Raw genomic sequence first — 288358 nt, 5'->3', positions numbered from 1 at the left:
AAAAGTAGTAAAATAAGTGTTTTAAAATAAATTATTAAAACATACTAATTTAGTATGTTTTAATAATTTATTTTAAAACACTTTTCTATTATTAAATTTCGTTAATGTATTGTACATATTTTTTATATATGATTCTTTAACTTTTGTGGATTTTTAAATCAATTCAAAGACTATCAATATTTAAAAAAATATATTTATTTATATGAAATCTTCCGTTGTAACTTGCCAGGCGTAAGCCCAGTGCGTTACAACGGACACATCTGTACCAACTGAGTAAGTCAATCAGACATAACGAATACCTACAAATAAGTTTTAACCACCAGACTGAAAGTCTGGGAATCGGTGACATCTATATTATTAATTATAATTATTATGTGCTATATAATTTATAATCAATTTTGATAACAACAACTAAATGAGTCTTTTCAGCGGCAAAAAAAATAAAATTAAACCATTAATTTATTTAAGTTTAAATGATCGTTTATTTTAAACTTTATTTTAGTCTAACTTGTGGGCACCTTACGTGCGAGTTAAGTGGAAGGTATGGAAGGCATGTAGTTCAAGCAGGATGGCACGACCTGCCACAGTGTATAAAACAATTTTCTTTATTCAAGTTTTTGAATAAAGAAAAGGGTAAGGCCTTGGTATAAAGTGTCACTGCAGCTGGGGCCGGTTTTTTTTTTTAATAGCGCATTTTTTTATATATAAAAAATCGAGTGCCGCTGCCGAGGCTCGAACCCGCAACCTCAGAGTTGCTAGTCTGAGACGTTACGGACTACGCTATTATGTCCCTATAAAATTAATATAAAATGTTCATTTATTTCAATCACTTTAATTTATTGCTATTATTTTCTATTAAAATTATTTACATTAAATAAAATTTAAATATATTATATAAATACAATGTTTCATTATATTATTTCTTTTGTTATATTATATTATAACTATCTGGGGTACCTCAAAACAATGAAAGAAACCACCGTATATATACTGTGATAATGCTCAAAGGGTTAATAAAATAAAAATAAACATTCAAATGTGAATTTTTATATTCATTAAAAAAACGATTTTTTTGTTCCAATATGTTTTGCGATCGAGTTTTTCTATGTTTATTATTGTTTATATTTGCATATACTTGAAATAGTTGCGGTACTCACGTATTAAAAATTTAATACAATAGAAAATTATACGTATTTATATATCAACATGTCTATTTATATCTCCATTCACAAATTGGCTCAAGCATAATCGTATCACTCTACGATATGAATATCGATTGAGCCGCGTGTAGAGTATCGCACGCCAAAAGGAGCAGCCAAGTTTTGTTTGGAGAGTCGTTTAATGGTTACGCTCTTTTAAGCCCACAAACGTTGGCTTGCTTGGAGTATTTGAAGTCGCACAATTGATCTCCATAAACAATGAAGGGTTCTCAAACCGCGCGCCGACTCAACGACAGTCGATCGCCGCGCGCGCTTGTTGGGAACCGTTGCGGATTCTCGAGTGCTTGACTTTTTTTCATAAGCGAAAATTTAACGTCCAGTAGCCGCGATGCACTTAGCCAAGATCAACAATGCTGCTGTTCAAACAGGCGTACTCAAATTGACTATTATTTTCATAATTAATAACCATAGTCGAGTAAACGGTGGCTGTACGCGGAAGCGCTGAGTGATGACAAACTACTCCATATTGTTTGTATTTTTTTTAATTATTAATTACCAGTTTTTTTCCTGGTTGAGGTATTTGATACTTATACGAACTCATGGACCGTTTTAAAGGTCGAGTCTTTCCTTTCGGCATCTCTCAGATCGAATTTCACTCTCATCTCGAGAGATGAACGCACTTACGTGTATTTAAAATTAGGCTTCTCGTATTTGTATCGCATTTTTACACATAAACTATAGGAGCTGAGACATTTGCTATGTGCTGATTTAAACCATTTTTAATATAACTGCTGAAGCTTTTTTTATGCAAAAGCAAAATTTTCGAACGCAAAATCGATATTCATTCCTTCCATTGGGAATGGAAAATTATCGAATCGGAGGGTCATCTCTGTCGGATGACATTCAACATTTTTCAAGATGGCCTCGTCGTGTTTACACTGCGGTCTTTGTCACTCCTCGCCGTTCCTGCTGTTTGTATTTTTAAGGCATTTTTCAACGTGGCCATGTTTGCGCAAGGCCGCCTCCGACGGGCCGGGCCGTTTACAAATTCTCAGTCGCTTTACGAAATTATTATCTACTGACCGGACGAAGTTTCGCATCGTAGAGGACAAAAAATCATTTAGGCAGTATTGAGAAATTAATATTTATTCATTACGTTTCGAAAGGCTGTCGAGCGACGCGAAAGGCGATGTCGTTTGACAGCGCGTCGAGTCGAGTGCGAACGAATTTGCATAATCAATATGTGATGGCTTTTTATTATATTTATCAAGCGACATTGTGTTTGTTTGTGTTTGACAAAAAAAACATAGATGGAACGTTAAAATAATCTTAGAGAAAACAAATCTCTTATTATATTGCAAATAACATAAAAAAGGAACGAAAAAAATTAACCATACTCATATTTATAACAATATTCTTTCGACCTTCTAATTTTAAAATATTTGCATCAGAGTCAAACATTTTCAATTCTACATTCCTTTTAAAATATTATAATCGATATAAAAATTAACAATGAATTAAACCTAAACTCACAATTAGTGTTCCGCTGAACCCTAAGGTTCCCCGATAAAAATATTGCTTAAACATTTGCAGTAGTTTCTCAAAATATTCATTTATCTTAGATGTAGTAGTAAAATTTAATCAAAATTTTTTAAACAAAAAGATATATTACTGTTGCAAAGTTTTTAGTTACAAATAAAACTACAGTATCAAAACTTACTAAAATATACTAAAACATAATACATGCATTTTTGCGAATTTTGCATGATTTTCTAATATAAAAAATTCGAGTTATTTTTGGATATAGCAAAATTTTAATCTTCTACATGTAATGACATTTTCATATTTTTTCGTTTGGAATGACCTAATTAATCATTAAATTAGATTGGTAATAGCGACTCTATCTATTCGAATAGCAACACAGTATGAAAAATAAGTTTGAATAATTAAAATAAATCATATTATAGATTGTAATTATAATAATACGTATTTAAAAAAATGTATTTTATTTTTTATAACGATTCGTATTTTAAACTAGTTATTAACTTTACTTTGATTGTTACCGCTATTGAAAACACCTGCTCAGTAGCGGTTGATATTGGCTTAATTGTTTGACGGGTATTAAACTTTATCTGAAACTATCCAAATATTACACAGTATTTTTGATCCTCAGATAAAATCATACTTTGCATTTCAAGTTGCAATTCGAAAGTTAATAATTTTTTGTAAAGGCAATAGGTGTTTTTACTTCCACTTAAATATTACAATATTTTATTTAAAAAACTATTGGAATATAAAAAATTAGAAAAATACCAAATATATTCAATATAAGCTCTGAGAGCTTTTTGGAAAGCTTTGATTTATGCAGAATACGTACTATATATGTATATACATACATCCATATATTAAAATTGTGTTAAATTTCACACTAAAATGCATAAGTGTGTTGAAAAATATGCTCAAAATACTATCTTTATCTATGAATAATTGCACTTGGATATTGATATTTTTTTTCAATACTTTCAACGTTGAAAAATCTCATCGAATTTCAATAATTCGATCAAAGAGTTTTTCTGTAATTTAGAACAATAAATTTCAATTTGCTTAAATACATACAAATGTTTTTATAATAAAATTAAATTAAAACCACAAGTCTAAGCAAACTATAGTATCATAATTTAAATAATTTATAGACTATATAAACTATATTCGCTTTATATAGTAATAATCCAGATCCACGCAAATCGATATATATATTACATATAAACCTAACAGTTGTTTATAAGTACCTATGCGAATATAATGAGAATAATTAAATCGTGTATTATTAGTAATAATAATAGAAGCATTAAGTATAATATATACATAATAACACACTGTCAATATTTTAAAACAGTTCGTAGTAATACTTTTAAAATATATTACATATTAATAATAAACAATTATATTTATCCAACTTCTATGTTATCTCTCTTCATTTTTTAAATGAATATGATACTAGTACTAATAATAAATATTCACACTAAAACACATACAAATGGATATTTATTTTTAGTGCTAGTATCATTCTCATTTAAAAAAACGAAGAAAGATAACACAAAAGTTGTAAAATATAATTTATTATTAATAATGCATAATTTAATTTTAAAAAGTATTATTATAATGTTAAAAGAAATAAATATATAATATACATATATAACCACATACATTTGGGAGAAGAAGCGAGAGTTTGTAAAAAATATAAGAGTAAAAGTAAATAAAGTACCTGAGCCTGAGTGAAGAGTACCCTGCGTTTTCGTCTTTGTGCCAAAGGGAACTGCATGGGTTTTGAGTCGGCCACAGAACAAGCGGCCAATCCGGACATGTTGTTCATGGCGTGGTTCATGCTGCTAGCTGTTGACCCCATCAGTCGCGATACTAGAAGGGGTGACACATTTTCAGTTTCATAAATCAACACAGTAGAAAGATAAATAAATTATATTACTTATTTATTTTAAATCTTCCGTTGCAACATGACAGTCGTTAGCACAATGCATTACAACGGGGTAAACAAAATCAGCGACTACTAAGTAAACAATAAAACACTATTACAGGATATAATCAATAGATTTAAATTATATTTTTATTATTTATGATATTAGAAAAATCGAAAAAAACATAATCTGTGATGATTGATCAGAATTATAATTATACAATAATCACTAATACTGACTTCATAACACAAAAGAAGTAGTTTCTAGGGTCATATGTGATTTTTAATCAAGTTTTTCAGATATTCGTCACTGACTTAACTAATAACTTAACGCTGGATATTATTAAATGTATATATAACGTGCTAAAATCTTGCTTTCAGATATGTTCATTGATATTTTGCTTTCTTAACTATGCATTTTAATATAGGAAAAAATGTATCTATGATTGTATCATGTGTTAAAATAAAACTGTATCATCTGTATATATATTCTAAAGTTAGATAAATTTTAAATATTATTTTACATTCTTCAATTCGAATATGTAACCGAATAAATTTATATTAAACTTAATACTACGGCTTTGTGAAAATAAGACTAATCCAATAAAGCAAGTTTAATTTTTAGAAATATACATATATAAATATTTGCTTAAAAAGGAAATCTCTGTAGTTATCATTAAAGTTAATACATAATAATTTTATGTATTATAATATGATAATAATAAACAAAATGATTTCTTTGTATTTTATTTTAATGTAATTATAACTTGCAATCAAGTTACAGATACAGTTCTGAAAATTTTGTAGTAATATAATATTATATATAAGAGCAATATGGTGCTGTAAAATTAAAATATATAAGTGTAAATAATTTTATTTATATTCTTATAATATTAAATATTTTCCTTATCCTTTAATAATATATACATTATTCTTCTGCTGCATAATCGACTGCCTATTTTTATTATATACGACAAACTTTCGAGGAAATAATTTGACTCTTTGATTCAGTTTTCATCAGTGATAAGAACAAAATAAAAATAACAATAATAATAAGCGATTTTTTGAATAATGAAAACAGAAGCGACATTAATATTATTAAAAATTATAGTTTGCTTCGATAAATATTCAAACATGATTTAATAATAAAAATTAACTACTGACAGTATAGAAATATTATAAATAAAATATAATATAATCTTTCATTTTAGGTAGATTTTTTAAGAAACGTTTTTGCGAGATAAAAGAAAGATGCTGTAATGAAAATAAGAAACCACACATTTAATTTTGCTCCTGAAAATGTTCGCCACATTGCAAATGAAAGCTTGTGTCTAAATTTATTTATTAAAACATCCTGTTTATATAATATAATGTAACGGTTTTTAAAAACACATTACATTTTCAAAAAATATACTTTCTCGGCTAAGATCGATAGTTAGTCTCATTCGCCATCTTAAATTAAAATGGCCGCCATTTAAAACAATTAAAAAATCATAACTACATTAAAAAAGTTTTAGAAAAAAAATAAAGATGTAAAAAAAACGTTGAAAAAATAGAAATACAAATTAAATTAAATTTTTAATAAAAAATCTTTTTTGTATTTTTTTAACACAACGAAATTTAAGGGCACGATAACTGCCGTAGTTTTAATCCTATCAACATGAAAGTTGTTTTAAAAATATCTGTAGTCAATTTCTCGGTTAAGTTTGAAAATAATCTGCTACCTTATTTCAAAGTGGCAGCTATTCAAAAAAATTAAGTCTTTGGTAAAAAAGTTTTAATTAACGAACTAATGGATGATCAACGAACTTAGCCATGATATCAAAGCTATTTTAGAACAAATTATATGTTGATATTATTGAAACAAAACACGAAAAATTGAATGAAATAATTAATTGCCAATATAAAATTAATTATAAATATATTTTTTAACTTGTTCTGAATTGTCATTGTTCTGTTTTGTCACAGTTCTGGTTCGACATGTTCTGTTATAAAATGTTCTGATTTTTCACGATATGTTTTATCATGTTCTGTTTATTCATGGAACCAATTGAAACTACGGCAGTTAACCTGTGCTCAAATTTAAATTTAATTTATATTTAAGAACATTTTTTACCATTTTTTTTTATAAAACTTTTTTAACAAATTTATGATTTTCCAAATTTTTAATAGCCGCTATTTTTAAATTTAAAAGCGATAATTTCATAACAAGTTTAATGTCGATATACTACTTAAAACTACAGCAGTTATATGATCCTCAAAGTTAGTTATAACCCACGCAAATGAAAAATGTAAAAAAATATAATTTTTATATAATATTTTTATATATTTTTCAAAAATGTTTAAAAACGTATTGATTTATTATTTTTCGTAAAAACACCATTAAAAAGTTAAGAGATAAAAAATAGTAAGGAGATTTTAAAAAAAATTGCAGTAGAAAATCGTTAGAAAATAGAAATTGAAACATATGTTGTATCATTCATGTGGGATATAACGAAATTCAAGGACACAATATTTACCATTGTTTTAATAATATCGACATATTTTTTTAAAAATAGAACCCAAAATATCTCGGTTAAATTCGCTAGTCAAATCCAATATTAAACATTGTAAAAAATCTTAGAGAAAAAAATAAAGACGTTACAAAATAGAATATTAATAAAAAAATTAAATTAAAAAATATATTTTTTTAGAAAACCTAGAGAAAAATGCTCTTAATTCAATATATTATATTAAAATAACATAGTATCACTTTTTATACACACTTTTATGTGTATAATTAAAAAGTGATTATCGCATTATACTATAAAAGTTTTTAAAATATGTAAATAGTTTTTATCTTGTTATGTAAATAGTTTTTATCTTGTTATGTAAAATTTTGTGTTCAATAAAAATTAAGATTATTTGACTTGTCTTGCAGTAAATGCTACTATTTTTTTATTATAAATTTATAAACCTTAGTAAACGGTTTCAGTATTATATAATGCTGCCGTTATTAAAATATCAAACAGAAAATACTATAAAAATTAAGATAAAAATGTATTTATTTTTATATTATACATAAAATATAAAAATGTTTAGAGCGAATAATATATTATTTTTTTATTATTTTAAGGAATAAAAAATATTTTTAGAATTTTAAATCGAAGTATTATTTATTTAATTTAAATTTTGACGTCCAACCTGTATATTATAGGTACGGGCGTATGATTTTTCCGGTAGTACATATTGGTTTTTCTAGTGCGTGTCCGACGGAACGAGCGCGACAATGTCAATATTTGTCCAACAAAATGCATTCGAAGATGTCCTACCATTATCCCAGCGATATGCTTGTGTAAACTCGAACGCATTCCTGAGCCGAGCGGAAATATTCCAAATGCACAAACAATACCGAAAAAATCGATCCAGTTCAAGGTCAAACGAGAGGGAAAGATTATTACGAGGACAATAATCTCATCCAGTGAAGCTTTCGAGAGCGAACGTGGAGATTTTTGTTCGGAATTGCAAATAATTTTGAAAGAAAGCGATCCTCTCCTGACGCCCATATTACGCGCACTTATGAAAAATAAATGCTGAAATAGCGAGAAGGGGATTCACTGTAAACAAAGACACCAATAATGGGGATACGGTTATGCCTCGGATATGCAGCTTCTGTTTACCTTGGGGGCGGTTGGTATAGGTACGATTTTATCTATTCACAATATATGTACATTGTTGAAAAAATCAAGGTTTTATATTTTTAATTACATCATATTCTCGCCTCGACCTTCGTGGAAAATCGACAGTTGATTATCCATGACCAATGTGGTCGGAATCCCCCTTTTATTGGTTTTTGAGGGAATAAATTTCCACACAATCGTTTCCCCAATACTGCGACCGTCCATAGACACAGACATGATATAATATTTTATTGAATTCTTTTCTTCGTTCAAGTGTTGTGTAAATAAAGGAAGGAGAAAGAAAAAAAAGCTGAATATCTTTGTCATGCAATATGGATATATAATATGTGTGCATTGAAGGGATGGCATTTTTGCCCGTCACTATCGAACGTCTGGCGCCGTTCAAGCTTATTATAGTTTGCTATAAAATTCATATAATTTAAATTTTATTACTTTTACCTTGGCGTTTCTAATTCTCAAGTATAAAATATTTATTTCTCGGTAAATTCGGACGTGTATTTGCTTTACTGTGGCGCATTATTCAGTTTTTATTTTTAATTAAAAATATATTCACCCCAACGCGGATCCCCCGCATTGTGGCAGCGAGAAAGAGCACGTCCATCCTCGTGTTTACATTGGTGAAATCCAATGAACAAGCAATGCGCCTATGAAAACACCAAGTCTGACTGTCAGACCCTCGTCCGAGCGGACAATGGAGTGCCTTGGCTCGGACACCATAATACTGCCATGGACAGACATGGAAATGGCATAGGAACGTCGCTGAGGGTCGCCAAGGACGAACGTCTTAGAAAAATAGAGTAGTATTTAAATTTTAAAAAACCCAATAAATATGGAGAAGTAAAATATAAAATCATCACATGTTCAAAATTAATGATATCCTTATTAGAATATCAGATCTAACTAATATATTTAATTAAGTATGTACATATATTATATTTATCAAATCGACTTGTTAGCATAATTTTGTTTCTATTTGAGAAAACTAGTTAGAAATATATTATATTTAAATCATCTATGTAGTAAAATATTTTTTTTTCGATTAAGATTAAAGCTTAACTGCGACTTGAAACAAAATATTTGTTGTTTTGATTAATGTGCAAAACTTGTTTATGTATTTAATTTTAACCTGCAGAAGCATATAATCACATTTTTATAATATTTGGCATAAGCTTCACTAGATCGTACCAAAAATACCATTTACACAAAACATTTTTATAAATTTGCCACTGTACTAATATTTTTGAATGGTTTACTAATTTATTTTTCAAATAATTATATTAAAGGTTCCAGCTTACAGGTATTTTTTTATTAAATGCAGCAAAATATACAATTTTGACTAGAATCTGATAAAAAAATGAAGCCAATTATAATTTCTTTAGGCAAAATTGGAAGCTTCGAGTTGTTGAAGAAATTTTATACTATATTTTAAAAACAATTTATCATATACATAATTATTTTATGTAGCACCAAATCGTAAATTTTGATTTAGATATAAACACTACAATAGAGCAAGTGCATAGGTTGGCAAAATATATCAATGAAGACTTTGAAAATAAAAGATACTGCTCAGCCGTATTCTTAGATATAACACAGGCTTTTGACAAAGTGTGGCACCCTGAACTACTCTGCAAAATTAAAAGACTGCTTCCACACAACATGTTTTTAATAATCCAATCTTACCTGAAAGATAGACACTTTCAAATTAAGATCGGAAAAGTAAACACAAAACTGTACCAAAAATTATTAGGTGTGCCACAGCGCAGTGTTCTTAGACCGATGCTGTATTTGCTACATACGATAGACAAACTCACCAAGAATTTCTATATTTGTGCCTACTACAATAATGGCGTCTGATGCTGACCCAAAAATAGTATTAAAGAGACAAGCTTGGCTCTCTAAATGGCGAATTAGACCTAATGTAACTAAATCAATCCACGTTACATTTACATTGAACAAAGATACTTGTCCTCCGGTATCCCTTAACGTGAAATGGATACCAGATATCGCCAAATAGCTTAGAAAGAAGATTGACCTGGAAAACTCATATTTGCAACAACTGGAAACTTCTGGGACTTTAACTTCGCGGCTGTATTGCCTCACAGAGCCAAATTCAGGCCAATCATTGGAAATAAATTTCTAGAATAAATTCCTCATGTTGATGACCGTTGCTCCTTGGTTTGTGCCTAACAATTATATAATAAGTGACTGCAATTGTGTCAATATAAAATTAACAAATTTGAACAGATTTAAAACTCATCCTATCATAATATCAAATAATCTGTTAAATGACAATGTTATAATTAAGTAGTCTTAATTATAACATTGTTACTTGCATAATTCTCTGGAAGTTTAAAACCACAAAATATTTAATTTATTTAAAATGCATAATTTACCTTAAAAGTTCTTAACCTAAATCTAAAAAATTATGTACTGCTTGCAATTATAATATTATAAATTGCATGATAATAATATTGTTGTATTTTATAAAATTGCCTGATTTTAACATAGCTTAAAATAATTTGTAAATAAATGAATTTAACTTTAAAACCACATAATATGTACTACTTAATGTGGACCTAATGGTTTCGTATAATATGATATTGAGTTACCTCATTGCTATAGGCTCCTTAATTACATTTACTTACTAGGGAATTTGAACTTGAAATAAAAGGAGCAATGTCAAACATAGCGAAGATTACGATAAACAAAAACATATCGGGAATAAGCAAAATACGTCTAATAAAATTCTTGGTTTTCTCGAGTGTTGAACTGTAAGAACAAGAAAGAAGATAATAAGCGCTTTGAAATGTGATACTAAGAATGAAGCTTAACGATTCTAAGAGAGAAAAGTCTTAATTATATAAAAGTAGGGTAACCAACAACGTAATGATTGTTTGCGTTATTTGGAAATATAATTATCCATTTCTTCGGACATAATGTCGTGTATATTGTCGAGAAAAAGCGTCAATGTGAAAATACTATGGTCAATTATATAAATAAAAATCTCATATTTAAAGCTAAAAAGTTTCAGGTTTTTGTTTTCAACATAAAATTAATAATAGAATAATGTTTATTCAAAACATTTGGAAAGCACAATTTATTACGACCCGAGGCGTGACAACATTGCTGCGAAATGAACCGACAAATTACCGCCAATTGATTATCGTTCTCTGGCCAAACGCCTCGGGGAGGGAATGGATACAGGAACCCTCCCTTTGTGTCACAATCACGCCAAGCAAGGGAGCGAAACCAAAAAAAAAATAACTGACACAAGGGAAAATTGTGTAAGCCACGAAGTTAATTTTCGCCGTAAGCCTATTGTGTACAGTGGGATAAATAGTAAAATATCCCCGATGATCCTATTATCTTAAAATATGTGCTTCTTAAAAGTCCATCATCGCTAAAATATACTTTCTTTTTTCGGAAATGTGCTAAAATTGGCAACATAAGCCGCCGTTCGGTGGCCATTCGAACCAGCTGTAATACTTTGGCACAACGTTTCCATGTCGCGGTCACACATGGGGTGTAGTAATGGCCATGTCACCTCCAGATCAACCCCATTTGTCATTGTGCTTGCACTTCATATCATGCTGAAGAGGAGTTTCCGAAACGAGGTGATTTTTTTTCTCTCACCTTGGTATAATAAAAAGGTTAGGTTTTTAAAATGAAAACAGTAATTCATGTTTAACTAAAATTCTTAAATTCGGCGCTTGATATCTAAAGTTTGTTTAATATATTATCATCATTACACTGAAGCGTTAATTGCTTTATTGATATAAATAATGATAAAATTAAAACAATGGTACATACTCTACTGCCTTTAAAAATATCATATTAATATTTTCATTTCTGTGAGATTCAAGCTATTTTTATTAATGTATTATTTAAATACGTTCTAGGCGAATGCGTATACCGAAACCATAAACTGGAAATAAAATGCCGGATCGAGAAAGACAGGACAGAATATTTGCGGGCACGACTTGAGCTTTGTTATGTGCGACTGAAAGCCTTTGAAATATGGATCTACGGACGCAGTAAAAATGTATTAGTGATGTCGCGGATAAAGAAAGACTTTAAACAGACAATAAAATAAGAAAGCTATCTTACTTCAGTCACGTGCTACCTTCGCTAAAACCACTACTGTGCTGTTTTAGAAAGAGCAATGCCTCCTAATTTAGGACAGTAGTGAACAAGAATAAATGTAGCCAGAATGATTGCCAGTGGCCAATAATTGACCAGTCATTGTTCTTATTACAAAAAATCAGATAAAAAATTTCAATAAAAAGAAAAGCACAAGATATAAAAATAAAATCGATAGTTGTGGAACGACAGATTAATAAATAAGTAATTTAAATATAAAACTTCTGATTTTCTACGTTGTATTGCTAAATCAACATCTTCAAAACTATGTTTCTTGTAAAGTAAAATAAGTTATATTTCTAAATTTTTGTAATATTGTCCGTCGTAGTAAAAGTTTGGGTAAATCTGAGATAAATAATGTGTTATCTAGAGCTCTTTAAATAAGTATACTCGAGCCTTATTTATTTTATATACGAATGATATTTTTATTTAAAAATATACCTCTCTATTACATAGCCATATTGACACTATTATTCCTAGACAGGGTGCAAATTGCCTCTAAAATATTTTTTTTTCAATCGTTTATTAAGTCAATCCTCATAAACATCTTAAGTAATATTAATTAAAAAACATTAATGCACAAATAATGCAGAGTACTCTTTATTATGCAAAAGCATTGCATGTTTTCAATACCAATAAAAATGAAATTGCAATTATCTACTGTATATTTAGAAAATAAACTTCTTGAGCACTCTGTACTTCTCGATTTGATACACAAGCCGGATATAGCGTCATAACATTCCTGATCTTTGGAAGGAAAGCGCGATTTTTCTCATTGCCAATACACTTTAAATTACCGAAAATGATGATCAACGTATTTATAAAAAGTTAGAAACATGATTAAGAACGATATTTGAACTAAAACAAAAATCTGAATGGGGTTAATTCGTACCCCGCTCAGCAGGTACAGCGTTTTTCACTGTCTTAAATCAATTGAAATTAAATTTTAAAAATCGCCTCAAATTTAAAAGATAAAATAAATTTAGCCAAGATAAAATGCATACTACTATAATATTTTTAACTTGTGAACATAATTTTTCTTATCTCTCATAAGTAAAAAAGAGTAATTTCATTTTTACTAAAAAGGCAAGCGTTAAACACCTTACTAAACTATAATACTAAGCATAAAGCTGAACTTTGATCTGAAGTGCTTGCCATCATTGCGGTCCTAAGACTGCACGCGTTACCAACAGTTCAAGTATTAAAAATATTTTTAAAACATTATTGAAAGTTGTTTTTAATTCACTGTTTTATACTAACCTGATTTTTTTAAATATCGAATACTCTTAGAGTTTCCAAATATTTTTTATTTTAAACTATTCGAATATCGAATAATAAACAACTAAATATTTAAATATTTTTAATAGGAAAAATAAATATTTAGCGAAAACATCTTAATTAATCAAAATAAAAGGCAAATTTAAATATAAATATAAAATGTCCAAGCACATGTTGCTTTTGGGCTCAAACTAAAAATATTATTGCCCTAGATTTGGTGGTCGTCAACCTGGTCCATATTTCCCACTAGTGGGAGATTCAAACTTTGACTGTGGGCGATGGGTGTTTTTGTCGTGTTACAAAGTTTGTTTTTCCTCCATAAATATATTGACTATATATGTATAAATAAAAATATAAATTTACGTAACTATATTTTACAAACAAAATAAAAATTGAGCTACTGTGATGTTGGTAAGCGGTAAGGAATTTTTTCCATAAGAAATATACAAAAGTAGGCGGTAGGTATAAAAATCTTGACGAAACCTGCCCTAGATTTTCAATTAAATGAGATTTTTCTCTTAAATTGTAATCATCAACGTTTTATTTTATATTTTTATTTTTTATTATAACGTAACTAATAACAAAATTGTAAACATGTAGATAATTATAAACCAGTAACTTGTATTGTATAAAGTTTGATATTAGCCCATCATTGGTGTTCCAAATACCATTTCAAAAAATAATATTTTTTAATTTTAAATTAGCTATATATGATAATTATATTGATAATCAATAAAAGGCACTGAAAATGAGCTTTCATTTAAGTATTTATTTTTTTGCTACTTCAAGGGTTTATGAAAAATCGCAAAAGTCCAACTTTTTTCAAACGTCTTACTTTCCAAGCTACTGGATTTTTTTCATCTCATGTAAATAAATAATACCTATTCTAGTACTGTGATTGCTTATAAGTTATTGTTAAAGTTTGAAACTGGCAAAAGAACAAAAACAAATTTTAAATTGTGTTTACAAATTAAAAAAAAAACTATCTAAAATTCAGGTAAATTACGCTCGCGCTACACTGCTTTTTATTTACTTTTTTTTATTTAATTTACAAAACGATCAAGCTATTTCGACTACCCTCGAGGAGGGATCGCATTTCGTTACGCCCGGTGGAACTAATACGACGGACTAAAATTGAACAAACATTTCGTCGACTTTGTTTGCAAAGTCTAAAGTAGAGAAGTATCGTTGCCATGGGGTCAATTTAAAATGCAAGCTCTTTAGATGATATTCGACCCCACTACTACTGGGGTACGTATCTGGATAATACTAAAATTAAATTCCACTATAAGCACAGCAAGTGCGACTTTTCAACAGTAAATGAGATTATATTTCATTTTGTTTTGGTTTAACTAGTATAATAACGATTTAACAGCATACATATATTCTTCAAATTGGTATTTATGACAGTCAAAACTACATAGTTGTCTAAAGTATAAAATTTTATATGAACATACAATGTATATATTTTCATTATTATAATATAAAACATGAAAATTAACACTACACTTGTCTTTATAACGACTCCGACTGATTTCTCATTTAAATGAACTGAAATCGACTTCCTCATAAATCAACTTAAAATATGATTGATAAACTATTAGAGATGGTGATTAATGTGAAATGCAATAACTTTTTTTACCGTGGCGTAACTTTTACGTTACATTTTTCACTCAAATACTTTTTAAGCACATTATTATAAATAGTATTAGAGCGAACTAAGCAGTCGATAGTAGGTATTTCAACGAAGTGTGTAAAATAATATGCCCAATTCTCAAAAACAATTTGTCAAGGACTAAAACTGATCTATAACCTTTGTAACCTATAAATAGACTAGAATAATGATAACGAATCGCGCAATTAGTAATTTCATAACATTTTATAAAAAGTACCTGAAAGTCTAAGCTCGAATCCCATGTGAACCCTGGTGTTTTTCAATTTCTATCGTCACTAGAAGATCGGAATTATTTATTATTATATAACTATAATATCGAGCAATCATCACAGATTAGGTTTTCTAGATTTTCTTAATCTCGCGAATGAATATCGTGATTAATAATTAAAAATAAAGTTGAGCTGGGCTGCGAATAGTGATATCTAGTAATTAGAACTGTAATAGTAATTTATAATTAATAAAATATATGTCACTGATTCATAGAATTTATCTTGTGTCTCACTACTTACTTAGTAGTTATTGATTGTGCCCACCTCGTTATAACGCATTGTTGCAACGGAATATTTACAACACATAAATAAATAATTAAAAGTAATTTATAAACAGAGGAAAGGATTTGATCCTGAAGCACTCCAGAGCATATTAAATATATTAAAAAATAAACTAAAGGTGAAACGTTAATACTTCGAAGGCTAGCCATTTAATAAAACGATATGTTTTAAATTGAATGAGAAAATAAATAATAACTATATCATTTGCAGCTTTAACATGAATAGGATAAGAGCAAGAACTGTTTGCTCAAAATGTAAAAATGTTTTAAAACACATTTTTGCTAGAAACTTTGATTCATAGTTTTGTCTAAATTAATAAGTAATGCAGTTTTTTGACAGGACAAGGTTTTGATTGATTAGTTCTGATATTTTATTTCGTACTTATTGTATTTTTTCATTGCAACATGATAAGTATTATCATGATTCTTTATAGCAGGGTAAAAACCCAAAACAACTACTACGTGAATTGTGAGACACCAGACTGAAATAATTTACATGTATTTTACTAATTATAAACTTTGTATTCAGCTCGCAACCATATCATATCAATAGCCACGATCTTGCTCGGTTATATTTTTAATTATTCAAACGTAAGACTTAGAAAATCTAAAAAAAACATAATTATTTAATAAATACCAATTCCCATTTACTAGATACGATTGAAATTAAAAAACACTGGGGCCCATGTGTGATTCGATCCCAGACCATTCAAACATTATTCACTGACTATTGTGCTGGTCAATATAAGGATATGGCTGGTAATGAAAAATTTTGAAAATTGAGTGGAGATTATAAAAACTTAAAAGTAAGGAAGCAATGATCTTAAATATATCAGAAAAGTAAAAGAAACTGTTCTATTTGCAGCTGTAAGATAAGATAAAAACAGTAATCAATTTTTGCTCGAAAGCAAAAATGTTTTAAAATTTAGTTTTCTTACAGCTTTGTTTTTAAATATATCCATTGTGTTTCATAGTTTAGTATAAATTATAGTTAAGACTATTTTGGACAGAAAAGCGTACGTGTGCGTGTACGAAATACGTTTTTATGGTTACTAAAAAAAAATAACAATAAATGTTTTATAGTGAATATGATTTGTTGATATTGAAATAAATTCTGAAATGTTGTTACACAGCTGAATCTCAAATTATGATACTTAACATAGATTCATCTAGTTTATGGAATGTAACTAGGTTGTTACCAAATGCAATTGAGGCAAAATCATCGTTCAGCGTGCCTTTTAACTTTAAAATATTATTAATTTTCCGGAAGACTTTCCGACACAATGACCCTAAATAAGTTTCTGTGGTAGTATTATTGAATTTAACGTATTTTTTTCGTATCATCAAAGCTAAAAATCACTATCTTTACTATTTTATGTATTTTTATAAGAAGATTTTCGCTTCCTTCAGCAGGTGTCGTTATAGCATACAAGTGCGATGCGCATGTCATGTCCGGTTTATGAAATGTCGACTCACTGGCAAACCTGGGGTCGTTGGCGGTGTGGGCGGTGTACCAGGGCGGGGCGGCCCTGACGTCGTAGTGAGGGGGCAGGTCGGGGGGAGGTGCGCCGCAGTAGGCGGCAGGGTGGGCCGGTCCCCCCGCGCCGTACAGGCCGCCCACGCCCACGCCCACCCCGACGCCCACGCCCATGCCTACGCCGTAGCCACCCGACATGCCGCCGCCTCCTCCGCCGCCGCCGACAGGAGAGTTGATGCTGCTGCCGGAAGACGTCGACCTGCAACCGAAAACGTTTTCTTATCACTACCGCACTCGATCGGTACGATCATTACTCAAGCATTGGCTTCACACGCTACGGTCGATTCGCCGTATTTTTATTATGAATGTGTTAGTCTGCGAAACTGCCATAATGTGTGCAGACATGCATTGTAAGATAGTTGCGTAGACTTACGAAAAACAGTACGGACGATTCAGCGGTAGCCACGAAGGCTCCACGGCCTCCGGACGTTCGTATAGTGTAAACATCCTTTTATGTTATACGGCGAATGTTGTTACCGTGTAAAGCCAGCTTTATTATTATCGACGAGAATAAACATACAATTGCAGAGTACACTGGTTTAAATCACGATATCATAGTTAAATGTTTATAAAAATACACATTTATAATTGTTTTTATTTTATTATGAGAGCACATGTACTGTCAAAATCCGCTGCAAAAAGAACAAGAAAAACAATTTAATACAGTTACTAAGATACTACTGTTACTTAAAGTACGTTCTTAATTTAAAACAGTGCTATATTATTATAAAAAAAACCTTTAAACTGAGTATAAATTAGATTTTCCTTAAATATTACATATTTTTTTATATATACACATATGTGTATTTTAATTTGACAGCACTGAACAATTACTATTAAATAAAATATATATCCATATCTAATATTTTTATTTATTATGTATTACTTTTTAGCTTAAGAAACTGGAAGCCTTTGCAATAACTGTTTTTATCTCTATCATAAAGACCGTTATTGTCAGGTTTTAATTTTGATATTTTCTTTATAAATGTTTTACTGTTTACTCTTCAAAACACTGTTGTGATCTAAAATCTTACGTTATAGTGTAATTTTTAACCCATTAAAAACTCAATGGAAAGGACTTAAAAAGAACTTTCATTTAGTGATTCTTACATATTTTGTAGTATAAGGAGTATATATGATATTTGTGATTTGTAGTAATCTTTCAAGACTAGAAACACATTTTAACTTAAAAATATTTGTAAAAGGAACGATGTCTAAAAATTAAAATATCCGATTTAAAACTATTGTTAAACTATTTATCTGAAATGTTGCAAACGTTGAGAATGAAACGGAAAAAAATACTAAAAATATTTTTTAATTTATATTAAATAGCTTTATGCAATCAAATATTTTTTTACACGCAAAACTATTTCCTTAAATTCAAAATAAACTTATTTAAAAATATCATTATTAAAAAATATTAAAATTGACTTGACTAGCTATTTTAGTACTATATTATATACATATTTTTCTTTGGCATAAAAACAACTATTATCAAGTAAGTCATGATATTTTTCATGTTTTTTTATAATGGAGCACTACACTATGCAGTGCAGTAAAATATTATTTTCTAAATAAAAACATTTAACGATAAGAAAACAATATTTACATATGTATATGTATATATTTACCCTTATTATAAACACAGCTATTTTCAAGTGTTTTTTTTAAATGTAAAATCATTATTAAGAATTAAATATTTTTTTTAAATAAAACTATTTGTCTACATTAAAAATTTACTCGACAATAACTATGCTAGAAGCTATACTATATTTGCATTTATTTCAAAGGCAGTTAATACTAATAATTTGTCATTATTACTATAAATAAATACTATTTTAAGTGTCAATATTTTTTATGATAAAAAAATTTGCCTACATTGAAAATAAGACTTAATAAATAATACTTTTATTAATAAAATAACAAAAAATATTTGACAATAGCTGCTTTAGAACCTATATTATATTCGCCTTTATCGTAAAGACGGATATTATCAAGTTATTTTTTTTATATTTTTATATAAATGTATTATTTTAATTCACCTATTTTTTCTTTTTAAATAAAAATAGTAGGATTATGAAGAAAATTTATGAAATTTATTGCTAGTTACATACACTTAATTTTTTCTATAACAAAAACAGCTATTGTCGAGGATTTTTATTTATTTTAAATATATAATCATTATTAAAATTATTTTTAAAAATTACCAATATTGAAAATTAGGCTTATTTAAAAAAAATCATTATTTTTTCTCGACATTATTGTTATGTATATTAGGTGATTTATACCTATACTATAACGACTAAGTTAATTCTGTTAAGTTATCAAGAATTTTAATATTTCTTTATGAATACTTATTATAAATAACTAAAATTCTCATTGAAAATTATTTTTAATAAAAATTTAACTTATTTAAGAAAATAAAAAAAATATTCAACAGCTATTTTTGCTATTTTAGATGGTATCTATATTTTATTTGCCCTTATTATGTCAATTAAACTAGGTTATTTTCAATGTCAAATTATTATTGAAATATCTAGATTCTTTCGGTGCAAAGAAACATTTTTCATAAATAAAAATATTTACCTACATTCAAAATTTAAGATATTAGTAGAATTTACTTGCGATAGCTGTGTTTTTCCATTTAAGAAGCTATACTATAAGTAGTAAAGTTTTAAGTAGTAAAAAAAAAATTCTATGTAAATTATTATTATAAATAACTAAAAACATTATTGAAAATTTTTTTTTTAAATATTTGCTTTCGCTTATAATTAAACTTATTTAAAAACATACAGAAATATTCAACAACAGCTATCTTTAAAAATACAGTTATTGTTAATTAAATTTGCTTATTTTCAATGGCAAATTATTATTAAAATGTCTAGATTTTTTTGTGCAAGCAAACTTTTTTCGTAAATAAAAATATTTACTTACATTAAAAATTTAGCTTATTTAAGGGATTACAGAATTTGCTCGCAATAGCTGTGTTTTTCCATTTTAGAAGCTATACTAAAACTTTTAATATAAAGACAGTTATTGTTGTTGAGTTGTCAAATAATTTTGATTTTTTTCTATGTAACGTTATTATTATAAATAAAATTTTCAGATCATAATATTTTACCTAAATAAAACTTTTTACCTACATTGAAAATTTAACTTAATAAAAAAATAGCAAAAAACAATAGCTATTTTTAATATTTCAGATGCTATACTATATTTTCGTCTATTATAAAGACAGCTTTTGTGAATTTTGATATTTTCTTTGTAAAGTCATTAATAAATAAATAGCTAAAATTTCTAGTGCAATCCAGTTTTTTGGACTTCTATTGAATTTCCTTAATAAAAATAGAATAATTTATAGTATTATTATTTTTAATTCCAACTGTTTAATAAAGAAAAATTGAGTCTTATCCTTTTTTATCAGAAAATGAGATCAATTTTTAAATAAAATCTAAATATTATACTCAATATTTTGAGAAAACATTTATAATAAAATATTTTATAACATTAAAATTTTTTTTAATTAAAAAAATGTCGTTAATGCGGATATATATGTTTAATATTATTTTTATTTTATGTTGCTTTAGTTTTTTTCAATGTCGTAAGAATCTCTTGTAAGAATCTTTTTTCGGTACGAGGCAAGTTGATTTTGCAAAAAAATTTAGCCGCTTAAACCAAAAATAATAGTTAACAAATACTTAATAAAATACCATTAACATTGCAAGAGAGAAGCCATGTCATATATGCCTTTATTATGAAAAAATCTATAGTCAAGTAGTTGATGTTTTCTATGTAAATATATCAATACATTTAAATTTTCTTTGTAAATATTATATATCCAACCTATTTTGAAAAATACAAAGAATTTTTTTGTTGTTGACATTTAAGACACTATCCTATCATATGTATCATAAAGTTATATTTTATATTTAAATGTATATAATTTTCAGTGCAGTCAAATAATATTTTTAATTTTAGCTTATTTAAAAACACTTGTTAAATGGTCTATAGCTTATAAATAATAAACTTTTTTGGTATAAAAAGACCACAGCTTGTTTCTAATTATTTATATTATTCGTTTGTCGGTTAGGCGGCACACAGAAGCACAAAACACTGTCGTATCACTCGCGGTATTTACCTATAAGGCGAAGGTGGATTAGCAGCCAGCTCCAACTTTCTGTAGCTCTCTTCGATGGGGCTAAGGATGTCCGTGACGCTGAAGGGCGTAGAGTGCGCGTGATGCAGATGCTGCAGATGGGGCAAGGCCAAGTGGTGATGATGCGAGCCCTTCGGAGACAGGCTCATGGCCAGCTCGGCGCCGTTCAGCTCGGGCAGCAGCTGGTCAGAGTAGGTTTGGCCCCCCTGGCCCCCTTGGGAGCCCTCGACGCCGACGCCCGCCGGCACCGACATGGGCCAGGACGATCTACATCACGAGTATCGCGACCGAGAGAGTGCGGATCGAACGCCACAAAAAACGGTTATCCGAGATGTTAGGAATCAATGGAGGCGGCGGCGGCGGCGGTTATCAGTTGTAAAATCAAACGAAATCAAAACCGGGCCACTCGCGCCGAGTGCCATCGGCGGAGAGCGCACTCGACGAGCTCACAAGAACACTTTACGGCTTTAAGACACCTGGCGGGGAGCGAGCGGCCTGAGGGGCGAGGACGGCGGAGAGGGGACCCAATCACCGAAGGGATACACCCCCTAATACCCCCGCCGCTTTAGCCGAGACGGAGCGCCAGCCCGTCAGTTTCGACCCTACGCGCGCGCAGTCCTTTCCGCGCTTGTTCCACACTTGTGCTTTATCACGACGCAACTTCACTTTTACTCCGGAAAACTGTGGCTAATTTTAACACTTTGCACATCATGCATCAAACATGTCTTGTCTACTTCTTTATTTCAAAGCTTTAGTTGTCAATATAATTTACAATTAGACGAGACTAACGACAACTCTATCGACAAAAACATGTAACTTTGTGAAAATCCAGAAACAAACATAGTGGAAGAAGTGATATTTAATCATTTACAACCAGTGGCGGACATAAGCGCATGAGACGCGCACTTAAGGGCCTCAAAAATAACTTACATATTACACACTATTTTCAATTATTTTTTTATGTTGAGACAAACTGAATAATATATTCTCATGGTACGGTTGTGAAAGAGACAAGTTGATAGTCTTATTAAATCCACTGCGGTCAGATTTATTTAATCACAAAAATGAAGTTTTTACCTATTATTTACTTAGGATATAACCTGTATCAGTGGCGTACCGTGACTTTTAAAACAAGGGGCTAGGTATGAAAAAAATATATAAATAGAAAAAATAAAATTCAGTCACCAAATAAGATATGATGAATTTCACATTCATTAATTTTTTTATATATTATATTTCTCTATTTCAACCATAAATTTATTTATTTAAAATTTTCCGTTACATCTGGATAAATCTGTATCAACTGGGAAAGTCAATCAGACATAATGAATACCTACAGGTAAGTATTAACTACCAGACAAAGTCTAAAAGCATAAAGAAAAATTGGGAAAAAATACTGAACTAGCATTTTTGATTCAAATAATAATAACAAATTTAATTAACCTATAACATTCCATAAAAAAATAGTACAATTGACGATGATACAATTGAATAAATTGAAACTAATTACGTGAATTTTTAAAATCATTTATTTGTATGTGAGAGCAATCTTTCTTACGCTTTTTTGAAGAAATTTCTTAATTACTGAATGGAATAAATTTGTTCGATTTGGTACAATGAAAACATTTTCTTTCGACATTAGTGAAAGTGTTAATAGCCTGGCTTCACCCTGAGTATTGCGAACTGATGTTTTTATGCGTTTCAAACATGAGAAGGTATACGTTCGACTCTTGAAGTATGAAAACTGGGGATCAACCCAGTTTACAAAATTGTTCAGAAAAGAAAACTAACAAAAAACAAATAGTTTTTTTAAATCAGTGATAGGAAGATGTATTCACAATTAACAAAAGAATTTAAATTAAAAAAGAACATAAATAAAAATTAACAGAAGTATTTAAATTTTCAATGAAAAGCGAAATATCTTTTTATATATTCTAATTTTTAAGTTTATTTTACGATTTTGTAAAAACAAAAATAATCTAAAATTATTTATTAAACGTTTTTCTCTAAATATTAGTAGGAAAAAAAGAATATAAAGTAAATTAATAAAAAAATGTTAAGCACTCGATATACACCCTGTGACTAACACAGACGCATTTCACCATCTTTTTTGTCCAGGACTATACTTACTGGAATAATGGAAATTACAGTTCTATTTTCTTTAAGAATTTCATAATCTTGTAACCGTTCTGGCAGAAAAATTCAATAGACTGTATTTGACCGTCAATTCACATTTCAATTTTGATTAATTAAATAGACCTCCGTACGTCGATTTCATGTGAAAAAATTCATTGGGAAATAAAGATATAAATCTGGAGATTTTTTTAAAATCAATTGTAGTTTCTTTAAATTTTACCTTATTCTACTACGGTCAAATATTTTTGTCGATATTAGCTATATCATCTACTCTACGTCTATTTTTGGATGGATCAATAGCTTATTTGTCTTTTATTAGAAGTCGAAGTCTTTCAACGATTATGCACAACATTTAACTACCATACACGTATTTGTATCATCGACAATATTATCAAATAACTTGATTAGTTTGAGTTAATATTTATATATAGTTGGAAATGCAATTAACGCGTTAATGCGTCTCGAATCTATCCCGAAAATATTTGTTAAAATATGTAATTTCAGTTAAATCGTATCGAAACACGTTTTTACCAATGAAAATATAATTTATTCGACAGGTGATAGTAAAATTATATGATTTCAACTTTTCCATACATAGTAATATATACATAACTTTACATACTGATCATTATTTATGTGTAATGTTACAGTGATTGTGTATTTTTCAGTGAAGATATATTTTTTAAAGTTACATTTTCACCAGTGGATATATATTTCTATTAGCGAAAAATAATTTAACTGATAGAGGCTAGTGAAATTATATGCTGATCTTAAATGTCTATGAAATTCAATTTGACAGTTGCGAAACGTCGATTTTTTATTCAAACCCAAACCTAACCTACATGAATCGAAAGATTCGGTTGCTGCAAACGGTCCAAACGAGGCCATTTAATTGATATTATTTTTCATAAAAATTGAAATATGTTTTTTTATATAAGGTTTTTTAAATTCGGAAACTGAAGTTGGATTACCCTTTATATAAGATATCCTTCAGCGTGAACAATGTATCACAAAAGTCTATCGTACAACTGAAGGACTACTCTTTGTTAAAATAAAACTTTCAGCGTAATTAATCCCCGCGACATTACCTTTAATAGGGCGCATAATAACAAATATATGACAATTGATTCGTCAACATCAATTTTACGATTCGGAGATAAATGCTCTCAAAATATATTGTCTATATAATGAGTTAAATTAAAAACAGTAATTTAATTTATTTAAAGAAAATATGTACGTAAATCTTTTAACAAAACATTTTAGATTGAGAACCATGGAAAACAATTTACACGTCTATGTTTTGAGAGGTTGGTACAGACTGGTCAAAAAATTGTTTCAAAAATGCATCGATGGATTAACAGATTTTAAGTTCTATGTGAAAATTTTGATTTTTATAACTATGGGACAATAAATACAACAATGATAATACCGAATTTTTTAATGCTGAAATATTTTTTCGATAGATTCACAAAAAAAAATATTATTATTTTACTAGTATTAAGGTTTTGGAAACTATAAGGAAACTATAAACAAAACAAGAAAATTACAATTTAGAGAAAAAACTCAAAATGAAATATGTTTTTCTGCTAAGAAAATTTCGTAATAAACATGAATGTGTTATTTGTTTTACACTTATATCCAAAATATCTAAGTAAAATGTCATATACAATGAAGTTCTAAAGAATTTTGAAGTAGTTTTTAATTTTAAAATCAGTGACGTGATTTTAACGAATATGTGGATAAACTAGCCACAAAATACAAAAAAGTCTTTGATATTATTTATTTCAAAGATAAAGTTGTTCATTATATTGCATTTGTAAAGGGTTTGCAGTCTACAATTTATAAATGTTTTTACATTTTATCTATATTTTTACCTTTTATCTACATATATTTTTACATTTTATCTATATGTTTACATTTAATCTATATTTTTACATTTTATGTATATTTATATAAAAATATCTAATAAATTTTGTGCCGCTTTTTCATCTTTCGAAAAAGAGGGTCTCCAAAATTATGTTGCGCCTAGGGCCTCCCAAGTGTTCAATCTGACACTGTTTACAACTACATTAACTACAATTACGTGTATAAAAAAAATTATGAATATTTGAATTCAAAACATAGTGAAATCACTAAAAATAAATACATTTTCCCGTTACATTTTAGAATGCTCAACTAAAACAGCAAAAAAACAATTAACTTAATGGATATATTAACTCAAATATTCAGAAAGAAATTGTGAAAAATCGATTCAAATGTACTGCATTTATTGTGGTCACAAAAATCGTCATATTCCATACAGTATATTAGTATATTTGTACATATGTAAAAGCTAATATGTACATACAGGGAGGGGCATTTGCCCCCTCTTGAATTTGGCTAGAAAAATCCAATGCAATATCCCTGATTTCAAGCCAGAAATTCTCGGGTGATCCCGCAAAGATAATTTTTGAATATCTATCCCTAAAATATTTTTTTCCGCCCCGAAACGTTAATCACGTCAATATTACCACTTTCAGATTTTAAGGGACATATACAATGAAAGAGAAAGATACAGACAGAATAAGATACTTCCGGAACCCAAACTTAGAGTTAGCATCCAACAATAATTCAAATCATACCTCTTCACAGCAATTCAATCTCAAAATCCTTGAAGCAACTTAGAAAAAATCAATACTATTTCTTCGACTATCACTAGGAACCTCAAGACCACTTATATATGGGTTATAACTATTTTTGAAAACACGAAAACTACAGTACTATTAGTACTTTATTTTTTATGTATTCCCAGCTTTTTCTAAACTAACGGATAAATATCATGTTGATTAATTAAAATCGTCCGAATATTTCAAAATATAAAAATCATAATTCAGTAAAAAAAAAAATTTAGGAAAACAGGCAAAAATATTTTATAATATAATACATAATACATGTACGAAGCACTATGCCCAACAATACTTTTTATCTGTTTCCTATCTTATCATGATCAGTATTTGTTAAATATTTATGATTTTAAGAGTGCCCAATAATAATTATAAAATTGTTTGATGAAATATGGGATGCTTTTTTTCAGATTTTTTATTTCAGGTCATTATATCATGAAGATTAAAATAAATTATTATTACCTAAGACTCTACTTAAAAAATATAGTGAAAAAAATGAAATAAAAATCGCTAAAACGTTCGAATTTCATAACATGTTAGAAATACAGCTAAATTCAAAAAAATATTGATTTATTCAATATTTAATTTAAATAATATAATATAATAAACATATACTTGTGTTATGTACATATAATTTTAATTTTTTACTTGTAATTTATTAAAATTTAAACTTTATTAATTAAATAAATAATATGTTAAATATGATAGTAAATACATGCACAGGAATTCTATTTACTTTAACAAAAATATAAATACATATAGTAATACAACTTAATGGAGGAACATTAAACTTTTACTTAATTTTTTTATTTTAATGGAAACAAAAATGAGTTTTAAGTAATCTAATAAAATAAATCTTTTTTAGCTTTTAACGACGGAAATATTATATAAGTGATGCGTGGCTTTGGCAAAATGAGATTTGCCGTTTTTTATTTTATTTTTTTATGATATAATCTAATAATATTATTCTAAAATGTACGAAATACAACGACCGACATTGATTCTCATTTGCTTCTTATATGTTTTTTGTCCGATAAATATTTCTGATTACATAAATAATGAATTTTGAGTTACACTAACAAAAAAGTAAGGTTTTGAGCACAAATGTAATATATTGTACACATAGTGGCGCCTTAACTACGAGTCTAATTCCTTACGTGAAGGAGCTCGTAACTCAAATCAATTTTCCCCATTAAAATTATTTGAAAAGCCATTAATCTAATTCATAGGGGAAAATTAAAGATTAATGGCAATTGAAATTGTAAACACATTCTACCTAAATTAACGATAAAGTTTATTTTTATGTTACGCAATACTTTTTTTGCTCGTATATCGAGACACTGCTAAAGTCAAATTAAAAAATTGCTTGTATCTCGAAAAACTCGAGGTTACACTATATATATACACATAGCCCTTGGTAGACTGGTATTGCAAAATCACGATATACCTTGTATTATTTTAATAGTAACTTAATTATTTTTGATGGATATTTATATTATTTAACAAATTTCATAATTGTTTTCGGAAAAACAGCAATAAACAATTTTATAAATTAATTTCGTTTCAATTTTGGCAAAAAATATTTTTACCCTCTATGCGCAAAAACATATTTTTTTTAAAAATGTGTGACGACTAAGAGGAAAGAAGTGAAACGACTATATACTAATATTACTATTTACAATGGATAGATGTCAATATACATGACCTGTCGATCTAGCTCAATTTTATTTTATCTGTTCATCAGTAAGATCAGTACCGTAGCTAGAGTAGTTTTACGAAAATTTCTTAAATGTTATTGACCTAAATTTTCACGGCATAAAAAATCGAATATATTGTTAAAAACTTTCAACAGTAAATACAATGTTTATATTATGGCAAATTATAGATCGAAAAAAACAAAAATAAACGAATGATTTTATATCAAATATAGTCACCAAATATTATCCATAACCACTGGGAAGTCTTTAAGCAGATGAAAGAAGTGTAGTACATAAATATTCACTTAAAAGCACAGAAGAATAAATAGCACAAAAATAACAAAACACCAGTAAGCAAATACGTTAAGACTAACACTAACTAATTTTAAAAAAATAACATATTTTAAAGAAAAAAAATGAATATATAATTTATTACAAATTAATTTTTCAATTCGAATGGAAATCAATTTTTTTAATGTTTATTTTTCAATGCTAAGAAGAGTTAAAAGCTCGCAAATATTACTTACGTAGTGAGGCCGAAATTATTCTTCTAGAATAATTTCTAGATGAATAATTTCAATAACTAGATGATCCATGTCTATATTATATTATATAATAAAAATCATAAATTTGAACGTTACAATCCTTTTCAAAATATATTTAATTTATGAAATGGGTACTACTTATATGGTTGTCATATAGTATCCATTTCTCGTCTCCGATCACCAGATGGTGTAAAAACTGTGTTTTTTCTTCTAGGGCAAGTGCTCAGCTCGTGCGAGATCCATATGCTTTGTATTTAATTCTTCTTGATTTTTTCATATGATTCCGAGCTTCTCTGCCAGCCGATGAATAGTTTGGGTCGAACTATTTTCAATTTCTGTGATAAATACGTCTTCATTTAATTATACAGGTCTTCCACGTACACTGTTTTTAATATAGTAATACAGGCAGAGCGCGAGTAATCATCCAAACGGACCGATATAAAAAATTACGTTAATTTTCAAATAACCATGCATGTCATTTAATGTAATATTTTTAACCGAGTGTAGAACGAGACCATGCTATGCCTTTTTGTCATTGTTTATGCACGGACACAAACGCATTTCCTACTCAGACCCGATGACGCCAAGCACGCGCGGTTTCTCAAACGTTTGCAATAAAACACAATATGTTTTTTTTACATTTTTTCTTTACAAATAATAATATTAAAAAATAAATTATACATCTATAAAGATATAACATACAAAAATATTAAATTAAAACAATTCTAAACGCCTAGCAATCCGGGCATTTTATTACTTTGTGCATTACAGCTCTGTGACAAACAAAACACGATAAACGCGTCATTTTATTACCAAAACAAAAGTTAAAAAGTTATACAATTACAGTTTTTTACTAAGTCTACCGATAGAACGCGTATGAAATACTTGATCGCTGATTCGCCACTCCATGGCTCGATATATTATAGTCATTGAAAGCCATAATATCAATGAGCTTCATAAATATTCGCCACCGCGTTGCCGAGTCATTTTATCTCCTAGATCAACTCCACGATAAATTGCTTAGAATTTATTCGTTGACATCGTAACTGAGAAAAATGGTTGAATAAAAAGGGGTTCCTTCAACCAAATCTCGTTAAAATTAAGTTTTCTGCATCACTTCCGACAATGCCAACAAATGCGTATTATTATGTATATATATAAAGTGTGGAAAGAAATCTCTTCTGCGATTTCATTTGTTAGGAAAAGGCGGAATGTATATTCGACTGCTGAGACATTCTCACTCCCATTTAATAAAAAAAGGTTCATGCACATAGCCAGAATCGTCTGAAGGGGAAGATAGAGATAAAACATTTCATTACAAATTGAGAGAAATTCTACACCTTACAATTCGAGATTCGATTAACAAAGTAAAAATATGAAATATATTTGGTAAGTCGAAAAAGAATTGCGAAGCAGAATAGTCTGCGCTTAGACGTAATATAAATAAATACTGACGCACGATTGAAACGCCGCCTGACGCTGATGACTCTCTCAAACAAGTGTATACGTATCTATAATAGTAAAAGGTAAAATTGTTAAAAAGTTAAAAAAACGACCACGGAAAAGGCTGAAATGCATAGCCGATTCACCCGATTGTTTGATATAATATTTTGAAATGGTTTAAAAAGTAAAAATAAATGGCCGCTGAAAAACGCGTTTATACCGAGATCGAGCTTGCGCAGAATGACAGCAGCGGTTCGAGTGGCAGCACTAGCAGCATTCGTAGCCAACTTCGTACGTATATAAATGTCATTTATTATTAAGTATTTTTTGTCAATCTCTCGAGTAAATGGCATAATTCGGTAATATTGGTATTCGGGATTCGGGATTCGCTTTGCTTTTTCCTATGATGGAATCGCACCGCTGACCGAAAATGTGATCGAACTTCCTAACCTGCAACCTGCAACAAAATGGTGGCGGGCGAAGGTGAAAAGACGAAAGACGAACGCTGACTGAAAATCTTCGTAAATGGTGAAACGCCACCCCGCCGACGAGATGGTGCTCACTACGGAATGGGCTCAAGTGGAAGTCATCGATCTGACCAACGACGGGAACGGGCTCGGGTTCAACATCGTCGGCGGAAAGAGCACCGGCGTCGTCATCAAATACATCATGCCGGGAAGCGCCGCGGACAAGGACGGCCGGCTCCAGGGCGGGGATCACGTGCTTCAGGTGGGCGCGGTCAACCTCAGAGGCTTCAGCTCCGAGCAAGTCGCGTCGGTGCTGAGACAGACCGGAGACCAAGTTAGGCTCTTAGTTGCCCGCCCCGTCGATCCCACTTCCGCCGACTTCAGAGACCTGGGGAACCACGCGCCGATCGTGCCCACCAAGATACTGTCCGATCCGGAGCAGCTGGACAGGCACTTGATCGAGAACGGATACAGCGAGACTTACAACGCGATACCTCAGTGCTACGAAGAGCAGCTGTTCGACGAGAATCAGCAGCTCGACGAGAACCAAACGCTGTTCCCGATCGCCGCGTTCGTGGACGTCGTCGGAAAAAATCCAATAGCCATCGGCAATCCTTCGGTGATACTGCAGCCGGTTTCGCCGATAATCACCGTTTCGATGCCCGTCGACTCGATCCCGAAACTGCCTTCGCCGCCCGAGATGGAGATCGTCACCGTCGTGTTGAATAAGAACGTCTACGGCCTGGGAGTGACCGTCGCCGGCTACGTGTGCGAGAAAGAAGAGCTATCCGGTATATTCGTCAAGAGCATAATCGACGGGAGCGCAGCCCAATTCAGCGGCAAGATAAAAATCAACGACCGTATCATAAACGTCGACGGAGAATCTTTAATAGGAAAGACCAATCATCAAGCGGTCGAACTATTACGTAACACCAACATATCAGTAACCTTAATTTTAGAAAGATACTTACGCGGCCCAAAATATGAGCATTTACAGTTAGCCTTATGGAAAGACGACTCCCCTCCGTCTCCCCCTTCTCCGTCGGTCACGACTCTCTCGTGGTTTCAAGTCCAAACCGACAACGCCGAAAGCATCACCATCGAAAACGAACCCGAGTCTAATACCACCGTAGACTCGACCATCTTAGAGCCTGAAGAATTAGACGATTTAGAACCGACCCCCGAAATTATTGAAAAAGAATTGGACGCACAATTGGATATAGTCACGTACAAAGAAAAATGGTGCGATTATCTCGGCGACGATAAAGATATAATCGTCGCCGACATTAATAAACTCTCGGGTTTAGGCATCAGTTTGGAAGGAACGGTGGACGTCGAAGGAGGACAAGAGTTACGGCCTCATCATTACATAAGATCCATTCTGCCGCAAGGACCTATCGGACTACACGGAGCGCTGAGAGCCGGAGACGAACTGCTGCAAGTGAACGATCACTCTCTGCACGGATTGAAACACACCCAAGTCGTATCCATCTTGAAAGATCTACCTTCTCAAGTTAGACTCGTATGCGCTCGCAGTTCCGTCGATATCGGTCCTCGGCCGTTGATTAACGTATCTCAAGACAGAGAAGGTTTCGAAACCAGAAAGATAATAGCCGGAAGTCTACAAAACATCGCCGCCCTCATCAAAGCGCACTCGGACGGTTCGATCAACACGTCCAGCACCGCCACTTTGACCGATCATTCGAAAACGTCGAGGAAATCGCACTCTTTAGAATGCGTATCGAATTTAGCGATGTGGAACAGCGAAGAAGTCATAATTGAAATGCAGAAGGGCGATCAAGGGTTGGGTTTCTCCATATTGGACTATCAAGATCCCGTGGATCCGGACGGAACGGTCATTGTGGTTAGAAGCTTAGTGCCGGGCGGCGTGGCTGAAAAGCAAGGCGGGATAACTCCGGGGGACAGGCTGATGTCCGTCAACGGCACGAGTATACAGAACGTGAATTTGGATCAAGCCGTTTACGCGTTGAAGAGTGCGCCGATGGGAAACGTCCGCGTCGGAATAGCGAGACCGTTTCAATCCAACGAGCCTTGCAGTAAATCCATTCAAAGCAGCATCAGCGGATCGCTGCCGACGAAAATATCGAGTTAATATCAATTTCACGGCTGAAGATCTACAGCGACGCTCTAACGTTCAATTTGCTAGAAAAATAATCCCATGTATTTGAAATTGTATTTTTCAAGCTCTAATTTACGGTAGCGTTAATTAGCAAAATTTGTACATATTTAAATATATATATATATATATATATTGGTTTTAATACAACTAGTCCAAAATTTATAGCAAAATTTCTATACTTATCGATCACAAATGTTTATGATAATATTTTAAAGTGTAATTGAAATGTTGCACGATAGCTTGGTACGTGATTGAAAAAGAATGAATAATCTTTAATGTGTTTTTGAACAATTTGAGTAAATATGATTTCAATTATATTTTTAACGAATGATCATAATGCTCCAAGGTACAGTAGCCTGCACCGCCCTATAGTTAAGTTTTCAGTTCATAAACATGTGTATTTAATTGTTTCATAGGGAGGTCCCAAATTTTCTGAAATTAAAAATGAATTATACAGTCTTCCTTTAGTATATTTGTATTAAGAGTAATTGGAGGATGCATAGAAATTGAAGTATCGTATTTCGATTTTAAAAGAATACAATTCGCGTCTAAAATCTGATGTAAAACGTTAAATAAATAAAGTCGGCTAATACCTGAAAGATCTGGCTTGAATCCCATTTGAACACTTGTGTTTTTCTATTCTTATCATCTCTAAGAGATCGGAATCAGTGATTTTTATATAATTATAATTCCGATTGCTTATCACAGAATAGGTTTTCCTAGATTTCAGTCTGGTGTCTCACTACTCACTAAGTGGTTATTGATTGTGTTTACCCTTTCGTAAAGCATTGGACTAACGCTTGTCATGTTGTAATGGAAATTTACGATAAATTAAAAAAATTAAAGAATTTAATTTATACACGGAGTCTCATGTCACTACAATGTAAAATTACACAATTTTCGCACTCTCCAACTTTTTGCCTATTTGCTGGATTTCCATTGTCAATCCGTTGCCTTTAGCATTTATTGGTGTTATTAATCATACACTTCTCATCCCTTTATCGTCAAATGCAATGAGGCATTCATATTCAATTCACCAGTATATTAACCTTTATCCGCCCGTGCACTGGAAGTAGTTCACTGCCCATGCACATTTTCGAAACATCGATGTCAGAAATTGGTCAGTCATAAAAATAACTATATCTCAAAAACCAATAAACATATTTGAGTAAAATGAAAAGCATTTTAAAATAAAAATGTATGAAATTTATAACAATTACTTAATTGCAAACAGGAATATTTATACATTTTTTTTTATTTGATATAAAAGTACAAAATTAAAATTGATATATTTACATATTTTTTCGAGCGTGCCGATTCTTGAAACATTTATCGATACATAAACCAACAATATATACATTGAACGTATAATTTAATTATTTTTTTAACATACACAACACCTAAGTTTGCTTTTGTTCCTTTCTAGCCAATGTTCAGAGTATTTTACCTCTAATCTCAATAGATTTTTCTGCAGACTTTAGTACGGTATTTGTTTTTTTAGTTCAGACAGTTCACAAACTAACAAAGAAACGGTGAGCTCTGATCTTCTTTATTGTCTAGCCACATTTAAGAAGTGTTCAGTACAACTTATTGATTCCAATATAGATTTTTTAGCAATATAACATCTATGTCCCTCTATAAGATGAGTGTGTTTTATTCTATCGAATGCTTTCTCAAAATCTATAAAGCAGACGTGGATTTGAAAACTTAATTTTTTTCATTAGTTATCTGAATATTTTCGACCTCCCTTCTTAAATTTTATTAAAAATGTTTTAATTGATCGCTTATGATTTAACATACAAATGAATTTTCTGTTAATTTCGAGTATGTAATATTTTAATTGTAAGAGAACAATTTGACAATAATTGATTAACTCTAGATTACTTCTTGTTTTGTATATAATTCTTAAGCTTAAAAATCTATCATGTCATCCGGCAATTTCTAAGCGTGGATGTTATTATGCTCTTATCCACAATGACTTAAAATCGATTTTAATCAAATGTAAAATTTTAAACGTTCGTATATTTATAAATAGAGATGGAAGATAAAATTGTTTAAATTTGGTTTTTGTTACTGTTTACTTGTTCTTAATGTCAATCGTCTAATAGCGTAGTAATCCAGGGTTAATCCATACATTAGAAAATTCTTCATTCGTTCCAATTTTGTTACGACGGATTACTGAAATTGTATCTACATATTTTCAATTGTAACTAAGTATATTTAAGTGCACATTATTTAGCTGTAGCTAAATCGATTAGAGAATTTTGGCAAGAACATTACAAATACGGGAACAAAGTTAGTTTTTGGGTAGACGTGTATTTAAAGATTAATTGTTACTGATCATATTCGAAGCTTTACTTATGTGTTAAAACGAGATTAGTTTTGATAACGGATATTTTGTAGGCAGCTTGTAGACGCTTATAATCTCGAAGAAGGTATTTTATAAAGAAAAATATAAACCGTACGTGCATTACATTATTAACTTACGATTTGCGTCGGTGATTACGGATTGAAGCAATTGGAGCGAATGTGATGTTGGAAAATTATCTTTAGATTCTTTTCTTTAAGTAAGAGTTGAATAATTACTATTATAACAAATACACATGCATACAGTTTTGATGTATGCACGTTTCTTCCGTATTTTTTAAGATCCTTAATCGATTTCGAGTTAGATTAATCTTATATAGTTTATATTATATAATACGACCAAATTGTTTCTCAAACATAGTTATAACGTGGATTTAAAAAAAATTGGTCTCTGCTTCTAGCGTTAAACTTTCGTCTAGCTAAAAGCACTAATAGTTTTATCTCACGCCGATTGATTTTGCCGATTAAGCGATGTAACAATACGAGTCCTAACTATTGTCTGAATTTTTATTATACTATAATAATTACGGGTTATGCAGTTCCTAAAGTAAAATGAAAATAATAAATCGAGCACTAGAGCAGAAATTGTAATTGCATTGGAAATTGCTAATTTTATATTATTAATATTTTTTAATACGCCAGTCATGCATTTGTGATATATTTATGTATTTTTATGAATTATGTTACTATTTAACCAATCCTATTATTTTTTAATATAAAGTTAATAATAAAGCTTTAGCTTTTGATATATAAGTATGAATTGCTTTCTTCCGATTTAGCCATAGTGTTTTGCACCTTTATTTAGCTAAACTTAGCTAGAAGTATTGGTAATTTTTTTAATTAAAAAACATACTTGTAGTATAAAATTGCCTTTTATGAATTAAGATCTATATAAATATGTATCTAATGAAACTGTATGATTTACCTGTTAAAATATGCCTATTTTAATGTTTTATGTTAGGTCATCCTAAACCGTGCAATTTTATTGTTTAATTAAAACAAAACTACACTTACAAGGTCTGATTAAAAACTTATGAGATTTAATTCTATGTAACGGGATGACTGTATATAAAACTACGTACTGTATTATTTTATATAAAATAAAATAAAATCACCTCACCAAATTTCACGTATGCACTAATCATATCCTGCCATTAAATAAATCAGTATGTGGATTAAGATGTTAATATTTATAAAGTATATTATAATTATAGAAATCAAATTGATTTGTGAGCGAATTGATCTTTTCTCTACTATGTATTGTTTAATGTACGACTTTTGTTTTTGTTGTGTTTCTTTTTGAGAATTGTCACACCTGTTCGGAAGATATCTGGAACACTCGAAGAAACATTTCGTAAGGGACCAGTTGCTAATATTTACTCGGTGTGAATCTTTTACACATTAGGACCACGTTTGTTAGACGAACATCCATTCGTCGAATCATTATATGTATAAAATAATTATCATTTTCTTTAGTCTTTCTAACTTTTGTCTAAACAAAAGTTTATGTACTGTCGATTGTGTAAAATGAAACTAGTCATTTTGTGATGCTATAAAATATTTTTTTGTCCTATTATATATTTATTGTTTCTGAATAGATTTGTAATATGGAATTTATTTTTGCCTGTTTTATTATTAATTGTATGCATTTTTTATTATATTACATGATTTTATTGAAATTTAATGTATCTTTTATATTAATGACAAGAGAAACCTAAACACACACACTAAAAAATATGTCACACTATAAAACGAAACACATGTAACACATTTTGTAAGCACCTTACCGATGTCGTTTATGAATAAAATAAAGTTTACAAAGAAACACTTTCAATTTATCAATAGAATCACACAATAACACTCATTGAATATAAATATATATAAAATTATTATATTAAAATATTATCTTTAAAAATCTAAAAGATATTTATTATTCTTCTACAATATAATAACCAAGTGAACTTAGAATAACTAGTTTCATAAAAATAAAAGTTATCTGAAGATTGAAAAAATTTCAAACCAATACTACTGTATGTTTAAATAATTTAATATATTTTAAATAAGCAATTGTTATAACTTATATGTTCATTAATAATTACAGGTAGTTGCTTAACGGAAAGCGAAAAATAAAATTGCAAAAGAATGTCGCCCATTTTCTATTTTAGTGCCATAGGAACAGCATTTGCCGGTGTCTGTTTTTTAAAGTAAGTATAATATTGTTAGTGTAATTTATTTGGAATATGCTAATATCAACTATGAATTTCAGACATGTAATGTCTGGGGAAATTTATTACGAACCGTTTGACGCAACTGGTAAAGTGTACGTCATCACCGGCGCCAACTCGGGATTGGGAGAATTATTGACACATCACCTGGCGCTGAAAAAGGCCACTGTAATATAAATTTAAATTATCTTTAATATTTTATATATATATTTAGCGATAATGATTTTTTTACGTAGGTTTACATGGCGTGCAGGGACCTGAGAAAATGTGAAGAGGCTCGCAAAGATATTGTCCTCCACACGCGAAACAGATACGTGTATTGTAGACAGTGCGATTTGTCGTCTTTCGAATCCATAAAGAACTTTGTGAATAAGTTCAAAACCGAACAAGACAGATTGGACGGTCTTATCAACAATGCTGGCGTGATGGAGTGTCCGAAGAGTTTCACCAAAGAAGGTATTGAAATGCACCTGGGCGTCAATCACATGGGTCACTTTTTATTGACGAACCTCTTGCTGGATGTTTTAAAGGTATGTCTCAAGTTAAAAATGCCATAAAAATATATAAATTTGAATGCCCCTACCTGCTCTTCCCCCCCCCCATCCCCCTCACACACACACACAATAACGGCCGTGCGAGTTTGTAGTCCAATTCATCATTATTTCGATAACTTCTATCAGTTTTTATTTGCTCATTGAGTTGTATGGTCGAATTATTTTCTCAATTATGGCCCAAAGATATTCTTTCAGTTTATTTATGGACTATTATTTTTACATTTTTCCTTTTAATATATTATGAAATATTTTAATATATTAATATTGATTAAGTATTACTTTTATTTAATTTTTTTTAATCCTATCTTGACTGAATTGATAAAAAAAAACACATTACTGACTTTTCGTCCGATGATGGAGTGAAGAAACATCCGTTAAGTTGCAATCCAATGTTTTCCATCAAAGGGATGAAAACAAAATCCACGACAATTTTATAATTCACCCCCTTTACTGTTCCGTTAATGAAGTGGATACCTTCCATTCCGGAATATAAGAAGTACCTCCAGAACATTTGGTTCTCTGAATTTCGCAATTGCCTGGATATATGTTTGCATCTTTCGCCACCTTGGTGATAAACATACTGCATCCCATCTGACCCTTTTAGATTTATTTTACTCTTCTTCTATCCAAAGCAGTTCAGCGTTTGTGTCGATTGACCCATTTCATGCGTTTTAAACGCATTTCTTTGGTCAATAACGATCTCACTAGTAATATCCATAGCAGTTTTACGCCTATCACATTAACCCAACGGCATTGTACTGACAATTGGTTGTAGCCGATAGACCTTAAAGTTTGTCTTGTCGATAACCTAATTATAAAAATTACATTTGCTATCATAAAAATTATAAATATCTACCACAAAACCTGACAATTAATTGGCTTGGTAACTACTCAAAAACAATAAACATGAAATTCTGGAAAATCCAACAAATTATTACTGATATATCTTAACTTAACACTAGATTTATGGCACCAGTTTTTTTACTTTTTATATTTGAACAATACAAATATATTAATACAATATACCTATTTTTAATGACACTCGTTAAATGGACATAACCTAATGTTAAATTCTTATGATTTCGAGAAGCGCGTAATATTAAGTAATCCACATACAAAACATATTACTTATTTATCACTCCATTTTTTCAGAAATCGACTCCTAGTCGCGTTGTGATAGTGACTGGTGACGCTCATCAACATGGAAAAATAAAATTAGATGATCTGAACATGGAACATGACTATAATCCTACAGCTGCATATAACCAAAGCAAATTAGCCAATTTACTATTCATGAACGAACTATCTTCACAACTAATCGGTTAGTTACCCGATATAACTAATACTTTAAATTTTTATTTTTAATTATTTAAAAACTTAAACATCCATTTTTTTATTGTAGAAACTGGCGTTACAGTAAACGCTGTAAATCCTGGCACTACAAGCACAAATTTGAGACGTCATATGAGTGTATCCAAAAGTATTGCAAGATTCGTCATTGATCCCTTATTCTGGCCTTTTGTAAAAGCACCAGAAAGAGGAGTGCAAACCATTTTATACACGGTACTAGAACCGCGCCTCGAGAAAGTCACCGGAAAATATTTCAAGTAAATTTTATATTAGTAAAATATTATTTCATTATTAAATATACTAATGCTTCATATTTATTATTTTCAGTAATATGAAAGACGATGTCATGTCGGAAGATAGTAAAAATGTTGAACTAGCGAAATGGCTGTGGGAAGTCAGCACACGTTGGACAAAAATAACAGAATGATTATTTTTAATAATAAAATTTATTAATTAGATCACGTCTAGTTTTCTGTATGCATTTAATAAATCGCAATAGATTTCTAAATATTAGGCATAAATAATGTTACTATAGTACAAAAATATAACATAATTAGATAAATATATTCTTTATTTATTTATTTAATCCCAAATCGATTGATGGTAACAAGGCTGATCGAACAACAATTTCCTCGGTTCAGTTTGTTGCGTGAGATTATGATTGTGAAGCAATTTGAAAATGCCAGTTCCGATTGAAGCCGGTATACCTAAGATAATTGATTCTGAAACTCCCTCGATCGAATCAGACTGGCCATAATAAGCAGCGTCGAAGAGATGATCTGCTGTTTTTTCAAACTGAAACAAATATACAACAATCAGAATTATAATGACAATGATATACATATTTAAATAATAATAATACCGATGCCAAATTCAACACAGATTCCTTCATCCTCGCTAAGCCGTATCTGGTGATGCCCAAAACTTCTCCACGAGCTGTCATTTGACCTGCTAATAACATAATATGTCGGTAATCCACAGACATTCCGTGACCTTCCATGACATTCTTGATTTCTGCCATGATTGTTGTTTTCGCTGCTTCTATACCCAACGTTTGATAAATCTGAAATGTTAATATATTATTAGTTAGGCTCAATTATAAAAATCCTGAATTTTAATAATAACCTCCCAGATGTTGTTTGAAACGGTTTGATTTCCGCTTACGCCATAAGTAGCCATTACATCTTTTAATCCATCACCCTCTACACAGAGTTTATAGCTAAAACAAAAATACAGGTTGGTATTATACATCATTTGCAATTTGTTACCAAATTATTATTATAACAGATGTGTATTGAAGGAATTACGGATTTAACACCTGCTTTTCTGTGACGTACATTGAGTACGCGTCATCGTAATATCTAAATATCTATAAATACATTGAATAAAAATATGAACGTTGCCAGTTAGGTCATTAGTTTTTCACGGGAGTGACGTTTGCGTTTTAATTAGATTTTCAACTTGATTTTTAAACATTATTTCTGGTAATAATTATTTAGTATGTTATTTTATTGTTTATTGCTATATATAACCAACCCTTCAAATTTTAGAATAAAAAAATAATGACGAATGAATGAAACCAATTTTCGTTGAAGAATTATACAGTATTTGAACATGCGATTACAAGAAAACAACGGCTATCTTGCTAGTTATTTTTTACTGCAGCTATGTCTCGGAGTATTCAGTAATATTCAGTTTGATAACAGATAAACAATACAGAAAAGGATTAAACCTTCTGGGGATAAATTAGAAGCTATAAATAATAACTAGATGAATGTTTGGTAAGTTTTGGGGAAGTGTCCATTTAATGTTATATTAAGACTGATACTCAAATTAAAAAAGAAATACAAAAAGGGAGTTTTTGACAGGCAAGTTAAGATCTATGTATGCGATCCCCGTGGTAGCCCTCCCTAGCAATTGTATTATTGTGTAACTATAATATGAAGAGAAACTGAAACCTCAGGGATGTCACCAAATCATTGTTATTTTTAAGTAGATTTCGATCAAAATTGCACAGGGACTCATATCGCAACATCCGAAAAAAAATCAATGTAGTTTCTTACACTACTTTTTTCCCAATAAATGATTTACGAATACTTTTGTACGAGTTCAATTAAGGTTCTAGAGAAGGTATTGTTAAACAGAGATCTGTTTAGTATTGATTCACGAAATTTCGTTCATCAGCCTTGACAATGAACGTTAAGATAAGAACATTGCAGCAAATAAATCATAATTAAATCAGCCACTTTATATGAAGCAAACTATACATTTTAGATATAATAGCAAAGCATACCTTGGCGGAGACTTTGTATCATCACACGTTATCACAGCACGAGAAACTTGACTTAAACCTTTGATAACAACATTAGGTAATTGTTGCGTCAACTTCTGCAACGCAAAATTCAAACAGCTCGAACTTTTAGACGTATCTGGTGAAATTTGCAGTAGATATTCATTGATGATATGCACATTGTTAGGTTTTAATTTTATTTTTGACGTACATAATCTAAAAAATCGAAATTTATACTAAAAGTCATATTTAAGTAATATTAGAATAATTAAAAAACCTTACGAATATCTAATAGTTTCCGAGTTAACTTCTAAGCTCAGCAATCTGATTCTATTAGCATCCAACCGAACTAATAAATAGCACCTATCTGGTAAATATACTTCTTCTATATAAGACGTTACTTCTCCCAAAGTAGTCTTTTCAATTCGCCCTTTCACTCTTCGAGCGAATTCTTGATTATAAGGCTCGACCAGTTCTGCCGTTATAATCGGGGTAGAAATATTTTTACTGGCGTTTATAATTTCTTTGATACGTGGCACGCCCTGCGTGATGTTCATTGAAGCGACGCCAGCAAAGTGAAACGTCTTTAACGTCATCTGAGTTCCAGGCTCACCGATACTCTAGCAAAATATATATTTATTAGTACATATTACGATTAACTTAATCTAAGACTGAGATTTAAATACTTGTGCCGCCAAAGCTCCGACTGCCGTTCCCGGTTCAATGATACTTCTCATATATTTACTTCTACAAGTAGTTAAAAACACTACAACTTGAGATACAGTAAGTCGTTCCAGTTCTAAAGCAATGGCACCGCATGCTCGATATTTAGATTGCAATAGAGCAACTCTAGCACCGATTGCTTTTAAAAAGTTTCTGTAAAATTCGTAAGAATAAATATCTTCAATACATTTCATTTTATAAGAATTTAAGTATCGTAATAAATTACGATATATAAACTTTTATTGTTCTACTTACAAAAGTTCTAATTTGAATTCGTTATGGCACACTTTAAAATCTTCCATATCCAGCGTCTCTTTAGCCGCCACGACGATTGCGTCTCCACTCAAAGCTTCTTCTTCTCTAAAAGGTTATATGAATGATTAACGTGACAATGGTTCTGTATTGTTGCTATCGAGTAATCTTACCTGGATGGACATTTTGATCTTACATCGTATAAAACTCTTTGTAAATCGACCGGTCTATCTTTCCCCTCCATGTAAGACGGATCGAGTCCATCAGCACCATACTTGAATTCGACAACTTCTCCGACAGCATTGCGAACTGTCATATCATAATGTAGAACTAGATCTTCCAAAGACTAGAATAATGTATATTTTAAATCATCAATGAATTGAAAGATTTTATTTGAAATACAAACAATTAAGATCCCTCTAATCATAATAATTTAAAAAATATGTATTTACCTTAACGAGGCGTCTCTGAAGATATCCAGTCTCGGCAGTTTTAACAGCAGTGTCAACCAAGCCCTCTCGTCCACCCATTGTGTGAAAGAAAAACTCCGTTGGCGTCAAACCGGAATAAAAGCTATTCTCTACAAAACCTCGGGCAGCCGGAATCTTCGCTGAAAGTATATATAAATGAGAACAATTTTAATGAGCAATATATAAAATAATCGTTCCATAAAATGAATTGTTTGTCTAGTACTGTTTGACAGATTAAGTGCGAGATCGCGAGAATTGGTAAGGACAATGGACACTTTATGAATAACTCTCTGTCTCTCTGCAACGAATCCTTTTTCGAAGAAAAAGTTTAAAGATTTACCTTACATAAATGCACTAACAATACAAAGTATTTATTTTAATGCACATATCTCTCAAAATAAACCCCTGTTAAATTACACCCAATATAAATTAATCAACTTCAAAACAATCAAGTAGCAATGATAATTTAACAACTTACAAAATCTCTCAAAATGCGGTAATGATCTATCTTCAAATCCATTTGGCACTCTTTTGCCATTCAAAGCCTGCTGACCGACACATGCAATCATTTGAGAAATGTTGATATTGGAGCCTTTAGAACCACTTTGAGCCATGACTAAAGGAGCGTTAGTCGGATGCAGTTCTTTAAAGCAAGCTTTCGCAGCCAGCTCACGAATACTTGATAATTCACGGAGCATCATAGCTTCTAAAGTCTGTTCTACAGTACAACCTGGTTGACACTGTAATGTACCATTCTCTAAATTGGCAATGTAATCGTCACATTTTGAATAACTGTAACAAAAAGGATTTATATAGAACGATTTTAAAATATAGAAATCATGTTTGTATCACTGAATCGTACCCAGCTTGGAGTAGTTTATTTTTAGCGTCAATCAATTGCTTTCCGGGAGTCACGTCAATGATTCCAAAACTGAAACCTCTGTTCATCATATAGTACGACGCCATTCTAGCTAACCTCCACATTCCTTTTACAGCATGGTCTTCGCCCCAATCTCTCAACAGAACGTAAAAAATACACGTCTTCGTTCCAGATCCTAAAGTGCTTTTATCCATAGATCCGCATAATAGTTGCGAATTTTTTACAATCACATCTAAAACGATTAAACAAACATAAATTAAATTTGAAATATTTTAATTGCAATTTAATTTAACTTACAAGAATCTTGAACGCACATGTCCAAGTTTGACGTGTAATTTTTTCCCTTTGTTTGCAAATTTGCTTTTACTTCGCATTTACGATTCGGCTTCAATATTAAACTGAACAAATAACGATATAAGTATTTTTAAATCGTTGTATATGTTATAAATAAAATAAAAATACCTAAAAACTTGTTTGCCAGTCCACATCACTCGAGGCTTTAACATAGCTGGTTTCGGCAGATCTATTCTCATGGTCGCATCTTCCCCGGCTAATAGACAAGCGGCCAATTGATACACTTGTTCTTTAGTCAAAAAGCAATCTCGTTGCGTCAATAGATATCCGCCGGTGATAAAATCTTGAGTTGCTGCAATCAACAGTTCACCGTTTCGGGGTGTGACTAAGTTAGATTTATTCTATAACATAAAATATAAATGTAAGTGGATGATTGTCATCGAGTAAAATACAATTGTCTTTCGATTTGAAAACCAATATTTACCCCCATTAGTATGAGAGCCTCTGCTCTAGCTTCTTCAGTTTGAGGCAAATGAAGATTCATCTCGTCACCGTCAAAATCAGCATTGTAAGGAGTGCAAACGCATTCGTTAAACCTGCAATTCGATAAATCATAAAATAACATACATAAACATTTTTTCAACAAAGATAGACAACTCAACTTACATATACATACGTATATAGAAGTAACCGTTTAACACAGCTAATTACTTTTTATTGATATGGTTGGTTTTCTTTTATTAATTTTTAATAAAAGAAAAAACAATATCTTTTAAGGTAAAAATACTGAAATCTTTATGTTTGATAATGTTACTACATATTTACTTAATTATATCTGCTTGAAAGCATCTGCCAAAAAGCTAAAACGCAGTAAATCCTTTTTTTATTGATTTTAGCATACTTATATTAAAAAAAAACATAAAATAAGTTATTGGAAAAAGTTTTCGTATAAGTAATCTAAAAACTGAGCAAATAATTTCAGTTTCATTATTAATTTAAGTAACTGATACCATTCGAAGAGCGTTTGGTCAAATTACTCAAAAATTACTTCTGTGGTAGTACTGAATTTAGGCTTAGTAGGGCAGTATAGTGGAAATTTCGATAATTATTTTCTATGTAAATAAGCACAATTTTTTTAAAGCTATAACTAAAATAATGTAAGCGACACTTCCACAGCTCATACTGACACATGTATATATGAAGATAACAACTTTACTTATAACTTGTAAACAAATTAAATAGTGGTCAATTAAAATTTTTTTAATCACAAATAAAATTATATGAATATGTTGTTTGTCCCAGTCCGCTTCAAGGGGCCATAATATCTAGTATATTTTTCAAGTCAGCACACAAAAACATTGTTCAAAGTGTTATCATCACATGCTGTAAAATTTCTGTCCTGTGATTGGTCAGTCGCCTTGAGGGGCAGTACTCGTATGTGTAAGCACACAGGGCAATGATGGGTACTCAAGGCATAAATGTTGAGATTATTATTTTATCGACCCATTACTATTTTTATAGTTGAATGTTTTATTCGTTATAATGTTTGCCTAACTTTTATTTTTTAAATTTATTTATTTCTAAAATTTATACTGTTTTATTTATTTTTTTAGAGCAGGTAAGTAAGGTGGTAAAAATACAATACATATTCTAATGTCGAATTCATTTTGTTCACCTGAAAGTCCTTTGCTGTTGAACTTTTGCTCTGTGACACATAATAGACAACTTATGAAGCGACGGCTGTCTGTTGAAAAGAACTATATCGTTGTCGACAAGATGTCGTTCAACTATATCTCCACACTAAAATAAGTATTCTTATCAAATAATGAAAATTAGTTTTATAGACACAAATAAATATATATTTTGTATACCTTCAACTCCTGAGCGACTTTTTCACGGTTGCCATATTTTAAAAACTTTTTAAACGTCGCTCCTTTCTGCTGAACGTAATTAGCTCCAGGATGTTTATCAGGACCGTTACAAACCAACGTTCTTAACCATTGCAGATTAGCAGGAAACACTCTTTCCGGATATGTTAAAATTTTAGCGACATGGACCGGTACACCAACCTATAATATATACAATAGAATAAATTAATACTATTCAACGATTATCGAATCGATCATAGAACGTACTTGTTGTATTTGAAGATTGGGGTCAGGCGATATAACAGTTCTGCTTGAGAAATCGACACGTTTTCCGGATAGATTGCCGCGAAATCTTCCTTGTTTTCCTTTTAACCTCTGTACCAATCCACGGCCTGGTTTTTTAGGCTATATAATTAAAATATTTATTTATTTATTTATTCGTCTAATATAGCTAATTTATATGAAGTATAGCGTCGAATAATTGAAACAAAGACATACTTGCATAGCCATGGGGATTCCAGACATTTCACTATTGATATATAAAGCACAATGCAGCTGGAGATAATCCCAATCTTCTTGAATTAACTCTATTTTACCACCGCTAGACATATGCTTTTGTATAACGTCGTTAATTAAAATAATTTCCGATTGCTTCATAGTAAGATCGTCTTCATTCCTTTAAAAATTAAGAACCGTATAAAAATGAACAAGAAATATAATCTATTACATTATTATGTACGTACGTTCCAGCTTTCAAATCGGATATAATACTCGGCCGAATGCAAACGGGAGGAACAGGTATTCGAGTCAATATTAAATCTTCGGGTCTGGAACGCACACTGTTCATTCCCAGCAATGGAACGTCTTCTTCGGGAATGCGTCTGAATAATTTAAGCACGGTCAGAGGATTCATATCGAACAATAAGGCGCTGTTGATCATCGTGCCTAACTCTCTATTGGACTCTTTGACTTGGTTAAATCTCGCCAATACTTTTTCGACAATCGGATCCGTCTTTTTCTTGCTTCTGTATTTATCGTGAATTATTTTGAGGATACCGGCCGAACTTTTTTTGACCATTCCGTTTATCGAACAACAACCGGGACACACCGAGAATTTTTTGGCTCTCTTCAACAATTGAGCTTTGACAGATTTCTTAGTCAAATAACTCATGTTCGGATTCAACAGACGCTTTTGGAAAGATTTCTTCTCGACTTCCGGTAGGAGAACGTGACCGCATTCCTGCAAAGTTGAAATACAATCGATTAAGTTCGACATCAACGTCAACATCATATAAATGAACATTTATCGATTCGCATACTTTACATATTGTTTGTAAAATATTTATAATGGCTCTGAAATATCCCACGTGGAAAACGGGCAGAGCTAACTCTAAATATCCGTAATGTCCGACGCATTCGCTCAAACCGTGTCCACATGTTTGACAATTGGCGTCTTTTTGGTTCGTTCCCTGAAAAAAAGTTCATGTCTAATCGTAAATAATATTATCAAAACATCAGCCGACTATAAAATAATAAAAAAAATCACCATTCTACGATCCAGAACGCCGTTCGTCGCTGGAACTCTCTGTCCATCCTGTGCATATAAATTCTTCGTTACGACATGAAGATGAGCCTGCCGTTGAATATCGGCGGCACTGTCCACTCCGAATGTGACATGAGAGCTGAAAATCAACAAAACATAACATAATACAAATAGAATACTCCAGTATCAAAATGAAAGTTGAATATAAACATTATAACTTAAAAAATAACCTCAAAATTAAACGAATTTTAAACTAATAATTGATTTATACGGTCCAATAATTGATGACTTACATTTTTCTCGCCACATCCGTCTCTCTGTATTGCTCTTTAGGCATTTCGACGCTACTAAGTTGACATACCAGAAGTCAAATTCGTAACCGGCCTCATGCGTTTGACAGACGGACAACTCGTACCGTAGACAACTTTTAAACGTCGTAATACTATTGTTAAATATTATAAAATAAAATTTACAGTTTAGTTTTTTTATTTAAATGCTGCGAATAATTAAATATTGCGGCATTTTATAAATAATTCGTAAATTAAATTTAAGTTTGGTCTTGTCATAGTTACCGATTCTGATAATAGCGGGTTAACAGCAGATATGCAAAAAAAATTAGGATTTTTCAAATAGCATGGAAAACTCCAGGAAGTTGGCAAAAAAACTATTTAATATCATTTTTATTTTTAACCTTTTCGAGTATATTGATAATTATACATTTCTACAACAAAATAATAAATTTACTTTAAGGGCACCAAAACTTGCCAATAAATAGTCCAATTGACTCAATCCGGCCCTGCCAGTACAGCTTCTTAATGTATTTAAGTGATATAATTTTAAATAATTTTGTAGGTGCTGAAAGCAACGCAACCTTAGAGCATTTCCAGAACTCTGAAAAACGGGAGGATTAAAAAATTAAATAAATATAAGCCGAAGAGGGTTAATAATACCAGACTTGCATCCCTTCAAAATATTGTCTGGGATAAAATCTGGTCCTGAATAAAAAATGGACTTCAGTTTGCTAAATACGTATTCCATATCGACCAAACTAAACGTTTTGATTGATAACAAATATGACTAATTATTAATTAAAAATAAAATCCGAATGTGACGCCAGCGTCAATATTTATTTATCGGCAATTTCTTCAGAACCTTTAATAAAATTGAAGATCGATGAAACAACTCATCGATGAGAGCAAAGAGTGGCTGTCCTGTTTTGACTCGACGAATTTCCATAATTTTCTCGGATCCAAAATCAACGATTTTTCACAATCCATAATATAGTTCCGACGCGCGCGATCTCAGAGTACGAAATTGTTCGTAGATGGGAGAGTTTCGCGTTCGTTTCCAGAGTTTATGTATGACACGTTTCCTTCTGAAAACTGCAATTACCTCTTTCGAGAACCATATTGGATAAATTGTGTTAGTCGTTTTTTTTTTAATTTCATTCATAAATGGACGTGAATTTATGTGTACAAGTGTTACGCTACAACGGGCAAACGTATATTATTTCTAATATATTATCAAATGGACAATAAGCATTTTTGAAGAGTTTCGGAGTTGGATATACGAATTTCCAACTTGAATACTAGGAGTTATTATCGAATCGATTCCGGGGGAAAACGGAGTATCCATGGAAATACCATAAACAAGCGCGAAAGCTAAACGGCCATAACGGTTCATGGCCGTCTATCGCGTCGTTACGGTCGGCGTGTGTTAGCGCGCCGTTTTTAGCTTGTCAAAGTGGCGCGGCGGCGCCCCCGGCCGTCGAAGGCGTCCGACGAGGCCTCCACCGCCCCTTATCGCCGCAGACATGCCGCTACTCAGGAAGAAACCGTTCGAGAAGTCGTCGAGCTGCGACACCCTCGACGACGCGGAGGAAGTCTTTCACTGCGAGATCACGGACGAGATTTTCAAGGACTACGAGTGAGTGCTCTGCCGCTTTACCGCTTTACCGTCTTACCGTCTTACCGCCTTACCGCCTTACCGCTATGCCGCTCCACTGCTTCGTCGCATGTCTTTTCGAACGACGACGAATCGGCTTTACGCTTCGACGACCCGATTCCCAAACGACAGCGTCGCATTTCCGCCTAATATTGGAGTTGCTGTGAACTTATTCATCAATTAATTCAACTTGACATTTTCGTCGTATGAACTAATTTTTCATTTTCTACAGCCTAAAACGATCCATTTTTAATTAAAATAATAACCTCGAAATTGTATCTTAAACATGAAAAATACAAACTTTACACTGCACTTAGCAGCTTTCTAGAATTGCATTAACAATTTGCCATTCTCTACGTCGATAGTTCAATAATAGATGTTGTATTCAGAGAAAGGAACGTTATTTTTATGTTTTCATTATAGTCACACGGCAGTTGACCATTAGTTGGCATTAGGAACTAACAATAAAATATTAGGCAATACTTTTGTACCTTTTGCATGAAACAATGACGAAACCACTCCTCAAAATATTCTCTAGTCATCCATACTCTTCTGTCAGTTTTTCATATACCTAGTTATATGTACAAATGATTTGGAAATATTCTTTAAAGTGCTTGACTTTTTGCTATGATAAATTAGAAATGCTCTATCTTGCTCAGGACTCGATGTAATATTTTATGTAAATATGAAAAATTAAAAAAAAAGTTTATTTTTGTATTCCGTAAGTACAAATTAACCCTTTGCGATCAGATCGTTTTTTCGTTGCGATACTTCAGTAGCATTTTTAATATTATTTTTTGTTTTACATCATTCAATTTATTTTGTATTAATCAATAACAAAAAGTTAATAACTACTTATTTTATCGACGCCAAATTTTTTCGGGTAATAAATTTCATTTATTACTGCTGTTCATTAATTTTCGGTTCTTTGCTTTGAATAAAAAACTATAATGTTATGAAATTACCAGGGCTGTGGAGTCGGAGTTGTAAAAGATCGACAAATAATCAAATTTGATTTAAGGGCTAATTCAGTTTAACACTAGATTTACGGGTATGTCTAATAATGGTGACCAGATTCTCTAAAATAAGAAGTTTCCGAAAATAAAAGTAGTGTATTGTTCAAATATAAAAATCTAGTGCTAGATTGCAGATGAAAAAAATTAAATTTAGTCAACTTGACAAAATAAAACCAATGAAACGAGCTTTTTCTCTTGAGAGTATAAATTATAAATTTGATATTAAAATTTATATATATATAATTTATATATATATAATTTATATATATATAATTTATATATATATAATTTATATATATATAATTTATATATATATATATTTATTTTAATGTATCGTTTAATTTAACCCATACGTCGCTCAGCAATCCCAAGCATTTCAAGTCAAGATATTGATGAATTCTTTATCAAATCTATTTAAAAACTCAAAGGTTAAAGTGGACCCGAAAACACCGAGGTTAGACATCTGAAGATTGGGCGAAAGTCATTTGGCCCAATGAAACCGACTTTAAGATAATTTTAAACTAAAATTGGTTAATATAAAAAATATTAAAAACCTAGTCTATTCAAAAATTTCTTAAATGATAAAGTGAAAAGCATATACATACATACAGAAGATGTTAAAATAAATAAATAATCAAACCTTTCGTCAATTGTTATGTGTGCCGAGAGTACAGTTCTGTGAATTTACAAATTTATCGAAAACAATTTTTATGGCTTCCATTTTATTTCGCTTGCTTTTTCTCTGACTTCTCTGGTCAAACTATCGACGAATCTGAGCTTTTTTATGCTTTTAACGTTTGGCTATTTGTACTTATTAGACATAATGAAAAACAATTTTCAATGTTATTTTATTGCCTAATGTCAACAGGGTTTAGTACTTGTAAATTATAACAGCGCAACGCTAAAAAACATCAGTTTTACTCTCCACGTCGTTGCGTTGATGAATCATAACCTTGTAACGAACCAACACTCCTGTTTGCCAGTGTATACTTAATAACAATAAAAATAATGACAAAGTTTATTTAACCACTTCATGCTATGCTTTTTTTTTACATGTAATTAAAAACATCGGGTTTTTATATTTTGTATTAATTTACCTAATAGTTCACTTGATTTAATAGTATACATAATAATAGCTTACGTAATTTAAAAATAGTTTAAAATAAAACACAGAAGCAACGAAAAATGTAAAAAAACCTAACCTAATACAAAAAACAATAAAAAAATTTTTTTTTAATGTTTCATAATTTTAGGTAATATAAAAAAAGCAAACTATAATACTAAAAATTAGAATTGACTATAATAATAAAAATAAATAGTAAGAAATTACACAAAAAGTATTAATAAGTTGATTTATTAGGTAGTATGGTATATTTCGAAACACGGCTCCAAACAGAGACCAACTTCACAAGTTGGACACCAATAACAATTCTCCATTCGAATACATTTTACTGTTATCTCGCTTAGAACAGTATACCACACATTTTTTTGTATGTCTAGTTTTATTCTCAGTTATTGGAATTAATGATCAATTGCAATTTTTTACGAGATTTTGAAATATGTATAATGCTCACATTTTTTAATGATTTACAATAATGTAAAGCAGAGAAAACATGTGCAAATCTGTACCTAGCGTCAATTAGCAACTTGCAAACGCGTTTTGTTTGTTTATCGTATACAAAATACTAAATAAAATTCAATATATAAAAATTTCGTGAAAATTGTAATTTTTTACGAATTATTAAAGTATAATGCTTACAAAATATTTTATAATATTTTTCAATACGATAAAATAGATGAAACGATAAGCGTAAATTTCTACAAAAATCCTATGGCAACTAACAACTGCATATGCGTAAATCTTTACGAGTATCAAGCGACGACTGGCTCACGCATCTCGTTCGTTTATCGTATTTAATGCAAACAAGTCGAAACAGGCGAGCAGCGCTCGGGTTGATGCGATACGATACGTGCGCCGCGCGCGAACACTGCTCGTTCAAAGGCATGAAGTGGTTAAAAGAAGTGATTTCTTGTGCGACTAACTTCATACATTACGTTGAACATAAAACTGGGTCTTCTTTTATATTATTTGTTGTAAATCTTTATTTTTTTTAATTAAAAAAATTTAAATAATTCAAGATACACTAGTTGAATTATTTTATTATTCTTATTTCCAGTGAATACTGCGAACGTATCATATTGGTCAATTCAATGGTTTGGTCATGCGAAATGACGGGAAAACCCAATCTGACATATGCCGAAGCGCTGGACAGCGAGAAAAAGGCTCGAAAGTCCTTGCGTGACTTTCCCATGGAACTGCGCGTGCCGATGTTGTATCTGGCTTCAAGGACGAAGAGATGCAACTTTGCCGAAATGACCGACGACGTCTTTAACTTTGTCAGAGATAGATATTTCGTCGGCGAAACGGTCGAAGCGTGCTTGAACAGCGACGTGTGGGCAGAATCACACATATTGTCGGTGATGGCGCCCAAACACAACAACGCCTTCAGTAGTGAATTAAGGTATAATAAAATAACACGCCAATATATGTAAGTATGTATATAATCAGTATTGATAAATTTTCAGTATTACGTTTACAACACCCGCTTCGTATTGCACGTACGAAATCGAACAGTTTGATGACCTGGAAGACGGTGCTATTCAAGGCGAGATCGCTATGGTGTCCCACGATAGAATTCGGAGGCCACGGGGAGTCTTCACGAGAGAGAAGAATAAACTGTATCTTAAACAGTTTGTCGAACAAGGTCCCGGCGGGGTTATACAAGTAAAACCGACCATTTTGCAAAAGTATAACATTGCTAAAGTGAGATTCGAGCAGATATTCACCGGTAATCCACCCGATTTTCCGTCATCGAAAAAATTCGATAAATTCGTCGTCAACGGTATGATGGGAAAAAATAAATCGAACCCGCCTCAGTTCAAGAAAATGGCTCCAGATAAAAAATCAAGACAAGAAACAATGTCGAAATATATAACAAAGAGCGACAAATTTGAAGGTAGATTGCTTATTTTATATTTATGTTAATGTATCTTCGATCGATTTTTAATTATTTTTATTTTTAGGTACTACTCAATCAAAAACAATGGAGACTTATAACGGTAAAACGAATCATGTGTGGAAATCGAATAATATAAGTGATAAACCGCTAAAAGATGAAATGTTGAGAGTCGGAAATGCAATGAAAGAAAAGAAGAAGGAAGAAAAGTTAAAAAAGAAGGAAAAGACTTTAATGTTGGCGGCTTACGTCAAAGAATGGAGTAAACAAAAGGATGATTTAGAATTAGAAGATCATAAAGTATGTTTTAATTATCATTATTAACACCATGTGTATATATTTTCTATGTAAATCTTTAATTAAATTTGCAGCCTTTACCTAAACTGATTCCGGTGGATATACCAGGCATACCGAATAAATACTTTGGTGACGTCATGGGAATGCTGGAATTTTTCCTAGAGTTTTCGAAGCCGATCAAAGCAAAAGACTATTTTTTACATGGGATAGATTTAGAAATGTTAAGACGAGCGTTAACGGTTAAGGAAGTGGCTGGTCCGCTTAGTGATATTGTTCAAATGTTACTCTGTGCTATATTTTCGTTACAAGAAGAGGAGCTTGAAGAACACAATGATTCGGGAAATTCAGTGAGAATCAACGGTAAATAAAATGTTATGTTTATAATAAATAATATGAAATGGCAATCATGTCATTAATTTATATGTACAATTTTATAGATAACCACGAAAATTTTTATAAAAGTGAAGGGATGACCATCGGACGAGGAGTTCAGCTTGCCACCGCCGCTTCAAAGTGGCCGCAAACACATCTATCTACTCCTCTTAGTCAATTACCTATGGATGCACTAAATTTCACGGAAATTTTGAGGTAGATAATTTGTATTATATTAAGAAGTAACGAAGAAAATAATGTTTCATATTATATATTTTAAGGCTACATTTATTATCATCTGGATGTATAACTGGCGATAATTGTGCGCGATGGCGATATCAACAACGTGGTGGTTATTGTTCTGAAGACGATCCAGGCCTACACCTCAAGTTGAAAGAACCATTTATAATTAAGGCTCTATCTGGCAAACACATAACGCAATTACCATTATGTATGGTTAATTTTTACTACATAGTTAATTTCAAATTTGTGTCATCGAGTTTTAAATTATATTTTACATTTCCAGCATATAAGATAAAAATATTAAACTGTTTGATTAATCAAGTTTTAACGTATGCGACGGTGCGAGATTTAATTGAAGAAACACAAGAGAAATCCAGAAACATCAAATTAGATATTAAATTGTTACAGGTGAAAATGCTTTTTAAATTGAGTGTATCTTTGAGTCACGTTAAATCAATATTATTCGTCGTATCGTTTTAGATTGCGGAACGTAAACGAGGAGCCGAATTTTTAATTTCCCGTCAAAAGATAAGGCGAGAGGCTATGGTTACGATGGAGCAGGAAAAGTTTTCCGGCGAAAAGTTGAAAGATTTCGAGACTTCTGTTTTCCACAAATTAGAAATTCTCACTAAAGATAATGACAACAAACGTAATGAATTCGAAAAGAAATTGAAAAATTTGCACTCTGATTATTTTTCATATCAGAGTAATTTAGGTAAATAAACAAAGGATCTGTTAATATCTGTTTTGTGGTTCTAATATATTTTTTTTAATAGGCTTGGATCGTGCGTATAGAAGATACTGGATATATGAATCTTTGGAAGGTGTATTTGTCGAACATTCTGAAGAACTGTCTGGTGCTTGTCTGCATAAGCCGGTTATACCTGTCCCTGCGTTAGCTACTGCTCCGCCTGAAGACACCTTAAATTACGTGCAAAAGATGTTCGAAAATGAATTAAACGGAGGTATGATGCTTAAAACTATTTATTTATGGGGCTAATTAGACATATATATTTTGGAAATGATTTAAGCAATCTCTGGTTCTTTGGTTTGTCTTCTTGGTAACTAGTATTCTCGGCGTCGCCATGTTACATAGTTTGATGTCAAACTGACTTGTGCCAGATTTCATCTAATCGTCGATGCCTTCAAAACCAGCACAACGTTATTGTATTAGTTCATTCTTAAATTTATCTAAAAATCTATTTTAGGTCACAGCGATAAAGAAAATGATTACCAAAAGAACGGAAGCGTTAAAAAGTTGAATGGATGGCCGATGGCTAATACTGCGGTCGATTCCAAAGTCTCGCTTATTCAAGATTTGCTCATGTGCACCGCCGATCAAGAAAACTGTCCTGTACATTCCTCGGCCTATCCGAAATTGCGATGGTCGTTTATTGCCTCTTCCGAAGACTTGCAAAACGTTATAGACGGACTGAACAAGCGCGGAATTCGAGAGAGTGAACTAAAACAACTCTTGGAGCAGGAGAAGGAGCGCATATCGAACTATATCTCGAAATGTCCAACTTCTTTGCTGAATCCTTCTCTGGTAAAAACGAACGCTCTTGAATAGCACATATATTAACATCTGAAGAATTTATAATTCATTATATTTGTTTCAGTATCCGCCGCAAGGGAGAATAGAAGTTCAAACGAGATTAACCAGAAAGTACGTCGACTCCAATTTGCGGTTCCCACCCAAAACGAATGTCTCGGAAGTTTTGGAAATGTCTCTGAGAGACAATGTTCTTGATTTTGAAGAAAAGCTGTACTTGGGTGGACTTGGACAACTTCAAATCAACGTGAGTGTATCCGGATCGTTACAAATAAATAATTTTATTTATATTTATTCACTTATATTATCCATAGGATCGTACGGTATGGCGTGATCAAATACTCAAACGAGGATATGACCAACAGTGCGCTTCGTTATCATGGGGACTCAAAAAGAAAGTCAATCCGAAAGATGAAAATAGTGAATTAGTTTCCGTCGCTTATCGCGATCCGGGGAGTTATTTAAACGGTTGTGATGATATCAATTCGGATTTAGAAGAAATGAACGAAGAAACAAACGGCACGCTAAATTCAGTCAGGTCTCTAGCGTCGGCCGTCTTGCAGCTGGAACAGGCCGTTGCTCATAAGCATCTCAAGCGGCCTCTGGGCTATGATGAAAAGGAGCGTAACAAAGAGGGCAAGAGTTACGAGTATGATGTTCTTAAAAAATGGGAATCGGCTTTGATGAACACCACTAGTTTTGCTCAGGTCTTGTTGCATTTAATCACATTGGAAAATAGCATAATATGGTCGAGGTCGATCTTGAACGCAAACTGTAGGATATGTCGTAAGAAATCAGACGATGAAAACATGTTGCTGTGCGATTCGTGTAATAAGGGTCATCACATATATTGTCTTAAACCAAAATTAACCGTGAGCAATTGTTTATTTGTGTATTCAATATTTTAACGATGTGTATAAAACGTTTATTTATTTTACGTAGAAAATACCGAAAGGTGATTGGTTCTGCAATCAATGCAAACCGAAGGAAAAAACACCTCAAAAGAAAAACCGTAAAGTCTTCAGAGAAGAGGAAGATTCTGGCGATGATCTTGACGATAGTAAAAGGTATTTATTTATTAGTAAGGAGTACTCTTTTCATCGCTCTCTTCTGCATTTTCTCGATTGTCACATGAGACTATTTAGATAGTATAAAGGTAATTGTTATGAAATTATCTTTTTCAGCGGTACTAGCAGTTCAACCACGGCGATTTGCTTCGCTTGTAAGTCATCGAAGGGAGGCTCGTTAGTTCGGTGCTCGGAATGCGAAAAACGCTGGCATTCGGACTGTTTGCCAAGACCTCAGCAACGTAAAGGCGGATTTGTCTGCGTCTCCTGTTCTAAGATATCGAAGCAAGATAGAGGTTAATATTTGCTTATTATATTTTATCTATTAGTGGCGATGTGTGAGTAAAATACCGAAAGATATTACACGCAAATTAATAAAAAACAATTATAGGTAAAATATGGGTGTAATGAACATGCACAATACAACACTTTGTGGAGATAACTGTAACTTAAATTAACAAAAACAAATAATCATCCTCTTTCTCTTGTTAGAAGAGGAGCACACTAAAAGTTTGTTACAACTTTTTTTTTTTTTTTTAGAAAATTCCAGTGTTCGACACTTTTTTTTACTTTTATAATGTAAGCGGTTTAAAAATCAAGTAATTTTATTATTTACCCTACTATATTAGCATATTGTGTATTTTAAATAGGTGAGCTAGAAATATGTGTTTTTTGATTTTAGAAACTTGATAGAAACATTTGTTTTTTTTTGTGTTTTTATTTAGAATTATTGCTAGGTCCTAGGTTTATAAAATATTAGCATATAACAAATAATTAAAAAATAAAATAGAAAAGAAACGTAATTTCTTTCAAAAAATTATAATTTTTAGACAAATAAGCTAAAATACGTAATTTACTCTAAAAATTACAACTAACATTAGCATCTGCTGCAAACGAGTTAAAATATGTGTAACCTAACATAATAAGTATAACATAGGGGTATGTTTCTTTTATACTTCTCGAGTCTTACACACACTACATAGTTAGTTTTCAGATGTCGCACTATAAGTCGTTATATGGTATTGATTGTTAAACTCTTTCAGTTTATATAGACTCATCGCCACTGTTATCCGTCGCCCTCGTAGATTAATTTTAATTTTAGAATAATGATCTAAATGCGATAAATGGTTATAACACGTTTGCTACTCTGTCTGTGATCAACAGAATGGGATCCCAGAGTCCGGCGATGCGCAGCTGACGCCATGAACAACATAGACCATTACAAAAAGATGCTCAAGCGCACGCCACAGCAATACAGTGGTTCGTCAAAAATAATGAATGATGAGCTATTTTGCTTTCGCTATTTTGGTGCACACAGTTTTTTTTAACGTTGCTTGCATTTTTATCACACTAATTAATTCTATGTCTACAGTAAAACTTTCCAAATTTCTCACATTTTGTATTTTTGATGGGTTGAACTCGTTTAAATTTTGTTTAGAGAAGTTTTACTCTTGTTTTTTAAATTGTGATAAAACACTTATAATTTTATTTTCAGAATCTGAGAGCAGCGACGAGCCGCTAATTGTGAAAGCTCGGAAAAAAAGAATATCTAAAGCTTCATCGCCGGAATCCGAAAGTCCGGTCAGCAGCAGGCCGAAACGAGCCCGTCGGTCCGTCGTTACTACAAATGGATACAGTGCGTATTGTTTAACTATACATATATCACACGATGACATCACTGACATTTGAAATATATACATATGCTATCGCGCGGTTGCATTTTGCTTTTCTACACCCCTTCCATAACAAAAATATTTATGCGCCGTTAGTGTCGGACCATATCGTGAGGAGATGCGCGGCAGACGCGATCATCAACATTCATCAGTATGTTAAGATGCTGAGTCAGAGCGTTCGATATAGCGGTTCGTTTCGCTTCCGTTGCAATAGTTTCGTTATAATCTATTGTATGCGTCTTTCTATAAAATTACTTCATTATATTATTTCTTCTGCATGATCGTTTTGTGATGGTTTTTCGGTTATCGTCGTTAGAATGTATGCTAATAAATATCTAGGATTAATTAGGCTCAACTAGATTAAGATTTAATTATACTTTGAAAAGTGATAAAAGAAATAGAAAGTATAGCCTTTTATATACATATATTTTTACATTATAATTCACATCTTTAACACTAGATTTACTGACATTAAATGTATGCATTTTTTACTGAAACCCGTCATTTTGACGTATATTTTAAATTACGTTTGCTGTAATGAAACTGGTTAATTTTATATTAAAACAATGTATTTTTATTCATTCTTTACAAAAACAATGTATTCTTATTAATTTCTTACATATAATATTCATTTTGAGTGTACATTTTCCACACACATACTTATCACACTTATCACAAATATTATTAGACCTATTTTTTTAACAAAATCCTATTTGGCAAGACTTCCGTATATTGGAATTTACGGACGGTGAACTTGAACTAGTAGCAGGTATATCTTTGTGGTCATTTGCTAATTCTTCAGCCAATTGAAAAATAAAATTTTTTCTAGATATATTTTCTCCAGTGACCTTTTTATACAAAATCCATGCATTGATGGCTGCTAAATCTAGAATTTCCGTAATACCAATGATGTAATACATATAGCACGTGCCTCGCTGCTCAAAATTAGGGCAAGCAGAGGAAGAACAATGGGTCCTTTCATAATCTGTCAATTTGACGGGTTTCCGTAAAAATAGGTATATACCTATTTTTACACCACATTTCCGCAAAATTAAAAGTCCGATAACAAAAAAGGATAGTGATATATTCAGTGGCGTAGCTAGGGTATGTGCCGCCCGGGGCAATCCTTAAAATTGCTGCCCCCCCTCCATATATTTTTTGCAAGGTCATAAAATCAGCATTTCTTAGAATAATAAATTAATTATTGTTAAGCTCTTGCTATTTCGTAGATATACGTAAATTTTAGTTTATTCAGAGTTAAGAACCACACTAGACGATTCCATCGCGAATATGCCGCCCCCAAGCAAGTGCCGCCCGGGGTGGCCCGCCCCCTCCGCCATAGCTACGCCACTGGATATATTTGTATATCATTGTATCAATAATAACCAACATACGTTAATGCAGATTTTTTTTATTTTTTTTTTGGATTTTTCAATTTAAAAAGTTAAATACGTCAAATTGACGGGTTTCGTAAATCTAGTGTTAAGAAAAGTTTTACAATTACATACAATCATTAAAAAACGCAATGTGTTCGTATTAAACAATATTACTGGTTGTGTATTTACTTGACTTTTATTTTTTTAGAAAACTTTTTTTAGATTGAAGAATTTCTCGAGATAAAATAAGAATGACAAACGTATTAACTCTTCATCTTAGCCTTAATTCAATACCCAAAATGTATATATCTATATTGATTAAATAAATATTAAACTACTTGTGCATATTATGGAAAACTTGATGACTGCTAAAACGTTTATTTTATAATATCGACTCATTTATGTTTATTTAAAATTTAAAATAAATAGAAGAAAATTGTAATGCATGTCTTATTATGAAGGTTACATTAATTTTTTTATTACATAAATTTAAGATATTGCTTCGTTATGAATTTTGTGCTTTAATTACTATCCTATTTCAGATTCAGACAGCGATGAGCCAATTGCTTCGTTAAAATCTCAAAGAACGAGAGACTCTTCCAACAGCGAAAAGATTGAGAGTAACGTAAATAGAAAATCTGCTAGGAACTCCGATAGCAAATTGTCAAAGAGAAACTCGACTCCCTTAGTGAATGGACATTCTGAAGGTATAATAATATAAATTTATATCGTCCCTCGGTTCATAAGAAGAAAAGATTATATTCAAATCAGTAACTTTTATTTTAGGAACTCATCGCAGGACGAGGAGATCAGAACCGGTAACGCATCCGAGTTATTTAGAGGAGCTGCTCCACGATGTGATGCGTCACAAAGACAGTTGGCCGTTTAACGCTCCCGTAACATTAGAAGAAGTAATTTTTATTATCGTTCAATATGATCTTTATATTTAACGAGTATCATAATTGTTTCGTTAGGTTCCAGATTATTTCGAAATAATTATAACTCCAATGGATTTCGGTACTATCAAGAATAATTTGGAGAGTAATAAATATTCCAACGACGAAGAGTTTATGATCGATGCCGCCCAAGTATTTAAGAATTGTTACTCGTATAACCAAGACGATGACGTTGTCGCAAAGTATTAATTTATTTAATTATTAATATTTTTATCAGATAAAATGTACATATGTATGTTCATGCTTTAATTATGTTTTTTATTAGAGCCGGAATTAGATTACAAAAGTACTTTGAGAAGAGATGTAAAGAATTGAACATCGTCAGTCTGCCGATGGACGTAGAAAGCGAAGAACCGGAAGCGAAAAAGTCGAAAACTGAGAATTGATCCAAGTATTTTTAGTTATAATTGTTTAGTTTTAAATGCGTCTGTTTTTTCCGTAACGACCTCAGTATGACTTTTTAACATAAATTTAAAGTTTCGTATTATGATTAGTTTTTTAATTGTTTTATTATTTATTAATTTATGTACCTTCGTATAATTGCAATTGTGTAAACGTATGTATATTCATTTGTATGACATTTGTGATATATATTTGGGATTAATCTGTCCTTTTAGTTTACATGACACGTTCTGTGTGACTTATTTGTTTTTATTGTGATTTTTTTATAATATGTATGAATATAAAGGAAATCAGTACAAAGGTGTTTTTTATTGTTTAAATTCACTGCAGGTTTTTTGATTATAATTGTGATTTTTTTTATTTATTTTACTTGCACTAAGACCTTTTGTAAGATGATTCTTAAAGAATAATCCAAATAAAGAATGGCACATTACATTTCTTATTATTATTATTACCTTGAAATTATTTGAATTATGGTATAGTATAAAATATATGATATACGTATCAGATTATTAAGTTTCAAAACATTGTTCTTATTCCCGTTTATTGCGTTATATTTAAATACAACAATTACCACGCATGTTTTTCATGCCACTAAATTTCTAAACTAAAGAATAATTCTTACGCAGATTGATAATAAAGAAGATACCTTTAGATATAATATGACATTAGTAAACCAGTCCACAATAAAACATCAAAATGACTAATAATCTTAACCTTTTGCACTCGTACTTGTTGTAGTGCTCAGGAAAAATTAAAAAACGAGTTATTCTCATAAAAAATTTAAATAATATGTTTTAAATAAAATAATAATAGCTCAAAAACAAAAATTCAATTTTTTTTTAGCTTTTCTGGGTTACCGCTGGTTAACAATCAATGACAGTACACTAGTATATACAAAAGTATGGTGACCATTTCTTAAAAAATATTTATAGACTCGCAATTTCACATACGCTTCAAGTTCAAATATCTGTGATTAAGTTATTTACTAGGCAGTACTGAATTATTAATTTCACTTACATATATTACTTATGATAATAAATTTGTAAAATATGTGAAATTTTTTGCTCGAAACTTTTAAAATGCGTTTTAGCAAATTATTTATAGCTATCCTATTATGCGTCCCGCCGTTTTGATACAATGCTGTATAGCTATTGTTTGTTTGCTTGGAATACCTACCCTCGTTTAGCGTTTATTGGCTACAATTTGTTTGGTAATATTTTTTCTATTTTATGGGAAGGTGTCAAAAATAAAAATTACATCTTCGTAGGAGGCGGGCGTAAATGAAAATATTGGTTTTAACAGATTCAAGGTGCTCAAAATATTTACATATTTTATGGTTCCGATACTATGCTGACACGTCATGACACTCCACGCCACGATAATGAAACTCTGCCTATACTTGCATTTCATTGGTATGCCAGTTACTATCCATCCACGCTAAAATCATTGCATTTTGATTTCTGCAACTAATACTCTCCTTTTTTTAATAATCTTTCGATTTCCCTATTTAATAGGCATGCTTGTCCCGGTAATATGACTTTTTAAAAATAAATTAATAAGTTAAATTAGTGTACTACTTATCGGTATACACGTGAAAATCATCTAAATCCATTAAATAATATTGTTTTACATTGTTAAATATGCTAAAACAATATTAGCTGTAAAATACTTCAAATTATTAACATATTTCTGATGTAATAATCCGAAATAAGATAAAACAGTGAAAACCTTTCGAATCAAATAATACATATAGACGAATTCCACATTTGGAAGGATTTTTGAGATTGTAAGTAATAAAACAAACTTTACAACTGATTTGTTGATGACGATATTTAGATCAGGCACAAAATATTTTCTAAAAAAATGATCTAAATACAGATCGACTTTTGCAATTCTGTCTCAAATTATTACTAGTTTCATCTACTACAACATACAGCATCCAAAATTTGTATCTCTTAAAAATATCCTGGAAAAATGGAAAGTTACAACTATGAGGAGTAGAAAAATATAATCCTGCATACATTTTGCAGGCAACAATCCAAGAAACGCCTTCATCTCATCAAGGTTAATTTCTGTCCAATCGTTTCATATTGATCTTGAAGATAATATCATGATAGAGATTCTCATATTTGCGTATTTATTTGTTTCACAAATTATTTTGCTAATTAGGTCATCAGTATAAAATAATCAATAGAGTGGATACAATTTAAGAGAACTTTTATCACCTGTCGAATATTGAAATTTAAAAGGCACACTGTCATTATCTGACATTGGAGTGGCGTTACTTAACAATATCTCAAATATTGTTTCTTTGCTGACACTGTCGCTATTATTTAAATCAGATTGCTGCTTCCGATTTAGATCAATAGACCTAATTTCAATATCACTCTTCATTATCCTTGTTGGAAGAGGCAAATTCAAATATGAAATCCTCTCCCTCACTATGAATAGAATAAATATAGTCACAATCATAATATTCAGACATATTCACAAAAAATTCATTCATAATTGAGAAAGATGGCAAGATTGGGTTTATGCCCCTACTATTAGCTCTAAAGTACACTTTATATTTTGAACAAATTTATAGAAATTAAGTATAACAAATAGTGTATAGATAAATAAATTTAAAAATGTCTTTCACAAGATAGTTTCCCTTCATACAAAAATTATATAAACCCGAGAAAACTGTTGGCTTCGAAAAGAAAGCGGCAGCACATCCGGTTTTAGAATTCGTCACATAAAATTCCGACTTACCGTATTCAATGCGTCAAAATGGTAAATTTTTTGATGAAAAATCAGTCTTGAAACTCTCATCTACGACACTGCAAGAACTTGTATGAAATATAAACGTTATATTTCAATTGTTATAATCCGAGTAATAGGAACACATTAAAAACTGAACAAATCTGCGTTTAAGATGTCACTAATATCATATTAACTAAAACAGTTTCATTTTAACCCTTTGACTGCGGATAGCATCTATAGGTGCCATCAAGAAAATTATTGAAGTATAATATTTAAAGAATTTATGGCATAAATAGATACTGCCTTTTTTTTATTACTTTTATAATTTATCCTACAAGAGTTGAAACAGCCTCTTCTTAAACATAAATTATTTTTTTGTGTGTAATGTGATCCACAGTTTGAGTGAATTTGACTAATAAAAAAAGTATTAGGCAAATATATTGAAAGGATTTAAGATTAAAAAACAACATATGCTACTAAATTGTTTATTTTATTTTATTACATATTGCCATCGTTAACATAGTTAACAATTTTGACACTTCAATGATGGGCATGCTCAGCAGCTTCCTTCGCTTTAATCTTTTCATAGGCTGCTATATTTGCAGGAGAGTTGACTACACAAAAAACAACAAAATATGATAAAACATTAAGAAAAACATGATATGTATTTTAGAAGTTACGTACCGAGCTTGTGAATCTTGTAAAATAAGGGTACAGTCAAACCGACCGATATAACGTAAAGCTTAAAGAAGCGATGCGACCAATACAACTTGTAAGGAAACTGAGCGAGCTTCGCCGTGTACGTATACGGGTACTTCATCGGCCTGCCGGTCGGTGCTGGGTCCGACATGATTTCTACATTTCATATCATTTTTAGGTTAAGACATTACATAATTTACAAAATCGACAACGACGACCGTCAACGATTTGACGATTTGAGGATGTCAAATCGTCGACTGTTTTATAGGTTGCATTTAAACAGAAATAAGATCCAAAATTACCTAGCGTAGCGTAGAGTATTACGGGAACGGGAAACGGCAGGGATCGACCGCAGCAAGCACCAGTCAGACGAGTACGGTGTTGCCAATCTGCGTTACCGATTTATGTAATAATAATTTTATTGTATTCAAAATATTTTTCACTAAATAAATTATACTTAACAATAGTGTTTATTAGAAACATAAACTTTTTGAAAAATTCTTCTCGATTCGCCATTCTAATATAAAAAAAGAGGGCAAAAATGTTACGGGAAAAACCAGACATATTCTTCATTTTTTCAGAGAAGTACAATTTTTGTTTTTCTAAAATCTTTTAAAAAATGTCAATTTTTTAAGATTGTAACAATAAAAGCAATTTCAAAGAAAGTAAGCATTACTAGCTTATGAAAAAAGTCTTTAAGTGGAAACTGGAATGCTTTTAATTTATACAAATAATGTTTTTATTATATGTATATAAATTAATATAGTATTGCTTTATAATTTAATTCCTTGCGATTAGAACTTTCAAAAAGCACACACAATAAAAAATGTAGTAATGGAGAATTATATTCAAAGGAGTTTATATATAATCATTTATTCAAATAAAAATAATAATAATATGTGTAGATTAAAAATAAAAATTGTTTTATATCTATTTGACTTATATATTGCTTTAATTAGTTATTTAAATAAAAAAAATTAGCACACGTATCGAGTTAATAGACGCCAATAAAGCGATTTCGGCCAAATGATTGTTTGAAGGGTGTCCTGTCATGCAAACAGGAGTCTCTCGAAGGATACGGGATGGCGTCTCTAAAAGTCGCCGTGAGGGTCCGTCCCTTCAATCAAAGGTAACAAAGTAACCTTCGCGTCTTCGTCTTTCAACAGATGACAATTTGCATTGCAAAATAAAGCCATTATGCACAGTGCGAGTACAGTTAACTATTGTACGAATTTACGCGTTAGTGTTTTCGACGCGATTCATTTAATTCGTTACTTTGCCAAATTCTACGTACACGTATTTAATAGTATAGTCTATGACTTATGGTGTCTAAATTTTTTTAGGGAGATAGATATGCAGGCAAAATTAATTGTACAAATGGACGGAAAGAAAACGAGACTTCATATGTCAAAGGTAATTATTAAATTAAAGTATTACTAGTATATAATTTATAATTAACCTAACTACAGTTTGAAATATGTACTCAGTTCAGTTATATTGTCTTAATAAATGTTAAAATTAAATCTGATGGCGACAGAAATATGCAATATGTTAAACTTTTCATTAAATTGGGAAAAACTATTTAATTTTGTATTGGAAATTTTTGACATTTCATATCTATGTAAAATAATTTAATTAAAAAAAAACTATAGTTCATATAATTCATTTCGTGCCTTGACATCTTGACTTGAGTTTAATTCGTTATGTGACGGAGCTCTTAAATCAAATTACTCGCATGTCAAATCAATTTTCCCCATTGAAATGAATTGAAATGCAAATTTAAAAAAAAAAAAATTAACCTTATCTCGAAATACTCAGTCAAGTTACTCGTAAGCCAAGGTGTATTATATATATAATAAAAAATAAAATACGTTAGTAGCTCCTGAAGCAAATTTCATACAACTCGTTAAAAAAATGTATCTGATTCTCTCTTTAACGATTGTCGGATCTCGGCAACAAAGGGCTAAAATAAATTACGGTTACCGTTCTTACAATATGTTTTTATAATATTCACGCAGAATCCTGGAAATATTGAAGGTCAACGCGACATCGGTAGAGAGAGGCATAAAGACTTCACGTTTGATCATTCTTACTGGTCTTATGATAAGAACGATGAACACTTTACATCACAAGAACAGGTGTTATATTCAAAAAATATAAAAGCTCTTTTCAAATCAAGATAATCGATTGAACTAAAATTATATTATAAACTAATAGGTATTCGCCGATTTGGGCGTGGACGTTATCGACAGTGCATTCGAAGGATACAACGCCTGTGTTTTCGCATACGGTCAAACCGGTAGTGGAAAGACTTTCACCATGATGGGCTCAATGGTAATAATTATACTAATGTTCTTCTGCTCTTCTAGGACATATAATATATACATTTACCTTTCGTTCAGGAATGTCAAGGTTTGATACCTCGCATTTGCCAAAATTTATTCGCAAGAGTCGCAGCAGGAAAGGAAAACGGCGCTTCTTATCGGACCGAAGTTAGTTACTTGGAAATTTACAACGAACGGGTTAAAGACCTGTTGAGTGGCGAAATGAGTCACTCGCTCAAAGTCAGAGAACATCCGCGATTAGGACCGTACGTTCAAGATCTATCGAAGCATTTAGTATCTGACTATGATGATATACAGGTATATTAATTTTAAAAAAAGTGTCACAAATTTTGTATAAAATTACATTTATTTTTAAAAAATCATATTTTTTTTGAAAAAAATATTCAATCTTGCTTTCGAAATCTCATTTTTATGATCAGAATTAATACTTATTGATGATGGATAAAATTTTAGGAATGCATGCATAGGGGTAATTTGCAACGTACTACTGCATCCACTCAAATGAACGACGTATCGAGTAGATCTCACGCTATATTTACAATTACGTTTGTTCAGGCTGTTTTTTTACAACATAATAATATGCCTAGTGAGACAGTTTCTAAAGTCCATCTTGTAGATTTGGCTGGAAGGTTTTTAATCATCTGTATATCTATGATGTATATAAGTTTTTGCCTATTTAATCAAAGGTTTTTTTTAACAGCGAACGAGCAGATGCTACCGGTGCGACCGGTCAAAGACTCGTAGAAGGTGCTCATATCAATAAGTCGCTCGTCACACTCGGCTCTGTGATATCCGCTTTAGCCGAATCTTCACTTTTACAAAACAACAACGGTGCTAACAGTTCTCAAAAAAATGGAAAAAATACTAAAAATGTATTTATTCCATACCGTGATTCGGTATTGACGTGGTTATTGAAAGACTCGCTCGGAGGAAATTCGAAAACTATCATGATTGCTGCTGTGAGTGCAATTTTATTGATTTATCTCTTAAATAAAATAGCTGGATTATGTAAGGATATTATAAATTTAGATATCGCCCGCTGATTGCAATTATGGTGAAACTCTTTCGACTCTCCGTTATGCCAACAGAGCTAAGAACATCATAAACAAGCCCACAATCAACGAAGATCCAAACGTAAAACTCATCAGAGAACTTCGAGAAGAAATTGATAAATTGCGATCGCAAATAGGATTACATGTAGTAGTGTTTTTTCAATATGCAACTATCTAATGTAAATCGTTACTAGTTTTGTTTTATAATATATTATTTCAGCATTCGATTGACAACGAACCGCAAGTTCTCGCGACATTGCAAAGAAAAGAAGCCCAGGAGAAGGTTCTTACAGAAAAGTGGAACGAAAAATGGAGAGAGACTCAGCAGATCCTTCACGAGCAAAAAGCGTTGGGTCTCAGAAAAAGCGGATTGGGCGTCGTTCTCGATTCGGATATGCCTCATCTTGTTGGAATAGATGATAATTTACTATCAACTGGTGTTACGTTATATCATTTAAAAGTGAGATACTAGTTTATTTTTATTTACAGTATCCACTTCCTTTCATTTATCATCCTTATTTATTGTAAAGCTTAAAAATTGGCATTTCACCTTTTTGAACTCATTGCTAGGTTCTTGAATAATTTTACTAAGACATTTATGTTTAATTAGGAAGGAGAAACATTGATTGGAAGCGAAGAATGCGAAACAGTTCCAGATATAATTTTAACCGGTGGAGGAGTACTAGCCGATCATTGCAAAATTAAATTATATGACGGCGTCGCAACTATATATCCAAATCCAAACGCTCAATGTTGGTTAAATACTGTCTTAATAGATAAGCCATCTAAATTGAGTCAAGGTATATTTTATTTATAAATATATAACGATGTATTAACCTAAAAGTTTTTTTTTTAATATTTAATAGGATGTATACTATTATTGGGCCGAACAAATATGTTTCGATATAACGATCCTGCAGAAGCGGCCAAGTTACGCAAAGAAGGTAGCACGTCCATGATGAATCTATCGAGGTTATCTTTGCTGAGTTGGTCCACAACAGATCTGGCGACGAGTACTGAAAATCTTGCTTCGGTCGTTGGGTAAGTCATATTATGATTTTATATGGTTATGAAGAGGATATATTGATTCTTGATAAATTAACAGCGATATCGAGTCTGATAGAGTCGACGATATTGAAGCGCAGCGCTTAGAGCTGATGAAGGAGAGGGAAGTGTTTCAACAAGAACAGGAAGAAAGGGAGAGACAGTGGCACATGGAAAAGGAACAACTGCAGGAAGCCCAAAAGAGATTAGACGCTGTAATATTTTTATTTTTTATTTTTTTATAAAGAAGGTGTATTATTTTAATGTGTGATTACAGGAAAGACAACAGATGGAAAAGGAATTTGCATCGCAGTGTCGACAGTTGTCCTCGGATTGGCAAGCACTAGAAAAAGGATGGGGTGCTGGACGACAGGCGCTTAAAGAACGGCAATTGGAATTGCACGGTCGCCAAAAAAAATTGTTGTCATTGAAAGAAAACCATCAACAAATGGTATTATTTTAAATATAAATATTTATTTGCTGCAATTTTTATTTTTTTTTATTTTAAAATCCAAAGGTCGATTGTGAATTTAATCATGCTTCGACCGTTAGATGTGAAATTGAAGTAAAACGTAAAGAACTGGAAGCTATAGTGTTAAAAAAAATTAATGAACTAAAAGAGAAAGGATATGATATACCGGAAGTAAGATAATTTTATAAAAATGGCAAAACCACAATTTACTTACGTACTGATAATTTTATAAAAATAACTTTGTTGATGAATTGTCGTTTTGCCTTTATATGTATTTTATTTTTATTTATAAATATACGTATATCAATGATTTATTACTATTGCAATAGATACCCACGCCGAATCCGGATGGTTCTCATGGATCTGAAAACACGGAATCTCTGTTACAAGTACTCCATAAAATTGATTCCGAAGCATCACTAGCTATAAAAGATTTAGTCAATCTTCACAAAAAGGAGCTCTTGTCGCTCGAACAAGAATTGCAAACGAGAGTTGCAAGCTTAGCATCGCACCGATCCAAAGTGCAACAGTTGGATTCGGAGTTGAATTTATTGACGTTACAAGAAGCTGGGATTCAACAAACGTTGTTAGAAACAACCGACGAAGAAGATGTACCTATAAAAGAGTCTTGTAACAAAGACAGCACCGGATCGGATACATTAGAAGCGTCCGATTGTGAAAAAGGTGACTCGCTAGAAAAAGAAGATATAAACGAGAGAAAAAAGTTGATGAGTTTAGATTTGACTCCTCTTCAAATTACCGATTCCGCTCTGACCACTTGCGACACCTACCATACGGCTAATTCCTCTTGCTCTTTTGACACGATCAACGATCCTAAATCGTTGCCGTTGGACTCTAATGCTATCAGCGTGAGTTCAAATGCTGAGAGTTTGACGCCCGACATTAGCAATCATATGGCTTCTAGCGGTTACGGCGAGGGAATGGTATCGAGCGTCGCGAGCGATATTGAATTCAACGATAATATCAATAACAAAGTCAGTATGTCAACGCCGAGGATTAAGTCGAAACACACGCCTTGCTTAGACGACAGTGACGAAATGTCAAGCACCGAAGACTATAATAAAGTATGCTTTTAATGTTATATGTGTTGGATTATATATGATACATATTGTTCTAATTGAATTTTAGATATCTAAAAATTTTTCATCAACTCAAAACGAGAAGCTCTCACCGGAAGATCGTCATAATAGAGCCAAGATGAGGCGAAAACTTGGTAATATTTTATTTTAATACATCAACACTTAATTGACGGGTCAGATAGTTCTCACCCGTTACATTTGCCGATGGTAATCTACGGGATAGGTAGAATCTCTGATGCTTATTGACGGTACATGTAGTATCTACCCTGAAAAAATAAAGCTTGTTGTGCTGCCATCTCTAGAATGAACGTTTGTACTATATGAAAAAAATATTATGACTATTTTTTCCAAAGCATCTTTAACAGCTTAACGACCGGTATTTATTTGCCGAACTTTGCTTGGTGGCGGGGCGATCTCACGGAAAAATGGCAAACAATTATGTTTTTCAGTAAATTCCCTATAACTTGTAAACTAATTAAGATATTGTATTCAAATTTAATATGTAGCTTCCTTATGATTTTTCGCATAAATACCTGTCAAGTACGTCATTTAACCAGTGTTTCTAAACCTGTGGGTCCGATTTGTTTGAAATAATAGTTTCAAAAACAAATTTATATCATTGGCAAACATCTTACAAATACAAAGTAAGTGAGACTCTTCAATAGATTAGTATTAATTACCTGATTTTTTATCACTTTTTAAATTTAAAAATAAAAATTTTGATTTGTTATTTCTGGGCCACCATGTCTGACCATTTGTATGCCCATACTCACGAAATAAATTTACGGTACACTTCACTAAAAATATTTTGCTTATTGCACTTAAATAAATTAAAAGTAACATGTATGCTTTCAATATATTTTATATTCATCATTTTCATTCTTTCGATAATAATAATTTGGTATTATATAGGTGATATAAACAAAAAACCAAACATAAATTCTCAGAACAGTTTCTTTCTAATTATATTGTATGCTTTGAGCGAAGGCCAACACCCATTTCTAAAAGGTTCATTGTTGACAATTTACTACCTGCACTTGCGATAGATAGATTGGCTCTAATCTTAGGAAAGATATTTTCTACTTAATTTTGTATTGGTTATTTACATGAAACACAAGTTAGATCAGCCCACAATATTCGCATACACTACAAGGTGTTTAGCAATTCACAAAAATATTATGATAATATTTTATTTAAGAAATTATTATTAAAAAAAATAGTTTACGATTTTATCTAATGTTATTGTTAATTTATTATTCTTAATCTTATAACACATCTAAGCACTATATTTTTTACCAGCTTAACGCCCGGCGTTTTTTGCCGAACTTTCCTTGGTGGCCGGGAGATTTCGCGGAATAATAGAAAAAAATTACCTTTTTTAGTAAATTCCCTATAACTTGTAAACCAAATAATATATTTTATCGAAATTTAATTTGTAGCTTCCTTATGATTTTTTGCATAAATATATTGTAATTACGTCATTTAACTAGTGTTTCTAAATCTGTGGGCCGCATAATTAAGTGATATAACGAAAAAAAACTTGTTTACAAATATAATATTAAATATTTACTATAAATTACAATCAATGTTATTCTAAAAGGGTAAATTGCCACTACCTGTCCCGTCTTATCAGTATACCTTGTGCATACCTTTTAAGAATTCATCTATTAGGGTATATGACACTTTTTTTATTGTGGAATTCCCAAATTCGGGAATTCCACACAGATAAAAAAATGCATTTTAAATCGAAGTAATGCAGTATATTTAGTGTCTTCTAAACTATCGGTCGAAACGTATCGCGAAAATTGCTCTTCTCTCTGTGATCTTTTGTGATTGTGATTTTGATTTAAAAATTTTATTTTCAATCACGGCAAAATGGACGAAAGAAATTAAACCTTTTTGGAAAATTTTGAAAGTGATTGTGAACATAGTATGTGTGCGAAAGTAATTCTAATTCAAGTGTACGTGAACATAGACCGCGTGTGGCAAATTTGCACTTATCCAGTTCATTTTCTTCATAATGACAAATGTTTTTACACGTATCACTCAGTGTAATTATGAAAATAAATGTGTTCGAAACAGTTGTACGCAGAAAATGGACGCCAAAAAATTTAGTGAGTGCAAATTATTATTTATTATAAATGGATATTTTTTATAAATCGTTAATACAAAAAAGAAGCATTTAAACATACATGTTATTAATTTAATTATGACATTTTTAAGCTAATGTGGTGCTCAAAAAAAATCGTGCACTAATCAACGTTGTCAAATTTCAAAAATTTCTTTAATGATTATTTAACTATTTTTGTAAATACGCAATTCACTGTTTTTATTATTATTAACTAACTTTTACTACAAATTATCACTTATTAATAACAACAACAATAAATAAAAATATAATATTCCATAATGCAAAAAATATGGTCACTGTAAGTGGGAGCGGCTTGGAGAACCGTTACCAAACAACTCACTAGCCAAAAAATATTAGAATATAACAAACTAAAATAGGCGACGACTCGTTGCATTGCGACGCAGTGGGATAAAACGACTCTTTTTACGAAAAATTAAAGTAAAATATAATTTATTTTATATCTTATATTAGGTAGAAATAGTATACTACCATCTCGCATTATAATACAGGGGTAAACTGTATTGTATTATAGTGTATTTTTAATAAAAAGAAGACGCAGGACGCATGGGCGAGTCCTCGGCCGCTGCAAAAGGTTCTTTCAGGACTCTTGGGTGAGTCCTCGGTCGTTAAGCTGTTAATGTAAACATATGTACATGAAGGACACCATAAATTTTTTGGCTTGACAGAACCATAAATTTTATTTGACTCTGACCCATTGACGTCTGAAATTTGAAATGCTAATAAATTTATTTTTTATAAAAATAATCACATTTTTTATGTAATTTAATTAGATTTCATTAATGATTTTACGCAACCCACATATTGAATACTTTAACTTTGCGTTGCATGAAATATTCGCAAACTGCCATTGCAACTTGCAACTGCCCATTGTTATGCTGCAGGCGGCGAAAAAACAACTTGTTGATTAAACATTAAGATCTATTTATAGAGATGATATATAACAATAGAATCCAAAAATTTAAATTCTTGCCCACTTAACACTTGCAGGTAAATAAACTATTGCATTGGACAAAGGTTGTTAAAAATTTTAACTGTTTGCCAAAAAAAAACTTGCTACGTGTCGAGTTATTTGTTTTACCATATTTGGGATTTCAAAGCTTCGAGATGTCCCTGAAAGTATTGTAAATGACTTGGGTGGTATCTTTTGGTGAGATATCACCCTTGATCGAACAAAGATATTTAAATTTTATCTCGTGGTGAAAATATATGTTTTTTTTTTATATTGAATTAGTATCATTCATTACATGTAGCTTCAAAGTAATCCTTCAATTTACCTAATACATACTTGAATCAAATGTTTGATCTAAAATTTATCTTGGAACTATTCTACAATACAACAAATATTATTATTGCAGGTGAAATGAGCAGATCCGCATCCGGTAAACACATAACTGAAGCCGACGCTTTACGAGCAATGCAACGTCTATGTCAAAAAGTAGCCACTCAAAAGATGCTCGTAATATCAAGTCTCGAAAACGAGTGTTCCAAAGAAGAACTGAACAATCAAATAACGGCAAGAACCTTTTACACCAAATCACAATCGACAATACAACAATATTAATCGTCCATTTAACTCAGGTACTGCAAGAGTTACAGCGCAAGTACATAAAGCTGGAGATGGCTTTGCAATATTCCAACTTTGACAATCGCAACTCGAACAGATCTCGCTCGATCATGGTCACGCCCATCCACGAAACGCCGCTTGTCGGCAGTGACGGCGAGCTAACTGAAAATTTGCTGTCCGACGATGCACTCACCGATGACGCGTCAAACGAGGAGAAGTTTTCCACCGGTAGAACCACCGTTCTACGAGTCGTGAAGAGCGATCCTTTGCAAAATCACTTGAGAGATCTGGAAATCGAAGGTTCAGATAACGTGTCTACATCCAACGACGAATTGGTCATTAGCGAATCGGACGCTTGCGATCGCAGCGTATGGTCCAATAGCGAAGAACTGTCAAAGATTTTGGGTCATAGGCATAATTTGAAAGTCGGAAGCATGTTTGATTCGAGACATAATTTAATGACTGATTTTCACAGTATTAGGGAGAGTCAAAATCCACTGGTTACGGTAATTAGTTTTATACTATTTTTTGTATAGAAGTATAATAATGTACTTTTTTTTATTTATAGACATCTTTCGATGGTGCCAGTTGGTTATCGCAACCATCAGTGCTTGGTATGACTATTTTTTTTATGGGTATATATAGTAATATATTTGTAGTTATGCTTCATGATAATTAGTCTTTAATACAAATGTGAATGTAAAATTTACGATTAGATGGAATAATTCCATAATTAAATTCAAAGAAAGTTTTTTTCTACGATTAGCTGTGAAATATTCCTTTATTAATATGGATTTACATTTTTCAGAACAATGCATATCCATTCCATGTTTCGTAACCAGAGGAGCTGGAAAGTCCACCCACTATGAATACGAAGTTAGAATCGAACTGGAAGACGAAAGATGGGTTTTGTTAAGAAGATATAGAAGATTTAGAGAATTATATATAAACATGAAGACAACATATGGAGCACAGGTAAGCTAATACATATAATTTCATTTTAATCATCATTATCTTCATCCTGGCGCTACAGCCCAACATTTGACAATTTAAACACACGTGATTATTGACAGCTGTCGGATCTACAGTGCTGCCAATATAGGAAACTCGAATTAGATCACCCATTATATATGTATATTCAAAATTTTTATTGTTAATACATCTTCCAAGCCTATTTCGCAAAAATTTGTTCTAGACACTTTTTTTTCAATTTATTGTATAGAATTAATCAAACACATTCATTTTTATAGAATGACTTTAATTTTAATTGTTTTTTTACAAAAAAATGCTTTCGTTATTATCTTGTGGTTTGGCGCTTCCGAAATAGAATGTAAATTATAACGCCCCACAATGAATGTTTGCATTTTGCCGATAATACTATAGCAACAGAAGATCGGTTATATAAAATCAGACTAGTTCTAGACTATTTCAATAACATTATCTGTGACAACTATGTACCTGATACAAACTTATGCATTGATGGCTATTCTTCAGGCAATACATTAAAAACAAAAAGCATAAATATAGAGCAAAACTTTACGAGTTACACAAATCCAATGAAATGGTTTTGAAAATTCAAATTTATTGTGGTAAATCAGAAGCTGTTGTTTACAAAGATGTATACGCTTCCCAAATAGTCTTGCAATTGATGAATGAAATTTTAGATAAGGGGTATGTGTTATACATAGACAATTTTTACAATTCACTTGCATGACATGTAGAAAAACCTATATTTGTAAAGCTATATCTAAAACTAGTTATAATTTTAGAACTTTCATTAGATCGAGTACAAAATACAAACTAAGCCAACTCAACTCTCGGGAGAAAATAATCAAAGAAGAAGTACAGAAAATCGTCGCATCTCAAATATTATTCTATAGTTTGTCTACACTTAAATATTACAATATATTTTTAAATATGATAGCTATTCTTACCGATATAACTATGGAATTCCGATATGAGAGTATTGGTCAAAGTAATTTCAAACCGAATTTTGGTCAATTATCACTTCTCAGAAGTCGAAAACTCACATTAAAAGCAATAATAATTCAGCGGCGATGCCGACACGATTTTATTGCTTTTGATGTGAATTTTTGACTTCTGAGAAGGGATAATCGTTTTTTGCGCTCTCCTTTTTGTCTAAATTCGGTTTAGATATATTTCATTCAATTCTCACTTATTATATGTCGTAATATTGTTATAAAACGTCTTAATATAAACTCTAGATCAGTGCTCTTCAACCTTTTAACATCCGCGGTCCGGCGAAAATGGGAAAAATATTTCACGGACCGGCGTCAACCCAAAATAAAAACCAACGTTAGATAGAATATTATTTATTTAATCTAATGCTATAAAATTACAACTTTTTGTTAGTGCGACATCTGCTGCTGCTTTTTTGCAAGCGAATTTGATATATAATACGTGGTTGTAGCGTTGTTTTTGAGAGAGGAAGCACTGAACTAACATCCAATCGACTCCTTTATTTTGTTTTTATTATTGACATAGATGTAAAAGTCTTTTCACACAAATATGAAGTTGAAAAAACAACCAAGGCTGTGTCGCACCAGTAGGGGATTCCCCAAATCTTGTATTCCCCCGAATCGGGTGAAAGTTTGCACGGACCGGCAATAATTTCTTGCGGACCGGGACCAGGCCACCAGGTTGAAGACCACTGCTCTAGATAACCGAGTGTTTCCACTGTGCCGGCGATAGGGCGCTATTTTAGTCGAAAGCTTTTTTAAAATCAGTATATATGCCGTCTACTTGTTTTTCCACAAGAAATTTTGTCACTGTTTTGGTGAAAGACAGTAAAACGAGCGGGATGAAAACCATGTTGACAAAAGTGATGAAAAACATAACTATGGATAATTATTTTAAATTATTTACCTGGAGCTATATATAGTTTTTGATGCACAATTTGTCATTCTTTTTATGAATAGAGGTGATTTTTGTGCATTTCTAAAGATCAGGAAATGAGACTGATTTTGCAACTTTTAGAAATTAAATCGGAAACCAAGTAAGGCCCAAAAGAACTTCAACTTCTTAAAGCCATATTTGAAATCTGGGCTCTCAATTTCCTTGATAGTCAATACTGAAGACTAAGTACAATAAGAAGGAAACAGCCGAAGGCGAAAATGATTGCTTAAAAACAATGGAAATAATGCGCAAAACCCTCTGAACGTATTATAAAGATGTGTTTTAGTGTTTCTCGATATAATGCTTTAGATTGCTCCACAATCTTTTCAAACTCACTGCATACCAAAACTCTTCCCAAAATTCACAGCACACAATCTATAAATTTTATAATTGTAGGACTAAACTGTTGCTAAAACAAGAATGAATACTTTTCTAACTATATACCCTTCGGCAGAAACTAATCTCATATAAATCTTGTTTTAGCAATGACAGTTTCAGTTTTACATAATTATCACTCTTTTTTATCTTTACAGGTTTCAAATATTCCGTTTCCGCCCCGTCACCTTTGGAGCTCGGAATCGTTGGCGCGCGTGCGTCGTTGTCATTTGGAAAAGTTCCTCAGGACGTTGTTGAGAGTCTGTTCAAGTGATAAAAAGTGTCCTTTTCACGCGCAGCCGCTGACCAAAGAAACGTTGATTCAATTTTCGCAATTTTTTCTCAAGGGAGTGTTCGAGAGTGGAAAATGCGGCACCGGATGATCTTCGTGGTGTGATCTAGTATTTTTACTCTCCAACGAAGTTACGAGCCTTATTTCACCAATAACTCGTGTGCCTTCTCGCAGCGTATAATAAAATATTAAAGAAAAGTGTGAATGTTTTTGAACAATCTGATTGAGATCTCATAGTTTTTTTTTAATAGAACGTCGGTTCACATTGAGCCACTTTTAATATAAATTTACCAGTGAAGTTTTATGAAATTATTGAGCGACATGATATATTGAGTTAGATATTATGAATTTGATCTAATCATACCAATGATAAATTATATATACATTATACATATTAAAATATAAAAAAGATATTTTCCTATTTTTTAAAAATAAGATCATCATTGCTTATAATTGTGAGGGTTTGCAACTTTGGTCAAAATATATTTTTTTCACTCGTGATATCATTATGCTTATTTTATAGCGTATTATCTATTTAAGTTAAAAGCATGTGTTGTTAAGTATAAATATGTATTTTTAATATGGGGTTGATACATGTATCGTCATAAATATGAGGTTACAGAACTAATCCACACTCAAATGATAAAATATGAATTTATTTTATACACAAATTTATTTTTATCATAAACATGTTCAATCGAATGTAATACTCATATATTATTTATTTTATTATATTATCAATTAAATATTATGATGATAATAAAAATATCCGTTCATGAAAATATGTTATGACATATTTTCAGTATTATATTAACGTTAAAAATATATTTTTAAAGAAAATGTTTGCATTGATATGTATGTACAACAAACATTGATCCAGAGGCCACCCGTGTCTTATTGAAATGTATTACTTTAGCAATACACTTTTGGGCATTATACGTTATAATTGTGTACAAGTGTTCATTATACATAAATTGTGAAATGTCCATGAATTTTAAAATAATAATTTCGTATTTGTAAGCGCTCCGTTTACACCGCAATTAATTTTTGTGTGCACATTAGCTTCAAAAGCAATAATGTTTCAACCAGCGGAGAACGATTAAACGTTGCGTCTCAGTCGCACGATCGCAAAAACACCGTGCTGATGCATGCGTGTAACAGCAAGGGGACTGGTGTCCCTTGCTCTAATCAGCACGGTCTTTTTGTGATAGTGCGACTGTGACGCAACATTTCACCTGCCGCCGCTAATTTCAACATATCTTAAGTTTGGAATGCTAGTGATAAAGTTTCAACATAGTTTACCTATTGAATTTGTGCCTTGTCAGTGCGTCGAATGTGTTATCAGCTGTTGTTAATTTATATATAAATATATAGTTAAAGCTTCGTTTAATCTTAGTGTAAATTAACACTTTGTTACCGCATATTTATGCAATTATTATTTTTATTTTTTTTTTGAATCGTTTTCTTTACACTCGTATTTAAAAATGAAAACAATAACAATGTAAACGGATTTTAAATGGTGCTGATGGATAATATAAACTATCGAAGATAAAAGTGGTTTTATTTATTTATATCAACAAATAACATTTTCGAATTCGAAATTTAAATAGCACGAAAATTCGTTGGCTAAGTTGTTCTTGTGCTTCGGTTTAAACTTTGACATCTTAACGTCCAACAGTTTTGTGGCTAGATCGCTCATGATAGTTCCGGTGCATAACATAATTTTTTCTTTAGCCAGCATCTTTATGGTTTCCGTCGTCTTCGTAAGACATTCCTCTGATAAAAATGGTGGATCAGCTATTACGAGGTCGAAGGACTTTGACAACTCTTTGGGAAGATTCAGCGGATCGTTGAAATCATAATAAATAAAATCAGAACCGTAAACAGCAAATCTTCGATCGAATTCTAAAAGTGTGACTAAAAAGCAACGATTATTATACAAATACATCGGATTCATTATACATTATTTAAAAATTGAATACCAGATAAATTTTTATCAACAATTTTTTTAATCGGAGCGAATAAAGTCGGACAGGAAATTAGGCACACTGATCCATTTGTATCGATGTTGTTGATAACAATTTTACTAACTGTGTCTATTGTTTCATCGTCGTACCAAAACTGGCTCAATTGCTATATTTTAAATATAAATAGAAACATATACACTTTCATCGTCTATAATATTTAGTTTTATAAAACCGTACCCAATCTTCATCGAATAGCCTACTTTCTTTTAATTTGTCGTTTTCTATTGAACTATTGAGCAGTTCGTTCCGTTCCTCTCTCTCTGTCAAAAATTGTTGTAAAATCGCCAAAGTATCAGCAGATAAGCTCGGAACATCTTCGTCGTCAGACATATTGTGCAGTCAAACGTAATTGTTTTTCGTTTGAAACAATGACATCTGTCAAATGTCAATATATAACCTGAAATAATTTAAAAGGCTAGTTGTGATGTGTTGCCATATGCCAAAATTAAAAGCGTATTTGGTCCTAATTATTATACAACCTATATTTATTTTTTTGTATTTACCATAAAAAAAACTTTTATTATATATTAATAATTGCGTCAAAATATTTATGTGATTATAATATAAGCCGGCTTCCGTAAATGATATTATACTTTTTTACCCCCCTCCTTTCTCCTATATCACAAGATGTCATTGAGCCAGACTCCTGTTAGTTTCACACTGTAAAAATTCCACCAAACTCCCACCCTCAAACTTATGACATAATTGATGAAAGCTGCCTAATGCTTATACATATTACTCCGCTAATTTAAGGTTAAACTAGTATACACACGTGAAAAAAATCGCAATTTTTACCAAGAACAAAAACATTCAGACAAACGAAGAAACATTTACTGGTATTGTACTGTTATTGAGGGCCATTTTTTAATCGAGGTCGGTTGATTTTTTTTTGCTTAAAATAATTCTTACCAGAGATTCTAACAGCATTCATTTTCAATCAAATCCTCACACATCCAAGCCATGAAGACCCTCGATACTAAAAAAGTACCTAATAATTTTACAATTAGATTTTTTATATATTATTTATCGAAATATATTTTTCGCAAATGCGCTACGAGCACTTGAAAAACTATGAATGTAGAAAATATTTATTTATTTCAAAACATGTGTTGAGTATATCAACTTTACGCCATTACATCCTACACATAAAAATACATATTAATAAAATACAAACGATTTTATTTTAAAGGTTGTGAAGCCAGTCTTGCTGCTACTCTAAAACATATTTTTAATGTAATAGTTAAGACATCATTGTTTTCTGATCTTTGGAAATTCCCAAAATTCATAAAAAGGGTGACAAATTGTGTGTAACGAACTACAGATCTCGCCATCCGGCTCCTTAATTTATCTGTTTAATATCAGTCGTATTATTTAATTTCAATATTACATGATTATTTTTAATCTCACTCATAAAAAATATAATTTAACTATGGAAAGATTGTTCTTTTGTAGTAGTATGATAAGCAGAGACGATCGTCAAAGTCAATAGAAGAAAAGTGAATCGCTATGTAAATATTGTTTTGGTATGGATCGGAACAGTCAGCGTCGATATGTCGTTCGGTGTTATCTTTCGAAGGCGACGCAGCTCGAGAGGCAGTCACGGAGATGCGGTGGCGGGGACGGCTCGCGGTGACGTTAGCTCGCGACGGCGGCCGAAGGATGCGGTGAGCATGGAGCGGCGGCCGTTGGCGGTGGGCTCGCCCGCCCGCCCGCCGGACCGGGACCGGGACAGGGACAGGGACAGGGACAGGGACAGAGACAGGCACGACGACAACAACGACATCAAGAACAAAGTCGAAACTAGATTCCTGTCCATGTGGAACAATATGAAGTACGCGTGGACTGTCAAACTCAAAACCAACTTCTCCAAGGAGTCGCCCGTGTGGCTGCTGGGGAGGTGCTACCACAGGAAACTGAGCCCCGCCGACTCCCCCGAGTCTTCCACCGAAGTGGGGACGGACGCGACGGCTAATCACCTGCCGGATCAATTGGAAGGCGAAGGTATGAAAATGATAATGATTCGTCTTTTGTTTTTCACTATTGCCACCATCACGCTGACGGTTGATTATAAAACGTACTAATTTTAACAGTTAAATATGTAGTCCCGAAAAATTTTATATAAAATGCATACACTTCAAAATTTACCATATTATAAAAAATAACACAAAAGTTATAGAAAATGAATAAATTCATGAGTTATCTCCCATTTATTTATTCAACGATAAAACGTTTTATCCCAATTCGAATTGGCCTTCTTATGATTAATATTATGAGTTGATCCTTCCAAATGTAAATAGAATTGGTGAACCCAACATTAAAATTGTTTTTTTCATAATAGTAAAGAAATGTTTTTTTATTTTCTAAAATTATTATTTATCTACCGTATGTATTCTGTTTGTAACGTGTAGGTTTGCCTTTATGCAAGTAATACAAAATGACCAGCCACAGATGGTACAAATTAACACTCACTGAGATTAAATAGAAGCTATAATATTTGTATGGGCAAGGGAGCCAATTCAAAAATTTGAAGAATCTCTATTTAAGCTTTAATGTCGGATAGAGCACCATGAGAAGAAGGAAATATAATCTATCATCTGCCACAGAAAATTATTGATTATCATTTAAAATGCTAAACTGTTTGAAGGGCATATTCATAACATATCAGATACGACAACACGTATGCGGTGTATATAACAGTATCTACGTTCACTTTGTCAATTATGCGAGTGTAACTACTGTGCGAAATGTGCTCTAGATTTTCAAGATCAACCAAACTAATATCATTGAAAGTACACATCTGTATAGGTAGTGTGAGTGTGACGTGATGAGTGGACAATTGTCAAGAGTTGAGTTAACTGTCAACTGTAGAGTTACTGTCATTCTTATTTAATGATTTTTATCCCTCGAGGTTGACTAAACATTCATTATATATCAAAAAGAATCTTGAATTTGAGTCACTTCGATCTCACATTTTATTATATAAAGGTACGACACTTTTCTTCCGGTTTTCGATCGCTTATAAGTAAAATTGCAATCAACCAAAAATTTTAAAATATATTGTGATGTTTTTCATTTAATCTAACTAGCTGAAATACAGAGAATATTCTTAATTGCAACTTTCTCCTTATGTGAAATCAGTTATTTACGTTATTTATGAAGACAATTTGATTGTTTTTATTTATAAATTCTCTATTTTCAGGTATCGAAGGCTTCAAACTAGATTTCGCCAGCAGAATTTGGATGACCTACCGTAGAGAGTTTCCTTTGCTCAACGGATCCAGCTTCACCACGGACTGTGGCTGGGGATGCATGCTCAGAAGCGGTCAGATGCTACTCGCGCAGGCGTTGATATGTCATTTCTTAGGCCGCTCCTGGCGGTGGACAGTCGATCAAGTGCTACTCTCGGCGCGAACCTTCCAAGAAGACTGCTGTCACAGGATGATAGTCAAATGGTTCGGTGATAAACCTTCGTTTAACAGCCCCTTATCCATCCATCAGCTCGTCACTTTGGGAGAATCGATGGGCAAGAAGCCCGGCGACTGGTACGGACCCGGATCCGTCGCTTACTTACTAAGATCGGCCGTCATAGAAGCTTCGAAAGAAAACTACGAATTCGACGATCTTTGCGTATATGTCGCACAAGATTGCGCAGTGTATCTGGACGATGTTAAAGAACAATGTTCCAAATCGGACGGCGGATGGAAATCGTTGATCGTCCTCGTTCCCGTCCGATTAGGCGCCGAGAAATTGAATCCGATATACGGCCCTTGTCTTACGTCCGTATTGAGTCTCGAATGCTGCATCGGAATCATAGGCGGGAAACCGAAACACTCTCTCTATTTTGTCGGATATCAAGACGATAAGTTGATCCATTTAGATCCGCATTATTGCCAAGAGGTCGTAGACGTGTGGCAACCCGAGTTTCCGCTCGAGTCGTTCCATTGCCGATCGCCAAGAAAGATGCCCTTGACCAAAATGGATCCGTCTTGTTGTATAGGTTTTTATTGTGCGAATCAAATCGAGTTTGACGCGTTCGTTAAAACTGTACAGCCGTTTTTAGTACCTCCCGCTAATACGGGCACTTCCGAATATCCCATGTTTGTGTTTTGCGAGGGTAAAAGCACCAATGTCCATATGCATGCAGCTCGATATTCAATCGCCGAAGGCGACGAACGATGGATATCTAATGTTGTGAATGCCAATGATTCCGATTTGGAATGCGAGGATTTTGTTATGGTTTAATTGTGTCGTGTGCGAAACCTAGAATCAATCTCAGATTTAAAGTTTAAAGTGAGAGGTTTTAAAACAAATCACTTTTGTCCATTAAACTTCTACAACTGTGATGTCCGGTGTATCGGCTTCGATCGTGTGTATTAACCACTTAAACGCCGTACATTTGTATAGACACGCGCTTTCGTTAGTTTTAAAAAATATTCATATGATGTCATTGTAAAGAAACCGAAATTAATTTCGCTTTATTTAGGCTGTATAAACTAAGCGCCCGCGGGCGAGCGCACGGCGATTTCGAACACCTAGCTCGAGAGCCCACCGGCGGCGCACGGCGATAGACGGGTTAAATATTTATTTTGCAAACAAGTCCAACGTCAACTTTTAATTTTATTCTTGTTATGGATCTTTGTCACTCTGAGGTTGTTACTAGGCACACCTTGGGCTTTTAACTTTATTTTAATTGAAAAAATTGAATTGCTCAAGAGTTTTAAGTTTGCATTAAGGTCTACAATCAACGACAATGCACGAAATCTCACCAGGACAATATACGTAATATATTTTAGTAAAATTTTACGATTTGACCTTTGCGAAGACTGTTCACATAAAATATCAAATATAAGCGTGCCTGATTTATTTATTTTTTATTATATTTGTTATATCGTAATCTAATATCGGCTTTTCAAAGTTATGATTTAACTTAAATTCCGAGGCTTTGTATGTATGTATATACTCGAGTGTACATATTTTATATGTTACATTATTTTGGTAACGGAAATTGCATAAGCATGTCGACTGACTGTACGGACCTCGTCTGTGATTTATTATTTACTTAAATTATATTTATTAACGTTACGATGATATGTGCGCGTGCAATATATTGATTTATTTTTTAAAACTAATTGTCGATCCAACAATTTGTCACTGTTAACTATATTATTTTATTGTATAATATCTAGTTTATGTAAATTTACTATTTAAAGTGATTGTTTAAATAAAAGTTTGTAAAGTTGTCTAAAGAGGAATACTTATTTAGAAATCCTGATTACATATGTATACCGATCGTAATTTAATGAATCGATAAATAAATTTAAATATAAATATTATTAATTTGAATAGGAAATGGATTTTCTTATATTGTTCACACTGTGAGTCAACATTGAATTCGCTTCTCTTTACTTAACGGGAACTAAATAACAGTTGGCTCAAAAGTTCAAAATACAACAATAACATTGAAAAATAGATTTTGGGAATTACATTATATTACTCATTCTAGCAATTATTAGTTATATTACTTACTTTTAAATTATAGGTAAACAGATTAGAGATAATTTAACAGTAATTCATTATCAATTTATTTTTATGATTGTATCTTAGTAGTTATATATGAATCTTATATGTATGACGAAGACTTACTTCACTTAAATTTTTGATCATAGAAAATATTTATTCTGATAGATATAACATGTATGTTGGACTCGATATACATATGAGAAGAATAGGATTATCTATTGTAGATATCTTTTCTTAGTGATAAATAGTTTCAAGTGGGTATTTATAATCATTAATCGAAGTAGTAAAGATAAGATAACGTGGCAACTTCCAACTTTATCTTTCGCAATAAGTAAACAGACAATTGAGATTTATTCTGACTACAGTAGCGTGCAAAAACAATGCATGACCTTCGAAATCAACATAACTCGTGTGTGTATATATATATATATATAACTAAAGATATGTTTATTAAAGTATTACACATAAAAAAAATAAACACTATAATAAACAAAGAAATAAAAACAATAAAATTCAGTCACTAGTAAAAAACTTTAAAATTCAGTATTAAATTAAATTTCTACAAAAAGTTGTATGCAGTTTCTTTGACTATCACCCCGGAGATCCGACAGTGCCTGATTAACAAAACGTAATGTTTAAATTATCTTGTAATTTATATGAAATGCTTTCTACAGGTCTAGGCCTTCCATACTTCAACTTTAACTTGAAAATTATTCTTAAAGATTATCATTTAAATCATTATATATAGTTTTACAGCCCAGGAGCCTGAGAAGATGGCTTCATTCAAGATTATCTTCCACGGTACTCGATCCTGGGCCACGCAGTGTCAGTCATTGACGCCTAGCATTACAATTCCATCCAGCCGATGCAGCTGCAGTGTATCTGTCAGGCTTATGAAAATTAAATTAAATTGAACGGCATTGAACTTCAGTCGTCAGTGGGTTAAAACTAATGTGGGTCAAATTACATTTATTTTATAAATTATGGCTTCGTCATACCAAAAAAATATTATCATTTTAGATCTCTATGTGTGTGTGCGTGTATCAGTGGCATATATCAGTGGCGTGCCGTCCATACACGCGGTAGATTCAAAACGTCACCAGCATGCACGGTTGATCGACTAAACACGATCACGTGTAACGGCTGAGTCGCTCGCCATCAGCCGTGCATGCTGGTGACGTTTTGAATCTACCGCATGTATGGACGGCACGCCACTGATGTGTATATTAAAGGCGCTTTGATCTAAGGAAAAAATAGTCGTGATTTTTTTCATTTAGTACAAACATTCATTCCATATATGGCAGCATACGCTTTAGTTTTTGCAGTTAGATACCACAGAACCCGTCATTAAATATCAGAAGTCAAAACATCTAGGTACTACCCGTCCCGTGGATTACCATCAGCGAACGTAACGTGTAGGAACTACCTGACCATATGGTTAATTGTTAACACTTGACTTTTGTCCTAAGAGATAGTTTATTAGTGCCATCTACTGAGAACAATACGAATTAACTTATTTATCGCGACACCTTGCAGATTGGACTCAGTTTTGCAAACAATTTTATCTCAATGCCCGCTTTCATCTACCACTATAAGATTTATTCGCAAATATTAAAACACAACAATGGCATTTTGATTAATTTATTAAGTATTCAAAAATCACAAAAGCGATAACAAACATATATGATATATAATAAGAATGTTTTCGATAAAAGATCGGTAACAACTTTAAATGCGTTATTGTCCATGGAATATGACCAAGATTGAAGTATTACGCTTTATCGGTGACGGGAACGGGATGTCTGATGAAATGGTGAGTGGCGTTATATGCTAAATGTGGAGCGATGCAATGTACTGGATGGAGAGTTTTCAATTCGTTATCGGGATTGCCTAAAAGGTTTTTACCCAATCCCAATCCGTGTTGAGATATTGACAATCCGCATAGGACGTAATGCGTGTGGTAGAGATCTCGTTTTCTAAAATTAATAGAATTGATAACGAGCGTAAAATAACGTTTTATTAGAGGGTAATACTCACTTCCCTGGCTTATCGATGAATCCACCGTTGGAACTTTCGCAACAAACTAAAATATATTCTTGTAAGGCTGCTTGGTTGAACAAAAGATCTTCTAGGGAACTTACTCCATCTGAAACATTAATATTTCTTTTGAAGTAATCGCTCTAAATTAATGATTGAATGAATGACAGTTAGAAAAAACTAAATAAACAATATTATATAATAATGTAAATGCAAATGACGCTTAAGTGCGTCGGCAGCTTTTAATGTGTTATGTTGTTTATATACCTCTTTGGAATAATATAGTATGCACTATGGGGAATATTCCACCTTGCCAAAATGAATAACATCCATCGACTAATTTATTCGTCCTTCCTTGAAAGCCGCCTTCCATTTTCATTTGTCGGTTAGCGCACCATCTTAACAACGAATCAATATCACAAAGATAAGGGCGACCGAGCATAGTGAGTCCGGCGATGGCGCAAAACGCGTACCCGCCGTGAGCCTCCATTCCCTGAGATCCTCCGAATCCACCTTCGTACGTCTGGCAACTGACGATCCACTCTGCCGTTTTGTCGAACAGAGAATCAGTGAACACGTTAGTCAATTTGGCGACGTTCAAGGCGCAATATGTGCCTCTAATGTCGACCTCTCCTCCTTTGTGCATCGCGAAAGCACCGTCCACAGACCTGACGGTCCAGAGATACTTTTGCAACGTAGTTCTATTTATAGAATTAAAGGCTTCGTCCGTTCCGATGATGCATAAAGCGTTTATAGCAGCGTAAGTAGGAGCCAAGTGGGCATCCTGACCCGGCCCGCCGCCGTAACCTCCATCGGGGTGTTGGCACTTTGAAAGAAAGCTCACAACGTTAGACAGCGTCTTACGATCGGGCATATTGTCTAGAAGCGATAAAGAATTTAAAATCCAAAAAGTTAGCCACGGACGACTCGCATCGAGGCATTCGTATTGAGACGGCAATTGAAGCAGAGACTTTTTTAAATATTCAATGTGCGCCTTTCTGTTTATCATCGGTAAATCTGGATTGAACGTAGCCGTCTGCTCGAACATTTTGTAAACGTTCAATATCGCTTTTTCCACCGTTATCTGAAACAATGAATAAATCTTCGTTTACAGAGTAATTCTAATTGTGATAATAGAAATCATACCTGATCTTGGACGGTGTTGGATTTTTCCATTTCGGATGTTTTTAATTCGTATATTTCATTAAAAAACCGCATTTTGGACGTCATTTTTTAAAGTGAATAAGTGCAGTGTGTTAAGCTTCGTTAATAAAAGAAAGCGTCTGTAGGATCGAACGGAACATTATAAGGTGAAGCTTAAAATATTTAACATTTGACTTTGGCAGCGATGAGCGTTGACATTTTACACATGAATGGAATCTCGATTTGCACGAGACTATACATTTTGACAACTAGTGCTGCCATGTAACAAAAATATAAGAACTGAAAATACAATTGTATTATTTATATTGTGTAATACGTGCTATAATTTGTGTTAATATATCAAGCTACTACCTATTATTGATTTACTCTTTTTTCATAGTCGCGCAATGTTTTCTTTAAATAAATTATAAATTAATATATTGGTAGCTCTAAGTGTAAATTATCTAACTTCAACTGGGTGCTTCGTAACATATTTATTTTCTATTTTTTTACAGGAAAATATTTTATTAAAGCATTATTTTTACGAATAATAATGTGTTAAATGGTTTTATTAACCCTTTGGACGCGATAGTCGACTACAGTCGCTCAATTGATTTTTTTATCTCTTTACGCAAAAATCAGTAAAAAAAATGTTTTTAAGAAAATTTTTTTTTTGTGAATAAACATAAAATATCATTTAAAATAAATAAAAATTAATAAAATCAGAACATTTTAACACAGAACCAAAGTAAAATTTGAATTTAAAAAAAAAAAATTATATTTATTTTTGATTAACGCGTCCAAAGGGTTAAACTCCGACGAGAACTAGAGTTTTAAAAGTAATTAAAAAATTACCAGTTATTGTGCTAGTAAAATTATATGATTTCGACATTTCCATATATAGTAATATATACATATATAATTACATACTTATCATTATTTATTTACATGCGATGTACAAATGTAACAATGATTTTTATTAGTAAATTTATATTTTCATTAGAGAAGTGCAAATTTATTTTCACCAGTAGCTATATATTTCTAATAACAAACATATAATTCAACTGATAGGCGCTAGTGATATTATATGCTGCTCTAAAATGTCTATAAAACTCAATTTGCCAGTTGCGAAACGTCCATTTGCTGTTTAAACCCAAATCTAACCTAATGAAATTACTAAAACTATAGTTTCATAGTTTTAAAACTTTCATTATTCTGTCAGTGGAAAATAAGCAAAAGAAAAAGAGCTGACGGACGTCACATCTCGCATATTGTTCCATGGTTTGTCTACCTTTTGATATAACACTATGTTTTAAAAATATGATAGCTATCCTTACCGATATTACTACGAACTTATGATATAAGAGTACTGGTCAAAATATATTCAAACTGAATTTTGGTCAAAAGGCTTTGAACATAATAGGGTAATAACAATTGCTGTTTTTTGAGCGTTGCGCCGTAATAATTAACAAGTATTATTTTTCAAGAAGCTTAAATAGGGGAAGTTTAAAACATATAACTAAATCAAACGACCCAATTCTGAAATGGTATTTTAGAACATATTTAAAAAATATAAAATTTGTTAATCAAAAAAAATGAGTGCTTAGACCAAATATATTTTGATGTGTCAAATTCAAATACTAGCCAATTGCACAAGTAGTTCCTTTTTTTATTATTTTTTTCACCCATATGTTTATATCTTTCTCGTATTTTACATTAGATAACGAACGTTTTTTTCAGAAAAGTGTTTTTTACTGAAGACGCATGAACTAATAACATACATATATTGGAGAACCGAGCAGAGATATTTGGGAATAAGGAGCGCGCTTGCGTGTCAGAATGATAAGGGTGTCAAGAGCGATAATCTCGTGTCAAGGCCAAACGTCGTTCCGCTGTTTGCTTCAGCGGCCGCTCACTTCCAAATCGAAGGTGAAAGGGACCATGGTGAGTACATAACCTCACTTTTGATCGAACATATTTTAGGAAAATACATATTAACTAACGCAATATATGTTCAAATATCCTTACGCGACACGTCCACCTGTTGCTACCGAAGTCAATTTGTTAGCAAATTATTCAATGAACACTTTCACATTTCATTTATTACGTATAATATATAATACATATGGACCGCTTACAATATGTGAACATTTTTTTTAATTCAATTAAATTAAATTGATCTAATTGATTAATTTCCAGGCTGACAAATTGACCGATGCCGATAGAGCTACAAAGCTCGAGCCTCTGTTGGGAAAAGGTTGGAAAGTCCAATCTAACAGAGATGCTATTGAAAAAGAATTCCAGTTCAAAAACTTCAACGAAGCTTTCGGCTTCATGACTCGCATTGCGTTATTGGCCGAAAAAATGGATCACCATCCAGAATGGTTCAACGTCTACAATAAAGTTCAGGTTGGGTATTTACTTTCATTTAAACTATTAACTGGACTGGATTTATAAACAATTTATTCGTTTTAGGTAACGCTTTCGTCTCACGACGTCAGCGGTTTGAGCGGCCGTGATATTAAAATGGCTACATTTATGGAAAAAGTTCTCGAAGGCTAATCCACGACATGATAATAACATTCAATGTAATAGGTGATATTTTATTTTGAACATGTTTAGATGATTGATTTTTGATATTTTTTATTGTATCTTAACAAATTGTTTTTTAAAATATATTTGTTTGTGCATAATATCACATTGTCTTTTTACTTCTTGTTTTATTACAATTAAATTATAATCGAAAGTTAATATTTAAATTTTTCACTTTGAGGCAGTGTTATATGACGATAAGTAATCCACATAAATTTATAATGATATTGAAAGACATAGTAAAACATAGGCATTAAGATTTTGTCGTTTCGATATAACAGCAGATTATGTTGGTTGTATAGAGTCTGAGGCCAGTTCTGGATGAGGAATTGAAGCCTGCAAAACAGCTAACTCTTATGTAGGGTAAGAGAAGCTCTGATGGATTTCGTAGTTTGGACCGGGTACAGAGACTTCCGAATACTTGTCATATGTAACTGGCGCTGCATAATGCAATTTCTGATAACTATTATTATATAAACTACTACAATAAGTACAACTACATATAAGATTATTTCTAAATAATCTATAATGTATCAGCTTGTTTCATAATTCTGTGTTTTTTAAGATGTAGATTAAATGAGTTAAAATTAAAACGCATTATACTTTTACTCAGAGCTGGCCCGAGGGGCTGGTTGTACGAGCGGACGCCAGGGACGCTAGCTCCAAATGGGGCGGCAATTACTACGAATGGGGACGCCATTTGATTATATTTAATATGGTGTTGGATGTTTGTATAAGCACAAGAAGCTGCAAATAAAAGGTCTGGAATTTTTTGTTCATATAGGGATGCTGCGAGAGCTAAAAAAATGTTCATACAGAAAATTTTTGTTCGTTATTGTGAGATGGCTTTTTTTAGCTCCTGCTAAATGAACGAAAAATTTCCAGATGACCTTTTTTCAGTGTCCTTTGCTATTTTTTAAATCTGGTCACCTCACTAAATGTAAAATGATTTGCTTAGAGCCCGGGATTTAAATTAAATTATATTTTCTCGATACAATTATTCTCCACATGTTAATCAATTTTTTTTATATATAATTCGAAAAGTAATATATTTTTGGAAGCAATAAATTCCTTAATGTCGTTTTTTATATCCGTTTTTGTAAAATTTATTTATTTATTTATTAAAATTATAACCATCGTGACCATGCGTCACGATTGTCAAATCTATAAATATATCATAATACATATAAATATATAGTATGCATACATACAATTTCATATACGTATAATTACACACACACTCAAAGCATATAAGTAAAAACATAAGAAACAAGATAAAATAATAGACACAAATCACCTCAACAGGAGTGCATTGTCCCATACGAACTGAACCAAAACTCCAAAAATATTATTTTCCATCTAAAAATTGTTGCAGGGATATAATTAGATGACAGTCGTTTAAAGCAATGTCTGAGTCGCTAATAAACGAATTAGTTGAGCACACTTTGGGTCTGTCGTAATTGTCTGCCTATAACGCAGGGCTGTGTAGTCGGAGCATTTTAATCGGAGTTGTAAAAGATCGACCTACTCCTACTCCTTTTTAACCCTTTCCACCCCGACCAACATTTTTTTAATTGTTCATCGTGTGCCATGCGTTTTAAGTCAGTAACATGAAGTTAAAAAAGTATTAGAAGCAACTCCTTTTTTAAGATCTAATTTAGTTTGATATTATTGATTAAATTAAGCATGTGAATGGTCTTATTCCTTTCAACGCCAAGCGCATGATATGATGCGCAACTAAATCTACTGTCTAACGCCAAGCGCATGATATGATGCGCTCGTTAAAACCTTCGTTTTTTAAAGAAACGGAAAGGTAAAAGTTGGCAATATATGTTTTAAAAATCAGTTTGAGTTCCTAGTAAACGATTTCAGTGATTTTATTTATAGAATTTTCGATGAAACAGTGGTATATATAATTATAAAGTCACGCCTTAATTTTAGTCGTTTGTATTTCGCGCGCGGTTTCGATCGTGCTTCTTTAGACCACTTTTAGGGTTAGCACAAACGCATCGCGGAAATTCGTTTATTTATACTTTAATTTATGAATCGAAATTAAATTATGTCATCAATATTTCAATGATAATTGTGATTTTTAAATACTTGTGAATATATTTATACGTTATTTCGACTGTTTTAATAATGTCAACTGTTTTTGTGACTGGTTTTTATTGTTTGTAATAATTAAATAATAATAATTACTATTAAATACTTATTAATAAATATAAATAAGATATAATTAATAAAATATCAATATTAACTCTTAGTAAATATTAAATAATAATAATAACAAAAACGATTCCTTGTCGTAGAATTATTTTATTTTACTTGTTCTATTATTTTATAATTTATTTGTAATAGGTTTATGTATTTACATTAAATTAATACCATCGTGACCTAACAGGCTACCCCAATGCGTCACGATGGTCGAAAAGTTTATTATTTATTGTATATATATATATGTGTGTGTGTGTGTAATATATATTACATATTCCGCCTGGAGTGTAGATATGTTGCACTCTTGCCGGTCCCAAGCCCGGATAAAGAAGGAGGGTTTCTATCATGGAGCAAACCAACCAACGTGGATAAATCCAAATAGTTATGAAAAAATCACAAAGAAATAATAAATCCGCCCGATTCATAATGACCTAGACCAGAGGCTCCCAAACTTTTTTGTGTCGTAGACCCCTTGCCATGTTTTTCGGTTTTTGGTAGACCCCCTGCTTGCTTGATATTGATTTTTTGCAAATTCATCAACTTGAAATGTGTTTTTGACAGCTGGTATCTTGCTATTCACTTTGAAAGATTTCTACTATCTGTGTATGTGGATTATTCCATTCATTGAAAGCCAAAAATAAAGTCACCCACATCTACATCAGATGTAAATGTGGGTGTGGGATCCCCAATTTTATTTTTCATTGACATGGACCCCTTGCAGGTCGTCGTCAACCCCTAGGGGTCGATATAGACCACTTTGAAAATCACGGTGGTATATCATTATGTGCAGGTTTTTACAAGTTCAAAATGTATTGCGACCACAAAGCGAATGCCTACATCCTACAACTTACACTTTTATAAACATATATAATAAATATTTTACTTCATAGGTACTTTTATAAATAATATATATGTCTTTATTTTATAAGATTATAATGTAAGTAGATAGGTACTATCAGTGGTTGTTGAGATCCACTTCAGTGGACCCCCAAATTTTTTTTTGGCTGACGTAGACCCCTTGCAGGTTATCATAGACCTCTGGGGGTCGATATAGACCACTTTGGGAATCACTGACCTAGACGATCGAAATATAGATAAACGATTGGACTTCAATTTTGGAAGCTGGAATGTGCAATATTACAACCAGGAAAAATGCAAACATTAGCGGAAGAAATACTAAAACTCAAGATATATCTAGAAGCCCTACAAGAAATTAGGTGGAAAGGCCAAAACCGATCACCGGTTGTAGTGCCGTGGAAGAAGAAGAAGAATCTGTATATATTATAAATTATACATATAATGATATATAGTTAAATGTAACATCGTATCTTGCTATCAAGTTTTATTATTTATTATTTTTATATATAAAGAAATATGACAACCTTCAACAACAACCAATTGCAAACACCATTGATCAAAAACAAACGGTTTGGTTATTAGGGTTATTTTTGTGTACGATATATGTGATTTTGTATGCATCAAAGAAATCTTGTCGATTTGTAAATTTTTATAACAGGATGTAGGTCAGACGAAGAAAAAATGCGTTGCAGATTTATATATTAAAATTGTCTCAGTGTGAGCATGACCCTGCTTGTCGTTCGCTTGTATAGTGCCGCGCGCGTGCATGTGTGTGTAGGTGTGTGTACGCGAGCCAACACGCGGACCGACCAATAGGTTTAGTTTTGTTCACTTCATATTTCCAAAAATACGACTAAAAATGTTTGTTTATTTATATAATTAGAATGTTTAAACCATGTTAATCCTTTCAACGCCAAGCGCATGATATCATGCGCAACTAAATCTACTGTCTAACGCCAAGCGCATGATATGATGCGCTCGTTAAAACCTTCGTTTTTTAAAGAAACGGAAAGGTAAAAGTTAGCAATATATGTTTTAAAAATCAGTTTGAGTTCCTAGTAAACGATTTCAGTGATTTTATTTATAGAATTTGCGATGAAACAGTGGTATATATAATTATAAAGTCACGCCTTAATTTTAGTCGTTTGTATTTCGCGCGCGGTTTCGATCGTGCTTCTTTAGACCACTTTTAGGGTTAGCACAAACGCATCGCGGAAATTCGTTTTTTTATACTTTAATTTATGAATCGAAATTAAATTATCTCATCAATATTTCAATGATAATTGTGATTTGTAAATACTTGTGAATATATTTATACGTTATTTCGACTGTTTTAATATTGTCAACTGTTTTTGTGATTGGTTTTTATTGTTTGTAATAATTAAATAATAATAATAATAATTACTATTAAATACTTATTAATAAATATAAATAAGATATAATTAATAAAATATCAATATTAACTCTTAGTAAATATTAAATAATAATAATAACAAAAACGATTCCTTGTCGTAGAATCATTTTATTTTACTTGTTCTATTATTTTATAATTTATTTGTAATAGGTTTATGTATTTACATTAAATTAATACCATCGTGACCTAACAGGTTACCCCAATGCGTCACGATGGTCGAAAAGTTTATTATTTATTGTATATATATATATGTGTGTGTGTGTGTAATATATATTACATATTCCGCCTGGAGTGTAGATATGTTGCACTCTTGCCGGTCCCAAGCCCGGATAAAGGAGGAGGGTTTCTATCATGGAGCAAACCAACCAACGTGGATAAATCCAAATAGTTATGAAAAAATCACAAAGAAATAATAAATCCGCCCCGATTGATAATGACCTAGACGATCGAAATCTAGATAAATGATTGGACTTCAATTTTGGAAGCTGGAATGTGCAATATTACAACCAGGAAAAATGTAAACAATATCGGAAGACATACTAAAACTCAAGATATATCTAAAAGCCCTACAAGAAATTAGGTGGAAATGCCAAAACCGATCACCGGTTGTAGTGCCGTGGAAGAAGAAGAAGAATATGTATATATTATAAATTATACATCTTATTATATATAGTTAAATGTAACATCGTATTTTGCTATCAAGTTTTATTATTTATTATTTTTATATATAAAGAAATATGACAACCTTCAACAACAACCAATTGCAAACACCATTGGTCAAAAACAAACGGTTTGGTTATTAGGGTTATTTTTGTGTACGATATATGTGATTTTGTATGCATCAAAGAAATGTTGTCGATTTGTAAATTTTTATAACAGGATGTAGGTCAGACGAAGAAAAAATGCGTTGCAGATTTATATATTAAAATTGTCTCAGTGTGAGCATGACCCTGCTTGTCGTTCGCTTGTATAGTGCCGCGCGCGTTCATGAGTGTGTAGGTGTGTGTACGCGAGCCAACTCGCGGACCGACGAATAGATTTAGTTTTGTTCACTCCATATTTCCAACAATACGACTAAAAATGTTTGTTTATTGATATAATTAGAATGTTTAAACCATGTTAATCATACATATATAATTTTGAAATATAAAATTTGAGTATTTTGGCTGTAATGATGTGTTAAACAGAGTAAGTAGCCAAAAAATTATATCGCTAAAAACGCATGGCGTACAGCGAGTAATTAACAATTTACCGGTCGGCGGTCTAAGGGTTAATCATACATATATAATTTTAAAATATAAAAATTGAGTATTTTGGCTGTAATGATGTGTTAAACAGAGTAAGTAGCCAAAAAATTATATCGCTAAAAAAGCATGGCGTACAGCGAGTAATTAAGAATTTACCGGTCGGCGGTCTAAGGGTTATAGATAAGAAATATTATATTAACATAATTATTTTTAGTTCTTTTCTTTTTGTTGTTATTTATATGAATATAAATAAATTAGGTATTTAAGATTATACTATCGAAATTTTTAAATTCGGGATCGGAGTCAGACCTTGCGAAGAAGTCGGAGTCGGGAAAATTTTTCAGCTACTCCGCAGCTCTGCTATAATCCAATATCAGTTCTGCCCTTTATATCAGTTCTGTTATCGGGATTGGAATAAATATAAATTTTTGTTTTTAATTTTTATGGATTTTATAATACGCAGTTTTAAATAGTTAGTTTATATTAAAATTATTTACCAAAGTAAAAATATAAAATGTACTTGTAAATTCGATATATATATATATATATATATATATATATATATATATATATATATATATATATATATATATATATATATATATATATATATATATATATATATATATATATATATATATATATATATATATATATATATATATATATATATATATATATATATATATATATATATATATATATATATATATATATATATATATATATATATATATATATATATATATATATATATATATATATATATATATATATATATATATATATATATATATATATATATATATATATATATATATATATATATATATATATATATATATATATATATATATATATATATATATATATATATCGAATTTACAAGTACATTTTATATTTTTACTTTGGTAAATAATTTTAATATAAACTAACTATTTAAAACTGCGTATTATAAAATCCATAAAAATTAAAAACAAAAATTTATATTTATTCCAATCCCGATAACAGAACTGATATAAAGGGCAGAACTGATATTGGATTATAGCAGAGCTGCGGAGTAGCTGAAAAATTTTCCCGACTCCGACTTCTTCGCAAGGTCTGACTCCGATCCCGATATATATATATATATATATATATATATATATATATATATATATATATATATATATATATATATATATATATATATATATATATATATATATATATATATATATATATATATATATATATATATATATATATATATATATATATATATATATATATATATATATATATATATATATATATATATATATATATATATATATATATATATATATATATATATATATATATATATATATATATATATATATATATATATATATATATATATATATATATATATATATATATATATATATATATATATATATATATATATATATATATATATATATATATATATATATATATATATATATATATATATATATATATATATATATATATATATATATATATATATATATATATATATATATATATATATATATATATATATATATATATATATATATATATATATATATATATATATATATATATATATATATATATATATATATATATATATATATATATATATATATATATATATATATATATATATATATATATATATATATATATATATATATATATATATATATATATATATATATATATATATATATATATATATATATATATATATATATATATATATATATATATATATATATATATATATATATATATATATATATATATATATATATATATATATATATATATATATATATATATATATATATATATATATATATATATATATATATATATATATATATATATATATATATATATATATATATATATATATATATATATATATATATATATATATATATATATATACAGGGACAAACTAAATTTTTGTTTTTAATTTTTATGGATTTTATAATACGCAGTTTTAAATAGTTAGTTTATATTAAAATTATTTACCAAAGTAAAAATATAAAATGTACTTGTAAATTCGAAAAATAATTAGGAAGCGCACTAATATCCAGCGCTTCGACATATGTAGCTCTCCTGACGACAAGCAAATAAATACTGACGCACGATTGAAACGCAGTCTGGTATGTACGTCAGAACGAGTCGGAGCGTGAGGCACGTTGCCCTAGCTCTCTCTCTCTTTCTGTTACACGCACTTATGCATTTCGCTCGCACAAGTATAAGCGAATACTTGAGAGAGAAATGGGGATATACTCACCCATACAAAGCGGTATGGCATATCTTTAAATTTGTGTGTTTTTTTAAATTTTGGAAACTGGAGTTATATAAATGACATGCATTTTTGTAGCCAAATTTAAGGGAAGGGGGACAAATAAAACAATTAAAAAAAAACCCACCCTATTGAACGACGTTCCTGATACACACACATAACATTTATGTGTAAGTGCTGCCAACCTGTAGACTTTTCCCCGCAACGAGCGTGCCAACTTTTAGATTGAATCAAGTATTAAAAATATATGTAGTTATTTAAAAAATACAATTCGAATTTAATTGTAAATGTTATGAATTTTGGTAAAAAAATTCACATGACGTCTATGGGGCCGTAAAGTTGGCGGCAGTGCGCGCGCATGGTCGTAATCGTAATTGTTATGCTCGAGCCCCCAGTGTGGTTCGCGAGCCATTACGTGTGTCGTTTGTGCTGTCCGTCGCCGCCGCCGCTTTCGCCCCCTGCCGCACAGGCCCGCGGAATGTGACAGCTCCTTGGCCGAGACCGAGAGTGTCCTTTCGCCGCCGCCCTGACTCGATTTAAGTCGCTGCGCCCCAATCGCCGTAGATGACTTCGCACGCCTCCGCCCCCGCCTCCGCCCTCGTCGCCGGCGCCCCCAAGCCGCCCAAGGAGAAACGGAGGTGAGCTTTGCTTAGCTCGAGCGCCTATTGCGCGTCGAATCTGTCGCAATGCGACACGACTGGTGACTACTGGTTCCCTATCTATCCAAAGACCGAAAGTCCAGGTAAACCGAAAAGTGAAATGAAAAGTTTTGTGCAAAAGTGGTGTTACGTGTGTTAGTGGCGTTAAACTTTTATCCGCGTCGACGAGGAAGAGGGGAAGAGGACGAGCTTTGGTAAACACTATCCGACACACAGGATAATCTGTCAATTCTACATAACAACATTTACTCATTTAAACTTAGTAACACCTTAGTACTTAGTACTTTATCAACTTTCTACCTTGTTTAGATAGATACAAAAGTACAGATTGTTGATAAATAATCTTGCGGATTTTGATACTATGTGCTACGTATCTATATGTAACTTGAAAACGGTGACGTATTTAGGACAAAATATATATATTTTTCACTCTAAACATTTTTTCAGAGATATTCAGAGATAAAAGTGGAAAAATTATAAAATAAAGTAAACTTACCAACAATTAAAAAAGACTTGACCAACAAATTGATAACTATCAACCAAAAGTTTTTAAAATTAATAAATACTAAAACGTTTTACCTTTCCATTCTCAACATTCGCAGTACTTCACAAAAAAGCCACTATATAAATTATAAAAAGCAATATTTTTATACCAGAACCAGAATCATTACAATTTTTGCCTCTCAATCACTATTTTTCAATAAAATCTCCAAAATAAGAATGAGATATAACTGCATATAAAACGATGCATAGAAATATTATATTGAATCCTCAAATCAAAGTAGAATAGTAGAGGTGTCGAAGACTTGCCTCGTGGACTTCAATGGATATTTATATTATATAATTATAACAGTGATATTTATCTAATCCATCTTATTTTATCTTTTGATGCATGCAATTAATTACACTTTATGCCTGAAATATTTTTCAAAAGTTGTTCAAAAAACCGAGAAAAATTATTTTCTTTTCTTTTTTAGCTAAATAATAAATATTGAACAAAAAAATAAAATATAAAATACGTTTTTTTAATAATAAAATTAAACAATAGAAATAATGATTCATAATACATAGGTAATTCCATCTTTGATAATCGAAAAACCCGCTCATGTGCGGTACCCGTCCTTGAGCGATTTAAAAAGAAATGTTTCTTCTATGTCTTTATTTATATGAAAATTTTAAAATACCATACGTTAAATGTACTGAGAGAAAGTTCAAATATTTCTCTATTATGTTTAACTTGACAGTGGAAAAAGTTTGTCGACTCTTGCGAAATCTTTATATTTTTAATGCACTAATAAGAGGTACGCATTAGAGTTGTACGTATTATCAATTTGCGGACTTTGTTCTGTGAAGTGATACAGTTATGTCCACGTTTCATGTTGAATTATGTTAAAACGCACTACCATTTACCACCGGTGTTTTCGTATGGTTTTCTGAAAACCGCAGTCTGCTGATAAAGATGGAGAAAACCGCATAGTGAATGTGACCTTTGCAGGTATACCATTAAATAGATATGCTATTCTCCTTTATGGGGGGAAAATTAGATGATTTATTGTAACGCAGCTTCTCGTTCACCCGCAGTTTTATTGAAATAAATTAAATAATCGCATAACTGGCGTTTGCCTATCGCGCAATCGCTAATTGGAGATCTTATGAATTCGTTTTAGGTTGTTCGATTTACATAATAGTATAATTTATATGGCGAATTAAGAAAGCTACACAAATTTCCACTTAAGAGTATTATGAATCTCGGTGAATTTCGTAATGTATTGAAAGTTTGAACTTGCGTTTATGTTTCGTCATTTATATATTATGCATATATGTATTTCATTTTAGTTATTATTATATCTATCTATAGTAAACGATTTGGTTGGTTTAGTAGAGCAAAAATTCCAATCTAGACTAACTGTTTCATTGCAGAAATTTATATTTTTCTGTAATTTATTGTTCAATAACGAATTATAGTATCATTACCATTATATGTCACATATACTTGCTTTTGAGCTTATCAACATATTGTTATTAGTCGTCACAATATTTTTCAATAACATAAACGGCATTATTTGTTACATTTTTTTGTTGAATTTTATGTTATATGTATGAAATTGAACCTAATTAATGGAATTATTTATTTTAGAACTTACCTAAATAGAAAGCAACTGAAATAACAATTAGTGGAGTAATGAAAACAATCAAGTTAGGTTAATATATATTTTCTGAAATATGTCATGGAAGAAATCAAAACACATAAAGTAAAAGAATCTAGTTAGTTATTTTTTATTTTTGTGTTATGTATTTATAATATTACTTTATTGAAATAAATTATTTGTTTTAAATTTAAAATATCAGTTCTATGGACTATAAATTTGATCATAAATCGTATGAGCTCACACAAAATTACTCATATAAAAAACTCACTACAAAGTAGCCGGGGCGATAAGCGAAGTAGAAGCATTGATGTAGATTCAAATTAATTTTCATGTGTTTTAAATAGCTCAGGAATTTTTAGAATAATAAAACATTCCTAACAAATTATTTTAATGGGTGCTTTTATTTTGGGTTTTTCCTTACTAAATTTCCTTACCAAGGCATGTATTGTTTTAAAGACAGGTTTCAATCTTTCTAGATCTTTAGATTAATGTATTTTTATAAGTAATCGTTGTACTCAAATTACGTACCTGCTTTTAAAGTAAGGTACAATTTTGTAAATAAAATGATTTTAAATTTTATATGATTTTAAGTCTAGACTTATAGATGCTCATTCGCTCTACATTTCAGCATATACATATGTGCATCACACGACGTCAAATATTCTTAACCAATTTAGTTTAAATTCTGCCTTTGAGTTAATTGTAAATATAACGATAGGTAAATAATTTGAATATTTATTTTTTCACCTCAATTGCTATCGAAAGGCCAAATAGTTTTGTCGATAAAATAATAATAAATTTCTCGCTGTTCGATCTGAACGATTTCTAAGCAATATATGTACGTTCTGAGACTGGTCTATAAATTTTAAATAGTATTAAATTTTACAGTGCAAACATATTTTCATCTACATAATGGGAAACAACTTTACAATATGTATGGATAAGGGGGGCAATAAAGTAATAATTTCGACAACTGTACCGCAGGAACAAAAAATCATCTTATGTAATTACACATATCTGTACCGTCCTTCAGGGCGACTGACCAATTACAAGGCTGAAATTCAAGAGCACACGATGTTCACGTGTTGAATGACGTTATTGTGCATGATTGTTGGAAGCAAATAGACCAGGTTTTTTATTCTCTACGTTTTTCGTATAATGTAACAAATTTAATAATGATGCAATGTAATTTAATGAATTAAAATTATCAATACGTAATGAATGGGTATTTATATTATCGATACTTTTATCGTAAGTAATTCGCGATAAAATGTAATATATTAAGCGATTTGTGTCGTAATGAGTTTACACAGTTTAAATTTTGCACCCGAGAACTGTTTATATTTTATTCAATATTCTCATATTAGATGCTAGATAAAATTAAATGCTCTAGCATCCCTCATATAGCTCCAACCTTGCTCATAATAACCTCCATTTATTCGACCACCTTAACCAATATCTTTCGAGAGTGCTAAAGGGGCTCATCTTTTTTAAAAATGTTGTTTTATTTTATTCGTTTTATTATATCTAATATTTATATGGAACTTACCTCACAAAATATTAACCTTCGTTAAATTTATTGATTCATATTCAATAAAATATGCTTAAATTGCATATCATTTTAAAATACATTATAGGCCAAATTAAAAACGAAAACAAGTATGACCGCCATTTAATCTCCAAGTGGATATATAACGCGTTTTTAATTGCCTATGTGTACATAGGTGTGTCATGTTTCGAAAATTGGTTAAATGTCTTAATTCATATTAATATTAAATCATTAAAAAAATATAGATTTGAACGCATATATCGTTTACTAAACACAGTAGATTCTTATGGATCGATCTAATAAAATAGCAAATTCGAATTATATCGATCTTCTAATTTATGTACACGTAACTATTTTTTATTGGACTATCGTGAGTGTTACAAAGCATCGTTCGGACCTGCCATTTGAGTTGCAAGATTATGTATATAAAAGTAACAATGACGGTTGAAGGTCAGCGGCTAAATTAGAAATCATAATTAACGCGTACATACCTATGGTATATTATACGATCAAGTTATACATGACTTTCGATAATTTTCGTATCGATATGTTACTGATAGAACTATTTTTTGTGTACGTTAATAATACTTGTATTACTTTTATCATTATCGTTAAATGCAATTTGTAACACGATATGCTATACAATTAAAAATATGTTGTACTGTTTTTGAATAATTGCATATTTATAATAAGCCTATTTTTGTCAATATATATACATATATGTATAATTAAACTGGGCAAGTAATTGTTGATAAAAACATTCAACTGACTAGATTGATTCTCAACCCGATGCAATATCGAGAATGTGGAATTCATACGGTAATTGGAATTATTATTATCAATATACATTTTTGCTGCGTGTGTGTACTAGGGTACTTTTATATTAACTACAGCGATTACAGCGATTCGTTCATAGTGTTCTTTTAAATTGTTCAGTAAATAATCATATCCTATTAATGCAAGTGAAATATTATATAACGATTACTATTAGTAAGATCTTAATTTTAAAAAAATAAAAAAGTACGAATCTCTTGAATTTATATTAAATGTATATTCATTAAAAGTCAGTTTATAATCAAATAGTATTCATAGGTTTCTCATGCATATATATATATATATATATATATATATATATATATATATATATATATATATATATATATATATATATATATATATATATATATATATATATATATATATTTATATATATTTATATATATATATGTATATATATATATATATATATATATATATATATATATATATATATATATTATATATATGTATATGTATATATATATATATATATATATATATATATATATTTATATATATATATGTATATATATATATATATATATATATATATATATATATATATATATATATATATATATATTTTGAGAGTTGTGAATTATTACCAGTTTATATTTAATATCATCGGCACATTAGCTATATTATTTTTAAATTAATATTATAAAATAGGTCCAAGACGTTACCCTTGTGGTACTTCACTGGTAACTAAAATATTAAGATTTAATATAATTATTTAAATATCTTTTGACCTAATTAAGCATTTTACTATCTCAATACCATCTTGAGTATTACAAATAACATTTCGTGTGACGCTTCGTACAATATTTTGTTGAGTGGTTAAGAGCGCCTGTAAACTTTTATTACACGAAAATACCCAGATTTGCTTGACTTAATTGTTTAATTAAACGCATTCTGTAGATATAGCATATATGTAAATGTATCTAGTTTCTTTTTAATTTTATTTTAGATTACGTAATTGGTGTATTTTTATGGTTGCGTAACATATTCACGCCGTGTCTGCAAATAACTGTACACAACTGCGACGAATTCTGAACTAATTGGCAATATTGTTCTTTAAAAGTTGTCTGCTTTTGAAAAACATTTACATTGGAATAATATAAGTAACAATCGACCCTTATAAAAACCATACGAAAAAATGTAATGCTTCCACTTCACTCTCCGAAGGACGGGAAATATAATGTGAAAATTCGGGCTTACTTCGGTCGAGCTCGGTTGTCCCCGCGCTAAAATCTCTCGCAAGTTCTCCGAGGTCACCGCGAACGGGAGGTAAACTGGGGGTAATTTTGGTCGAGGCGGCCGACTTCGTCGCCTCCGAAAATTCCCTCGCTTTCCGAAAGTAATACCCGAAGACGCTTCGAGCGCGAGCGGCGAGATACTTCCCCTTTCGCTCTCTCGCGTGACGAGAGAGAGAGATAGAGATGGTTTATCGCAAACTGAGATAGAACGATTCAATTTTAATATGGGCGTCTTCACGATCGCGCCACTGTTTGGTATTTTTGCCCGATCTGGACGGCCAAAATTATTTCACCACTTTAGTTGATTCCATAAGTGCTCTTAGTCAAATATATAATATTATAAGTGCTAAAAAATACAATTATTTAAAGTATTTCTTTAATTGTAGGCCCGAGGAATAGGAATTCCGTGTTGAACGGTCGTGCGAATTTCGCCGCGTAGCGTAAAAAAAAAATTGTATATGTTTTTTATTAAGAAAAAGTATTTGACTAGCATTTTATCATACTCGGTATCGTTTTTTTAAATATGTATATATTTAGTCATTCCAAACAAATTTTTATTTTATTTCATTAGTACGCGATCCACAATTTGACGTTTACTGATTTTACCACGGTAACCATATTATTAAAAAATTACAATCATTACAAAACTGTATTTTAAATTTGACGTTAACATTTCTTTAATTGTAGGCCCGAGGAAGAGGAATTCCGTGTTTAACGGCCGTGCGTAGCGTAATAAAAAAATTTAGCCGCGTAGCGTAAAAAAAAAAAATTGTATATGTCACAAATTTGCTGTTTTATATTAAGAAAAAGTATTTGACTAGCATTTTATCATACCCGGTATCGTTTTTTTTTTAAATATGTGTATATTTGGTGATTCTGAACAAATTTTTAGGTCGTAACTTTCGCGACTAAGCCCCGTCCCATTTTTAAGAATAATACATTTTTAAGGTATGCAATGTGTTAAAAACCGCAAAAATCCGCAGTCAATTTTGCATGTATCATAAAGAGAAAGACCTAAGCTATATATTGTATATAAAATCTCAATTCAGCAAATTGACTTTCCATACTTTTCCTTAAAAAATAATAGAAATTATTCATTAGTTGCACACTTGAACGTTTCCTGTTTATTATTTATTAGTGACAGTGAAGCCTCGATTCAACATAAAATGTCTTATTTACTAACATTGATCTATTCCGGTGCATTGCAATCATCCACCATCTCCTTTTTCTCCATTTGGCTTTAATTTTTTTTGTGTTTAAAACACGCACGTAGTTATAATACGCGAGGTTGAGAAGCGTGCACGCGTATGAAATTCCCGGCTGTGCGAACGCTATTCGAAAAACTGCGACCTTGACCGACTTCGGTCGAACTTCCACTAGGACAACTTTCGGAGAGTGAAGTGCGGGTATAACAGTTTTATTGTGTAGAATTTAATGGAATTCTTGAAATATTTTTTTTATCTGAATTTGATCTGAAATATGCTTATTATACATTATTTTTTCTATACAATTGCGTGTCTCGTTTTCTATGAAATTTCAAGTCTCGGTGATTACGATAAAATAAAACTCAATTTGAAATTTAAGTACAAATACAAGATGCCCAAGCATATTTTGCTGTAATACTTAACTCCAGTTTTGCTTTTTCTTTTTTTTTTCTTAAACTTCATAACCAGGGCTGTGGAGTCGGAGTCGGAGTCGGAGTTGGAGTCGTGGAGTCGTGGTGTTTTGGCCGGAGTCGGAGTCGTGAAAAATGAGCGACCCCGAACATTTTTTATATAAAATACATTTTTTTAAATTATAAAATTTATGAAATTTTAATTGCGTAATGATGAATGTGTATAGCGTATGAACATAAAACGCGTAGAAAAACGTCAAAAATACCTGATAAAATTAAACATTTTTGAGTCGGAGTCGGAGTTGGAGTCGGAGTCGGAGTGGAGTCGTGTTATTGGTAAATATCGGAATCGGAGTCGGAGTCGGAGTCGTGTTTTTTTTAAACGACTCCACAGCCCTGTTCATAACCCTTTTTTTTTATCTTTTTATGCATATATGTACTTCTTCTCTTTTCTTTTCTTGTTAAACTTTAAGTGAACTTAAACACTGTGCTATAAGATAAAATCACGTAATATATTAAATTTAAATTCATGTTTGTAAAATTAGGAAATAGTTATAAAACTAGGTACTAATATTTGTATTGTAGATATTGTAATTCATTGTACTACTATTTTATATTGAAATAATAAACATTTAATAATAAAATAAACAGTAAAAATAAGGAATCAATTCGCAAATACAGTCAAACGTATTAGCGTTGCTACTAGGTTTTTTCTCCTACGGAAGTGATGTTCGCGTACAGAAGTTTTTCAATTATATTTTTTGTTAGTAAAAACTTGGTACGTTTAATTTCTGCATTTATACAGAATAATTGCTATTGTCATGTCTAATGCATTTAGGTACTCGTTTTCGTCACATATTACAGCAATTGTTCGACTGTTAAATTGTTTCGGCTTTGACTATATTTGTAATATTTTTTTGGTAAATAATTAATTAATTATTTTTCCAATCTAAAATCCTTCATTTTTCCAAATTTACATACATATACACTGATTGTACATCACGGATTTTTTTGTACCGTAATTTGTATGTTTGTGTATTTTTTATGTAGCATCAACGACTAACGAAAGATAGTATTACTGTTTAAAAGTTCTACCCACACCATGCTGATGGTGTGGGTATTTAATCTTTTGGAAGATAACAACTGAGTATTTTTAATTACATTTGTATTTATTTTTTGTAAATTAAATATAGTGAATTAAACTCAAATTTATTAACACATCTCGTCACAAGTACTACGATAAATTAAAAGTAGAGTACTATGAAAAAATGTCAAAAGTACCTCAGTAAGACAAATAGTAGACATAAGAGATCAGGGTTCGATCACGTGAATTGTTATTGTCTAACAAAATTTGTTTGATTCCATCACGCCACTAGTTGTTATTTCGTTTGTTTGTATTTTTTGCTTATCAATATGAGACATTAAAATTTATTCTCAGTCAAATATGCATGTAAATATAGTAATAGTAAAAAATTCAAATAAAAATAAATAAATGTGACATCGAATATTGATTTCACAAATGTATTATATTTAATTAATTTCATCTATTTTTTCTAAAAAATCCTTCCTTTTTATTAATTTATTATGTGCGTATTTTAAATAGTTATGTACATCAAATTATACAAATTTATAAAACTATAAATACCTCATTTTTACACGTGATCAAAAATGATTCTGCTTCCATATGATTATATATTTTATATACATACCCACCACACATTAACTAAAAAAATCTTCCGAAGTACATATTTTTGATTTACCAAAAATCTGCTCTAGAAACGTACTCATTATTACTGAATCATTGCTAAGGACGCACATACGCACAACCCTTCAGCTGAAAGGCTTTGTATTGTTTCCCTAATAACGGTCCATCTCTTAGAAAACTTTACTATAAACATATATTTTTATATACGTACATACAAACATCAGACGTTTAATCGGTCATTGTGTGGAGATTTGATCACGCGTATTTTTCCCCCCAACTCATCTCATTTTAAGTACATTCCGTCTTGTCAGATTTTCTGATCTCATTTATTTGTACTATTGTTTCTCGTTGTAATCTGATATTAATTAAAATGATAAAACATTGTATTAAAAGATATTACGTCGTGGTGATAATAAGGGTTTGTGGATTATAATTTCGTAATTATTTTTACTTGGAAACGCTTTGATCTGATGGGGGTAGTAATAAATACTAAATGATGGGTGCCTTGGATACGGCACGTTCGATGTTATTTTTAGATTTCCACGTTATTTTTCGCGCCATGATTATAGGCACTCATTGTTTATTTATATACAGAATTTGGAGAAATTATGATAATTAACCCTTTGTATGCGGAAGACGAGAATCTTCGTTTTGCGACGCTTATCGGTTAAAGGCGGGAGACGAGGACGAAACTTTTTTTTGTACTGCAATGTTAGGATTACATGTAAGCTGAAATATTCCACTCTTTTTTGAAACAAATTTGTTTCGAAATTTATAAGTCAGCTGTAAAATTAAATTACTTTAATGTTGTCATTATTGGTACTTCAAGATCTTATGTCAAATTGGTAGTATCAAAGAATGCTGCTTAGTTAAATAATATACCCTTCATGTATGATATATTAGAGCCTGTCTCAAAATCTGATCGAGCACTGATATTATTGCCGCCGTGTCGCACTGATAAAGTCAACTTCTTATCACTGGCGAAACTCGCTCGTCATTCGTCCGCTGAATTAATCAATGTTTTTCAATTTGTCACTTTTTGACTTATTTGACTTACCGGATAAGATTGTACTGAAAAAAATCGGCGCCCTTATCGTGTTTATTTTCTTTCTATTCGCGCCCAAAGATGGCGGGTCGTCCGCTGTTTTAGAATCCCTCAGTTTGGCCGATGATTCCGAATTGGCAGCTTATCGTCCGATAACGCGCGTATTTGGACGTTTACGTAATATCGCGACGGAATAAAAATGGTTAACGAATACGGTGGTTACGGTTGTGTCAATCGGACTTTTGAAAGTCCCGAAATATTTAACAGTGGCGGTGTGGACTACCAGACTTATTACGGCGAGAGTATGTGGCCTCAGAGGCAGGCATACCATCAGGATTTCCATTATCAGACTTTTTACCAACAGCGCCATGTGTATGTGAATCAAATCTCCGCGCATCAAACGGACTCTCCGGAGAGTTTCCCGATTGATAATAGTGCGGCTTTGTTCCCATGTCAAGCAAATCCGCCTTGGGACTATAACAACTGCTACGACGTAAGAAACGATGGCACTTTTCAGGCATGTCGTTACGTGAACGTAGGAGATCTAGAGGATTTTATGTAAGTTAAGAATCGCTATGGCGAAAGAAATTTTTGCGAAATTTGAATTGAACACTTGCTCGCGATATAAGTTGAGTTGTCACTAGGGATTCCAATCCCGGGATCCCGGGATCCCGAACGATTTTCAATACCCGATGAGTCCCGGGATTATAAAACATAATCCCGAATTTTTCGGATTGGTTGATTATCAAGCACAATCGAATTATTATTGACAACATCGTTATATTTCGTGTACAAACTTGCGCGAGTTGCACGTGTCATCTGTGAATCTTTGAGGCTGTGAGTCTGAACGTGCTTTTTCAGCAGCAGGCTGCTTAGGAACCAAAATCAGATCAAGGCTAAATGATAAAACACTTGATGCTTTGATGTTACTTCGTGAGTTTTATTCAAAATAATGTTTTCAATTAATTGTGTCTATGAATGTACATACCTATTTGCATACATTGTCAAAAGTTCATTTTTTTCTTCTCAAATAAATATATAAGACCTTCCCTTTTTTATTTTTATTATATTATTTTCTATTTTAAGTCCAAGACTAAAATTATACGTACTTTATACATTGTACGTTATAAAAAACAGATGTAAAAATATATTGTATTATTCATTTTAAATTATTTTTATCGATAAAATAGCATGAAAATTATCCCGGGACTGGTCCCGGGATCCCGGGATCGACTAATTGCAATACCGAGATCCCGGGATCAAAATTTTGGCCCAGGATTGGAATCCCTAGTTGTCACCCATGTTCTATATAAATTTATGATAATTCAAGTATTATAATCCGTATTTATAATAAAGTTTTTCTGTATGAGAAGAGAATTTGTAGAAGATTTCATGTAACAAAATATGACACAATCATTTATTCAGATGATTAAATGGTATCTATGCTAAAAATTCAGTTTTGTAATCTTCTATTATTTACTTGAATCGAACACAAAGGAATTGGAATTTGAACTAGATAAATAATCACACTGCTTAAAGATTTTTTACTAGGTTTTGTTTTTTTATAATTTCTATTTTTTATTAAAAAATACATTTAATATTACTAAGCAACCCGTTTGGATAAACTACTATAATTGTAAAGGAACTTATTTTGAATGAATGTTTACAACATACATATGTATGTATTATGTACATATATTAGCTTTGATCTATGTTGCGATAAAGCCGAATACAAATTACTTAGGAACTAATACATAATCTATAAATTCGGTCGATTCTTTTAAAAAGTTGCTCCTTAAAAAATGTTTGTCAATATCAGCGATTTTATTATATTATTTATTTATTGTAAATATTCGTTTGCAAACTTTTGAGACATCAGATTGAAATCTATTTGATTAATTATAAAATATTATTACAGCCTAAATTCAATATATGTATGTCACTATGGACGACCTAACTTGATCACAATATTCATCTGCGATGTTGAAAATATCTAGGAAAACCTAAACTGCAATGGTCGATAAAAATTATAATTATATAATAATCAGTAATTCCAAGTAGTATTCGATATATGAACATTTAAAAATAACGAATATTAGGAAATTCTTGACTTATATTAACCACCACTATCAAAAACAATCACCGCTAGCTCGACGAGCATATGAATACCTATTAAAAGTGTTCAAATGCTTATTTTTATTTTAAATTAGGTGAACATTATTATCCAAATAAACTCAAACTATGTAAAATATTCATTTAATTTGTGTCTCGTTCACACAAGTACTCGTCATTTATTTCCCGCATTTTTCTACCCGTGTTATTTATTTTTTAATGTAATGTATCAAATCAAAATTGTAATATATCCAAAAGGAAAGTGTTTTTTATCATAATTTAAATGTTTTCCTTCAAGACTATTGCAAACCCGTCAATTTGAGGGGTAGCATGATCCTAGTGCTAAAATAATTCTACAACCAAACCTTTCAAGATCAAGACAAAAAATAGATCACTATGATATGTTTTCAGTGTCTAGTTATTTGAGAATCATTTTGTGTCAATTTTTTGTTTTATTCAATTTGGTATTAATCTTGTTAATACATATTTTGATATACTTGATTTAATTTCTATATCCTATTACGAATAAGACATTTTATTCATTGACAATTAATCCAAATATTAATAAAGTGTTCAATCAATACACAATTAGTTTTAATTTGCCTTTATGCGATCCGTGTTATACTTTTATTATTTTCTCTTTTATTGTGTGTTTGTGTAATTGACTTTTTGTTGTTCTAGTATGCGACACACGCAAGGATACAATTTATACGTGTATGTCTTACTTTATAATTAGTGTTGACATAAAACACTTAACGATAAATTTCGTTATCGTTTTTTAATTAAAAAATATTTTTTGGTTGTAATGTATGTTAATTGGTTATGAATTTTAATTTGTGCAGAACTTTGCTCTTTAATAGACCAACATATTTTGAACATAATTTAAAGTGTCAATGTTCATATTAATCCTTACTCATAGTAATTTTTTGTTTGTTAGTTACTAGTTGTTATTGTCTCATTTCTTTATAAAAATCTTCATGATGTAATTCTACGCGATACATTGTATACATATTTTAATTTATATGTTAATAATTTTACCATAGTAACTACCTAAATCAGTGTTCCCAATTACTCTCATGTCACGGCCCCCTAAATCTAAAATAATTAATTCCCGGCCCCTAATTTTTTTGTTTCTAGTTAAAGGATTTATTTGGCAGTAATTATAAATATGTTCTCTGTGTATATAAATATGTTTTAATATAATGTGTTATTATTTAACATACTTAAATATATACATTCCCTAAATATAATATATAATGTGGAAAAATATTCATAAATGAATATTTGTACTTTCTTCCCGCGAGAAATCCTACGGCCCCCAATTTGGTAAGCACTGACCTTAATCAACAGTGCACTACTATTTAAAGAATGTGGGTACCGCATGAAATCTCAGACAGAAAATATTCGCATTAAACACATGCTTTTCATGCACTTGAAAAAGTGCTTCATTAAATATACGATGCGTTGAGAACATATAAAGCCACTAGGATATAAATAATGATACAATCCGTACTTCTCCGACTCCTGTTCAACTACACGAATTAAAAGTGACCGCGCTCCGCATAAAAAAACGAGCATCAAACGATATCTCGTCGCAAACTTGGGCGCTAAAACTATTTTTTCTTTATTTAGGACCATCTAGTTGGCTGTGAAACACTTCTTTCAAAATTATGATACCTTATATAAATTTAATATGTTTTCAAAATGCATTCATAATCATGAATTTCGAATCACTAAATTAGTTAATTTCCTGATTCTTCGTCTTTAATTTGATATTAAGAACAACAAAGTACATTTTTTTTATATAATCGTATTATGGACGCATTATATATCATTATTTCAAGGAATCGATTAATTCGCATGATACGAATGCACATGCACATAAAAACATGATTTGTGCAATAGACTTTTTAACATGTCTATAGATAATTTCATATCGCCAAATTTATATTCGCACTCTTTTAATTTAATTATTGTTTATTTCTAATAAAATAATTTACCAAAATAATGATTGCTTCTGAGGTATAGCAATACTGTATATATTATTTATTTATTTTAATATATTTTTAGGTCGTACCGCTATCGCTTGCTTACTTTGCGTGACTGTTTGTATTTTGTGTTTAAACAAATTTTTTATACTTTAGATAGGACATTGAATGGTGAATTTTACTCGTGTTTTTTAATCGATATGTACGCACGCACTCGTCGCTTGGCAATGGAAAGCTCCTTTAACTCCTTGTCGGTAGATGTTTGTATATGACTTTAAAAATAATAAGATTAGTGTTCAAATAATATTTTTTAAACACATCGATAGTGTCGGTTTAAAGTCCTCGATCGGATTGTATGTGATTTTTTTAATATATTTTTATATCTAACGTGTTTTTGCTGAATTTTATTAATTGGAGTTTTTTACTAGTTGTTTTTTGGGTCATTTTTTTGACGATATATTATTTCTAAGCATCATGCATCCTTACGTAATCGCGTGTTTAATTAACCCATGTGTTTAGTTTATGGTCTAAACTTTATGCTATCTCTGATGTTCGCGAGATAGAGGCTATCTTGATGTCTTGTCATATTTATAATCAAAACAGGTGTACATATGCATAATTTATTATTCGTATCGATTACAAAATCATTTTAGATACTTTAATTATAAATTATTTGTCGAATTTTAGGACAATACCTAAATTGATGAATATTGTTATTTTTGTAAGCATATTCGTCTATCAGTATTTATCTAAACAGATCCCTAAGAATTTTCTATTGTGACTTCGCAAACAGGACGCGACGTGAGTCGCATGTACTTAAGGCGACTATGCCGTAGTCATATAAATTAATATTGTGACGTCAGCGACTAGTAAGTTGTTGTTTTCTATGTAAAGAAGAAGCATGGGGATCGAACATATTCGATATGGTCGCGACTGGAGATAAAATAATCCTAGAATTAAATTGTTTATTATCTAAGAGTATAAAATTTAAATCATTTCTTAGTGATTCGTTCAATATGTACATGTGTTTAAATTTATTGAAGTTTTCTATTACGCCAAGAAAAGTTTCCAGACATGAATATTTTAGATTGTACAAATATTTTTTCAGTTCATTTCAATAGTTGTTAATCAATAAAAAAATATTTGAAATGTATTATAGGTACTTAAATAAATTCTAAAAAAAAAACTTTTGAAAAATCACTGGCAAACATAGTTTTTTTCAGTCTTTTGAGACATATGCCAACTTAGTCGCCAAATAAATTTTAATTTTTGGTTTCTGTATCGTACGATACAATGTACTCGTGCGTTCTCTTTGTGTTTTACTTGGCTAAAAGCCAAAATATGTTTTGGTGCTTTTGAAGCATAAGTGAATTTTAATTGAAATAGTTAATTACGCTTTATTTGCATTCGATTCGTAACTCATATATCGCCGTAAACGACCAAATGCATATTCTAATCCAGCATTCCTCAAACTTGATATTTGATGAATCTAAAATGTATTTTTTTTTGCTATTATATAACCCATGGATGTAAATATTTTAATAGGTCGCAGTTTAAAAAATGGGAACCACTGCACCATTACTTGTATAACATAAATTTTACTTTATCGAATACTGTTGATACTTATCGTATTCGTTTCCTAAAAGTTCGCAACTGATTCGGAAGAACGATACCGACAATTAGGATAAAAAGCTTATGTACTCAAACACGTTTATTTATACTACGTTTTGTGGTTAATTGCGATCCGTTGAAGAAGTTGAAGTGCGAAACGACCCTTATCCTGTCAATCAAAAAGTGTCTTTTTACTCGTGCCATGTCACGTATTAGATAATGTATCGTGCTGTATATACGTATTACGTATTTATATTAATATATCGAATTGACAGGGCTTCAAAGATTTTTCTTGTCAATCATGTACCTCTTTATAAGGGATTAAAACGTATGCCTTATTAAGTTTTTATTGGACTGAATTACGCTTATTTATAATATAATATGTCCAATTCATATTTTATACTTTATAATATAAAAAAAAGTTATTTTTAATAATTTAATAGAGCGTGTGCCTCAAGCTATGTAAACTTTGCATGTGTCGAGAATTGGCTAATAATTCGGAATATATTGCCAAATCTATTTTTTTGCTGATTCAAATGATGGAATTTAAAAAGATTTTATCGAATGTACAGTATCTTATTATTGCATTGTTTTAATGACGCAAAGAGGTTAATAAACTAAGGTCGCCGTGTAAGTAAACTGTTCGTGCTTAGAAAGCGAGTTTTTAAATTTGTCTGGGGACAATCATTTTTCTGTGCGTCTGCTGACGTCTTCCCCAGCCGATGATAACCTCGTCCTGATTCGCCATTCAAACTGACCGGACTCTGTACTACTCGTTACTTTTATCTCGGAAAATATACTTGTCTGCTCTACCTTAAACGAGCTATTTTATTGCCTTTAATCTACATACTATGATTAACTTGACATTTGAGCGATCGATGTTAACTGCGCTTTGCATGCAATAATTGCTATCGCCATTGGGTGTGTAAAACTACCGGAAAAGATACATTTATTTAATTCTCCTGGTTATATAAATCTGTAGTTGATATTCTTATCTAGACTTTATAAGATCTTTCAACAAATTCATGTAGTAAAAAAATCTTAAACTACCACTAAGAAACAGTAATTGAATATGCGACGAGAATAACGTTGCAAGTCATAATTACGAAAATAGTCAACATTACAGGAGGTGAAAAATGAATTTACAGATTTACATACGTTCAATTTTTGATTTTTATAGTATTATATTTCACAATTTATTCATCAGAAAGTTTTTTCATACTTAACTGGTATTTTGTCTAGAGTGAATGAATTTTCAATTGTAGAATAACGTAAGTTATGATGTTGTAACGATGTTCTAGCAAAAGTACACATGTATCATTTATAACGTTTGTCGAAAATTTATATACTAATACATAATCTTAAAATTAAATATAATAGTGGTCTTTTAAAAAGATTTATTAAAAAAATATTTAAAAACGATTTTTTTTAGAAAACAACGAATTAGAAATTAAAAAGTTACATTTTTATATTATAATAATTTTTCATTTGCCGGTAGATATTTTGCCTACTCTAGTTTTTATATTTTTAAGAAGTTGGTTGAAATCACAGAATCACTCATATAACGTTATTCAATCAAAATCTCAATTCAGACTTACGTTATTCGCGTCGCATATTCAATTATGTAAAATATTATTATTTTGTTTCACCCCCTTTTTATACTCAATACTGCTAAAACAGGAAAAGGCATTGAATTAAACAACGTTTCAACGAGTTTGTGTTTTTAATACTTATTTATGTTTTTGTTTGCTATCGAACTTTATTATTAATTATGACCGTAATATTTTCTATCTAATTGTGTTAAAAACACAACATTACTGACTATTTTAAGAAACATCCATGAAGTTGTAGTCCAAATTAAAACCAACATAATTTTTCATCAAAGGAGTAAAAACTAATTCCAGGACAGTTTCATATGCCATCGCCTTCGCTGTTCCGTCGATGTTGTAATACCTTCCATTCCGGAATATAAGAAGCACCCCTAGATCATTTGGTTCTCTGGATATCTCACAGTTGCATGGAAAATTTTTTTGCTATATTCTCTCTTTCGCCACTTTGACGACGAATGTAGTGCATCCCATTTGATCGTCACTTTAATATATACTCAATGACAATTTCGTCTAGCGTATGCAAAAAAAACACATCACTTAGGTAATTGCTTGATATAGTCGGTGACTAATACCTGACAACCGTGTACCATATTAACATTTATGTTTTTAAAATTTTATCGTGCATTGGAGATCGGAATTATTGATTATGATATAATTAATTCCGATCGATCATCACAGATTAGGTTTTCCTAGATTATATGTTTTTATTTACAACGATTTTACATAGTATAAATGTACAGTATAAATAAAAAATCACTGCTTTGCAAATTCATTTGATTGAATTTAAATCAGATAAATTTTGTAAGGGTTTTAAGGCATTAAACTTAAATCTTTGAGTTTTTTGGAAAGAACAGTTTCAAAAAATGTCAAAAATATAAATAATTAAATTTACTATATTTTAGTCGGTGACAAAACCTGAAAAAACTGGGTTCGAATCCTATATGAAAATTTGTGTTTTCCAATTTATATCGTGTCTGGGAGATTGTAATTAGTGATTATTATAATAAGTTTTCTTAGATTTTCTCAATCTCACGGATGGATACTGTGATGAATTATTAAAATTGAACTTGGTCGAACATGTTTAAAAAAATCTAATAATGAGCTATTTCAGCTCATAGTAAATATCATTATATAAAATAAAAAATATCGATTTTTTTTATTTACTTGTTAATCTCAGTTCTTATCATTATTTAGTACTTGTTAATTAGCAGGACGCGACGTTCAAAAACCACAGATTTTATACCCAACTGCATGACATTAACATGCTGTTACAAAATTCGCGCGTTTTTGAATTCATTATGTTCAAACCAAAACTAAACCTAAACAATTTAACCATTATAACCTTATATTCGTTTGGGTTAGGTGTCATCTATATTATGTGTAAAATATAAGAAATATCGGTATATATAATACTATGTTATATTATAACATATATAACAATATTGCTATTTTTCTATTATATACCTACTTATATTAAAAAATATAATTATTAACAAAAAATCTAATTTTAGGGTTTGAATAACTATAAATCTGATAACTAAAAGTTTTTATTTATATAAACTAGTATCACATGCTAGTAAAATTAATTCTTAGTAAATAATAAAAAATGTTAAAAGTAAAAATTAAATTGAAAAAATCAATCAATGTCTTATTAGTTAACATATAAATAAGTTAATATAATTTTAAGACAGTGAAAATAGAAAATGTTTAAGCTGACTAACTTCTCTCAATAAAACATTTTTAAATTTAAATATTCTCAAAAAATATTAAAAAGCTCTTTTTTGGTTATACTAATTACAGATAAACAATTAGGGTATAGAATTTAAACTCGATTGTGGATTAAGCATTATAATTCTTATAAATATTTTCACCATGAAAATTGTCGGTCGATTGGATAGTAACAGTTTAAAAGCAATATTGATATATCTCTAAATCAGTGATAAAAAGTTAACCAAAAAATAACCAAGGAATACGTATATGAATATCTTAAACTCTTATGATTTCAAAAAGTGTTATTTTTTGTACACTACTGTAATATAATTTAAATCAAATAATTACACATACAGCCCGGATTTATTATTAACGAAATTTTATTAGTGAAATTCTGCTGAGAATCCAAGCGTTGGGATATAAGCCATTTTTTTTATAAAACAATAACAAAAGCTTAGCTAAGCAAAATATGAGTGGAACCGGAATTTTGGAACACCTAAGAATCGAAGAATAGCTACGCTGACTTATCGATAGCTATTAATTATCATTAAAACAATTACCCCTAAATCAGCAATAAAAAGTTATATGAAATCCATGCAAAGATTACAGATAGTGTATATTAAATTCGAGAAGTGATTTTACAGTAAGGATTAAATACATACGTAGTGATTCTGGCCATATAATAGCTATCCTATATTATTGCTACTATGTAGAACGTATAAAATCTTCTATAATTTAGAATTCTTCAACTTCTTATTAAAACGAGTTTATCGCTATGAAACGCGCTATCTCACAGTTCGCGATAAATTGCGAACATATCATTGTTGCTAGAAACGCCTAAACAAGTATAGTATCACTGGATTTATGGTCGGATTCCTAACATGGAATAGCTCACGTTCATGTGTTATTCCAATGTGACTTCACATTACACATAACACAAAGCATAACTGCAGTATTTAAATTTTAGTAAGCTAATTAAATTATTCATCCTATGATTCTATTGCGCACGTAGTAATTTTCTTTGCAGTTTTCTATATAAATAGTCGTTCATCTCGAGACGCGGATTCTCGTCTAGCCGAAGAGATATCTCGAGGTCGTGACCGATATCGGAATGCATTTTTCCTTTAAAGATAAATGTTGTTATGAGCGCCATTCAAATACAAGTGTTTATAATTGATTTTTTGCGATCAATTCTGATTCAATTTAAGATAAATTTTCGTTGAATTAATCAACATATTGTTAGCAAATATTATCTAGACGTTGTTTATTTATTAATATGACAACCTAGAGTGGTCGATAAATTATGTCTCTGATATATATGCTACGGTAAAGCAGATATTTTTATCGCTATATGATAATTATTGTACATATACGTACTTATATCATATAATTATAATCGTCACTGAATTGATTTTTTTAATTTGTATATTTATAATTTTGTTGAACTGTAGTCGCTTTGATAAACACGTTTTTGTCATTCGTTGTTCAAGTGGTTATCCTTGCAGTTATTGCTGCGATTTTTACCTAACCTAACCAGCGAGAGATCGAAGCAGTTCATTATGTTATTGTATTTCATTATTAACGTCAGTGACCAGTCATAATTTTTTTGTTTTAAATTTAGTTTCATCTCAATAAGGATTTAAATGCCAATTTGTGGCAAACGCACACGTGTTTCAAAATCAAACCGACCTTTGTCCGCCGTTTTGCTTTCGCCGTTTCGGAGTAGTATACGCGAAATTTGCGGCAGAATTTCGACACGGCCAGCGAATGTCAAATGCGAGGAGAGACAGGCCTAATTATTATTCGGTTCGCGGCCGAGCTACCGAAAATATTTGGTCAGCGATGTCGCACCACTGAGAATATGTATTCGAGCTTTAATGACTCATTTATTGTTCAAACTTTGTTTGGCATTGTTACTGAGGATAGTAGCATAATTTTTACAACCGGTGATTGTTGAGAATGTGAATATGTGCAATGAATTTATGAGTTTGTTATGGGACTACTAACATTAAATCTTCTGATTTGAGAAATTATTAGTAAACTTATATTAACGTTTTAGCATATATACAAACGAGTAAACAAAACAAACATGTTACGCAAGCTTTGAAAGCTTAGTATGTTATGGAATATTTATATTCACATTAATAACTAAATATAAATTATTAAAAACGTTTGACCTTGTTATTCATCAAATATTTTGATTGTGTTTTATTATCTTATCGCGAGCAGTATGTATAAATATATTGTAACTCGTAGGTCATATTGTTTTGTAATAATTATTTTGAAATGTAAATTGCGTGACAATTTAGGAAGGAATAATATAATACATATTTTGATAGACGTGAATGTATATAGACGATTATGATATCACATCTGAAAATATATTATATATGTCTTATATTAACACACTGCATACCAGGCACTATTCCTAAAAATGCACCCGTGCGGCCGGGTTATTTTCGAAAATTAGAACCGAACTTATTTTTTTGGTACCATCGAAACTTTTTAATTCGTTGACGTTTTAATGTCAAATTTTAAATACAGTCTTTTAATGATCTTTTTTTATATACAAATGGTAGAATCAGTAAATTGGATCGCTTACCAATAAAATAAAAAATAAACTTATGTTTAGAATCACCAAATATACATATTTTAAAAATAAAAACGATACAGATTATGATAATATGAAAATGAAGTACTATTACTTATGTTTAAAACGACGAATATCAAACTTTTTGACCTACAATAATTTCTTTATTTTTAACACTTAACGGTCGTTTTAAGTAGCGATATTCGCACGATCGTTATATCGATATTCGCACGAAAATACATTGATACATAGTTATATGCTATATATAATACTGCAATACATAGTTACGTGTTTTGATTCCAGTTTCTCGTGCATTATATCTAGGGATTCTGTGTCGAGACAACCCGGGAATTTATTCCCGAGAATTCAAAGATTTTTTGCTGTCTCGAGTCCCGGGAATTTAAAAATTAATAACCCGGGACTCGAGACTTTCCGAAGTGCAATTTTACAAAAATATGTAAAGAGCGAATTTGATGTCGAGCTTAATTTATGTCTCGATATGAAGACAATGTGGAATTCCTTATTACTAGGGATTCCAATCCCGGGCCAAAATTTTGATCCCGGGATTTCGGTATTGCAATTAGTCGATCCCGGGATCCCGGGACCAGTCCCGGGATAATTTTCATGTAATTTTATCAATAAAAATAATTTAAAATGAATAATACAATATATTTTTACATCTGTTTTTTATAACGTACAATGATAAAGTACGTATAATTTTAGTCTTGGACTTAAAATAGAAAATAATATAATAAAAATAAAAAAGGGAAGGTCTTATATATTTATTTGAAAAGAAAAAAATGAACTTTTGACAATGTATGTACATACTATGTACATTCATAGACACAATTAATTGAAAACATTATTTTGAATAAAACTCACGAAGTAACATCAAAGCATCAAGTGTTTTATCATTTACCCTTGATCTGATTTTGGTTCCTAAGCAGCCTGCTGCTGAAAAAGCACGTTCAGACTCACAGCCTCAAAGATTCACAGATGACACGTGCAACTCGCGCAAGTTTGTACACGAAATATAACGATGTTGTCAATAATAATTCGATTGTGCTTGATAAATCAACCAATCCGAAAAATTCGGGATTATGTTTTATAATCCCGGGACTCATCGGGTATTGAAAATCGTCCGGGATCCCGGGATCCCGGGATTCGGGATCCCGGGATTGGAATCCCTACTTATTACCCATGATCTCGAGATTTTGAAAGTTACGAAATTGCATTAGAAAATCATTAATTGATCTTGGCATCGGCCAAATTTGGAATGAATCGAACATTCACGTATTGTAAAATATTTGTGAAGTACTTACTCCTATAAAACTGGCAGTTGAAGCTCTAAGTCGTCGAGATGCCACTTTATTAACATCCGAAATTATTGTTAATTTCCTTTTAAAAAAAATATTTGAAATCAACACAACTCTGTCGCACGAACCACCAAAATATTTCAACGACTAGAAATAAAAAATTCAACTTTAAAAAGGAGTTTCAGATATTAGATTCAACTATCAAGCGAACTCCGAATCTAGAACTTTAATTAAAATCATTGCTTACAATTAAGCCAACATCTACAGAAAGCGAGAGAGTTTTTTCTACATCTGGAATATTTGCCACAAAAATCAGGAACAGGCTATGTGATTCATCATTAAACGCCTTGGTGTTTTTAAAAACATATTTTTCCTTAAAGGTTTTAACTTAATATTGATATAAATATTTCGTTTAAAAAAATTGTAATAAATTAAATTTAAATAAATATCGAATAAAGTGTTTTTGAATTGTTTCAATAGATTTTCACCTATCGTACCTATAATACAAATAATATAAGTTAATAATAATAAATTAATTGAAGTTAATAATAATAAGTTAATTAAAGTTAATAATAATAAGTTAATTTTTTAACATATTTTTTTTTCATGATTATACGAAAGCCAAATTTTTAAAGTCCCGAGTCCCGGGAATTCCCGGGACTTTAAAAATTTGGGTCTCGAGTTTCGGGAATCGAAAAAACCCGAGACTTCAGAATCCCTAATTATATCAATAACAATGACCTAATTCAGTAACTCCCAACCAGTGGTATGCGTAAGTCCAAGTATTTGCAGCAAACCTCATATTAAGGATTAATGGATACGTAATAAAAAAGCCGAGACGTCATATGCTGTTCTAAACCAAACATAATCTAATGAAAGTTCTAAAACTAATTATAGTTTTAGAACTTTTAATAGGTCAAGTCCAAAATACAAACTAAGCCAACTTATCTCTCATTTGCCGACCAATAAGGGCGATGTACTTGCTTAAAACGACAAATCAATTTCTTACCTTAGACAAATTTAAACAAATTGAGTCGAAAGTCGAAATGGTTTTTTTATCCTGAGCAAAAATGTTATATTTATTATTTTATTGCCATAGCGGTCACTCGAAAGAGCGGCAAACATGTTCGTATGAGCAATTGACTAGTGGGCATTTGCCTTGTAGCCAATGTTCGTGTGAGAAATGGTCAATGTGCGCAATATTCGAATGAGCAATGATCACCGAACTAGAAAAACATATTCGACATATTCACACATAAAATGTCATGTACACTCATTATACACCATAGGAAAAGGCAAAGGCTAAAATAGTTATATGCATGTTATTAAACATAAATCATTTTTTGGGGATGGAGTAGACCACTACCTTCGGCATCAGCCTGGTTAGCCACCTTCTCTGCATGTTGTCCAGCTCGGCGACAAACAAAGATATTATTACACATTGAACGCCCCTGATTGCCCTCGCTATAATATTGTTTCCATTTAAAATGTATCATTTTAATAATATGTGGTTAGATATAGTTTAATTTTACCGAGAAATAAATAAGGAAAATTCATTGGTAAATTGAGATTGTTTATAATATTTTTCTAATAAAAGATTAGAAAGGCACGATGCTAGTCATTTTACAATAATGTCAAAAAAGAATCATAATTATTGTTACATTGTAACGACTTTTGTGTTAGCTGTCATGGCCACCATAGAAATATTATATTCGTTAATGATTATCGACCTTCGACAGTTTTAAGTTACTATAAATCTGTACAATAGCTTAAATTCGCGGATTAACAGTGTTTGAGGTCGTTAAAATTAATATTGTTCCACCTGATAGTCAAAAATATAAGACTCTTAAATAGTTTGAATGCAATGCTAATAATAATTCATTCACTAGCTTATTATGCAGGTCATGTTTTGTTGCTAATTTTGGGACTGCGAAAACGGTGAATGCTGCCTAGTCTAGTAATTTAATGTTGTATATGTTAGTGATTCGATTGAGTACTAACATACACAACATCATTGCATTTGCAGTGATTTTTGCCCCTCCCAAATATTTTGACAATTTTTTATTTTGCATACGGTTCACGTTCGATCCGAAAATACGCGAAGGAATCCGCACTGCTCTTTAATTATATCGGTTTGCGACAAAATGAGTTGCATGGCCTCTGTTATAGTATACAGGTGATCGAAAACAGGATCTGAATCTTCTTTTTATCGCCGTTACCCTTTCGTACTCAATTTTCTTTCGAGAAAAGCTCTCTTTGCTCTGCATTCGCACACGGTGCTATCTTCGGTGTTATCTCAGTGTTTGAGTCGTTTTTTTTTTACATAAAAGGCATAATTTTCATGTTTTCAGTTCTTCCGATGTATTAAATCAGGTTCAAAACATTTACACATTATACTCAAAAACCGTCGTCAAACCGGTTTATTTAACGAGTATCAAATGCATTTTAATACATAATTCGAATCGTTTTATGCTCGTTTTGACAGCAAAAAAATCGTTATCTAATTCAATTTTTAAAAGTTGCAATCCTGATACAAAGTATGTAAATTAAAATAAATGTATGTTATATGGAGCGTTAAATTATTAAAATAACTGGGTCGTGAATTTTATAAATCATATTTATAGGATATAAAAATATTTCATAAATATCAAAGTTTGATTTAATTATATAAATATTATTTATATTAAATCCAATCCAATCGAGTTTGCCAAGATTTCGGTTGGCGCCCGTGAACCAACGCCAGTTTTTATTTTTACTTTTTAGTTCATTCACACTAACCGAGTCGCTAGATATTGTGAATTCAGTATCTTGGATAATATGTGATTTTATGGCCAACCCTTGCTCGCATGCGCATCAGTGAAGCAACAATCTCGATTTAATCTGTAAATTAAATTATATTGCTTACATTTATTTTGTATCAAATTTTGTATTATTTCAGTCTGATGCCTCACTTCTTACTTAGTAGTTGTTGATTGTGTTTACTCAGTTGTAACAAGATTTACAATAAATACATATTAAGTACGACGGATATAACACTCTTGCAGTATAATATCGTTGTTTATAGCTAGATAAGATAAGATGCGATCGGATCGCATAATTATTCACATTACATTCTAATATGCAAACTATGACGGTCTAAAATTATGCGGACAGATCAAATGCGTTTCTTCGCCGCAAGAAATGGTCAGAATCAGATACATTTAAAAGTCCCGTTTCAGTGATAAACGTGTTAGTTTAATTGACGGTTCGGTGATTTAAAACGTTTAATTGCTCGTTTTGAATAGTTATTTTTTATGGGGTAACTATTCACTGTTGCGTATTTTCCTTCCAGCTAATAAAACGAGTTAACTTATTATAAGTTTATTTTCGACTCGTTGGTTTTGATCGGAGATATCAACGTTCATTTTATTTATAATTTTAATTGCTGCCCATATTTGCATTGAATTAATTATTGAATTATTTCCCATTCTGTTGCTGTTAATGCGTATAAGTATATGCATTTTAATTTTTTAATATATAATTTTATATAAATAGAGAGCATGATTTTAATTAGTTTTGGAATGATACCAAACTCACATGAGTCAAGTTCGAGAACATCGACCTATTTATCAGTTCTAATGAAAATAACTTTTCTTTATATATGTATAAACATTATTTAACCCTTTGAACGCGCAAATCGACTTAAGTCGCCCAATTGATTTTTATATCTCTTTCTACAAAAATCAGTAAAAAAATGACTGAAAAAAACACTTTTTTTTTAGTGAATAAACATAATTTCAAATAAATAAAAATTTAAAAAATCAGAACATTTAAACACAAGGTAAAATTTGCATTTTTCAAAAATCAATTTAATGTTTATTTTTGATTCAATTTAATGTTTATTGTATTGCCATTATTATTATTTTAATTAACTGACCGTAAAAATAATCCGAGTAAAATATTTTTTGAAAATGCCAATGTTGTGGATTTATTCTTCTTTTGGAACAATAAATATATGACAACGTCGTCTTTGATCGATCACTGCTGGATGCCTCCTAAATTTGTATAAAGCATCACTAATCATTTTTTTCTAGTAAAATACATTACTCATTATTTTTTATTAGTTACGATTATCCGAAAAATAAGTCTAGTACAACTTCACTTTAGTTGATGACAGAAAAAAATAATAAAAACAAAAATTGCATTATTTTCCAATGAAAAAGTTATTTTTTAAAAAGCAAATTAATTCGTGCAAATTTTTGAATTACGATTTTTATTTGAATATAATTATTGGGACTAACTTATTGCTAATATTTAACACCTATGTTTAGTAAAGCATATTCCTTGGACTGGTTATGTACAAATATGTAAAAACACAGAAATATTTAATGTATTCAATACCTGCTATTGTTTTCACTACGCCAGCCATCCTTATTATATAAAATGCGGTCATTTTCCTGCTACATAACATAATTACTGGGAACTGCTAGGTAGCGTTAGACTTGCCTGAAATAAAGCAAATGTATTCTCTTTGTTTTGACACGTTGCGCATGTAGTACAAAATGTATATAACATGTTAAATAATATTTAAAAAAATTGCGCTGATATATCCCTCCCGTGGAATTTTTCGCATATATTTCGGCCACCTGGGAATAAAATTATTTTACTCCGATAAAACTACTTAGAGCTACAATGAGCATCAATTTTTGTCTTAATACATACCGGTATTACCGGTATTGCAATCCCTAGTTGCAATTTATTGCATTCTCATCTTAGTGTCTATTTAATAATACACTTTTTAAAGTTGTTGAGGTGTTGTGACAATCCGCCGATGCTCGACGATTTATTGTTGCAAGCTATAGACTGCCCTAGAAGACGCGATAACGTTCCTTATTCTTTCTTAGCTTGCCAAACACATTGATTTTTTCTGCTGCGACTAAGTGGAGCTGGAACAATTTATTTGGAATGTGTTAAAGTGTGTATTTTTATTATGTCCGGTGATCGAAACTAGGGGTTGTATGTATATGCAAGTAAAACGCTATATTTGTGTTTATGTACCACTTTATACTGTCGTTAGATATTTAGCTACTGAGCGAGTTTTTGTAGGTTTTTCGTTAAATTTTTTTTTGCTAAATACTCTGTCTTTCTTTCTTTAAATTTGACAGACTTTGCTATGTTTTACTATTTCGGTTATTAAAAATGCTTTGGAATTCTGCGTAACCTATATTACACGTAGAGGAGTCGAATTTGGATATTTTTGTTTCTTTGTTATATGTACATATGTATATTCAACACGAGTTGTTTACTACGTTTCGCCATTATCTGCACGTTTAATTACTCATTAGCTTGCCGTTAGTGGAACATTATTGTCGCTTTGTTTACCCGCCGTCTACCGATTTCGAAGCTAATTTACGTCACTCTTTATTATTACATACTCGGGAATCTCTCGAGAAGAATTCGTAGTGAAATACGAACGTTCGCCTAGTCATCTCCACGTGCTCTTGGGTTATCAACTTACTCTCACATGATTCTATATTTCATCTCGATATTTTTGGATTACGTATTTTTCCAATCCGTGCTTATGTTTATCGCATTAGCGCTGAAAATATTTTCCAACATGACGTAAGCTTCTATTTGGCAAGCGATTTTTAGTGTGTGTGTGTTTACAATGGTCGTAGTTGCAATTTTACGTTTATCATCGTTACGAACGACCGATTCATTACTCGTAGTCGCATTTGAATGACTGAAGCGATGATTTCGATTTGATTTAATGTTGACGTCGATGAAGAAAAACGTTGACGACAACGCAATATGAGAAATGTCATGTCATGACATTGCTTTATCAGCGTTATGCAATTTACGCACACTAAATATTATAGATCCTCTTCTCTTGCGAGTTTTTATTTAGAAAGTTTTTGACTGCTGACCACTGTCGGTACTCGCAGCTAGCGTCTGACGACCGGTTCGATATGATCGTCATACGAATTCCTCTCGTTGGTTTAAATTGAACGTACAATAGCGACGGTTAATGATCGCTTATAAAGTTTTGTACGTTGAACCGAGCTTGCTAGTTTGAGCGTTGTGACAAATTTAGCGTTTCTATTTTTATTTTATAATGCAATTGAAATGTATTTTGATTAAAAGGATTCGTTTTCACCTTTGCGTTTGTTTTAAATAAAGAAAATCTTGCAATGGGTTAATAGTTTTTAGGAGGGTTCAGTTTTTGAATCCTCACTTTTTCTATAAAAACCATAGTTTTTAATTTATATGTATTATCGTTTTATATATTGTAAATATATTATATAAGCATTTAAAATAAGGTTTTAGCTAATAGAACAAAGAAAAACTGTTGACGAAATTCAAACAGTGAAGATAAAAAAATATCATTAATATTCTGTTTGATGAACTTTCGCATTTAAAACAGCTTTGCAGCTGTTATGCATAGACTTAATTAGTACTTAGAATATAATTTTAGAATCTATTAATATCTTCATTAATTTCAAGTTTAGTCTTAATTATCTTAGCATACACCACACTGTTTTAGAAGTACACAAATGTTTTAGTTTATTGTCTTGTTGAAATACACACTTTGCCAAAATGTATTTTTAAATGTGGTTACTTAAGTTCTATTATATCCATAGATTAATGCTGATCCACAATTTCTTAAATTAAGTGAATATGATCATGATACACCGTTCAGCTCGGATATATTGTGGATAGAATTATTCGTTGACAAATTTTCTTATAGCCTTCCATCTAAGTTAATTACACGTATATTGAGTTATGATTAATCCCAAAAAATATAGAGGGTTCTAACAAAATATTGTAGCTTCATATCTCATGATATAAATAACGTTGCGAACTGAAATTTATTAATTTAAATTACTTGCATTGACTTAGAAATTCCAAATAAGCTCTGCAAATTTCATGACGGCAAAGCTCACCGTGCGAAAGTTTCTGCTGCTTCAATAAACAAACAAAGTTAAGGTACTTGTAAATTTGCACAGCGCAACGCTCAAAAACCACCACTTGTTACTTTCCACTCCGTTACACGTGACTCTAACATGGTCTCACTGCTGTGCGCATACGCGCCTGTTATATGAAATGGTAACGAATATGAAAATATTTTATATCAAATATTTCATTTGATTGGTTTTGAACAGCATGGAAAATGCAGTAGCGCGCATGCACACAGCAGTGAGACCCTTGAGTCAGGGATACTGCAGTGGGGAGTAACAACTGATACCAAGTACCAACAAGTACCAAAGTTAATATAAGTTTACATCGGTAAAATAATTTAATTTTTTCGTGTAGTAATAATAAATAAGGTTCGGATCGCGGATTCTTATTCTCTAATATTATATATGAATCAGCCTGTTGATTTTTAATTTATTATAAATATACATTTACTTTGTCTTTCTATCGTATATTGAGCATGTTTTCTCTTCCGTCATGTAATTTCTCTCGAGTTTGACCAACACAAAGATTTCCCGTCGACCAATCGCGCTCATTCATTTCCCTTGTGGGCGGTTCAAATAGTTCAAGAACGCATGCGCCCGTTGCATCTAATTTTATATTTATACTATTATAGCAAATTAATGTGAAACATTTGGCATTCCAAAAATGCAGCATTTGATGGTGAACGAGCCTTTCAAAGTAAAGCGATGAAGTATTTATCGTGACTTCCAACGCGACCCACACACGGTCGACATTTTATTTGTGTAAAAAACGTCGAATTTATCCATTATTGCTCACGGATCGTTGATCGAAATCGAATATTCATACTTATTCATATGACTTGACGGCCGTGAGCATCGCGCACAATTTTCTTTGTTTATTCGTTTTATTAAATTATTTTTTGAATAAGAAAAATGGTAAAAATACAATTTGCAAGTCATATCATATTTACATATAATGTACATATATAATTCGCAATCAAGGCTTGATCTGTGTTATCGAGTTTTTACATCTATCGAATTGTCTCATAAATGAAATATGTAGTTTATTTGCTATTTTTTATATTACATATAAGTAATACAAAAAAGAGTCTAAAAATAATAGTTTCGTAAATCGCAATTTATATTTCCTCGTTTTCCGATGATACTTTTGTGCAAGGTCTTTCTCCTCTTTTCTTTGAATCTTTTGCATTGTTCGTTTGAAGTTCGGTCTATTTTCGCACATTAGCTTGTTCCGCTTCGTTGGATCACCGTGCAGATGCGTCACAGAATGTAAACAAGTGAGGTTTCAAAGTGCAAAGCTCTACATTTTAACGATGTTTAGTAAACAACTGATCGAAATGTGTCGTCCACTTAGTGAAAAAGATTTTAAAGTATAAACCATTACAATATACAGGCGGCCCTCGACTTTCGCACATAATTGGTTCCTGAAAATGTGTGCGAATGTTGAATGTACGTAAGTCGAGGAAAGTAAAAAAATTGAAATTGTGTGTATTTTAAAATGTTTATTTATCAAGTAAATGTAAGATGTTTAAGAGGCGTTTAAGAGACACGTTTAAGTGGGGTTTGCGGGTGTTTCCTTTGAAAAATTATCAAGAGTTAACTGTTTTCCACTATTCTTTTTCTTTTCTTCATATAATATTTTATAACATGTTATGATTTTATTGATCGCACCACGCACTTGAGATATGCGTTCTCCATTGGGATCACAATCTTCCATAATATTTAAAAATTTGTCAAGGTGCGTGAAGGCTTCATTAATATTTTTCATTGTTAAAGAGTTTTCCAAAATAAACCTGTCTCATCTACATATTTGGCTAGAGCAGGGTTTCCCAAACTTTTTCAGCGACGGAACACTTGGCAAATCCGAAAACTTTGGCGGAACACTTAGCTTATTTTTAGGTTGGGTAATTCATATTAGTATAAATAAAAATAAAAAATGTTAAAAAAAATATCAATTATTTAATAAACATAAAAATTAAAATAAATAAAACTCCTAATGACTGATGATTTTATGTTCTTAAATTACAGGTTTTTTTTATATCAGGCATAATATTGATCAGTTGTATTCTCAGTTTTTGGATTATTTTCTTCTTCGATGATAGATGTATCAGTAGAAATATTTGGCCTTTCTTTCGTCTAATTTCCTGTTTTCAACCAAAGATCCATGGGTAGTTTTTGAATAATATGTAAATTCTGTAATCTTTTTTTTTGTCAAAATGGAAAAAAATCTCTATTGTAAGCAACCGGACTAAATTAATTTACAAAAAAATCGATTCATTTTTATGCAAATTTTATTTAAATCATTTATATTTCCAAAAGTATACACTCAATCCTGTTTTAACGCAATAAAATACAATAGTTTCAAGCTTTTTTATCAGATTTATGAACAATTTTTATGTATTAGCAAGACTAACAATTTTTTTAATATACTCTAAATTTTAGTAAAATATCTATTCAGGCTCCGCGGAACACCTATTTTGGACCCGCGGAACACCAGTGTTCCGCGGAACATAGTTTGGGAAACCACGGGCTAGAGGAATATTCTTTATTTTCAATAATTTTGGATAATTAGGAAATAAATTCTTTTGCAGCATCTTTATCGTCATCAGCCGATTCTCCAGTAAATTTAATATTATGAAAAGAATACCTCATTTTAAAATTGTAAAACCAACCGTTACTTGCTTGAAAAACCGTGTTAAAATATTTTTTTAATCTATCCTTCCAATCTTTGTGCAAACTAAGAGCTTTTGCTTGAATAATTGAAATACTCAGAGGGACATCTTTTTGATGTTGGTCATCGATCTACGATGACAAAGATTTTTGATTTCATCCATGTTTTTTTTGTTGCTGTGTTTTTTTAGAAACATATAATTAAAGATTGTGGAAATATATCTTTATTTTCCACAATTTTGAACGTGTTCTTTAATTATATTTTTATTTTGCAAAATTGAACATATCGTAGACCTGTTTGTATAATATTAACGTTCGATTGAAGCAAAAGATTCACCGCTATCAGAACGTATTTTTAAAAAAAATTAAATTAAAAAAAAAATGTTTTTTTTAAATGTGCGAAATAGCGAATTGTGCGAAAGTCAAACGTTCGAAAGTCGAGGGCGCCTGTACCTGCTTTAAACTGTCCCGTCGATTAAGTGGATACCTTCCGTTCCGGAATATAAGAAGCACTCCCAGATCATTTGTTTGTGTATATTTTTCACAGCATATTTCACTCTTCTTAAAGCCAAATATCCCAGCTTTTGTGTCGATTTCATGCCTTTAAACGCATTTCAATAACGATGTTTTTTTTAGCAAGTATACGACTGCAAACACCCTCCTTCCCTAAACCACACAATAGCTCTCCATATGTATTTTTTATCAAATGTTTCACAAATACTATTTCTTTTTATTTAAACTAAATTGTGGACGATGTAGCATTATACTTTTTATAAATATTTTCAGTACGAAATCTGACGGTCAATTGGCTTGACAATAAAAACAATATAGAAATTCAAACAACGATTAATGCTATATATAACATGTATTTTGCACATTACTCAGTGTACATATCTATATCGACTGTGTTTCTAAATTGGACACTAAGATGTTATTCGTGAGCTGTTTTTACTGATTTTGTTTACCAATAAAATAGAGGCGGTGAACTATTTATTTGTCAACCTCAATTTACTTATTGTATCAATAAGTGTAACAAAGTAATACGTTAATTATTTGCATATTTACTTAAATTGTAAATCATACTATAAAATAATAATAGAGCAAAGGTTCAGAAGAATTACCTTATCTCTCTTTTAAAAACTTGAACTTCTTGTCTTGATTTTAAATGACTTCTTATCGTCGTTAAAATGTAGGATGTGTTGTCAACATAATTACAATTTTCGTTTATTTATATTTATTAACCATGTGCGATGATATTTTACGTTGGCATAATATGTAATTGAGCAATTGAATGTTATACGTTACTCAAAATATCTTATTATATTACCTTTGAATAAATATGAATCTGCAGCAAGTCTATTTCTATATACCGACTGTTTATTTAAATTAAATAAATGCTCATCATAAGTATGCTAATAAAAATAATAATGGGATATATAAATTATATAATTGTGTATATATGTATATTGTATAATACTTTATATATACAGTTAAAGGACTATAGACAGAGGGGCGTTTTCTTTTAAAGAAAATACTTCATTACTAAATTCCCGCCCATTGCCAAAAATATTAAAACACGTTTTTCGGGTTAAGAAAAAATCGATTGCTTCTACTCGACCGTTGTCATAGGGATATATATATATATATTGGACATGTATTTCTTATACAGTTCTAAAGATTATCCGTTTTTATGCGAAATTATATTTAACCCTCTTCAGGTTAAAAAATGTCGCATTTCATTATTGCTTCTTTAACGCACATTGCCGTTTGACAGGTTTTCAAAAATCTGTCGATTCGATTCTCATATCTTGGAACAATTGATATTTGTAAATCGTTGCTCGATGAATAATTTAGATTTATATATTTCGCAATTTGATTTCAACTAAAAGTTTTTTTTAATGTTATTTTATTCATTGCATGTGCTATATACAAACTAGTATTTAAAATAAAATGTTTTATTATATAAGCATGCATTTAGAATTTAATTTTTCAATATTTATTTTTTCAATATAATTTATATGTATATCATAAAAATTTATATACACTTATATTTTTTTTAAATGCATGAAACTTATACAAAAGAACTATAAATATTTGGAAATGAAATTTAATTCTAAAATAATTTGTTCAATCTATATGTATTTGGTTTTCTGTGATGTACACGGAGTGTACATGTTATTATTATGTGAATGTCTATAAATATATCGAAAAAGTGATATTTTGTGTAATGGTCGAATGTCGAAAAAATATTCTTTCAAAAAATCAATTCACTAATGCAGTCGAACGTATGAGGGTCAATTTGTTTTGTAAGGGCAAAAAGCATTCGTTATGCGATTTCCATTTTTGAAGGGATTTTTTTTTTACTGAAATAATTTGATTTATTAAATTTTGTTTTACTATTTATTATGTACACGTAGTGTATGTCTTCTTATTATGTTGATATGCGTACTATGTTGTAAATTATTGCACACAGTTTGCGCCTCTGGGATATTCTCGGGAATTCTCGGTTATCTACATATTTTTTTAATATGTTTCAAAAATCAAACATTTATATGGTATTCTATTTTTACAAAATATAACAATTGCTATCCATACTTTTAATACAATTTCTTGAGAAATAAAAAAAGTGGAGCATATTATGTTAAAAATATATGTAATACTATATATTTGTAATATTAAGAATTAAGAACTGAGCTTTGTTTATGGAAAATCTTTTTACTTACTACATTTACAACAATTCATTTCAATAAAACATGTAAATGATATTATTGTTAAAAGTTAAAATATTAACGAACGCGAAAAATGGTGAAATATTTAATAAAAAAGTACATAATTATTACATTAATAATTTATTTTAAATTCTTTTATAAAATATTATTATTACGACTAAAATATTTAATGTCTGTTTAATTAACAATATTTTTTATATTATATTTCCCCTTGTATTTGCACAAAATATGACAACGTTTTATTATATGATTTATATAACTTTTACATGAAAACGTTGAATCTTGTTTTATTTATCCAACGAACAAATCCTTTCCAAAGACTTGATCCTTGCATTTTAATTTTTTTGTTGACCCCCAAATGTTTAAGGAAGTCGAAACGATATGTTTATTATTTCTAGAGTTGGTCATAAAACTTATATTATCAAATAATGTTTTCGGAGTTTTAATCGGAAATCCTTGTTCCTTTTTTAACTACCTGCTTCGAACGCGGTTGTAAATTTACTTGTTTTCAAAATTGCAGTATTTGTAAACCATTTCAAAATATTCGTATACATTTTTTTTAATAACAAAAAAAATACATTTTATAAGAATTCTCGAGAAGACACTGAAATTTACTCATCTATACAAGTTGAACTTGTTCTATTGTTATTCATCAGCTTTTTGTCAATCCCTTATCAGTTGAATTTACAATTTAAATATTTGTGAAAAAAATCATATTTATAAAAATAACTTTGCTATATAGACATTTGCTAAAAACATTTTTGGTTTTTTATTTTATTATAGATAATATATTTTAATGCAGATTAGGGTCAAAATAACTCGAATCTTTCGGTAATCTGACAAGCTGACCAGCAGCGTATCGGCTAGTCTTAGTTAATAGAATAGTAAAATAAAAATCATCCCTGCTTTTTCAACAATATTTCGACTGACGATTAACGGCGAAATATTTAAAATAATATGGATTAAAATATGAAATATTGGAACTCGAGATAAAAAATTCCCTAGTATCGATACATTAAAACCTCCAGAAATAAAGTCGAGACAAAAACTTAACACCAAATGTACGATGCATTTCCTCGTTCTAGCACGTTTATTACAATAATTGCTACATTTTTATATTATAAATATTATTTCGTAATAATATCTTTAATTGTTGACATGTATACTGAGCGTACACCACCGGAGAAAACGGAGTTTTTTAATCGGGAATTTTCAAGGTACAATGGTTATCCAACATATGCAATGCATCAATTACTGCTTGCTGTAAAGATGTATCTGAATAAAATCATCTTTAAACACACCTTTCTCGGTATGATTCTAATGCACGGCATTCAAGTAACCACCTTCAAATACAAAGAAAAATATACAGCACACAAAGTTTATGGCAAATGATGCGATTACTTAAACTTTCTTACATACATTTGAACTCCATGATTCTTGTTATTTCAATCATTTGTTAAATATTAATAATATCTAGAATTGAACGCGAAAAAAATTAACATATTATATTTTACTTTAGTAATACACAAATGCGAATGGGGTTACCTTGTACCCTATTCTGATCTTCGATCCCATTTTCGAGGTTTTGTTACTCGAAAGTTGATCTGAATATTCTGATATTCGAAACATCATTTATTCAAATCGATTTTATGCGATCCTTGTCGTTAACAATAACAACCCGACTATGAAATTCCCATAAGGAAAATTTAACAAAAAAATATAAAGTTCTTCGAAATTTATTTCCTTTAAGCAAGTGTAATACCCGCACTTCACTCTCCGAAAGTTGTCCTAGTGGAAGTTCGACCGAAGTCGGTCAAGGTCGCAGTTTTTCGAATAGCGTTCGCACAGCCGGGAATTTCATACGCGTGCACGCTTCTCAACCTCGCGTATTATAACTACGTGCGTGTTTTAAACACAAAAAAAATTAAAGCCAAATGGAGAAAAAGGAGATGGTGGATGATTGCAATGCACCGGAATAGATCAATGTTAGTAAATAAGACATTTTATGTTGAATCGAGGCTTCACTGTCACTAATAAATAATAAACAGGAAACGTTCAAGTGTGCAACTAATGAATAATTTCTATTATTTTTTAAGGAAAAGTATGGAAAGTCAATTTGCTGAATTGAGATTTTATATACAATATATAGCTTAGGTCTTTCTCTTTATGATACATGCAAAATTGACTGCGGATTTTTGCGGTTTTTAACACATTGCATACCTTAAAAATGTATTATTCTTAAAAATGGGACGGGGCTTAGTCGCGAAAGTTACGACCTAAAAATTTGTTCAGAATCACCAAATATACACATATTTAAAAAAAAAACGATACCGGGTATGATAAAATGCTAGTCAAATACTTTTTCTTAATATAAAACAGCAAATTTGTGACATATACAATTTTTTTTTTTACGCTACGCGGCTAAATTTTTTTATTACGCTACGCACGGCCGTTAAACACGGAATTCCTCTTCCTCGGGCCTACAATTAAAGAAATGTTAACGTCAAATTTAAAATACAGTTTTGTAATGATTGTAATTTTTTAATAATATGGTTACCGTGGTAAAATCAGTAAACGTCAAATTGTGGATCGCGTACTAATGAAATAAAATAAAAATTTGTTTGGAATGACTAAATATATACATATTTAAAAAAACGATACCGAGTATGATAAAATGCTAGTCAAATACTTTTTCTTAATAAAAAACAGCAAATTTGTGACATATACAATTTTTTTTTTTACGCTACGCGGCGAAATTCGCACGACCGTTCAACACGGAATTCCTATTCCTCGGGCCTACAATTAAAGAAATACTTTAAATAATTGTATTTTTTAGCACTTATAATATTATATATTTGACTAAGAGCACTTATGGAATCAACTAAAGTGGTGAAATAATTTTGGCCGTCCAGATCGGGCAAAAATACCAAACAGTGGCGCGATCGTGAAGACGCCCATATTAAAATTGAATCGTTCTATCTCAGTTTGCGATAAACCATCTCTATCTCTCTCTCTCGTCACGCGAGAGAGCGAAAGGGGAAGTATCTCGCCGCTCGCGCTCGAAGCGTCTTCGGGTATTACTTTCGGAAAGCGAGGGAATTTTCGGAGGCGACGAAGTCGGCCGCCTCGACCAAAATTACCCCCAGTTTACCTCCCGTTCGCGGTGACCTCGGAGAACTTGCGAGAGATTTTAGCGCGGGGACAACCGAGCTCGACCGAAGTAAGCCCGAATTTTCACATTATATTTCCCGTCCTTGGCCAACTGTCGCCTACTTTCGGAGAGTGAAGTGGAAGCATAAGATCTATCATGTGTAAGATCTATCTTTTATATGTATGGTATGGTATCAGTATATCAATGTACAACTTAGATTTATTCGATTGTATCGCTGAATGATTTTAATTTATGATGCAATCGTGTTTGTATATATTTTTGCTGTTCGCTTGGTTATATTTGATCCAACGAAGCTACTATAACTTTCTCTGTTTATTATTCTCGGATGTGTGTGGATTTATTGGAATTGGAATGTACGCAATAAATACTATGTAGAAAAATACATGATTATTTTTATCGCTCGAATGCCCAGCAGTTATCACTCAACGCATAACCGCAGTGGAAACTGTTTTATTTTTTTCATTTTGTTGACTTTTTGGATATGATTAGGTCTCTAAATGGGTCGTCTTTGTATAACGTCAGTGCGGTTAATGTTCTATTGTATCTTCTCGATAACGATTCAAACAAATCCTTTTTTTTTCTAAAAAATAAAAAGAGTTGTTGCCCCTCCTTTGTGTTATTCGTGAGATCATCGTAATTTTATGATCCTGGCCCAAAATACATACATATGTAAACATATACCGCTTATTTTATTTTTCGATTTTCATAAGCGCCACGCCACTCCGCAAAAATATTTTTTTCGAAACATACATATCTACATATAAGTAAGTGTACTCGATAATTTAACAGACCGGTTTTCGCATTGACGTCATTCGATTCGTGCAAATCCCGAGCGGTTTTTCTCCTGTTTACTGGACGCGACCGTGAGGTTGACCTGAATTATTATCCGTATTTATGAATCCCTATAATTTTTTGGATTACTTTATTGCTCGTTTTCTTGTAATTTTTCCGGAAAATACTTTTGTGTCATGCTTAGGCAGCTTTTCGCGAAAATGGCAATAATACGAGATGAACTTGCTGTTATTTTTATTGGTATATTATGTGTTTCGTAAGTAATTTACGCTCTATTATCCTACAAATAACATTAAAAATGTACATAGATAGCATTAGCTACATATATTAAGTGACTTTTAGTTTAAAATTGAATATTTTATATTTGTTTATTGAATATCGTATTAATTTTATCATTTGTTGGTAGGTGGTATTTATATATTTAAATATAATACAACCCATACATTTATAGGTTATATATAAACAAACAGTTAATTTAACGTGTAACCCAGAAACCACAAACAATTGAATTTAAAATATTATTTACATTTATTATACAAAGATTTTTTATGCTGGTGACATTGTGGTGTGTAATTCGTGCAAGGCGACGAAGCTATATAAGCATTTAATTTTAACCGTGAAAGATAACATCAGTTAAATACAATTAAATATCTAATTAGATAAATAAACTTCTTGTATTGTTACAGTTCAGATAAAACCATCGACCGTTAACTGCGCACTGATTATATTTATATGTATGTATGAATATTATATATAAAAAGTACCTAATTAATTTATCTTATGATTTTTAACGAAAACGTTATCTATATTTAGACACCATATTAAATTTCAACCAAAGTTAGAGTTATCGCGTGCTCTAGAAATCTAGAGCTAATATTTATTGTATGATATTAGGCTATGAATTTAGCCTACATTTTTATCGCGCCTCTTAATTGTGTTCCTTATATTGGACGCCCTTTGTTGGCCTGATCGCTAATGAGGCAGTATGTATGCTGGTGCTTCGTGAATTTTTTACAGCCGTTAGAGATAAAGTTTACTCGCTTTAAAATTCAACAACGATGCGCTTTGAGGAAGAACAAAAATAAAAAGAAGAACCGCGGTAGTTGACCCTGCGATATGGGCCATTACTGCTTTATCTGAGTGGCGTGTAAATTTTTCGTGAACTATCTGGTTTTAGACAAATAATTATAAGCTCGTTATGCGCGTCTTTGTTAAAATATTCCTGTATTTTAAGCATATTGTTTTTCGTGATGTAATAAGCTGGAATTGTTGCTATTCGCTCAGTGGTATTAATTATTTCGAAAGGGTTTTCATTGGGGATTTTCTGATAATTTATGTATTAATGTGTATTTATACTACTAAATTAAGGTTTTCGGAAGGATATTGCAGTCTATATAAGAAATACGGGTTTAATTTGATTAATTGAGCTTATTCGTAAAATATAATAAATTGTAATCAGAGAAGTTCGTGCCGGTTTATTAATATAAGAAACATTTCCATCACATTCATTCAGACAATCACTGTTAAAAATCATTGTTTCTTAATATTTATAAATTAAATAGAATATTCATCATTACTTTTCGTCGATAAAACTGCTTGGATTTTCAGTAGTTTTTATACTTAATTTATACATAAATCGAGGGTTTATTTATTGTCTCATAAAAGGAGCTTTAGAGGTTCATAAATAAATTGGGTTTTGTATTAAAGTAATATTAGTCAAATCTAACTTCCCTGCATATAAAATATATACTAATATAATAATATTTTTTAATATTTGCCCAATTACTGAATTCGGCTTATTTACTTCCTCTGCCGATTAAGGATAACAATCCCACTTGGTAACCCGATCTCTTTGGATTAATTTAAGGCGCTGTTGTTCCATTACATATTACTCTATTCAATTATGACTACACTCACTATCTGAAAATAGCTTTTCTCGGTAAAGCTATAATTGCGGTAAGTTATATTCAAAGATAACGTCTCTAAGCTAGCATTTGTATTAAATTTATACTTACGGTAATCCTTATTTACAATCAGTACTAATATTATTAATTTTAAACAGGTTAAAATTTGTATGCAAGCTTCGACGCTTTCGCGATAACATTCACCTGAATTTATCGAGTTGCTCCAAAGATTTTCACCGAAGAAACGGCACATTCGATCCGTATTTTGTTATATTATAAACGTAGTTATTTATTTATGATAGTGATGGTATCACTTAAGATCTTTAATTTTCATTATATCAAAAATATAAAGGCATTATACGCAAAGAACAGAATCCCAGCTATTAACAAATATTAAAATAAATAAAAGCGTGAGTGAGATCATAAGCCTAACGCATGAAATGACAAGACGAATCAGATAGTCTATTTCTAATTTTCGTATTGAAAATTCATGCCGTAATACTCGCTCGTTTTCCGTTGATGTTGTCTTAATTGTGAGCAAAGATGTTTATAACATATTTAGATTCTTCGTCCTCCAGCTAGTTGCAAAATTTTTAATTCATTTCATAGACTACATTTTTGTTTTTTACTGGATAAATATTCTGGTGGTTTATTAGTTGTTTTTCTTCGATTGTTAACGTCATACTAATGAAATCATCAGTATTATTTTTGTTTTTTATTTCAGTATTCGATTCTGAACTAAATCTAAATTATAAAATGTCGTCCATATAGATCTTCCTCATTATTCATAAACATTTTTTGGGAACAGTTTTGAAAATAGTTTTCGAAAAAATTTCTAGTGATTAAATGTTATTAATTTCTGACAACTTTTTCAGTAAAAAATCAAAAAGTCTGGAGTATCAGGTTAATTTTTCCGAGTCCAGGAACACCAGACGGCACAATAACCGGGCATTCACGGGTTGTCACAGAATCCCTAGATGTAATAAATAACTTTTTGATGTTGATCACAGATAGTGTCGGAAGTTCACCAATGCTCGGCGATTTTCAGCAGCAAGCTATAGAATGCCCTAGAGCAGTGATCATCAAACTATTTTGATCGCGTACATATAAGTAAAAAAAATCAAATTCATCTAAAATATTTACTGTCAAATTTGCGACCACTGCCCTAAAGAGTCGCGATTGCGTCCCTTATTCGTAACGTCGCAGATAGGACACCAGCGCTCACTAACCAAACACAAGGATGTTTACGGCGATATATACGAGAGGCTGGAATGATCAACATTTCTTTAAGGCGTACGTCATTATAATTATTTAAATTATATTTGTTAGCGGCTCTTATGACGCACTGGGGAAATCTGTATAGTCAAGATAGTCAATACGATTTTGCTATTGAACATAAATTAAACTTAGGACATATGCACTGCGTTCTTCTCAGTCTGAATTCTATCACTTATTTCTCTTTTGCAGAAGATCGAGAGCGTAACTTTTGCAATTTTTCAGTAATGTAATTGTCGCCAACCCAAAACTGAAAACCAGTTTTTTCTCTCTTCGGTGTGTTCGAGTAACGGCCTGTTTTTCGGCGAGACGTTTATTTGCTCCAAAATAATTGGAGAAAACCAGTTGCAAATATTCTCTGAACTTTTTCATGAATTTTATTGTTCACCATCTGTTATACTTGAGTGTTCCTTCAATCTCCCACTTGTCTATCGATGGAACGGACACGATTCGTCGACCATGTCGTTCAATGCCGATTTATATTTGTGCTGTTTTTAGACAATAAGTTTTTTAGCGTGACACGCCATTGGATCGTGCAAAATTCATTGCGGATGCTGGTGGCAATTGGCGTGATTGGTACGGTTTCCAGAGCATTAGGGCGATTGAATAATTTAATTTTTACAACCACTATGACCCTAACAATGAGGCGATTAAAATTATATTATTTTGTAAGCAATCATATTTTTCTTTCTTTCTTGCTTGCTTACTAATAATGTACAAAGATCTTTCTATGCGATAATTAGCCGCAATATATCAACTTGTGTTATACTCATGTGGTCATTATTACGATGTTATTTTTTTTACAGTTAAAAAATGCTCAATCTAATCGATAGTGGCAAATAACACATGATGTAAATAAATTAGCATATATTAAGTTTTTAAAACGGGTTATTATTTATTACGGTGCTAGAAGTGCAACAAAAATCTCTCACAATTAATAGATGAGGATTATTTTTTTTAATGTGTCCGCTATTAAATACCAGTTTTGATTATAAATAGCCTAGTATAGATTTTTTTTAATCTTGACCTTTTTTATTGTCAATTGGGATTGGTTTGATGATTGACTCAAACTATAGTGAAAGTGCTGATAAAATTTATCAAGTTTACTTATAGTTGTATATTTTTAATTAAGTATTATATTTGGAATTGAATATATTAAACATATTTCATTTTATCTTAACCTTTAACAAAAAAATCATGTTAAACCGTGTGTTTACTGTAACGTATTTAATTAGCCAATTACATTGTCAAATTAATAAAATAGTTGTAAAAAATATATATCCTTCTATCTAGGTATCATTTAAAAATTGCATTCCAATTTTGATTATAAAACATTGACTAATAAAAACATATTATGCTATAAAAACCTCGACGGTTATGTTGATGAATATAATTTGCACATGCTTGGGCACGCACGCTGAGTGATTGCATATTTAAGCGACAGTTAAGTTAGCTATCCCTTGATTTTTTCAATAGCACGATACTACTTGCTTATACTTATTCAATAGCAGCGTATGAACAATCGTATCAATTAACTTAAAAGAAAGTAATCGCTGTACAATGGTTGATTGGCGTTCCGGTTTCGCTCGTTATTTTACACTTGGTGCGTTTCCAAATAATGCAATGCTCGTCTTATGGTCATTTGTCATGTGTCTTGTGCTGCATGTTTGGATTATCGCCATCGGTTTCGTTCTCGTTGGGAGTCGTATCATCGTATTTCAAATCTTATGGAGTGCTATACGATGTCGTTAATGTTAGTGATGTTGTGGTAACATTCACAATAATAACCACTTGCAAATCTGTCCTTGGCGAGCTTTTTTACACATCCTTTTCGATTTTGATTTATTGAAATACTTGCGATTTTGATATCTCGCTGTTGCGTCACTTTTGGCTTTGATACATGTTTATGTTTTGATACATATAAAAGAATTTCGGAAGAATTAGAACAATTTTTATTAAGCTTTCGCGAGACGCTTATGTATAGTGCAATCGTAAACATGATATATAAAATAAAGTCGTACGTAATGTCTTCATTGAAACTCGTGACACATTTTTTGTATTGTATACTGAAAAATATATCTGGCATCACATGTTGCAGAAACATATGTGAATGTACTTATATAAATATTACGTTTTTATATGTAAAAATATATACATACATATAACAAAAATATATAGATTTGCACTCATCACCGATTTTTCACCGAAGCGAAAAATATGATATTCTCGCATTTACAGTTGAATTTTTCCGCCGAGTATTATTTTCGGCTCTCGCTGGTATTTTGCTGAACTAATTTACGAATCACGTGCTTTCAATGTTCAGCAATATTTTCATATGAACGCTAAACGATGGTTTCCTTTATGTGTTTATGAATAAAAATAATATGATTGTCATGCACACTGTATATTATTTTAATCAAATATAGTTCAATTTAAGCATAATTTTCATTATGCTTGTTGAGCTGCCATCTGTTTTAAGAATTGTACTAAATTGTATGTGTTTCTCTTTTCAGGAACAATGAAAAACGAAAAGAAAAGTCCCGCGATGCTGCGCGATGCAGACGCAGCCGGGAAACTGAGATTTTCTCAGAGTTGGCGAGCTCGTTGCCGTTGGCTCCAGAAAACGTTGATCAGCTGGACAAAGCTTCTGTGATGCGTTTAGCTATTTCATACTTGAAGTTTAGAAACGTGATGTCTATGTGTCAGTAATTTATATAATCAATTTAAGCTAATATTGTCTTATTGATCTAAAAATATTTTACTTTAATTTCAGTTCCAGAGATGCCGATTAAAATCGAAATGGGATCTAAACACGTCGCTGAAGATTTACCGATCACTAAGGAACTATCGTACTTGAAAGCTCTCGATGGATTCGTCCTTGTCATATCGTCTGATGGAGATCTCGTTTATTTATCTGAAAACGTCAGCGAATACTTGGGCGTATCTCAGGTTTGAAAATTTACATAATTTAATATAATACAATCAGATAAAATTATGTATTGTTTTCATTTATTCATTTCAGATGGATATAATGGGCCAGAGTGTGTTCGAGTTTAGTCATCCGTGCGATCATGACGAGATTCGAGAAGTACTCATGCTCAAAAACCTTGACAAGCCGTGCAAAACCGGCAAAGGCAAAAGCAAAGGGTGCTTGAATGAACCGCTGAAGTCGTTCTTTATCAGATTGAAATGCACTTTGACCAGTAAAGGAAGGAATGTTAATATTAAATCGGCTTCATACAAGGTACCAGAGCAGCTAAGCATTATTCATGACATATTTTTATTAAATTAGAAATTAAAAATGGTGATTATGAACTGGGTTCGTTTCTTATACATATAATCCACCCTAGTAATTTTTAATTTTTATGGTGATTATTATTTAATTAAAATTCCGATCGATCATCACAGATTAAGTTTTCCTAGATTTTCTTAATCTCACTAATTAATATTGTGATAAAGTTGGGTCATGCATAGTGACATATATTGTTTTGAGCTATAATAATAATTTATAATTAATAAAGTAGATGTCACTGATTAACAGACATTGATTTCAATCTGGTGTCTCACGGTTGTTAATTGTGTTTACCCTGTTGTAACTTAATGCTGAAACGGAAGATTTAAAATAAATAAATAAATTTTATATTTAATATTACTGCCATCTATTGTTTGAGTGTATATAATAATATTAATCAATTTATAATTTTACACATTTCATGTGGATTTCGTGTTCAAATAAATTACAAAATTGTAGATATTATTTATATTTTTTATTAAATTTTTTAGGTAATTCACTGCACTGGCCATCTGTTGACGAATGATGGTACTGAAGTAGCGGATAGTAGCGCTACTGCCGTAAAGGGTGAATTTAACAAGAAGTCTACCCTCGTCGATTGCATCAAGGCTGTAAAGATTGAAAGTAAAGATAACGATAGCAACGACGTTAAGGAAGTCAAATCCTGCAGAAAAACCCGCTCGTTGGTCGCCATCGGACGACCAATACCTCATCCGTCAAATATTGAAGTGCCATTGGACAGCAAGACGTTCTTGTCCAAGCATAACTTGGATATGAAGTTTACATACGCTGACGAAAAGTATGTCCTTTGTATTTGTTTCCGCTTTTTTGTTAATTTTGACTAATATTAATGTATGGTAATATTGGTTTTAGAATGTTGGATATTCTTGGATATGATCCGGAAGATCTGAACGGGAAATCGGTGTATGATTATCACCATTCGATAGATAGCCGTGTTCTATCGCAACATTTCAAGTGCTGTGAGTAAAGTTCCTTTTTACAAATAATTCTGTGATACATGAAAGTATAAGATAAAATAATTTAACGTTTTCTGTACTTTCGTAAACTGCGGTTATTGCTTTTTCTGTAAATTACTAATGACTCATTTTTTAAGAAGTAATGTGAATAAACTACCAGAATCATAATTATAATATAAACAAGAGTGTCAATATATATAAAATAAATATTTCTCATTTGACCACATAACGATTATTTTTAGTATGTTAATTGATTTAACTAATATAAATATGTTAATTTGTTTGAAGAATAAGTAGTTCATTGAAGTAATTGTCATAATTTTGTGGTTGTGATAATTCTAAGTTTATTAGTTTATTTTTATTTCCTATAAAAACTTTTTAATATAAATTAGATAATAAATTAGTAATTCAGTTTTTAGCAATAACTCGTAGGATAATTTGGTGCTTATGAAACTATGTTTAATTCCTGATCTTTAATCTGAATATACCCATTATAATTTACGCTATTAATATAAATTAAATTCTAAGAAATAGATGTCATTGTTAATTTAAATTATATCATAAATTATTTAATATTATTATTAAAAAAATATTATATTATCTGAAATATTGTCATATAGGCTTTTTCACGTCTGTCGTTGAAGCCGTAGATTTACAACAAATAATAAATAAATTTATGTACTACCATATTACTGAATAATTTGTTATACGTTGGCGTAGCTTATAATTTTATTTGTAGCACATCAGTACAATGGTACATTCTACGGAATGTCATGAAAATTGAATATTTCTTGGCACTGCAATTTGTGTATTTATTTCGGGTCCTGTACACCATAGCATTCACATCACATCGGCCATCGTGAATATATATGTAGGATAATTGCCAAATGTTTACAACTTTATCGCTTATAATACATTTTGAAAGGTTACATTTTAACAGATAATGTCATGTATTTTTATTAATACAAGTATTTTTTTAATATTATATAATTATGTTTATTTATCACATATGCTAAGTTTACTTTTAAAATATGTGTTTACATATATAACTTTTAATATTGAGTAACGATATAAAACTAATAGGTATCCTTTAAAAGTTTTGTGTTTACAAATGAATATATTTTTTTTAAACGCCAAATTTATTACCAGAACAGTAGCCTAGATTTTCCTATTGATTGTAAGCTGTAATAATAGTTTATACTTAAACAGACTTTGCATTCAGCCTAATGTCTTACTACTTATTTAGTAGTTGTTGAATGTATTTACTCTCTTATAAGTTAGTGGCTTATAACTGAAACACCTGGGTTCGAACCCCATATGTACCATAATGTTTATCAATTTCTATTATATCTAGATTATAATTAGTTATTATTACATAATAATAATTTCGTTCAATCATCATAAATTAGGTTTTCCTAATATCACGTATGAATATCGTAATAGATAATGAAAATAAAAACGAGCTAGTTAGAGCATAACTGACCAGAGACTCCAAATACTCCGGAACTCGAACGAAACTCCGGAATATATTTGCCTATTTTTTGAGTATTCTTTATTCAAATATTTGTTTAATTATTCGTTGATATTTATAATGAAATATTTTTAAAATTTTCTGTTCAACAAAAACACTGTTCAATATCGCAACTTTTCCCCTCGCTTTACTGCTACACTTACTATATGTATAACTCATTGTATAATACTTTCTTTTGTTTTGCTAAATTTATCTTCTTCTCTTCAAATCATTTGTGTGTAGAAAATAATGAAGACGAAAAAGCATTTTAGAATTGCCGAAATTCCAAAAAATACTCATATTTTTAAGTTTATATTATTTTGCAGCTGTGGACTTTTTCAATAGCTGGTATGAAATATATATTTTAAATCAATACTAATAATGTTTATTTTCAAGTCAGTTAATAGTGATTTTTACAGTTATATTTTTTATGCATACTGAGTTATAGTTTCTGTTATTCTTAGCTGAGAAACAAAACTCGCATCAACAGCAACTAAATAAATCTTTTTAGCAACAGGAATATTTAAAGTAAAATTTTGTACTTATTTAACGTTTGAAACAGTTATCACTATTATTTTTAAAAATTAACTTTTTATTATTAACATAAACATATGTATATATGAACTTATATTTTTTATTCAAACTGTATTTTCGATTTTTATAACTATGAATATATTTGAATATTAAACTATTCGATATTCGAATAGTTGGTAACTGATATAAAATATCAAATGTTAAGATTCACATTAAATAAATAAACAACATATAATTGAGCAAAAAATATTTTTTACGAATAGATCCCTCCCATAGTAGGGATTCCAATCCCGGGCCAAAATTTTGATCCCGGGATTTCGGTATTGCAATTAGTCGATCCCGGGACCAGTCCCGGGATAATTTTCATGTTATTTTATCGATAAAAATAATTTAAAATGAATAATATAATATATTTTTACATCTGTTTTTTATAACGTACAATGTATAAAGTACGTATAATTTTAGTCTTGGGCTTAAAATATAAAATAATATAATAAAAATAAAAAAGGGAAGGTCTTATACATTTATTTGAGAAGAAAAAAATAAACTTTTGACAATGTATGTACATATGTACATTCATAGACACAATTACTTGAAAACATTATTTTGAATAAAACTCACGAAGTAACATCAAAGCATCAAGTGTTTTATCATTTAGCCTTGATCTGATTTTGGTTCCTAAGCAGCCTGCTGCTGAAAAAGCACGTTCAGACTCACAGCCTCAAAGATTCACATATGACACGTGCAACTCGCGCAAGTTTGTACACAAAATATAACGATGTTGTCAATAATAATTCGATTGTGCTTGATAAATCAATCAATCCGAAAAATTCGGGATTATGTTTTATAATCCCGGGACTCATCGGGTATTGAAAATCGTTCGGGATCCCGGGATTGGAATCCCTACTCCATAGTAAATGTGGTGTGGTTTTAAATGTTTTATAGATGATATATATTCTGAAAGAACTAGAAAACACTTCTGAAAAAAAAACTTTTTTCTTGGTACCCCTGATATTATTAACAATGTATAGGTCATAATAAAGTATAAATTGCAATATAAAATTACTTGTTTGATAATATTAATCATTATTTTCAACTGTGAATTTAATATAAAACATGAAACTACAAAATATTGAACCGATCTGTATTTGCCAAATGAAAGCCTCAATTGCCTAAAATTTACAGAAAAGTATTTTTCATAAATTAATAAGTAGCAATATTAATAAATTCTGTATTGTTAAAGTTCACTTTACGCAATTACTATCATTTTTAAGTATATATCATTCTATATTTTTTACTTCATCCTTTGTCATAAAATAAAGGAAGAGATGTGACGTTTTAATCCTGTCTGGCCAAATTTGCTAAGAGATGGAATATGAATGCTTAATTCTGTGGCGAGTGCACTATAAGCATGTGTAAAAAATAAGCTTAAATTATATTATTTTAAATGGATGAAACTTAATTTGATTCGATTTTTTTCTCAGAAAAGTAAGGTTTCTTTCAGCCATATAAATCATTTATACCATAATTTTATTTATTCCAATACCATTTCGTGGTGTATATGTTTGCACTTTCTTTTCGTATTACGTACACAACATTTTTACAAAATCTTATCAAAGAAATTCCTATACTCTTATATATTACTTTTTTTATTTATTTAAAGCTTCTACCATATAATGCGAATCTTTTTATTATACAATTCCCAGAGATAAACTCTTGCAATTTCGAGTTTATTTGTTTTGAAATGAGACTACGTTTATTAACCTCCTATTATCATGATTAGTCGTAAATTGCATACATATCGAATAATTAAGATAACTTAATTTAACTCGTTATTACTAGGAACCATTAAAAGTTATTCGTTTCGAACAAAAGAGGAATTATCATGCACTAGCCATTATAATTCACGCGTTCTCGTTTATTGCACATGTAATTTTAATGTCCTTCAGCCATAGACCCATTCCCTTGGCCAAGATCAGAGGACCTTTCGCTCATCAGTCACGGAACTTCGCCACCTGTGCCCCCGATGTGGCGCTTGGGGGCCCTTCGGTCACGATTCGCACAATTCGATGAGAGGGCGAGTCGAGTTACTTTTTAATCGTACCGCTCCAATTACACGGGCGCCTGGATCGTATAAAAAACAATAATTTGTACCGCGATGCTTTTATTAATCTCGTCTGCGTATTGTGTAAGATACGCAAAGTATAATTACTGTGCTACGTCTTGATTAAAACTAATTAATTGCGTTGTTTATGGGTTGGTTGTGTTTTTTTAACTCCGTGGCTCGTTAAGTGGATTGGTGTGAGGGTTAAATGTATATTCTTTTTGTGAATTACTTAAAGTTGAAATTGCTTTGTAAAGTTTCGATGAAGTTGGATTTTCAGTTAGAGTTGCTTTTGCAATCAAATTAATGTGTATTTTTTATTAATAAAGTATAATGGTTATTGTTAGGAATACAATCGCAAGATAATATTTTACGAGTAGACAGTAATAAATCTAGGTTAAAAATCTGAAACATTGCTTTGAGCATTTTCAATCTGTTGCCTTGTCAGCGAGCACATTTATACATGTTCTATTAGATTGCAAATGATATAAGTTTATGGTATAAATTAGTCATGGAAAACTCGTGACCTGCGGGCTTTATAAAAGAACGTTGAGTTATTACAAATCTGAATTCAATAACTAAAGTTGCCTAAAGTAATGTAGATTCAAAAGTATTTTCACTCTGTTAAATATACTTAAATATCCATTAAAATATGCTACTGAAAAACATATATTTAATTTTACAATATATAAGATTTGTTGCTGTAATAAAACACATTAGTGGCAAATGTGTGTGGGCGTTTAAAATCACGACACATTAGACATACCTAGTCTAAAACTAAAAAAATATTCAATTGTGTTTTTTATACAACAGAGCTTTTAATATAATACAATTTTAAGACTTTGTTATAATTTATTTATTAAAATTATAAATACACAAATTTTTAGCACGTGCCTAAATAATCTACCGTCCTATATCATATCATATTATTGATCTTTACTAATATTGCTAAAATATTTGCATATTTCATTAAAATTAATGGATTTTGTTACGTGTAAAGAACACGGCTAGGCTATAATCAATTCGCATATATTGAATTTTTAATTAAGCACACGCTCATAAATATTCGCGTATGTTTGTTTATTATATCATATTATAATACACATACAAAGCTAGGTATCTTCTTTATTTTATGTACTCGTGTGAACGAATTGCGCGCCTGCTTATTTGCTATTACGGTACTGCAAATCGGCGCACTTCTTCTCTATGAAATTCTCGTCGATGTCCGAATTGCGAAGCTACGTTGCAACAAAACACCTATACGTGACTCGGAAAGTGTGTATCCATTGTGGTTTTATAAACCGTGGAATTCCCTGCGGTGTACATGTAACTGAGCACCAATACGTAACTGGGCCGCAGTGGTTGTAATTTAATTATCTGCGATAAGTTTTCGTATTCGAAAGCTAGAGCGTAGTAGGCTGATTAATGCGTTAGAGATCGCGGTCGAATTATCGATATCAGAATTTAACTCATTGAGTACAATTAGTATATTTAGGCGCCGATCTAATAATACATTTATTGTCTGTTAATTTATTTAGATCAGGAACGTCGAACACGCGTCTCAAGTAATTTAAATTAATTTGAGATATGTTTTTTGTGTACTGCTTAGAGGTTTTAGCCTTTTATGTTTTCATTATCTTTATGTTATTTGTAACAACTAATAGCTAACAAAGAAATAAAGAAAAAGATACACTTTTTAATTTCCAAAATTCCATAAATTACTCATTTTACCGATCTAATTTTGTACATCTGTGGACTTTCTCAATGTCAGGTATTATTTTTTTATTCTTTTAAAATCAATACGTATAATGTTTAATTCTAAGTCTGTCTTAATTTATTATGATTGTATTTTTTTGTACTTACTACTGTGTTTTTTAAGTTTATAGAAATTAAAAAATAATAATATTTTAATACAAATATAAACGAATCCATAATTAATAAATACAGGCCTTTATTTAGTTTCTGTGGGTTATAATTTATAAAGAAAAAATCTTAACTTTTAATGTCCGTAATTTAAATTACTATACCTTACGAGTTATTAAATACGTTATTAATGCCCATCTATGTGATTGGGTCATTTAAGTAAATAAAATCGTAGTACATATCTTCAATTGAATACGTTTTTCCTTTTTTTTCGCATTCTATTCAGGCACATGAATTCAACCACTGAATAGCTACTATCGCCCTCATTCTGCATATGGTAAATTTTGACTTAATTTGGATGTTCTAATCTATACTAGATGTTGTCTTTTACAATTGCCACTGTAGAAGGCAATATCTAGCACTATCTTATCATATTATTAGATTCATCTCGATCGTTTTACACTTCATCATCTCTTTTTTTATGTTATTATGCAGCTGGTATATAAATTTGAAAATTTCATACCATGAACTGCAGCTTTATCTTCTCTTTCTCTAAGCGTGAAAATTCTTTTTCTTTTAGATTGATATTTACATTTTCTCTACATATAAAGATCGCATTGCTATTTTTCCGAACAATATTGAATGATACTCTTGCATATAGAAAAATATGTGAGGCATTGGCTATCACAGTCGTAGCGATTTCTATACGAGTTATAAATATACATAAATATTTACATATGTATGTATGATTTTCTATTATTAAAGTAGTAGGTATCATTTTATAGTTTTATGTATCGCTTTATTGTTTAGATTTTTTCATATATTTTCTATACAAAAATGATAGTTTTGACAAATAGCGCCATTTGTGAAGTTATGATGCGATATGCGACATAAGACGTGATTGAAATTCAGAACGTTTTAGAAGTTTTTGTTTCGGACATTTGAGTAATCGTGGTAGCCAGCCGGCTACGCAACGCTACATCACCACCGACAAATGTTCTGTAATATCTGTACTGATACAATGTCGGACGGAAAATTTATAAAACACACTATGCTAATTCTTGAGTCGAGCCCTGAAAATTTTCCCTTTTGTACGTACCCTAATTACGCGCATTTGCATACAAATCCGGCTTATCAGATTTCATAGACGGGATAATCAGGTTATGCGTGCGAACTATGATTGCGTTTCGTTTTAATTAAATTACGTCGACTCACTGACAAAACGCAACTTTGCGAAGTCTTGTTTTTTCTTTTATTCTTTCTTATGTTGACATGTATTGCGGTTAATAACGGCGGTCAGTCGGATAATTGGAGACGCGGGGCCGAAAGTTATCCGATTCCGGCGGGTTGAACGTAGTGACGGAAGGGGGTAGTAGTCGTGGGTGGTTTTGAGTGGGATTATCGTGGGGCGTCGACCCGGGGGCGCCGCCCTCGCGGCACAAAGGAAGGGCGATGCGCCCCGTGGCAAGCGGTCACCAGCCTCCCGCATCCGCCGTCGAACAACTGTTTCGTGAAATTGAACTGCGCTTTAGGTTATGAAAAACGCCTTTATGCAACAGGGGTGGAGCGCGCCACTGCAGCGTGTTTTCCTTTTTGGGCTCGGGTCAAATTTTCAGACGTTTTTGTTAATCGCGCGAAACGTGCTTGCGAATTGAATCAGCCGAAAAGTTTTTTGCGTCGTTTGCTCCGAGGCGAAAGTGTTGAACTAGCAGTTGTATGCGAACGTGTTGCGAGGTAGTTTTGTCCGTCTAAAAGGCAAGGGTTAAACGACAGACTGCCTGGCGCGTGGAACACACAATACAAAAGGTACCAAAATACACTATAAAAAAACTATACGAAGACGTAACACGCACGACCTAATTAACTCTTTGTTTAATCTTACTTTCATGTCACAGGCAGTGTCATTGATGTCCGAGTCTATTCAAAGACCGACGTTTACAATATAAATGTATGAAATTTCTTCATAAATAATGAAGAAAATGTTATCGATCGAACATAATCGATTAGGTTTTCCTAGATTCTCCTAATATCACGGATCAATAATTAAAATAAATTCGAGCTAAGGCGTGTATACCGACAATTATTGATTCTAAGCTATAATAATAATTTATAAATAATAAAATTAATGTCACTGACTTTTGTATTGTATTTACCATGTTGTAAAGCATTGGACTAACGCCTATCATGTTTCAACAAAAGAAAAAAATATTAAAAAATTAGCTCAAATTTTATTATAAATTTATATTTTATAATCTATAAATTTATGTGTACAACTATAGTAGTTTTAAAGGAACTCTAATTTAAAAATTATACATAAATTCCAAAACAAAATTCTTGGCATTCTACTTTTACGCCCCTAACAGAGTAATCCATCAATACTTAAAAAATGAGATGAAAACTTGGGCGAAAATACAAAAGCCGACTGAAAAAGCACCCTAACATGTTCGCCAATGTATTTACTAAAAACGAAATCCATAAGATTTTTTTTTATTAAAGTTTTCACGCTTTTTATCAGTTTACAAGTGACAAATCTAATAAATGTATATAATTTTTGTGATAAAATTTATGCAATGAATACATATGGGACTTAAGATATCTTAAATACTATTACAATAGTCATAAAATACTATTCACATATAATTATCTAATCTAACAGTTTTTCATTATTTAAAACATATTTTTTTTATAACTCTGTTTTAAATAAATGTAATTAGTTTGTGACATATACGTCAATTATAATTAAAACAGTTTCATTTTTGTTTTAATTTCAATTTCTTGAAAATGTTCCTCAATTAAAAATAATTATTTTTATCATACTGTTTTTGTACATTTGGTTTATTTTAAGATTTAACGAGAATGAAACTTTTTGTTTTACAGATTTATGAAAATTAATATTACTGCTTCGCGGAATATAAATAATATGTTATTAATATATTTACATTTATGTATGTACAATAATTTTCAAGTTGTGTATAATATTAATAATTTTTTTTATTTAAATGCGCCTTATGTCCTTTTATAAATATCTTCGAATAGCGTAATTAGTGTATTTTTTGTATTTTAAATATTTAAGCTCATTAATTTAATTGTCGGTATTACTTCTTAACATTTCAGTGGCGACGCTGTCCATCAACGACTGTCGTACTTTCTTTTCGACTCATAATTTATTTTTGCAACACTTGACAAGTTTTGTGAATTCAGATTTTTAAAATATAGTATTCGGGCTTATATTTCCTGTCATTATTATACTTAAAATGTTAAAATACATTCGCTCACGTATTACTATAATATTCTAGTAATATTGTGTAATGTATGGTATGGATTAACGGATCAAATACATTTATGTCGTAGTGCGTTCATTTAATTAGTAGATCAACAAGCAGTGTGTGCAATTCATTTTGAAAACCCAAGTGGGTTTATACATTGTACCAGATAGCTATACGAAATTATTTGTCGTTTAATTTTTACTGTTGCGTATTTTAAAACCAATCAATTTATTTCAAGTGTTGAAAAGCACACTTTTTAATTCATCTCTGGAGCGAATTCGGACGTCTTAGTAATTCGTAGATCGAAAACTTCCACAACAAATTAACTGGGAATTTAATAAATTAGACTCTCTGGCCCTTTTTCGCTAGTCGATAAGAAAACAAAGGCGGAATCCTCGCCGTTGTTTTAATCCCTTTTGTGCGTGGTGCTATAATTATTACGAGCCCTTCTTGCTGCTCACTCTCTCTCTCGCTCCTCTTCGTTTAATAACGATATACCTATATGGCTTTACCGATTTAAATTTCGTCTCGTGTGTGTATTGTATTCAAAGTTGAATTTTGCCCGAGAGCCTTCTAAAGTTGAAACTTCATGTTTCATCTTGAAGTTTCGTCGCTTGAATTTTGATGATGAGAAAAAAAATACAATTATGGAGTGAAAACTTTAAAAGCACGCGGTGTAACAGTATCGGTGGCAAATTTTGCTGGTGTGCATCTCTACACTCTCGTATACTAAAAGTGATCAAATACACCGTTTTTATTAAATGGAAAACCCTAACACACAAATAGTGATAATTTACATTCAATACATTATCAAAATTTTTGTTTTAAAATATAATTCATAGATTATACTACTTTTCGTGCTTTAGTGAACATTACACTTCTCAGAAGCCAAAAGGAATAAGAACCCGTGCCGGCTATAATGTGAACGGTCGCTAGTTAACGATGCAATTTTATACACGTTTAATAGATATTTATCAAAGCAATAGATTGTAGAAATGTTTTAAATTAAATAAATGTCGAAACTTGCAATTCAGAAACGCCGAAATAAATCCATTTTTAACTGACACGTTATTCGGTTAGTACACACGTATAAGATAAATTATTTTAAGCGGCCGAAGAAAAATGAATCAAATCTTCGCGGTCCGTTGCCAAGACCGCGTATTATTTCGCGCCAGCGGTTGTCAACGTTTTTCGCCTAGGTATTTTGTAATAAACGTTATCGTGAATTTATAGGCGTTGCATAACACTATCTCTACCCCAGCGTTCGCTATAATATTTATACTATTATATATCAAATTATTATTATTTAACGCTTGGCTCGTGCGTGTGTGCAGTTTTGCATTGGCGCTCGGCAATAAATTATAAACGTGTATGGGGGGGTAGGAGGGGGGGTCAGTTTGCGTATATTTGTTCAACTCATTGTTATTATATTTATACATTTCTGGGTTAAAAGCGAGCATAAAACACCGGTGGCGGACTATAAATTAAAGCCGGCGTGCAATAATCTGGGGGCATAGTTAAAATAATAGGTTAGAAGCTAGACTTTGATTGGGCAGCGTATTTTTTATATAATAGTGTTCTTGTGCTCTCATTACCACGATGAAATACGTCTGATTAGTTTTTAAAATATCATTCAATAATTCGCATATATTATATCTATTGTATATAGTGATCGTGGGTTACGCATTGTTAATGACTTAGTCGCGATTGAAACACACTATATTATACCAATACATATTAAACAAATTATTGTGGCGCACACCTAGAAGAGATAGACGTGCACCGTACTATACTAATTGTTCCAGCTCCTTATAGCTGTCGTTGGAAACATCATTGTTTGACTAGATTGATGAGAAGCTGGATGGCTTGTGAAAAGGGAGCGTTATCGAGAGCAAACGTTCTGGCTGCGACGGTAAATATTAAGGGATGACGATCGCTACTTTCTAGGGCAGTGGTCTCCAAACTATTTTGCTCGCGTAGATATATATCTGAGACTTTTTCTCTGAATCCTCTTTAACAATCAATAGTACTTCGTTTCGATATGATTCCAGAGTGTAGAGCAATAAACGCTCCGTATTACGAACTTAAGCTATTTTGTACGCTTCCTAGGACGATTGGCTAGTACCATCCCGCTAATGAAACAAGTGTATAACTTACATCTGACAATTTTAAAAGGATTTGCTTAACACTGTATTCAGTGCACCATACACTGCCTATTCTTCGACGCTTGGCTTGAATATCATAAAAAATCATAAAATGAGCTTAGTCGCTCTTCAAAGTGTTTTTGTTTGAGAATGCACCTTTGTTATAATAACTTTCTAGAGGGCAGTTATGTTACTCCTGAGTCCTAACATAATTGCCTAACTTAGGACCTTGACATTGTTAATCGGTTATAATCGATTACTTGGGCTTTTTAAATATTTATAATAATACTAATACATTTTAATTAAATTGTAGAATACTTTTGGTTCAATTATATGTACATTTTTAACGTGAATTTAATCCCTGTACTTCAATTCAAGCACTAAATACATAACATTTAATATTACAATTTAATCGACACACCTAATTAAAGTGTTGTGTATGTTATCGTTTTATATTTAATTGTTTGCTCTGGACTATTAGAATTACGCATACACACGATATGAATGGCTCTAAAATGTGTCACTCGGACAAGAAAAGCCTCTCTTAACGTATCAAACTGACTGTTTAGGTACATTGTGGTGACAGTTGATTGTTATTTTATACATAATATGGAACTGTTTCAAATTGTCTACAACGGTGAATATATTTCAAATTAGTAGTGTTTTCTATTTTATATATGCACGCAATCGTGTGTGATTAAAATGTGGAACTTAGGTAAATTGAGGTTTGACACGTGGACCACGTAAATATACAGTGACTTGTCATTTCATTCGATCCCATTCACAAGGAACTCGTTTTGAGTGTCAAATAGCACATGTATGACAATATTCGGTGACGAGGGTTGTCGGGATTCACAAGAGTACAATTTTAGGATGAAAAGGTCTTTCTAATCTTTGATTACCTACCACGTTCGCTTGAATTTTTCTCCGCGACTTTTAGCTATTCCCCAAATTGATATTAAAGATAAAAGAGATGTGAGTGTTGTGACATCAAACAGGCTCAGCTATCTGATTTTAGAGGTGACTTCGAAGGAAGTGTTTGTGTCTAAGTGGAACGATGTATAAAAATAATATATTGTATATATGTATGTTCATATTTATATGTTTATATCGCTTTACTATTGCATTGACATAATTTTCAAATATTCCCGTTATGTTTAACTGTTCGAATATCGAATCGTAAAGATATGAAGAATCGAATTGTGTAGAAAAGGTTAATACAAACATAATCTAAAAAAAATTGTAAACAATAGAGAGTATCAAAACTATTTATTTTAATTTTAAAAATAAAACAGCAGACTCGGATTTTAAATTAGTATGAAGTTTCACTTGGATCATTCCTGCTGCCAAATAAATTTAATATGTCCAAAAAATATTACCATGATGAATTACTTTACATACTTGATATTGATTTACAAGAGATAAAATAATCAATAGCAGAAAAACCATAACTGCATAATATTACTCGGAAATATGAGTAATTTCTGGAATTTCGTCAGTTACAAAAAGTTTTTTTGCATAATTTTGTTTGTTGGCTATTAGTTGTTACGGACATGGTCGTTATTTATAACATAAAAATATTAATTTCGCAAAATAAAAATAGGGCACAATTAGCCTGTAGATAATGCAGCGGTAAACAAAAAACTGACTACCGCTTCAAATGTGAACGAATAGTTGAATAAATATTATAACAAATAAATAAAAAACAGACGAATATATTCGGTATTTGAATATTCTAATCAGAGTCTCAAAATATGACAAAAATTACATATTTGTAGATGTATATTACAGTCATAATTGTATCTGTATTTTGCGAAGGTATAATTAGTGTTGAACAACCTGTTGCCTTTCGGATTTTCATTGTGATACCGTTTAATTGTTAACATTAATTACCCGTTAGATTAATTCAAGCGTTTTGTCAAGTTTTAAATTACGTAAATTTTGGGATTGTAATTAATACTTGTATGTATAATTTAAGAAACATATCAAACGAATAAATTAAAAATTCGCTAAAACAACTTTCGCAACATATTATTTTCATATGCATAATTAAACCGTAATCGTTTCTTTGCGCCGCGAATGGAGAATAGCGCTTTTGAATTGTTCGAATTTCTTATTGTGTTGTAATGTTAAATTAAAGCATTATGAGCTTTCAACGTAAGTATGCGCTTCAAACGAATTTGTTTTATATTTTTTCCGAATTTTCACAATGGAAATGCCAAACGCTTTCCAATCCCACTCATCTCAGTTATTTCAACGAGTGTCAGCGACTTTCGCTTTATATTTTTAACCAGTCACATGTCCTGCAACTATGAGGGTATCCCCCGCAAATTTTCACTCGATTGTCTAATATTATTAATGCTGATTTCCATGTTGAATGTGAATGTGCCAAGACAAATTTTGCGCTGCTTGTTTTTGTTTTTGTGCCATAGCGCTGTTTCGCCGTGATAAATCGATTGCTTTTCACTTTCGACTCTTTGTCATGAAAGATTATTTTTATTCTTAGTCACGAGTGCCGTATCCGTCGGGACCTCTTTTCCCAGGATCATCATCATCCTCGTAGTTTCGGTAGCGTAAACGGGTGGTATCGTGATTGAGCAGACGACCCTCTGCCCGGGTCAATTTTGAAAGCCAGAAAATTTCCGAAAAACGAAGTGGGTCTTTCGTTGTTATATGTATATATAGTATATATAATGTTTTCCACGAAACGCGTTAGGCGAAATGAATGGGAAAATTCCGCCTCGTTTTTGCCCCCGAGAAGTGTAAAAATTTACGATTCGGAAGGGTGGGTTCCCGGTGATATTAGTGCGAATAAGTTATTCTTTATGAAAATTGCGTGTCAGACGGCTGTTGATTGGTACATTGTAATAATTGCGGTCGATGCACACACGATCCTTATTGACGATGACCTACTTCTATCCGTTTCTGTAGTAGATTATGCGAAATTATTGCTCGGGGCAGTGTGCATGTGACGTTTTATTACATTATTATAAAGTGTAAATTTATACGATATTTCTGCGTTAGTAGCTTGTAACATATTCCGATCTATTTATATGCTTATGGCACCATCACTATAAAGATTAGATTACAGCTAGAAAATCTTATCTGTGTATGTTCTAGTTACCTACAAATTTATTCAATTCTTTGAAGAACGTGGAAAACTAATCAAATAATGCATGCAATTTGTTAGAACCGACGTTTGCTGTGAATTTAACAACGTTTTCCACTTGTACTAATTTTGTTTCAATTATTTTCAATAATTTTGTATTACATTTTGAATGATCAACGTTGTGTTACATGTTTTAAATTGTATTTAATTTAATAATAAAACTTGTTCTCATTGAAATACTTTAGGCAAGTTGTCAATTAATTATAAACGCCCACTTTGAGTTTAGACCTTCAAAATCTACCACCTCAAATATCTTTAGTGGCTAAATTTAGTTACGTAGCTCGTTACCGTTAATTATTAAATAATTCTATCATAATAATATCACTATGCAAAACAGCTTGAAAACCAACGAAAAAAAATATTTAAATAAATCGAATTATGAGAATACACCTCGACTGACTTTTAAACAGTTAATGTACTAATCAATAAATAACTTATATAATAGTTCGTTTTTATAAATGAACATAATATACTATATGTGTATATGTATGAAAACAATATTTGTATTCTCCATCGATAGGTGCGACTTATCTCTATCGTTCAGGCAAGTTTTCGATCCCTCGCCTATAAAAACTTTTAGGCTTTGATGCAAAATACTCTGTTAGGACCTTTTTTATTTTACTAAAATTATATATTACAAATAATATCATCTTAAATACTACTAAAAAGATCTAAACAAATGACAATCTTATCGGGACTATAAACAGTAGCGTACAAAAGTTATCTTCGGAGATTTTATAAATAGAAATAACATTTTTATCAATAAAACTCAGATAGCATTTTTCAGTATTTTCGACTTTTTTCTATATACAGTAGAACTAGCTTAACAAGCACTTCCCATAATGAGAAAAACAAGTTGTAAAAAATGACTCGCTTAACGAGTGATGAGAATAGCGGGAAGTTAGAGATTGTGCCAAAACTGCTCCATAATAAGGCCTGTAAGATTAGCTGTCAAACTATATCTCCAGCTATGCATTATCGTATTTTACATTGCTTTATATAGGACAAATTGTTTCGATTAACGATTGCTACGAGTAAGATTATTGAAAGAATTATAATTTTCATCATTTTATATAAACTTCTTCCACCTTTCACGTGAATTACTACTGCATTTTTTGTAATATTTTTTGGTTTAGAAATAAAACGATCAAAAAGAGCCGATTTCAATTCTTCTAATTAATTTAATCTTTTCTCGTAAAAAATTCATCATTGAAAAATCAAGTGGTAGTCGGCAGCAACCAAGTCCGGTGAATATGTAGGCCCCAATAAAACTTCCTAACCAAGATTGTAGATTTTTTAAAGACTATCTTAAGACAAGTCAAAGAAATTTTTCACATTTTTTTTCTTGTACTCTGAAATATTTTAATAATATTAGTTCGAATAAAGTATTGATTTCTAATCTTATTTTTACTACGTTGATCAAATTGCAGCCGCCCAAATCAAAAAATCCAGCAGTTTTATATTTCACAGCCTTTACTGTTCCGCCGATGATATAAATACCTTCCATTTCGGAATATAAGATATAGTATCGCACATTTTACTCAACTCATTAAGTCACAACTGAAAGTTAAAAGTCAGCTATGTAAAAACAAACTATTTTAGGACCTTTAATATTTATACATATCCTAAGATTTATTCTAGAATCGACTTTTACTGTGTTATTCTTCGAGATTGGAATAATATTATTATAAATTATTCTATACGCTTCATATATTTTAACATAATCATCAATCGCCTATTTTAAACTTTCCTTTACTGTGATGTAGGCGAAATGCAAATGTCATTTTATTTTGTGAATATCTCTAAAAATATGTCTAAACAAATTGTTCATATTTTACGTATTCGTATATTATATAATCACTGTTAGTGATATGTTATAAGTTTCTGCAACAGTTTTGGGTTCTAGTAAAAGCATTTGATAACAGATAATATTACCGAACAATAAAACACCATGTTACAAAATGCATGAAAATTGAAAATTAAAAGATTTGAAAATTTAACTTAGTGTTGACACAACTAATAAAACACAAATAGTGTCAGCAACGCTTATGAGTTTCTATAGTCTTGTTATTTTAGTTCAAGTCCACATACATATACCAATATGTTTCGATGTAACTATCGTCTCGGGCGTTGTCCGTTTACAAGTGCATCGTTTCGTGCTTCGACACAATAGAGGAAGCTCAAGCGGCTCGGTCAGGTGCTTTCAACCCCCGACCGATCCGAATCGACGCGAGAATTGTTAATTGAGCTAACTGCCGTAACTCACGTCATATTCCGTCCCAATTTCACCCACCACGCGATGGCGCATGTGCTCTTTTAGCAGCTCGAGTTACGTCAGTTTTCCTGAGGGTAACGCCAAGTTTCACCTCGGCATCGAGGTCTACGTACCCTGGATGCTCTCCGGGTGTCGCTGCGCCCCAGGCCCTTGCACCCGATGCCCTCGCCGGTTACATTAACCGTGTCTCGGTTCCGCTACGGTTACGTTGGCTCATTTCGAGTAGTGCAGTTTTGCTTCATATTTATTGAGAAACTTTATAGTACCGTATATATTGGATAAAATCTCAAATCGCGGTCTCTTTCGCTTTCGTGCGAATAATCCGCGCGTCTGAGCGGATTGTGTTCCTATATGCAAGAAGATGGCGACGCTAGATAGGAAGATGTTTGTTTGTTTGTTGAGATTCGTGCAAGATTTTTGCGTTCGGTTCTGCGAGCATGCTGTATTCTGATTTAAATTCTTACTGCGATTTAATACTCTTCTAATGGACATTGAATTTCAACTGATCTATTTATCGCAGAATTGAAGACAGTTTCGTAAGCTTATTTTACTATTTATATGCACGGGCTAAAAATTTTGAGACATGTTACAAGTTATAAATTGGTGCAGTAGTTTCTCCTTTCCATCCAAACTTAATTTTATAGGATATTCTGTCTAGATTATTAATGCGAACATCACAGGTTTTTTATTATTAATATTTTTTATTAAAAATATTTATATTCCATAGCACTATAGTATTTTAGAAATATTATTTATAAAAATTAATATTTAAAAAAATATACTATGTATCTTATTTCGTAAAAAAATATAAGTTTTTACTGCTTCATGGTTTGGTTTTAATAGGTCGTGTAAGCCACAACGCCTTGTACAATAAAACAAAATATTTTCTTCTTGTATAACTACTCGTGTATTGTTATTCTAATGCCTAGATACATACAATTTATATTATCGATATGTTAGAGATGAGAATCTGGGACAAATATTGGTTAAAAGCGGGAGACAAGAACAAAACTATTTTTGTACTATGTTAGGATTTCGTTTTCGCCCATCTGTTTAAAATATGTACTATTTACTCAACCACTTTAACACAGTCGGCCAAAGGCTGTAATTTATAATTTGTTACATTTTTATTATAAAAAGTTTTAATTCATCCTTCTTTTTCTTGGTTTCAAAGCCACCTGAAGTGGCCACTTTTCAGATTATGTTAAGGCATGATATGTAAATTTAAAAGAAATTTATTTATTCAAAAACGAATTCACTCGATTAAAATAGACGAAATTATGACAAAATTATTCATCAGATAAATAAGAAATTGTTTGAACAATCCGTCTGCTTAGAAAATAGTTATTTTTATGATTCTTATATTACCTCTGCGCGTAATGATGACTATTGTTAAGAACTAATTATTTCTTTGAATTTTTATGTTTTTTAAAATATTTATGGAGGAAATGCTATTATCAAGTATAATGCATGAAGATGAAGTTACCATTACAATCCGCTATTTTTGCGGAGTTTCAACTGTATATACAAAATATATACATAATATGTATATAGTATATGTTTTGACAAAATGTGTCCTTTTTTGCCGTTACTATAATAATTACAAGTGTGTTAAATCTTTATTACATTCGCGCGATATTTTTACAAGCGTAAGTTACATTATTTTTAACCCTCGAAAACGCGGGAACTTTATGTGGTAAACTCAAAGAAACTAATTTATACGCGGGACAGTAATGTGGTAAACTCAAAGAACGAGCTTTTTAACGATTTATCAGTGGATTTAATACAATAACGTTAGACGAAAAATATCCTTGTCAAAGCGGGGTGAGCCTATTTAGACCTTGGGTAGTCAGCCCTTGTTCAGTAATCGCATAAGGCTTACGAGCTTCAGCCCATAACAACTACGACCCTTACCTAGTCGGGCTTTTCTTCAACACATTGAGACTAGGCCAGACCTCCTACCTAGGCTGTCGCGAGTGACAGTCCGCAGAACTATCGATTGTGTTCACCATCACCAATCAATATTTACCATCGTAAAATTGAATTGTTAGTACTACGAGTTGCTGCCATTAAACCAAAATATTAATTACACGAAGTACTGCTCATGAAAGAAGCAGTCAACTGAATGAGCCAATAAAAAGGGCACATACTGAATTTTATTGCATCCACCATATCTTCAGACTATTATTTGTTTGGTGAGCTCCTGGCAAAACCACTTAGATTAGCCTTCCGCTTACTACAATTAAAAGATGGACAAATTGAATAAACAAACACTAAATATTATATGTCGCAACCCTATTACGACTACTTATGTACATATATAGTACGAAACAACTCAAAACATTACTTAATGTAATCATCCACTAGTCTTTATTGAAGCCTAATTCAATTAATACTATGTATGTACTTTGTTGTATTCTTTGTGTACAGCTTTATTTTTTTCGTTATTATTCATAGTATTTCTAGTGCTGCAATACGATAAAAATATCTACTTTGTCCTAAATGTAGTATGTATATTTTTTAAAAGAGAATAATTTACTTACGGTCACCTTGTAATTTCAGGTGCTAATCAAAAATGCTCGCATCCGAATTTTCCTCCTTTTGCGGAAGGGATGGGTTCCTTCCTCTCCCAGGGTTAGGGGCCCCGGTTTCAGCGGGCGCCGAGGTTCATACACCCGACGACCGGAGGGCCAACGGCCTTCTGTTTAAATTTTTACCCTGTGATGCAACCGTGGCGCAATCCTGAAATGCGCTGCCCTCATCCCTCCGGAACTGATCCGGGACGAGATCGACGGGTCAACGCCGGCTGACAAATGAAACTTGTCCAAGTTAGTTTCTGAAACGGTTGGGTTGGGGTGAGATATTCAGAACGCGTAACATTGACGCCCCGTCGATTCGTTTATCTTGCTATTAACCGCTTTTGCTTATGTGAATTGTTATGGGGTGCGAATGGAAGTATTTCGATTAGGCTGAAATGCGGGTTGTTCTAAATACGAACTGAGATATTTATGAGGCTGATTTAATCCATCGATAGGGTTTTCAAATCAACCGATTAGAAATATTTAGCTTAGATCTGCGATCGGCAAAATATAGCACGCGATTATTTCAAGTGGCATGCCGAAATAGTCTACTTTATTTATATGATGTTTTAATTGGTTAATTTGCAAATGTATAGAATTAGATTGTGGGTGATGATTGCCACTCTGATAGTTTAATATTCGATTTAATATATTCATTAAATTTTTACTAAAAATATCTAGTTATAGAGAGAAATTTTTAATAGAACATAGCACATTCGAGATAATCCGTCCATCCCTCGATAACCTTCAGCAGATTGCGGTTCGCGGCGCCGCGCCCCACAAGCGTTCATAATTTAATTCGAAACTCTGAAAGGGAAAACTCAGATAGGAAAGGGAAAATCGACGAGGCTGGTTGCCCTCGCTTCCATTGGCCAAAGAGCAAAAGTCCTCGGCCGAGACTGAAGAGACCGCAGAGTAGTACTTACCGTACATACTGAAATTTTCCGACGGTCGGTTTTGCGCGGCCCTTTGAAAATGCTCTGTGCGCGAAACGACGTAGTAAAATTCGCGAATTATGTAGCATGGCGGCGGCGACACACGGATTTGACGACGTCGCGTAAAAACATCATAATAACTGAAATTTTAGAGATTCTGTCATATTTTATCATACGTGCTGTATATGGGTAGGTGCAGGGCTTTTTTGTCGTGTAACGCGGTGGAACGGCGTTCCGGCACCCTTTTAACGGTATTTTTAATGTCTAGAAAAGCAATTGTTACTGAGTACGCGTGCGTAGCGATTGATAATCTACGGAAAAATGTATTTCTTTATTTTTACGAAAAAACGTCATTATTTTCATTTTCTTTGTATTTTAATGTTAACAGTTTAACCCCAAGTTTAAAATTAATGAAAAATTCAGTTACTTTTCAACCGTCAGTCCCACAAAAGAATCCAATACAATAACAGAAACGACGACAGAAAATATTAAAATATTGGTGCAACTTAATGATTCTGAATCATCTCAAGCTAATCTTGAAGAATAAAGTCGAACTCAAAATGATTGGACGGATTTTTTGATCATTAGATAAAAAAAATGATTTTTGCTAAAAAAAATTATTGTGTAACTACACAAAATGAAACTTTACTGCACACCTTGGCGAAATGTTGGAACTCTTTGGAACTACAACGATAATGGGAATAAAAATTTCCAAAGAAATCACATATTCTGGGAAAAATAAAAGAAAAATAAAATATAGTTTCGGAAGCATGCGACAGCGCTGCTGATGTTAGGATGTAAAATTGAAATGAAAAAATTCCTGACAGAAAATTCAGGAAATTGGAAGAGTTTTGAATCCGATCTAGTTTTTGTTCAGTTTCGGCTTTCGAAGAATTTTTATGCGTCATTTTAAAGAAGCAATGAATGATCCTAAAATATATAAAAATGATAAGTATATTTACAATGGCTTAAGAAAGAAAATAACATCTGCAGTCTTTTTATTGGATGTGAAGCTGTACATTGTAAATAAAAAATATATGCAACAGAGTTTTGACAAGGATGTCAATTAAACTTTTTCCAGGGGGGGGGGGGAGCAAACAAGTTTTGATTTCATTTAGATTCAATGTATTTCATTAAATGAGAATGATTTTTCTGGCCTAATTCAAGGGAGGCGGGACAAATGTCCCTACCTGCGTAAATTATGTCCCTGCTTAGAATCCACATCAAAAGCAATACAATCGTATTATCGCAGTGGAATCGCTCTTACCTGCTTCCCCCCCCCCCCCCCCCCGAAAATGACGACTAGTGCCTGAAGATATTGATGTGCAGTTGACATTTGCAATGATGGAACTTAAATACATGTCAGTCAGACTACTACTAAACAAAAGAAATGATTCATGGATTTTACGAATACATTCTCGAAAAGACATCCTGAAAAATATTGGGTTTGATATATGCTATAAATTCTATTCACATTTCTTCAAGTGAATGTTAACGAGGGTTTTCGCAAATAAATCTAATTATTACCTTAAGAAGAGCTTCGTTCAAGACCAATGCAGTTTCGACTCTTTCGTTCATCAAACTCGTCGGACCACCATTACCACTTTCGATCCTTCAAAATATGTCAGACGAAAATTAGACAAAATCTTGGAAATCACTATAAACATTATTCAAATATATAATGCTTTACAATTTTATTTTACATTTAGTCTTTAGGTTTATATTTGTATTTGTTCGTTTAACTTTAGATTTGACATGTCTAAAGTAAAGAAAAAATATGATAAATTTTGTTTAATTTTTTATACGCTTCGTGCCATAGTAAGAGTTGCTTTTAATTTAATTTAAATTATATTTGAATATAATTTTCTTTAGTTAAAAGCTTAACAAGAAGTGAGTTCCGGCACAATATTTTAAAACATGCCCTGGGTTGGTGTGTATGCTCATAGGATAGACCTGGTATATTTTTCTTTCTTAAGCTGAGGAGATTTGGAACCAAAATCGGATAATTTATTGTCCACCCCTACCACGTATAGTTAGCATTAAACGACGTAAAAAATGTTCATGGTACTAAAACATAACCATACATTTCAGGCCGCTCAGCATTATTTCCACTGAAATTGCTAATAAAAGCTCAATAAAGATATCATTGAAATTTTATTGTTCGTTCTATTTTTTTTTAATAAAGTATTCATCATAGTTCAGAAGACGGCAGATGTTAAATTTATGAATATCGAGAACAACAAATGCTAATTCAGTTCGCTTTGTGAACACTCTTGATATTCAATATTAGGTTTAGAAATTAGTCGAATGCTAAAAGCAGTATTCAAATTTCTCTTATACCAGAAAGCTTTTTTTTATTTGAAATACATTTTCGCTTATTAGAACAACGCTGATGTGTTTGATGATATGCCGTCGATAAAGGTCAAACTTAGTGCATTTTGCTACCTTCTTTAGTTCAAGAATAAGTTGCAATAATATTATTCCTAAATTTTCTTTTTTCTTTTTTTTCACTTGATAAAGGTATTTTTTAAAACAAAAATGGTTAAACGTCAAATGGTATTTGTTAATTTTTGACCAGCACGATGGATCAGTGGTATAAATAAATTATTAATACCTGAAAGACCTGGGTTCGAAACTCATATTGACCCTATTGTTTTTAAATTTTTTTCGTGTCTGGGTAGATTATAATTAGTGGTTATTATATAAATATATTTTTGATCAATCATCACAGTATAGGTTTTTATAGATTTCCCTAATCTTTCGGTTGAATATCGTGATTTTTTTGCCAGTTTGCATAGTGATCATTTTTCTGAATGTAATTATGAAATTTAAAAGTGAATTATTTTACATTTTTTAGCTTTTGCGTCTCGCAGTTTCAAAAGTATTGGCTAAAAGAGTTGAGCGGCGTTTTTTTTCACTAGGGAGTAATGTTTTCAACACTTCGATTATTTTCGCTAGAATTTAAAAACAAATAATACCACAAAGTTAGGACTATGTATAACGAAAACATCTACGCCCACAACGCTTTAAGCATTTTAAACGTGATGTATTTTTATCCAGTCTTAAAAATCAATAGCGATTATCGCTATGAAGTTTTTAATATGTTTCCAATACAAAGGCAAAGCGCCAGCTAGTAAATCCGGAAGGGTATCAACGATTCAAACGTCAATCCGATGCAAAACCCTGCTGAGCCGAATTAGAGCTCCCATTTTCTTTGTTTGTTGCAGTAGTGTATTTCTGCACTTGTTCCAACGTACCAATTTATCCGAGGCTAAAAATAGACTGAATAATAGACCGTAGTTTTTTTTATATATATGTATATGCGTCCCTCGTATGTGATTTGCGTTACCGTAAATAAAATCCACATACACTCATGGGTTCGAAGTGTTCGGACGCTTTTTAAATCGATCGCTGTGTAGGAATTTTACGGCGAGATACATTCGAGTAGGTACGTTCTAGAAGGGACGTAAAACACCATATTGGATGGCTGTCTTCTTCGGCGATCAAACGAATGCCACGTTAATTCTTTTTGATTTTCCGCAGGCGTCGCGGTTAATGGCGGTTCGTCGAAGCGGCTATGATGCGATTCGGCGATTAATTCCCTTTTTGGCTTTAATTCTTGCCTTCTCTGGTGTTGGTAATGTTTAAATTGAACAGAGAAAATATTTTTTGGTATGGAACTCCTGTAGAAGTAATTAGGGTTCAGAAATGGCTAATTAGTGGTATTATTTTATTAACGTAAAGATTTTTTTAAATTACACATTTATCAATATGAAGTAAGTATGAATAAAAGTCAGACAAACAATGAGACGAATGCAAATTATCGCATACTAATAATAGTCCTATATTGGTATATTTGTTTCACTAATGATTGCCTAACTAAAGTACTTTTTTCAATTTCAATGAATGATATACCTTAATAAAGCAGAAATTTTAACCTTTCTTTTTTGGAAATTAAAAAAATCACAACGAAAACCATCCCTACTATTTTTTTAATCTATTTTTCAATTAATAAATAATATGTTGCAATCATCAACATTCAAGTAATTTATTTATTGTACAATCATATTATGTTGCAAAATGACAGGCGTTGCATAACAATTCATTGTAACGCATTGGGCTAACGTCTAAGGTGTTCAGTGAAAAGCTCACAAATTTTTACTGTGTTTACAAAGGTAAACAATCATTTATTTAAAATAACCAAATAGTTAAATGTGTATAAACGATTTATTCGGCGAAAGCGGACCAATAAAATGTTCTAACATAATTCTGAAATTTTTGGGATTGATTTTTTGTCAAGAATAATCGAGTTGGTCTCTGTACACATTTGTTGTATAAAATGACTAAAGAAATGCATAAAAAGCATCAGAATTCATAAGTAATTATATAGTTTGTATTGTAATTAGGGTTTTCAATACCGGTAGTACCGATAATCGACCTTCGATACTACATGTATCACAGGGATATTTTTTTAAATCCGTACATTTTGGTTGTTGGAAATGTTATCTTAATTAATGGTTTACATTCTAAGCTTTAGAACTACGAAAACTACGTTACCCATTTTGCTTGAAAGCAAAAACGGAGAATGAAATTAGTGTTATCAGCGTAGGATATCAAAGTAGAATATTGTCGTGCAGTTCCGTATTTTTAAAATTTAATTACCGTTTAACACGAGAAGAAATAAGTAAATATACGTAATATTAGATATGAAAAAATAAAAATATATAAATATCACAATAAATGCTATATAATACATAAATATATAAATTTACGTATATAAATATGCAGTTTGAAGACTCCGGGACTAGTTGCGGGATTCAGGGAGTTTCATATTGCAATCCCGGATTGAATTCCCTATTTGTAAGACAATTATACATATCGACTTGTTCATGTCACATTTTAATAGTTATTTTTCACTGTTCATGGTATTTTTTTAACAATATCCGATTAAAATCGTATTTTTACATTTCATATTATTGAAGGAACGCATGCTCTAAGAGCCGCATGCGGCTCGCCAGCCGCGGTTTGCCCATGTTATAATTCAGCTAAAGTTAAAGAAGTTGGTCGAATTTCTTACTGATATTAAAAAAAATATATATATTTTTTTTTCTTGACGCAAATTTTAATTACAATATTTAGGGATATCAAGAAATAATACCCCATACACTATATAAGCTGCTGTTGCGCTGTTTTTTTCCATCTGGACTAGGATTTTATAAACCTGTATATACTATATTAAATTTATAATGGCAAAGTCAAAGGGCGTTGCACTCGCTCATATACCAGAATCCGATGACGTAGGAAACGTATAATTAATGCAATGTGATCGCATTAAGTATTCCGCTGTTTAGACTGACGGTAATTCATCCCCATCCCCGTCAGGCATCCATCGCGGCCGATGCTCTCCACCGGAATCCGTGGGCGGAAGCTGACATGCGACTCCCCCACCACGCCTCGTTCTCATAAATCCACGTTATCACAGCTGACAAACCCTTTATCTTCTTTCCAGTGTTCTCTAAAGGACAATGTGAGACAGGACGCTACAGATTCTTGGCCAAGTTCGGAGGATACGCTTGGGTCATCACCCAAGCCACCCTGATGCTCGACAAGCAGCTGAAACCTGTCAGCGTCGTCTGCGTGAACTACGTGATAAGGTAGGATTCAATATTTCCACTTTACGCCCTTGGCGAGCGATCGTCCTTTTTCGGCTTTTAATCTCGTTATGTCGCCCGTAAGGAAATTTCTCGCGACTCGTTTCGTCTCGCGCGTATTAACGCTTTTCTTTACAGAAAATCAGATTTTCCGCATTAAGTCGGTGTCTTTTTTTTATTAAAAGGACTTCCGACGAGCGGTAAGTAAACATTTCATTATGTACTATTGAATTTATTTATCATTTACTTTTCAGGCCCCACTAATCCAGTATTTATTGTTATTATATTATATACTTTCTTTCAGCTGGTGAGTATTTATTTTTGTTGTATATAAGCTATAAATATGTCTTTATATTAAATTAGCTCAAGTATATCTATTTATTAAAAAAAAAAACGTAATTTTAGATTAAAAAAAAAATAGTTCCAAACATTTTTATGACAGCTTATTTAAAGAATACTCTAAATATGCCTTTGAAATATAGACATTTGTGACTTGGGCGAATTTGATATCGTACTAAATCTACTATATTATTTACAAGAATGTAAGCAAAAGTCGATGTTTACATTTTATCTAATTATAATAATAAATAAACTGATATACGCACTCCTTATCACAATGGTCGAGTTTTGCTTGCATTTAATTTTTATATGTTGTATATGTTTATTTTATGATACCGGAAAAAGTTTTTATATATGTATAATAAATATTAAACAATTTGTGTCACATTTTCTTAAATAATGTACCGTCGACATTCGTTTCAGTGCCGCAAGAAAACTTTTTTATCTTAATGCGAAAACTTAAACGCTCTCTACTCTTGTCTTTTCTGTATTTCGCAAACCTCGATAAGACGCAGCAGTACCGCAACTGCGTTATTAGCGCGTACACGTTAAATATTTCACTGTCACACGATCGATTAACGGATTATCCCGTTGTCATATTAGTGTGTGTGTCCCATTTTGCAGTTATGCAACGCTCGCCCTTATTATGCTCGCCGCGACCCATTTCCTAGAACGCGGTCGGGGTCGTACTACGCCCCCGTTTCGCATCCCAGATTTGGGACATGCAACCATTCTTACCAAGCTCTATATAGAATATTCTTCTTCTTTGAAGTCCGGATTCGATCGGATTCGCTATATATCGAACGATCAACTCTACAAATTATTTACAATTAGTATAAAATTATTGCCTCTTCGATTTCTCTGACACGTGTGCTCGAGGGTGAGTCGTAAAATTTATGTTTCGCTAATAATTTACGATACCGAGTTCGGTTTTATTGCCCCGGCGAAATTTTCCGCTGAACGAAAAATTTAAAAGTTCAGCGGTTGTAAATTGTAAATTTAATATTAGTGTTCAATTTTCTTATTTCAATTATTTCGTATTTTGCTAGGCTAGTATAACCGTTTAAGACGATCATGGTAAAAATCCAGGTCAATCAATGATACTAGCTGGTCAAAATTTATAAAGTATAGATCCGTTCAGCTGTAAGAGTTTGTTTTTCATCTATACTTTATGGCTGAGATACTTTCCGGAAAGTTCAGGAAATATCGTATAGCGTACTGTGAACCATATTGTCGATTATACGGTGGCGCAAAAGTAAATAAAGGGTTTAATATAATTATAACTTTTTTAATTTGTGATTTTTAATTTGTTGGTTCTCAAAATAATACAGTTTTATTCACGGATATTATTTGTAACTGCGTGTGAAATAGTACATCCAATAATAGCATTTTTCAGTCTCATGACAAGCCAATGTTCTTGGTCTCATATTTTGTTTAACGAAATTTAATTAAGGAAATGATAACTGCCGTAGTTTAAATCATATTGACATAAAAATGGTTCTAAAAATATATTTTAATAACATCTCGTCTTCGTTGTCAACCTAATCCGCTAAATTCTTTTAAAATGGCAGCTATTCAAAAAAAAAAAAATTTTGTTAATAAAAAAGTAATAAGTTAAAAACATTTAAAAATATAAATTTATATAAAATAAACTCTAAATCGATTTTTTCTACCCCGTGACAAGCCAATGTTTTGGGTCTCGTCCCTTTTAAATTTACCACCGCTTCTTGCCTCCTTCTCCCGCTTCTGTTTATTTCTGTATATTTTTTCAGTCAGATAAAATCAGCTTTGATGAATAAATTGAAAATAATCTACCAAACGTCTACACGCCCGTGATACTTTGCGTTTCAAAACAAAATACAATTTTAAACATGATACACATTTTCATGTCTGTATTGAGATAAGAGATACAATAGCAAAAGACGGATCTTTCCGAACGTTTTGTTCATTTGAGTCGCGTCGTCAAGTGTACTTGGAAAATCACTTCTCAAGTTGCTGGTTGGGAATATTTACAATCCAGATATTCTAGTAGAACTTCGTTTTTTTGTGTTATCTAATAACTCGCGATTGCGTTCTCTGTGCCGCTTGCAAGACAACTCACCAATAAAGCACAGCTATCCAATTTTGTAACCATCTGTCATATAGTATTGATTTGATCACTTTGATTTATTTTGATAATTTTTTTGTAATATTTTATCACTTTTCTATTATCAAATTGTGTTAATTTATTTTAGGTATTTTTTATATACCTATTATTTGGCTTTTTTATATCAATTCAGAGGCTCTCGATATATTTTCAATAAGAATCATTTACATTAAAACAAATTTAAATTTAATAAAATTTACAATATATAAATGTAATATTTTTTATTTATTATTTATTTAATTATATATGTAAATATATAACCATCTAGGGTACCTCAAAACTGTGTAAGATCGACCACCGTACATATACGGCGATATTCCTTAAAAAGTTAATGAGGGGCGTAAAAAGTGTTTTCTATTTTGGTTTTTAAAAAAAAAATTTAAATAATCTTTTATAATGTAACTGCGCACCAGAATGCACTTCTGTGTAACTCGAAGTCATATCTTGCATTTCTGCCTATTAATAAGTACAAATGAGCTTCATCACTCATTATGAAGTGATGAATAAATTCGTTTTGCTCTTTGGCCAATTATTATCATATCGATATAAAACTTTTTTTAAAAATAGACTTCGTAAAAATCTCGGTAAAGTTCGATACCCAGCTTGATTCGCTATATTGTTTAAAAATGGTGGCTATTCAAAATATTTAGAAATATAACTTTGTAAAAACAAATTAAAAAAACGTAGATATGTTAAAATGCTTAAAAATATAATTACAAATTAAATAAAAATTGTAACTTTATTCATATATAAAACTTGAATTATTAAACATGTTTTCACACACTTATCTAATTCTAATCCTGTTCTTTTTGCGATATCTAAATATATATTTTCATTATTTTAAGAAGTACGTATCGACACATTACATTTACGATGCTTTAATAAGGATTTGTCTATAACAGTATGTCATATATTGATGTACGCCATTATTCTGTGTATTTAGATTAGTTCTCATATAATCTAACTTATATAGTGAGCATAAATGTTGAAATTATGCCATATATTTTTATGGCAGACACGAAGACTTCAAATTCTAGAATGTACAATTTTTAAACTTGGGGTAAAAAAATAGTCTATATTACATTTTTCACATAAATATAGTTCGGAGAGTAAAAATGTATTTTATGGTTGGACACAATGGCTTAGCTCAACCCGAATTCAGCGACGATTGCGTTTTTTGGGCGAATAAAAAATAAATAAAAGAAAAAAAATATACTGGTACTGACTAACAAAGGGATTTCGATCTAGACAGTTATTTTTTTAGTGAACATTGTAAACAAATATGATTTAACTATAATCTCGCGTGATCTAAAATTTGTCAATGCGCCTCTATTCTGGATCTGTATGTGGGCCACCATTAGAAGCGTCGCGAGAAATCCCGAATATTGGCCCCCGTCCAGAGGAGCACGTACCCTTAGCCTTGCTAGTTGCGAGGGGCACTGTCCTGGCGGAAGCCCACGGGAGCTTCGCCCCTTGCGTTTCACCAGTTATGTCACCAGTTTGACGAAGCGTTGGCCCGTTTGACAAATGGCTCTGCCAACTAGCGTTTGCATTCCGGTGTTGGATTTTTATATATGCCACACTATCATAACAGCAGCGCTTCTCAACACGCTGGCGCTGGGTCGGCCCTCCAGGGGCCGATTGTAAATCAAGCCATCGCCCTACATCCGGCTGTAAATCAGGAAGAACGCGATATGATACGAGGCGAATCCGATCGACTCTTGTTTATATGTTGTTAATAATACGAATTATTAGCCCGGGCTATAATGACACTTCACATATTAGCGACGAAGGAAATATTGGGTTACTTGCGAACTTTAATTATGTACCGTTATCGTTCTGAAACTTCGTTGTTGACTAATGAAGTGTTACTTAATAAATCTGTGAAGGTTACTCGATAAACCCTAGCGAAATGTTGATAATTATTTTCTTCGTCGAAAAGCGTTGATTGAATTTTCTTACAGCTTAGTTTGACAAGGTTCAGACAAATTTTAATTGCAGACTATTTTCAAAATACTGCAATGTAAAACAACGCTGGATTTAAATTTATTCTTTATACAGTTTAAACAGCTCTGATGAATAGAAACCCTAATTTATTTTAAGCGTTTTTGTGGTAGTGTTTTATTGCATATTTGAATATGATCTTTATACACACAATCAGTGAAAATCTATGTTTACGAGATGTTGATATGAAATCGTCAGACTTCCTTAATAACTTGAAGGGCAACGTTTACGTAGTTGCGGTTTTGAATAGTTTATTACATAATGTTTACTATTCACCCTACACGCATGGCATTGGAGATTTAGAATTCAGTCTAATTTATACGTTCTATGACCAATTATATTTAAGAGTTTTAAATTGAGCTACTCTTGACCTCGCTATATGGTATTTTAGGCCACATAAACAAACACAGGTCAATTTGGATATCGTAGCCTAATAGCACTTTGTTATCATATGAAATTATTTAATTTTGTATATATGTATGTATGTACAATATTTGTTGTAGTTTTGTATATGTATATGTATGTATGTACAATATTTGTTGTACCACAGCGGTGCAATTATTGGTCACATTCGCATCATAGATTGCAGAATATTGCAACGTTCATAAATAGGGGTAGTCAAGTTTGTAGATGGAATAATATAGTCCGGGTTACTCCTAGGTCGGAAACTGTCTTGGTTAATAAGCAGATAATCAATCAACAATAAACAGAGGCTTGCATATTAAACAAGTGCATCTCGGCAAAGATAGTAAATCTTTTGGCGATTAGCAACGTTACTTGGCGGATGCTGCGGCCCTGATATCGCAACTCCTCCTCCTCTTTACGTTCAACGATCGTTTTCAATCAGTCGGCCGTTTATGCAATTGAACGGTCACCCCGTAGTATTACGGTGGGTGTTGGTGCGTCACGATGTTGAGATTTGACGTCGCATTGCACTCGGCAACGTTACGCATAAATTTCCACGGCTGCGCCGCGTTTACGAGCGGATGCTGCCATTGCGAAAATGACCTACGCCTGGACGTTGTCCGATTTAGATAAAAGGGAGACAAAATAAGAATCGGCAATAAACGAAAATAAATGTAGAGGTCGCGGGAAGTTCGGCGGCGACGACTTAAAATCGTTTATAATCTTTATTTATTAGTATGCGGATTGTGTATTTTTTGAATGTGCACTCTCGTGCGATAAATTTAATTGAAATATGTTTAGTCTTTATTTTTAACTATGGGTTTTCATCGATTCGAACTGCGATGCTGTGGTTTCCGATGTGTTGTACATATCGTTTTACAAAAAACCTGGCAAAAACAAGTTATTTCGCAACACCTTTTGTTGGCTTTGTCAAATTTACATTTTCAGATGTTCAAAGAATGCGATTTAACTAACTATTACAATTTCGAAACCGTCCGTTTTCAGATCTTCAGATCTTTCATGAGCCGCAACGCTAAAAAACGTTGACTATGGTTCAAAAATAGAGTTGAGTGGGACTTTTCCCCACGGGCTCTAGATTGATACAAAATAGGTTTTAGCAGGCAGTCAAGATCGATGTAAATTCTCGCGATGTAAGTTGGTGTCAACTGTCAAGAGTCTAGAATCTTGATGTGTACAAGTGAATTCGTTTTCTTGGATAAAACTAATGGGGGCAAAGGCTCGCTTAGACCTTCCACATTTTGAAGGGGTATACAAATTAACAAAGCTGTCTAGAAATTTATTAAATTTTATAATATAAAAAACAGTTTTATTTTAAACCAGGGCTGTGGAGTCGTTAAAAAAAACACGACTCCGACTCCGACTCCGATTCCGATATTTACCAACAACACGACTCCACTCCGACTCCGACTCCGACAAAAAAGTTTAATTTTATCAGGTATTTTTGGTGTTTTTCTACACGATTAATATTCATACGCTATACACATTCATTATTACGCAATTAAAATTTCATAATTTAAAAAATGCATTTTATAGAAAAAATGGTCGGAGTCGCTCATTTTTCACGACTCCGACCCCGACTCCAACTCCGGCCAAAACACCACGACTCCACGACTCCGACTCCGACTCCACAGCCCTGTTTTAAACACTAAATGCTCTTTATCGAGACTGTCTCACGCGCCGAATGCGTTTCAATTTCCGCTAACCCGATTCACGCTCGTCTATATCAACTTAAAACGTTCTAATTTTAGCTAACGCATGTAACGCTCGCCAGTTCAGATTTGCTTACAATAAAACATCATGATACACGTTTGCGAATTATTTTTTCAGTGCAAATGTGTATGCAATTGTGCTTAGTGAAACCAGAATATTCATCGAAAGGCGGACGTCTGAGTAAAAATCCAAATCCATTACGCTTTACGGAGAAGCATTATTAATAACGTGTTGTGAGCAAATAATAAACTTTTTAAATCACATACGTAGTGGAAATAAAATAATAATTCGTAGAATGTTTATATGGAACGCTTTCCGTTCATGTTTCAAGGCAGTTGCTTTCAAAGGGCCTCAAGCAAATACCGCAACCAAAAATTAGAAAACGCCTATATCACATGACCTGCGGAAATTTTAATTATGTTATTGTTCTTGTAGCATTGACGGCTCCCAAGATATTTGACATATAAAGCAAAATCTATTTTTTTTATAATATTTTCGTTTTAATTAATAAATTAAGAGTACTAAATTTGTGTAAATAAATGTAAATATATTGTAAACTAATTATTAATCTAAATATATGATATTTTCGAGATCTGATTTTTTTTCAAAACAAAAAGCTTTCGAGGCCGATTTTTCCGATAGCGTCGTTAAAAATTACCTACGGCCAAGACGTCACGTATACCGGGGTAATAATAAGCAAATTTTCGGTTTGGATTGTTCCGCTAGCTGCCGTGGATTGTTTTACGGCATAGAGCGATTCTCGGTTGTAGTTGAGAATCATCACGAAACCGTCGAACTTTCGCCTTTGCACACGAAAGCGTTTATTACAAACGCGGTTAAAGGGCGGTTCATCGAATTTATCGCCGATTTTTACGAGTTCTAAAAATTGCCAAGATCGTAAAAAGTTCTTTCTCATTTTTTCGTTGTTGAGGCGTGTACTGTTACGTCGAAAGAGCAAATGCCCAATATCTTTTTACATCATCGACGTACGTTCGATAGAGCTTTATTTTAATTTCTTTAATGCATTGATTTGAAACACGATAAGGTTGTTAATTTTATCGAAAGTATCGATTTCGTCTTGAGCTTTTTCACTTGAATTGTTCGCAAACCATATACGGTTTCAGTTGTTATTATTCCCTCGTTTTTGTGTTGTATTATATATGAAGATTAATATCGAACCCTGACAAGTCATTACGTTTCCGCGCATCCACTGCCGTTAAAGACGACAGTTAAAACACCGCTCCGGTTATTTACTGTGGAACTTCCTTAATTGCTCTCCTTTTCTTGTCGGTTTGACGTCTTTTATAATACTCTTTTCAGTGTGTTCAATTGCATAGTAACAAACGACGCTATTAAATAACTTCGCGTGATGACCGTTCTTACTATAAATTATTCAATCAATATTTTTAACGTCCACGAATATATAACTCGAACACGTGTGACTCGTCTCGCGTCCAGATGATATTTGATGCTTGTGTTGTTTTTTTTTATCTCAACTCGCCTAATTGGTTAGTATGACATGACAGCAGATTCAATTCGCATTGTTGGTTACATAACACACAATCACGTCTTGATGAAAGTGAGTAACGCACTCCGGCGATCATAGTTTATTACCCAAGTTAGTAAGTAGTGTCCGCTGTGTGAAACTTTTTTTCAGACGGACTCTTACTTCTGTAATAATTAAAGTTAACACGAAAGTTTTTTAATAGCTGCCGCTGCTGCGTGATGTTTTAACAGTGTCGTGCTGACAAAGTAAATTTTTATGTTGATAAACATATTCAATTTTGATGCCCTGTTTTTATTGTACGTCAGTTACTAATAATTGTGTAAGGGCGAAATTATAATTAATAGTCCGAATTAAGATTATGTAAAATGATATTACATATTTTATTATTGTATTATTATTATAACATTAAATAAATTATCCAAGCGGTTCAAACGTCATAAATAAGTGAAGAGGTCTTTAAGTAAGTCAATTTAAAAGGCTAATCTTCAAGCAAATTGGGCTTTGGCGGGTAAATCGAGCACGAAAAACGAGCTTTTTCTCTGAACAGTAATGATTGATGAACGATCACGCGCTCGTGAGTGTTTTCCTTAATACATTTATATACACATCTCGTGAAAATTTTTCGAGAAAATGAATGAATAGAAGTCAAGCCAGAAATATATTATGACACAATATGTTACAGTTTAACTAACATTTAATTTTAGTACCATTGACAACATCAATGTATTGTATATTCTTAAATTATTTTTACAATACTGTGATGTACTCCATTATGAGCGCTACAACTTATTCTGTGTAAGAAAATTGATGTACTACCAGGTGTTTTTTTTTAGGTTCGGAAATAAATAGAGAGTCTGAGAGAGCTAAATCCGATAAAATTGGGAGAATGAGATATCTATTTAAAGCCGCACCGACGAATTTCCGTCATCGCAACTGCTAATGTGTGTGCTGGAGCGTATTCTTAATAGAATATCTTATCTTTTGTAGGAATCCAGGTCTATTTATTTTTATTTTTTTACAACTTTCGTCTGCCTCGTAGAATCCAGACGTCGCTAAAGATCGGGCTGAACTCTAAATTTTGAACTTAACTGGGGTTTTACGTGAAGTGGGAAGCGGCTGCTTCCTCGGTCTTCTAAGTTTCGGTCGCTGTTTGTTCGGCAAGTTTGTGTGAACTTTTGTGTGGAATATTTGGTGAAAGTTATTAATTAAGTGTCCCGACAAAAGTTTCCAAATATTCGAATATATTCGTAAGCTTATGATGAATTGAAAAATACAGTTTAAATAATGAATACAGGTTCATACATATATACAAATGTATATGGTAACTTTTAAAATAATAGAGCATTATGCGCTGTATACTTTAAATCAATATAAGGTTCACATAACCTAACAGAAAATGAACACATCAAGTGCTGTGTTGAACCTTTTTGTGCAGATATTTGATCAAATCCTCACTCCTACCTTATCTTATCCGTTCATTTTTTCATTATTTAACTAGTTTAATCGTAGCGTTTGATGTAACATTCTTCAGTATGGTCGCAATCTTCCTCGTGGTCTACTACAACTTTATTGTGTTTTTGGCAATCGTATATTTCTTAATGTAGCTACACACTCTTACCTATTTGGGCCTAAGAGATATATTTTTATACCTATGTTGCTACGTTCGGCAATAAATAGCTTCTAAAAATATGTAGGGTTTTATTAAAATTTAATTAAACCAATAGCTAAAAATAAACTAAATTCACACATGTGTGTCGTGCGTTTATGTATTATACGTATGTATATTTTTTCCTTATTATTACGTAGTAAGAGTATTTTATTTAATATTTTATCGGTATTGAATTCTTTATTACCATTAATCGCATTTTTGTTATTTAACCTCTTACATTGCTTCAATGTTGGTGATGATTATACAATTTAAAAATATTCTTGTTGAATGAAAATAAAAGTTGCATTTCGACCCAAATTTTTATAACACTGCTGCGTTTTCCACGTTTACATTTTTAAATATATTTTGATCACATAAATAGCGCTGTCGTGGAAAACAAGTAGGTACATACGTATATATATACATATAGTAAAAATACTCAGCCGTTCCATTATCGAATGAATTTTCCGACGCTTATTGAAGACTCACGTGACGCCAACTAACTACCCCGAGACACGTCATGTGATGTGACTTTTTTCTCTTTGCCGGCTGACACCTTTGACAATTCCTGTATAGATCACAAATAATTATTTTCTTTCCCTGTGATATTAGGCGCCACGGGCGTTTTAGCAAATGTGTGTGTAGTACATCAGTATTGTGTACTTTGGCATAGGTTTTCGCTCGTAAAAGCGAGATGTGTTACGTAGATGGATCACGCGGTATTCTGACAGTTTAATTTTTTTGTCACGGTTGACGACGGGAGTATCAGGATCGCTGTTAAATATATTATACATTTCTGAACTCAAAATATTACATTCTACGTGATCTTAAATCTTATAATTATTTTATTGAACATATAGTTACAATTATAAATTTTAAATAAACCATGAATGAATCGGATTGTTTGTAGAAGCCTTAAATTTGTTTACATTGACTTCAGAGCTATATTTAGCAAACAAATAGGAAGATAATATTTTTTATTTAATAATTTAATACTTAACCATTTATAAATATTTAATTTATATTTATATATTTAATAATTAAATATTTAACTATCTTCGTTTCTTTTAACAGCGTCACTTTGAGGTCTTTCTATTTCGGCATTATTCATATGTAAAAAAGATATGACAACTTTAGGTTTACGTACAAGATTCGGATATTCGTGCGATATACGTATCATTACCCTTTTCTATATTTTAAACAAATTTAGAGAAATTGGAAATGTTACTATATTTTCTTATGTTGAAATAGTGAAAGTCATAAGCTATCAAAATCAATAATTTATATATCGTTTTCATTTACGGATGTATAACGATAATAATTTAAAATCGTCCGAGCGCTGCAAGTGTCTGAATAACAATTAGCTATTTGGAACGTATATGACAACTTTTCTCGGCGCAAGTGGACCATCGAAATACCGTTGTGAAATACGAGATAAGCCTTATAGTGACTTTGTTAAATGAAACGAAGTGTATTTATTACTTAAGAAAGTAATTAGTTAATTTAAACCTTAACAATAAAAGAACATTTATGAAAGTTATATATATATTTGGTTATAATAAATACTCTTGGAAAATGTTACTTGGAAATCTTTTCAGGTTCACTAAATAGTTTTTTTACAATGATCGAGATCGCTATTGAAATATATTATCATACATATGAGCACAGATTTTGTCGTGATTTCTGTAGCTGAAATTCGTTGGCAAGCGAATCGTTGTAAAAAAATATATATTGTAAATGTCGTTCAATGCGTGATAATCGATTCATTGAAAATTGTATAAATATTTATAATATAAATACAGAATGGCGCAGTGTTGCCAACTGGATTAGACGGATATATTATATATTAGTGTCATGATAGCTACTTTTTACTACTAAGTCGGAGCAACCTGTAAATACAAATTTTTGTTGAGAATACGAAAGTTTGTATTTACAGGTTTAATTAAAATATTCTTGCTTTTAATAGTTTTTAATCTCAGGCTAAAATTGTATCAGCCCTAATGTATATATTACATGTTATTAATATTTCTTGGCTCGAAAAAAATGTTTTTTTTTTCGGTCACGTACCAATAATACGATGGCGTCCATATTTTTTCATTTGTGGAAATCGTAACCTACTGACCTGGGGCTTATCGAATTTTCTTTTAAAAATCATGAGCGTTCTTGCTTGGGTTTACGAGGGTCTATTCGGAAAATGCGAAGATGGCCGTTTAGTTGTACTTATACATCGTGAATAAGAATCGATGTTTTTTAACTACTCAAAATATTGAATTTATACTGATGTCTACGTAAGATGTAGTTTCAAAATACGTTACTTTGACTAATTTAAAAAAATATTTGCGATGGCGTATATTCAATGAAGCACTTTTTTGAAGTTGTTGAAGGGTGGTGTCGACAATCATTCAATTTCCTCGGCTTGAGAACGCTCCTTTTATACGAGCCATCCAACTTCCTAAAGAGCTCGCCAGACACAATGATGTTTTCGGCGAAAGCTATGAGGAGCAGAAACAATTTTTATGAGATGGAGCACATATTTTTTAGGTGTGCGCCCCAATAATTCTTAAATATATATATTGGCATAATTCTTTCTATATTTCGTCTGCATTTAAAAAAAATAGGTGTATGTACATGTATGTAAGTATCTGAGCTAAAGCTTAAGCTTATTTGTATTAGTCAACATAACGATAATGATTACTAATACAAATGAATATTGATGAAATGGATAGCTCTCTAACTGAATGTGTTAACGCAAATGAGGAAAAGACGATTTGTTATTTTCTACTGTCTCTTTTATATGAACGCTTTTGCGTAACCGTCGTAGTTTGAACAGCTGGATATTTTTTATGGTGTGTTCCGGGCTGTTCGCTTTTATCCATTTACCAATTTCAGCCAAATATTCGATTATCACGAAAGTCGTTGTAACGAATACACTTGTTCGGCAAATCGATTTATTTATTTTCTCACGGTTCTTTTATCTTGTGTCGTCAGAATTTGAAATCAACTAACTTAATATTTTGTCTTAAAATAGGCATGTTTTGTATTGCTAGAATATACATATACAGTAGCTGAATCAAAAAGGGCTTAAAAATACTGTATCAATAGATACCACGGGTCCCATTTTGAGTAATACATCTGTATTAAATGTATACTTTCACACGAATGGCACCATTCTTTGTATTGAATATTTTACTTTTATGGCCCATTCCACGCAAAAAGGGCTCAAAACGGTCTTCATAATCGAATGCAGCGCTGAAAATCTGCCCGTTATATTTTTTACGCTTTCGCGTGATGCCATTTAATTAAATTGTTTTATGGTGAAATGCCAACCACGTGTGCAGCGACGGTCAACCTTGACGACCTTTACGATCGGATTTTATTCGCTCGTATTTTTTAGCGCCACCACCAAACCCCATTCGGATCTTTATCGCTAAGCGTCATATTATTTCCTACTAATAGTGTATATTTTAGTGGGCAAAGTTTACTATGATCTAGTTTACACGTAATCCATAATTTGATATGTACTAGAGAATTTAATGTAGGCATACCTTTGGGCTGAGGAATGTCTAGTTTATTTTTGAAATGCAGCCAAAATCGCACGCGGGCCACTGTTTTGCATCAGGGGGTCAACGCTCCGTGTTGTGGTCTGTCGGACCTCGAATTACGTCGCAACAAGTGTCCAGTGCACCATCCTGGAATAGAATTCTCAACTGAGAACTGAGACGATAAAAAAAAACGCTGCACTCAGGTCTGAAAATAACATGCGCCAAGCCACCGGAGTGTGCTGCTCTCGTCGCGTGTTTATATTTTGTTATTATGTAATGTCGCGCAAGAACTCCTCCGGTCTCTTCTCGCAGTAGGGGATGAATATTAATTGCTCGGGTTAGTGTTTCGAAAGGGTGGCGAAGGAGCGGGAAGGTGTGCGAGGAAAAGAGACGGCTTTGATCTGAATATTCCAGATCGATTTTCAAGATGAGGTGCTCGTGTTCAAAAGTTTAATTATAGTGGAGGGGCCGTGTTTAAAAACGTGGATTTGCTTGGGACTTTGGTTAAGTATATATTAACAGGTGTGTAATTAAAAAAGTAAATATTTTAGGACAATGATCGTAATCTAGTGGTAGCTTGTGGCATCGTATTCTTTAAAATAAATTCTATATAGAATGAGTATGCCGAATACTGTTCTAGAATATACCAAAGCCGACCACGAGAGCTGAAAACCAAAAATATATTGCATATTATAACTGTGCTTCGTGTGGTCGATAAGCATTTTATCTACACGACATCTGAAACATTTCCAAAATAGCATTCATTGTACATGTAGTGTAATATCTATGCAACAGTTGCTAATACGCAATATTATTTCATAGTATTGTATCAGCCTTTAGTGGAATCTGTAAATAATTATCTGTTTAATGAAATACTGGTCTTTAGTGGGCCGCATACATAAAAACAACTTTATCGAAATATTTTTTTACCTAATAAATAATGTTGTACTTGATAATTTTTACATGGACTGCATCGAAATTGATTGCTCTTGTTTACAACAGTCATCCTGTTGCTTTTCTATTTAATATCGAAAAGTACGATTAGTAGCGATATGTAGCTGTATACATATATCGTGTACATATATCCCTGATAAAATTCACGTTTATACCTCATGCCTGATTGCAGGTCTATTAGCTCCGTTTGCAAATTTGGAAGTGCTGCACGTTAAACGGAGCGAATAATATTTAGAACATTTCCTCATACTTTTACATGTACGTGTATGTGTATTTTACGTGTATGAGAATGAGAATCTTTAGCCAAATGATTTAATTAATTTTGTGACTTCATTCGCATATGAAAAAAATTTGCGGTCACTAATAAAGTAATTTAATAATTGTAAATTAATGGTATTATTTGACCGTAATTTATTTTCATAAATCTAGAGTTTTATTACAAAGGCTTTTATGATAACATAATATCATATGATACATATCATATCATATGATACATTGTAGCTTCCGATTTTATTTTATTATTATTAAAACTGATAGAAGCATAAATCTAAAAGGCATTAATCATCGTATTAATTAGATATATTATTGCCACTTTCGTTCATAAAAATCTTAATTTCCTCCCTTAATTTTCAAAATCTTTATAAGCAGTTTCCTCGATAAAAGTTGATCACTGTATTCCGATTCAATTTCGCGAAGATGCTTCAATGAATTATTTTTAATATAATTAATTACCGTAACAACAACTAACGATAATTAAATTTACGGATCAAACATATTTCCCAGTCACTGTAGGAGCAAATCGATGTGACGAACTTGCGCCCAATTTATGTCACAATAATTTAACTTCCCCTCACAAGGTCGAGTTCTTCTGTCACAATTATTTGACTTCCCCTCTAATAAAAATAGCAAATTGAGCAAAAATTACACTACAAAGTTTTTTTTGAAATTGTCTTGAGCGTTGCTGTAATTTCAGTTAAAATATCGTTAATTATTCTTGCCACATTTTGACGTGAGAGACTGATTAGAGCAACTTCTTTTGGAAAAATTTTTTCCACTTTTGTTATTAGGCACTAAATCCTAATATTCGATAATATATTCACCCGTTTTTTCAACTTTTTGTAGTGAATTATTTTAAAGTTTTTCATTTCTAAAAATACCAAAAAGAGTTGTGAATTACTTCTTTAGTCATTGTGTATCACAACAACGTAGGTGGTCATTTTTTATTCGTTGTACTGTTGCATTATCTACAGTCCAATTGTGTCAGTTTTTGTTTTTGCGAAAATTATGTTCTTATTAGTATGTCATTTATATAATAACAGCCATGGCAATTATCGCGAATAAACAGCAAACAAAATAATGAAAAAAATAACTTTGTAATTGCCGAAGTTTTAGAAATTACTCATACTTTCGAGGTAATGTTATGCAGCTGAGGACTCGCAATGGCTGGTATTGACTTTTTTATGCAAATAATACTTAATTTTCAGACTATTATAATTAAGCTTCGTACTGATAAGTTTGATATTATTGATTAGTGTTATTTGATTCTTTCTAGAACTCGACGAATATATTCGAATATTTTATCGTTTGGTATTTGATATTCGAATAATTGAAAAATCTAAAATCTTGTTTGTAAACGGTTTTGTTTTTTTTGCAATAATATAAGATATTTATTGATTTATATATATATATTGTATAATATATTCAATTGAGCCGTTTGCGGATTCATGTTTGATAGCCAATTTAATTATTAAATAAAATTACATACGTAAGTTATTGCTTAGTTGTGATATATTCTAACAACATTCATTAAATTCCTCTTACGTATTGTACCAATTTATAAAAAAATATAATCTGGAGCGATATAATGTTTTGCGTTGCGTTTATTTTCCACGTTCCAGACTGGAGAAAGCCACATAAATCAGGCTGCCTATATGTATTCTGATGATACATGTATTTTTTAGACGGCTTGTTCAACAGCCAATGCAAATAACATCAAGAAATCCAAACCAAACTGTGTAATTTGATATTTACTTTGTGTATGTATGTTTATTCGTATTTTTTCCCTACTTATATTTTTAGATGCGTTTCTCTGGTGGATTATTTTATTCGCCGGTTTGCCGTAACTTTGCTCGAAACTGTCGTAACTGTCTACACTTTTACTGACGTTAATCCTTAAAGATCCTCCGACCGAGAGTAACCTTCTGCAATTGACGGTTAATGAAATTGGCGCTGTTTTGCGTACTTTTTTCTTTTGGTAATTGAAAACGTCTCGCCAGATCAAACATTGACTGCGTAAACAATGTGCCAAATACATATCTTTGAGTTAGCAACAAGCGTGGCGTCCTGGCTCTAAAACAGGTTTTACAAGGGATGGCATTTCGAATCTTAAGCTGCTTACATTTTTAATATTTTGGTTATGATGCAATGTATCACGTGTGTCAATTATGGTTTGCGGCTGTCGTCGTAAATCAACTAGTATTTGGTGCAATATAGTAAACCTCAGTATGCATATAAGTTATAAGCTCCCTCATTCTGTTGACATTATTTGATTAGAAACATTATAGTAAAATAATAGATTGGCGTATATTCTTCATAAACCGCTATTCCCCGAGCTACTCTAAAATTATAACCATTGTATTATATCTCTATGGTCTATGTATACACGTGTATATGTTCTGAATTACACTCAATTTATCTCAACATTCAACGTTTCCCAGTCACGTATTCGAGCCTTAAATCAGAGAAGTGCGAACTTTTTCTTTAAATGTAACTGTACTCTGTGGTATTTATTTTATTTACTACTGCTTTAATAAACGCTGTAAAACATTGGTTTTAACAAAGGGAATTGAATAGTGACGTAACTGGGGCGTTTGCCGTTGCAAGCGAAGTAAGGATTAGGGGCTTAAAGATATCTGATGTACAGAAGGTTATAGGATTGTGACGTTTATTTCTATGATTATAATAATTATAAATTGTGTATTGCAGCAGTGTCTTTAAATTGTTTCTACGACCACACTGGACCTCAAGAGAACAAGTGCGATTTTTTCATTAAATATTCTTTGTAAAACGTGTATTGTTCCACTTCCAATATTGTAGTTTTCGATTTGACTCTTTGCCGTGTTCAAGTTTTATAACGCTATTATTGGTGTTCACTTTCGCTTTGCTAGTATTGACGTTTGTTCTCGAAAGATGTCTTGGAATTAATTGTTTGGAAAAGTGACGGGAATATTAATCGTTACAACTATTGCTTCCGAGACAGCCACATCCTTCGGTTGTAAAGCGTTATCGTTTAACTCTTATCAATATACCTTTCCCGCAACGCAACTCGAATCACGTATACTATGAGGATATATATCAGTTCTGTGAAGTTAATTTTCTTATGCCCCTGTGACTCACTTCTCGCTACGAGTTTTTTCCGTACTCTTATCACTACCGGTACTCCCAACCCTACTTTTGCGCGTTCACGTAACTCCGATTGCACCATTATCTCGCTATATTGTTACTATGACGTCATCACCAGCATCGACCCCTTGTATTGCATCACCCAATTCCTTACTAAGGGTGGTTCGGCGACATGATTTACATGGCCGTGTTTTGTCTGCCCATTTCGTTCAACACAGTCAGGATCACTTGGCTCGTAAAGCAACTACATAGTATATTCGGATGATTCCGCCCAAGGCCACATGGACCAATCTTGGACCACTTCCAGGATCGATGCGCGAATAGTGCAAGTTTATTTCATAATTTCGACCGAAATTTCTCTTTCTTTACATAGTGATTCGCTTAAACGCGAATAAACACACATTATGATTTCATATAGCCGATATCATACGTGTATACTTATCAAACAATTTTCAAAAATATAATAATAATCGACTGTCTTCCAGATTGTTCTACTCTTATCTCTTATCTGTTGTTAACCTTATGCACTTTCAGTTGTTCAGTTCAGTATTACTTATGCCGTTAACCTTTAGCATTTCCAAAAGTGTTTTATAAGCATCTTCTTTTAACGTCATTAGCTAATAGACGTAAGTACATATTTAAACAAGAAAATGTTATTGAATTGTGTTGCTATTTGTAATGATAATGAAATTATGCTATTAAATAATATGAATATAAAATTAATCTTTTGTTCTTTCGCAAAAAATGAACACTAAATTAGTGCGAATTTAGCGTCTGAAGTGGAATTATTTAAATATCTGACACAGAAAGGCTTAGAATTGTAAATTATGAAATTACTTCGAATATTCATTTATAAAACAATGACGAATATTTTTGACAATATTAATTTCGGGATTCGCCGGGAAAGCTGGTAACAGTTAACTTCATAAATATATAATTTATCAAAAAAATACAGAAGAATGGCAATCGTTAGATCAGCGATAGTCGGGTGATTCTTCGAGTCTGTCGTTTAGTGTGCTTGCGTCGCTTATTCTACAGTCAGTCGTAGTAATATTCAGTGATTTTCTCCAGTGTTGGCGTCTAACTATACCTTCAAAAAGTCAACACCCTTTAGTGAAAATGAACTCAAGATGACTTAATGTCATGATGGCATATTACAACAATGCTATTCGATAAAAGGTAAAAAGTATTGTTTCTATGCGCGTGTCTCGCAACTTACACGGGTAGATATTTCTATATTCATTGTTGACGCTAAATCATTGTAGTTTGTGTTATTTTAAACCATTGTTGAAACCCCACATTAATTCATTTATTGTAAATCTTTCGTTGTAACATGATAGGCGTTAGTCCAATGCGTTTTATTAAGTATAAATTGTAATTTTAGCTTATAATTAATAGATGTTAGTATTGCATTTGAGTTTTATAACAACATTCACCCGCGGGATTTGAAAAATATAGAAAAACTTAATCTCTCAAGATCGATCAGAATTATAATTATATAATTTTCACTAATTATGCTCTTAGAAACGATAGCAAAATTCAAAATTACTAGGGCTTATATGGGATTTGAAGTTATCTGTATTCTCTTATTTATTATTTGAAATTATTTTTATTTTTCGTAGTTTCTAATAATTTGTGACACGGTTATTTTTATGTACATACATATATATTTTCATTTCTCATGTAACATCATGTTGTTTGATGTACACGTTTATTGAGCACTATTCCTCCAAATTTTTTGTACAGTATTTTATATATAGGCGATTAAATGATTTAATTTTTAGTTGAAGATTTGGACAAAAACTGAACTGAACTGGTAGACTTAAGGGCGATTTTTTATTTTTTTGCATAAATAATAAATTAATGATATTAATCTCTTCACACGCTGTTAAAGTGACAAGGATACGAATGCAAATTTCCGGAAGAATGATAATTTTTAATTACAAAATAACCCGAAGGGATATACACATATCTCATGTGTGTTACGTCGATGTTTTGATTGTTTGACAAGAATAAAAAATCGATTGATAATCATTATTTAAATAAGGTTACCGGATCAAGTGGCCCCTTTTTGTGTAGTTGTATATATTAAACCGTTTTTATAAATATTTCCGTTACCCTGGAGCATTACGTAATGAATTTGCGTAGATAAAGTGCACTTTCTTACGTGGGAATGTGCGTAAATAAAGTGTATTTGATTTTTAGCTAATTAAATCGGCGAGATTTTTAGACGTACGCGATTGTGTTTCGTAACTCCGTTATATAATCTAGGCTTTTATTGCTCAATGGATTTTGTTGAAATTAACTCATTTAATTATATGTGTGTAGACTTCCAATTCTTATTATATTCCTAGGCCAGACAATTTTGGAGCAACACACACCCTGTGCTATTCTTTCTTTTGACTTTATACCTGCATTAAGTGAGCTGATATATATCCTCAATCATGCCAGTATCGCAGAATGAGGTTATCTCTGATCTGATTTGTTCGTGGCGCTCCTCGATCGTTATACCGGTTTCGATTTATAAATAAAGACAACGTGCGATACCAGTTTTTTTATGCGACGGCGATTGCATTTAGGCTATTTGTCGTATTTCGTCGCGACGAACGCTCGCACTGATCGATGTCTGGAGAGAGAAAACCCGCCGCCATATTAACGAAACCCGTCCGACAGGATTCCGCGTGACGTGCCCGTTTTTTTTCCGTCGTCGTGTGCCAACTTTTTTGCACTCGTAAAGAATGAGAATGCATAAGAACGGACGCGTCGAGTCTTCATGCAACCAACGGCCAAAATTAGACCTTGGAGAGCCCTTCGAATCGATCGATATCGTAACTTCTTTATAGCCGGAAGCCGAGATTGTCTCTCGCGGCCCTTACCCTTTTCCTACGCGATAAGGGTCGGTCGTATCGGAAGTCAATTTTCGATATTGCCGCGAAATATTCAAGCCGTTTCGTTCGTTTTCCATCTGTATGCTCAAATTATGTAGCAGTATAGCCCTTTACCGAACCGTTAAATTCGCGAGCTAAATTTATCTATAACACATGTTGGCTTCGTTTTAATCTAAGCTATTATTATACATTTTGTTATTTATGTAATTCGTGCTAGAGTTGTTTGTTTCTATCTGTTTTTTTCCTGCGTTTCAGAGCTAACTTATTACGATAATAGATTTGGCTATTATTTTTAAATGATTAGTTCGCTCGTTTCGTCAAATTAGCTTTGATTTTTAGTGGAACGTTTTTAACTGAAGCTGTAAGATAGCGCAATATGCTACTCTATTACAGTCCTCTCTCAAAGCTTGTAATCTAAGATTGATTATGTAAAGATATGAAGAGAATCGTGCTACGTATTATCTTAACATAATTTGTGTGATTATGACAAACAGCGTCGAATGAATTAACTAGGTATATACTGCGGATTAAGGAAAATTAAAGGGTTCAAGGATGGACGATAATAATCTCTTAAATAATGAGATAAACATAAATATTAAAACGAAATAAGTATTCTGAGCTAATTTCATTCTTAGGATTCGCATGGTTGACCCAATGATTTATTATCATTCAATCAATTCTACTGATTATAAATTACATTGTATAGCCAGAGAATTTTAATGTGTTTGAATCTGCAATTTTTAATAAAAAAACGCATGCCCGTTTTTAATTACATCGAATGAAAAATAAATTTAAAAATAGATTTATACTGCTAATCTATTTACGTTATATTATATTGGCAGTCACGTTTGAATTTGCAAATGAACGTATGTTATATTTTTTGTAGTCTTTGAACGTTTTCTATTTCTTTATCAATTATACTAGGTACATTGTTGCACTGATTCAACTTTGCGCCACAATTTTCCAATTGATTCAATCCCACGTGTCTAATGCAAAGTGCACGCTGTTTAAAAGTGCTGATATTCATTGTAAAAAATATCATATAGGTTATGGAAGATTACAATATTTTTTCAGGCTTTACAAACATATTTTGATTCACGCCGTAGATAGCTAGCACGAATTTTTAATGGGAAAGCGAATAAGTTGCTATGCTAGATTGTAGATTGTTTTCTACATATTTTTTTCATTCAAACATTAGGTTTGTACTATACAGATTCAAGCACATTAAACCCTAGTTTAACTCTCTAGTGCAGGGGCTCCCAACCTTTTTGTATCCTAGAGCGCATTTTACATTATCGGTAGGGCGGCGGGCACCACCTGACTCGTCAAAGATTCCTTTTTTGCCACTTACAGGAGCTATAATCGGAAAAAGTCGGCGATCTCGGCCGATTTCAGTTGTAGCTTCGGTTAGGACAACTTCAAGAGAGTGTAGGCTTAACAAATAATTAAAAATAATTTAAATTTTTAATTAGTGTTTGTGAAAAAATTCTATTGCAGTCAAATAGTGGCGGGCGCACACAAATCGGTCCGCGGGCGCCATGGTGCCCGCGGGCACAGGGCTGGGAACCCCTGCTCTAGTGCTTTATAACTGCTGGAATCAAAATACCACTCACGTTTCGAGACATTATTTCACCCCGCAGTAAATTCTGATCTTATTATTTATTACCAAAGCAAAACGTTTAGATTGAATGTTATTTCACTTAAAACTATCTGCCGCGCGATAATTATATTTTGAAAACCAATTGTATAATACCTGCAATGAGGCGTAGGTGTTTATGGTCTGGATAATGAACCTTTCTTTTTTGATATGATACCCTATAATTTGGCATATTAAAATGATATTGATTATTAAATTTAGTTGATACCATGTTACATAATATGAATATTATTAACCGATATGAGCGACATTTTCAGATTAATTTTCTATGGGAATATATGATAAAATTATTCATACTGGAACAGAGGTCCTTTGTAAATTGCCTTGTTTTTTATTGCGTTGAACACAGTGACGTCAGAACTCAAAAAATATGTTATTTAATTGTGAAAAAAAAACTTAGCTTTAAATAAATGTCTATGATGCAAATAATGTTACATTACTTTCGCTTTCTAGAGAGTCAAGAATGACACGCACTTTTGCGTTATATCACTCTTGAAATTAATGTAGTATGTTTTTGCACTTTTGATTTGATTTGTGTATTGATGAATTTAATACATGTGAGATATAAATAAGTTCGTAGGTAGTATTTAAGAACGTGTATGTCTGACAATTCTGTAATTTTTACCCATACCATGTTTTAACGTACATTACTTTTATGTCATCAATTTTAATTAATTACCACATTGTCCTTTGTGCTAAAGCTTTTGCGGAAGTCGTTCCATATAAGATATTTCAGTTACTTTATAAGGAGCTCCGCTCCAGTGTTATAGTTGGTTAGAATTTAGATGATTTCAGATCTCTTTCTCCCGGACATCCCTTTCCTATATTAACGTGGGTGTTTTAACCCTTTTATGAGTATGGCGTGTATTTAATAATTTATGTGTAATTGATTTTGTTGTTGTTTTTTTATGTTTTTCATGTTTTTTTTTCGTTTGTAAAAATACGGAAGAAAGACTAATTCTTTTTTGGTAGCAATCTTTCTAATAATTCCTGTATCATCGTTTCTCAAAACGTCAACCGCTAAGCTTCATTTTTTTACACTTTATATGAATATAACAAAGATTAATACTAAAAATCCGATTATTGCGCACACAAAAATACTGAATATAGATTTCTTATTGTCATATAAATTTTGCTTTTGATTCCAACTGCTTTATATTTAAAGTAAATATATGTGTGGTTATAGGAAATGTTAGTGTATCTGTATCATACTAATGTAAATTACTAATATAATTGTTAAATATTCTTAAATCAAAATCACGTGGACATCTTGGATTTATACAGACATTTTTTTATTAATATTGACGTATTCCTAAATATACATTTATGTGTATATTGATGTGGAATTATCGCTGTGTGCAAAAAACCATCGTCGTTTCAGTTCCAAAAGTTTTTGCAAGGTGTGCAGCCAAGTATCAGTTCAAAACATTTCTGCAAGGTGTGCAGCCAAGTTTAATTTTGAGTATGTTTAACCATTCAATTTCTGAGAAAAATCGTTTTTTTTATCTAATGACCAGCAATCCGACGAATTATTTTGAGTTGGGTTTTACTCCTGAAGATTAGTTTAAAATGTTTCAAAATCATCACCTTGCACCAATATTTTCTGTCGTCGTTTCTGTTATTGTATTCGACTATTTTTAGTGGGACCGGCGGCGGTTGAGAAGTAACCGGAATTTTCTTTAACTTGAGGTTAAACTTTTACATTTAAAAATAAAGAAAATGTTCAAATAATGATTTCTTATTTACGTAAAAATAAATAAATAAAATGTTCCGCAAATTTCCATTCGCTACGCACGTGTTTTCAGTAACAATTGCTTTTGAAACAGTACAAATACCGTAAAGAAAGGTACCGGAACGCCGTTTCACCGTGTTTCATGACAAAAAAGTCCTGTATATGCGTAAAAGCAGAGTTGACCATGGGAGAATAAGCAAAAGGATTTAAATTTACCCTAATAACTTTAGGGTTATAACCAAATGTTTCCAAATATTCGTTAGATTCTACTACTTGAATACAGTATATAAAATTATGAATATAGATTCATTCAGACATAATGTTATAAAATAAAAAGTATCTAGTACTAAAAAATTACTAAAAATATAACCATAATACATTACTTCAGTCAGACAAATTAAACATGATTTGTATTTATTGTAAAAGTCCACATTGCACAATTTTATCTCGGAAATTTATGGAATTTAGGCAATCTTAACGTGTTATTTTATTTTATATTTTGTTTGTCGGAAAATAGTAATTATGGCCATGACTGTTAAGAATAATATAAAGATAAGAAAATAATTTCCAATTAATTAACCACAAAAAGTGCACAATTGGGATGTAAATAATGCAGCGCTATAACGAAGAAAATTTCGTTGTTTTATTAATACACAAAAACGCATGAAACGCAGCTGTGTTTTTAGAGTTAGTCGTTTTTTAAATACATCACTACAAATTCTTTACGAATAGTTGGATAAATATTCAAATAACGAATAATTAAAAATGGCGAATATGTTTGGTGCTCGAATATACATTTAAATGCGATGGACAGAAAACTCTTAGCGAGCGTAGGGTCCGTATCCGGCTTACGAAGAACTTTACTATTACATTAGCTTACTTCCATGTGTTTGGAATGTATAGATCCATTAATAATTGAACAGATTACTAGTCGACTTTCGACCATATTTAATAGTACGCCACTGGAATGCAATTGTACAATGAACGGAGGGGTGTCGAGGAACGTCGCGGGAAAACTAGTTTCCTCGCGGCGCTAGAGAGCTTTTCTTTGAAACTATGAATAAAAAAAGGGACTCGATAGATCGTCTGGCGAGAGAGGGATAGAGAGAGAGAGTGAAAAGCGACGTCGTTGCACTAGTAGTGAGTGGGGGCAATTCGGGCGTAGTGCGGCTGCAGTTCGTTCATTTTGCGGGCGCCCTGTAGCGGGCGGCTGCTCCCACCCCGCTGCCGGCGCGCAGGGCCGCGCTCCCCGAGCACTTGCCGCCAGACCGGCGCGTTTGAGAGTCGCGTTTCTGCACCGGCCGCTATCGCACGCGCGCGTCGAGTATTCGTTCGTTCTCTCGCTCGCTCTCGTTGCATAACAAACGTTTATCGCGCACGGATCAGCTGTTTTCTACTAGCCGACCGCAGACATGGTAAGAGGGGCCGCAGGTGCTGGTATACTGCTCAACTCGACCGCCCCAACGCCACCCACCCGCCTACGAATCGAAGCCATTATCAAGTTCAAGGACGCGGCGCGCGTTGTTATTATTGCCAATGATACGGCTGTTTTTTTTTGTGTTGTTTCTACTGTTGATGATGATGGTGACGTCAGTGGTATTATATCAAACTCTATTGTACGGCGCCTACTCGTGACGCGGAAGATGCACACAATAAAACATTCATTGCATATGACAGTAAATAGAAGCACAGTGAATGTACACGTATACTGCATTGTTCAGCACAGTTGCCAAATTGACACGAGTGTTTATGAAATGGATCGAATAATTGCCAAATTTATGTACCTGAGAAGAGAGAAAAATAAACACTAGTGTATGTTATGATACAATTTCACTGGAAAGGTTTTATACTTTGAGGGTGATTATTCCAAGACAAACAACTGACTTGAACCTGATATGCGAAGTCGAAGATATTAAATAAAAATATTTAATATAAATGTATTTTCAGTTACGTTGGTTTTGTTTGTATCAACAAAATTGTCCATCGTATCAAAATCGCATTAAACTCTGTTTTTGTGCATAAATTGAAGCGAAAATATAAAAAGTGTCTTGCTGGAAAGCAATATTAAATAAATTTCATGAGATTTGATTAACAATCGATCGATAGGATCATTTCAAGCAGAGATGGTGTGTTCCGTTTTTAACGTTCGCAGCATTTGATTACCCTACTAACTAACATAGAATACATCGATTACTACAAATATTGTGTTTGTATTGTATATGTTACTGTGAATGTGTATTACCAGTGAAGTTTTATTTTTACCAGAATAAATATAATTTTATTGCTCAGTATCAGTTTAATTGTATTTATTTACAAACCGTTGATCTGATTAGAGATTCACAGTTATGACCTCACATCGTTCGACAAAATACTACAATATTTAAAATAAATTAAATCAAACCCAAACCTAACCTAACCTAAATTAATTAAGCTAATGTAAGTTCAAAAACTATAGTTTAGTTTTAAAACTTTCATTGGATCAAGTTGAGTTTGGCTAATTTTCTTAACAGCAAATGTTTCGCAATTGTCAAATTGAGTTTCATAGACATTTAAGAGCAGCATATAGTTTCACTAGCACCCATCAGTAGAAATATATATCTACCACCAAAAATGCATTCGATGTATGCAAAAATACATGAAAATATAACTTCACTGGCAAAACACATTCACTGTAATACATACAATACAAAATAATAGGTTTGTTATCGTAACTTAACTTCAAATCAAGTTCCGTAATCATAATTTATCAATTGTTTTAAACAACAACAGTATCGTAAAACGTAAAAGTGACGGGTCCACGTGTTCGCGAAGCGAATGGAAACTTTTTTGGTACGCGAGTGTTTTAAGGATAAATGCGTATATAAATACCATAGTAAAATAGTATTAGCACAATCGAGCTAAGTTCAATTTCCTAGAAGTGTGCGCTTTTTCCTCTTGTCCTGATCGAATCATTCACTCGATGTATTCCTCGGATCTACCAGCGTTCGGTCGGTACTGCCACTTTATGTCAATAATCCAATTTTGTAGACGGATGCGGGATACACGCAATAATGGTCTCATCCCGCGCTGCTCGCGTTTCTTATCGACCGTTTTGGCGCTTATCACTTTTTTATTATTTTCTTACGTTTTACGGATTTGTGTAGAGTAAGCGCGATAAACGTGTCGTTGACTTTTGCTCGGCGCAACTTAAAAACGTAATAAAACCAAATAACGTCAGAGCGTTATCGTCGCTCATAGTTAATTTTAAAATAATTTAAAAGTCTTAGTGCCCACGTCGAAAACAATTCCGAAAGTCCATTACGCTTTTTTCGCATCGCATCTAAAGTTTCTTTTAACATAAATAAAACGCTTTTTGACAGCCGGCCGGCTTCGTTCTCGCTGTTAGTTACATCTTAATTTTCGCTAAAAAATTGCACGGGGACCTTGGCATTCGCGATGCCGGTTCGTAACGACCGTTCTGTGGCATTGAAGGGAATTTTCGCGAGTGCATGCCCACCGTCACGTACAATGTGTAATATCCCCAAATCCGCAAATATAGACCACAGGGGCTATGTGCGAGTCGCGAGTTCTGGGCTATTTTTAAGCACACGCCAGTTATTATTATGCATGCGGGATACTTTTTTCGAGAGCGCTTGAGATGGACGCGGAGGCGTGCCTCTTGATGGTTGTAATTGACTGTTGACCATGTCTGGCGTTATGCAATTGTGCGCTTCTACACTCGAATGGTGAAGACCAAAGTTTACTTTGTTGCAAACTAAACATCCAAACAATGTTTAAAACGTGGCCGTACAATAATAAATATAATGGGTATGTTCTCTCCATAGTCAAAGATTGGGTCGAACGGTGATTTTTAGTTGGAACTGATTCGGCATAGCCTTGTGCTCGACTGATCACTCGTTATCAAAATTGGAAAGAAATTGGTAGTTCTGAATGAAGGCATTGTTATGTATGTAACCCGTGAGAAGTTTAACGCACATTCCCAGATCCTCTGACCAATGTCGATGATGTGTAGTCGCGATTTTTATTTAACTTTTTTAATCGTTAAGCCGATCAATGCTTGGCTTAGCGTTGTATTTGATTAACTTTAAATCTTATCGTTCAATCTTAACCGCCTCTAGATTAATTTAGCAGTAAACTCTGTATTAATCTTCATTTAGTTTATAGCTTGGTTTAAATGTAATTATTGATTGTATGGTTATAAAAATATGTTTAGTTGTTCGAATAAATGTTTTTGTTTTAAATATATCATAAACAGCGTTAAATTGGCGACCAGGCCAAAATTTTTGAACTATTTTTGTTTCTGTTCATTATCTATATTACATTACTTAATTATTGTATAATGCATATTATCGTCATTTTGCAAAAAATACGCGTAGATTTTTTTACTCGCTAAATCCGATTATGCTTATTTATTACAACAGTTTAATTCATGCTCGAAAGCAATGAAAAATAACGATCACGAATAGCCAGAATATTATGGTCGAACTCAACAATGACATTTTTATTATTAAACCATTAAACCTCGGAGAGTAACAAAGTAAAAACCGAATCATGAATCATGAAACATTTTTTTATTGTAAATCTCGTTGCAAAAAGACAGGCAGTTAGACCTATGCGGTTAAGCGGAGTAAACACAATCAATGATTACTAAGTAAGTAGTAAGATACCATACTGAGATCAAAGTATGTAAATCAGTGACATACTTTATTGATATTATTACAGGTTACAATCAATAAATGTCACTATGCATGACCTAGCTCGATTTTATTTTATTTAATCATCACGATATTCACCTGTGAGATTAGGAAAATATAGGTAAACCTAATCTGTGCGAATCGATTGGAAATTTAATTATATATTAATCACTAATTTTGATCTCCCAGACATGATAGAAATTTAATGAAAATCATTAAGGTATATATGAGAATCGAATCCAGGTCTTTCAGCTATTAGTTACCGATTTATATACATAGGCTTTAGTTCTGATCACATTTTGATATCTCTGATCACCTCGAAATATGTATTTGTTGAGTTCGTCCTTAATATTCTCAATACGTGTCTTTTAAATTTTGAACGGGTACGGTAATATTGTACTTTTATATTAACATCTGATTTATGACTTAGTTTTTTTCTCATATAAATCAACCGGTTAGAATTTTTTTTTTTCATTGTACGTTCAAGCCATTTTTGGTATTCATTTTGAATGTTTTCACAGTGATATAGCGGCAAGACAGCGATAACTAATCAATTAGATGTAATACCATAGGTGTGTCGTTTTAACCTTTATTTTACTGTGATGTATACCGAGTGTACATGTCATATTATTATATAAATATCTGTAAATATGTCTAATAAAATGTTTATATTTTTGATATTTCTTCACGATACATTTACACATTATATTAGATAATAACAATATATAAGTAATTATTCAAATCAGTTATCAATTCACCAATATAGTCAAACGTTTTGGTACTGATATTCGCGTACAGAGATTTTTAACTTATGTTTCAATATTATTTTTGTACATAAATACTTGTTACGTATAATTTCTCCATTTATACAGAATAATTGCAATGTCTAATGCATTTAATTTATAAAACTTAAATATTACAGTAATGTAAACTTAAATATTACAGTATAAATAAATATCTATCATCATATAAGATGCATGTATGGATCTAGTGAGCATCGTTAAACTCACTGAATTTACAGGCGATTATTGTAATCCGCTACCGTTTCGTAAACATAACGGTTCATTAATCGATCGTTTGCGTAACGAGATTTTTTCACTCGGCTCTCCTCCCTTTCGGTCCATTCAAACAACACACAATATGTATCCAAAAATAAGTAAATCTTTTATCCGGTTCATTTGGCCCCCCGTGAATAATTCATATCTTGCTCTCGTTTATCGCACGGCGCGATAAACAAGCGCGCCGATCGAAATTCGTTTGAATAAATTGACCGAATTCGCCCCATTATACTGTATGCATACGTATGTCGAATGTCGTTGCGAAATCTTCGATTTATGTCGGTTAATTGAATGCTTGTTGAATTTTACTCTTGTTGTTTGCTCGGTGAGCTATGTTTGTGTATACTTAAGAAAAGACATTAATCTCAGCTTTACGTATCACAATATATTCTATACTCCAATTTGTTGCAGAATTGTAATTATCTATTACTATTATTTATATTTTATTATGATAAACTTATTAATAAATTTCTGATTTGGTCAGTCGTCCTGAGGAGGGATACCGGTACGTGTAAGACGATAGGATAGTATTGTTTTTTTCTTTTCGAGTTACGGTCATCAATATTATTCACTATATGTTTTATTTATGGCTCATATACAGTTGTGGTCAAAATTTGTATTACATGGATCAGAATATAAGCATAATAACAAAATAAATATTAGATGGTCAGAATTTATATTAATTTCTCGCAATTTAAATTAAATAATTAGAATTAAAATTGGACTGGTCAGAATTTATCTTAAGTCGTAAGAATTATTTTGACAGATGGTCAGAATAATGTTTTATTTAGTCAGTATTTATTACAATTTATTATCTGTATTTTAACCTTAAGTCAGCATAATGATGTCATAAGATGCCAATACAATAAGCTAAGCGTGATCTCCGCTGCCGATCTGTCGTTATACTAGCTTCGTTCATCGCTCTAAATACATTCGTTTCCTTCATACAATTAAATATATTCGTTGTGAGTTATTCACAGTGTTCACTGTTCTGATCAACGTTCGCTCCCTTGCACCTAACCTATCTAACAGTTTAGGTTAGAGCGAGATACGTTGTAGGATATTTCTAAAATAAATAATTTGTTGCCCATTTATATTTATTTTGACCTTATGCTATTTCTATTCAAACCATTTGATATTTATTTTGCCCCTGAATAATATAATTATGACCAGGCTGTTATGACAGATTTAATTTTTATTCTGACCCAAAGTTAATTTAAATTCTGACTATTTAATTTGGTGCTTTTTTATAAACAATTCCTTGCTCTACGTATATTGTTAATTTTATTTATTTAAACAAATAGTTTAATTTGTTCTAATACAGTCCTGTTTTAGCGATCACGTGAATTCTGCGTGTTTTTGTGCATTACCTAGTACAATAGAAGGAGTGCGTTTTTAGAGGAAAAGCACTACTCAAATTTTCCATTCATGTGTATATTTCCAAATTTTATTATATAATATATCTTTAACGACCGGCAATATACATTGTTCTTGTAAGGTCGTTACAGAAGAGTCATCAACTATTTGCAACAAATATAATATTTAATACACGCGAAGCTTAAGAAAAAAATTGATAATACTATATTTATTTAAAAATCCAAGCAACGGTAAAACATATTTAATCGCTCTATCGGTTATACACATACAGTTAATATTGTTGTATTTTATAAAATCAGTCGTCTAGTGCTTATTGTTACGTTTTTTATTCTAGTCTTTCTACAGTAGTATTTTATTCCAGATGATTTAAATATAAATTTATGCCATACGGATTTATTCTACATAGCAGAATCATTGGTTCAAAATATTTTGTTTACCTCACTACAAGGTTGTTTTTTTATTCTCGTGTCTCATACGCATGGCTCGTGGAAAAATATAAGCTTTCTCGACTGGTTTTAATTGCGGTTTCCCGGCAAACTTTCGAGATCCTTTTAACCAGAAGTACCTTTAGTCTAGATAGGTTTTTTTTTGGGCGAGAAGGGTCTTGTTTATTGAGACTCCTCATTTCGGGTGAGCGTAAATCGTAAACGGAAAATTAGAATTAATTTGATCTATTTGACTCGAGCGTATCGAATCAGAAGGACTTTCAATTTATGGTTTATTTTACACTGTTGATTGATTTCTGATCTGTAGTTGATTCTCGTCAATCTGTTGACTGTCTTAATGCAGCCACATTACTTGGCAGCCGTTCTATTATTACGAATGTATCTTGGGAATTACCATAAAATTCCGATACTCGTTCGGTTTATGTATCGCTTCTTTATGAGTACGTAAGAATTGTTTATGAATAACTTAAACGTGTGGTGAAACTTTTATCGTAAATTTCCGTTTTTCGCGAGCAAAGTGCGCAATTTTAGAACGCCCCAGAGGTCTATTATTTCATGATTAAATACAAAGAATAAAACGTAAGTGTCAATAAATACGATATGGTGCCTACACATTTCCTACAAAGAACAACTCCAATTAAGTAAAGATTCCCTGCTATTTGATATCTTGGATCTTACCAGCTGTGATCTTTTTTACTTTTGATATTTTTATGTAGTTCGCTAACCAACATTTAACTTTCTCTATAACTATTAATCAAATATATGTTCTGACAACAATATTGATTAGATAGCGTTATCTGAAGAATAAAAAAAATACTTTTTTAGTTAACTCTAATGAGTATATAAGTGACTGTAACTTGGCGGATTGTTATAGCTATGTCATGTTTAGAATTCATCAATAAATTATTAATTATAAAACATGCTTTATGCCATCCAAGTAGGTTCAATTATTGTGCAGCATTTTCTTACGTTATCAACTCATGTACGTAGTACATATAGGTACATACATATATACTAGATTACGCGCCACATTTTTGACTAAAATGCCTTACTGTTCAAGTACCATATAAAAAGTAATCACAGGGTGATTTTGTCGAACAAAGAATTCAGCCAGACGTAAGAAATCGTATCGCATTTCATAATGAAACCAGGTTCTCTGTCAATGCTACATCTGCAAATATCTTGACGACTTATGTGTTATTAATCCTCTTGTGTTGTCTCTTCTTTATTATCCATATTATCGCGACTTTTTAAAAATAGTTTCGAATACTATTTCGTTTTTTTCCGTTCATTCACCAGTCCCTCCCGATAAACCGTCCATTTTATTATCGATAATTCAAAAGCACGTATTATCTCATGTGTTTATAAGACGATTGCGTAACAGGCGGCGTTTCTTCAGTCCTACCTCACGTGTTTCTCTCTCATTTTGACTGTCGGCCAACGGTCTGCCTCTTCTGCTCGCCATAGTATTAGTTTGTCTATTTTCTATCGGCGCTTAGTTCTCGCGGGCGAGTTTTCGCGGTCATCGTCTGAAATAAAATACACACTTTCAGCACACTTGACATTTGGCCGCACGCACGAGCACGACACGTGAGGCAATTATGTATTATCTAAAAGTATTGATACCAACACAGAATTCGTTCTAGCCTCAATCTTTCGTCGGATTGTATCCACCGCTTATTGCTCATACGAGCGATTTGAACGGTAGTAACAATGAAACCGCTGGAACACGTTTTGTCGTTATCACGCACAATACGATTCAAGTTGATATAATGATATTACACCTTCTTTTTGTGGTTAGATTATAAATAGTAATTGCACCGTGTGAGGTTTCTATAGGTTTTTTAAATCAATAGATTAATCAAATCGCGATAATTTGTATGCACTATGTTTAATTTGAATTGGGACAGTAATAATGTATTTTAACCCTTATCTTATATGTATGCAACAAAAAAATGCATGTATACGGAATAATGTCCAATTCATTTATTCGTATTCAGCACAATAACTATTACGACTTTGACTATTATTATAACACGGTAAACCGACAATGCAATGCATTGTATCCAAACTTTCATAGAAAGTCACTAGGATACAAATACAGGTGCAATCCAATCTTGTAGAGATGTATCTGAGAAATGTTTATGAATTCTCATTCATCATTTATTTAAATGATCCTTTATTTCGTTTAATGCAACTCTTCTTTATTATTATTAAGACATCAATAATTTATTTTGCCCAAATATTTTTTTTATAAAAGAATAATTTAGAACCAGAATTAATTCGGGCAAAAGACATATATTATACAATGAAAACATTGCTCATAGATAGATTTAAAAAAACTTATGGATAAATATTAGTAAATGTTCTGACGTTGAGAAGCACTGACTACCCGCATAATAATCAATTATAACTCCTCTCTCTTCCTACTTCTGATAAATAACCAATTGAGAGACTCTCACCCGGATTTTTATGTAATAATGTAACATTATCGAAAATAATCTTTTAGGTTTTAGGAAATTTTTTTTTTTTTCAAACCTTTTAGATTGTTTGCAAGTTATGTTGTTGTTAATGTTTTCGGCTATTTAAAAATTATCTGAAAAATCTATAGAAAGCTGCTATGATAATGGCGATAGTCTAGAATCGATTTTTTTGAAAAATAAGCATAAAAGTATTTATTACTATGTGCTTATGTATCATTTATGATATATTATTTAGTTAATTTATGTATAATACATAATTAAATTTAAAAAGTATTAATCGAATCATTATTATGTATGAAAACTTATATTTGTATTTTATTAAAACAAATTTTTATTTCTTTTCTATACTGTTATAGAATTGATTTAAATTATGATCGATCATTTTGTACGAATCCTGTTTATTTATATATATTGAAATTATTAAAATTAAAATTATTTTCAAAACACAGCAGTTTGAAATGTAGTCGTACAATTTGTGCAATAATGAATATACTTGCACATGTGTCTGTTATCGCCATTGTGTTAGGGCTTATTAGTATCCAAATCGTATTAAAGATCTAGTTGAACTCTTAGGTACTTGATAGGTATGTCGAGGTAAAAGCTGCTGCTATTTTCGGGCTCTCAAGAGTCGTCTCGATCCATTTCTCCATCCTTTCACCAGTGTCGATGATTTGGAGCAGAACCAGATTCATTGTTTTTGTCTCTTCGGCGTCGGTGTGGCTCGTTGATTCGAAATCGGTGTATTTGGCGATGATGTACTTGCTCAGTGGATATATTCGGCACCGACCCTTGTTTTTTGTTTAAGTAAGGTCCAACGGTGTTTGTGCACTTTGTCGGAAATATTGATGTAGACATGTGGAGACTCACTTCATGCGTTTTACTCGGATCTATGTGGTTGCTATAAGTTCATATAATAGAGAATATTCACGAATACAGAAAAATCATCACTAGGTTTCATTCATTACGCAAGGACAAAACGAGCTGAATGTTAATAAAAAAAAACTAATATAAATAACGTCTGAATGAATGTCTTCAACGTTCCACGCCGCGGCTCATTATCGCCATTTGGAACGACTTATCTCAGTCGTAGTCGAAATAATTAGAAAACTTCATAAATAATACACCGCGCCGAATGAATGCGTCGTTGTCGATGTCTATTGAAAAACTTTACCCACTATTATTATGATAATTCTCCGTTTTCGGCATATCCTTCGCGTGTGCTCGTGGTCACGTAGAGCGTGTGACGGTACAATTTCATGAAACTACCCTCTTGTGCGAGAGAGGACGCGTTGCGTAACTGGACCGCGTCTGCCGCTTTAACTGTAATTAATAACGCGGCGTGACCTGTTTCGTTAACGTAAATTTCGTCAACGATCGTCTGATTTTGTTGGCGCGGTTTTAAAATTGTTTTTTTACAGCGCTCTTCTTCTACGTGTTTCGTCCTCTGTGGGATTTTTCGCCCCATTTAACTGCGCGATTCAATCTACTTGTCGCATAAATTGCTTTGCGATTGCGGGCGAGCTCTTTCGATCGGTTTTTGGGTTATACCACTGGATAAACGATTGGATAAATACGTTTAGTAAACATTGAAAGATTTCAATTTAAAGTGAGCTATTATTAAAAATTAAAATGAACATTCCATATTGAAAAACAATACAAAAATATTTACTTTTCATGAAAACTCTAAAAAGTATTTTAAATTTTCTCCACATTCTTTATATAAGCGCAAGCAACGTAACTTGTTAATATAACGTGGGTTTAATAAATATGTACGAGCGTATTCATTTGAATTTCTGAAATCTAGTCGTAACGTGATTGGCATAAATAGTTTTTCCTTTTGTAGCAAATAGTGTTTAATCTTGAATGACTTCTTGTATTTAGAACAACCTCGAATTGATTAACACGTTTAATTTATTGAATGTGCATTTACAACTGCAAAGTGTGATGTTTCTGCCTTAATCCTCGAATCTCGGGAGTAGCGAATTGTTAATTCGATCCGGAAGCTTCGTACCGATTGTTCGGTAGTAATTATGAGGGTTTGCGGTATTAGTGTTTGTTAGGGGTATGATCTCGACGAATTTACATTTCATTACGTGCAAGGGAATATCACAATTATTTTAATCAAACAACGCGTAGTATGTTTAAAGGGTAGAGATGGACAAAATTATATAATTCAGCAAAGCGTCGCAGGGATACGAGTATCCCTCGAATCTTAAACGTCTCTTAATAGCCGACTTTGCCGCTCCTCTTTATCCTTTAAACGATGGTCTGGATTGGCTAAGAAAATGGAGAGTCTGAGCGGCTTCCTTTTATTTGACTCGATGTGGATATGTTTTTTTTTCAGTAATCTTTGAAGAGACAGAGAGAGAGAGAGAGAGAGATATTATTGCATTATATTGTGGATTACATTGTAGAGACTTCTGATATTGTTTATGATATAGTGAATGTGTATTTTTCAATGAAAATATATTTTTAATAGTATAAATATAATTTTCTAATTTGTTTAGGTTAGGTTTGGGTTTGAACAGCAAATGGTTTGTTTTTCAAACTTTATTAGGATTTCATTAAAAATTAGCGATTATTAGTAATAAACGCATAAAATTAATACCGCTTTATTTTAAATCGTGTTAAAATAACGACAGCAGCGGCGGTGAAGAAGCACGCTTGGCTTGTTGTGTTGACAGCTAACAATATTAGCCCTAAAACACCTTGATAATGACCATGTATTTATATTATACTGCCCAAAAGTTGATTAAGTACTGACCAGATAATCGCAAACAAATCTCATTTTCACCCTGGAACAGCTTCGCGATCCCTTAAGGACCAGTTTGAAAAACACTGGACTAGACTCATATTAAAATACATTTTCGAGCAGTATATAATTCACTTATCAGATAAATTGTATTTTCATTAGTATAAATATATATGTATATCTACCGCTAAAAATGTATTATTATATATAATATGATTTCATTGAAGTACCAGTGAAAATATATTTTTCTTTAAATTGCTCTGTGTAGTATTTTCAAAGCACACACACGTGTTACGCTAATTGTTTTCCTGTTTTGCATTCTCAGTTCAAAGGAAAGCCCTGGACCATTTCTCTCTTTTATCTAGTCGTAAATTCTCCCGATGTCGGTTTATTGACTCGGCCCTCCCCATTTCCCGAGCGCACACGTAACTTCTCGAAAATTCTCGTCCAAATGTTATTTTGTGTCGGATTTAAGATGAAGTAACGAAATTTTCATTTGCTAACCGAAAGTGCAATGACGACGATGACGATGATGATCTTTCAACGCTGCGACAACTGGGCGTTGTGATTAATTAGCGTCAGAGCATAATAACCGTCTACGTGACGCGAAGCTTTGTTAAGTTGACGCTAAGTATATCGCAATTGATTTTACATAAATTTGGACGAGGGAAATGCCCCGTCGCCCGAGGCAGACTCGCTCGTGTCCAAATAGAAACTCTAAAGCTCGTTTAATGCCCTCTCGGCTAGAGCGCCTCTCTCGGGAATAACTTGGATTATAGTCCAAATGTTGAATCTTGCATTCATAGTTTCGCAGCCGCTAAAGTATATTAGTTATTCGAGTCGATAATGTTCGCCCTACACTATGTGGCCATCCGAGGCCGTAATCTCACTTGGCCGCGTTTTTCGCTAGGCGTGTAAAATCGAAATTTATGGTTTCGTTGCCGTGCGGCCAGCGTACAAACTAAGGAATCGCACGAGGGTAGATTAATTCTCATTTGTACAAAAATAAACCCAGAGGCGAGGTGTGAATTTTCATGGACTAGAATGACACTGTTATACAAAGAGACACTCGAGAAATGTGTGCATACATTTTTAAGTCTATATCGCGTCCACTGTAAATATCTATAGGACGTGATAAGATAAACGCGAAGTTGTGTTTGCCGGTGAAAGGGCTCGGATTAACTTTATCGCGTTAGTTTATCTACATTTTGAATTTAAATCCACAATGCAATGGTTGGCGGTATCATTTTATTGGCCCTCTTGTACGCAGTTAATACGAGGAAATGTCCCAATAACTTACAAAAACGACGGTCTACTGCAATTTAGGGTTCTTTTATGACTACCGATCAATGATTCCGATTAGAATGACGTTTATTTTTAACACGTTAGCTGCCATGGTATTTACTGTTCTCAACTGCGCACCGTGCACACCATGTTCATTTGATCTGAAATGTTTAATCTTTTTATATATCTATAATTTTGATAATGGTGCATAGCGAATTCTTCAAAATTTTGCAAAATTCTGTCATCAGTTTTTTTGACCACAGAAATGCAAATATACACCAATTCAATCATAATCGAAATTTTACTGATGTAAATTTATTATTATTTATGCTTTGTCTATGAAGATTGAGTTATTAGGTTTCAGATTGCTACCAATAATGTGATATCTGCCTACAAACAAATTGGTGAATTTAATTACTGAAAAACGCTAAGATGATCCATTTTCTAAAGTAAGCAATTTCTTATATTGCTAAGAATTATATATTCAGATGCGAAAAACATTATATTTTGATTATATTTATTTATTATATGAATGAAAATGATTAAGTTAAATATTAAATTGTGAGTTACACTTACAAAAACGCTTATGTCACGATATTATTTCGATACGCAAAATATTTTTTCAATACCTATTTTTAATACAAATGTGCACAAAATCTTTTGTAATATTGAAATGATCGTAGCGCACACTTCGTGCATCTTCCCACATAAATTATTTCAGCTCCTCGTAGCTATCGTCGAAAACATGCTTGTGTCTGTCAAATTCGCTTAACCCAGCCTGGACGAAGTGAGGTACGTTAGTTCCCTTATCTATATTTTTGTTATTACAATTTTATTACTATGGAAAATGAAGCGGAAAATTTTGTTTTGATGTCGTAGATCGAGAAATATATAGCTGCAATAGAATTTTACTATTGTAGTGTAGAATAAGACTAAAGATAAGTAGTTCCGCATTACAACCAAATTAAAAAGATTTTAAAACCGGCGATAAAATTATCAAATCATATTCTTGTGAATATGTATACATGAATAGCTGAAAATTATAATGGAATAGGCAACGGATCCCTCTAAGGGTTTAGGAGAGGGTTCTTAAGCGTTAACGTCCTGATTTCAACTTCAAAGTATAAGAAACGCAATCGTATCACCATCGACGGATTGTCGACACCCCCCCCCCCCACAGCAACATCAAAAGTAAAATGCTTATTGTAATCTACCGCTCCTTGCAAAAAAATTTTTTATACGGCTTTAAGGAAAATATGAGCGTAAAATATCTCACTATGCGACTAAATAAACCGCGTAAACATGAAACTATTTTTAAAAGAAAATCATATCGCTGTATACGATGATATAATACATAAAATCCCAAAACTTTCTTTTACTAGGATTTTCAACTTATGAAAGTTCGCAATCTCGAAATCCTGGCTTCACCCCTGACACGAGCTAATAAAAATACATAAGTAGATGGCTACATAATTTATATTTCTAATGCAACGAGTTTAGCCATCACTGATCCGAATTGCTATTATACATTTGTAAATCTAAGCTATAAAATAAATAGTTCTTTTCTTTAACCCTTTGGTTGCCGAAATCTTATATAGCCGGATCTATTACCCGAATGATCAGGTTTCGAATCCCATAAGAATTTTGGTGGATCGGAATTAGTGATTGTTATATTATATTTTCGATCGATCATCACAAATTGTAATGATTAATTCAGATTGAACTAGGTCGTACATTGTATATTAGATATAAAAATCTAATAATGAGCTACTTAAAAAAATCAATAAAGAAATAATCGAATTTATTTCACGGGTTAGTAACGTTTCTTTTAAACATATATTGCATTAATATGGCAAGCACAGGGTTAACAATGCATTATTTTGGGACCGGATTTGTGTCTGGATATTTGGTCAATTTATTAATTTATACTATAGTTATAGTCAGTAAAATTTCTTCAGACTCCCGCAGTCCTGTGTGTAGCTGAACAATTTAAAATGATAATTTTATCTTCTATTCTCGTTTTAGTAAAGTGAAAGAATGTGGATATTTATTGATTTTAATTTTAATTAATTGAAATCTTCATCTTAGGGCTATTTTATTGTGTTATTATTATTATTTAATAATATATTATCTTGCGTGCTACGTAATGAACGAATTGCTTTTTTCAAGATTTAATATTATATTCCATTCAATATATAAAAGGGAAATTATCCTACTATAAAGTAATTTCGTTTCTTCTCGCTTTTCCCGCCTTTTACTGATAAAAAAGGTAAAATCAACAGCTAATATAGAATAAAAACTTAATGCCATATTTGTATATGTATCTTAAAGTTAAGTTAAATATTTGAGTTTACTGATGTATTTATAAAACTTTGTTAGTCTTAACTTCATTAAAGATTAAAGTTTGAACAGCTTTTTGAGTTCAAATTTATTTATACCATTTTTTTGGGCTTGATAATATTTAACAAACACGATGACGTATGCAGCTTTGCTTTTAAAATACCACCCTTTGCTTTTTCAAATAAGAATAGTAATAATTGCTGTACGATTAACCTTAATTGATAAGCTTAACTTTTCAACAGTTTATTTACGACGCGGCTGACATTTTTCAAATGTCAAAGCTCCCCTAATTATTGCGTATGTATTGTACATTGCGTGTTTACACGTACGGAGCGAAAAGTCTTACGTAAACGATCATAACTTCGAGCGTCGAGTTTCCTCACCTCGACTTGTGTTATTGTTTTTTTGATAATTCCTGACGCACAGCTGATTGCGCAATGTTTACGTTCCGTCTGCGATACTCGGGGGTGAGCGTTCGCGTGCCGACAAGACCCGACCTAGCGATCGGAGTTCCGCGTTGGAAGTGCCTGCGTGACCGGCGGCACATAGGCCTCCGGCACGTGGCATAGCCCCATGCCACCGCCTGTGCCCACGCGCCCCCCAACCACAGCCCTCGACGCACTAGTTTGTTTATATTGCGCTACGACTATGGTCAGGCGGTAGGCAACCTTTTTCGACTTTCATCTCCGGTCTATATGTAGAAGGTCTGATAGCCAAATTTTCACAGAAAATTGGCCACACAGTAAAAATTATTTCTGTTTTTTCTGAATGAGATCAGAATAGATTTCTTGACGCAGTCCTAGACAGGGCAAACAAGGGTTGCTGACCTTTGATTTATGTCATAAAGGGTAGGTCTTTATTATTGGTTTCAGTAAGCCGCAATAAAAAAGATTTTCCCGCCCGAGGGCTCGGCGCGCGCACCGGAGAGGCGTGCGCAATCGACTTTCGCTTTCAGCCGTGAATGGTCCGCGTCGGAGAAAGCGAGAGGTGCTCTGCCCCCGCGTGGGGTCTCAAGGTCGCCTCGCGAGGGGAGCAGCGCCGATCGATTTCCCCGACGCCGGCGTCACTGTAATACAGGTTATGTACGTAGCAGTCTTCACGTGACCTGTGACAACAGCGCCGGTGCACCCTGCGCATATACCCACGTCTCTCGCAATTTTGACGAATACCTGACTATTCTTAGTGTTTCGATTCTCTCACTGCGGCGGTAATCTTTCGACAGCTTCGATAAAAAAAGCTACCATGAAACTTCGCACCAGATACGTCCAGAAAGCAGATATGAAGTTCGTATGACGAAATATAAAATATCACACATTTTGTTTAAATGTGCAGCATTTTTGCAAATGTTTTGATTAGTCACATACTTATGCACTAAAAATATTTGTATGCAAATTCAAACTCCAATCATACTTCTTGATTAAAAATTGATTTTGCATGCAAATATAAAGCTTTAATTAATAAACGCCGGGAAACGCATATATGCGTCATTCGTTCTTTATCTGCTTAAAAATATAATTTCTATAATTGCTACAATGAATTGCTATTATATACTATTTTGATGAGTTGTTCCTTCTTAATTTAATCTATTTTAATAATCGTTACTACTTGAACTATGTTTCGCGTGTTTAATAAAAATATTTTTTGAGGCAGTTAAAAAAACAAACCTTTTTTTAATAAAAACTAAATTAGATAGTTCATTATCATTGTTACATGCAAATCATTGAGAATCATTTAAATAAATTTAGTAGATTATACTTGTTATAATTCTTTGTTTGTAAATCATAACTTATTTCGTAAAAATATTTTTGCAGATCATACTTTAAGAATCATTAAAAAATTATTGTTTTAAATAAATATATTTCGTATTTTTTATATTTTTTAATTTATATAATTTAATTATTTTTGTAAAAATAGTTAAATTATACAGGTTTATCACCCCCACCCGTCATTTTATTTTAAAACGTATTTTTTTGCGGACAACAATTTTTTTATTACATATTTTTTCTAAAGGTAGACATTGTAAAAATATCGCCTTAATTCGTTAACCAGTTTGATTCGCCATCTTGTTTTAAGATTGAGGATATTCAAAATATAAAAAAAAACATTACTTGAAATTACTGGAGAAAAAAAGCTGAGGGTTAAAAAACATTTTGAAACTGTGGACACGATAACTGCCGTATTGAAATAATCAATATATATTTTTTCATTAGCATTAATGGCTCATTATCTTATTACGTTATTGAAGTATAGTATATTCTTTTTATGATGGATATGCTGACGTTATCAGTAGATATGCATGTCGTTTTATCGTAATTAGAGCTTGCACTATAATTACCGATCAATTACATTCCCTGAACACTACACGTTCAACTTATGAAAAATAAATATTTAGTGTGTAATATATAATGCATGTTAGACTTCGCCTAACTTGGAAATCCATTACATGAGCTAATATTTTGCGTGGGACGCACGCTCGAGAATTGAAGTTCAAACGAAATATGAGGATACATAGGGCTTTTAGAAAGTGGATGCTTTATCATAAAACGTAAAAGCTATTAGTATAAGGGTTAACTTAATAAATATTTTATAGGTATACATACTTAAAACTAATGTGATACCTTTGATAATAAATACAGCTGCGAGTTTATTAGTCTATTATAAAAACGACAGTTCTTTTTGTGCTAATACAAAAATACTCTAGTTCACTATAAATATCGCACGCTAAAATTAAGCACGCGTGTTTTCACTTAAAATCGCAATATTATGCGTCTAATTTCATACGTTTTTGGCACGATATATGCGGGAGTGGATTGTGTATAATTATATGAAATAATCCCCATGCAGATATTCGATATTTTCGCATATGATTAAATTGAAGTTTAACGTATTTTGAATCTGTAGCAAGTTTGCTTAGTTACATACAAACGCTATGCAAATTGTTTTATGCGTAAAGTCGTTTTTAGATGTTAATACCTTCTCTTTGAGCAGAGAAAAGCTGCGTTATCTGATTAACTTTTTATCCCGAAACAGATTGGTAGGGTTGTTAGGGAGAAGCGTTACGACAACGGCATATTGCAATAGTCCTCGCACGTAGTCCGTTGTTTGTAATCCCGGAGTCGTCCGTTCTTTGAATGGCGTCATTAGTTCGTCTGTTGTAAGCTGCGGACCAGCGAGCAAACTTTATCATATCTTTTTCGTACTTTTTCTTACCCAGACATATCGATTCGGTGTAACAGCAGCAGCAGCAGCAGCGAAATTATATTTCGTATCTACCGCACGCGAATTTAGATATGGTACGATGTTAGCCTCTGATTTCCATCCAATTAACTGAACGTCAAATTGACAAATTGCGTCCGTTGCGTTAGATCGAATCGGCGCTTGATTGAAATTTGACGAATGACAATATTCCGAGCGATCGATCGAATGCGCGATAGCTAGACGTTAAATCTAATAACTAGATTTTTACCCGTATAATCCCGGTAATTTATATCCAGCGATGTGTTAAATCTCTCTCAGCCTCCCTTTCAATTTCCACGTCGGATTGACTTACTTGTCATAGCTACTCTCAGAGATGATATCCCCTCGGACGAATCGGAGAAATTAAATAGGATTTTTCCACGTCTGGACTCCTATTCGATACGATATGAGCAATAATATATTTTATTCTTCAATCTATAATCATGTACTGTATATGTATTATTATATATATATAATAATAGTCCTTAACCGTACAATAAATTGTGAGAGCTTGGTGCGTCGTTCGACATTAATATATATACTTGTTATGACCGATGACAGTAACTATTAAAATGCTCATTTTTTATCTTTATTATACCTTACCTAATCTGCTCAGCAAAGTATTTCATAATGTGCCCTATCGGTTCATAGCGATTCACGTTTGATAAGCGTCCTCTGAGATAATAAAGTTACCCTTGAATTAATTCTGTGTGTTTGCACAATTGAATTATCTATCTACAAAAGTGTTTAAAATCATTAGTATATGTTGGAATGGGAGCGTGCGAGATTTTTGGCGTCTTAGGGCAATTATGTAACGCGACAGTTATATAGTTGTAGATAATGAAGCGTTTAGAAACAGGCGAAGCCTAAAAATGTGCTTTCACGCATATGGCGCGTGAACGCGTTGGCGAATTTCTAGACGTTTTCGCTCTCCTCGTTTATTTATACGGACGCTGAAAAATGTCAATCGTCTCTCGAGCTTTCCTTAGTATCTAAAATGTTCAAAGATGAGTTGAGTGATCAATTCAAAATCCTGTATTATAAAGTTGCAAAATCGTCAGGTGCATTTACTCGACTCGAATTGTAATGGAGAGAGGTGGTTCACTACCTGAATGCAAAATTCGACGAGAGGTTTTCGCCGGCAGGTGTGCGGTGACCATTAAACGGATTCGCCAGTCATGATTTATTGCCGCCGTAATCGCCTATTAATCATCGCGAACTAGACGAAAACGTCGAGGAAATTATGGTGACGACGTTTCCGGCGCAATTGTGTCTGTCTGTCTCTCTCTGAATTTCGTGTATATTGACACGTATACACTTGTTTTTTTACAGTGTTTTCAACATAATCCCCTTTTAACTTGGTCCATCAATGCTGTAATGGCATGCTCTGCAAAATATAATTGTGACTGCTACAACTTCTTCGGTGGAGGAAAATCGTAGCTCTCCCAGGAGTTAAAGGTTCGGAAATAGATTGAAGTCTGATTGATCTAGAATCCAGTGAATAAGAAAGATGTTTCGGTTCAAAATGTAATACTCCTTTCGCGTTTCAAAACCAAACTCAAATGTCCATAGATGCTTACAGCATCTACTATTTCTTGAACCTTGATTACCGATCTGCTATGATCATATCGTGAATCAAATCAGTGTTTTCTTCAGTGGTAAAAGTTGCAAGCCTTCAATGCTTTCTCTTTTATGTTTAGCTTGAGCTACCACTTTTCTCATCAATAACACAATATGGTTCTAAACTATTTGTTCGCTGCGTGATGTACTATTTTGAATGCGTATTATTTTATTAACGCATTATGTAAAGCTTTGAAAATACACTAATGACAAGTTCACATAGCCTCCAAATTGAATTTTGAGTCTAGTCCTCTCGATCTATTTGTATTTTACCTCAAGCGTGACACTCCCTAATCATAGCTTCTCAGCACCCATCCACTACATGTGCAAGTAAAAGAGCAATGTTTCCGAAATGAAAGGGGTCACCTCACACAACTATGATTTAGGGAAAATAATTAAAAATAAGCTTAAAATATTATTTTATTTATTCAGTACTCGCTGATGTAAGGAGCGCAAAAATCGCGCTTACCTTATTGTCCCATCGTCTAAGAAGCCAATTAAGGATGATGAAGCGTCAATTGAAAATGCCATACATAAACGAATAAAAAACGGGAAAAGTAAGAATAATTCAAAATACCGTTAAATTATTATTATTACTATTCATTCAGTATTTACTTAAACATATATTTTACAAAATATATACCTGTAATAAGAACTTAATTATTTCAGGCACAAACAATTTCTGTATTGTATCACTTATGTTGATTTGGACAAATAATTCAACAGGAGTATCATAGTGTCATTTTTACTGACTCTTTTTTATAAGGGTTTCCATAAAAGCTTGATTATGTTGAAATCAAGGTTTTGTGGCAGCCAAATTAGGGCTTTCAATTAAATTTTCGCTTCTAAATATCCTAAGTATTTTTTTTATTACTTTGGTCGTGTTTGGTGTCGTTATCATGTTAAAAATAAAAATTAGAACCTAGTAAACGAAATCTAGCTAGTTTTGGGTGATTTTAATATTTTTCAACTACCGTTTTGCATCCAATTATCATTCGATTATGACCAAATCCCCAACTCCATATTGTTGGTTGTAAACAAATTTGCTCTTTGGCGTTCTTCTGTCCTTGTTTGGAGAAACTGACTTTTTGTCAAAAATTTTGCTTCACCAATTTTCCAAAGTCCACTTTTTATATATTTTGGAATAAATAAGTCGCTTTTGCTATTTGATGTTTGAATAATTTCTTCCGTAAAAAAATAGAACTGGAACATATAAAAAGCACCAGATCGACATAGCTTTATGTAACATAGTTTAATATGAATTATGTATGATAAATGTTTTAACCAATACTTTATGCTCAACCCCATCCTTAACATATCCCTTACAAAAAAATTCGAATCCTCCGGCGATGTATATTAGTGCACGTGTAAAAATATGTAAAACATAGTGAATATTATAACAAAATAATTATAATAACAGTCATTAAAAATCAAATTGAAGCAGAAAATTGACTAGAAACACTAATGTGAATTATTGATAACCGATTTTGTTAACAGATTTTTTTTTCTTACTTCCGATAGTTAGTTATATGTAAATGTATCACGTATGTATTTCTAAACATTTTATTTTATTTGACATATTTATAGAGATATTTTCAAATTAAGATTGCATGTATACCCAGTGTACATCACAGTATAGGAAATATTAAAATTATAATAAAAATTATCTTGTCACGAAATTTTTCATTTATTTAGACATAATATGACAAAAATGTGTTTTTCGTTCAAATCACACGATGTAGTTATTATTATTATAACATAAAAACGTGCTCCGTATTACGTAAACGAGTATATAATATCATAATATAAGAAGTAGTATTAAAAACACGATATTGATTGCAAGAATGTGTTGTTGCTGGTTGTTGATTAATTATTATCTAAATCATCGTAAATTTGATTTTGAAAATTGCTGTTAACATAAATATTTACGTTCATAGTTCTGATAACAATTATCACTGGAGGCAATTTTCAGTATGTTTTTACTCAATTGTGTTTATGTTATTTTTAATTTAAAAACATACCTATTTTTCTCAATACCAACACTGTCGAGATAATAACGCTCTAGATATTTCTCCCCAGTGTCTTCCAAACGTTGAAATTTGAGCGAGGCTGTAATAGAGTGCCGGGCATTTTTTCCGTCACGTTAAGTCTGCGAAAGATAAGCGAAGGGTTCTTATTTTTCCTCGCAAGGAAAATTCCTCAAATTTTCGCACTCCTCCGTCTCGGAAAATGTTTGTTTTGAAAATACTAAATATATTCAATACCTAAGTGTGTATAGCAAACATATAATCAAGGAGTCTCCGCAGCGACGAACCCTTCCATGCATATAATGAGCTCTGATGAAGGCTTTCAACATGAAGTGGCACGCCCATTCGGAAAATTGAAAATCGAAGACTATTTTCGGAGGTCAGGTATTCTAGATCCAATTATACGACGCTTAGACACGCTCGTCATATTAATTATCCACTCTTGGGTATGACGCGAAAACGCCTCGAGCAACAATTGAGCCGGCGGCGTAAGAAAAACTTAACCCACTTTACGAGAAATTTGGATTTCGACCTTGTTGACGGATTTCTGTTACGTAACTTTGTTTGTAAGCGTTGCGGTAGGTCAGATCGTCGATCATTAATCATTGCGCGAAAATGGGGTGTATCTGTCAAAGTTTCCCAGCTGAAAATGCAGCTGCTTTTAGTGTCTACGCACTGTAGAATATGCGTGATGAGTGCTACGGTACACGTGCGTGAGCGAGCTATCTGGCATTCTTCCAGATCCAGCCGTTTCGAGTCCTCGGGATCTTCGGAACGATGTCAACGCTCGACCTTCGCACGGACGTGTGGCGATTGATTTTTTCGGTGTTATAGTAGAAAAAAATGGGCTACGTGCGAGAGCGAGCATCGCCGGAGGTTATGTAATTATTCGGGAGAATACGTACGTATGATGCATACACAACATATTTTTTGCTTGGCAAGAAACACATACCAATTAAAAAAACTTTAACTCTAATGGATGGCGACCGTATATGATAATGGAGATGGAAAGCTCCACGAAGTAGTTAAATATTCAATTAATGGGTAATAAGACTGAGGTGTGGCAAGATATGTCAGATTCCCTCAGATATCGCCGACTCTAGTCATATATTTATTTTAATATTGCAGAGATGATTAGAATAGTCAAAATGGTTCAGAGTGTGCACATGTGATACCGTTTCTTAATGTAGTGTTAATTTCGTAAAAAGGGTTGTAAACCATTTAACATTTTTTGCAAAAAGATGAGATCCGAACTTAAAGTTCTACTGAAAATAATCGTAAAACTTTTATAAATCTTATGTTGAAACATGAAAGGCATTAACCCAAGTGTTACAACTACTAAGTAGTACCTGACTGAAATAAAAGTTTGCTGCATATTTCATTAATCTAGCTCGATTTTATTTTATTTAATCATCAAGATATTAGGAATATCTAAGAAAACCTAATCGGCGATAATCGGTCGGATTTCTGTAATTACTAATTCAGATATTCTAAACATAACAGAAATTAAAAGACACTATACATTTATTTCTTTAACCGATCAAAGAGGCTTAGGTCCAGCGAAGAGGTGCAGCAAGCGGTGCACATACAGATAAAATATTTTTATCTGACCGTATCCGTGCATTTATTGATCGAAAATTTGTATTTAACACAATAGTGATTAAATGGAAAACATTTTTTACAACATGTTTTAGAACATTTTTAATTTTATAAATCAATATCTAAAAACCTAGTCTGTGCTTCTCGACTGAAGGAAATTGCGAATTCAAATGAGATTCCAACCCCACTCTTTCGGTTATTAGTCACCGGCTTATACCACTAGTCTATCGTGCTGATATATATTTGTTATATGACTGGTTACTGAATCGATTGTTCAATAAATATTTCCCAGACTTCAATAAGGATCAAAAGTACAATTGTATGAATATACCATTTGCATCCATAAAATATATTTTCTGTGGGAACCTCGAAAAAAATATTATATATTAGATCAGATAATTCCCTTGAAGTGAAATTTCATTTAAAAGCCTTTCAGAATATTGGATAAGGCGACAGCGAGGATACCAGCTAATCGCAAAATTAGCATTGGTAACCTTAATTCCTTTTGTGAAAATATACCTACGTGAAACAGCATTTTCATAATTACTAATAAGCACAAGACGTTCCATTCAATTGAGACTTTTGAATTATCTTTGTTACTACATATTGAATACTTATTTGCTATATTAGAATAAAAACTTTTTTAAATATTCATTTTTTTTTATTAGCCAACATTTTTGTATTCGCATTGATAAAATCAGTAAATTGTTAAAACAATATATATAAAAGGTTGGCAGCCACTGACTTACTTTGAACAAATCGGGACCATTTCAGAAATCATGCATCCGAAATCAAAACATCTAAATTCTACCCGTCACGTGGATTACCAGCATTAAACGTAACGAGTAGAAACTATCTGACCCGTCGGTTAAGTTTTAAAAAATATCTAAATACAATAGATTTACAAAAAAAAAAAAAACTCTTTCGCTTTTTATGACATTAATTGTATTGTTTTGTACCAAATACTTCCAATTAATATTTCAATAATATTACTAAGATACGTATCGTCAATATAACGTATGGCGTATTCCGTAAAAGTATTTTTTTATGTCTTAACATAACATTATATCATTATATATAAGATATTGCGCAGATTGTTCTCGCCGAAGCGGCTTCTAGGTATAAATATCCAATTGTAAAGGGGATAATCGGCGCTTGGAATAAAATAAAATTATAGTCGATTCTTCGAATTCCTTCGCATTGTTATATTGCTATTGAACTAAATATATTTATCGTAGAATTGTTCATTCTCTACGGCGTAGAGAATGAAGTTTAAAATAGCGTAGAATCTACGCTATTTTAAACTTCATTCATTCGACGTTTTTATGACGTGCAAGTTTTGACAAACAAAAAAGGTCAAAGCAGCTTTTGTGGCATTTTGATTGGAATTAATTCATAATAATGCTTTACAAATTTTGAATTGATTTTTTTGCATACAAATCTTAATTGAGACGTTGATGGATGGATGCGTTACGTTAAAAACTTAAATCGCATTTGAAGTGGCTTATCATAGCTTATCAGTTGCAATTTTCATATAGTGATATAACGCTAAACGCTCGTCGCATATACATCATTTTATATTGAAAGATAAAGAGGTATTTACAACTTCTACGGTATTAAATCCATTGATGACATTGATGCTTTCATTTTTCTCGTCGTCGATAAAGGTGAACAATTCGCATGTGACCGCGTGTGTCTCGTTTGTATAAATCAAACAATTCAAATTGACACCTAAACGCGTTTGGGCGAGCGCGCAGGGCTCAATTGGTACTTATTGACGAAGAGAATTGATCCAAATTGATGCTGCGACGTCGCAGCCGACACACGCGTATTCGCGTATCTACCTACTATCATCTGCGACCCCTCGACACACGTGCGTTATTTATACGCATAATGCATGTGTTCGTCTGACGTCTGAGACAAATCGGAGGATGTGGATATGTTTCTTTTTATCTTATATTTATGTAATCGACTTGGTTTCAATGTCGCTCGTGCGTTCATCGAATCGCATTATCGCACCGGGTTTGACCTTAGTTAATCAGAACGAACTGCGTTCGCGTAACGATACTCATAAGTAAATATGAAAATTTCAAGAGCTTCGATTATATAACATTATATGAAGATTTATCTTAAAAAACTATAAACAACTCGTGTACTACAGTTTAATTTAAGGTAAGCCGCACCTTATCTTACATAGCGCATCTCAACCCATTTCCTCGATTCCATCGTTCGAGAGCGCTCTTATTCCAATCGTAAATTTTGCATTTTACCAACCATAAATTGCAGCCGCTTTGGAGTCACGAGAAGTTTCGTGTAGCATTTACTTTAAGCAGCGGCGCAAATTCGCGGTTTCGACTGCAGTTTGTCCATAAACGCTTTTACAGCTTTTGACAGTCGGCGTTTCTTATCCGAAAATGCAGCCAACGTTCGAATCGATCTAAACTTCAGTTTTTCTCATTTTCTTATTACGTAGACATGATATATAATGTCCGTTTCCTTCAGAATATTTTATACAAAAAAATTCAAACGCCTAACTAAAACCGCCCTTGCGCCCGAAATATTGTTACCGTGGATGCGTGACGAGTTACGGTCTGCTTCTAAGGTTCCTAACGAAGGTCGCCTTTCGTGTAAGGTAATATTTATCGCCCTTGGACTCCAAAATAACGAGGAAGTTGCTGCGTCAAATTTAAACTTATCTCAGGATTTTCTGCAGTCACTTATAAATTTATTTGCATCTTGATGTTTGCCTTTTGATTATAGTTCGTCATTCATATGCATATATAAAATATAGAGATTTATCACATTTAATTCAGACAGTATTATTGTTTGCGCCACTCTGATTCGTTGCGTGTTACGTATAATATAATATAACATATACATACGCTTGAGTTTACGTATTTACGCGCTCCCCGCGGATTGTAACTTTGCAAATTTGCTAACTTCTTACGTTACACAGTCAAGATTTATGTTTTCGCTAGCCGCTAATTGGGCTTTAGATACCCCTTTGATGGCCGATTTACAAACACCTTGTGGCAATTCATCACGTTGTGTATCTAACGATATTATCGATTATCTTCTCGAAACGCGTCCACTCGTACGTTAGATAAGAACTCGTTCGCTCGGCAGGGGTTATCATTTATCTGCTCAACAGAAACCGGCGTGGTCTAAAAACAACTCAACCGACTTTGAGATGTTGAGGTGAATCGAGCAATGAGCAGCACGTGGCCTTCCGATGCATTCGCGTCACGTGAGAGCGGAATATTTTGCACCGCGTTGTTTGTTCTTGCAGCGAGGCGGTGTTAATTGAACTCATAAAGCAGGGCCGGATCGCTACATCTATCTTCAAAGTCCGGGATTAAGCAAATTTGAGATTTTACGAGCCAGTGGCAAAAGTAATTAAAGTATCCTACGCCTCCTAAGTGTGTTTGATATTCAATTTCAATGCTCGGTTTATAAAAAGCCGCTTTTCGCTGGGGAAATAAAGCAAAAAAATCAATACGACCCGTGTGCCTCCATGGGGTTCGGCTAGTGCGTTCGTGGATGTCTTCGCAAGCGATTTTCGATTCAATCTTGCTTGTGTAAGGTAATGTTGAAAATATAATACATAAAAAAAAACAAATTCTTAGATGTCGATTTTCTGACGACCCTCGAGTTTCCGACACTTTGCGTAATAAGATTATTAAAATTTAACGATTTGACTTTCCGTAATCCTGTACCCATTATTTTTGAAAAAAGCTCAGTCATATATTTTTTAATTACATGATTAAATTCTCTAGTACATTTTATAACCGAATATTGCGGACATAAAAATTCCGGACATGATGATTGCGGACACAAAAATTTCACAAATTCAATTTATTTTAACGAAAACAAATGTCAATATTAGTATATGTAGATTAGTATTATGTGTATTGGGTCGGTCAACCTGTAAAACATGAGCTTTCGACCCAGTTGTGTTTGAGAATACTGAAAATTCATACTTTACGATATTATTCCGTTGTATTTTTTCGTTTAATTTATATTCAAGTTGTGAATATGCATTAGCTAATTCTGGTAAAAAAGGATAACACATAAAGACCTTAAAAAAGCTTATTTCGGATTTTTTTTTTGTTGAATTTGAGATGTTGAGGAAGCTAAAATCGATCATCTTGGAAATATTTGTTCATTTAGGAATGCTGCGGGAGCTAACTAAAAAAGGTAGTCTTGAAACAATCCCGATCACACCGGGACGATCCCGGTCAAACTGGGTCGTATGGTAAGCCTATCCATATAATATACAAATTAAAAAAAAACTTTTTTTACACATTTATATACAGCAATCTACCTAATTCTTGCGGTCACTGCCGGACGGAATTAAATATGCCCCAAATATATATTTGGTCGGTTTCATTAATGATTTTTCTAGACCTGAAATTCTGAAATAATTACATTCTGAAATATTTTAATGAAGTATTATTGTTGTTTTATCTTATTGTTATTATATTGATAATATTTATGAAAAAAAAAACATTACGATGAATAGATCCTGAAACATCCTTGAAATTGTAGTTAAAATTTAAGCCCAAGTGCTTTTCCATCGATGGATTGAAAAAAATCAGAATTATAATCTGTAGCCTTCACTGTTCCGTTGATTTCGCTGTATTTTTACCAGTATAAATTTATTTTACTCTAATCATAGAGCTTCACTCTTACTTAATTAAAAACAGTACACTTTTGTGTTGATTGGCCCATTTCATCCGTTTAGATCCACTTATTTGGTTAATAGCGGTTTTTTGCCAGGTAAACGACTGTTTTTGTCAGGTAACACATTATTTTTAACCTTAAACCGATTTATTGCACCTATTTCGAATTTTTCTATAAGGTTTTTGGACTGATGATTAGTTATAACCAACAAACTATAAAATTAATCTCGTGGATAACATAATTGACAAATACACAATAATATCCCATTTTTTATTCCTTACTCAATTGTGAACGATTTGGCATTAAAATAATATAGATATTAATACATATATTAAATTTTTATGATTTAAATAAGAGTTCCAGCTTTTCAGTGCTCTTTTTTAACTAAATAAAAATCCTCTGGAATTTTTCTAATATATTATATATAATACAAAGCATGACACAAAGATCATTCTTTCTTAACCAAAGTAAAAAATAAAGAATGACCGTATTTAACACAAGGGCACAATAGCGAGGACTATAACTCATATTATGTTGAGAACCTTTTACTTTCTTATACATCACGTATATTATATTTATATTTAATATAAAATATCAATACATAAATGCGGCTCTGTGATTATATAATCATTCTCACCTCCATATGTATTCGTACCTTAACATAAATGTATGTATAATATATGCATCGAGTATGCTACGTTATATCGGCACGTGACCGTTTTCCTCTATTTTCCCATGTTCGGCCGCATCTTTTCGAACACAGAAGCTCTATTTTGCATTCTATGTCGGTTTTATCTCATCCCCATTGTTCAGCGCGTGGCCCTTTCTATTCATCTCCCGATGCGCGTTATTTTTTGTCTTTGCTATATTTTCGCGCCTTGGCCTTCTTACACCTGTTCGAATCGCTACCGCCTGCGGTCATGCTGTATATATTGAATAAAATCTCAATCTATATCCCCCTAGCAGGGATTAATCTTGTCGAACGCATAAATGTCTAGCTGCGTTTCTCAACATAACGAACGCGATTTACTAGTACGTCGACACGCGCTAACTGCGCTAAATTGTCGTCGTTAATCTTATTTATACGACCCTTGAGGCGATCAATGTGTAATAAAACATATTGGAATATATGACACGCTGATTTTTATCGTGTATTTCGGAGGATATTGGTAATATTCTAAATAGGCTTTTGACAGATATCTTAAACGTATATATTGTAAATCTGGCGTTAGCCCAATGCGTAAATACAATCAACACATAGTCTGTAAATTAGTGAAATACAATCGATATGTGTCAGTGCACGATCTAGATCGATTTATTTTAATAACTCATCGCGATATTCCTCCGTTAGATTGGGGAACTCTGGGAAAACCTAATCTGTTCAATAATCACTAATTTCAATTGTATTTTTAGACGTGATAAAAAAAACATTATATAATTCACTGACTATAACACTGATCTATCGTTCTTATACATATGTATGTACATAGTCAGAAGTATTCGAGTGTTTTACATAAATAATAATTAACCCTTACTGGTATAATTATATGATTAAACACGCATATCAAGGAAATGGTGGCAATATTATATTTGCTGATAATTTTCCACTTCGCCTGCACAAATTATTTCCTTATCACATTCGAAGCAAATATCTAAACGAAATGCTTACGATTCATAACAATTGTATCAACGCTCAATTTTCTATTTGATTAGTTATATTTATATTTACTTACACGTTGTAAATGTCGAGTGCAGTCGAATTAAAATCGCTAAATTTAACATAACTAATGCACAGATGTCACTCAACAATGCCTTTTTTACGAGTATCTTTGGCTTGAATTCAAATATTTAGAGCGACCCTAGAGGCACAGGAGTGAGTGACGAGTTAAATGAACCCCCGATTAGTGAAATTAGTGTTGATTACGATAACCAGCTCGTCCCACTTCACGAAGGTGACCAACCGTTGAAAAAATTAATTGGCGCACATAAACATAACGAATTACGTTAACAATTGGTTTTGGCACCGTTTCCACTGCCGATATTGTGTAACGTTCTTTACGCGGCCCTCGAGAGCTTTTTTGCGTGTAAAATTGTGTCCACTCTTACTGTCGGCTAATCGAATCATTTCTAGTTTTTTGGGTCAGCGAAGTCGAACGTGCGGGTTAGTCTTATGGGATTTCCGCATATGTGTACCTTCATATCTGTGCGAGACGGTCCCGTGTTACTTTTGACGTTTTTATTCAACATGCCAACTAGTTCTACTCTTGTCGTGTCGCAATCAGTGACCATTTTCGCCTTGTAACAAATCATATCATGCACAATCGAGCCGTGAGGTAATCGATGGTTATTCGCCCACGATTTTTTTCACCTAACTAGGTTAATGTATCAAAAACAAGAGAAGAAATCGATTCGAGCCGGTCTGGGTTTTGCAATTGTCATTTGTGGGCGAGGAGATAATTAAAAAAGTTGTCCAATACTAGTAAGTTTTCCTGCTGCTCGATGTGTAGAGGAAAACTCTCGCCTCTCCGGTAAAAGCATATTTATTTTATTCGTGCGGCAAAGGTTGTTACTTTTTTAATTAATAAACTTTGAAGTGTATGTATTATGCCACTTGTAAGATATTTGCGTATCATATACAAAGCAAATAATCTGAACCATAAAATTATATTTGGGTATCAAATCTGAGCGTTATTCAATATTGACATTTTAGGGAAAGTCGTTCATCCAACCTACGCAATGTTTGTATTTTCAATAGCGACCTTTATAGGTTAGTAATTTATTTATAGAGGATTTATGATTTTCATTCTAATATTTTGGAGCGTTTATGGTCCGTTTATAATTAACACTGCTGGATATTGCACGTGCACGCTAAAAATGCACTCGCGGTCAGGTATTTTATTTAGCAGTCTTTACAAACGCGTAATAATTACTTGCATTTTATATTTGTTACACGGAAACGAATGTCGAGTTGAGCAGTAGAAGAGTGACAATACTACAAAGTTTCTTCCCCCGTACAACGATGCGTTTTTGTTTTGTTCGCAGCGGTGTCGAGTGCAAAGATGAGATCCTCTCGTGCACCCAAGCACGCGCGGTCTCCCAGCAGCAGCAGAAGAAGCAGAAGCAGGAAGAGCAACTTCAGCAACAGCATATACAACAGAAGCTGCAGCAGGAGCGCAAATCGGCGGCTCAGCTGCAGGCTCAGCCGCCCGCTAATCAGGGCGCCCTGGTGAGGGTTCCGCCCTCTGCTCCGAGCGCCCAGACTCGTCCTCAGCCGGCCACCGCCAAACTGTTCGCGCCGAGAACTGAAGAAATGAGCAAGGGATTCTTGATGTTTTCAGAGGAAGAGCCCGGTCTCACCAGTGAGTCTCGACTGTTTTTCCGTTGTATTATAATCATGGCTACGTTTTAAATCGTTTATTTTTTTAGTGTTAAAAGAAGAACCGGAAGATTTAACCCATTTGGCGCCCACCGCCGGCGACGTTTGCATTCCTCTGGAAGATAATCCCTTCGACGTGTTCGATGAGTTCATACTCAGCGACTATAACTTGCTCCCGGAGGAGCTCGACGGTCTCGGACCCAACGGTCCGGGCTCCTTCACATTTTACAGAGACGACGTGGATTCGTCTCCTCTCAGCGACATGAGCCACTCTCCTGTTATGCTATCGCCGTCTATGTCAAAGGTATCGAATCGATTGATATTTATATATACATATATAGTGTGGGTGATTATATTATTAGAAACACTGCCAATAATAAAGTATACATTCTTCTCTTATGGGTATTACCTACTGCCGTTTTCGCCGTCTGGTAGTAAACGTCGGGTATGTGAGTTTCACCCAAAAGTTTATTGAATAAATGTTTTTGAATTTAAATTACAAATTTAATTTGACTCGCATCCGCCAATTATATTAAATTTATTTATTTTTAAATAAAAATAAAACACATTTTACATGTAAATTAAATCGGCCTATCAATTAACTGTTAATATCATAATTAAACGTGTAGCGAAAGACCTCCACTGGTTTTGCCAGCCTAGCTCCATGTTTGCCAACTGTTTCGTCTCGCGTATATGAGTAGTACTAATACATAAATGTTTAATACAAAATATATTTAAGAAATACAAAATAATTATTATTAGTATCGAATCGACATGAAAATTTTTCTAAAAATAGCCCTTGTAAGAGATCTGATCTTATTTCAAAACAGCGGCTTCTAAACAAAATTAACTCAGTTAAAAAATATTCAGACAACAGGTTTTGATTAAAAAGATAAAAAATGTTTAAAAATTGAAGTTTTTTTTATAATGTCTTCCTAAAATTTATTTTAAAAATAAATTTTGTAAGTATCTCGGCTATGTTGAAAGGCAGTCTGATCCGCCATATTTTTTTCAAAATGGCGACTATTCAACTTTGTTAAAAAATCTCAGATTAAAAAGTAATTAGGATGCGAAATACAAATTAAATTTAAATTAAAAAAAAAGGTTTTGAAATATAAAAATAATTTTTATTTTTTTTTGTCAATCTGAATTTAATCGACATGAAATTTTTTTTAAAATACATTTTGTAAATATCTCTTTTGAGTTCATTAGCCAGCCTGATCCGTCATCTCGTTTCAAAATGTCAACCAATAAAAAATGTAGCTGGTAAATGTTTATTAATAAAAATCAAAATTAAATTAAACGAAATTGTATTTTTATCTCTTTTATCTGTCTTGTATCAAATTAGCGGCTATCTAAAAAAAAATCGTAATTTTGTTAAAAAATCTTAGAACATAAACGAAAAATGTTATAAATCGCAATTTGCGTTTGACAGGTTGATTCAATCTTTTTATCCAAATGAGGTGTTTTATGACTGATCGAATGCATATGAAACCTTCTACTTTTAGGCGTAGTAGACGGTCATTAGTGATATTAATACTTCAGAATTCCAATCGATTTTCTGATTAAATTTTCGAAATATTGACAGTGTTTCTAAAAATGCTCAACCACTGTATTTGAGAGGGATTCGAAATCTTTTTGAGAATAAGATTTTGAGACTCTTATATATGATATGTATTTATATACGTGTATTTTATATTAAACGTATGTTTCAGAACTCCGACGCTAGTAGTATAACGTCGTTGTGTAGTCCAATCTCTTCGCTACCGGAAGAGGAGCTGACCGCTAGTCCGCTGCTCACCGATCTAGGCCTGGACGCTGATCTCGAATCCAGAGCTCCCTACATACCCATGGGCCCCGGAGACGAGCTGCCGCTGATGGGCCCCGGCGACGGCCGCGTCATGTGGGGCGCTTTGCCCGATCACCTCAAATTCCCCCAAAGACCCAAAGCCATCCCGCAGCCCATAAGTCCAACCCCCGCGGAGGTTCAGTCGAGCAATTTAGCCAGGCTGCTCGGCGCCTCTCCGCAAACGGACACCGACAGTCTACTGTCGACTGTCGTGACCGATTTAAAAAATAACTTAACCCAAACGGAGAAAAGTGAGTATCAATTGGCGATGTTTTCAAATAGAAGCGTCTAGCTTATATTATTTATGTAGTCTTCGGATTTTCAGACGGTCTGGATGCTTGGAAAGCGGACGAGCCGCCGCTGCCTCCCATTGAAACGGAGCGCGGAAGCAAGCGCGCTGGGAGCCCCCAATCGGCCGGGGGGCCCAAGAGAGCGAAACCTCGAAGATCGGCGGCCACAGCGCCTCCGCCCCCGCCACCGGCTAGTAGCGTGCTCATGAACCTTCTCGTCAGCGGATGCGATGTGAGTGCGGGCTACATTTGCCTGGTTCAAAGCAGGCCCCGGCCGGCAAGGCCTTAAACGATCGCGAGAATGTCGTTTTCGCTGCAATAATCACAAAGAGTATTTTTATTTAGCGGCGATGAGTATACTTAAGTGTTCATTCCAATTCGCTCCGGTCACACTTGTGTTATATCGTGAGTGCCCAACCTATCAATCGAAGAAAAACCATTCGAGCCGGACTCGATGGTCCCCGACAATTTCAAAATCTTCGCCGAAATGAATTTACAATTATTCTACATTTTGATGAGTACAGCGTATTTCGTGTAGTTCTGCTACACAATTATCAATATACTGTTGACATAGGTTGCCATTCGTAAAAATGGCGACCTTTTCTTATAGGATCATACGTTTTGCGCTAGTTGGGTATACATATTTAATTATGCTGCTTATCCTCCGCGCGTCTCTGGCATTGTCACACGCACCTGTTTCAAACCAATCGCGTTAAAATGCAACAAAAAGTATAAGAATAATATTTGGTGATATTAATATTAGACTGAATCACGCGTCACATATTCTCACACAGCAAAAGGGGTACGAATCAATATTCTAAATTGTTGCCTCAGACGCAATCGGTGTCAAATGCGTTAATAAAACACGATCCGAATTACTTCATTGTTAATATTGTTAAGATGTATTATATTTATATTATACGCTATATAAGGGTTAAACGCACAGACGAGGGTTCGCGGTTAACCCGCGGGATTGCCGAAAAATTATCCGACCGTGAAAAGTGCGAATTGGAAATGGTCCTTTAGAATTATGTTTTTTTACCCTTAACACACGCAGCGCAAACGACGTTGCCGCATATTTAAAACGTTTTCAACAAAACGTAAAATGCTCTCTCTTATTTTTCTCGTACGGTGTTATAACATTGTCGTAAAGTTTAAAACTTCCAAAGTGCTTCCGTTCAAAGACGGCGATTAGTATATGCAATTGTACATATATGTAGTAAGGTAACTCAAGAAGATGAACATCATTCCATTGTATGTTTTATTCTTTTTTTTTTAATCGTACACAGGGACTATTTTTAGAAAATGCGAAACCTCGGCCTATTGATTTATATAATATAATGAGCGTGTACGTGCGAGGAATGTATTTGGAAGATTGTTTTAGAATTTAGAAGAATTTGTTAAGTCAAAGCCACGTTGATGCGTTCTTTAGTTCTAAGCCGTGCAAAATTTTCCATGCGCGGCTTATATCAATCAATTGGCTTCGACTATAAAGATTACTATTGATGTTTATAGAGAAAAAATGCTATTTATTGTTGAATCGCTTGCGTATGATAAATATGAGTAATTGCACGATTATTATACGACACCATGTTTATTAGACTTTTGAGAATTTTATGTAATAAAATAAATATTTTCGTTTTCAGAAGAAATTTTATTTTTAATTATACAATGTGAGATATTGTTCCTGTGCTTATTAATATTATTCTATCAATAGATTTGTTATTTTTTTAATATAAAAATAAAAAAAACACTCTTTAATTCGTTTTTAAAATAATATAATAATAACACTATCTAGTCAAATCTTCAATATATCTACGACGTAGGAACAAATTTTTAAATAATTGTAATTGACGTTTTAATGGTGTATAGTAGTCGAATTTGGTTGAATATGGTGTCCAAAATAGACATTTCTTTCAATTATGTGAATGTACATATTTTCCGATATCATCTAAGTAATAATAATATATAATTAATTATTCGCGCGTATTCGGTTTACAATGGGCATGTACGGTGTAAATGCGCAGCCCACACACGTTCGACAAAATTCGGTTCGTTCACAATTTTTTTATATAATTATATTATTAAATCAATTAATAATAAATCTTATGATATGAATCTACAAATTGTTTACACTGCCAACTCGATTCGTTAACTTCTACAAAAATCGGACTGATATTTTTATATGTATATATTGAAACGGACGGACCGAATCGATAGAAGCGGATTTACCTCAGAGTCAATTATTATTTTTCCTTTCGCTTTCACCGGTGATTAGGATCCGCTTCTAGTGTCTTGCTTTGTGTCGTTTATTTTTAAGGCGCTGATTGGCGATACGGTCTAGCTGAACGTATAATTGGTGCGATTGATCGATTGACATGAAATTGTTTTATTTGTGTCGATGATACTGGGTCATTGTCGGCCACCTTGATCGTTTCATATCTACTACTGCAACATATGTGTTTTGATTATATATATATATATAGTAATATTTTTGTAAAAACGAATATTGTATAAATATAAATACATTGTTTGCGTTGTTGTTTTTTTTCTGTATATATTTGTGTGATTCTGGTCGTGTTGGTGCCATAAATGTTGCATTGATTATGTTGTGGGTTGTCGATCCAGTGTGATAAGATTTGAGCGAATTCTGCGAGAATTCTGGACCGTCCGATGTTTTAGAATGATCGGACAACAACGCTAGAAAGTGATACAGTGTAAGCTAGTTGGCTGTCCAATCACGCTTAAACGTTTAATTATAATAATGAAAATGTATGTATGTATAAGTAATTATAAAAAAATAGACAAATTTCTAACTAGTAAATGGATTGTACGATAGTATATGTATACACTAAAAATACATAAACCAGTAAGTATTTTATTAATAGAACATTTTACCAATACTTAGCTGAAATTTTATCGGACGTATTTTTTATTAGATTCGTAAATTTGTCCGATCACTATTAAAATAATAGCATTTTTTAAACGATTTAAAAGTAATTTTTTGATTATATTTATATTAATATATACATATAGTGAATGAATATGTTTTTTTAATACATACGTATGTAAATCCGTTTATGATATTTTAAGTTGTTGATTTTTTTAATGAAAATGTGATAGTCATTGCTGAGACGCAATATAGGTAGATTGAGTATTTTTGGAGATTGGATTTTTATTATAAATTTTATATTATAAAGTAATAGTGACGGTGAAATTTAAAGCCATGGATTTTACTCATTTTACAGTCTTGGAGACTTGCCGATTTGTGACTTATCAAAATATATACTTGTATATGTGTATGAATCAACGTTAGCTTTGTGTGTTATAAAGTTTTTTTTTTTTGAAAATACAACAAAATCTCATATGGGCCATTGCTACAGTACAAATTTAGTCGAAATTGCACACCGTGACAATATGACATGATAACATAATAAATATATATTTTGTTGAAAAGATCATTTTGTACTACGAATATACATCACATCGAAATATAAATACAAATTTTATTTACAGATAGAATTGAATATGTAACATATTATAAATCGTTTTAAACATGTCACGGTTTGCAATTTTACTTTATGATATATATGATAAATGTATGGATTTTCCTATGCAATTAATGCGAGTAAAACTAGAATTTTTAATATTATAATATTAAATTCACCGCAAACCTTGTATATAAAAGTTTATTTATTAGCAATACTATAAACATTTTATTACGTTTTCACAAATACATATATAAATATAAACAAATATATACATACAAGCAAATACATAATAAATATAAATTCAAATATATTATATACTTATAATAAATGTATTTTCGGTGTGTTACATTATTCTAAAAATATTGAACTTCTCAAAAACATGTCTCTATATAATTAATGATGTGGCTTTAAATAAATGTTCCCATTACGTTTGTAAGAGGTTTATCGAATATATTATATATATAAAATATATACATAAAGAAAAGTAATAATGTGTGCGTGTATGATGTTCTTAAACATATATATTATATTTAATATATATAAATTAATATGAATCAATTGTGTTTAGACGATATCTTTTATTCGATGTTGTTGTTCGATATTAATTATATGTGTATATATTAATTATATTGTAAAGCGTTTTATCGATTATTGAAATTGATTAATGAAATGGAGAAAAAAAATAATAAAACATCACGAAACCGTTGCATTCGTATCTGTCTTGTCAATTTATCCCTAATCCTATTTCCCGGTATGAATTTCGCATATTTTTTTGCTCGGTATTAATTTGCACAATCTAAATGTTAGGACGCCAAGTGAATAATAATTAATAATAGTAAAACGAGTTTAATTGTTACACAACAATGTTACGTATCCTTCGTATGTACGAATCGGATAAGTGTATTTACGCCAGATTCTCCCCGGTGAAATTTATTTCAAAAATTATTAGGGTATGTTTGTGCTTTGAAATTTAATTTCGCCCGTCTCGTAAATATTGCCATGGTAATGTGCTATCTCTCAGTGTCTATGTTTTTAATTTAATGTTGATCTTAACTCTACCAGAAAAACAAAAATAAATTTCGTTGTTGGAATTGATGATGAAGAATTTTGACAAACTAAATATATTCACATATTTTACGTGGCTACCGTCTTTGACTTATCACTTTTTCAAGAATAGCTTCATTAGTTAATTTAACAAAAAAAATTATCAAATTTTTTCTGGAGTTGAATACTAAATATAAGGTGATGAAACTCAAAAATAAATTACTTTATATAACGATATAAAATATGTTAAATAAATATATTATATACCAGCATAATAAATATTCCCTTTAAAAACACTATATCTTTTCAAATAAGTGTTAATTTATTTATCTGGAGAGTTATTTTCTTGTATTACACATACTGTTAGTTGGTTCAGATTTTTTAATTGTTATTTGTGTTATTTTTTGGTATATTACCATCTTTACTTTTGTGTGTTTGAAAGGGGACTAAAATGAGGTGGACATACTAGTCAAATATATGTAAAATGTGTGCACTTGGTACATGAAACTTTAATTAGGAGAGAATTCACTATACATTTTATACTTTGCACTTGGTAAAAGCTTAAATTTATTTAGCACAACAAAAATACTCTGCACGTGCGGTCTATTTTTCTGAGTTTAATTCATTTGTAAAGGTTAGGTTTTGGTTTGAACAGCAAATAGACGTTTCGCAACTGTAGAAACGTAACGTTAGACCGCATGCCAAAGAAGCACTGAAAAGTATCCTTTTATAGTGGAAAGTAATCAATATAAGTGACAATATTTTTTCTTGTATGCATTATATTTCTTCAACGTTAAAATATTTATTTTAATATTGAATGAATTTTTATAGTGAAATTATTTATATTTCGTGCAATATATTTGTCATTAGTGCAAATTGTTTTTATCAAAGTGGATAAGATCTAAACTAAAGTGCAATTAATTATCACCCATTATTATATTTACCAGCACGATAAACTAGTCTAGTGATAAAAGTAGCTGAATATCGAAAAGAATCGCTAAAATATTAAAATATTCGAATATATGTTTTTTTTATTATTATTTCGAATAGCTGATGTATATAACATAAAGATAAAAAAATAAACTTTGCCATCAAAATCGACTACCTGAGTTGTTGTATTGCAACGTGTATTAGTCTTCAAAAATGTAAATAAAAATATTTGAATAATTAATAGTTTCAGAACAAGTATTTGAGTAATATTTAAGTCTCTAATTCGAATCCCATATTGACCCTAGTGCTTTTAAATTTGTATATCATGTTATTATATAATCATACTTCAGATCGATTGCAGATTATGTTTTCATACATTTTTCTGATCTCACGGCTAGGCATCGTGATATATTATTAAAAATATAATCCATCTAGGTCGTGCATAGTGACATATGTTGATTGTTAGCTGTAATCAGTTTATAAATAATAAAATAAATGTAACTGATTTTCAGTCTGGTGTATCAATACTATTAGTTAATTGTTTAGCTGAGTTGCGTCTACCCCATTGTAACGCATTGGGCTAACGACTGTTAGTTAACACAAGGGGTGATTTAAAATAACTAAATAAATAGTTCACTTACTGAATTGCTTGCTATATTTAACTTTCATTCTCAAATATGATATATGAATTTTGAATAAGTATATTCTTTTAAATGCGTAATATTACTGTTGATTTTGCTCTACAAGTCGGTTTTTTAGTGACTTAACGACATTGTGTAGATAAAATAGACAAGCTTCATTTATCTTTTAGCCCCCTAAGATATTTTTTATCTCTCTTTATGAATGCGGTTGCAAAGTAGCTTTCTGTGTCGCCGGGTGCATTCACCTCGGGTAAGAACCAAAAGAAAACAACACAGCTCGTCACACGTTTCTTGCTGTGCATCGGATGAAAAACAACGTTTGCTGATAACATTCTTGGTAGAAAGCTCCTAGATAGAGCAAGGAATTCGCCTCGTCAGCTGGCGTTTGCTACGAGATGAATTTTCTCCAACGAGTCGATCCAGATGTTGACGATACACTTTTACGATTTACTACGACTGATTGAAACGTAAAATGCAAATACGTTACTCTCTATTTTTTACGTTGAATTATATAGTAAAGCTAGATGATGTGATAATAAAATAAATAATTCTATGCTTACGAATTAAATTAATTATTAAAAACTAAATACGAAATAGTAATTATATTATATAATCAAATAATAATTCAGTAGTCGTAATAGCGTATAGGTATAGGTCCCCCAAGGGACTATTTTTGAGTCCCGGAGCGGAACTGAAGCTTTCCGTTTGAAATTATATTATTATTAAAAATAAGGTCAGACCTTTAGAATTAACTTATTAATTGTAAATAATTTCACAAATTCAGCGAATATAAATCGCGTTCTAGTTTGATTTTTTTTCGCGTGCACATTTATCACACTAGTCTTTAATCCGAACTGCGAATTTTAATAATACAATGCTTCTGAAGAAAGTAAACAAAAACAAGCAAAAAACCTACCACTATATTTGGTTTATGCCTAAATAATGCACGCGTTCGAATCGTTTGAATAATAGATTTGATCAACTTTTCTTTTTTTATTTTACTTCATGTAACCTTTGGAAACATCCGCTATATTCCATTATGTATTAGTATCTGTCATATTATATTCAGTGCGATGGAACGAACGTGCAGGGCTCTTGAATTATTTTACAGATATTCAAAATGAATTACTAAGCCTGAACTTTACGAAACACCCTATTGTGCTGTATAAATTTATCGGGTGCTCAATCACGTTTCTCAAATGTTAACAGTTATAATGATTATTATTATCACTCACGAAATTGAATTTCGCGCGACGATTTCCATTGCGGAAATTGACAGCTTATCGTAAAATATAAAATGTTAGAACGTGTACGGCGGGCTTTTAATTTGATTTTGCTTTTCAATAGCACTCCATGCCGAATTTTCGAAGCCACACACGCTAATAACCCACGGGTAAAGGACTAAAACGTTCGATGAGATTAATAGATATGTTACGTGACTTATTTTATTTATTTTATCTCTTTGTTAGTCATAAATTTTTATAAGGTGCCTTTATAAAAAAATATATGCGTCATTTTGTCATAAAAAAATACTGAGAAGTATCAATATGTTCAGCTATGAATATTGCTTTGATACACAGACATATCTTGATTATTCAGAAAGATTGCGCTGAATTTCAACGTTCTGGCGTTTAATGTTCCAAATGATATTCAAATTATCATATGATATATTAAGATAGTTCAGATTACAAACGCGTCACGCGGTTGTGTATTGAGCGTTAAATTTATTTTTATTGTGCTATTAAGCAATAAAAGTAAATTGCTAACATTTTAACTCTGCGTTGATATAACGTCCATCCATAATGGTTGGCGATATACCAATAAAAATAATAAGATAGTGTTTTGGTAAAAATACTATTGCATATTGCATTTGATCTGCTGACTTAGGTTTATTATAGTTATTTCAAATATTATATATTGTACAAAAGTAAAAGAAAAATTGACGTAATACGTTTTATATTTATATAAAATCGTCGACTGTTTACAGTATTACTGTGTCGTTATTCTATTGCTTATTATAATGTTTGGCTATAGATTTGTTCTTCTTATTCAACTATTGCATTTGACAATATTTGCCATCACATAGTATCCATTGTTGTCTCCTATTACGTTAGAAATGTGTATTTGATTCCTATGCAGCCAAGGCACAATAATGCTTGCGGTACCCATATCTCATGCTTCCAAACCTTCCAGTTAATGTATCTTCGAAATTCACTATTGTAAGCCGTTTTTGAAATTAACTGAATATCGAATATTTCCCTAGATTTACCTCCATTTAAGCGGTTAATTAATTTTCATTGACTACTTGTAAGGTTTTACTTGAAAGTTTGTCTTCAATACAAAAATCTCCAGATTTTATTTGCTTAAACCATTTTTGTATTAACGAAAATGCAATGCAACAACTGAACAAATGTTTTCGGTTAAACTCGAATAACATACAATTGCACTAAATTGTTTTTAAGATTAAATCCATCCGTTGTAAAAGCGGTGTGTTTTATGCTTGGAATATATTCCGAAAGAACTAAAAAAACCAGGGCTGTGGAGTCGTGGTGTTTTGGCCGGAATTGGAGTCGGAGTCGGAGTCGTGAAAAATGAGCGACTCCGACCATTTTTTCTATAAAATGCATTTTTTTAAGTTATGAAATTTTAATTGCATAATAATGAATGTGTATAGCGTATGAATATTAAACGTGTAGAAAAACACCAAAAATACCTGATAAAATTAAACTTTTTTGTCGGAGTCGGAGTGGAGTCGTTTGTTGGTAAATATCGGAATCGGAGTCGGAGTCGAAGTCGTGTTTTTCTTAACGACTCCACAGACCTGAAAAAAACACTAGATAAAAAAACAAGTATTCATGTAATGTGTCAGTCACAAGTTTTTTACATTTAATTGTGTTTTCCTGTCTTGTATTGTATTTGGCAATACTGCTCTTATGCTATAATAAATTTTATCAAGCATTAAAAAATCTCACTGTTTTAAATCTCGTTCTTTCATCAGCATTAATCTTAATCGTTGATCGTTACATAGTCGTTTATTGCTGTCAAACTGTATTGAAGTGAGATGTGATCTGCCCGATTCGATCAGTTAATCTGACAGAATTAATTCACGTTTTTTTATATTATATACATATCAAGTTTAAAACAAAAATATAGAAATTGACATTGAAATTATTCTATTACTTTTAATGACATTTTCAGTATCGCGTCTAAACTAGAAAATGTGATACTTTTCATTCTTGCAGTAAATTTTTTTTTTTATTATTTTATGGTGAAATCTAGTAAATGGAGTAGAGACTCTAATACCAAATATATTGCCAATTTTTTTATTCACCCATTACTATTTGCTAATATTTTGATCTTTTAATTTCTAAAACCACCTAGAGCGGATTAACTCTAAAAACACAGTTGTGTATTATAACAATGAGGATAGTATTTTTTTCTTTGGTGTACCGCTGCATTATATACAGCCCAATAGTACTTTTTTGTTTTTTGAGATTTATATTTTTATCCATATGTAATTTATAACAGTTATGGTCATAAGAACTAATAGCCGACAAACAAAATAATAATAAAAAAACACCGTGTAATTGCCGAAATTCTACAAATTTCTCATATTTCTGAATAAATATTGTGCAGCTGTGGGTGTTTTCAATAGCTAATATTGCTTTTTCATATTTTAGAAAATATCGAGTCGTAGTCGTCTTTTCAGCAGCACAGGTATAATTTTAGAGATTTTGAAGCTAAGAACATAACATAAATAAAAAAATACGGTTATTTACTACGAACGTCTCGTTCCAATCACAGTCCGTTTTAGCCACTCGATATGAAACAATATTATTATTAAGAAAGCCTTAACCAAGTCTTGAATAATGAATCGCATGCACGAACGTTCAACTTCAAAGCCTACTATTACACTTATTTACACACAGTAGCGAAAATCCACACGTAATTTGTAACCTAAATGTGTTTATAAACGAAGGTAATACGATTTGTGCTAAACTGAACCGCAAAACATTAACATCAAATTCAAGCCTGTTGGTGAAACGTTAATGGTTCGTAATTATTGTTGTGTATATTATGTTATATAACCGTGCAATTTATTGAGACGTGTTTTTTTATTATTAAACTGGTTGATGTAGTTATGTAATTGGATCGCATTATTTTAAAGTTTGTTGCTATTTTTAGCTTAAAATATCATCTCTCAAAACTGCGACAACATTGTGACAAAAAATGCGACTCCCACTATATTAGACTCAGTTTTCCACTTAGGATGGAAAAATAAAAAATGGAAAGCGAGTCGTGATGAAAAATTTATGCGTTGATGCCAGGCTGCCTTCGCGTTGTTTGGAGTGGTTAAAGGTGGTACACCCACACCCTTGTTCTGGGGGTTGGGTGTCATCTTCCCAAGGTCTCGGTAGACAATCGGGGCCTATCTTAATCAAAGAGAGATCGAACTGCATAATTTTGTTGGATACGCAAATCAAATATATCCTAACTTTCCTTTCAACTCCCGAAAAGTTTGTCGAAGGTGTGCAAATAAATCGAGAAAGGCTTCGAAACGATTTGCATTGAGCGCTATATTAGTTTGAGCACTTTCGATTTTTGCTTTTGGACTGTTATTATTTTAGCCCGATGTCGCTAGATAAATTGATTTGGAAGGATGCCACGAAGCTATGAGACACAATTCGTTGTTTTTGTGTTTCATCTGTTCTATTTCGGTGGTTACTTTATAATAAATTACTGGATATCAAATCTATTGATTTTTTTATAGTTCACTAATAAGAATACAGCAGGAAATTCCAGACACATAAAAATATGTTAATGTATGCCACACTGTATATGTTACTGTCTGCCGCATAACAATACGACGAGTACGGACCAAGCTGTCAATCGGTTTATTTTTATAGAAGGCGAGGTTATTTATTCATGAATTATTATTATCGTGTAACAATTATTGAATCACGAACAGTTTGTGTAATTACTATAAATACGTGATGTTCTCGTTGCGTTTTCTTTGTCTGTAGAATCCAGTCTAGTTTCCGAAAATTGTGTTGAACTCTGTATTTCGTTGTAGGATTGACGTGAAGAGTGAAGCGGCTGCTCTTTAGGTCAGTGTTTAGCGTAGCTCCGCTTGTCAGAGTTCGGGTAAAATCTCGTGTGTTAATTATCAGGTGAAAGTGAATATATGCACTTATATACCCTTAGGCGAAACAAAGGCGATCCCTTTGTTCTGACTCGGATTAGGGGCAAAATTAGATTTATTTATTTTCGTTATCTAATCGTTGGAATTTGAATAGGAGGAGATTTAGCAACATTTCTCTTGCCATGGGATAGTAATTTCAAAGACTTGTTAATGTAATATTATTAGTTTACGTTTTTAAAGACCAAACGATCGTTGTTAATGCATTTGTAAATGCTAATCCCTCGAAATATGTACAAGAGGTAGATGTCAACGTGGTATAAGTCGATAACTAATATTTGAAAGACTGACTAGGATTCCATATGGACCCTAGTGTTTTTAAATTGCTATCGATTCTGAAAGATCGGAATTAGTGTAATATAATAATTTATGTAATTATAATACCTATCGATCATCACATAAAAGGTTTTCCTAGACTATTTTTCATAGTTTTCATAGATTGTAAGATGTAAAAATAGTTTTAATGAAATAGATATCATTGAATTATAGACTTTGATTTCAGTCTGAGTTCTAACAACTTAATTAATAGTTGTTGAATCTATTTACACCGTTGTAACACCTATCAAGTTACAACGAAAGATTGTTAATAATTAAAATAAAAAAGATACACTATCTGTTAATTGTTAATTTATATAATTTTTTTTAAAGACGCTATTTAAACGTCATACGGACTATTCACAGCTTGCGATGCGATATTTTAAAAGTAGTTGTTGGTGTTTACCCCGTTGTAACCCATTGGACTGACGCCTTATGTTGCATCGAAAGATATACAATAAATATATAAATAGTCCACTTGTATACTTACTGAAGTATCAGACATGCATCACTATACTGAACTTTCATTCGTTGATGAATTTCGATTGGTTTTGCCACTTCACTACTCAGTTGTAAGTGCGGCAATCATTTAGAGGCACTGCTGTGCCTTTATGTTGTTTTTTTGATCCGTAATGTTATATTTACTATCACATTATGTGTTTTACTTTGAAATACGTAGCTTATTTTCTGTCTTTATCAATAAATAAATAGTACTACATTAATATAATATTATATAATGTTGTGGAAGTTTTGATTTTTATCAAAATACAATACTCTACTATTATTAAGAATAAATAAAAAACGTATGTTTAAGTTCCATTCTCAACGTTCGCAGCATTTTACCAAGACATGAAGAAATAAGTTGTTGAAATCTCGCTACATTTATCTTCTATCTATATGTATATAAATAAATGAATGGATGTGTGTGGTATAACTATGAAACGCCTGGAGTAATTTCAGTCAAACTTTGTAAACATATGTCTTACTATTTGGAAAAAAATACTATTGTATATACTATTGTTATAGAAAAATAATATATTGATGTCGAATCCATAGTTTTCGGGGTCGCTGAGATGAATATTGACTCTCCAGAAGCCGTTTAAGTCCAGTAACCCCCCCCCCCCTCTCATCAACATGGGTGGTGAGAAGGGGAGAAAAATAAACTGTCAAAAATGACCGTGATTAGTGTCGATAGCTGGACAGTCCAGATGACATTTAAGTCCAACTTTTTAGATTACTTTTCAATAAAACCTGGGCATCGCCGGGGTAGTCAGCTAGATAATTATAAATAGGCTTACCATACGTTGTCTCAGTTTCACATATTGATCACAGCCAGTGAGACATTTTGTCAAGGTTTCACACATAGCTAAAAAAAATGGTCACCTCAGACATTTTCGTTTGTTTCGAATAAAAATGTCTGAGATGACTTTTTTTAACTGTTCTGCTTTAGAGTTTCATAATTATGGTAAGCCTAATTTTAAAACTCAGTATTTTTAACCAGAACAGCGATCCGGAGAGTTCCGGAATGGCCAACTTTTATTTTGGTTTCTATATATCTATTTTTATATAGTTAAAAAAAAGTTCTCTTTTATGTATCACAATGGCACTTGTTCTATATCAGACTAAAATTGCTAACATATATCCCAATCACATATAGGAAGTGAATGATTATCATTCTATAATAATTATGTACATAAAATTACATTTAAAAAATATATAATTACATGTTTATGTGTATATAATTATGTTTTGAATTAAATGCTAGTTGATCTTTAAACTTGACATTTAAATACATTTTGGTTGTGCAAAGTCGTATAATACTTTTATAGATAATAATTTGAAATTCTTGACATTTTGATACCTTCATTTTAAATCCTACCCTTTTCCTGCTTATTTCACTTTTGACATGACGGAAAGATAATTTATTTGTGAATTTATGTGTAATTGTATATAATTAGTTAAAGCAATACGACAATGCTTATTCACCTTTGTATAATAATTGTGTGTATCAACGTTGTAAAGTATAGATACTAATTATTTTTTAACATTTTTCAGATGAAATCCGATGAGAGCTTATTATTACAAAAGCCACAATTGAATTTGGATTTCAATCAGAAACTGACAATGCAAAACTACGACGTGGGTCAGTATCAACTGTCAAACATGAATGGTAAAACAGGTAATGTGAAATACGTCAAGATCACAAAGGATATCAGCACATCTCCGATTCACCGGAAAAATTACATGGCTGCGTATTCAAACGTACTGCAAAACGGCTCCGATCCCATTCTGACAGTTGTGTTCGATCAGAACTCAAACAAATCTGGCAAAAGCCCGTTGCGGAAATCGCCAGGGTCTCTACTCCTCGATCCGGATAGTAGTCTATTTGAGGAGATGTCCTCGGAGAACTGGGACATGAGGGAAGATAGCCTGTTGGAGGGACCTGATCTATTGGGAGAATTCGACGCGCCCATATGATTGTTGTTCGAAGACCTTCTATAAGGTACTATATTCGTAAGTATGAACATAAATCGGTGTACTCGCGTACTCTTCACATAATTGTTAATTGGTAATTGTCAAATTGTATATGTGTATATTATATTCTTTCAATGGAATTATTATAATTTTATTTTGGCACATTTTAAGAAAGTAAATAGTAACAAAGCAATTCTGGTAGAACGAACGTTCACCGTATAAATTAGTATATTTGTAAATTGGACGTAGATCTGACAACGATTCAATTCGTTTAGGTCTGTGAAATTACTATACGAAACGACACTTTCACGAACGATTTAATAAATTAGTTAAATACTCATGATGCCATTTTAGTTTTGAATTTGACGTACTAAAATAATTTTAATTTATATTATTAGATTTTATTTTAGTTACTAACATTTTTTTACCATCAGACAATTTTATTTGTAACATATTCACATAAAAATGTATTTTTGTAAAAAATAAAACGCAAGATAAAACGTTACCTTCGAATTATATAGGCCTTAAATGTATTCAAATATGCTTCTTGTGACTTTGGAAGCCGAACTTTACCGACATTATAAAATACATTTGATTTTTTTAAATGCTTTTGAACAAATATTAATTTATTTTTACAACTTTGTAATGAAAACATAAATATAATATGTATATATTTTTGAAAATGCAATAGATTTCTTAGTCTGGTGATTGATTCATCTAGAATATTTCTATAAGATATGTAGTATCAGTAAGATCTATAGAAATATTATATTTAGATTTTAAGCATTTATTTTACTCTACCGGTAAGTATATATTATGTATTTTTAGTTTTTAGCAAAGGCATAATAATTTAAAATTTACCGAATTTATTGAATTATTTCATACATATTAAACAGTTTTGTTGTATTTTTAACATTCGGAGGTCACTAAATTTAATTGTTTGCTTCAATATTTTTACATGTCAGTATGTATTTTTATTTTTAAGTATTTTTTATAATTTAAAATGTAAATTATAGATTTCTATTTTGTAAATTTATATGAAATCAATTATACAATATACTATATATAAATAGTATATATATATATAGTATATATATTTAGTATATATACATATATATATATATATATATATATATATATATATATATATATATATATATATATATATATATATATATATATATATATATATATATATATGTATATATATGTATATATATATATATATATATATATATATATATATATATATATATATATATATATATATATATATATATATATATATATATATTTTATCACACTATAAATAGACTAGATCTTCATATGTAATAGATTCAAAGCGAAAGTGACCTCACTATATATATTTATATAAGTAAATAAAATTGAGCCTATGTTTGTTCTCAAAAGCAAAATAAAAAAATATATAATGTTATATCGTGGTATCAGTTATGTCCGATTATTTTGGCAAATGTAAAAATGTAGCACATTATGTAAAATTGTAAAACCGCTGCTACCTTAGAAAGCTATAATCATATTATAACAAAAAACTTTGTTTGTTTTAAATTAGAAACACTAATAAATTTTGAGAAACAATATGGGTTTTTTCTATTTTTAAGTACATAAAATAAAAAATAAAAAAAAGGTAAAGTTATGTATTTTGAGAGAATGTTCCGTAAAAATACATATATAGATTTGTGATAGTACTACTATATTTCAACTTTATGTATTTTTTAGTATTTTGATTTTGTATTTTGCTAAATTAAATGTTAAAAATGTAGAATAGCATTAAAGTTACATTAGAATTTCTATTGTGAATCACTTTTATAAAAAAAAAACAATTATTTTCATGAGAATATAAAAAAATAAGTTAAACATTTATATATCATTATCAAGATCTCTCCACTTTTTATGATTATTCATAAATATTACCAGTTTTATCCACTGCCATCGAATGACAACATTTTTTTCTATACAAAATGTAATTATAATACAATAATATTTTTATGTATAAGTTTGACAAGAAAATTTTCATATATTGTTAAATAATTTATAAGCAAATACATGTAATATTATATATTTGAATATATTAGTACTTTTAAGTTTTAATATACATGTACAATACTTTCGACTTGATGCTGGTTCACAAGGAAACAAATGTAAGAAATTTTAATGTATTAAATAAAACACGTTTATGGATCATTTTTATCTTTTAATTATTAATATAAAACTAATAAACAGATGATATATATTTAATACGTTTTATAAGCAAAAAGTCAATGCATAATATAGAAATTACACACATATATGTATATTTTGAAATTGTTGATGTAAATTAAATTTTTTGTTTATTATAAATAATTCTGATATTAAATCACATTAATGTTCATCAAAAAAATTAAAATTCATACATTATATATTATTATCTAATAAATAAAATGGGTGAAATGCTATATGTATACAAATGATTTTTTTTATCTACCTTTGAACCGAGACTTTTATATTATTATTATATAAAAGTGTCTCATTGTCTCTCAAATGCACATTAATAGAAGATACCGTATTTTAAGAAAATATAGTATATAGTTTGATAGATATGACACTCCCTGTCAAATAAAATATTAAATGTTTTGCTTACAAATTCTCTCTTCTTCGTGAGAAAGATCGTTTTATCTTAGGAATAATTTTAGCTTTCATTTCGATTTAGATAATTTGTTATCATATCAATTATTGTTACTCATTTTTAATCATTTAATGATTAGTAATTCAAAATTAATTAAGAGCATAGTAACTGAAATATTATCAATAATATTCAAGACACATTAACAAAGAAGACTTTTTATATTTGACTTCATGAAGAGTAGCAGTGGAATAAGATTAAGAGAACATAATATTGGTGCATGGTTAAGTAAAAAGTTAATCGCATAGATATTTTAGACAGCCTGTGTAAGTAAGACTGTCAAAAAAGTTATTTTCGTGAATTTTTTTATTAAAAAAATAATCAAAAATGTTCCTGGAATAAAGATGACTCTTTTAATTTAATAATTATTCTAATTATTGTAGCATAACAGCTTAAGATTACTTTCTATCCATGGACCTGCAGTGCAATTCACTGACGTCGAGCGTTCGTAGATGCTTTATTAAACCACCCAGCCATTGTAGTTATGGTCTACCTGCGTTCCTCTTGCCCTTAATCTTATAAAGGGTTAGTCGCTTTGCAAGCTTCGAGGCGTCCACACGGGACAGATGTTTGGCTCATATGAGACGCATTTTAATATACTTGTCGACGCCAAATTCCTGATACAACCCATAAAACTCATTGTACCGACTATGCCGAGTACCATTCTCGCAAGTAGCCCTAAAATCTTCTCCAGAATCCTTTGCTCAAAAGCCTGCAGCCGCTGAGAGTCACTATAGTCTTATGTCTCGTTATCAACGGTGTCACCCTAAAGTTTCTATTGGTTTCCGGAAACCTATTGTTAAAAATCAAAAGTTTCTGGTAACCCATTGTTCGAAATCAGAAAGTTCATGTAATTTTTGTTAAAAATTAAATTTATACGAATGTTTTAAAAATATTTTCGACATAAAATTATTACAGCTAATTAAAAATATTACAGCTTTGAAAATAAGTTATAGTAGATTCACAATCGAATAAATAGCAGGTAAAAGAAGGACCTTTTATGCATAAGTAAAGTTAGTCATTTAATGTGAACTGCGCTTATAGTCGTTCCCAGTAAAAAGTCGTATTGTCCTAGTTGAAGGAATAACGGAACCCGAAAACTAGTTAAACCCGTAAAACCGCCCACTAGCGGTTAAAATTTACATGGTGTACGGTGGGTGATTTTGTTTTTTCCCCCTTTAAGTGAACTACCGTTAAGAGAAAAATTTATTAAATGGCAATTAACGTTGAAAGAAAACTTGTAACTATTCTCAAAAACTCTTCATTTTCCATACAACTGGATGAGTCTACTATTGTAGATAATAATTCTCTATTGATTATTTATATACAATACCTGTATGAAAACAATACACTACAAGAAGAAATGTTGTTCACTGTAAATCTAATTACAGATACAAAAGAATTATCAATATTTAATGCTGTGAAATCATTCTTTAAAAATATAACATACCAGTGAACAATATCGTTACATGTGCTACTGATGAATCACTATCAATAATTGGTCGCTATCATTGATTTATTGCTTATTTCATTGTGCGCACAGACAACATCTTGTGGTTAAAATATAATAATTAGAGCTGTAAATTAGATCAAATCTAATGCTAAAAATAATAGAATATTTTGACAGCTGTGCCAAGACAATAATGAGCAATTTATTAAGCTACTTTTACACACAGAAGTTCGTTGGCTCTCAAAAGAATTATATGACAGTGTTTTACAGTTTTTGAAAGAAAATAATGAGGTTGATATCTGTCAACAATTCAAAACAGTAAAGAATGATGTATTTTATTTGGCAGATATTTTCAAGAGATTTATTAAAATCATTCTGCAGCTTCAAGGCGCCACTATAGCAGTTTACAAACATTGTATCTTTATTTATCGAAAAACTTAATCATTTCCGCCATAACCTTTTGAAAAGAGAATTTTATTAGTTGTCAGAATTTTCATATATAAAAGATGGTATAACACCAGAAGCAATCGAAAAGTTCAGTAAATCGATTCCTAGATATTTTTAATTTCAAGGTTTATAATTGGATAAATCTTGAACCTAAAATCTCTGGGAAAATAGAAAAATGCCTCCTTTATACAAAAATATGGAAAATGGTAAAACATTTATTGATACTGTGGCGGCATTCTGACAGTTCACAGTGCTGCCACACCGCCAACTTGGGAAGCGGGTGTTCTTAACAACTGGCAACTCTCTCTCTCTCACTCTCTCTCTCTCTCTCGCACGCACGCAGCGTCCCCACCAGCTCTCCAAAAAAGGTGGTTTAATTAAATAGCCATCAAAACTTACATGCGCTACAATACTTTTTCCCATTTCTTACCTTGTTGAATTAGACTTCAGTACGGTTAATAATATTATGACCAAGCAGAGAAATTGTTTGACCATCACCCAAAGAGGAGACCTTCGTTTGTTCATAATGGAAATTAAACCAGAGGGCAAATACTTAGTCTCAAGATCTTATTTATCATTAAATGTAATTTTAAAGTGATACAAATAAAATTATTGTTTTTCAATTATCAATCTTTCTTCAATATGTTATATACTCTTATAAATAATCTTTCTTCAGTATAAATAAAAAGTTAGATTTAATAATTTTTAAATCTTTCTTTCTTTTTGTAAGCCTATTTATAAACATTAAGATTTATATTGGTAAAAAAAAAAAGATTAAATGTAGCGTATAAAATATATAAGTAAAATTATGTTACAAATGCTTCATTATTAAAAAAACATTTAATATATTTTATTTACTTAAAACTAATTTTAATGATTGAAAATAGTAAGCTGATTAGCTAGTGCAGCCAGCCTGGCGAACAAGACGCCAGGAAATAATCTTATTCGTACCAACGTGCTGAACAAAACGTCAGGAAATAGCTACGGTTAAGCCGTACATTCGATGAGCGTTTCAATGTTACGAGTAATATTAAAATGTTATTGAAATAATGTAAGCATTACAAATAAGTGTATAACTCGCGGCGCTAACAATTAATGGAAAATTATCACAAAATAAAATGGATAATAATATCGAATTAATTTTATTCGAATGCATAAGAAAGTGTTTTATATAATATATTATAAATAAGCTAATATAGTTAAATATAAGATACTGTATACAAAGATGTAACTGTATATAATATTATTGGTAAGGTATTTCGTTGAATTTTAATTAAAATGGATTTCATAAAGTTAATAAAAATAATTTGAAATATGTATACTTAATACATATACGTACATTTTACGTTGTTATTTAATTTTTACTTTTTGATGCTCGTTAAATGCGAGTCGCTTATCATGGCCTTCAATTGCGGCGTTACGACTGACGATTGTATTGGCGAGTGCTCAATTTGATTAGTGACGGCGGTCATGGCGGCTGTAGTCGAAGCTTTCGACTCTTTTTCCTGACAATCTACGCTTCGAATCAAAGTAAGAAGCTTCTCACTACGTCTATTCTCGCTCGACATGACATCGGTCGCGTTAGAAATAGACGGCAAACAAGTTAACGGCGTTTCCGCTAAAGAGAACGAGTACATGCAGAATTGGATCGTCAACACCGTTCAACACACGATAGGACCGCCTTCCGGAGGCGGAGGCGATGGCGCGGCGAGATTCGCCAACCAGTCGAGAAGGAGCCAGAGGAAGCGCAAGAAGACCAGAGAAACCCGAGGCGGGAATCTCGTAGAAAACGGTGTAACGAACGAGCCGAAATTAGACTTGCTGACGATGTACGCCAAGTATTTAACGCCCCTAATTCATCCGAGGAACGAGAGCACCAACTCCGATACAGCGTGCCGCCGCTGCCCTTGTTCCAATCCTCTAAATGCCTCTAATCTATCGCTTCCTCTCCCGGTTTCCCTTTTGCGCGTCCCAAGCGACGTCGATGCGAACAACCGCACTGTCAAACACCTAAATCGAAGAAAACGGCAGCCGAGACGGATTTGTCAAGTGACGGCCGAGTCCGACGTCGCCAAATTTGCAAACAGTAAAACCAGTTCGACTGACGAATTCGCTAGTTTACCTCCGTTTGCCGACAGCAAAGACTCGAACAACTCTAAGAAGAACAACCGGAGAAGATTCAGCGATCCAGGGTTTGCCGTGCATCAACAGTCGACAAAAAAGAACGCTCCGAAGCCGTCGAATCCCAACGATAGTCTGATAATGTGCCTTGTAGATCATATCAATTTGCTCAAAGAGTGCAATAAGAATCTTCACAAAGAACTCAATAAAACTAATGGTAATTGCGCAATTTATATAAAATTTGAAATAATTGTATTAAACGTCCGATTTGCCGTTTCAGACGATTTGGAGACACTAAAGCAGCAGTTGTCCATTTGGAGAGGAGAATCGGTTTCGAGCCAAGGACAGACGAGAATCAGCTCGGCGACTGCTTATGCACCCGGGATGTTAGCCGATTTGGTTCGAGAGATACGAGACGCAGCTAAAGTACGCGAAGAAGCCATGTATAGCAAAGTCAGGCTAATGCTCGAAGAGAAGATTTCCAATAAGGTATTTTTACAACATTTTTAATTGGTGAAACTTTTGCCATTGAGAGTCGGTTTCTATTATGTTGATTTGATTCAGTTTAATTACAATAATAATTGTGAAGGTCCTTTTCAAGCATTGCGAAATATTTCACAATCTAAAAAATTACGACCATAGTTATTTGTTTTTGTTTTCGTTTTCGTTGCTATTTGCTACCAGCTGCCAGCTGCCACCTTGAAATAAGTCTTTTTGTATAAAAATGTTAGGGCTTGAAACTTGGCTAATGTATTTATATTTTTTCGAAAGGTGTCACTATTATTTTTGATTCAATACTTAGCTAATTTATTTTAAATATAATTTTCGTTGTAATTGATTTATTAAAATTATAATAGGATAAGTTATTCCCAATCAAATGCTCTCCAGAAGGTATAGCGTACTGCCTTAATATTTTAATGTAGCCATCTGCCTTCAGTCTCTTGTGAATTCTGATTAAGGGTCCAACCCCATTCGCCTAAGAACACCTCACAACTTATTTATTATTTTTTATTTATTTATTTATTTTATTAATTTATTTAGCTTAATAGCTAATCTTTACATCTAACAAATTTAGTAAACATATATAAAAATATATAAAAAATACATAACAGAAAGAAAAAATATACAATAATAAAGACTTAATATTATAATATTTTATTTCTATATGTACGAAGGTGTTTTTTTATTCCATTTATAAAACCCGTTATATTTTTGCTGTTTCGGATTTCTCTTGGAAGACTATTATATAAATTAAAACCTCCGTACATAATTCCCCTAGCCGTACTCGTTTTCTTATACTTAATTATCTTTAAATTTTCTCTATTTCTAGTATTATATTTATGTACATCTTTATTTCTTATTAAATACTTATTAAAATAGTGTGGTAACATATTATTTTCTAACTTATATATAAATACTAAAACATTCATACTCAATATTTCTTGAACATTCAACCATTCTAATCTATCAATCATACTTTTACAATTAGTTAATCTATTTTTATTTAAGATTACTCTCATTGCCCTATTTTGTAATTTTTGCAACATTTGTTTATCTAATTTATTCAACATATTTAATAGTGTTGCACAATAATTAAAATGGGGCAATATTATACTATTGTAAATTAATTTTTTTGTATTTATACTTAATATATTTCTTAATCTAGATAATAAACCTATTTTTCTACTAATTTTTTTTAATATGTAATTACAATGTTCTTTAAAGTTTAATTTTGTATCAACAATTACTCCTAAATATTTTATATTATCCACTATTTCTATATTAGAGTTATTTATTACTATTTTGGTACTATCATCTAACACATTTTTATAATTAATAAACATACATTTAGTTTTATTCTCATTTAATTTAAGTACATTATTCTTTAACCATATCTCTAACACACCTAATTCATCATTCAAATTACTCACAACTTCTTCAATGTTATCACCCATGCAATAGACAACTAACTTGTAATTGGGTTGAAGCAGGTTAAACGTCAAACTACGAATGAGTGTGTATGGGAGTAATGCAGTGATGCCAACTTAAACCAAGCAAGGGCGCTAAATTCCTATATTTATATATGTATTTATTATTTTAATTTATTGCCCGAAAAAATAATACGAATACCGCTCGCATGATTCACCATGTTTGATTAGCAAAACTAAAGCATACGAATACCCCAGCAACTATTGTTTGTATTTTTTTATGCATTTTTGCAGAAACTAATTTTATATCCAATAAATTTATATTTACAATTTAGTTTTTTATATTATTATTATAATTGTTCTTTTCTATTGACACGATGATATTTCTTATAATGGGTTGATACTTGGCTTATTTAATTCCGTCACTTGGCTTACAGGTGTCGTTACTACGTTCGCTTTCATATTATGATTGAAAATTTATCTCATAGTAAGCATTATGTGTTAAAGGTTTCTTAATTCATTTTAATATATGTTTTAACAATAAATTATTTTAAATTTTGACAAAAGGGCTTTTAATAAAAGGCTAGATATTATCTAACAAATATTAACCCTTTGAGCAGTATCGCCGTACATATACGGTGGTCGATCTTTCACTGTTTTGTAGTACCACAGATTGTTATATATTTACATATACATGTAACTGAACAAATAATAAATAAAAAACATTTTATTTATTTAATATCTTTTTTGAATTTGATTTAATGTAAATGATTTTCATAGAAAATAATACCAATAAATTAACAACAAAAATATTTCGTATTAATTTTTGTAAGTATTGAAAGTTTCTGAATTGATTTAAAAAATATCCACAAATGCCAAATAATATATAAAATAAATTAACGAAATTTAATAATAGAAAAGTGTTAAAATAAATTTTATTAAAGCACACTAATACAAAATTGTAGTTAAATAAATTATAGTAATAATTTTTTTTTTAAATGCAATGTAAAATAATAATAAATAAAAAACAACAAAAATAATTATGGAAAAAACTCGTAAAATTAACTAACTTTTTCTATGTGTGTACTAACAAACTAACAAAAGTTTGTAAATTAACTAATCAAAGGGTTAATGACTTTTAATTGTCTAAATATTATAAATTCAATTAATATTTATTTTTTATATTAAAATGTTCGAATTGATCTGTTTCATAAAGTATATATGTTGTTGTAAACTTATTAAATAATAACATAGTTTATTTAAATAACAGATAATAATAATATTCTGAAGTTATCATAAACATAATATTTATTTTATAACTTTCTAACAGAAGTCAAAGTATGATACATTCTCTAATTTGTTTATTTTATAAAATTATAGTGCATTCTACATTAACTTAATTAAATTATGATTTATATTTAATTAAAAAAATATTTTTTAATGAATGAATACACAAATTACATTATCAATTAACGATTGATTGCGTGTATTCAACAATAAGTTTTAATTATGGATTTAATAACGATTGTGTAGTGTAATATTTTTTTTTATAAGTTAATAAGAATGCTTATTTTGGCTTTGATAAATAAATATATTAGCGCACTGAATATTTACAATTAATATCAGCTCATGTAATCTATTTATTCACACTGTGGCAGGCACAGGACAATAATTTACATAAAAAAAGTCATTTATCATAATTCGTCGAACTGATCCTTCATGATTTTGTTGCTTTTGACATGAATTGAAAAATTTACTCTTTTCCTGAATATGAATATCTTGCTACTTGCAAGGTTTTCTTTAAATTATGTCACACAGGGTTTTTGTGAAATTTAAACCCCTTCCCTATGTCACAAGTTGTCACACCATGATAGATCCCCCCTTCCCCGTACGTCACGTCACAGAACCAAAATTATTTAGCAAATTTACAAATTCAACAATATCATAGGTAGTATAATATATATATATATATATATATATATATATATATATATATATATATATATATATATATATATATATATATATTATGTTTCAATAATTTATTTTGTATAATAATAATAGAATATGTACTCGATATTAAAGTAATAGTAATTAAATTTCACACCGACACATTAGAGCTTAGTGAATATATGCATATCTGCAATTGAATTTAGTCTTAAGAAAACTATTTTATTTCAATTAATAAAAATACTTCCTATATAAACAAATTAAAATTTGTGATGTCATATTTTTAGAAGACCCCCCTTCCCCTCTCCAGTCAAGTACTGTCTCAGATTCACTGACCCCTCCCCCCCTTAAAGCTAACATAATTTATGGAAGCCACTTAAGTCGTAAAATTGTTATGTAGCAGTTACAGTGTGAACAATCGGTAAGACAACTAACGGAGTTGAAAATCTTAAGGATGATAAATATCAATAATTTTTAATTTAGTAAAAATAAAAAGGAGGTATAATTTTACAATTAGTCTGGTAGAGGAGTTGTTTTTAATATATTTTGTAATAATTTAACATGTTTAGTAGTTATAGTATTATCAAACATATTTGCATTAAATTTATTTTTTAATATGTAATTTGCTTAATTCATACATAAATTATCGTATTTGTGCTAATGAATAAAATCTGCTACTGCTTTTTGTATGAAATATATAAATAAAAATACGTCACTGATTAAAATATTAATTTAAAATTCTCAGTAATTAAGAAAAATAATCATTTGGGTCTGCATAGGAGGGTGGTGATTTTAATATGATATTTATTGCTGTATGAATTAAGCCTTATCTGGTATTTAAAATAGATAATCAGATTTAAAAATATATTATTAGTAAATCAGTGTAAACAATATGTTTGGTTTCATATTTCTATTATATATTATATGATGTTAAATAGTTCGTATGAGCCTTATTTTTTATTCATTGCCAATACTACAATAACTTTTAATCGATTATTTTTTTTATAAAAATAGATGCTATTGCATGAGTGAATTATTAAGATCAACTTTGCTATTTTTAAACATATATATTGTTTGATAATTATAAGAAAAATGTAATTATAATTAATATATAAGCTCATAAGATAATTAATGTTTTACTTATAAAATAGTTCTAAAATATATATGAAAGAAGAATTACTTTATTTTTTATGGTTTACTATTATAGATAAATTGAGACCATTTAATAATTATCATTAAATATTTTATAAACTTAATAAAACTCATTTTTTCGTTCTATATGCAGTTATAAATAAAATAAAATTGTCAATAATGCTGCCTTTTAAATAATTTTCTATACACCTACAGTGAATTTGTTACACACGTTGGTTTAATATATTGAAATGATAATGATCATTTTCTTTCAATTCGAGTGTGAAAAAAGCTGCAATGCACAAATTGAACATGGGCCATTCTGTCCATTTCGTTTGTTTGTTTTATGTGGAAACATCCTTTACAAATTCAAGTAGAATTGCTCCGTTTCATTCACAACGTTCGCAACAATTATCAAAAATGTAAAATTGCCGCAACTTTAATTATAAAACGCATTATTTGTCGAACTTATTTTTACAAATTATATTAGTATTCCAACTGTAATAAAACGAAAATAATAGTGAGTATAAAAAGTGGTTTGGTAAAAAATACATATTTTTTAAGACGGTATGAGCAAATTAGCATTATTAAATAATTTTTACCCAAAAGTGAAGTTGGCCAACTTACACTTTGACGTTAGGCCATCGATATATGGAAGATTAACTGTTAATATATAATATGTTAATATTTTAACGGGAACAAGTTATTAAATATAATTTCTAATTGACAACCTGCTTACATTTAACTTTTTAATCGATTATCAACTTCAGATCAAAGTTTCGCGGGGCATTGCAACGAACTGTTAAAATTGAATAGCTATTATGAGATGTATCTATTGATTCGATTTTGTACACGTTGATCGTTAATTTAATTAAACCTTTTGAGCTTGGCGCGCTTAAAAAAAATAAAAAAACCAGTAACTCGAGTGTGTGTAACGAGTTAATTCGTATGCGATAATACGCCGTGCATATATACATACACATTATGAATATATATACACACACTTGTTCGAGAGTGTGTATATTGTATACCAACGCAAATATATTTATAGACTTGTGTATTATGTGTACATACACACGCATAAAGTAATATGTTTGATGATAGTGTATAAACTTGTCGAGTTTGGTACACTTTTATCCGACAAAATCCACATATATTTGCCCGGGGAACACACGGTTGAAAGGCGATTCGCGTTACAATACGGCTTCCGGATTGTGTCTTATGAAAATATTTAGTTTTGTAATGAACGACGACGAGCGAAGAGAGAGACTCTCCGAGTCTTGTTTTCGCTTGACCAACACAAATGTTGATCGTGTCTCTCGACGCCGGGGTGCCCCCGCCCGCTTTAGGGGCGTCAGCCCTCGAACGGGGTATCGAAAGTTTGGATTCGGGATGTCGGTCGTGCAAATGCGGCGATGGAGAGTCGAGAGGAGGAAAGAGTGGAAAAAAAGAGATCTCGGACCGCGGTGACACTTGTCAGCCTCCGGTCGAGTGGCGGTACACCGACTCGAGTGCGGAAGACCACCCGCACGGAGAGTGGTCTGATGCGGTCCGCTGGTACCTTCGAATGGATGCTGAGTGGTCTCCGTCTTCGCCGAGGAGAACACCCGGTCCGGTCGCCGATTTTTTGACCGATGATTAAAAAAATAATATTTTTTTCCTTTCTTTTATGTATGGTATAAGGAAGTCTAGCAGAGGCGTGATGCGCCATGTTTTTATATGGTATTATGGTCGTTTATTTTTGTTGTTCGTGAAAGTGAGACGTATGACTGAAAAATGAGTTGTGATGATCGTTAGCAATATTTTTTATAAAAGAGAGCTGGAACTTATACAATGACTTCTTCAAAAATAATTTATTAAAACATTATTAAATAAAAGTATTACTTGTGATAGATGCAATTCGAACCCATTTAACTATCCCTAGTCTTTCAGGGTTGTCTCGATTGCCCCTATGGTCAATTCACCCGTGAATATGGGGTATAACCTACAGTAAACTTTATATCTATCTTGCTTTGATATCACTTTCTCACGATTGAAACTACGGGTTTTAATTTAAAAATTCTAGCTATGGAATCTTGACCAATTTAGTTTTACCTTTCTACGCTATGTGAAGCAATGTAATATTACAATTCTGTTGAGTTGTATCCTAATAATTTAAATAAATTATGTTTTCCATGATGATTCAACTGCATTTTACTTGTTGCTTACAAATCAATATAACTAAATATTTTGAAAATTTATTTCTCTTTCTATTCACTTCATGCTCGGGTTTTTTTCAAGAAATTGTCCAAAATGAATCGATTTTTTTATTGCATTTTAATTATATACAATTGGAAAACATGCTTTTCTTTTTTTAATTGTTTAATATGTATATAATTTTTAATAAATTTAGATTATTGAAAAACGAGATTTAAGTTCGCCGACAGGGCAAATTTTATGGTGTAACTATGGAAAACCCATATACATTTTTGTAATCTGCCGATTCCCACGCGAAACGGTTTTTTCCTATATGATTTTTAATGTAGTTCTTAGATTACCAAAGTAAAGATGAGGTAGGTTAGAGTAGTTGAGAAAATCGTTAACTTCCGACCTTCCAGGCGCAAAAACAACACGCGTACCGCCAGTTGGGAGTCACTGACGTAGGTCATTGTTATTGATATGCTGCATGAGAAACTGGGATTAAAACATGTAACAATGTATCGATATTTTTTCGCTGTCAACAGTATCAAAGTTGAATGGTCGTGCGAATATCGCCGCGTAAATCGACTGTAAACTGTTAAAAGTATTGAGATCATAGTAGAGGTCACAGTGCTGTTTTAAAAAAGTAAATGTATTTTAAAATATGTATATTTGGTGATTCTAAACATAAATTTGTTTTTTATTTTATTGGTACGCGATCCACAGTTAAACGTTTACTGATTCTACCATTGTGAATATATAAAAGGATCATTACAAATATGTATTTTAAATTTAACTAATTAAATAGATGTGATGGTTTTAAAAAAACAAGTTTAGGTTCTAATTTTCGCAAGTAAGCTTGACCGCACGGCTGCATTTTAAGGTGATCAAGGCTTTCAAAAACACAATACATATTTTGTAATGTTTGGTACGGACCCACCCTTTCCTATGCAGTAGTTGTAAAACAATAAAAAATATTCGTACAAATTTAGTTTTTCACACAAAAAAAGTATAAAAATTCTTGAGAAATCAGAATTTTTTATTTGACTATATTCTCGAAAAGAAGCATTACCTTACTACACAGTAACTACCGTAGTTTTAATCAGATCGTTATGGAACTTTTCTGATAAATAATCTATAAGCTCGTTAGCTAGGAGCTTCGGTAAAAAAATCATGAGAAAAAAAATATTCTATAATAGAAATTTAAAAAAGTAAAGAGATTTATTTTTGACTAATGTATGTATTATATAATATAATTTTACCTGGGATATAATAATTTTTGTGGACACGTTAACTGCTATAGTTTTTGTCATACTTCTATAATACCTATTCACTTTTCAAGTTTCGTAACTATGTTCGTTAGCCAATGTGAACCTCCGTCTTGTTGACGGGAGATTAGAAATGCTCTTATTACCTAGAGACACCATGGAGACAGAGGAAGATATCGATATTTAAAAAAAATTGTATTTTATGATTGATTAAACTCCATATATAATAGGATATTTATTTCAAAAATGACGCAGTAAATACATACGTGTATATAATATATTTATCAGATCCTGATGTACATTTCTTGCTTTTACTGCGTTCATTTTTTTAATTACTGGTCAAATGTAGAACTTCTAATATGTTTATCGATGACTTGTTTTGTATTTATAAAATAAGATAATCGATGGTTTATTATCAATGTTGTTTTTAAGAATCTGTAGTTTGTAAACGAAATAAATAAAAATATCAACTAATATAATAGACCAGCGGTCGGGGAACTTTTTTAACCTTTACCCCAAAATATTTTTGCGTAAGTCGATATTACCCCCCCCCCCCCCCCCATTCTGAAAAGAAAACAATCAATGTAAATTTTAAATAAACATTATTTATTGAATTAATTTACATTTACATATTGTTTAAGTTTGTAAACATACTAACACGTTTATGAAATAGCAATTTAAATATTAGAAAAATTTCCCTATTACCCAAAAAAAATTCATTTTTACCCTATTTGGGGTAATTTACCCCGGTTCCCCGACCGCTGTAATAGACATTACTTTGCAGTTTAAAATAGTTTTAAAAAAAAACTAGATGCCATCTGAAATAGCGTTGTAAGGGTTAAAAATATTATCTTTTTCTTGACTGCAAATTGTGTATCCTGAATAAATTATATTTTCAAAAAACTCGGTTAATGTATGCCATAATATATATCATAAATACTATAAATCTAAATTTACATCCATAGATTTACAATAACAATTATTATACTTCAACAATATGCATTAAACAAAAGGCGTATTGTTTGGTGTTTGCATATTTGTCAAGCGTCAAGACGCACTTTTATAAATATAGAAATGTTAGTTTGAGTTAAAGTCCCTTCTTTTATAACACTGACCTTAGTTGAGCTTTTGGCATGATTTATTACAAAAGCTCAAGATTTTCTAATACTTCTAGATAAATCATAGAAAGTATTAATTTCTTATTATGAATGATATATTATCATCCACTTAAATTATGATTCAGACAAACGTAATTTTATTTTTAAGTGATCATTTGAGGAAATATTTAAACCTAATAATTTATCTTATTATTAAAAAATCGTTAAATATGATATTATTACGTATCAGAAAATCTTTATTTCATAGGTAGGGAATCTGGAGAACGTCTTCTTTAAATAATTTGTATGTCGAATGCATATTGCATATTTATTATAGTACATAAGCGCATTGCTGTGTCAATAAACGTTCGCTGAGGCCACACAGCGAATGCAAATTAATATGCATACCCACCTGAGCGTGTATCGGTTTTTCTACTCTTATGTATGTTTTTCAAACCAAAACAATCCTTGTTTATTAACCAAACATTTGTCGTGTCTATACAAGTTGGGGAGTGCCGGTCTTAATGAGTGTGATTTTTTAACGTCGCGTAATGAAAATCGCGCGTTTCGCAAACTTTTGATATCCACCTTTCGCGTTTGTTTATTTAGCAGTCTCTCGGTTCTAGGTTTATTTAACGCGCTATCGAAATCAGCGCTTTTCCAGAGCCCTTTGTCTGTAGTGGTACTTCGTGGGTGGTCTCTCTCTCTCTTCCGAGCGGGTTATGTGTGACAACCACAAAAAATCTGACTGGAATATTGCACCAATAAAAACCGAAGACCACTTGGCAACATTTTAGGAGAAGGCACGGACTACCGTGCTATGTGAGGTGTATCTGTGATGCCTCTTAAAAATCACAAAAAATGTCTAGTAGCTCGTGACTTGCGTTTTCACCTCGATCCGATCGTTGCGCGTAATTTATGTGCAATTTAATTTTTTATATGTCATGAACGTTGATTATAAATAGTCGCATATGTAATGATAATTGCTGTTAGTACATCGATATTGATTTCAATTCAATACGCTGAAATTTTATCACATTTATAATTTCATCCACTCGTTGGGTGGTCCATTGAAAATCTTATCGCAATCCTATTAAACTTGAATTAATTCGATTTGTAATTATTATTTCTATTGAAATATCTTAGCTTATCTAAGGCAGATGCTTACCTAATTTGTTCAATCTTATTGACTCATGGTTGTGTATCAAATCTCTTAAATACAAATGCAATCATTTACTATTTTTATTTATATTCGGGGTGTTTGAGGTGCAAAATTTAATGTTCCGCCACTGATTTACTGTTACTTCGTTAATTATTTTTTGTAATTTTAGGATAGCTCCGTACATATTCACACCTCGAAACAAGATACGCGCCATCAACACCTCATTGTTCTTTCTTGTTCCATAAAAAATGTACGATTTGCTTAGCGCGCTCATATAAAGCTCCTTAACCCTTTGTCTCGCGCGACGCTTTTTGGCTCGTTACCCCCGGCGCTAATTGATGGCCGTTTCGCTCACCCGAATCGGCGACCCCGAAAGCGAACATTTCGCTTCCGAGAAATCGCAAGCAAATTCTCGGAAGGTGGTGGTGCCTCAGTGTCGATGAATGGCAACGACTGACGTGTGACGAGGGGCGAATTCCTTTCGAGAGGTTGTGGAATTCATTCATCTGGCCTGGCGGGCGAGACGTCGTGTGCGAGTTGCCGGTGTGCTATTTTTAAATGCTAAGAGGAATGTTTAAATTAAACGTGCGCAATGTACACACGGTTGTATTTTAGTAATAATTTAGTTCACCGACGCTGCTTGTGTGGCGTTTGACTAAAGCGCTCATGCAGACCGAAACGTATTCACATGAAGAGAACGGAGAACGTGTCATAACTATCTATACCACTTCTGATACATACGATCTCACATCTCAATTACAATAAACTACGCGGATGCGTTGGTGAGCCTACGTATAATGTTACGTAGAAGTCAAGACTAAATAGTATTTTACTGGTTCTTCGATCAAAGGCAAACCACGTACTTTCATTATCGTTGAACGTTTTATTTATTATTTTATTTAATATTACACCGTTGTAACACATTGCGATTACACCTTTTAGATTACAATGGAAGATTTAATAAAATAGCAATAAAAATAATGTGAACGATTTTAAAGTTATAAAAAATAAAAAGATTTAAAAAATCATTAAACAAAAAAAAAGGAAGTCTACCTAATTAGCATTTATATTATGAAAAAAAAATATACATAATATACGTTAGGTACCTGAATTAAAATATTTATATTAAATATAACGTATATCATGTATATAATAAAAAAATAGTACTTCTAATAAGCGCTTGAATGGTGCTGCTGAGGTTGAAAATAAATCTTATCTGTTGGTAATGTCAACAGTATTTCAACCAGCGATTGACTGCAAAATATTTATTTATTTATGAATTAAATTCGGGTTAATTTCAGTCAATTGTGTTTACCCCGTCGTAACGCATTGGGCTAACACGCCATGTTGCAACAATATGATTTAGAACAAATAAATTTGTTGACTCAAATGGCAATGCCCTTTCAATTTGAAAAAAAATATTGTTTGTTAATTTATATTTGTATAAATTTCGTAATATCTGTCTTTCTCCGTCTTGGCTTCTATGGCGTTTGATCCTTATTTTTACTATTTTAAAACACCGTATAAGTCAAACAAAGTTGCAAACCAACCACATTCATTATAAGTGAAATGATATGCATGCTCTATTAATCACTCTATTTGTTAAATAAACATATAAATACATTTATAGTTTACAAATGACATACATGATTTATTTAGTATTACGAATCATAAAAAAACTAATCTTGAACAAACGTGGGATGTCAATGATCGGTGACATACCCAAGCGCTTAAATAATGAGATAAGCAATATGTACTAGTAATATATAAAATATAATACAAATAAATAGACTGAGCATATAGAAAGCTTTGGTTTCCATGATAATTTTTATATATTTTTATATAATTAATTTGTGTTGAATTTTCAATCTTAAATTGGGTTGTCGTTAATATTTTTGTATCACTATGTTCTGTATTTATTATTTTACATTTTATCGAAATTCCTTGAAAATGTATTAATTTGCAAGTGTATTTTTTACAAATAAGTTTCAAAAAGTAAAAACAACCTATATTATATACATATTTATGTGTGTATAAACCTAAAATAAGCACAATCAAATATACAATTGCTTAATATGTATTTTTTTAAATGTTCGTTTTGTGCTACCTGTGCCAAATAAATACGTGCCTTTTTTAAGATATTGCGTTATCGCGGTTGCATATCAACGCACCGCGCGCTTATCACAAATATTATCAACCCTCTGAAATAATAGTAAGCGTGTATTGACTTGTCGAAAATAAATGCGTTTAGGTTGCGAAATAGTTCCGTTTTCGCCTCTTGACTTTGAACTGGCGCAATTTCAAAAGGCGTTGTTATCTGTTCGTATTATCTAAATCTGCATATTGTAAACAAACCATTAGCGCTCAACTGGTATTGACTTGCAGCTTACGATTGTTTTTGAAGTAATTGCGAAATAAGAATCAATTTGTTTCGTACGTTGAAGTGGCATTGAATTATATAATACATATCCACCCGTTAAAGCGGTCGCATTCTCAGCGAGTCCCCGCCGTTCTTCAGAATTGCACGGGGTTGAGGGTTGGGGTGGATGGATGACCGACCACTTGTTCTAATAAAAGCCTTAATCCATTATTGGCTCCGCGCCGTTGCTTCGGGTGGTATGAGAACTGTGCGAGACTTTTTCACCATGTGAAGTATGATAGCTTTATTTAGTTCTTGTGTGCATTTTTTTCAGTTTAATCGATAGTTTATTTTGCAATTTACTACTACTAAAATGTATTAATTGATTTGTGGAAAATATATGCTGTTTAAAATATTCACTTACTTCTCTTGATTTATTAGACAGAGTCAAAGCAAATGTCGGTCGCTTTGTAAATCTCACACTGGCCGCTAATATCGCCGCTTTGTGTGTGTATGTAATATATGTAGTATATATTTTTGTCCCCTCGGTTGAAGGCGGTTTGATCCGGTAATTTGATCTCCAATATGGTGGCGGTTAATACAACTACGGCCGGCGAATGTCCGCCGCCGCCCCGCTGGGGGCCATCTTCCAGGGCCTTCTCTCTCTTCTTGTCCGGCGAAGCCCCCTTCGACTCCGTCGCCCCTCCCCCTCCTCACGGCAAATATTGACCGATGTAAGTGGATGGATTCATCGGTTCGACCGGCGGCAACGGCGTCTGATGCAGCCTAGCTAGCTCGGTAGGCTGGATGCGGTGGATGCACGGTGACCACGAAGCAAACCGTGGCTGCATTACTTTGGTTTTAAAAAAATATATTAACAAAATTGAATACATAGTTCGCTTGTGTGTCACAAGTCAACGGCGTCGAGGTATGTTTGCGCGTATTGGGCGAGGGACGACGAGACCTCCATTTTTGTCTATTTTCGTTTTACGACGACAATAAACGTGCGTAATAAAAACGACGCGAATAATTGATTGGAAATAAGAGCAGACGAAGGATGTGTAATATGTGTGATAAGAGAGAAATTTGGTCTGATCGCGTTGGCTTAACGATAGATTTTTACTCCATGGAATGATCAACTTGCCCATTTAATTATTGAAATGTGTACCTCACTATTTTTGTAGCGATATCGTGGTGTAATATGTTAAAATCACCTTTTTTTTGTTCTCTTTCCTGTGCATGTCAGTGAAAGTTTGGTATACAATCTATATTTTCTCAGGAGCCAGTGGGCAAATACAAAAATACGTAGAAGTCAAATGATAGCTATGAATACATGGTTGAATCAGAACAAATAAAAATAAACACTAATAATTTTAGAAACATAAAATCAAAAATAAATAAAATATATATACAAACATTTCCAAAACTTAACAAAATTAAACGTTCGAAAACTAGTTTTAAAATAATTTACCATACTTTTGGATTTAAAAGCGAATTTATGACAAAATGTCACGCTTTAAAAATAAAGTGAAAGAGGCAATTATATAATCTCTAAAACGTACCTTAACTCAACAAATTAATATGTACCTATTTACACGTACGGACACATCCCTCACGGCGTACGATCAATCACAGGGCAGAAATTTTAAGAATACGTAATGATACGTGACCGTTGAAAATAAATGAACTTTTTTTATTAATAATGGCGTTTGTTTTCAATTTGGCCAATGAATTTACCGCTTTAAAATCAATAATGATGAAACTTAATTTTTTTAAAAAAAAAAAAACCTTGGATTAGAAAATATCAATAAATTTATAACGAATGATATAATAGAGATGCACAAACACCCAGTAATTTGGGATATTACTAAAGTTTGGTTTATAAAAGGTTCCCAAAAACGTATCAAAATGTGAACGAAAAAGCTAAAAATATTTAAATTATCTAAAAATAAATAAATTATCTGATTAAAGATCAGTATGTTTTTATCTCAGCTGATTTATAACTGTAATGCCTGCATATCACAATGACGTCTACCTCAGTCATACTCAACCTTTTCCCCCTCTGGGCCAAATACAGATGTTTGATATGTTACGCGGGCGATGTAAAAATAAAACTCAAATAATTATTAGTTAATTTTATCTTATTTTTATTTCACAAACGCAACACACATACATAATGTATATGTAAATATATATTATATGTACATACGTATACACCTTTGCAGCTCTACAGTTTCAATTACCAGCTTTCAAAATTGAGCATACTCCTCTGTCTCTATCTTTTCTTTAAAAAATGCTTTCAGATTGCTTTTTTAAGCTCGATGAATTCGTCAGATATTGTTGCTTAATTAAATCCCAACACTGCTAGTTGTTCAATATTTTCAGTTTCCAAGTTTCAGATATTTTTTATAAGCAACAGATATTTCTGGATTTTTCCTAAATCCTGAAATCTGGGGTTAAATTCTTTGGATAAGGATTTTTGGATATTTTGATAAATTATTAAAAATTGGATAATAAAACTATAAGTCGTTGAAAATATTTGCACTACACAGCCACTTCTTTATATTTTTAAAAGTTTAAATGATTTGTTTTTATGTGTTTGACGGATTTTTTGATTACTTGATGAAATTCATGAAAATGAAAAATCCATGATTCGCTTTCTCAAACCTTTGTTGCTCTTGATGATTGTCTTCCTGTTCTGAAATATGCTCGTATCATAATAGCAAATCTTAAGAATTGTCTTTACCAATTCCTTGTTATTTTGTATTAATCAAAAGTTATATTTTATACTTTGAAGATAAGTTTCGCTTATAAAATAGTATTTTTGTTAAAGGTTTTAAAAGTTTGACCTTTTGCTATTTGTGTTTTTTTTATCTGATATTTTCAGATAAATTTTAAGAATCATTGAAATAATATAGGCCGTGATTGTAAAACTTAATTTATTTCATGTGAAGTAAATTGTATGTACGATTCATATATAATAACGAAAAACGGTAAATACTTGTATTTCAATAATTATTACGGTAAATAATCTGGGAAAGTATAATGTTACTCTGATACTTTCATATGTGTAAATTTTGTAAAAAAAATCTCAACAAAAACTACAGTTCATTTAAAATATATTAAACATACGTACTCTTAAAACATTAAAATCTTTTTTTAATATTTAAAAATTCGCGTGAAACTTAATTTTAATGCACTTTATCCCTTTTTTTTTTAAAACATATAAAATATTTTCTATGAGCTGAAGTGGCTTATTATTAGAGAATTTTCGAAACCTAATATGTACGACCTAGCTCGATTTTAATTAATCATTACGATTTTCATCCGTAAGTATAGAAACATCTTGGTAAACATAATTTGTGATGCTCAATCGGAATTATAATTATATAATAATCAATAATGCCGATCTCCCAGAAACGATAAAAATTGAAGAACTCAAGGTCCACATGAGATTCGAATCCAGGCTTTTCAGATCAATAGTCAGCTATTTATACCACTCGACTATCGTGCTGGATTTCACAAGTAACCATTCATTATTTCCGATTACGATCCAATCAATTAAATTACTATTTTTAATAAATTTTATTCCTTTAAAACTTATTTAATTACAACTATCGCTTTTCGCTTCAATAGGGATTCATACTTATTGATGAATGTATATAAAAAAATGTTAAAAAATATTTTCTTTTTTATTGAAAAAAAAAATAGATCTTTAGTAGTATAATCTAATTAAAACTCATAGCTAATTTGCCGTATAACATCAAATTATGATTTTCAGATCTTAACCGTTGATAACGATCGTAATGTGCGCGCGTGTAAACGTTCGCATCCGTTCGTAAACTTTGATAGTTTCACACTTTTTTTGTTGATATGATGTATGCGGGTGGTCTATTTCAGTGTCGGCGTGAAATTTCATTATTGCAATGTTTTTATTCACTAGTTAAAACGAATTTATGTTGCTTAAGATTTTTTTTATCTTTCGCAGAATCATGTCCAATCGCCGCAGACGGACAAGAGCAAGATCAACGAGCGCTTGATGCATTTGGAGGAGGAGCTGCAGAATCTTCGCCTCAGTCAAAGGTATGTGTGTATGCGTCATACTTACATATATTATATACATACATACCATGCAACACACTCGAATAAACTTTACCTGCTTCGATTTATCGCCGATGGCATTCGAATCTCTCGCCACTTTTCTCCTCTTTCGAAGATTGATGACGGTCCATTTGAATATTGCTCTTCAATCTTACGAGGGCCGTCCCGCTGCGGAAAATGGCTAACGGTTAATAGGTATGTACCCCATTTTTGAGGCACATACCCACCGTCCGCCCACGCACACATAACACCACCCCCAGAGACAGATGGGCCGGCGCCAGGTTATCTGTCCTGGCCAGACTTGTTTGCTCGCGGCCCGAATTACCCCGCTACCCGCCCAACCCCCACGAAAGGGTAATATATTTTAAAAATTGTAACACTATTGCCCGTTCGCTGGGTATGCGTCGTGGCGATCGATCTTGGCTCTTCCGTACAATGAGCTGTATTGATTTCGAGCTGCCTACTATGTTTGTATTGAAAATATTGACGTTGAAGAATCGTCTCGGACACGGGTATGGGAATTAGTGAGGGTTTGAGGTATAAGAATAGTCAGGAAACACTTGCCTTTCTCGCAAAAACGTATCGGAATAACTCCAAAATCCATTAAAAAAAAACAATATATATTTTAAGGTTTCAAATCTCATGAAACTTTTTTAAAGTATTTCTGAATTCTTCTTATTTTTAGTTTCCTCTTAAATATTTGTATTTTTCGCGGAACATGTGATCGTCTTGAGTATTTATTGTAAATCTTTAGTGTTAGCCCAATGTGTTATAACGGAGTAAACCCAATAAAAAATAGTGAAATTGATGTATGTATATCAGTAACCTCTATTTTTGATTAATTATAAACTATCATCACAGCTTACAATCAATAGTTAGCTCGATTTTATTTTAATTCTTCATCACGATATTTCTTCGTAAGATTAAATCGTGAAAATCTAAGAACACCTAGTCTTTGATGTTCGATCCGAATTATATATTAATCACTAAATCCGATCTCCCAGACACAAAACAAATTGAAAAATACTATGGTTTGTTTAGGATTTAAAATTTGGTCTTTTTGGTATTAGTCACCAACTTATACCCAATGGTCAATCGTGCTAGCTTTATATAGATGAAGGTACAAATAAAATAACAAAAATATTAAATTAAAAAAAATTGATTGTTTTTTATTTAAACAAATTCTGACAATACTACTTGATCTCGACAACTCATGTCAAATAATTGCCGGGAGGAGATAAACTACACACGAAGCGATTCCTTACATCAGTGAGAGTTAGGTAGAAGATATTAAAAATAATCCTTAAAGCGGATTTTTGTATTTGTTGTGCTAAATATTTGTTATGTTGTACAATTGGATTCGTTGACAAAATTTAATTGCCAAAAGATGCTCCATTATTAGTTATATAGAAACATTCGAAGCAAAGTCTTCATGTGATGAATAGTTTGATTTCGAATCGGTTATAATTTCGTCAATATAACCACTGGAATTTTATTCGCGGTTCGAATAGTAAAATAATTTTAGAATTAAATTGAAATGTATTTTTTGAAAACAGATGTGTGTTATTAGACGCGTTGTAGTGGTAAAGTAGATTCCTGCTTTAAATAGTAATTATTTACTACAACAGATGGGCGTAAATGAACGAAATCGCGATACAAAAAATATTTCGTCCTCGTCTCCCGCTTTCAACTGGAAAACAAAGATTTTCGTCTCTTAGTCACCAATGTATAGGGAAAATATATAAATCTCGACTAAGTTTGTTAGCCTGATCGTGATAAAAATCTAAAGGTAAATTAAAATTAATATATTTATTTTACATTTTGGGGACACGATGACTCGTAGTATTTATAATATTGTGATAAAAGCTTATTCTATTCTAAAAATAGATATTTTTACTATCTAATGTATCTCTCGTTAGCCTGATTCGCCATCTTGTTTCAAAGTGACTGTTATTCAAAACATAAACCCCACGCAAATGAAAAAAAAAACTTGATAAAAGTTTTTTTTCATTTGCGTGAGATTTCAATTTTGTAACGTTTCATTTAAAATAACGGTTTACAATGTTTCAATAAAAATATCTTTTGTTCTAAAAATAACTGAATAATATCTCGGGTAAGTTCGTTAGTATATTAGTCATCTTGATTCAAAATGGCGGCTATTATTTTTTTTTTAAATTGTAACATCTTTAAAAAATATGATAAAAAGTTTAAAAATAGAAATTTCAGTAAAATAAAAATTCAAAATTATATTTTTGTAATTTAGTTTTAAAAATTGTTGGTCCGTTTATAAAATCATAGAGAATACAAGTAAAGATGTCAATAATGTTTTATAATAATATAAAATTTAAAATTAAAAACTTTTTCGGATTTTTCCGGACAGTGTTTTTTAAATATATCGAGTTTTGAGAAGTTTATAAATAGGCTTTAGCTATGCCTTTAAACTTTCACGGATTCTGAAGAAATTTCTTACTATTATTATAAAGCTGGTAATTGAAAAGCTAACATTTGATAGTTAATCTAATAATGACAGAAAATCTTGTTTAATCTACTTATAATGTAATTTTTAATCTTGGATAATATCAGTAGATTGGAACTAATCAGTGAGTGTTTGTTAATCGTAGTCTTTGATAATTGTGCTACTACTTTAGTTGTGCTATCTATCAAGAGTCAAGTGCGCGAATTAGTTTCCGGAAAATATTTAAACATACGCTTTTTTCATATTAGAAATTTGCAGCAGATAATTTTTGAAATGTTTTCAGATCCTGCGGACATTTGATTGCCGCCTGTATTCATCTTTGTTTTATTATTATTGTTATAGCAAGGATAGCATCTCGGCATACTCTGCGTATCCTAACGTTCATCTCGGAGGAGTAGTGGGGCGCCTCTCGTCTCTGGAGCACGATCATATGCGCCTTCAGCTGGAGTTAAACAAAGAGCAACACGCTCACGCCGCAGCCGACGCCAGAGCAAACAAGTGCGTATAAATAATAATATAAATAACACGACGTTGGCTAAAGAGTGCGAAAACTGCATTGCCAATTCACCTTATCTTTTCCTCACCAGACTGGAGATGCTGGTGACTCAGCTGCAGGCGAAACGCGGCGGTACTTATACCCCCGTGCACACCAACGGCACGTCCACCCCGGACCCCAGGCATCTGGTGATGGGCCCTATAACGGACCTGTGATATGAAGAGATTTGGCCGTCGGAAGAAGATGATCGCCTCTTCCTCGAAATTACGACATTTGACTGAGCTTTTGAGCATTACGTCGGTATGTTCTGATTGATTGATTTCACGCAATAATAGAACGAAAACGCATGACGTACCGATGTTTTTCGGCGCCCTATTTTGAATTCATGTATTGGCACTAACGGGGATTATAATCAGCTAACTATGTATCTTACGTGTGATATATTTTTAATTAAAAAAATTGTACAATTTAGTGCCATTTGATAAGAAAAAATATTCGATGCAAAATTTAACAAAAAAATCTGTGATTGAAATTTTACTCGATCAAATAGTCAGCTTTTTACATTGACATTGTTCAAGTTGCTTTTTTAGTAATAATATTGTAGCTTGTATAATTATTACCAAAGGTTTTAAATTCTTCATACGTGATTTAATGTGTACTTAAATGTTTTTTTCTCTTTTTCTTCATCGAACTGACTATGTCGAAGCTTAACTTCGAACCTTTGTTTATTTGCCGCGTACTCGCGTACGCGTATAATATATAGTCGAGTCGATTTTGTTTGTTGATTTGATTCGCACTGCAAACATTTATGGTACTTACGTTAACGTTTAATAAGTTTACGCTCTTTGACGTTATCTGTTTAATGCACGTGTGACGTGTCATGTGTTTTTTTATATTTTATAACGCATTTCTTTGGCGGAGTTCTTCCGAATTGATCTTCATGAACGACAATAATCTTCGAGAAAATTCGAAATATTTTTACTTGAATCGTGAATTCATGATGACATACTTTTACACTGCTCGTTATTCTTACTTTTAAGCGCATTCGATAAATATATTTCCACTCACGCATCTGCTCGTTTTGCATGCGTAAGCAATCCTATTCATCCCGGTGGTCCTCGGTAGGTTGCTATGCAAAGAGTCTGTTCTTCGCCTGCTTTATCGTCGTCGCAATTTGCCTTGTGTTTTAAAGGCGTTCTTTTTGACGCCGATGTGATTAGTAGCCGTGTTTCTGCGGTTGCTTTTGCTGCTGTTCAAACAGTATCGATGTGTTACGAATGAATGGACCCGCGGTCTGTGTTTGCTCATACGCGCTATAATATATATCGGCGACGCCGATGTTGACGATTATTAATGATTAATTGCCGATCGGGCAGTGGCGTAGTTTCTATCAGTTGTCTGTCGGCGTTCTTGTGACGGCGTGATAAAACGCACTTTAATGAAGTGTGATATAAACTGCGATAAGTTTGAGGACTGTTGAAAGGCCTTCTAGCATTCCGAAGAAATATTCTTCGTAACTTTTCTTGATTTACTTTTCGTTTCGATCATCTTAAAATAAGCAAAATTAATTTTTGCTTAGGACGCTTACAGTTTTGACTTTATTCGTGTAAAGAAAACGCGACTATGATATATTTTTATCTTAACTGTTGAATATTAATTAAATTGTTAATTTAATTTAAGTTTATGACATTATTATTGAATTTTATGTTATACTTTTGTGTGCAAATAAGTGTTTTCTCAATTTTATAATCACAACTATTTTACTACATTTTCTATTACTCAAAATTCGATTTAAAATATTTAACACATTGACTACCGCGACATTTTTTGCGATAAATATAGGCCAAAAACATTTTTTTTATTACTATATTAGTTAATATGCCGATGCGCACTAATTTGTGCACGCGGTATTCAATGTGTTAAAATATACATTTGCATGATAATACATAAAACTGTGATATGAATATTGAAGACATTTTTTTGAATTCTAACATTATTTTATATTATTATTATTATTATGTCCTTTTATTTCTATATTTTAAACGACATTTTTATATGACAGTAGTAGCTCCTTATCCAATATATGGAAGTAACATTTTTTTATATAAAAGAAATGCGGATAAGGAGATTTATTTCGTAATGTGTAGATTTGTGACTAACAACAGCTTACTACTAATCTCTGACGTAAATCTCACTATTTTATCAACGTATTCATAAATATGTAAGTGCCATTTAAATAAAAAAAGATGTATATAAAATTAAGTTCAATGTACAACATTCGCATGTGTCTATTTTTTTCAAGTCAGTGCACAAAATCAAATACGAATGTTCGAAAAATTACTGAATTAGAACAAATACAACATTTTTTAAATGCAAGGCAATTATTAACAATAGTAAGAGATGCGATAATAATACTAAAAAAAAAACAATAAAGCACTGTGTACCTACATATACAGGTACCGCTCCTAAGGATGACTGACTGATTACAGAAATTTAAGAGCACATCACACGTTGAACAATGTTTTTGCGCATTGACTTAAAAATAAATAGATCAAATTCTAATTGCACCTATTCACCTGCTTCCTAACACGTTTGAATTTATCTAAAAAAAAATTCTGTTCTATCTATAATAATATAATAATTATAATAAGCAGATTTTGCGAAATCTTGAACTGAAAGAACAAAGAATATAGAACAAATATAGTGTATTTAGTCTTTTAAATTGTTATTGCACGCATTGTGTTTTTTTCAATATTAATAATTGTGTGATTTGATAACCATTTTGCTCAATATGTTTTCCATTTAAAGCAAGATTTAGAATCTCTGAAGTGATGGATTAATAAATAATGTATAGTCTGATTGAATGATTTAATGAGGATGAAAAGCTAATTTTTTAATCGACCAAAAAATGTCACAATCATCGAGAGTGCCTCATAAAATAATCATATTATAATAGTTTATTGGTATATATGTATAAAATATTTAGTTTAATAATATATTAATAAAATATATGTATATAATATTATATTATTTATGTTTATCCGAAATAAATAATATTCGAAAATAAAAACTTTTTTTATTATGTAATAATTGATATGGCTTAAAATATATATTTTTTTATATTTTATAATACACAATACGGTTACATTTTATGTTTGAATAAAACTAAATTAAAATGTTACAAATAATTTTAATTTTATAAACATCGAATATCTAAAGTCAAGATCAATATGTATATTATTAGTTTTACATACATAAAAATTTAAATAAACGTATTAAATAGTATTATTATGTGCTTGTAGATATGTGGGATAGTTTTTGCTTACATGTAATATTTTATCATTTTCTATAATAAATTTCTTCCTTTTTTATTTAGCTAAGAAGGAATTATGTATGAATCTTCACGGATGCTGATAATAAAGAGTGTCAACGGCGAATTTTTTCAAAGTAAGATTTTTTAAATAATAACACTTCACATAAAATTGTCCACCGAAACATTTTTAAGTTCATCACATTAGTCATCGTCGATTTATAGATGAGTTTGAACTACCCTATCGTCCCCGCACCATCATTTCCATTTTGGCGTGTTTACATTTGTTTTATATTGCTCGTGGGGGTGGATCGGGGCGCGTGCCGGGCGTACACCCCCAGCCACCCCTCGCAAAGGACCGAGGGGAGAAGCGCACTTCCGGTGCATCGGAAGTAGCCTGCGGACATTCGAATCTAATAACGTCCAACGTTGCCCTAAGCAAACCGTCGACAAGTCGACCGCGTGTTATATAGCAATTTCTTGAGTTTCAATTCAATTCCGTCCTTTTCTTGTGTAAAACAAAACATGCACATATATACATGCACTTGTAGAACCATACTTTAGAAACAATATGGAAGAATTAAAATGTTTTTGTCCGATTGTTTTTCAATAAGGTATTTACACAAGGAAATGAATGTACAATTACTAAGTCTCGAATGACGGATGCTTTTTGATTAAAATAGTGCTTGAACCAACTGTTTGAATTATAAAGAAGTAAATTGTACTATCCAATTATAAGGAGGTATGCACTTTAACACAAAAAGGATCCGTGACCCGAAGTTATATCGAGATTTTGTAGAAATTGAATTATCGACATATTAGAGTAAATTCTGTGCTAGAAACTATGTGTATAAAAACACACCCAACTCTTTTTTTACACGGTGGATATGTCCCACAAAAAACAGTATAAAAAAAAAGTGATAGCATACATAGAAAAATCGAAGAATGGTACCCTAAATTTAAAAATCGTGTTATTTAAAAAATAACAACATGTAGTAAAGAAAATCGTTATAATACAGAGTTAACAATAAAAACTAAATAAAGAAATTCTAAAAATATTTTTATTAAAACTTTATACATGTACATATTTTAATTAATCATCACTACTTGATAATTTACGCGCACATTTATGAAGGACTGGACAAAATTCGATTTCATCGCTGGAAACTTCTTAGAAACCGATGAAGCATTTTGTTTGTTATTATCAACAACATTTGAATTTCTAGTTACTAGGATATTTGTTATCCGTTTTTTTGTTTCACAAGTTGTTTATAGATTTCTCAATACACACTCTGCAGGTCCAGTTGGAATTTCAAAGCTTGAAAATTGCAAGCCCTCGTGAATCAAAACAGCTGTAAGTTGATTAATTTTGCTTGTATCTTCATATATTTTATTAGGATGCTCACTATCACCGCAATCATAACTTCAATTAGTTCCTTATCATCTAAAGGTTTTTCAATCAATAATTCATCGATATCCGCACTTTGTATGTTGTCAGACCATTCCTTGTCAATAGCATATGATAGAGTTATAATTTTAGTAAAGGTCTACTGATAGCTATGGTATAGAACTTTCACTTTTAATGTATTCTTGCCAACTTGCTTTTCAACAAGCATTTAAGGAAGAAGCTTGCACTTTATGGCGGAAGAATAATTTGTAATACAATTTCAAATCGTGTAACTTTTCCATGCTTCACTTTGTACACACGAATGTAAATATTATTACATTGCACTAAAAATTTGGTAGTATGCACTTTGTACACACAAACATAAATTTTAATTATTTGCACTAAAATTTTGATAGTATGCACTTTGTACACTAAAATTTGAATTTAATAGTTTGCACTTAGAAACAGATCTTTTTGACATAGTATTTACATATTTATCTGTTATCTAATGTTTTTGTTTTTTAAAAACATTCTCAATATTTTATTTAATTACAAAATGTATACTAGTAGTAAAACATCAGTGGGATATTTTAGTGCAACGTATTAATTATTAGTGCAAATTAGTAATTTTTAGTGGACTATTTATTCAAAGTGAAATAATTTGTTTTAAGTTCAATATATTTGTTGAATAATTTATTTTTCGTGCAGTATATTTGTCATTAGTGAAAACGATTAAAAAAAGGGTTTGATTTATAAAAAAAGTGCATTTAAATAAAAGGCATTTTTAAATTCATAATTATTGGTTTGGCCGCACAGTGTGAACTTTTGAATATTTTTACATAAGGTGCAAATAACCCTATTTATACATTCATATTAACGAAATATTTTACTCCAAATATTTTTTTTAAATTTTTTTGATAAACATTACAAATTTATATTTAATCATAGTTTCGCAGTGAGCGAAATCGCAAGTTAAAATTGATTTTTATAATAAATATACATACGTGTAAAAATATTTTTTTAAACGTAACTTATTAATTATTTATATAAAATTCGAGTATGTAATAATATAACATATTCATATTAGAAAATTTAGCTTATGTAAAATTAATAATGTATAACAGTTTATTTCAGTTAAAACTAAAATAATATATATTATATAAAATAATGTTTATCTAAACATAATTCATCTAGATTAGTTGTACAATTTCCCACAATTTTATTTTCCTTTTTGCCAAAATTTTGATTAAGCAAAATTTTAGTCTCATTTTACCAATCATTTTAAAAAACAAGAGTATGTTAGCTACCGATGAAGCAAACATCTACTTGCAAAAAATAATTGGCCGCGTAGAGAAACATTTTCTGCAAAGTAAAATATATTGAAGATACCTACATATATTAATTTTATTTCCACATTTTATATTTATAAAGAAGTAAACACGCGTTTTTTTGCCGACACTTTTATCTATTACACTATATTCTAGTAAGATTTTTCTTATCTATACACCAAATATAAATTATAGATCTAGTGAAGCAATTCGACCTTTTAATTTTCACAATAACATATTTATTTAACTTTCCCAACCGTATCTCGAATCCGTTATCTGGCATCTGTTGGAGGGAAGGGGTTTCACATAATTAAAACTTCTTGCAGTCTTATCTTGTTTCGTGAAGCGGTGTGGTCACCACAATAATATCTTAATACATTTTTCTAACTCTTTTATCAATTACATGTCAATATATGGCTCTATAACTCATATTTCTCTACGACTTTTTCAGTTCAAAAAAGATTAAAGCCATGATATCAGTGGAACGCACTGGCTATTACAAAATTGAGAAGTTCTGTAAATAGTTCCAACTTCTGAAATATGCTTAGCTTCTAACCGAATATACAGTGTTCCTCATACTGTTGTCACTATATTTCTTCTGTATTTTTTACATCAAGAATGTTCTCGGTTTTGTATTATTCTGTTTCATGATTATTTAAGTTACGCATTTATTTTTTTTAAATATTTTTATATTTTAGAATATTTTATTTATTAGCCATTTCTTATTAGTATTTTTCGTTTATGAAATTATTTTATAGAATTGTACAATAGGTACATTTTAAAATATTTAAATATCTGAAAACTAAGTCACCTCATTTACCGACTTTGAGTCGGATGTCTCACTACTTACTTAGTAGTTGTTGATTGTATTTTCCCCGTTATGACGTATTGGGTTGACGCCTGGCATGTATCAACGGAAGATATACCTACAATAAATACATGTCTATTAAATTTATATAATTTAAATTTAATCACATGTATTAATACATATGTGTCATGAATTACTAGTTTGAAAAAAGAGTGATGATATAAATCTGTAGAAATTAGTGCGGCTTATTTGATTTGGCTTACATATTTTTTGTATTCAAGATTATGCAACGGCAAATTACTTGACCTTAAGAAGTTTTGACAAACCCGTGACCCAAATGATGCAAGAAATGTTTAATATCATTTCGGTGAAAGTTGAAAAAGCTAAATGAATGAATCACACTACTTTTATAAATATTTCTGAAAATTGAACTTTTGGTTACACTCTAATCCATATTCTATACGTGCATTTAAAATATGATTTGAGTGAGCGATGAGCAACACCCCTGTGATTATTCTCCTGTCAAACGTTGCAAGGAAGCGCAAGTCATTATATGAATTAAACTCAATTATTCCACATTTGACGACAGGTGGTCGAAGGTACGTCACTTTTGACGTTTCGATTTTTGATGTTTTAATATTAAATTCGCCCTTTGCGTAGTTAGGTACATACTGGCCGACTATATGGGGCGCTAAATTATTTACTATAATAATAGTTTATGCACGTGTAATAACTAATTTAATTTACTAATAATTGTAGGAAATATAGTAATATATTAGAAACTAGTTTGTTATTTTATCATCCATCCTATTATAAATTTTCATAATAAGAATTATTCTGACTGTATTTTACTGTCTGTCAATAAGAGATAATAATAATTAATCTTATACGTGATCGAAACGAATAAAGGTCAAGGATCAATAGTGTTCAAAATTTGACCCTTTTGATCCCTTTGAAATAGTAAATTAACATAAACGATGTTTAATTTAAATGTATAAAAAAGATTACTAATATTGTAAATTTTATTATACGATAACATTAGAAGGTGTTTTATTGTAAAACGACACATTATTTTACATATGTATGACGTCACAAACTCAAATAAAATATATCTACACGTACTAAATATTTTACACTTGCCAAAATAAGATTTTATTGCGAAAAAACTAACATACTAATAAACATTTCGCTTGTATAAACACAGCATTTTTTCAGACGTTTTATTTAACTATTTGTATAGATAAAACTTTCAGATTACCGCCACGTACCATGATATTATACTTATACTCATATCTTAATTAAATGTTTGAATTAGGTAAATTTCGATATGAATACCTGCCATTTAATCAGAATTGTATCGAAATTTTATGAACAATTTAAATATCTCGACTAAGTTTAATCTGTAATCTTTTAACAAACTAAAATAGTAATAAATAAATGTAACTACTCTTTATATGTTCACACAAAAACCTACTTAATTCTTGCGATTATTTTATATGAATATTAAGTACATATTCTAGACCTTTTAACCCATACTTGAGGAAGTTCTGAATAATTAATCACTAGATAAGTTTAGGTTAGAGTTCAAATTTAACGACGTTTAGATTTACACGAAATTCGGTTATTTCTGTTTTAAATAACGGTATATTTTATTATAAAAAAGTACATAAAAACACGTTTATAACTTAAAATAGTAAAATCAGTATATGTATATATGTAAATAACAAATGTATCAAGAAGTAGTTCGTTTTTTATCTCTGTCGAATACAAAGATTGCCATCAGATAGTTGCTGTTGAGAAAATTTACGTATTTGGATTCAAGATTTATGGATTAAATTATTATCAGATAGTTAAAATCTCTTTTAAATTTTCTCTTTCTTGCAATCTCCTAAGTTTCCTTAGATTATTTTCGAATAGTTGTGAAAATTTTGAATAGAAATCAATCACATTATACATTAATACAATAAAATCTTCAAAAATATATTCTAAAATAACTAATTTTAAAAATTAATAATAATAATAATAAGGCGGTCTAGACCTCCCTGAACTATGAGGCCCCGGGCTATATATAGTTTAGTTAGTTTATAGGTAAATCCGGCACTGTTTTCTTATGCACATACAATTTTAATATAAACGTTAGTTTACATAAAAATTGTATGTGCATAACATTTGCAAAATATTTTCTTAAAATTACTACGAATATTATTATATTCAATACTAGAATAGTAGTAGAAAAATACCGAATATATCAGAATATTTCATAGGAATCGAAACGCTAAACCATATTTATATATTTCACTGTAAATCTTTTCATTGCAACATGACAGTCGTTAGAATTACATGCGAATGGATTACAACCGGGTAAACACAATCAACAACTAATGGAACGCAGACTTAAATCGAAGTCTGTAAATCAGTGGCTAATTTCATATTATTATATAAACGATTATTACATATTACAATTAATATATGTCATTATGTACGACCTGACTCATCCTAATCATCGGAATTTAAATCCAATAAATTCAGGGTCTACTTTTTCATTCTTTTTATACTTACGTTTACAGCTTATTGGGTTTCTAGTCGTCTGTTATTAATGCCCAGTTTATCTGAGACTTTTTTTTATATTACATATACAAATTTGACGGCTTTAGGGTCTTATGGTTAAGGTTTTATAAAAATATGGTCAATATTAACTATAAATAAACCAGGAATATTTTTTTTCAAAAAATTAAATACTAGCTATTTTAATATTTATCTGAGAAAAGTAAATCTATAGTTTTTATATTATAATTTATTATGTTTTATTTAATTATAAATAAAACATAATAAATTAGGAATAAAAATGTTTTAAAAATTATTAATACTAGCTATTTTAATATTCACTTAAGAAAAATAAATCTATATTTTTTCCATAAACTAGAAAAATAATTGTAAAGCACTTTGATTATTGCTAATTGAATGCTATGACCTAAACATAATTGATATTATTATTATTGTCTTCATAAAAAACATACTACAATGTTTATACAGATTTTACGGTCAATTTTAGAAATTTACAGGGAATAGACTTATAAATAATCTAATTACAGCGTAGTGAAAAAAAAATGAAGAGCGCGTTCGCGGTCTATTTAATCTCTTTTTACACTCAAGTTAACCGCTTTGCAGATTTCGAGTCATCTGTTATAAGTTTATATTCTAATAGTTATACAAGTACATGCGTTCGGTTTATTAAAGGCGTTGTTTTTTTAATATATTATAGAAACATTTTAGACGGCTATTAGATACATATTATTTATTTATTTATTCGTTTAAGGCTATATTATTAATCAATATTAACTATATACAACATACAAATAAATCTGGAATAAAATTAATTAATACTAATTATAATATTCATCGGAGAAACGTAAATTTATATTTTTCCTAAAATTAGATGAGGAATTATTGACAAAAACTTTGTTAACTTCTCTATTTGTGATTTTGAAATGCTTGTTTTGAATTCCTAATATACTATTATTGTCCTAACGCGATTTTAGTTAATACATTTAACTAATCAAATAAAATATAAGGAAACCTAATTAATATTTAATATATCAGAATTAAATTTATTATTATTATTTTTATTATTATCAATTCCGGTTTTCCAAAAACGATTTAATAAACTTTGAGTTTTAACCCTTATCGTGCTAGTTATATTATAGTAGATATTCAATTTCAAATGTAAGGGTGCGTTCACACTTTTTTGGAAATAATTAATACACGCACGAATCAATTTCCGGCACTTCCGCGAAACGTCCTCGTTTTCAGACAATCGATAACAACTTATTAAAAAATCGTTTTCGACACGTGCCCCGTTACGTTGGTATATGTTATTATAAGGCGGTTACCCTTCGTAGTTAACCCTCATATATTTTTTTAACCGCATCGTGAGAACGCAGATAATTAAATTAGATAACGTCCACCTCGTTGTTATTGCTTTCGATCGTATTTGATTAAATTCGCTAATGTGAACGTGGCTTTAGGTGCGCGGAGATAGTATACGTGCTGTGGTGACTTCTGCACCTAGAGAGATGGACGGAGAAGCTGCGCCGTGGGTGGTCCAGCACTTCATAGGTGAGTCTATAATTGAAATTATTACTCTCGCGTGAATTATTTTCGTTTTATTCACATGCTAAACTGTCTAATAGACCGTGATTAATCCAATGGTCAAAAATATTTTTTATGAATGTTTTGTCCACGAATGCGTTGATTTTTTACATCGCATTTTCCTTCTACATTATACATGTTTTATATACGAATATAATAATATTTTAATATATATATATATAGTATATATAATTAATAGACGTATTAATTATATCAATTACGCGGCAATCATCTATCTAACTAACTAGTAGTTAAGTTGGGGTAATTTATTGGTTTATTGGTTTAAGGGAGTGTGTTCATAGTGCGGTTGCATTATGGATTTCTTTCGAGTGACGTTGCCGTCAGTTATTGGATTGGTCACTCACATTTGCATATGTCAATATGATTGATCATCCCGGTTTTTGCTTACAGTAGCGAGCGGTTAATTGATTTTTTTTGTCCTTCCGTTTGTGCCACTCTGTCGAATTAACAATGCGCGGCTCAAAGTTGTTTGTCGACTTGCAAACCGCAGATACTCAAACTTTCAGTTATATTATCAATTAGTTTTGCTTTTCTTATTATATTACAGTTGAATTGTCTTATAAATTATTTAGCGACAATAACCCCAATTATTAGTTATTTTAATTTATTGCGCAGATATGGGCGACACATATGTATATGCGTCATTTGTATGAACTAGCTTGCTAAAATAACATTAAGACTTAGTTCTATTATTTTAGAGTAATTAACACAATAACAAATTTTACATTTGAAATGGTAAAAACGGTAAATGGCAAACTTGAGATCGCGAATAAAAAAAAATATATTTTGAAATGGTTGGGAGTCACTGACCTACTTGCAGATCAGGACTATTTCAAAGTCAAATATTAGCGGACGTCAAATATTAATACTCCGGAAGATCTTCAATCGATAAGTTAGAGATTGATGCATGTGCATATGAAGAGTGACTGATGGTGATGGGATGTAAGTAATGAAAAAAGGACTCAAAATATGTTTATTACATAGTTTTTTAAAAACTATTCTAGTTAATTTTTTATTAGTGACATATTTAGCTAAAAGGCGAATCATTTCTATATTGCATTCGAATCATTTTTATATTGCATCATACATGTGAATTGCTTTTATGTCAATATTGCATAGAAAATATAATAGCTACAAACTATCTTGGAGAAATATGATATAAAGTACAACCAGTCCGCAAAAAACCGTAGTCATATAGAATAAAAATAGCTTTCTTTATATATAAAGCGATAATTAAGTATTTTTTAAGTCTAAATTATTAATACAATATAAAAAACAATCGCATTCGTGTTGAACGCTCTAAAGTTAGTCGTGAGATAAATGATGAATCATATAATAATATTTTAAAATGTACGAAACACGATGCCCATTTGATTCTTATCTGTAAATATTTATGATTTCCTAAAATGGCAAAACTTCACTACAATCTTATTTGCGAGAGTGGATAATACAAATATTAAACATGTGATCATGTGCTTTTAAATTTCTGCCTGGTAATTGGTTGTTCGCCGGAAGGGATGTACCGGCGCGTGTAAAGATAAAGGGCAGTATTAATTTGTTTTTCTCAAGATTGCTATCTTATCGCTCCTATAAATTTGTTTCGCAACTATTAACATATATCGTGCTAATGTTGATAATATATTTTGTGCCAGATTCGCTGTGGACGTTTAATCAAAGGGACGATTTCACAAAGAAATGAACGGAAAATTATTTTAAATCTGGTTTACAAACGTTTTACCGAAGAAAGCGCAGTTATTGATATTGTTACATATGTTATATTTATTTTTTTATTTGCTTAGTTTCTAAAAATAATTATTACTAAAATGTTCTAATTCAGCCCTGTTTTAGTCATAAAATTCTGCGTGTATTTGTTTTTGTCCACTGACTCTTGATAATAAATAAATTAATAAAAAAAAATTAGTTAGATGATCGCTTGTAAAACGATGCTCTTTAAACGATTCTTCGTAAAAGATGCTTTCTTATTGATATTATATGAATGATATGATTAGATTGTGATAATTTTAACTCGGTACCTTCTGATTATGAATTAATCACATTTTATATCGTAACTCGTGTTGATATGAATTCAACATATAGAAATGTCTTATTGCTTGAGTTGAAAAATCAAATAATATTATCAATATTTTAATTCATTTTATATTGATAATTACAATTATTGGGAATCATTAGTTCGATTATTTTAGCAGTCCACTTTAAAACCGCGCATCAGACATAAAAACAAAATATGTGTATAAACAAGAGATGTTCCATTAATTGCTTCCATTCGCCTAAACGCGGCTAGGTTTACGATAATTTCTCTTATTTTGTCGGTCGGCGCTTTTCAATAAAGTCGCATTAACGAGAGCTTTCAGCGCAGCTTCGGATATTCCGTGGGATGACTGGGGAACAATGGACTGTCGAGGGTTCTCAACATTGCGGGACCAGCTTCGAGTGCGTACACAATCATTACGCCGTATATAGCTTCGCTTCATTGTTTTTTTGTTTTTTACTTTCCTGCCTCTCGACCATTCAAAGGGGTTTTATATATCAGTCGCGAATCGACGACAAAAAGCTTAAACAAAAAATAAGCAATTAAACCCCAGTTAAAACAATAGTATTGATACTACAAACAAACAATAAAAATAAACGTATATCGTTATTGTGTTTATTTAGTTCCATGACTAATATTAGAACTCAATTTATATTAAAAGTAGGGTAATGTAAAGTTGTACTTAGAAAACACACGTTTACTTTAATTGTACGTAGCTTTTTTTTATTTGTAGCCAATATATGTACCTACAACTGCATATACAATACGTTTCGAATTGGGCGCGAAGTGGACTTTTGATAACGACGTACGAAAAGCGAATCTTTATTTGTTTGTCAAATACAAACATCGCCAAGAAACATTATGCTCTTAATAACTTTGTTGAAAGATTTAAAATGGTTTATATAATATATAAACGGTTATGGTATTTTAAATATTTCGTGATAAATACTTTATATAAATATGTGATACACTATGGAAATATATGCTTAGAAATTTATTTGGTAGTACTAGTAGCAAACTAGTACTAGTAGTAGCAAACTTTCTCTATATTTCTGGAGCTAAAGAATCTCTTTAGTGAAATTTCTGAAGTGGTTTTTGCAGAAGTTTAATTCTGGTAAATGTATACCATTAAGAGAGTTCCATATATCTTTAAACAAATAAGTCCGGACTATATGGTGGATGCACTAAAACATTCCAGCTAAGTTGAAATTTTTTTCTGTTATTGTCATGTTGGAATACTATTATTGCGTTTCTATTTGTAAAATCAGGACTCTTCTTGTCAATTGATCAGTTTGCTCGACTGTGAGCAGTAATTAGTAGAATCTAATTTGGTGTCAGTAGCTCGTAGTATATAATACTTTTACTCCCACTAGATAGATTATTTGACTGTGTATGGTTTCTGCTAGGGTCTTGAAATACCTGGGACACAAGTCGTAACTCAGGGCCACACGCGGGAATTCACGAGTTCCCGTTTTTTCAATAAGGGTAAAAAATAAAGCATTTTTTAAATTTTGTCGCTATTAAATGATTTTTTTCTATTTATAGCCATAAAGTAACGTTTAATTTTAAGAGTCATAGATCTAGCTATGTACTTTCACATTAAAATTACTTAAAAAAGCATTAAACTTATATTAGGTCTTGTATCTATTTTGTTATGTTATATTTTGTTATATGAATTCGAAGGAACTCTTTGCTTTACCAAATTTATTTTGTGTTGTATGTTTTGTTTCATAATTTCATTTGTAACTTCTTCATCATTAATAAATCACTGATTGAAGAAAGTTGTAGTTCAATTGTCTTTCAAATCAAAGTAATTATTTTTAGAGCATTTAAAAAAACAGTATTACTATTTTGTAAAAAAAAATATTTTTTTTATAATAAAATATTTAAAAAAAAAATATTAAAATTTGCAATATTTTAGCTATCTAGAAGGTTTTTAGATTTCTATATTTTAATTTTTAAATATTTCTACAATATTATATCTAAATATAAAAAAAATATTTTTTATTTTAAATACAAAATCATATACACTCGTGTATTAAAAAGTTATAAAGTTGACAATGATCATATGGTGTACTGCAGGTATCCAATTTACGTCATCTGCTCTTTATCCTTGGAATTCGGCAACTTTTTTCATTCCTTAAAGCTCATATAAGTGTTTTGACCATAAATGCTTCCATCGTTTC

General features: G+C 31.6%; 12 protein-coding genes, 2 long non-coding RNA genes and 1 pseudogene across 23 annotated transcripts in view; 9 read left to right on the top strand and 6 right to left on the bottom strand.

Annotated features, from left to right (window-relative positions):
* Nucleotides 1–22126, bottom strand: part of LOC148238804 (homeobox protein Nkx-2.4-like) — a 49566-nt gene extending 27440 nt beyond the window's left edge. The window contains exons 1-3 of one of the 2 annotated variants that reach the window (XM_088192246.1): nucleotides 21631–22126; nucleotides 17432–17691; nucleotides 4426–4577 (exon numbers count right to left, since the gene is read on the bottom strand). In XM_088192246.1, coding sequence (XP_088048372.1) covers nucleotides 4426–4577; nucleotides 17432–17691; nucleotides 21631–21902 — 684 coding nt within the window. In that variant the 5' untranslated portion in view covers nucleotides 21903–22126. Of the gene's footprint in view, nucleotides 1–4425; nucleotides 4578–17431; nucleotides 17692–17865; nucleotides 18124–21630 lie in introns of those variants that run through there. The other variant, XM_088192257.1, reaches the window with a different exon arrangement.
* An 8222-nt stretch (nucleotides 22127–30348) lies between these two features.
* On the top strand, nucleotides 30349–39797 carry LOC148238802 (retinol dehydrogenase 13-like). The gene is made up of 7 exons (XM_088184038.1): nucleotides 30349–30423; nucleotides 37208–37310; nucleotides 37373–37499; nucleotides 37568–37861; nucleotides 39038–39206; nucleotides 39288–39492; nucleotides 39563–39797. Exons 2-7 carry the CDS (start codon nucleotides 37249–37251, stop codon nucleotides 39660–39662), a joined length of 957 nt encoding a protein of 318 aa, XP_088040164.1. The 5' UTR covers nucleotides 30349–30423; nucleotides 37208–37248; the 3' UTR covers nucleotides 39663–39797.
* Nucleotides 30430–36933, top strand: LOC148238803 (patj homolog pseudogene; annotated as a pseudogene). Its single transcript, XR_015809265.1, has one exon. The product of XR_015809265.1 is annotated as a patj homolog pseudogene (transcript).
* Nucleotides 39666–47988, bottom strand: Polr3A (RNA polymerase III subunit A). 2 transcript variants are annotated; one of them, XM_088184002.1, is made up of 22 exons: nucleotides 47849–47988; nucleotides 47559–47694; nucleotides 47332–47481; nucleotides 46756–47252; nucleotides 46511–46688; nucleotides 46280–46417; nucleotides 46016–46213; nucleotides 45820–45944; nucleotides 44629–44740; nucleotides 44313–44545; nucleotides 44148–44248; nucleotides 43833–44082; nucleotides 43449–43762; nucleotides 42953–43110; nucleotides 42674–42846; nucleotides 42504–42608; nucleotides 42212–42401; nucleotides 41808–42145; nucleotides 41529–41741; nucleotides 40361–40454; nucleotides 40098–40298; nucleotides 39666–40030 (listed from the first exon to the last, which is right to left on the bottom strand). In XM_088184002.1, exons 1-22 carry the CDS (start codon nucleotides 47890–47892, stop codon nucleotides 39818–39820), a joined length of 4161 nt encoding a protein of 1386 aa, XP_088040128.1. In that variant the 5' UTR covers nucleotides 47893–47988; the 3' UTR covers nucleotides 39666–39817. The 2 variants fall into 2 exon arrangements, with proteins under 2 accessions (XP_088040128.1, XP_088040137.1); XM_088184011.1 differs by lacking the exons at nucleotides 45820–45944; nucleotides 46016–46213; nucleotides 46280–46417; ... (3 more) ...; nucleotides 47559–47694; nucleotides 47849–47988 and adding an exon at nucleotides 44811–45004.
* Nucleotides 47989–49242: 1254 nt separating this feature from the next.
* On the top strand, nucleotides 49243–61903 carry LOC148238800 (bromodomain adjacent to zinc finger domain protein 1A-like). Of its 4 annotated transcripts, none has more exons than XM_088181786.1 (21): nucleotides 49243–49481; nucleotides 52693–53037; nucleotides 53102–53532; nucleotides 53600–53832; nucleotides 53904–54189; nucleotides 54267–54417; nucleotides 54483–54652; nucleotides 54728–54852; nucleotides 54925–55159; nucleotides 55221–55409; nucleotides 55653–55990; nucleotides 56064–56243; nucleotides 56311–56868; nucleotides 56939–57063; nucleotides 57181–57359; nucleotides 58228–58323; nucleotides 58559–58699; nucleotides 60655–60819; nucleotides 60899–61008; nucleotides 61087–61250; nucleotides 61334–61903. In XM_088181786.1, exons 1-21 carry the CDS (start codon nucleotides 49369–49371, stop codon nucleotides 61452–61454), a joined length of 4455 nt encoding a protein of 1484 aa, XP_088037912.1. In that variant the 5' UTR covers nucleotides 49243–49368; the 3' UTR covers nucleotides 61455–61903. The 4 variants fall into 4 exon arrangements, with proteins under 4 accessions (XP_088037912.1, XP_088037904.1, XP_088037927.1 ...); XM_088181778.1 differs by having other exon boundaries at nucleotides 60899–61023; XM_088181801.1 differs by lacking the exon at nucleotides 58228–58323.
* Nucleotides 61904–64686: 2783 nt separating this feature from the next.
* On the bottom strand, nucleotides 64687–65294 carry roh (reduction of Rh1). Its single transcript, XM_088182924.1, has 3 exons — nucleotides 65220–65294; nucleotides 64903–65073; nucleotides 64687–64832 (listed from the first exon to the last, which is right to left on the bottom strand). Exons 2-3 carry the CDS (start codon nucleotides 65066–65068, stop codon nucleotides 64759–64761), a joined length of 240 nt encoding a protein of 79 aa, XP_088039050.1. The 5' UTR covers nucleotides 65069–65073; nucleotides 65220–65294; the 3' UTR covers nucleotides 64687–64758.
* A 655-nt stretch (nucleotides 65295–65949) lies between these two features.
* Klp98A (kinesin-like protein 98A) lies at nucleotides 65950–79783 on the top strand. The gene is made up of 21 exons (XM_088181734.1): nucleotides 65950–66046; nucleotides 66261–66330; nucleotides 66936–67055; nucleotides 67135–67251; nucleotides 67320–67559; nucleotides 67716–67891; nucleotides 67963–68221; nucleotides 68292–68459; nucleotides 68535–68774; nucleotides 68925–69114; nucleotides 69181–69355; nucleotides 69420–69573; nucleotides 69636–69809; nucleotides 69876–70001; nucleotides 70160–70915; nucleotides 70980–71064; nucleotides 74438–74595; nucleotides 74661–75152; nucleotides 75215–75260; nucleotides 75455–75621; nucleotides 78096–79783. The coding sequence occupies exons 1-21, from the start codon at nucleotides 66000–66002 to the stop codon at nucleotides 78318–78320; spliced, it is 4185 nt and encodes a 1394-aa protein (XP_088037860.1). The 5' UTR covers nucleotides 65950–65999; the 3' UTR covers nucleotides 78321–79783.
* On the bottom strand, nucleotides 79770–80586 carry LOC148238797 (EEF1A lysine methyltransferase 1). Its single transcript, XM_088181766.1, has 3 exons — nucleotides 80434–80586; nucleotides 80212–80362; nucleotides 79770–80146 (listed from the first exon to the last, which is right to left on the bottom strand). Exons 1-3 carry the CDS (start codon nucleotides 80584–80586, stop codon nucleotides 79803–79805), a joined length of 648 nt encoding a protein of 215 aa, XP_088037892.1. The 3' UTR covers nucleotides 79770–79802.
* A 71-nt stretch (nucleotides 80587–80657) lies between these two features.
* On the top strand, nucleotides 80658–85502 carry Atg4b (Autophagy-related 4b). The gene is made up of 2 exons (XM_088181750.1): nucleotides 80658–82257; nucleotides 83456–85502. The coding sequence occupies exons 1-2, from the start codon at nucleotides 81807–81809 to the stop codon at nucleotides 84496–84498; spliced, it is 1494 nt and encodes a 497-aa protein (XP_088037876.1). The 5' UTR covers nucleotides 80658–81806; the 3' UTR covers nucleotides 84499–85502.
* A 1900-nt stretch (nucleotides 85503–87402) lies between these two features.
* Fntb (Farnesyl transferase beta subunit) lies at nucleotides 87403–89227 on the bottom strand. Its single transcript, XM_088181701.1, has 4 exons — nucleotides 88960–89227; nucleotides 88081–88897; nucleotides 87814–87922; nucleotides 87403–87752 (listed from the first exon to the last, which is right to left on the bottom strand). The coding sequence occupies exons 1-4, from the start codon at nucleotides 89041–89043 to the stop codon at nucleotides 87548–87550; spliced, it is 1215 nt and encodes a 404-aa protein (XP_088037827.1). The 5' UTR covers nucleotides 89044–89227; the 3' UTR covers nucleotides 87403–87547.
* A 1313-nt stretch (nucleotides 89228–90540) lies between these two features.
* On the top strand, nucleotides 90541–91654 carry Pcd (pterin-4a-carbinolamine dehydratase). 2 transcript variants are annotated; one of them, XM_088181713.1, is made up of 4 exons: nucleotides 90541–90612; nucleotides 90697–90900; nucleotides 91156–91365; nucleotides 91432–91654. In XM_088181713.1, the coding sequence occupies exons 2-4, from the start codon at nucleotides 90796–90798 to the stop codon at nucleotides 91516–91518; spliced, it is 402 nt and encodes a 133-aa protein (XP_088037839.1). In that variant the 5' UTR covers nucleotides 90541–90612; nucleotides 90697–90795; the 3' UTR covers nucleotides 91519–91654. The 2 variants fall into 2 exon arrangements, with proteins under 2 accessions (XP_088037839.1, XP_088037848.1); XM_088181722.1 differs by having other exon boundaries at nucleotides 90677–90900.
* Nucleotides 91655–99988: 8334 nt separating this feature from the next.
* LOC148238791 (hypoxia-inducible factor 1-alpha-like) lies at nucleotides 99989–246702 on the top strand. 3 transcript variants are annotated; one of them, XM_088181652.1, is made up of 12 exons: nucleotides 99989–100233; nucleotides 145324–145511; nucleotides 145584–145759; nucleotides 145833–146054; nucleotides 146594–146901; nucleotides 146976–147082; nucleotides 172968–173112; nucleotides 229707–230023; nucleotides 230091–230344; nucleotides 231756–232140; nucleotides 232200–232411; nucleotides 245856–246702. In XM_088181652.1, exons 1-12 carry the CDS (start codon nucleotides 100160–100162, stop codon nucleotides 246276–246278), a joined length of 2811 nt encoding a protein of 936 aa, XP_088037778.1. In that variant the 5' UTR covers nucleotides 99989–100159; the 3' UTR covers nucleotides 246279–246702. The 3 variants fall into 3 exon arrangements, with proteins under 3 accessions (XP_088037778.1, XP_088037790.1, XP_088037798.1); XM_088181664.1 differs by having other exon boundaries at nucleotides 232215–232411; nucleotides 245856–246416; XM_088181672.1 differs by lacking the exon at nucleotides 99989–100233 and adding an exon at nucleotides 140323–140365.
* On the bottom strand, nucleotides 119784–123792 carry LOC148238793 (uncharacterized). Its single transcript, XR_015808918.1, has 2 exons — nucleotides 123213–123792; nucleotides 119784–122540 (listed from the first exon to the last, which is right to left on the bottom strand). It is a non-coding gene; the product is annotated as an uncharacterized LOC148238793 (long non-coding RNA).
* On the top strand, nucleotides 127661–132060 carry LOC148238792 (uncharacterized). Its single transcript, XR_015808920.1, has 2 exons — nucleotides 127661–130362; nucleotides 130505–132060. It is a non-coding gene; the product is annotated as an uncharacterized LOC148238792 (long non-coding RNA).
* Nucleotides 246703–252265: 5563 nt separating the features above from the next.
* LOC148238790 (uncharacterized) lies at nucleotides 252266–275552 on the top strand. The gene is made up of 5 exons (XM_088192237.1): nucleotides 252266–253190; nucleotides 253254–253462; nucleotides 270035–270129; nucleotides 272966–273121; nucleotides 273211–275552. The coding sequence occupies exons 1-5, from the start codon at nucleotides 252419–252421 to the stop codon at nucleotides 273332–273334; spliced, it is 1356 nt and encodes a 451-aa protein (XP_088048363.1). The 5' UTR covers nucleotides 252266–252418; the 3' UTR covers nucleotides 273335–275552.
* The last annotated feature ends 12806 nt before the right edge of the window (nucleotides 275553–288358 follow it).

Source organism: Plectrocnemia conspersa, unplaced genomic scaffold (genome assembly GCF_051122295.1).
Source record: "Plectrocnemia conspersa isolate PC_06_02 unplaced genomic scaffold, ASM5112229v1 ptg000001l, whole genome shotgun sequence".
In the NCBI taxonomy this organism is placed as follows: domain Eukaryota; kingdom Metazoa; phylum Arthropoda; class Insecta; order Trichoptera; family Polycentropodidae; genus Plectrocnemia; species Plectrocnemia conspersa.
This window is presented reverse-complemented; position numbering and strand designations above follow the sequence as displayed.

Excerpts from the sequence above, each read along its gene's own strand:
- LOC148238802 (XM_088184038.1), top strand. The coding sequence starts at position 37,249 with ATGTCGCCCATTTTCTATTTTAGTGCCATAGGAACAGCATTTGCCGGT. Across the intron at positions 37,500-37,567 it reads TGGCGCTGAAAAAGGCCACT|GTTTACATGGCGTGCAGGGA; the intron begins GTAATATAAATT and ends TTTTTTACGTAG. Across the intron at positions 39,207-39,287 it reads ACTATCTTCACAACTAATCG|AAACTGGCGTTACAGTAAAC; the intron begins GTTAGTTACCCG and ends TTTTTATTGTAG.
- Polr3A (XM_088184002.1), bottom strand. The coding sequence starts at position 47,892 with ATGCCTAAAGAGCAATACAGAGAGACGGATGTGGCGAGAAAAAT. Across the intron at positions 44,741-45,819 it reads CAACAGCAAAGGACTTTCAG|GTTTAACGAATGCGTTTGCA; the intron begins GTGAACAAAATG and ends ATCGAATTGCAG. Across the intron at positions 44,083-44,147 it reads CATGTGCGTTCAAGATTCTT|ATGTGATTGTAAAAAATTCG; the intron begins GTAAGTTAAATT and ends TAATCGTTTTAG.
- LOC148238800 (XM_088181778.1), top strand. The coding sequence starts at position 49,369 with ATGCCGCTACTCAGGAAGAAACCGTTCGAGAAGTCGTCGAGCTGCGAC. Across the intron at positions 54,653-54,727 it reads CATAACGCAATTACCATTAT|CATATAAGATAAAAATATTA; the intron begins GTATGGTTAATT and ends TTACATTTCCAG. Across the intron at positions 56,869-56,938 it reads GTCTTAAACCAAAATTAACC|AAAATACCGAAAGGTGATTG; the intron begins GTGAGCAATTGT and ends TATTTTACGTAG.
- roh (XM_088182924.1), bottom strand. The coding sequence starts at position 65,068 with ATGTCGGACCCAGCACCGACCGGCAGGCCGATGAAGTACCCGTATACG. Across the intron at positions 64,833-64,902 it reads TTACAAGATTCACAAGCTCG|TCAACTCTCCTGCAAATATA; the intron begins GTACGTAACTTC and ends TTTTTTGTGTAG.
- Klp98A (XM_088181734.1), top strand. The coding sequence starts at position 66,000 with ATGGCGTCTCTAAAAGTCGCCGTGAGGGTCCGTCCCTTCAATCAAAG. Across the intron at positions 67,892-67,962 it reads CTTGTAGATTTGGCTGGAAG|CGAACGAGCAGATGCTACCG; the intron begins GTTTTTAATCAT and ends TTTTTTTAACAG. Across the intron at positions 74,596-74,660 it reads AACTGAACAATCAAATAACG|GTACTGCAAGAGTTACAGCG; the intron begins GCAAGAACCTTT and ends CATTTAACTCAG.
- LOC148238797 (XM_088181766.1), bottom strand. The coding sequence starts at position 80,586 with ATGTCTGACGACGAAGATGTTCCGAGCTTATCTGCTGATACTTTGGCG. Across the intron at positions 80,363-80,433 it reads GGCTATTCGATGAAGATTGG|CAATTGAGCCAGTTTTGGTA; the intron begins GTACGGTTTTAT and ends TTTAAAATATAG. Across the intron at positions 80,147-80,211 it reads TGTTGATAAAAATTTATCTG|TCACACTTTTAGAATTCGAT; the intron begins GTATTCAATTTT and ends GTTGCTTTTTAG.
- Atg4b (XM_088181750.1), top strand. The coding sequence starts at position 81,807 with ATGTCGTTCGGTGTTATCTTTCGAAGGCGACGCAGCTCGAGAGGCAGT. Across the intron at positions 82,258-83,455 it reads GGATCAATTGGAAGGCGAAG|GTATCGAAGGCTTCAAACTA; the intron begins GTATGAAAATGA and ends CTCTATTTTCAG.
- Fntb (XM_088181701.1), bottom strand. The coding sequence starts at position 89,043 with ATGACGTCCAAAATGCGGTTTTTTAATGAAATATACGAATTAAAAACA. Across the intron at positions 88,898-88,959 it reads CCAACACCGTCCAAGATCAG|ATAACGGTGGAAAAAGCGAT; the intron begins GTATGATTTCTA and ends TCATTGTTTCAG. Across the intron at positions 87,923-88,080 it reads TACTATATTATTCCAAAGAG|ATGGAGTAAGTTCCCTAGAA; the intron begins GTATATAAACAA and ends TTAATGTTTCAG.
- Pcd (XM_088181713.1), top strand. The coding sequence starts at position 90,796 with ATGATAAGGGTGTCAAGAGCGATAATCTCGTGTCAAGGCCAAACGTCG. Across the intron at positions 90,901-91,155 it reads CGAAGGTGAAAGGGACCATG|GCTGACAAATTGACCGATGC; the intron begins GTGAGTACATAA and ends ATTAATTTCCAG. Across the intron at positions 91,366-91,431 it reads ACGTCTACAATAAAGTTCAG|GTAACGCTTTCGTCTCACGA; the intron begins GTTGGGTATTTA and ends TATTCGTTTTAG.
- LOC148238791 (XM_088181652.1), top strand. The coding sequence starts at position 100,160 with ATGACTTCGCACGCCTCCGCCCCCGCCTCCGCCCTCGTCGCCGGCGCC. Across the intron at positions 145,512-145,583 it reads TAGAAACGTGATGTCTATGT|TTCCAGAGATGCCGATTAAA; the intron begins GTCAGTAATTTA and ends CTTTAATTTCAG. Across the intron at positions 146,055-146,593 it reads TTAAATCGGCTTCATACAAG|GTAATTCACTGCACTGGCCA; the intron begins GTACCAGAGCAG and ends TAAATTTTTTAG.
- LOC148238790 (XM_088192237.1), top strand. The coding sequence starts at position 252,419 with ATGACATCGGTCGCGTTAGAAATAGACGGCAAACAAGTTAACGGCGTT. Across the intron at positions 253,191-253,253 it reads AGAACTCAATAAAACTAATG|ACGATTTGGAGACACTAAAG; the intron begins GTAATTGCGCAA and ends TTGCCGTTTCAG. Across the intron at positions 273,122-273,210 it reads GCCGACGCCAGAGCAAACAA|ACTGGAGATGCTGGTGACTC; the intron begins GTGCGTATAAAT and ends TTTCCTCACCAG.